Source organism: Schistocerca piceifrons, chromosome 11 (genome assembly GCF_021461385.2).
Source record: "Schistocerca piceifrons isolate TAMUIC-IGC-003096 chromosome 11, iqSchPice1.1, whole genome shotgun sequence".
Lineage (NCBI taxonomy): Eukaryota > Metazoa > Arthropoda > Insecta > Orthoptera > Acrididae > Schistocerca > Schistocerca piceifrons.
The window spans coordinates 156,354,683-156,643,040 of record NC_060148.1 but is presented as its reverse complement, the minus strand read 5'-3'; the positions used below and the strand labels follow the sequence as shown (position 1 = coordinate 156,643,040).

General features: G+C 41.3%; 2 protein-coding genes across 4 annotated transcripts; one reads left to right on the top strand and one right to left on the bottom strand.

Annotated features, from left to right (window-relative positions):
• Nucleotides 1-51,174: 51,174 nt before the first annotated feature.
• LOC124719848 (ankyrin repeat domain-containing protein 65-like) lies at nt 51,175-99,630 on the top strand. The gene is made up of 3 exons (XM_047245033.1): nt 51,175-51,305; nt 83,424-84,000; nt 99,046-99,630. Exons 2-3 carry the CDS (start codon nt 83,435-83,437, stop codon nt 99,530-99,532), a joined length of 1,053 nt encoding a protein of 350 aa, XP_047100989.1. The 5' UTR covers nt 51,175-51,305; nt 83,424-83,434; the 3' UTR covers nt 99,533-99,630.
• A 54,850-nt stretch (nt 99,631-154,480) lies between these two features.
• LOC124720385 (zinc finger protein 43-like) lies at nt 154,481-275,148 on the bottom strand. 3 transcript variants are annotated; one of them, XM_047245721.1, is made up of 6 exons: nt 275,049-275,148; nt 273,335-273,423; nt 257,609-257,671; nt 248,350-248,442; nt 247,344-247,424; nt 154,481-155,228 (listed from the first exon to the last, which is right to left on the bottom strand). In XM_047245721.1, exons 2-6 carry the CDS (start codon nt 273,404-273,406, stop codon nt 155,196-155,198), a joined length of 342 nt encoding a protein of 113 aa, XP_047101677.1. In that variant the 5' UTR covers nt 273,407-273,423; nt 275,049-275,148; the 3' UTR covers nt 154,481-155,195. The 3 variants fall into 3 exon arrangements, with proteins under 3 accessions (XP_047101677.1, XP_047101675.1, XP_047101676.1); XM_047245719.1 differs by lacking the exon at nt 154,481-155,228 and adding an exon at nt 156,823-160,401 and having other exon boundaries at nt 275,049-275,138; XM_047245720.1 differs by lacking the exons at nt 154,481-155,228; nt 248,350-248,442; nt 275,049-275,148 and adding an exon at nt 156,823-160,401 and having other exon boundaries at nt 273,335-273,378.
• Nucleotides 275,149-288,358: the final 13,210 nt, after the last annotated feature.

Below are 288,358 nucleotides of genomic sequence, written 5' to 3'. Positions count from 1 at the left end.
AACGTTAACCAGCAACATCATCTCTGTTGACTGGTGGGGGCTGTTATGCTGTGACACAAACTTCTTCGTTTTCCCCTTCGGCACATAAGGATTCGTTAACATGACCCAGTGTCTTGCATGGTACTTAGGTAACACTGATTTCACATCATGTGCTCTTTCCTGTTTCTTTAAAACCTTTGTATTCATTTTTTGCCTTGTCTCCAGATAAGTTTCACTCTCCTAGCAAAATCATTCACTGACAAGGTGTCTCCTTGTGGCGGAGCTATGCAAAACTCGAAGGGTTGGCATCTTGCGCCGAAAAATTACTTCTTATGGAGACAACGCTGTGCTCTGGCGAATCCAGGTAGACAAAGATGCGGCTGGACATCAACAGGTCTTTTAACTTCTGGAACGCCACCTCACACTTATCTGTCCAATGAACCTTCACTCCTTTCTGTAGCAGCTGCGTGAGAGGTCTTCCAATTTCTGGACATTTCGCAACATACCTATGGTAAAAATTTGTGAGCCGCAGATAAGATTGCAACTCCCTAACCTTGGTGGGTGTTGGAAAATTTTAAACGACCTCAACTAGCTTTGGTTCATTACATATTCTGTCTTGCCCTACAATATGACCCAAATACTGAACTTCTTGCAATACAAAATATTTCTCTAAACTGAACATTAACCATGCTGGACACAGACAATGAAACACTTCACGCTATCATTCCAAATGTTCATAAATACTCTTTGGATACACGATTATGTCATCTAGGTATACCATTCACTGGGTACATTGGTTGCACTACGGGATCATGTTCTGAGCAAATCCAGCCCACCCAGACAATAAGATATAAAAAATTAAACCAATAAAAAATTAATCACACAGTGAACTATAGCTCATGAAAAACATAATCATTATTTCAGCTCCCTCGAATCCATTATACCTCAGTTTAATATCACCATCTTCAAAACACTGAAAGTCCAATTCATTTATTACTTTATTAAACTTGTCTGGCGAAATAATTTTAAATTTAGTATCAAGCTACACATTAATTCTCCTTTCAGATCTAGTATTTAAATAGTTATATCCCATAATGTAGTACAATTCATTTTTCGCTAGCTCACCGATCTTTAATAACCAATCAGAATTGCTAGAATTATTTATCCTCTTCAGTAGACATCCATTCATATAGATTTTAAAAAATATTCAAAATTTTCCCTCAAAATTCTAATCTGATCATCATATCTTAAATTTTTCTTAACATACATGAATATGTAGGAAATTGTATTTTTCGGAATTTTATCATTAAAAGTGGCAGCTAATTTCATTGTAGTTTTCTGTGTGGGTAACAATTCATTCTCCTAGTCATATTCATAACAAAAAGTAGGATAATTTTCAATAAAACTGAACGGATTTACATTGACATCGTCATTCAATTGAGTAACTCTCATAAAATTGAGGAAAGCATCATATGCTTTCAGATAGTTATTTGGTGGGTCAAGATTCCGAAATTCTTGAGGAAAACTTTCATTTCTTCCGTTTTCCACATAGATATTTTGTAAATTTAACATGATTGAATAAAGAAGAATCAATTATTTGATTACCAATTTCAGCTCCCTCGAATCCGTTATACCTCAGTTTAATATCACCATCTTCAAAACACTGAAAGTCCAATTCATTTATTACTTTATTAAACTTGTCTGGCGAAATAATTTTAAATTTAGTATCAAGCTACACATTAATTCTCCTTTCAGATCTAGTATTTAAATAGTTATATCCCATAATGTAGTACAATTCATTTTTCGCTAGCTCACCGATCTTTAATAACCAATCAGAATTGCTAGAATTATTTATCCTCTTCAGTAGACATCCATTCATATAGATTTTAAAAAATATTCAAAATTTTCCCTCAAAATTCTAATCTGATCATCATATCTTAAATTTTTCTTAACATACATGAATATGTAGGAAATTGTATTTTTCGGAATTTTATCATTAAAAGTGGCAGCTAATTTCATTGTAGTTTTCTGTGTGGGTAACAATTCATTCTCCTAGTCATATTCATAACAAAAAGTAGGATAATTTTCAATAAAACTGAACGGATTTACATTGACATCGTCATTCAATTGAGTAACTCTCATAAAATTGAGGAAAGCATCATATGCTTTCAGATAGTTATTTGGTGGGTCAAGATTCCGAAATTCTTGAGGAAAACTTTCATTTCTTCCGTTTTCCACATAGATATTTTGTAAATTTAACATGATTGAATAAAGAAGAATCAATTATTTGATTACTTTTTTTCGATTAGTTTTGAAAACAACGAAAACAAAGGAAGGCATATCAAATTCTGAAGAATTATAATAATTAGTAATATCAAGTTCAAAATGTCTTTTTCCTTCTAATCTGTCTATTGCAACTATTTGTGATTCAAAGAAAGAAATTTTTTAAATTTTTTAATCTTTCTTCTTTTAGTTCTAATGAATATTCTGGTTAATACTTTACAAGAAGAACACGAGTTTCCATGGATTCTACTACAACTTTTCCTTTTTTTGGAAGTATATCTTTTAATTCAATTCCAGCATCGTTTTTATCAGCTCATCTGAGAATAGCATCTCAGCACTTGAACTCCAAGTAAAAATCACATAACTTCTTTATAATCTTTGAAAAATCAACCAAACAAATCCATTGGATTGGATTGGATTGGATTGTTTGGGGGAAGAGACCAAACAGCGAGGTCATCGGTCTCATCGGATTAGGGAAGGACGCGGAAGGAAGGCGGCCGTGCCCTTTCGAAGGAACCATCCCGGCATTTGCCTATAGCGATTTAGGGAAATCACGGAAAACCTAAATTAGGATGGCTGGACGCGGGATTGAACCGTCGTCCTCCCGAATGCGAGTCCAGTGTGCTAACCACTGCGTCACCTCGCTCGGTAAATCCATTGGAAAAGCACTTCTTTTTTCTCAGTTTTTATCTTACCATTGTTGAGGATATGACCTTCCACAGTTAACTCATCGCCTGTAGTCGAATCTTATATCATAAGGACAAATGAAGAAATGAATGGATGTTCCATTCCAGATATAATATTGTTTCCTTTCTATATAGTGATGACCTCAAACAACTCTCGTCACATAATAATTTTTTATTGGATTTTCCATCACATGGTAGATAATCTGTAGCATCAGCTACGATAATACTAAAACTTAAATATAGTTGTGTGTAGTATGGATGAACCGATCCACCTTCAATATTCACATTAATCTCTGTTTCTTATTGGAGACATTTAGATTATCTTTAGTCTTTTCATTGAATAAGAATCAGTAAAACTGAAAACTCTCGATTTTGTTCATGATTTAATAAGAATAAAATTTATTAAGACATTTCTAAAATTATTGTTATATAAGCACCATTAAAGTTAATCAAATTCTCATTTTCATCAGTTGCAATTATTTCTAAATTTCGAATTGAGTAAAAAAAAGTAATATTTAAGGGATAATGTGGTTCATGAATTATTAGTCTACCTAATTCTGCATTAAGCTTCAATGAGGTAATAATATCAGTTTCTTGATGAAAACGATCAGTATGCTTTACAAACATTCCGAAAACTGAATTAAAATTTGTATTTATTAATACAAATAGATTAATTTTAGGAACATCATTAGCAACAGTCTTTTCATTAGCCTCAACAATTTGTTTCATAAATCCCAGGACACTATTGATAATATCTTTTATATCCATATATAAGTTAACATCAATCTCAATGACAGTCTGTTTAAACTTTCATCAGCTTGAATGTGAATACTAGGCTTTTTGGAATGAATAAATTGTTCTAAGTTTTTCAAACTATACTGGCCAGTTGGAATTTCTGTCGTTTCTCCATCACAATATAATTTATTATTTATCAACGTAATATTTGGACTTCCAAAAATTGAATAAAAGCGAACCAATGCACCATTACTAAAGCTGTTTTGTATAGGTACAGTTAATCTTTTTTCAGACAGATGAATTACCACTCAATTGAAATAATCTGCTCATTTAGTATTAACAATTTATTTAATTAAATGAATTGTGATTGGGAACCAAAAATAAGAATTCCAGAGAAGAAATCAATAAGTAAACATGGTAAACTTTTATCAAACTCTATTTGATGTGCAACCATAGGAGCAAGTGGTAATGGTAAAACAACATTAATGATCGATCATTATATTCTAGTACTGGGATGGTTGAACTGGAATTAAATTAATCATTTGTACATTTCTTCTAAAAGTTAGATCAACTGAAATATCGAGAATGTATTAAACAGGTGTAAAAAAATGAAGATAAGTGTAACAAAAATATTACTAGTTGCATTGAAAATATTGGAAGAAATTATTCCATTAGATCAATGTCAAGAAAATTCTGTACTCGTATTTGAAGACTTCATTCTTGAAAATCAGAATATAATTAGGGAATATTTTACTAGAGGAAGACATAGAGGACTTGATTGCTTTTATTTGGTTCAAACTTACTCCAAAATACCGAAACCATTAGTCAGAGATAATCTTAATTCTTTAAATATCCTTAGACAAGATGACACAAATTTAAATCATATTTATCATGAGTTTGCTGCTGGTGATTTAAAGTTTGTTGAATTTATAGAAATGTGTAGTAAATGCTGGAATGATCAATTTGGATTTTATGTGATAGACATGACTAAAAAAGCCAATGAAGTAAAGTTCAGAAATAAAATACAACATTTCATAACAACATAAACGTTAAACATAAACATAAATGTTAAACATAGATGTTAAAAATGTTTAGTTAATATTTTTTCATCTGTATTAAACGTCTGCAAAATATGGTGAGGAAGTAGTTAAAAAAGATAGTCGAAATAGAACAGTAAAAGAACAGTTAAGAGAAGAGCTTAAAAAATGGAAGAAAGAACCAAGAACAGAGTATGAAAAATATAGTAAAGAAGATCATCTGGTTATCGATGCAATTGAAAAAGTTAAATAAAGGTATTGAAGGTTTAGGTGATAATGTTTTGAAAGCTGTTGAAGAAAATAGACAAGTTGAAAAGCAAATGGTTCCTAATTCTCATTATCAGTTAGAAGAATTTAATAATATACCGCCAATTAAAGACTATGGAAGTCCACACTGTGACTGTACATTAAGTGAATCAGAAATACAAGATTTATTAATGAAGAGACAGAAACAAAAAAGGATAAACATGTTAAACAAATAAGTGTAGGTGAAAGAATGATAGAATATATTAATCACAGTGAAGATAAGGTTTTTGGATTAAGACTAGTTGCTTTATTTAAATTCGTTGATAAATTACCAGTAAAATTCGATGGAGCTAAATAAACCATTGGTGATAGGAGATATGAAGAAAAAGATGGATTAACAAATCCTTTAACTAAAAAGCAGGTAAGTATGGAAGAGATCAATACATTATATAAAGGTTCTCATTTATCAAATTATGCAGATATATTATACTATTCAGGAGCACTAAATTCTGATAATAATCCAAAGAAAATAAAATCGAATAGACGAAATAATTACAAATATTTGATAAAGGAAATTTTTAATGAATTTGTTCCAGCACTGAGGCAAAAATTTAGATGATTCATTGCAAAGTGAGGGAGAAAAAGTTGGTGAAGTCTTAGTAAAAAAATATTTCAAAAAACCAATCGAATATGTCTAAATGTGTTATGTTCATAAATTAATTGACAGAAATAAAAATTATCACAATGAAAAGGTGGGAATAATGCTAATGTTGACAAATAAATTTAGTGATTTCGTCGTTAACAATCCGAAAGGAATTCCACATTTGATCAGAATTTTGAATAACCTCCCTCATACATTTTGTAAAAGTGAAGAGCATGGAAAAGGATTAGTGATTTAAATAATGTACCAAAGCCTGAGATGCATCTTCTGGGCTATAAATTTTGTGGGCCTTTCACTAAACTAAAAGAAAGATCAGCACATGGAGATCAAGGAATAAATCTGTTAGATGGAACTTGCAAACAACATGACAGTAACAATTGTGATCATGAAATTTTAGAAAAAAGACATTAAGCTGACAAACAACTTCAATTAGCTGCAAATGAAAGAATGCATGCAAGTGATGTAACATTAGGAGAAAAAGTTGCAGCCACTGCAGTTAAAGTCATTATGTATGGAAAGATAAAATTAGGTATGAATGACAATGTTTGGGGATTGTGAAAATTTCAGTAGCAGTAACACACTGCTATCTAAAAAATATTAATTTTTATAAAATTTTTAATCTATATAAATGAATAACTTTTCAATCGAATATACTTTGCTACCTAGTGGCAAGAATAGAACAAAATAAATAGAATTTCAAATGAATAATTATCAATTAAATAGTATTGAACCATTTTTAACTGATGCACAAGAATGGAAACAACTGAAAAAACTGGTGGTAATTACTCATTACACAAGATGTAACTGTTGTGAAAAAGATTTTTGAATATCTAACAAAAAAGAAAGAAGGCGCTGGATTAACAAAACAGGAAGATGGATTTCTTCCATTACTCTTAGCTGCATTACCATATGTAGCAACTATTGGTTCACTTGCTGCTGGATCTGCAGCAATTGCAAATGTAGTAATAAACAAGAAAAAATCTGATGCAGAATTAGGAGAACAAAAAAGGCATAATCAAGCAATGCAAAAGAAAGGTGCAGGATCTAGAAAAAAGTTTACAAAAAAGTAATCGATTTCTATCCAACTGCATTAAGTAATTTTGATATAGAAGAATTAGTTACACAATTAAAAACCAAACACTTTTGTGTCGTTCTTACACTTGATGAATTAACAAGCCATCCTAGAGAATAAGAATCTGTAATAGTTAATTTAGATACATCTGATCATGTTGGTTCTCACTGAATTTGTTATCATAAAATTAAAGATATAAAATTTGTTTTTGATTCATTTGGTGGTAATATACCGATTAAACTAGTTAACTATTTGGAAAAAAATATCTGTACTACAATGCTGAGAGAGTACAAAATTTTTATAAAGTAATTTTTGGTCATTTATGTGTATTTGCATTGAAATTACAAGTTTAGTGACATTCTGATTTTATTAAATGGACATATCTGGAAATAAACTCTTTAAGGATTTTCAGTCATCAGAGCCAAAAAATGGTAATGAATTAATTTCAAAATCTGAGTCATTAATCATAGATTTTATATCCTTAATAGATGCAAAAAGAAATAATCCAATTAAAGAATTTCATAAAGAATTTTTGCCATTTTTAAAATAACTAGAGGCTATATTGTCTTTAAGGGTAGAAGAATGTCTAATGTAAGTGACCCAATTGATGCTAAGGATGTAGTGAACAAACATTATTTACAGAATGAGTTATCAAATGTTGTTACAGAACGTGAATATACTATTATTCTAACACAGTTGAATAATTATGACAGTAAAATCGGTCTGTCAAATTACTTTACAAGAAAAGAAGTAGAGAAAGCTTTTTCAGATTATTTCACAAACAGATTTAACTCCATACTTACATAAGGTAAATCTTAAAGCTAATGTATATGATAAACAAATTATTGAATTTTGTTTTATGACTGGAAGTTAACAAAAAATGCATACTTCTAAATACGATTTTGGACTTAAACTTAGTCATTAATTGTTGGTAAGAATATAAGCAGAGATTTAAAATCTGATGAGTGTGATATCACTGTAAGGGTTGTTGATAAACTTTACCAAATAAATAATAGTAATCAATCAATAATTGTAAACAAATCAAATTTTCTCAATTCAGATTAAAAGATTCTCTTAAAACTCTTACAGTTGATGTAAAGTTAATTATATTTGATGAAATAGTTTAAATCTTATTAAATTTTTTATTCCATATAAATGGATAATCCTCACAGGTTAACAACTAAAAACTGAAGACAAAGAATTGAAGGTCTTTGTAAAGTATGTAAAAGCAAAAAGCATAAATTGCTTAAAAAATTTTGTAAGTGTAGGGGTGAGCAAACGTCTCACCTCTAATATTCGTGAAGAAATCATTAATGAATTATATAAACTGATGACAAAAATTTTAAATGAGGAAATATAATTTCTCTTGGTATTGATGATCTATGGGAAGCCGATATAGTCGAAATGAAGTCTAGCAAATTGAAATGAATTTCAAAGATAAATCAAGGATATAAATTTTTATTAAGTGTTAGCAATATTTTTTCTAAATTTTCTTGGGCTATTCCACTTAAAGATAAAACACGTAAGAATGTTGTTGTTGCTTTTGAAAAAATTTCCGTCACTAGAAAGCCAAAAAATTTACAAACATATAATGGCAAAGAACTCTACAATAAATAATTTAAAGAACTTATGAAGAAATATAGCATTAATCATTGTTCAACTTTTAGTGAATTAAAAGCATTTGTAGTTGAATTATTTAACAGAACACTTAAAAGAAAATATGTTTTTTAAAAATTTGCTCTTTAAGGACATTATAAGGGGGTTCACTGGGTTAACAATTTAGTTGATGAATATAATAACACAAAACATTCAACTATTAAAATGAAACCAAATGAAGTTAATGAGAAAAATTTGAGGCCTACCTGGGATATGGGTCTAGCATCTCCAACATTTAAAAAAAGGAGATGAAAATAAGTATTAGTAAATTTACGGATATGGGGTACTTACAAATGGTAGAAAAATCGATTTTTTATGACTTTATTAAATTCTATAGCCTTCCCTGACTACATTCATATATACATTATAGCATTTCAAATGAAAAATTACCTATATAAACAAAATTTTAAAGTTACAGTCACATATGCCACCCCACCTCCTTTATTTCTGTTACAAAAACCAGTGTTATTCCCAAAAGAACTGTGAACTTTCTGTTTCCAGCGGTTACACCTATGATACATTGTATATGTTGGCTACAGTGCAGGTTTATACTGTCTCTATATAATTATCTTTGGTGGCATTTACTTTTGTTTCGCTAAAGGAGTTTCTTCTGGTGTTACTGAATATTTGTTGCCCAAATGCTATAAATATTTATGGAAGTACATATCCTTTAGTGTGCAATAAATACAAACTATGCCACACATCAAGAAATTCAACAAAAGGAAATTCCGTGGTAACCAGTTCACAAACAAAGCAAGCCACACTGTTGAAAGTAATCTTTGTATCAGTTCTCCAGGGAAGAAGCTTCCACATGTCATGCGCCCTGGTGATTGAAATTTTTGTAGTAACAATGATGTTGTTTGTAGTGTATTTGTTGTTGTTGATTTGGCATATTATCTTCTCTGATACAGGAAATGGCGAAATGTAAATAATGTAATGGTGTAGGCTGTCTGGAAATAACTGAACAGCAAAGTAGCAGGAAGGGTTTAAAGGGTTTAGCGCCAAATTTAGTTGTTGTGTGTAGATCATGCAATAAATCTACCTCGAAAATGACTTCAAACATTGTGCATTATTCATATGATATCAATTTGCTTGTAGTGTATGCAAAGCGTGCAATAGGAAGAGGAAAAAAGGCTGCTCAAACGTTTTGTGGTTTGATGGTCCTTCCTCCTCCTCCCAGCAGGTTCATCAAGTACATATAAATACTTTTAGTTGTGTCTAAAGCATATATGAAACGTATAGTAGAAGAAACTTTAAATATTAGTGGAACCGGGTCATTGCTGTTGCAATTGATGGGACTTGATAATGTCGAGGACATCGTTCCTTGAATGGTGTTGTAAGTACTACTTCTTAGGAGAATGGAAAATTTGTTGATATTGAGTGCTTATCTAAGTACTGCCACACCTGCCATGGTAACACTGAAGGACATATTGAACATCAGTGTTCTAAGAATTATAATGGTTACAGTGGAGTTATGGAGTCTGATAGAGCTCCAAAAATATTTCAGAGGTCGCTGCCCATTTATAATGTCAGATGTACAAAGTACCTGGGTGATGGGCTAAGGCTTTCAATAAATTAATGAATTCTACGTTTATGGTGATACCTTGGTAACAAAACTGGAATGTTGTGGACATGTGCAACAGATTATGAGTGCTAGATTGAGGAAGCTATCAAGAGAAATAAAAGGAAAGTTCCTGCCTCAAGGAACATCTGTCTCTGGCCAATGCAGATTGACAGAAACTGAAATAGACTTTCTTCAGAAGACCTTCTTCAGAGTCATTATAGACTGGCCATTCGACGAAATGCACCTCTGAATGAAGTTACAGCAATGACAAAAGCTGTATGGGCCATCTACTTTCATAAGTTGTCCACAGATGACCACCCTGTTCATGGACTTTACCCTAAAGGAGCAGATTCTTGGTGTGGTTACCAAAAAGCAAAAGCAAGTCGTAAGATGTAATATCATAAGCATTCTCTTCCTAGCATGCTATGAATGAAATAAAACATATTTTAGATACATGAATGACCTTATTTTGGTTAGTAAATCTCTTTATGGGGATACTCAGAATACAAACGAAAGTTTCAACCACTGCATATGGGAAAGATTACCCAAGAACGTTTTTGTAGGACTAAATACATTATAGTGGGTGTACTATATGCAGTGATATGTTTCAATGATGGAGTGATGTGAAGGTTGCAAGTCCTGAGAAATTTAAGCATAAAATGTGGTTCTGATATGGAATATCAATTGCTTGCGTGTGACAGACAGTAGGTGCATGAAGCTTACAGATTCGATCTTCAAGTTACCAAAAAGGGAAGAAATATTAGAAGGAATGTGAAGAGGAAGCTTGAAGATGAAGAAATGCTGCAAGATAAAGACTATGCTTCAGGAATATTCTGAGACACAGTTTAATTGGACTCATATCTTCATTCGCAATTTTCTGCAAGTTGTAGTTTTCAGAATTCAGACACAAATATTTCCTAAAGTTCATAAAGCATTGCCCTAATTTTTTGCAATAGTCGATACTTATGTAACGGACATAAGCTTTATTGCAGTATCAACTAAATTATAGAAAAAATAACGTTTTTATTAGGAAAAATTATAAAAATTGAAATGTGAGATGTAATATTTAATTATCCTTGTAATATACGTAATAGGTGGGGTTAAAGAGGCCTAGCATCTCAGTCATCATGTCATGCATATCTGGTAAGAATTTGGTCTCCTTCAAATGTATAACACTGGATTAAATGGTACCTCAATTTGAAGCATTATGAAAAAAAATTGCATCAATTTCTTTGTAATTTTTAATAACCCTAATCAGGTTCAAAAATATTTGAATTACTTCTAATTTGACATCTCGGATATTCAGGAATCCAGCCGGACATTGGCATCGTTCCCGCACGATATTTCAACAACATGCCTCGCTGTCTTCTTCAGGTGCTACCTGAGACTGGTCCTTGGGTCGATCGAGTCCAGTAATTATGCCTGGAAGGAGCTGGGCGTACCGTAATCGGTCCGCGCCGAGTCTAGTGTTCCGTCTGTGGTCCGCGCCCGCCAGACTTGGCTTCAATGGACCCCTCCAGTCAGGGAGGTTCCGACTGCCGTCCGCGCCCGTTTTTGCCGTCCTCAACGTTTGTGGCTACATTGCCCCTCTCTAGGCGCCGGCGTTCCGACCGCCGGTCGCGTTCGGCCTGGCCGTCTTCTGAAATCGATTTCATGGTCTGGGGTGTGTCAAATATGGTCTCTAATGTCCGACACTTTGTCTCATGGCAGTTCTCTCAGTTCTATTTCTTGTAGAATCTCGGAGTTTCGTGCATTGAGGCGCTGGATTCTAGGCCGTGCTGATTTGGTATCCCGAGTCACCCATTCCTCTAGAGGTATCCAGAAGGCACTTGAACCTGTCAGTCAGCCAAAGGATCCAGAAGAAGAACCAGAAGAGGCAAAAAAGATGGCATATCTGCCATACGCTGGACATATCTCTGCCAAAATCAGCAAGATTCTCCAGAAATATGACATCAAGAGCGTATTTTGGCCACCCACCAAAATTGGGGCTATGCTGGGGAATGTGAAAGATGACCTGGGGGATACATTGGCCACACCACCAGAACTGTGGACATCAGGTGTAAAGAACACCAGAGACATACCAGACTCAGACAGGCAAGTAAATCAGCCATAGCAAAGCATTGTCTGGGACTTGGTCATTCAATGGATTACAGTGACACCAAGATTGTGACACAGACCCCAAGATTTTGGGACAGTGCCATTGAGATTAAGGTCACAGATAATCTAATCAACCATGACTCAGAATACCAAATCAGCACTGCCTGGAATCCAGCGCTTGAGCTTGTGAAAACTCAACGCAGGACACTCCAAGATTCTACAAGAAATAGAAGTGGAGACCGAGAGAACAGCCGTGAGACAAGGACTCGGACATTAGAGACCAGATTTGACACACACCAGATCATGAACTCGACTTCAGAAGACGGCCAGGCTGGGCGCGGTCGGTACACTGGCGCCAGAGAGGGCCAATGTAGCCGCGTCTGGCGGGCGCGGACCGCAGACGGAACAGATTATTATGTAGCGCCCAGCACGAAACAGAAGTGGAAATCATAGTAAGGTCATGAGACAGAGTACCCAACATCTCAGATCACGTCTGACACACCTAAGATGACGACCACTACCGTTGAGGGCGGCCAAAACGGGCGCGGACGGCAGTCGGAACATCCGCGACTGCAGAAGACAGCGACGCACACTGATGAAATATCGTGCAAGATATCCAGTTGGATTCCCGAATATCCAAGATGTCAACAGATCACCAGGAAAACATGAAGAATTACATCAGAATACTTCTAATTTGTTTACAAAGTATGCTCAATTACCTGATATCAACAAAAAATCTGTAAAACATATAGATTATGAATAGAGCCTGAAAGAAATAGGTGTTAATTTTTACATAATATTGAGCCAGAAATGTACCCTGTAGCCTTAAAGGACTTTTTGAAAAAGGATACACAGCCAACTGGTCAACAAAAATTTAAATAATATTGAGCCAGAAAAGTACCCTGTATCCTTAAAGGACTTTTTGAAAAAGGATACACAGCCAACTGGTCAACAAAAATGTTTGAATTTGAATCTGTTATTCATTCTATTCCAGTCAAACACAAATTGAAAGGTATTGAAAGAAGTTTTTGTGAAAAAGAGCTACAGAAAACAAAATATCCAGATGTATATCATGTTGAAGAATTTTTGAGACAAAAGGAGATAAAGCGTATGTTAAATGGTTAGGATTTGATAATTCAAACAGCAGTTGAATTGATAAAAATAAAGTAATTATTTAACACTCAATTTTAGTGCTCATTAATTCTCTTATAAGAATATCTTCATTTAAACCCGTATCAAAATTATTTCCTTCAGAAATTACTGGTAATCTTTCGTTCACTAATTATATAAATTTATTAAGTTTAGCTTTGTGATTCTAAAAGTTATTTCTGTTTCTGGATAATATGCTCGTAATTCATTCATTCTAGAATTTACAGAACAATTTTGAGTTCTTATAACATAATACAGATATTCATGCATATGTTTTTATTGATTAAAACAAATTTACTGTGTTTGTCTCTATTAACGGTTGGAGGAGTACCATGATTGTCAATAATTTCATTTTTCTCTTGAATTATGTCTCTGCAACATTTAACATATTTCTCATACTTTCAACTTTATTTTTAAATAATTAATTTCATTTTGTTGTTTATATTGACAATTTTTTCCTAATTGATGGTAAAACTTCATGAGCAACCCAATGTTCAATTTGTTTGCTTCTTCTTTCCTACAAGATAAAGTAAGAGAATAAAGGTCAAATTCATTAATGAATATTGTGTTTGGCTGCATATTAAAAGATGTGCTATTGAATAGCACTCCTTGATTTAATAAATTTTCTAATGAAATATGATGATATTCACCAACATTTACTGTGATGGTTTGTTGGGAATCGCCATATTCTAAAATTTCAGCATTTTCTTTTCCTTCAAACCATGGATTATTTTTTCATAAATAATCATGGATGCCTGCTTACCATTGTATGCAAGTTTGTTATTAACAAGGTCTAAAATCGACTCCATTTATATAGAATAAAAATATATATTTGATAAGCTAAAATTATATTGCAGACATATTCAAAATTTCTTCATAAATAATTTTTCTCTTCTCATTTATTTCATCAACAATATGATTTCTCAACAACATAAGACACATTGTTGTAAATTTCTTTTCTTTTGTCTACCCTGTGTACACCAAAATAAGTGTTAACCATATTCTCTACTAATTTGTAATCTGTACATTTGTGTTTTCTGACATAAAATATTTTATTGTCTTCAGGTCTTGCACTTTATAACTGGATAATATTTCTGAAAGATTATTTTCAGATAATACACCAACAACTTTGAAATAAGGGAGAAGTTCCGAGTTCGAATCTCAGTCTGGTACACAGTTTAAATCTGCCAGGAAGTTTCATATGAGCGCACACTCCGCTGCAGAGTGAAAATCTCATACTGGAACTTTGAAATAGTTTTTCTTGGCATACTGCTTAGATCTGGTAGTGTAAATAATTTGCTCTTTCTTCATCTCTACTACATCACATATTCCATCTATTAAGTTAAGGCATTCTTTTTCCTTTTCTTCCAGCTCTATCTCTTTTATTGTTCTTTAACAGATGCTGTGTATTTTAGATAATCAACAAATATTTCTTCCACAGTTCATTACAGATTCTTTCAAATTTTTAAATGTTAATAAAAGCCATTTCTTTTGAACAAAATTATTTGGTTTCAATTTATTCATTTTTTTCTCAATAGATTTGTACTCTAAAGCAGCTGGATTACTGTGTTTTATCTCTGTATATGGAATATTATTTTAATCATCTGTAATCAATACATTCTTTTCTTCAAATAACTGAACCCAAATATCTTTAAACCAAGAGTCAAAATTTAGCTGACTGTGGTTAATAAATTCAAATATATTCATGATAGATGGTTCTGGAGCAGAGAAAACAGTAGTAGATGTATTTGATGTCGATGGAGTCAGCTCCATTTATATAGAATAAAATTTTAATAATCTTTTAAAATTTTAATGTTTTAAATACGACTAATGTGTGGGATGAATTTAAATTTGACATTTTTGTCGATACACATAATAAACTGCAAGGGAGACAAATTGAATCTATTATTTGCAACGAATATTTTAAACGATCTTTAACTATAGACCATTTGAGAAAATGTAACTATGAAGACGTAAAAATAAGTGATATAGAAATACGGGAGGATACAGAAAACTCAGATTCTACCTTTTTTATGACTATAAAAGTAATAACAAATTGTAATTTACCTATAAATAATTTAACAAAAAATAAAAAATTATATTAATGTATACTCATTCTTTTAAAGTTTTTCACTCTATAACCAGATAGTTAGACATCAGAGAATACAACAGAAGGCAACTAATTAATTTACTCTGTATCAGGAATGTGGTATAAATTTTTCCTTTACATTAGAAGATATAGATACATTATTCAGTTTTTAATATCCATAATGCACTGTAATTTAATTTTCTACAACCACTCATCTCTAGCTATCTGATTGTACTCTAACTGCATCTTTTCTTTCACTTCACTCTCTTTTAGCCTTATCATACATTGGCCATTCAACTTTTCAATTTCTGGTAATTTAATGTGGATCATTTCACTTTCAACACTGAACTTTCATCGTTTTTCTCATAATAATAACTCTTTGGTCCAGCCAAAGCTCAATTTGTAATCCTTTTATTATCTGCAAACTCATCTTTCTGTTCACCCAACATACAGCCTTTCTCTAAATTGACTTTGTCATCATCAACTGTGTACTACAGAATCAGTGTCAGAATATATAACATTTCATCCTAGTTTATTTAACCTATCATACAATTTAAGCTTTGCATTTGATATAGTGAATGCAACAATGAAGATGTTGGTAGCTGCATTGTTTACCACATAATAATCCTTGAAATTGTACCTCCTTTGTAGCTTGTGCTCAGTAATGAAATTGATATCCAAATTATGTAGTCGATCATCCAGTAGTATCTCATAATTATTGCTGTAAATCTGTGACATACTCAGTTTTCCTTATGTTTTGTCTTTGCCCAAATTTTACCCATAATGAATTAAGACATATTTTAGGGACAGCTCGCATTCCAGGATTTTCCTTTATTCTATCACAACCCAAGTTAATATCCAATTTCTCTTTAACTGTTTTGGTATACTCTTTGTCACTCTCAAAATTATGCAGACTTCTTTTGAGCTTTATTTTCAGAAAATCGTTCACAAAATTTTTAAAAAACGTGTCACTTTTATCTCTAAAATGTCATATTTCACAGGCACCTAAACCTTATACCCCAGTTCTACAGCCAGTTTTACTTAATTTGTTACCCAAGTTCCAATAAAACTTTCTTCATCGCTGTAATTTCATTTACTTATTTGTTCTTCTGCTCATTTGACACAAAGGAAACAGCAGTTTTTCATTTTTATCGATTTGTATACGTACAGGCGAAACAGGATGATACACTCCTCTAGCCACCAATTCTTTGCATTTTATAAATCCATATAATTTTTAGTATAATATGTTGGCCTATAAAATTTTCTTTCATATCGCTCAGGATAATAATCATATTTCACAGCTGGATAAAAGCTGCATACATCGTCATGTCTTATTTTTGTGCTAACACCATCAGCTTTAACTCTTAATTTTGTTGCATTTGTTCAGGCATCATGAAAAGCATCTCTTGGATTCAATGATTCAACAATTTTTGGTAACTGTTTCAATTTTTTAAGCTTTTTATTCTCTGCTGAGTTAAGCCAATCACATTCCCACATTTCCACTAAATTTTATCCAGCATTTCGTATTTCTTCACTTCTTGTTAAGGTCTTTTGATAAAGGTCATCTGTTGTTTCTTTATTTTTATTGTTCATCATCTAAATTTTGAAACATTTTTTATATCCATGCCAGAAGCAACCATGGTATTGATAACAGTATTAGTTTCTTTATAAAATCCTTCTAATTTTCCACCAGCTGTTCTTACTTTGCCACCATTAAGAGCATGCAGTATATTGTTATTGTTTCAACTGTTTAACCAAGCTATGGATTCCTTAGTATAATTCTGTTTGTCTTCTTTATCCAATACAGTAATTGTATTTTCAGGTAAATATTTAGTTCTGTTAATAGCCACACAAACTCCAGCGATGTTTAAATAACAGAATGGATCAATATTAGCTATCTCTAGAAATTGTTTCCTTAATTCCAAACACCCTCTTCTCAAAATATCTACATCAGAATTACAGTACTCGCTAATTTCTTTCTTCATATTGAACATACAGCTTTCCTTAAATCTGGAACTATGCTATTTGATAAATGCTTTTCCAACTTTTGGCTTCATAGTGTCAACACAATAATATTGAGTATCTGGAATAGGTCCCATGTAATTTTCATTTTCTTGTTTATGCAACAAATGAGGGAAGTATTCCCTCTTCAATTGTTTCAAATCAAAAGTTTTTGGAAAGCTACTGAGTGGCCCTTGGACATAGTTACTACTATCTATAATTGTTTGGGCTAACTGTTGGATCTCCGATTACATCAATTTACTTCCTGTGTAGATGGTATATGGCTTCATTGTATTTTCAACATTGTACTTCAAAATGACTTAGGAATGGTAACCTTTCGCATAGTTTGCTGTGAATGGGTGATATCTGTTTTTTTGTTTTCATATATCATACAACAACAGAATTCATCATTTGTCTTAAATTTATAAACAGTACCCTCATTAAAATTGTGAAAAATTATGAGATTTGGAATATGTATTCCAATTTCTTGATTTGCTTCATAGTCAAACCATATGTTTCTCTCAGTATAGGTCCAATTCACTCTCCTAGGGAAGCCTTTTTCACAACATTTAAACTCTTTAGCTGCAACTATTTTATTGCATTTGGAGCACTGGAAAACATAAAAAAATCTTTGAATTCTCGATTAACATACCAACAATCTTCAGTAGAATTTGGGCAACCTTGCATTATAAAATCCTCAGCAAATTTTCTTTCACAGGTGCCTTCTTTTTGCAATTTGTATTCCATGTAACTTTTGTAACTTTAACTGCTTGTTTGCAATTACTGCAAAGTTCAAAGCCACATTTACGTTCTTTAGATCTAAAACAAATGTTTTTGCATCCTTCACATTTATAAGCTGTATTAAAAACTTCTTGGTGATTGTTTAAGCATTCTTCATTATAGCAGTATCTGTTGCACTTTTCACGGTATATCTTGCTTTCCATAGTCTCATGTTCTGGATCTTTGAATAGTATACAGGCTTTTCTCTCTATTTTCTACATGTATATCTACATTTATACTCCGCAAGCCACCCAACGGTGTGTGGTAGAGGGTACTTTACGTGGCACTGTCATTACCTCCCTTTCCCGTTCCAGTCGTGTATGGTTCGCAGGAAGAACGACTGCCAGAAAGCCTCCGTGCGCGCTCGAATCTCTGTGATTTTACATTCGTGATCTCGGGAGGAATAAGTAGGGGCAAGCAATATATTCGATACCTCATCCAGAAACGCACCCTCTCCAAACCTGGACAGCAAGCTACACCGTGATGCAGAGCACCTCTCTTGCAGAGTCTGCCACTTGAGTTTGCTAAACATCTCTGTAAAGCTATCATGTTTACCAAATAACCCTGTGACGAAACGCGCCGCTCTTCTTTGGATCTTCTCTATCTCCTCTGTCAACCCGACCTGGTATGGATCCCAAACTGATGAGCAATACTCAAGTATAGGTCGAACGAGTGTTTTGTAAGCCACCTCCTTTGTTGATGGACTACATTTTCTAAGGACTCTCCCAATGAATCTCAACCTGGCACCTGCCTTACCAACAATTAATTTTATACGATCATTCCACTTCATATCGTTCCATATGCATACTCCCAGATATTTTACAGAAGTAACTGCTACCAGTGTTTGTTCCGCTATCATATAATCATACAATAAAGGATCCTTCTATGTATTCGCAATACATTACATTTGTCTATGTCAAGGGCCAGTCATCACTCCCTGCACCAAGTCCCTATCAGCTGCAGATCTTCCTGCATTTCGCTACAATTTTCTAATGCTGCAACTTCTCTGCATACTACACCTTCATACGCGAAAAGCAGCATGACACTTCTGACACTACCTACTAGGTCAGTTATATATATTGTGAAAAGCAATGGTCCGTTAACACTCCTCTGAGGTTACTTTAACGTCTGTAGACGTCTCTTCGTTGAGGACATGCTGTGTTCTGTTTGCTAAAAACTCTTCAATCCAGCCACACAGCTGGTCTGATATTCCGTAGACTCTTACTTTGTTTATCAGGCGACAGTGCGGAACTGTATCGAACGCCTTCCGGAAGTCAAGGAAAATGGCATCTACCTGGGAGCCTGTATGTAATATTTTCTGGGTCTTATGAACAAATAAAGCGAGTTGGATCTCACACGATCGCTGTTTCCGGAATCCATGTAGATTCTGGGTTTCCGAAAAACATGTTCTAAAATTCTACAACAGATCGATGTCAGAGATATAGTTTTATAGCTCTGCGCATCTGCTCGACGACTCTTCTTGAAAACTGGAAATACTTGTGTTCTTTTCCAATCATTTGGAACCTTCCGTTCCTCTAGAGACTTGTGGTACACCGCTGTCAGAAGGGGGCCAAGTTCTTTCGCGTACTCTGTGTAGTATCGAATTGGTATCCCATCAGGTCCAGTGGACTTTCTTCTGTTGAGTGATTTCAGTTGCTTTTCTATTCCTTGGACACTAAATTCGAGGTCAGCCATTTCTTGTTTGTGCGAGGATTTAGAGAAGGAACTGCAATGTGGTCTTCCTCTATGAATCAGCTATGGAAAAAGGTGTTATTATTTCAGCCTTACGCGTGTCATCCTCTGTTTCAATGTTGTTTCGATCCACTTACTGATTTAACGTGAGATCACAACTTCCTAGGATTTTCTCTCAAGTCGGTACATAAAATTTTACTTTCGAATTCACTGAACGCTTCACGCATAGCCCTCCTTACGCTAACTTTGACATCGTTTAGCTTCTCTTTGTCTCAGAGGTTTTGGCTGCGTTTAAATTTGCAGTGAAGCTCTCTTTGCTTTCGCAGTAGTTTCCTAACTTGGTTATTGAACCACGGCGGGTTTTTCCCGTCCCTCACAGTTTTACTCTGCACGTACCTGTCTAAAACGCATTTTACGATTGCGATGAACTTTTTCCATAAACACTCAACATTGTCAGTGTCGAAACAGAAATTTTCGATTTGGTCTGTTAGGTAGTTTGAAATCTGCCTTCTATTACTCTTGCTAAACAGATAAACCTTCCTCCCTTTTTTTATATTCCTATTTACTTCCATATTCAGGGATGCTGCAACGGCCTTATGATCACAGAGCCCTGTTCTGCGCTTACAGAGTCGAAATATTCGAGTCTGTTTGTTATCAGTAGGTCCAAGATGTTATCTCCACGAGTCGGTTCTCTGTTTAATTGCTCGAGGTAATTTTCGGATGTGCACTCAGTATAATGTCACTCGATGCTCTGTCGCTACCACCCGTCCTAAAGATATGTGTCCCAGTCTATATCTGGTAAATTGAAATCTTCACCTAAGACTATAACATGCTGAGGGAATTAATGTGAAATGTATGTCAGATTTTCTCTCAGTTGCTCTGCCACTAATGCTGCTGAGTCGGGAGGTCGGTAAAAGGAGCCAATTATTAACCTAGCTCGGTTGTTGAGTGTAACCTCCACCCATAATAATTCCACTTCTGTTTCACTACAGGATAAACTACTACTGACAGCGAAAAACACGTCACAACCGGTTGCATGCAATCTATCCTTTCTAAACACCGTCTGTGCCTTTGTAAAACTTTCGGCAGAATTTATCTCTGGCTTCAGCCAGCTTTCCATACCTATAACGATTTCAGCTTCGGTACTTTCAATCAGTGCTTAAAGTTCAGGTACTTTACCAACACAGCTTCGACAGTTTACAATTACAATACCGATTAGTGCTTGGTCCCCGCATGTCCTGACTTTGCCTCGCACGCTATGAGGCGGTTCCCCTTTCCGAGGCGCCTCCTGTGTGTAGTGGACTCCTGACCTATCCAGCGGAACGCGAAACCCCACCACCCTATGGCGCAAGTCGAGGAATCTGCAGCTCACACGTTCGCAGAACCATCTCAGCCTCTGATTCAGACCCTCCACTCGGCTCTGTACAAAAGGTCCACAGTCAGTCCTGTCGATGGTAAACTCTGCTTTCATCCTGCTAGCGAGACTGGCAGTCTTCACCAAATCAGATATCCTCCAGAAGCCAAAGAGGATTTCTTCCGATCCATAGCGACACACATCATTGGTGCCGACATGAGCGACCACCTGCAGATGGGTGCACCCTGTACCCTTCATGGCATCTAGAAGTACCTTTTCCTTATCTGGAATGACTCCTCCCGGTATGCACACGGAGTACACATTGGTTTTCTTCCCCTCCCTTGCAGCCATATCCCTAAGGGGGCCCACTACGTGCCTGACGTTGGAGCTCCGAACTACCAGTAAGCCCACCCAGTCACCAGTAAGCCCACCCACATTTATTACAAAAATGTACCAACCCTAGGGAAGCAGCCATACTGTTAATTACATCAAAGTGGTTGTGATCTTTGTACAGGTAAATGTTTATTAATTTCTCAGGTTCACTAGAGATAACTGAATTGAAATCCTCAGCACATACAACATTTATTTGGATATCCAACACTTTTTCAACATTTTCAATATGTTCTAGAGTGAACCCTTCTCCATTGTATTCACGCAACTGATTACATAATATGTCAGTTAGCCCTTTTTGTAATTTGTATTTATCTCCTACTCTGATTTTCTTTATCTCATTTGTAGTTAGTTCACTCCTCAAAATGTTATTTGTATGGTATATTAATTCCAAAATTACCGATCTAGGACAACACAAATCATCATTGTTATTAATTCTTGTGATTCATCTTTTAGTCTTTTAGACTTCAGCTAGAATTATTATTTTTTGCCTCAGCCTCCTCTAGGAAATGCTATCATCTGAATATTAAATGAGGTATCTGCTATATCCATAGTCTCATCAGATGTTAAGATATCTCCCACTTTGTTGCACAAACTTGAACAGATTCTAAAGCATTATCTGGTGCTTTATAGCCTGTAGAAATTGGATAAAACGTTTTTGGATTGTTGGTTGTTATTTGCAACTTATCTCCTTTCCTGAAATTAGTTCTCTTTTATGCTACTTCTACAACAGATTTTTTAGTGCTTTCGTTATATAATCTGTTTTATCACTGACAGGACTGAGTTTGGAAGTATTGACGTTATCAAAAACGATTTGGTAGTCAACAGACCAACCATTAAATTTTTCATTAAATCCTGATCTAATTCCTTTTATCTCAAATAAATGCTTTTTAGATGGCTCAGGCTCTTTTTCTTGCTCAAATAGTTTGCTACTGAACAGATAAATATGATCTAGCCACACCGTTTTTCCTCTCTTGGTGGTCGAGCTTTTTCAATACTATCATCATCAAATCTGTGAGAGTAATTTATATTAGGTACTCGTTTTGGCCTTGACCTAATCTTTTCAAATAATTCTGATTGAAATTGAAACTCCTCTAACCCAATAGCATTAACTAACTCTGATTTCTTTAATTTACTGTATCCAATAATACCCAATTTATTTTTGCTCTAGCTTTGAGTTCCCTTACTTTCAAATTATCGAGAGTTCTTGTAGGAAGAGGTTTTTTATTTGAAACAATTAAATTAATTAAATCATCTTTTCTAAATCTCCTGTATACTCGTAAATTTTTCTTTCTGCAATAATCATAGAGTTGAGCGACTGTAAACTCTCTCAGAGAGGCTCCCATTTCTTTAAGGACAGAAAACATTAGGTTAGCGAAAAATGAGAGTTTTCGTTTTCAGTTATTTTGATGTGTCTATTTGTCCTTAAATGTTTATTGAGAGCACTTTTAACTATTTCTTTTCCACAAGTACACAATATTTTCTTTTATCACACATCTTCTAGTTGACAAATGTTGCATCTACTTACAGCTTGTCCCTAGATGTATGACTTAAGTAAATAGAACTATGAGCTTTAATTTATTGACAAGCAATACATTTTTTACAATGTGCTTCACTTTGTTGTTCTCCATTTAACTCCTTTTGAATGTAAAAAAAGAGAAAATCTTTCATGTCCTTAAATTTTGCCAAAGGATTCTTATAATTAGGTATAAGCTGTTTAACATGTTCTTTTTTATTGTTATTATGTGTATTTTTTCTAAGAATTTTATAATATTCTTTTCACATATGTTAATGTTTATCCTTCATATATTTATTTGAATGAAAGTTATCAATTGACTGTTCCACTTCCCACTTTTTTCACTTCTCCAATACTTCTATTTTTTGAGACAAATTTTCATCAGAATAATTAAAATTATTCCTTAGTAAATGAATCCGCTTTCTTGCTACTGTGGTATAGATAGTTGTATAGATAAAATATTAACAGTCTTAATTTTCTTCCTATCACTAATACTTTTACTCTGTATTTCTTATCTCCTTTACGAGTTTGCAGTACAATACACACTTCATGGTAAAGAAATTGTAATCTACAATGACACACTCTTAAGGAATTTCTCACAGGGGCATCATTCGAGCTTAACACAAAAATTCAATTTTGAGTTGCAGGTGGTAAAGATTTACCACATGAAAAATTTTGTCTTTTATTAAGTATGTAATTACAGGGTCGACGAGTGTCAAACTTGAAAAATTAACAGATTCCTGTACAATTTTAGTCGACACTGTCATGGCAACTGAAGGTGTTGCAGAGTTTTAATTTATCTACTATATTTTAATTCTATATAAATGGATATTCTACTGAAGAAGCTAAATAATGCAAGCAACTCTAATTTGTCTAAAAAGATTAGTGAGCTAGAAGTAAATGAACTATATTACATTACTGATTGAGAACATTTAAAAACTAGATATGGGGAGAAAATTTGTATGAAGCTTGATAATAAATTTAAAATAATTTGCCAGACAGGTTTAATAAAATAATACATAACAGGTGGAAACCCAGTTCTAAGTAAAGAAGGGAAATAGGAAAGGTGGAAAGAATATATAGAGGGTCTATACAAGAGCGATGTTCTTGAAGAGGATGTAGATGAAGATGAAATCGGAGATATGATATTGCGTGAAGAGTTTGACAGAGCAATGAAAGACCTAAGTCGAAACAAGGCCCCAGGAGTAGACAACATTCCATTAGAACTACTGATAGCCTTGGGAGAGGCAGTCCTGACAAAACACCGTCTGGTGAGCAAGACGTATCTGACTTGCGAACTATCCTCAGACCTCAAGAAGAATATATTAATCCCAATCCAGAAGAAAGCAGGTAGTGACAGATGTGAAAATTACCGAACTATCAGCTTAATAAGCGATGGCTACAAAATACTAACACGAATCATATACAGACGAATGTAAAAACTGTTAGAAGCCGACACTGGGGAAGATCAGTTTAGATTCTGTAGAAATGTTGGAGTATGGGAGGCAATACCGACCCTACGACTTATCTTAGGAAATAGATTAGGGAAAGGCAAACCTACCTTTCTAGCATTTGTAGACTTAGAGAAAGCTTTTGACAATACTGACTGGAATACTCTCTTTCAAATTCTGAAGGTGGCAAGGGTAAAATACAGGGAGCCAAAGGCTATTTACAATTTGTAGAGAAACCAGATGGCAGTTATAAGAGTCGAGGGGCATGAAAGGGAAGCAGTGGTTGGGAAGGGCATGAGACAGGGTTGTAGCCTATCCCTGGTGTTATTCAATCTGTATGTTGATCAAGCAGTGAAGGAAACAAAAGAAAAATTCGGAGTAGGAATTAAAATCGATGAATGAGAAATAAAAACTTTGAGGTTCGCCGATGACACTGTAATTCTGTCAGAGACAGCAAAAGACCTGCAAGAGCAGTTGGATGGAATGGATAGTGTCTTGAAAGGAGGATATAAGATGAACAACAAAAGGAAAACGACGATAATGGAATGTAGTCGAATTAAATCGGGTGATACTGTGGGATTAGATAAGTAAATAAAATGCTTAAAGTAGTAAATGAGTTTTGCTTTTGGAGAGCAAAATAACTAACGATAGTCGAAGCAGAGAGGATATAAAATGTAGATTGGCAATGGCAAGGAAAGTGTTTCTGAAGAAGAGAAATTTGTTAAAACCGATCCGGCCAGAGTGGCCTAGCGGTTCTAGGCGCTACAGTCTGGAACCGCGCACGCTAAGGTCGCAGATTCGAATCCTGCCTCGGGCATGGATGTGTGTGATGTCCTTAGGTTAGTTAGGTTTACGTAGTTCTAAGTTCTAGGGGACTGATGGCCTCAGAAGTTAAGTCCCATTGTGCTCAGAGCCATTTGAACCATTTGTTAACACCGAATATAGATTTAAGTGTCAGGAAGTCGTTTCTGAAAGTATTTGTATGGTATGTAGCCATGTATGGAAGTGAAAATTGGACGATAAATAGTTTAGACAGAAGAGAATAGAAGCTTTCGAAATGTGGTGCTGCAGAAGAATGCTGAAGATTAGATGGGAAGATCACATAATTAATGAGGAGGCATTGAAAAGAATTGAGGAGAAGAGAAATTATTGGCACAACTTGACTAGAAGAAGGCATCGGTTCGTAGAAAATATTCTGAGTGATCAAGCATAGAGGGAGACCAAGAGATGAATACACTAAACAGATTCAGAAGGATGTAGGTTGCGGTAGGTACTGGGAGATGAAGAAGCTTGTACAGGATAGAGTAGCATGGAGAGCTGCATCAAACCAGTCTCTGGACTGTAGAGCACAACAACAACAACTAGGACCTTCAATTTTTTGAAGATGGTTATATTAAACTAAAGTATAAAGCAATGAAGAGAACTAAAAATAATGTTAACGAATTTCATGAACTGGAGATCATTGCTTGAAAATTTTTTTATTGATTTAATTTTTTTATATCTTATTTTCTGGGTAAGTTGAGTTTGCTCAATAAATAACCCACTAGTGCACCCAGCGTACCCCGTTACTACTGTTTTGTTTTTAAGCCGCATAACACACTATCCAACAAATGCTGATCGGTTGCAAGTGCGTTTTTGAGTCTATAAGACGTAAACGAAATTAAAAATGTCCAGTGGGCGTTGAGAACGCAGTTTTCGGTTGGTCCCCTGGTGGTACTTCCAACTTGTGGTAACCACTACGCAAATCCAGCATTGTGAAGTAGCGACACTAGCCCAAGTTGTACAATGTCTCTGTTACATTATGCATCGGATACGCATCTGCTGACAATGTTTTCTGGTTGAGGAAACGTTAGTCACAACAGAAACGATATGCTTAGCCACCATTCGGTGAAGTTTTGCTTGCAATTACAATAGGAGCATACCAGGGACTACAACTAGGTTCCATGATGTCATCTCTGAATTGCTGATCTATAAACTCTTACATAATTGGCTGTAAGTGCCTTGGAAATCGATATGTTCATTTGTAGATGGGTGCTTCACTTTCAGTAGGAATTTGGTGCTCAAAAAACGGTGTTGTGGGTAATGAACCCGACAGGTTAAATAATTCCACGTATTCACTCAACAGTTTTTACATTAATGCTGTATCCTTTGCTTCCAGATGTGCTGCCTTACTCCTTAGTGCTGACCAGTCGACAGACTCTCTCGGCACTGTGTAAGTTACTGTAAAATCACCAGTCCCATAGTGCTCAGAGCCATTTGAAAAATCTCTGTCTAGTTGATGCACATGTAACATTTCTAAATTCGCAACGATGGTATCCTGCAATAACTTTACTTCCTTGGGGCCAAAATTATCAATACTGACAGAGAGTACCATCGTGCTATCTACCTTCTGAATGCAGGAGACGGTACGGCGTATAAAACAACTAATTGCTTCTAGTAATTTGTTATCCGCCAAAACTTCAGCAATACGCATCGAGTTCACTGGCAGGTCAGTACCAACATCAATCCAGACGACTTTTCCTGTATCTTCTGGTATGCAGATCCTCAATTTGACCAAAATGGTATTGTTCACAGTTTAATTGGTTTCCCCTAGCCATGGGGTGGACCTTGTGATAGAAAAGGTATCCCAGCTGCAGAGCCTGGCTGAAGAAAAGTTTCATCCAGTTCTACCATATGCCATCCTTGGCCAATAATGGCGACATGTGCAACCAGGAAATCAATTCCGAGAATCACATTGTCCCTGTCACTAACCACGGGAACAAATTCTACATCCACGTGGAAGTTAGCCTCCCCCACTTGGAACTTCAACGTTCCAACATCAAGTGAATTTGCATGTTCTCCATCTACACCACTTAAAGTCCATCTTAGAACACTTAACCTTTTTGCCCCAAGTACTCGGTTACTTGCGACCGATACTTGATAACTGCTATCAAACGACATTTTACGTAATTTATAACCCCAGACAGCCAATCAGAAAAAAAATCAATCTCTGCTTTCTTACATGTTCTGACTCTTACTGGGAGCATGGAACAGTGGACACCCCACCCCCTGCGTCATTTAACTGCTGCTCGTAGGATCTACCCTGTTACTGAAACTTCTGTTGTTGCTGATTCCTGTTACAACATTGCCGATCTGAGTGACCAAATTTTTTACAATACCTGGAACATTGCTGTCTGTAATCTGTTTGTACATGTCCCTTTCAGCCGCAGCAAAAATAATTTACATCCATAATAAACACTGACTGACATTCATGGGACCTAGCCTATGACCCAATTTCCTGCAATGATAATGCAATATTCACTGCTTCACACAGATACTTACGAAACTCCATTTCCAGTTGTTGCACCCTCAAAAATACGCCAAGGTCCCATTCTCTGCTTACCGCAAAACTATCGATTTAAATCTTATCATCAGCCATGAGCTCATGGGTACCTACATTGATTTTACGAATATGGTCTGCAAAAGTTTGAGTCTGTTTGTCCTCCTTACGAAAAAGCCTAGTAAGTTGTTGCTGACAATATCTTGCAGTGTTCTTCTTCTGATATATCTCTATTAACCCTTCCTGAAAATCCTCAAATGTTTTAACCTCTCTCAGATTCTCATTACACGTAACATCTGCTCTAGTATCTTCTGTTAACTTCATTCTAGTAATACATAATAAATCCTCCTTACTTCAAACCCCACAATTGGGGGCTGTAGCCAAATTATCAAAAATCTAAAAATATCTTCCCCCTGTTCACTGAAAATGGAGTAACCAATCCCATAGCAGTTCCATCAAGGGTTGGTGGGTTGGGATATGAATGCTCCCTCTCTGTTGCTCTAAGCTTATTTACCTATATCTGTAATTTATTGGCCTGATCCCTCAGTTGCTCAATAACCTTAGAAGCAGAAAGTTCCTTTGCTATGACTGCAATTTAATCAAGAGAAAAGTATACATAAGGAATACAATAAATGATCTAGGCAAAAGAGAGGAAAGGGACAATCCAACAGGCTCGAAACAAAAATAGCTGAAATTGGCACTTAGTTCCTTTAATGTGTAGCACACCATCGCTGTAGGTACTCCACACTGCTAAGTCTAGACAATCCGTCCTCCACGATGCCTCAGCAGTCTACCTGACAGTGGTGTAAATGGTCACATGTGATACCAGTGTAAATGGGCCATTTTAACAGGCATAGACCTCTACTGCCCATTGCCGGGATCGAATGTGGGTTCTCTGCTGGACATGACAGATGGGATGGTGGAGGAATCTCCATGGATGGTTTCTGATGACAGAACAACATTTATTGTTCCACTGCAATTCATTGGTTGTGCACTCTCTGGGTGGCGTCGAAGATGGCAGCGGACGCTCATTCTGGCAATGCTGACGTAGCTAAACTCTGCTGTCTCGACATCACCACTTCAGCCTTGCTGGGTCCAACTGCAGTGGCTGGAACAACACTCCACAGGCCTCTCTTCGATAGTGGCTTGGGGGTCATGGTGGGAGAGGGACAGATCAGTGCCACATCTTAGCAACCATCCCAAGTTGCAGCTGTCTGGCGTCGGTGGGCGAGGGTCCCTAGCTCTGACTTCAGTCATGACGTTTCTGGAGGCAGCGCCTCAGGAAAATGGAGACAGTGCGTTCCCACAATGCACCCCAAGCTTTGGCTGCTATGACAGGCGTCTAGCGATAGTTACAGCAGTGGGTCACTCCGGTTCCTTCTACGATGGTGACTATTATGATGACTCCAATGGCAGTGACGACTCAGAACTGGTGGCGGCACTAAGCGACACAGGCTCTGTGTCACTCCAGTGCTTCACGATGGTCAGTGTTGATGAACTGGCTGCTGGTACTTAAATACAACCTCCTGCAGCTGATTTCGCCCGTTCTTGTTATCCAGTAGGTTCGTGGAATATTCTGGTGCTGCTTGGCTGGCGTAATTAACCCGATTACCACCCTTGATGCTGATAGCCAGGCGTGTGGCGAACTGGATGGTGGCACAGCACTCTCCCTCATGTTGCTGAACTCTGCGATCTGCCGACCCAATTACGCCACAGTATCATAGCGTTGAACTATGCAATAGAATGTAACACACGTACGACCTCTGGCATCCAACATTCCTTCACATTTCAACCTATTTCATTACTGTAAAACTCATACTTTTACCTAACTTAATCACTCTGATCATTCGACCCTCTACACTAAATTGGAATTAACACATGCACAGTACGATGCATTTTGTGTTTACCATATTTCCAATATAGAGAATTCAAAGTGTAGTTCTGAAATGCTAAGTGACCACTCATATTAACTAGTTGACTGGATGATCTGAATTCATCCAAGGAAATTTATGTGTTGAAAATGTGTAAGTGTTTGAGGATACCGAAGCATTTAGTTCTTTTGTATCTGAACTAAAAACGAGCTGAAGAGGAGGGTTTGCATAAGTATAATTAAAGGACAAGCACAAAACGTTTGTGGTAAGTAGGTGTTTTTTTATTTTCACACTAGCACAGATCTAATAATACGATGAATGGAGACAACACTGAACAAATCGATTTTAGTAGCATACAGTTAATGAGGAGAAAAAAGGTCATCATTGATAAATGAAGACAGGAAAGGTGTACATGTCTGTTTTTTTAATTATTCACGGTTTTAGGTGCGATTAAATATAATTAATTTTCTTTTAATCGCAGCTATATGCAAATTCTGATAGGTGGAAGGAAAGAAAAAACATATATATGGTGTACAGAAAGAAGAATACATAAACAAAAACTGAACATATTGGTAAAATCCGAATTGACAGAAAAGAGTGGGCATATGGAGCCATATCTGTGACCATTGAGGAGGATTTGTCTTTGATTTCCATCTGTTTGTATGTAACAAAGGAATCGGCAGTATTGAAACTTGTCAATATGCTGCATATAAATAAACTGATAAAATATCAAGAAGAATTCTTGATAGCTGCTGTTGAGAGATAAATGTGAAGGAATTTCATCACAAAAGAAAATTTGGGAGTATTCATGTTATTACAGACATAACTGTTTTGAACTAAAAAGCAAGACAGATTGCTTAAGCAGGGAAACATAACATCAGTTGAAATTTAAATGATATAATGCTCACAACCAGACTATCAAAAATACCAAGTGGTCTTAAAAATTAAACTTTATATCAAAATAAAATGATTGGGGATCAGTGAGTCAATAACTCCAGTGGACCATATGGCAGATGAGAAGTTTGTAACTGACCTCTATAATACATAATAGTAAATGCATAGGGTATATACAAGAGAATTCTAAAACTGGCGACCCTGTTAAGCTTTCTGGAAAATATATTAAGTTCACAGTTTCTAGTCTGTATATATTGAGGGATGTGTACAGGAATGAGAAAGCTGTGAGGTGAACAAAACCTGATCACAAGTAGGAGATGATAAATACATCATTGCCATCAGCCTGCATGAATCAACAAGGTGACAACTCAACCAAGCAAAACAGTAGCCGTCCCACTCTCAGGATGATATTATATTTTCTGAGAGGAATTTTTCACTATTATTTGTTTGTCACAGATTTTTAGATTTTTGTGGTTGTAGCTGAGAGAAGGATATATTACTACTACCATAGTGTGTTTCTTCTTTTTCTTCTTGCATGTGCTTTTTCACTGGCCTGATCACGTGATGCTAGTTGTGGTTGGAGGTATCTGAGATAAGGGGGGAACATTATGTCTAACAAAAAGGAGTAAATTTTTGTTTTTGGAAAAAGTAAAGATCTGAAGATCATGTTTGATAAGGTGACTGAAGGTCAGGAACAGTTAGTAGAAGAACTTAAAGAAATAGTGAATATTAATCAGAGAAAGATGTGTTAAGAGATATAAGAAAAAGAAGGAAGATTATTTTTGGTAAATAGAATAGATCAGAAAGAAATTGAAAGAAAAAATTATATGCTTTGAGCTGTTGTAAACGCAAATTTGTAAAAAATTCATTAGCAGTTATTTGAGAGATTGAGATAAAGTAACATATCTTTCAAACAAGGAATTCCTTTGAGAAGGGTACAACACATATTAATGAACCAAATTCATTAGCAGATGCTTTGGGGCTTCAGCAGAAGCTAGTGGAGTCAGAATGTGTAGTAAGAATACTAATAATAAGAATATTGATACAGAATTACAGAAAGCAGTACTACTAGTTGTGAGAAGAATTTCGAGTTGTTAGACAAAATAAGAAATTGAATGAAGAGCGAACTAAACCGTTTTATCAATTTTGGTAGTGATAGCGATGAAAGGTTTTGCAAATGGATGAAATTGGTTATGAGATCAATTTTGAGTAGAGGAAATATTAATGAAGAGCTGAAGAATATAATAGTAAGGGAAATAAACAAATTGGTGATGAAATAAAGTATTGGATAATGCTAAGGACGTTTTGGAAATTGCAGAAAGTACAATCAAGAGAAATATGCAATTAAGGTGTCAACTAAGATTCACTACATGCAAGTATACAATAAGTGTAAGATAAGGGATGAGGAAGAAAAATTTCGAAATAGAAGGTGAAAGACATTGGGCATACATGATAATTATAATGGCGTGTGATGAGGGCCTGGTGCAAGTCTTTCGATTTGACGCCACTTCGTCGACTTGCGCGTCGATAGGGATGAAATGATGATGATTAGGACAACACGACACCCAGTCCCTGAGTGGAGAAAATCTCCAACCCAGCTGGGAATCGAACCCGGGCCCTTAGGATTGACAGTCCGTCGCGCTGACCATTCAGCTACCGGGAGCGGACGGCATACATGATGTAAGGTAGGAAGTGTGGACAGTTAGATTTATCTTGTAGTGGATCAAGATCCACTTATTGGTCCCAGGGGCATCATGTGATAATGGAATAAGTTAACTGGAAAAAGTGGAGAACCGTGGATATCAACACAGAGTGACATTAATAGAACTTTAGTTACACAACATAAGAAGAGAATCTTGCAATAATTCATCGAATAAAAGAGAATCCTGGATAGAATTTATAGGTGTGAGGTAGTTATACAAAGAGGGGCTGCTGGAAGAAATAGAAAGTGATCAGCAGTAGAATAAAGGATGAAAATTTTGAAGGTTAGTTTCCTATATACCAACATTTAACTATGGTAGAGTGCTGGAAGTTGAAGAATAATTGTCTGACTATCCTTAGATAAAAATTTGGCTTGTTCAGAGCATCATTTGAGTAACTGGATGTGTTTCTCCTAAAATAATGGAACTGATTATGGATTAGGATGGAAGGTTGTGGCGTTCGAAAGAACTTATCTGGTTGCAATAGTGGGCTATGCAAAAAGATGAAAGTCTTGATTTTGTATGAGGTGGTTGTGCAACCAGAAATAGACCTTGTGAATTAAGTACTATGGGTTGGAGAATATTCTGGCTGTAAGTTGTTATGAATAAAGGAAGGTGTAGAGCCTGCCAGAAACATGTGATCTGCGTAGTAAGCCTTTAGTGGCATATGGATCCAGTAATCAGTTTCACTTTTGCTCAGTGGTTTAACACAGAAGGAGATGACTTTAGAGGTTTCAGGGACAGAGGTATTTTCATATGAACAGTGTGAGTTTTGCTGTAGCCTTGAAAAGCCAGTGACAAATATTCGCTATCGAATTCAGATATCGAGTCTACAAACAATACTAAAGAACAGAGAGGAAATTTATTTTATCAATAATATTCCCAGCCATGAGTACATCTTTTTGAGATCGATATGTCAGTCATGCTTTATGGTTAGAGGATAAGTGTAAAACTATATTTACATCTACATCTATAATCCACAAGCCACCTTTCAGTGTGAGATGGAGGTTACTTTGTGCACCACTGTTGGTTCCTCCATTTCCGATTGCAGTCATGTGTGGATTGAGGGAAGAATGATTGCTGGCAAGCCTCCATGTGGGCTCGAATGTCTCAAATTTTACCTTCATGATGTGTTTGCGAGATATACATAGGAGTAAACAATAAATTGGATGAGGCCTTTGGGAACAAACACTCCTGTAACTTAACAGTACACCTTTGTGTGGTACAGAACTGGAGTTGAGTGAGCACCTCTGTGACACATTATCACTCATTAAATTAACGTTTAACGTAATCTGCTGATATCCTTTGGATCTTCTGTATTTCATCTGTCAATCCTATTCGGAACAGATACCAAACCGACGAGCAGATTCAAGCACTGGTCGAATGAGTGTTTGGTAAGATACTTTCTTTGTTGATAGATTACATTCCCTGAAGATTCTTCCAATGAATCTCAGTTTGAAAAATGCCTTACCTACGATTAATTTTATATGGCCGTTGCACTTAAAATCACTCCATATCTATAAACCTAGATATTTTATGGAAGTAACTCTTTCCAATGATTATCTGGCAGTCATGTAATCATTCAATAATGGGTATTCCCGTCTGTCTGTTCACATTTGTTTACGTTGATGGTCAATTGCTAGTCCCTGCAGTTTTCTGGAGACCTTCTTCCATATCGCTATAACTTCCTACCGTTGCGACTACTCTGTATGCAACGGCATCATTCACTAGAACTCTCATGAACTTCCGACAATTTCTACTACGTCATTTATATATATTGTGAAAACTAGTGGCCCTAAAAACTCCTTTGGGGCACGTCTGAAGTTACTTTTAAGACTAGTTATTACTCTCCCTGGGAAATTTCTGTTGTTCTTTTTGCTAAATTCTCTTTATATCACACAGCTGACCTGATATTCCGCACACTCGTATTTTGTTTATTAGATTAAACTATGGTACTGTATGGAATCTACAGCTTTCTGAATCTCATGAATGAATAGAGCCAGCTGGAATTCACACAGTCGTTTTTGGAAGCCATAGTGATTTCTACAGAGCAGATTTTCCGTCTCCAGAACTGTCATACTATGCAAGCATGGAAGATGTTCCAAAATTCTCAGACAGCAAGTATTCAGGTGCAGAGTGAATTGCAGCCAGATCTTCATCTCCCCTACCTCCCATGTGATGTCGTGCACTATTGCGAAATTTCTCATCTCCCTTGCCCCCAACCCTCTGATATAGGCCAATAATGCTATTAAAACGACAGAAACTAAACGACTGGTGGGAAACTCAAGGAAGTTAAAATTTGGTGGAAAATTAAAAAAAACAGTCCAGTTGTACTAGTGGAATTCTCCCCACAGCAATGATGTCACTATTGAAGCAGGGTTGTTGTCCTAAGTATAAGCTGATGGGAAATCCAAAGTGGTGCATGATCATGCTGAAATTCAAGGTGGGATACTGCCAAAACCTGCATTGTTGGCCCTGATGTCACCTACCTGAGACAAGGGATGCTGCAGGTCAAGGATGTCTGTTAGACAAAAGATGTTTTACTCCTGCCAGTCTACGCCCGTGGGCCTAGGAAAAAGACAATTCATTCTTAAACTCATCCATTCCCTCCCCCTGTTCCAGTTCTAGGACAAAGGGCATTGTCTCATCTAAGACAAAGGATGTTTGCCCTCATACAGGTCCAGGTCTGTCTGTTATTCGCAGCTGGGACAAATTCCCCTGCAGGTCCATGCCTGCCTGTTACACAAAGGATGCCTGTCAGCCTGTGGATGTGTAAGTATGTTTTTCGCTATAGAGGCAGAAGCCTTTTCAGTGACGTGAATAATCATGTAATATGTTTGCCACAGGTTATTATTCATTCAGACCTGCAGGGCTATTTACAAGTTTGGTCACTCATAGAATGCAGAGGTTGTTCACCCCTATGCCACACACATACTATGTGTCTTAAGTCTAATTTCTGACAAGTGTGAATCTTTCCACTTGTGCCATACTAGGGATGCTTACATCCTTAAAACTACACCGAGGAGGAAGGACCCTACACATTCCATGTCATCGTGCATGGCAGCTGACCAGCTTCCGCCATGTCACTGGCTGCCAACGCTGCAAACCCTAGCTGTGCTCGCAAGGCCATACCAGGTCTCTGCTCTTCTCTCACTGACTCGATCCCAATACTCATGCTACTCTCGCGGTGTTGCTGCTGCTGCTGCTACTACCACCAGCAGCAGCTAAACCGCCCCTGCCCTTGCAGGATTGACTGCAAATTTGACTGCCCAATACTGGTACACTATGTCTGCTACTCCCAGCCACCGCTGGTCGGCACCTGCCACTTACCCACACCCTGCTCACTGTTACAGCAAATCCAGACAGTCCCAGACTGCTTACGAGCTCAGTGCGACCACCAATGGGACCACATCTGGTGTGTTCTACTCACAGATAAACAGGCTATTTTGCACAGACAGAACAAAAGAAGGTTTTTCCGTGGTCCCACATTAGCCTATTGCGATATTCGTTTTATCGATAAATATTAACAGGATCAGTACGACTCTAAGAACACTCTGAGATGACAAAAGTCATGGGATAGCGTGCACATATACAGATGGCGGTAGTATCCGCGTTCACAAGGTATAAAATGGCAGTGCTTGGGTGTAGCTGTCATCTTTACTCAGATGATTCGTGTGAAAAGGTTTTCAACGTGATTATGGTAGCACAATGGAAATTAGCAGACTTTTTAAGCAGAATGGTATTTGGGCAACTAGATGCTTGGGAGATTCCATGTCAGAAACTGTTAGGGAATTCAATATTCACAGATCCACACTGTCAAGATTGTACTGAGAACACCAAATTCCTGGCGTTGCCTCTCACCACAGACAACACAGCGCCCAACGGTTTCCACTTAACTATCGAGAAAGCATAGTTTGCATACAGTTTTCACTGCTAACAGACAAGCAGCACTGAATGAAATAACCGTATAAATGAATGTGGGACATACTTCTAACGTATCCACCAGGACTGTGTGGAGAAGTCTGGCTTTAACAGGCTACGGTAGATGACGACTGACATGTATGCCATAGCTAACAGCATGACATGACCTGCAGTACCTCTCATGGGCTCGTGATCATATGGGTTGGGCTCTAGATGACTGGGAAACTGTGACTTGGTCAGATGAGACCCTATTTCAGTTTTTAAGAGGTAGTGGTAGGGTTCGAGTGTGCACAGACCCGAGGAAGCCATAGACCCAGCTTGTCAACGAAGCACTGTGCAAGTTGGGCTGTGTTATCTGAAATGGGTTGAGTCTTCAGGTCACTGAAGGTCATTGACTGTAAATGGTTAAGCTCATTTGCTTGGTGACCATTTTCGGCTGATTGTGGACTTCATGTTCCCAAACAACGATGGAATTTTTGTTAATGACAATGCAACTCGTCTCTAGGCCACAACTGTTTGCGATTGGTTTGAATAACATTCCGGACAATTCGAGCTAATGATTTGGACACGCAGATCACCCAACGTGAGTGGCATCGAACATTTATGGGACGCAGTCGAGAAGTCAGTTTGGGCACAAAATCGTGCACCTGCAACATTTTTTCAATCACAGAAGGCAGTCGAATGATTCAATATTTCTGCAATGGACTTCCAACGATCTGTTTAGTTCATTCCACGTCGAGTTGCTGCACTGTGATGGGCAAAAGTGGGTCTGACATTATATTAGGAGGTATTTCATGACTTTTGTCACCTTAGTGGGAAAAGCATTCCAGTAGAACCTCAGTAACCCTGCACACATCACGGCAGCTGTCACTGCAGCCAGATCAGTGCTGTCACTACTCGAGTACTGGTTATTCTTCAAGTTTTACTGTCCCTGTTAATACATACTAATAAAACGAATATCACACTAGACTAATCTATGACCTTTCTATCCAATGGGCAAATAAATTTCCACTTTAAGTATCATTTTTTTGTAATGACTAACAAATTGGTGTTTTCCGCCGATACAGGATGTCACATGAAGGAAGTAATGAGCTGACTCCAGCTACACAATGCAAAAGCGAAATTTCAGATATCTCCTGAAACAGCATGGAAAGTGCGTCTGACTACCGTAAGGAAAGACACCTTTTATCTATATACACTGAAGTGCCAAAGAAACTGGTACATCTGCTTAATATCATGTATGGCTACCAAGAGCATGCAGAAGTGCCACAACATGACGTGGCATGGACTCCACTAATGTCTGAAGTAGTGCTGGAGGGAACTGACACCATGAAACCTGCAGGGCTGTCACAAATCCGTAAGAATACGAGGGGATGGAGAACTCTTCTGAACAGCACATTGCAAGACATCCCGGATAGGCTCAATAATGCTCATGTCTTGGGAGTGTAAAGGTGAACGGAAGTGTTTAACCTCAGAAAGGTGTTCCTGGAGCCACTCTGGAGCAATTCTGGACGTGTTGTGCGTCGCATTGTCCTGCTGGAAGTATCCAAGTCGGTCGAAATGCGAAATGGACATGAACAGGTGGAGGTGATCAGATATGATGCTTACATACGTGTCACCTGCCAGAGTCGTATCTAGAGGTATCAGGGGTTTCGTATCACTCCAACTGCACACGCTCCACACCGTTAAAGAGCCTCCAATAGTTTGAACAGTTCCCTGCTTACTTGCAGGGTCCTGGGATTCATGAGATTGTCTCCATACCCTTACACATCCATCCACTTGATACAAATTGAAACGAGACTCTGACCAGGCAACATGTTTCCAGTCATCAACAGTGAAATGTCAGTGTACACCTGCGGGCGTTCAGCTCCAAAAGCCCATATCGATGGTGTTTCGTTGAATGGTTGGCATGCTGACACTTGCTGATGGCCCAGCTTTGAAATCTGCAGCAATTTGCGGAAGGGTTGTACGTCTGTCATATTGAATGTTTCTCTACAGTTGTCGTTGCTCATGCAAGGATCTTTTTGCGGCCGCAGCGATGTTATAGATTTGATGTTATACCGAATTTCTGATGTTCACAGTACACTATTGATATGGACGTATGGGTAAATCCCCACTTCATCGCTATCTCAGAGATGCTGTCTCTCATCCCTCGTGCGCTAATTATAACACCACATTCAGACTCATTTAAATCTTGAATACCTGCCATTGTTGCAGCAGTAACCGAGCTAACATGTGCACCAGATATTTCTTGTCTCACAAAGGCGTTGCCAACTGTAGCGCTGTATTCGGCCTGTTTACACATGTCTGTATTTGAATACGCTTGCCTATACCAGTGACTTCGGAGCCTCAGTGTATATATGATCTGCTTTTGTCGAACATGAGAAACCACTTATCATGTTTTCCAACTCACTGTTATTCGTTCACAAAGAAAAAGGACTATTTATAGTAAACCACTTATACTCACTTGGCAGGATTTTAGATTTTGAAGTTACTCCATATAACAGATAAATTATGCGGTATCAGAGCACGATGATTCATCAAATAATAGTAAGTAATGCATATTCAGATGTGGTAGACAGATTACGCTGATTCTTAACTGGTAGAAATGAGGCAGCAAATAAACAAGCTTGAACACGATTTTCGTACATTCTTGTTAGATTATCATCCACCAAAGAAAAAGTTGTTCGTCAGTGTAGAATGGCTTCTTGAGTCATAGTAGGTTCCGCATAGAGCTGTAGCAGCAATTCTATGCCGTAGATTCAACATAATGTCATGGAACGAGAGGCTGCACCTAAACAATTAACATCATGTAAAGATCTTCAGTGTCCTCCCCTATATGTATGGGCATAGTGTGCTATGGGTGCATGGTTTAACTAATTTTATTTTCTTATTTACAGGTGATCTTGTGCAGTATTGCCTGATGGAAACGTCTCAACAGGCATACATATCTATTTTCAATACGTTTTTCACCAAGTTCCATGAGCAAGTAAACGTGTCAGAGTTGGAATGTTCGCTGATTGTGAGTTCAACCGAGCAGTAATGTTTGAAACGCCGCATTATTGACGTACAGAAATGCATTCTTAACTGAATATGCCAAGCTATCTGTAGAAATAAATGAAGCATGTGTATGACAACCATGTCATTCTTTTTGCTATAGAAACCCCTGTATGCTAGGGCAATCATATAGTATCCAGTAAGAGTGGGTGGAAGAAACATCCCCTTCAGAAGGACTTCATTGTAACTGATTGGTTTAATACTATTTTGCAAAAGCAGAATAACAAGAATGGGGTACTACTGCCAGGCAGTATCAGACCTGTTACCGATGGGCATTTTGACTATGGACAGACAAACAATCTCATGTCCACCCTAGTGTCTCCATATGCTGTGCGCTTCGAGAACTTACATACTTTTCGAAAACACTGTTCCAGCCAAAATATAAGCTAATTCAGGAAATACTTCCAGGTGTTTACAGTATTACTTATAAGACTTTAATCCAAAGTGACGATGCTCTATCAACTGAAGGAGGAAAACCTGATACAGTGCTCATATTTGACGATGTTCTAGTGGAAATTCGAGATCAGACAGGGAAATACATTTGTTTTTTTGGCCATAGAGGTCTTGATGCCTTCTGCCTACGCCAGACGCGTTCTAAGATCCAAAAGCAACTGCTAACAGACAATGTAAACCTTATTATTGCTTTCAAACAGGATAACATCTATTTAAAGCATATTTATCAGGCATATGTAGGAACTGAAATGACATTCAATGAATTTACAAGTTTATACACAGATTTCTTGAATCATTCACAGTATAGCTTTCTAGTTATCAGCAGATTGAGGTAGTTGAATGGTAGTCAATACTTCAGAAACTTAAAGATTTTTTAAAGGAAATGGCATGTGTATATATAGTGAAATGACCACGTGATTAGATCATTGTTCTTTATGGTATGAGCAATCAGTCTGAGAGGGGAAGGCAGAACATACGTCTATACACTGACGCGAAAAACCAGACGGTCGTTAATAGTATTAAATGTCATACTACTAGGTTTGAAGCGCTCAACAAAAGTAACAAGGGATTAAATACATCTTCTCAAACCATTCTGAGGTTAATCAATGGATTAATTGTAAAGGCTGATGTAGAAGAAAAGAAGACTGTTACACAGGTTACTGTAATTGAAAAGAAGGAGAATGGGAGTGTATATGAGCTCTATACTGCTCCTAATACTGTTAAGTAAATAGCAACACGTCGACAAAACATGAGGTCGTTGAACAGTGTAGGGCTATCTGAGAGAAACTGCGATGCTGAGGTTAGGGCTTCTGAAAAGAGACCAGTCACTCAGAGACACGTTTAGACCTGTCATAGAATCTCTTGAACGACTTTAGAGAGCTAAAGAAGAGATAGAAGAAGAGTCTATTCGTAATTTCACTTAACATTACGGCAGCAGAGAGATAGATAGAACTTATGGTGTAAGGTAGGAAAAAACATATAACCAGGTATTCAACGTATACATTTAATAAAGAACGCAATACAGATTAGTGATAGAGAATTCGAAGGAGCACCTGGCTTACTATATCTAATATTCTTAAAATCTACAAAATTAGATAGCTATTCACCAAAGTTATCGAAAATTGTGGTCAGATATTATGTATGATGGAAATATATAACAAAACTAGTGGAGTAGGAGCAAAGTGCAGCAACATTTCGAAATACAAAATTATTATGCAACATGCATTAGCGAGCTTACTTGACAGTGGCATTATCAATGTTCAGAATAAGAAAATTGGCAACATATCTCCCCAATATCTCTATTGTAACGACCCCAGTGGTAATTGCTGCTCACATATCGGCTGCAGCTGGGAATACTGCACATTCGAATGAAACCGTTTCAGTAATTTCACAGCTTGGAGAAAGACCTACCATTCAGTAATAGCCGAAATAGTTATTCAGGTGGTGGATAAACCAGCGTGCATGGGACTACAACGTTCACAGGCTATAATTCGAGATGTGTGTGACTTATAGTTAGCGGATCTTGTAGTTACAGGTTAATATTCGCAGGAGGATAAAGATTTAAATGCATTTTAATGGTTATTGATATGTACTTGACATTTCCCTGGGCTCCACCTGTGAAGACAAAGGTGGGGGAGGCAGTTACGCAGATCTTTGAACAACCGCTGCGGATAGCGACCAACCGCTTCACTTATAATCTTGAAATAGGTCGTGGTGGCGTGTTCTATAGTCTTCATTTCAACATGATAAAGGAGTCACATGCAGTATAAACCACTGGTACTTGACGTTCTCTCAGATGAAAGCACGTATTGTGGAATGTTTGAACAATTTGATAAAAGTGCGGAAGTGGACGCGTTTTAACCATCGTGGTTCTTATAAATGAAAAGATATTCTTACACAAATCACTGATATGTATAACCAGCCGATCGAAAGGATAATCAAAAGGTAGTTTCTGAGATGCATTGAAGAAACCCTAGAACTTACATCTTAAAGCATCGGTGTGACAATTAAACTGCAAGTAGTTTTTACACAAAAATATTACATTTTCCTCATGGAAAGGTGTCATAAGGCGACAGAGTAAAGTGGCTGTTTTCAAATGGATTGGATTTCATCCATCGAAAAGCAGTTAGGTGGATGCAGCTGGTTTCCTACACAACAAAGCATGCAAATCTCAAACAACTACTGTGGACCTGGAAACAAGCTTGAGAAATGACTTGCGCATGGTGACAAGGGAATTAATCGCTTAGATCTCGTCTGCAGATGTCATGACATAGCGTACACAACAATTAAGGATCTCGCAGGATGTAACACTGCAGATCATATATTAGCCAAAGAAGGCAAAGAAATAGCTGCGCTATCATTAGACAAAACAATCTGTTCAAAATTTAAAATGGGTATGAAGTCCAATCGTAATTGGGTTATGAACGTAGCGCATCATCTGCTGGAGAATAAGAATGTTAAGGAGAAGAAGGGCACATCAGGATGTTTAAGAACACATTCAGTTATCTCGATGACAGCTCAGAGATCGTCAAAATGAAAACAGATTAAACTGTCTAGTGCATTACCACAGCCAAGCATATCAGTTGGAATCCTTCTGTTTATTATCCAGCCTTGGTCCGGCAGTGTGGCATCAACCAGGGCAGAGAGAAATGCAGAGAATGGGTGACAGCAGCTTAACGAACCAAAAGCCACAGGGAACTGATGGAATCTGTGGTCATTGGGAAACTACTACATTTAAAACCGTACAGGAAAGGTCTTCGATTGTTCGTGAAAAAACGCAAAAATTATTCCAATACCGCAAAGCAGTCCACTTACAAATATAGACACATTTCAATTCCTCAATTAATTCTTCTATTCCAAGATTTCATGGAGTGTTGATATGGAATACACTAACCAGGACTCAGTGGCAATCTAGTGAATGTGGAACTGTGTGCTGTGGGAGGAACTGGATCTCATTGGGTGGCGTATGTTAGAAGAAGAACCCTAATAGTGTCTGTTACTTTGACTCATTCGGCGATTTACGACCCCCAGAAGAATTGCGCTGCTACTTTGCTGGCAACCATATATTTCACAATTTTCAATGCTACAAAAAGTGTAGTAATTATGTCTCATGTTCATCCTGACAACTACAATGAGGGTATAAAAACAGTAATCGTGCACACCTGTTCATCAGTTGAGCTTTAGGAGTGATATCAAGCACCATGACTCTAAATGGTTGTATTGTCGGTACCAAGCGTGAATTACTTCACACCAATCGGAGTAAAGAAAGACGATTGGAGTATCATGCTGATAGGCTTACAAGCGAACAACACTATTTCTTATATCAAAGCATGAAACTGAATTCAACATATGAGAAGTGACAAAGTTGTGGAAGTACCTCACAGCACATACGACCTTGATGATTTAAATGAATATTTAAAATGGGCAGACTTACATGCAAACGTCAACATGTTTAAAAATGAAATAAGAGTGACCAAGCATGTAACAAACGTACAAACGAAAATTCTATAGGATTGCTGCTAAGTTTCTCAAAGGATAACATTCTGCAGAACGATCCGAATAAATTTTAAGAATCACCTCATTCAGTGAATATACTACTGGTTGACACAATTCGAGTAGAGTGCAATATTACTATGAATTCATTTCTCAACAACAAACTGATTCACACAATGCACCAATCTTTCCCTACAGTCAATCCATGATGTAAATTGTGGAGACACCAAGCAATGAGATTTACCTCCCAGTGAGTGTTCACATGTTACACCATCTTGAGTTTAGGACCGTGGACCGGAGAGACCGTCTCGTCGATTTTCGCGGTGTAGGAAAACGCGATGCTCCTTCATTTGAAGCAGGTTGGGCACATGGTATAAAACCAGCACACACAGCCAACAGCAATTCATTTTATAATCGAAGAACTACTGTTAACCTCAAAGAACCCTCAGATGCTTAAATTACTAGGACTGAAAACACAAAAGAATAACTGATTCGAGTTACACTTGGAGACTGAATCTTGCTTACCTACACCTGCAGTATGGTGGGGTACCGTGATCCCATCCTTTTCGTGAAAGAGTATACCCGATCTGGAACGGGATCTTTCCAAGACCGTAAATGATCTGCCGTATTCTGCCATTAAGTGCAGTGCTACAATATGCTGAGAGTTCGCTCTCCCACATAAATAGTGTGTATTGAAGAACGTCTTTGTACAAAAATGAGGTGATATTGGCTGGATATCACGGGGTATCTCAGTTGCTAAGTGGTTCGTTGATTTTATTCTCTGAGTTCCAGCAAACGGATGCAGGTAAAGCTCACTGTAATGTTCTGTGTTTGGACGTTCATGTACATGTGTTTGCTCCGATGTGTGGGGGTCCTTGCATATCTGTCGTCCAGATGGGTGCAGCTAAAAAAAACAGGGCGTTATTAACGACAAAAATAACAATTACTCCCTTCTGTGGTCACTTAGGTTCGTGAAAGAAACTATCAGAAACGCACACAGTGAGTGGGAAAATACCATGTGGGTATGAGAGGGTGTTATAAACGTATGGTATTGGACTTCCCATGAAACTTCAGGACATCTGTAAATTTGAGAGGCGGAGTCCCCATATATCTATGCATGGCCATAGCCAGAAGGAACGCAAGTCAGCTGGTTATGTTGTTAGACACAAAGCAGATGGTCCCTTTTACCTAACGGAAGCCGCTGGTGGACGTGCAAAACATGCAGATTTGTTATTAATCTCTGTGTGTGAGAAACAATGCTAATGCTGGATCAAAAGTATGTTCCACTTTATCTCCTCCAAAATATCGCAACTTAGGGGTATGTGACTTTCTTTTTCTAAATGCCTGAACTCGTTTGAAAAAAGCGAATGATTAAATTTCTTTTATCTCGTTCTATGATTAAAAACTGTTAGGTCCTTAGACTACCAGTTTCGATCGTCATGACCATCTTCAGAGCTGCAGCAAAAAATGTGAAAAACACAATTACAACTATTGACCAACAAAATAGAGTATAGCGGAAAGTACTACTGACACACATGTGGAAAGCACGCACTTAAAATACGACGAGGCACACATGTTTTAAAGCACATCTTAAAGCAATAAAGCCACAGTGGCATCGTCAAACGATAAACACAAAATCAGCTTAGCATCGTTGGACGTATTTAAAATATAGTATATAAAAGGCCATATTCTTGGCAGTGTAGTCTTGTTAACAGCGCTACTCTTCACAACAAACTGTGTACAGTAGCCACAAAAAGTTTGTCACAAGTTCATTAGATGTCACTATTGCAGGCCTACTCATATTCGTCAGATACATAATAGTACAATACGAAATAAAAGAATAATACAATAGGTGGAGTCTATAGTTGGCTATACAAGTGTGTAAGTTATTACAATTATAAAATACAACAGATTAAAGTGTGACTACAGTTAAATGCAGATTGTTAAGAACGAAATGGTTAAGAGACAATATATAACTCTGGTAAGCTCTTGTGGTGATTTTATATAATAATATAATGACATACCTAAGAACATGAAAATAACAGAGTGCCATCAAAGGATAAAATAAATAGAGAAACAAGCCAAATTTATGAAACGACAGACTGCAGTAAGTAATCAGTGCCCTTTGTTGGTGTCGCCATCAGAATGCTGCTAAGGAGAGAAGTGGCCAGAGGAACTTAACCACCAGAGGGTGTCTCGTAGTCTTCAACACTCCGTCCCAAGAACACAACACCTCACCAGTCAATTAGTCGGATCATCTAGTTAATACAATATTTTGTATCCCGCCTGGAAGGCGGCGCGTGTGTACGAGCAGGAAAAGGTGAAAATCTCTCGCAACTACAGTCTGAATTAAAATCACCTTTACTTTAGCAACAAGAGTAATACATAACTTTGCCCTGAGGTGCGAAGCTGAAGTGAAGTGTCCCGGCCGTCTGCTCTTTATCAAATGGGCTGAGTCTACAGTGGTGCTCGTAGAGCTGAAGTGAGCCTGCTAGAGAGCGCTGTCGTCGTTGTCTGTCGTAGTGCCAATTTAACTGGAAGCTACGCCGCGGCATCCTAGCTATCGATACCACAAAATATATGAACAGAAAAGGTATATTTAAACATGAGGGTGATACGCTTAACGTAAATAATGAAGTAAATATGTAATGCACTGCATACTAGGTAAACGTAAAGGCAATATGTATATAAGAGAAGTACAACGACTAAAGTAGGACATTGTCAAACAAAGCAAAGTAGGCATTGGGTACAAAATCACTGTGCCCATTGAGTACCATTGCTGGCTCTCGTTTTCTCGCTTCATAAATTTCAAGTTCTTCTATCAAGTCTCAATAGTCCCTACTGTATGATCAGTTTCTGGTCAGTTCAATTCCAAAGCCGTTTTGTTACATGACTGTGAATGCTCCTTAAACCTCAAATTAAAAGTGTGTCCGGTTTCGCCGACATAATATTTATCGTAATTGAAAAGCCACGATCGCTTCAATCGTTTATTAGATGACCGGTTCCAGCACTCTGAAGGTGCCATCATCAGATCTGTGAAGGTATAACACGATGTGTTCACTGCAAATATATATATATATATATATATATATATATATATATATATATATATACATATATCACAGGTACTACAATCAGTCCTGTCTTCTCCAGAGTCATCAAATTTGTCGTACACACTTATCGCTTTACGTTTCACTTTAAGTTTTTGGGATGTTGCTAATTTGAAAGCCACATCCAGCATTAGATTTCCAAACATTTCTCCATTTTCTTGGACATATTTTCACTGGAATGGGATTCATTATTTCTTTATTAGCTCTATTTTCTGAGTGAGTAAGCGTTTGCCTGATGTTTACTTTTTTGTTTTTTCAGCCCATTGTAAGAGCATATGACATTATTTACAGAAAAGCCATTAGCTATTAGAATTTCGGTTAAAATTCTTTGTCCTTTACATATTTCACTCTTGGTAAAGATAGGCGATGGAGCCAGTGAATCACTCATGTAAAGAAGGCATTTTTATATCGTTAAGGGTGGCGTAAACCGGTGTTAATGATACTATCTGTTATGTAGGTTTCCTGAAACTCAAAAATTTGTGTTTGTTGTCCACTTTCTTATCAGGAAGTCAACGAAGTTTCCTTTTTTGGTGCATGTTTCCTATTAATTGGGACAATGTGTGAATCTCATGGGTGCCACCCTCTATTAGTAGTGAAATCTTATCAACATACTGTTTATAATAAATTGTGTTTTTCCTTTAGCTGTAGCAACTTGACAAAATTTGTTGTTGTTGAGAACTGAATTGCATTGCACGGAACGTATACAGTGTATGTACTGCCATTAAATTTAGTACACTGAGTTGAGGCACTGTCTGGTCAGGAAGTACCAAAGGGCTAGTACATTCTGTGAATGAAACATCAGGCGTTGTTGTCATTAACTATAGAGGCGCAGAAGTACCTTGAGTACATTGTCACGCATTGTCAAGGCATATTGTGTATTCTGATGTTATCTACATTATTCATAGAATTCGAAAATACTATTTTGTCAACCAACTTGAGTAAAAATTAAAATAATTTCTTTGCCTTACATAAATCCAGCAATGACGAGTTCAGTCGCTCAGTGACCATACTGCCACAGAAACAGAAGATGGCAGACCGGGTCACTGCCACAGAAGCGGAAGACGACAGACAGAAGGCGAAATATAGAGCAACCATAAATGAATCATTCACTTCCAGAATTCTAAGTTTTCGGAAATATTACATGTACCAGTATGATTGGATGGCATTGCGAATTTACCGCCTTGCCAAAATGCCGACAAGGCAAGGGAAGACTTTTCGTGTGTTGGAACATGCGAGGTATTTGACCAAATGTGGTAGCTGCAACCGTGGAGGGGGGTGAGCGAGAGTCCAAAGACCTGTAAACATGGCAGCAAAGTGTGTGGAAGACCACGCGTCGGCAGTTACGCTTCGAACCATACTACAGTTAAAAGCGGAAGGTTACGGTTGGCGCCTGCAGATTCGCGCCCCAATGGAGGGACTAGTTGAGGATGGACATTTCGCCTCCATGCTGATATTCAGCGACGAAGCAACTAAGACTTATCTGAAAAAGTTTATCTCCGCAATGTGAGAGTGTGGCGTACTGAAAAGCCGCATGAAATGGCCTCATAAACGACATCCGCCGAGGGTTAATGTTTTCTGTGCAATGTCACAGACAAAGCTGAATGGGCCGTTTTTTATTCTGTGAGGGAAGTATGGCAGGTACCTCTCACGTCGATATGTAGCAGTTGCAGTTGTTTGCGCAACTGATTCCGGATTCCAGGAATTTCATCTTTCAACACGACACCCCTCCCTTATGGGTTCATCGATGTCTGTCGCTACCCAAATGACGAACTTTTGCATCGCTGGATTGGCTGTAGGGATGGAATATGACGTCGCTCTGTTCCTTTGGACCTCCAGGTCGCCTTCTGACTTTTGTCCTTAGGGGGTTCATCAGTGGACCGTGTTCACATGTCCCAACTGCCAAGAACACTGGAACAGCTCAGAGAACCCGTCAATGTTCCTGTGCTGACCACTGGCAGGATGTCGCTGCATAAGTTACGGAACGATCTTGACCACCGCTTGGGCGTGTTTCGTGTCACCAGAGGGGCACTCATTGAACGTTCGTGGAGTGAAAAATGCCATCTTGGTGAGTTCACCACTGTGTTCAAGCATCGATCGTATTTGTACACGCGATACTTCGCAAAATGTGGCTATCTGAAAACAAATTAATATTTTACGGTATTTTCAGAAGTTGTCTTACAGTGGAAAATCATAATACGGCTCCCCGTTTCAGTCTTCGCACTAACGCCGAAATGGCAGATGTAAAGTGGTTGCGGAATATAGGTTTATCTAAAAATCCACAACGGTTAGAAGGCGTCGGGACCGGATGATGTACCTGCAATGTTCTACAGGGATTGTTCCCAGTTGCATTTCACCGCAGGCCGCTGGAGCAATGAGTGATACCAAGCGACTGAAAAATTCTCATCACTGGCATTTTCAAGAGAGGTCAACGGACAAATTAGAACGACAAGTCTGAGAGGAAACGCCGCCGCCGACGTGAAATGACACGGCCCGCAGTGCTGAAGTCCAGACGAAATTCGACGTTCACTGGCGTCTGTCCGGAACCGCTTTATGCCCTTTATCGGTGCCTCATGTCGACATTCTGAACACTACGTGACAGCCGAAGGGGCAAACACACGGGCTGCACCCGCGTCTCGTGTCTGCCGACACACAGAGTGCAGCAGGGCAGGCGTGTGTGGGCGTTGCTCTGCTGACAGAGGGAAAGAGGTCTGCAGAGCGGTTACCCTGTCACTGTTTGGTCGCCGTATGTCGTTAGTCCTCTGGAGGAAAGCTCTTTACTATGGTACAGGAAAGCTATGAAGCTCCAGTGAAAAATTAGACTGTGTCATACTTCGGCAGCTGTAACTAATAAATAAAATGCTGAATACGTAGGCAAATCTAGTTACAGCAAGTACTGTTCTACTTACAGTTTATCAAAATATGCCCTCGACCTTCATGCCTTCTTTCTTTTGTCGTGTAAATTTTGCTAACTCCAAACAAACAAGTAAACTGCCAAGTCACAGACGTAATTTTAGTCTCCTTATTTATCAATTTCAAATGGCAATTTTTCTTTGTATTTTCCTATTATGAAAATTAGTACTAAATATTTTTATACATATCGCCTGCGCAAATTAATTATTTCCTCTTTCTACTTTGTTACATCATTAAAATATGCAAATGATCATTAGCGACTAGATAAACGTAAAACATGCCAATTGTATCCGTGAACAGTTACTCTCTAATGCAGCTAAAAGAGAATTAGTATCATCTTTGTAATCTCTATTTTCGTAGGTGTCTTCAAACAAATTTTAATTTTTTTTTCTATGGGACTCGAGATTAATTATGAAAAGTCTGTTTACTTGAAATGAGAATGAGAGAGGTGATTTTTAATTTTTTATTGATCAAATCTTCATTTGAGGTTTATTATCTTTATAGCAGTTTATCGTAGGCTGAGTACCAACAAAGCTAATTACTCAAACCAACAACGATAGTGAATAATAATGAAAAATGCAAAGAAACCTCCTAGGCGCGTCCTGTTTGGCCACGGCCTAACAGGTACCGCTACATCCTCACACACCACGACGAGGCCCGGATTTCTGAGTAGGAGAGAAACTGCTGGGAGAGAACCCACGACCCCTTCCGTGGGTCCAGTAGTCAGGAATCAGCAGCCGACTCGTCGGTCAAACACTGCCCCAACATTTGCAGACACCACCCAGGAGGTCTTGAAACAGGTGTGGCAGTGTCTGTTCTCACAGTACGAGATGAAATAGCCAGTCTTTACAAGACGAATGGCGCAGTTTTTTTATAAGTTGTTGCAAAACTTTATCAATAAAGTTATTCTCGAACGAAACTTTTCAGACAGGACTGAACAAAAGGATTCGACGTCAACAGTTTCGTGTGGTGATCAACAGCGTTAATCTTACTGTAGTTAGTTTGAAGTGGCAGAGATTAAACTTGATATTCGACCCTAAGATAACTGCAGCTTGCAGGGATTACGTTATGGTATACCGATATTGTTGCGTTGTAAGTAATCGCGCAGGTAACTGGAGTGTTTGGTGGATTTTTTTTCCTTGGACCTAAGTTTCAATACAAAGTCAGCAAATGTGGCACCAAAGCACCGCTAGTATAAAACCGAATCTACATCTACATCCATACTCCGAAAGCCATGTGACGATGTGTGGCGGAGGGTACCTTGAGTACCTGTATCGGTTGTCCCTTCTATACGGCGACTGCTCAGTGTATTCTGCCTCAGCCAATCACAGCACAGATAACGCCCTCTTGTAACAAAGTTTTATAAGTAACCAGTGCCAAAATGACGCTTACTGCAGATACTGCTGCCACAAAATAAACGTTCCGGCCATTTTAGTTGGCACAGCACAAGGGAGCAGACAGAAAAATTTAACCTCTACTAATTAATTACTGTGTTTACTTGTGACCTATCATATTCTCTGTAAGACTGAAATCAAAACAACTATGGAAAATAGAAGCGGCGGCCATTTCGAGTTAAAAGGACTTGTAATGCTGGAAGTGCAGCTAAAGTGTTTAAGGATACGTTCTGAACCTATGATTCGTTGGAGGCTTGCTATCGTATGCGGTTTACACACGTGGCTCTGTATAGATAATTTCTGTATTGACCAAAAAGAGAGGTGGACTGTGCAAAGCATCGTTTGCGTTAAAGTGCAAAGCAGGGCCTCAGGCGCTTTCGATCCATCGTGTTGTTACTGAAGAATGCTGAGCAGACGTAGAGGCAAGCGGAGGACGGAATTATGTATTCGGATTTCAGCGTTCTGTCCCAGGAAGCGTTGCGTGTTTGCTTCTTGGAAAAAAAATAAATAACTACACGAAGCGAGGTCAGGGCTTGCAGCGTTCGTTGCGTGCGGTAGGGATGGGGGGAGGGGAGGGGTCACGTGATGTCAGAGCCCGCTGCCCCACCACTCGTGGAACAGTGGCTGGCGAGGCGGCGCTCATTTACTTCCCCTGTAGCAGGACACCGGCGCAGTTCTGACGGAGCAGCCAGTCGGGTAACAGCGTGCGAAGCAGTCCCGCACCTCGGCGAGGATACCAGAGAGAGGTAAGGCGGGCAGCTGGCCTCTGCTGGATTACTTGTGAGCTGCGGATCCTGTTCAGCACGCTGTACTGTGGTTTGCCGCGTATCTCGCGACAGAGCAACGTCAACGAACTACTCTTGTCTAATACATTGTCTTACTTCAAATAATTAGGATCGATACGATCAAAGGGATGGTGAATAGTGCGATAAATTAGCGTGTCGAGTTTTTAATAATTTATTAATCGTTATTTATCGCCTTGTTACAGTCGTTTAACCACTGATAACTTGAGCGAGATTAACGTGGAACGAACGGACGATAGCGCCACGTTCAGTCGGGTAGTGTTTCGATGTGCCAGTGTCGATTCCAAGAGAATTCTCGTACCCCGAAAGACACGCGTTCCTAATTACGTCACTGCAACGAAATGACGCAAGTATGGGAAAACCATCAAAGTCAGCACTTGGGACTGAGTGAGTTTTAGTCCGACGCGGCGTCTTCCAGCACTGATTCCAGCAGCCGTGGTTGTCTGTAATGCTGGACCGCCAGCCCGCAAGCCGAGGGCGATTGCAGTTTGCCCAACTAGCGGCTTGCATGGCCTACTTTGGCCGACATTAAACTTCTAAAATGTTGTCGTAATGTACTCATTCAGAGGTTTAATCTGACTCGAAGGGCTTCACACAGTAAGAAAAGTATCACAGTTGGAAACTCGGCTTGTCACGAGGTAACGTAACGCATTGCGCTGAAATACGCTGACGTCATTCTGCCAGTATTTCACAACAAGGGCAGTCAGCGGCTCGCAACAATCTCCAGAGAACATTTCAAATACTTGAGAAAATTTTCGCTGATCTTCCCCCGCCACACACACACACACACACACACACACACACACACACACGTGAATTAGCACATTTTCATGCAGTCAGCTTAGGCATCAGACATAACGTTATAATGTATTAATACAAACTGTATTCGCAACATAGTTTGCAGACGGTATCCCCACACGTCATAGAAAGTATTTGCAAAATTATATGATCGTACGACACACATGCGCCAGGAGATATTACGTCTCAAACATTTAGCCGCGAGAAAAACTTTCTTTTGTTTAAAAATGAGTGCAAACTGGTGAGACTATTGAAGTCTGTGTTTCAGAATGAGAGCACTTGGCGACTTAGAACACACGTTAAGAATAATTCCAAGCCGTTCCTTAACTTCTCGCTTACATGCTCAACGTCAGATATTACACACGTTAACTCATCTGCGAAGTAACCAGTCGTCGGAAGCTGTTTTGTGCGTGGGCGTTCCGAAACCTGCAGTCAACTCGCGAATCAGAACTCGTGGCGTCATGCCGACATACTTCTGGCGATGAAACGCAGGTCTCGCATTCATTTCAGTATTTTACAATTTTATGGAATTACCGTTGTGATGCACGTGCGCTTTCCCCAATATCCTGGTTAGACTGAGGCGAAGATTTGCTTAGTAGTTGGCGAATTCTTTGGAAGTTATTGAAATGATTGTCGTTCGATAATAAAGCGAATACGAAAGGTTTTATTTCATGTTCTGTGACGTCACGTCTCGTGTTTTGAGATTTGCCGATGAAAGGGAAGCGATCACACGCTAGTGTTTATAACACCGTCATTTATCAACTTCTTTATCTGACGTTCAAATGACACAATTAAAGTGCAGCGTGAATTTTTATGTGCAGTATATAACGACGGCAGAATTTAGATTCAATTTGTGCCATTTCCAATGCAATAATTGGGAGAATCGAGGTAGATTTGTTATTAGTTTCCGAGAGAGGACTGAATCAAGCTAGAATTACATTTGTGGAGGCATTTGCTGATTATATTTGACTGAAACCTATAGTAAATACTTCGTTTAGCCACATACTGTTACAGAAGCCTTATCCGTAATTGATGGTAAGTCACTGACGTCACATTTACCGACACTTTAGCATGACAAGGTACTGAAAATGTGTATCAGTTACACTGCACATCGTCATAAAACGCAAATTTGAGTTCAAAACTATAAAATTTTCAATTTCAACTTCGCAGATGGGTAGATCAACACAGCGACTGCCCAAGTTCTCTCCCCTCATCCAGTCGCAACACAGGACGCGTGACGTCACGGAAAACTGACTGTCTTGACACGAGAGGGACAGGATGATTTGATAAGTTGCACGAATTTTACTAATAATAAATAACCAGAAATCGGAGCTCTAAATGTTTTCCACTTCTGTGACATTGAACCGTGTGCAGTGGTTGAAGTATTCATACTCACCTATCGCGAAATATGCAATGCAATTGATGCTCCGTATTAAAGCCCTCTCCAAAAAGGTCTCGTGTGTAGCCTGATCAGTTGTGCAGAATTGTCGGGAAATGTGACGTTGACGCATGAACAGTAACTCCAGGCAAAAGTTTCATAAAAAAGTTTAACCGCGAATGTGTGGAATCCGCGGTTTGACACACATCGATTGCTCATAATAAGGGAGTAAGACCACTAGTGTGGCTTAGGAATGTGTACATTGTTTCTGGGTGCTTTTAATTCTTTCGGTGTTTTGTGTGGTGTCTCCCATAGTACTTGGGCTGGCAGTAAAGGTGACTCAGGTGGAGGCGGTGGCGGGGTATCGCCATGACAGGTGGCTGACAGCACCCTGCGTGGGAAGTAACGCTACTGTGCCACGGGGTGATCACAGTGTGACGTTCAGATACTCGCAGAGGTCCAGTGTGGACTGCACCTTATGTATGGCAGCGAAACACGGTGTACTAGTGCGCCTATGTGAAACCGATTTACACTGGAAAGAAATTGTTTCCAATGTTGCGACCAAGTAGTGCTATGAACGGAAGAAAGACGTACAGAAATTTTTCCATATGTAATGGATTGGGAACGGAACGTGGGCAGGAAGGGTCAAACAAGTGAGAAAGGCAGAATGTTGAGCTTGTTATTAACTGCCACTTGCTCAATTTGTTCAGTATGAGCACCAGAGACTTCGGCGAGATGTTGCACAGCGACAGATTCGCACCTGGTACCCAAAATTGGAACTAATTTTTTTTCGGTGCGAACGGGTTTCGCATTAACGCATTAGCATATCTGCCAAGTTTCGTTGCCACGCGAAAACTACAGACCACACTGGACCTCGGTGTGTGGCCGCATTTTACTTACGGCCAACCAGTACTGCCATGTGTGCGTTGAAGGAAAAAGCGATTAGTGAAAATTTCACTGTCGCCTTTGTGGTCCATTTTGTCATAAACCATTTACTAGTTAGTCGGTTACAAATTTGCAGTTGTCTCAGACTTCCGTCGTATGTTTCATTTTTCGTACAGTATCAACATTCGTTGGGTTCTGCAAATACCTGTATTTCCAGTACAGGCGTCTGTCAAAACTGGAGCAGGTTGAAGGTACCCATACCGGGCTTCGACGTTGCCGCGTGGCGTAATGATGTGCTGTGTGACGACATGTATGTGCACACGGATACAGGAGAAAACATAGCTGCTACATTATTTTTTGTTACGTAGGTTGTAATGGAAAAGTGATCTGTTGCATATTCCGAGGTCTAGGCTAGGTTGACAGGTTACAGTATTGTTGTGAGTTAGCGGAGCCAAAGAAATGGAATGTTCTAGTAACAACAAGTCTTGCTGCGGCACGTATTTTACGCATGTTAGATTTCGAAGAGTGTTTTATGTCCGTTTTGATGTCATGGATTGAAATATAGTAGCAATCGGCATGTTCAGTATAGGGCACCGTTCGTCCCTAGTGCAGAGGTACGTTTACACCTGTGTAACTTCCCGCGTGCGCGAGACGCACGCAGCCTTTGCACGGAGAGGCATCGGTGCAGCCAGCCTCGCACGCCTCTGACACGTGAGCACGGGCCACTGCGGGAGTCTCCACACGTCCCAGACGGATACAGACCGGGCTGCTCCGTCCACAGTTGTTTCGTTTGCTGTTTTGCTGCGTCTTACTATTAAGTTCCCGTTTTTCGTGTGCTTTCAAATTTTCCTTAACCCATTGCCCGAGTGGCCTAAAAAGTAACAAATGGATCTGAAGAATACTGTTGTGCATACTTACGACACTAGTAGGTATTCGTAACATCCAGTATGGCTTCTGAATATCATGAATAATCCAGTTGAACTTTTTACTGCTAATGTTACAACGAAACGTGCTTTCCAATGCAGTGGCAACACACATCGATTACTAATGGCCATCTGAATAATATTGATGTAGATTCGACGCACACTATTGTGGAAATAATAGTGCACTGAAGCCCGCTATCTCTCGCTACAGTCTAGAAAACAAACATCATGAGAAACTAGGCTGTAGTAGAATTATAAACATTATAACTTAAGTACAGTAGTCATCCACGAGACTGATATGCACAGTTTATTTACACAAAACCATTACCGGTTTCCGATTTTCAAAAATCCGTTGTCAGATGACTTTCAAAAGCTCATCAGTACTTGCGTTAACCGCCATTTAAAAGAATATTCCTTTCTGTACAAAATATTAAATCTTCACGATCGGTTTTTCTCTGGAGATGTGAAATTATCGAGTAAATTTTCCCATGCCAATTGCTACACCGCAGCTTTGTGTTCGGACACCATACTACTAAATGAAAGGCAACAGTGAACTCAACTAGAGATTCAGTAAGCCTTCAATGAAAAATAAACGAGAAGCAGAATCATTCGTGAGTGGTAACGAAAATTATGTACATTACGAGTACAGAAGTCCTAGTACATTATGTGAATGAAATATTAAGCTCTCCAGTGATTAATTGGAGAAGTACAGGAGTACTTTGATTGTAACCATTGTCAGGAGTATCCATGGAGGCAGGTTGTGTATGCAGATATTATCTGTTATTCGAAGAATTTGTAAATACTGTATCGTCAACCTGTCTGGTTAATAATTAAAAGAACTTTTGGCCTTACATAATATCAGCAAGCTGAATCCTTAGGCAAATCTAGTGATAGCAAACACTGCACAACTTACACTTTAATCAGAATACGCCCTCGACCTTCACGCCCTCGGCCGCTGTGGCCGAGCGGTTCTAGGCGCTTCAGTCGGGAACCACGCGGCTGCCTCGGCCAAGGACGTGTGTGATGTCCCTAGGTTAGTTAGATTTAGGTAGCTCTAAAGTCTAGGGGACTCATGGCCTCAGATGTTAAGCCCCATAGTGCTTAGAGCCATTTGAACCATTTTCTTTAGTCGAGTAAATTTTTCCAACTCCTAGCATTAAAGTTAACTACCAAGTCAGAGTTATACTTTTAGTCTGCTAATTTATCAGTTTCAAACAGCTATTTCTGTATCTTTTCCTAGTATGTAAATTAGTATTAAATATTTCTTTATACCTATCGCCTGTACAAATTATTTCCTGTTTTTACTTGTTCACATAAAAAATATGCAGATGACCATTAGCTCGTAGATAGACGTAAAACATGCAAATTGTATCTGTGGTCGGTTACTCTTTAATGCTGCTGCAAGAGAATTACTTTAATCTTTGTAATCTCTTTCGTGTACGGATCTTTCGAAATATTTTTCTTTGAGACCCAAAATTAATTAGGAGAAATTCTTATTTGAAACGATATTGAGGGAGCCGATTTTCATCTTTTTGTTGAAGTCTTTGTGTTTATTATCTTCTCAGCAGTTTATCGTCTGCTGTGAACGAGTGGCGGCAAAGCTAAAACAATGATAGTGAATAATAATTAAAAACGCGAAGAGAAATCCAGGCGCGTTCTGTGTGGCCGTGGCTGTGACAGATACATCTCCACATTCTCACACACCGCGGCGAGGCGCGGATTTCTGAACAGGAGAGGAACTGCTGGGAGAGAACCCACGACCCCTTACGTCGGTCCAGGACAGTCAGGATAGAGGAGCCGACACTGCGGTCAGATACTGTCCCAACATGTGGAGACACCACCCAGGAGGTCTTGAAAAAAAGTGTAATAACAGGTGTAGCAGTGTCCATTCTCACAGTACGAAATGTAATACCCAGTCTTCACATGATGAATGGCGCAGTTTTACTGCGTCCATGCGAAACTTTACTAACGCGGCTTTTCTCCAACGAAATATTTTCGACAGGACTGAAGAAAACTACTAGGGCGTCAACTCTTGACAGTTTTGTGTGGTGATCCACAGTGCTGACCTTACTGTAGTTAGTTTCTTACTGTAGTTAGTTTTTTACCGTAGTTCGGTTTGCTTCTTACTGTAGTTCGGTTGACTTTTTACTGTAGTTGGTTTGAAGCAGCAGAAATTAAACTAAGTATTTGACCTTATAGTAAGCGCAGTTTGCGGGCATGGCGTTGTCATATAGCGATATTTTGCGCTGTTATATTGTAAGATTTCGTACTTATAACTAAGAGTTTTCGAGGGATTTTTTCCCCTTGCACTTATGTTCAGTACAAAGCCACTAAATGTGACACCAGTGCTCTGGTAGTATAAAACTGAATACGGGACTGGTCAGCTTCTTCTGCGTCAACGGATCACAGCACAGATAACAGCCGCTTACTGGGAACTGTTAAAAATGATTGGCGCAGAAACGACGTTTACTGCAGATAACTGCTGCCACAAAATAACAATTCCGGCCGTTGTACTCGGCGCAACACAAGGGAATAGACGGTAAAATGTACTGTAAGTTCCTGGATGGATACAATTCAGCCAACAGAAACTGAATCGGTAAAATGTTCTGAATGGCCAGCTGATACGAATTAATTATGTTGTGTACTTACAACCTATCAGCTTCTCTGTAGTACTGAAATCAAAATAAAACTATGGAAACTTCAAGCGGCGACCATTTCGAGTTAAAGGTACTTGTAGTGCTATAAGCGAAAATAGTCTTTAGGGATACGTTCTGAGCGTAAGATTTGCTTGACGCTAGGGTGACCATTTTCCTTCGGGCAACAGTGGGACTTTCATACATTTTCTTGGCCAAAAAGTGGGACAATTTTTATTTCTCGTTAAATATCACTTTTAATGCTACCATTTCTTCTTCCTCTGCAAATATAGCCTTCACTGATATTTGTGTGTGTGTGTGTGTGTGTGTGTGTGTGTGTGTGTGTGTGTGTGTGTGTGTATGTGTATGTGTGTAGTTTTCAGAAATTTACTTACTAAGAAATGTAACATTTATAACACAGAGTGTAGAAAGACATACAGTAACAATCGCTACAAAGCGTTCTTAGTGAACACAAGGAATTTATGGTTTTGTGGATTCCACACTGCAATCATATTTCTTCGAAGATGAAATTTCTTTCAGCAACTCAGGTTTGCCTAATAGGTATGAATAGAAGTCAGTGCAACTGTATTTACTGAAGTTTAAACAGGTCAGTAAAATACACTTAACGCTCCTCACCGTAAATCTATTCCTCTCATCTGTCCACTGTGCTGATAGCTGAAAACTCTTCCAACATTTGCATTGTGGGCAGGGAGTGAAAAGAAGTACTGCGCTATATTAAGCGATTCTCTGAACTGTTTATTACACTGGCAAGATCTGAAAAACCTACACAATTTTTCATGTGCCATCAACTGATTCCATTGTTCACTGTCTGTTTCCAATTGTTGTTTTACAAATGACCGTATATGAACTATTTCATCAAATAAGAGGCTGTCATTTACTAGAATGCCCTTTTCGTTTAGATTCAGAAGTTTTTTTACCCTTAGTGGTACAAAATGTTCATGTTTCCTTGAATTTAGGCTTGTCAAAGCTTTATTTAAGACTGCTAATACGTCGCATATGGAATTATTCTGTTTCTCAATGCTCAGAATGGATTATTGGAAAACACTCATTTGTGAATGTACAATAAGTAAATAATTCATTTATAGGATTTATAGAGTACTTTGAGTTAGACTGTGACAAAAAGATTTCAAAGGTTCATACATTTTCAAGATCCTTTCTATGGCTGGCAACAATGAAAGCCACCTTGTTTTGGAAAAGGAAAGTAAATTTTTGCAAGTGACACCAACAAACTCACAGAATTTAGTGAGTTCTGCAACATGAATAGGAAAAATATGAAAATAGTTGTACAACGTCATGACAATGCAGTCAATGTCAACAGGTAAAACATCACAAGCACTTTGAAGTGTGTTATGAACAACATGTGCTGGACAACCTATGCCAACAATGTTAGTTTTTAATTTTTCTTTGAGATGTGTGAAAACATTATTACCCTCTTTCTTCATTAACCCCCCAAAATTACAGTTAGTATTGTCTGCACCAAATGCAAAAACTTTGAGATGATACTGAATGACTGTATAACATGAGAAAGATAATTGGAAATTGTTTCGGACTTTTCGTTCTGCACTTCAAGATCAAGCAATTTCGTCTGCAGTCAACCCTCACTTACAGAAAAATACTGAACTATCACAGGAAAAATTTTCTGATGCCCCTGGTTGCTAGATTCAGTAGATATTGAAAAGTATTTTGCACTGTTTACAGCAGCTATTACCTGTTTCTGGGAATGCGGAGCTATAACATTGTTGATAATTGCCTCACACTTTGTTCTTCCACACGAAACATTTTCTGCAATCTTAGAATCAGGAAAATTTTTCTTGTTTAGTTGAGCACTGCAGTCATTAGAACGATAGCTTTGGCGGTGTTTAACAACATGGAATGACAGGGTTCCTTCTGCTGCAGCTACGTTTTTCTGTTCCTGTGTATTTGAAGTTACAAAATATCTCGTCATTTTTTGCGAGGAACTTGCCGATTGAAGATTCTTCAAAAATGGTTCAAAGGGCTCTGAGCACTGTGGGACTTAATTTCTGAGGTCATCAGTTCCCTAGAACTTAGAACTACTTAAGCCTAACTAACCTAAGGACTTCACACACATCCATGCCCGAGGCAGGATTCGAACCTGCGACCGCAGCGGTCGCGCGGTTCCAGACTGTAGCGCCTAGAACCGCTCGGCGACTCCGACAGGCTGAAGATTCTTCCTGTCTTTCTCTGATTCCATATGATGCTTGAGATCTGCAGCACCACCATGAGACACGGATAACAGCACAGTTACATACGTTACATTTTGCTGAACAATCATTGTCTGTAGCAATGAAGCAAGGAAATTTCCTCTGAAGCTCTTCCGAAAACTTTGATTTTCGCTTCTGCATCGCCACGATGTGCTAGCACTTCACGAAACTGATACTGAGTGCTGACAACAATGGCAAGTAAAAGCAAAGAAAACAAGGAGTACGCAACAAGTATAGTGCTTAAGCTGTACATTATCAGGGGGTACCAACGCACGGAATGTCAGTTTCAATTGATTGTTTATAAAATCGATATTCAGAAAATATTTTAATCACTTTGTAAATGTCTGCAAATAATCCTTGAAAATCGGGACAAATTGCTTGTTTGAAAAAAAAGTCGGGACAAATTTTTGAGCCTCTAAAAACGGGACAATACTTGAGACTGGACGATCGTATCCGATTTGCACATACGGCATAGTGTAGGTAATTTCCGTATTCGTCAAAAGTGGAGGTCTGCTGTGCCAAGCATCGTTAGCGTTGCACTGCAAAGCAGGGATTCGTGTCAAAACGTTGGCCTAGGGTCTTCCCTGTCGCTGGTGAAAGAGACTGAGCGGACTTACTAGTTAGAGGCAAGTGGAGGACGGAACGGCTTATTCGGGATGTCACAGGAGGCGTTCACAGTGCTATAGTCTGTCTGTAAACCGAACAGCGAGCAGCGCTTTTGGTGGGGGAAGTGGCCCTTCCCGGAAGAACGCTGTCACTGGCCTACAGGGGCACCCAAAATCAGTTACCCGTTACCTGTTCAGCGGTGTAGATCGGCGTGCGGTGATATACGTTGTTTCTGTCCGGGGATCGTAGTTTCCAGTGTCAGTCAGTTAACTCTGTATACTCACTGATATACTTAGGTGTCCGGAAGTGATGGATAATCGCCGTGCATTGCAAGAAAATGTGCAGAAAACGAAGAGGAGGTATCTGCGGAGTAACGAGCGTTCAGTCGTCTCTAACGCTATAACAGCGTGTGTAAGGAGGCGACACAAAAAGAACTGTTTGCTAATTTTACCAGTCCCAATCAAAGCGCTGCAATTTATGGAAACGTCAGCCTTGCCATCATAGGATACATAAGGAAGGAACGCGAAGAATTGGTAAGTTTCAACGCAGCCCTTCTAAGGAAACTTCTAACTTTTAGTAGAAACACAAAGTAGGAACAAACCTTAAATTCTACAGATTGACTGCACTATATGGGATTCGTTATACGAATAGCATTAGAGGAACATACAATGACACGAACAGGCATTCGGTTCTATGTTTGTAGTAGAATTCTGACTTACATTATGTTCATATTATTTACACTACAATGTTGCATTTCGGAAGAAGCTATCGTCTTTTGTATTCCTTATAGTCTTAACACATTTGTTTAAAAATGAACGCAGCCGGAACGTATCTGTACACGGCGTTGCCACAGATTTAAAGTGCGCGCCGCGGCAGGACCGGTACGACGTTGTGAAACAGCCTGTAGTAGAGCCTTGTGACGTAGCTGGGTAGGCAGAGTGGGGACTGACTCGCTCGATCTTCAGTTTACCGCTTCTTCGAAGAGAGAGAAAAAAAAGCCGGCCGAAGCGCGAAGGTCACGGCTTGCAGTGTTCTTTTGCTGGCGGCTGGGAGAGGGGGAGGGGGGGGGGGCATCAGGGATCACGTGAGGTCAGAGCCGCTGCCCCGCCACTCCTGGAACAGTCGCTCGTGAAGCGGCGCTCAGTTGCTTTCCTCCAGCCGGGAGCGTGTGTGTGTGTCTGTCGTCTGCAGAGGCGTAATTTCTTAAGTGATAAAAAATGTTATGCAGAGTGTCACAGTCCCGCTTTGCTATTTGACAATGACAGTTATCTTCCACTTATTTTTCTTAGTTGTTATGCTTGGAATTTACGTAATACATGCAATCTAATTCGTAGCATTTCGGTCGAAGAATGTAGACACTGTCTGGTTTGCGACCCGAGGCCGTATAATGTTGCGTAATGTGTGGCCGACCTGTCTAAATCCTTTCTAAAGCTAAAGACAGCGTCGTGTTGTACTTCCAGTCTCGCCTGAACACGCTCGTGGCTGCAGACACGGAACATCGCACATCCAGTGACGTACTTACTTACGTTTATTACACGTATCACGTCCTGCTCTCTGAAGTGTGGAACCTTTGCATACAAAAAATGTTGCAACTATTGCCGGTAGTACTATCTTGCATTCAGTATAAAGAGCGGCAGAATACAGACTGCTATTGTAACTGAATAGCCTCCCAAAACAAGGTTATAACAGACAAAAGTAATTTTTTTCCAAGAAAAAGGAAAACATTATATTGCATAAATGTTTATATTTCTAAAGCCAAAATTGTAATGAAACAGTTGTACTGACTTCGTCATTTGACTGACAAGCACTTGTTAAGGCCACATGTAAATTAAAAAAGAAATAACGGAAAAAATAACATCTTCACAAAGAACAAGTTTTTAACCTTACGCATAAGGACAAGGTTGTAAACAACAATATATATAGGATTGTATTTAACCACAGTATTCAACAAAATCTTCATATGAAATATTGTGAATACTGAATTACTATAGATCTGGCAATATTTTATGTGCAGCGCAGAGCAAATTGTCATGGAAGTTATTTCTTCTAGTATGCATAATCCTTAGTTCATTTACAAAGAAATCTGTACACTAAAATGTTACTCAACCGTCACTTCTTCGTAAAATTGTTTCAGTTCCACTGGAATAGTTATACATATCCATTACGTCATTCAACTTTCCTGCTTATACTGGCAACCGCTGAGACTAGAGAAAAGGAATTTCAGCTAGTGGCACACTATAGGGCTTACACAGTATGTATTGCGAACCCCTCGTGATATCTTTAAGGTGGAATATGCATGCAACGGTTGTAGTACATTGTGGCTAATTCTCATGCGTACTCTTCCTGGATCATCTGCAGATATCAGCATACAATGTGATGAAGTTATTTTAAGTTCGAATACCTTCTCAGCGAATGTTCCAGATCACTCAAATCTTAAAAGCCCTCAGTCTGCATATCACATACGAGGAAAGGTTTCATCGCCTTGCTGAAGTGATAACCTCTACCCAGTGTTCAGGAACATGCACAGTATGTTTCTTTTGACGCTCTATCAGGACAAAGTCTCGGTCACACTGTAGAAAACTCTGACCTGATACCACGAACTTTTGATTGACTGTCGTAAAATATCCCAGAGCTATTACGTATTACCAAAGTGACAACATATGCCAATTATTGTTTCGCAACCCGGGCAAGGGGTTGATAGTTTGAGGCGATGTTCTTCAATATTCACGAAGAAATTTCGGCTGATCCGCGCCTGGCCACACTTTCACGCCAAAAGCACATTGTTCCGTCACTTGTTCCAGCATTTGGTGTGGCTTCATTGCAACAGGAATACTGCCGTTGATAGAATACGGAGGAGTGGGACAATACAGGACAGAAAAATTCTTTCTGTACATCAACGGTAAGTACAATGTAGATAGGATTGTTTTCGTCTTCCTTCATTGCTTTATAAGACCCTTCAGCTTTGGAATGATGTAATCTTCCATGAATTTCAAAAGCTTGTCTTTCATCTGTCTCTGCTGACATAATACCCAAATAAAATCTGTCACAGTGTTAGCAAGAATCTGCTCTACGCAGACGAAATCGCAGATTGCAACACGAGTGCAAAATCGCTCTATTTGTGCATTCATTGCACTTATATTCAGGATGTTGTTTTCTAAACATATCAATGTCTTTTTTAAATTTACACCAGCGGACAAGCAACTCTTTCCGGATTTGTGGCGACTATGACTTTCCTGTTTTGACTGATCGTATATGATTTTGCATATCTTCCCATGATCAGGTATAGTGTAATGTCGATTTTTATGTTTGCCCCTCGTGACACAGAACGACTCCCAAGTTTTTATTTTCTCTTGCCATTTCTGTATTCTACGAGGAGTTGTGTTATAAACATGAAACAGCGTCTTTTGACAAACCCGGTGTCACCTGACGGTAGTCTTAACAAATAAAGAAAACTGCAGTGTCTACGACAAAGATGTTCAACCCCTCTTCTTTTAATGTCCTCAAGTTTAATACAGTTTCGCCCTAACAATGGCGACTGTTGATTGTAATTGGAAGTACAGAAGTCTTTAACCAGTGTGTGTTTTGTATCCAATGTAATTTGTTTACATTGCTAGGTGCGCAAAAAATCGATAATCACGTTTTGAAACTGTTTGAATAAATACCTACTGTACTAACATAAACTCAGGCTAACACCTTATTTATCCAGTCGACGACAACGATTAAAGAATAATGCCTAAAGGTGTAAGTCACGTGCTCTGTTATGTTACTGTATTACGCATCGTTACATAACTTTTTCATTGCAATATGGTTTGCACTACTTGGTCATAATTCACAATAAAGGCTAGAGAAAAATTAGCTTCGCTAGTCACAAACTAGGCTAGTTATTTTAGGTTATGGTATCATAATATTACAATGAAAAAATGAGTTGCAACTTCGTAGCACGTACCTCATCTGGTGGAGATTTTGCCACTATTACCTTCCCCCTCTTTGATATGTATAGTTTCCCAGCATCCCTGAGTGCCTTCCGTTTCACATCACGCCGGTCACTCACAGGTTGTTTACGCTTTTCGGCTCTGCTCGTGTGTTTCAGACAGTGATCTCTGGTTTTTGAGCACTGACTGTAAGAGATGTACTTGATGTGACCGCCATCTTTCTTACAGATACAACCTTGCTCTGCGCAACGCAAACCTGTCAGTCTGTCGCCTACAGCAGATTGTGTACAGCAGTTCCAGCATCGCTACCTTGTGCCAAGTGCTGCTAGCCTTTCTCTGTGTAAAAGCCAGCTTTTCTAAAAATGAGCGTTACAAGCTTGTTCTGGGCGACTACTCAACTGTTAGTATGTGCTCAGTTTAATCTCGAAACAAACGAGATTTCTCATTGTTCTAGTTATCTCAAAAGGCAGCAACATGCATCTTACGCTTTTCTTCAGGTCGTGTAGGTAGAATTGATTCAGATTGCTATTAAGTAGCAGAATATATGAATGGAAATTACGGGTTCCCTCAGAAACGCTTTCTTACGAAGCGGATGTTATTTTATGGTAAGAAGTGAAACTATGACAGAAAGTGTTCCCAAAGAATTAGGTAGTATACTTCGAAATACGTCTTGGCTGAATAAAATTCCCTCGTATTTCTGGTGCATCCGTGTCCTGGAATGCAAGCGATGTAATACAGTAAACTCCAGTTTATCCCAAATGATCCAGACGGCGACCTGTTCGGATAACGAAAATTTCAGAAAAACCAAAGTTCCACTGTTTTCACGCGTGAAACACCCCTAACTGCGTCAGTACCGAGAAATATGATCCTAAAACTATGTAGGAAATGTAGAATGTTATTGATACGTTTGTGAATAAGCCTGCATTTTTGACTGAAGAAATTGTGTTGGCGTAGTAAAAAGCCGCCAAAGTATGATTAAAAACTGTTTTTTAATGCTCAATAACGAAGCTCGTTTATTTTGCGTTCTTACAGGAAAAACCCGCCTTGTTTGGCAGCAGGAAAAAAACTGGAGTTTTAATTTTATTACCTACTGTTTTGAATAAAAAATAATCTACTTTACAAAATTATGAAACAAGTCTAGAGATTACTCAGAGAAACGAAAAATGAGTCTAGAGGATCTTATGGACGTTGAAGTTGTAAGTAGGCTGTTGGGGGTTTTTATGTCGGTAACGCCACGTGGCGCTCTGTATGAAAATCACTGGCTGTGCTGTGTGCAGTCTGTGGCTGGTTGGCATTGTTGTAATATTCGCTATTGTAGTGTTGGGCAGTTGTATGTGAACAGCGCGTAGCCTTGAGCAGTTGGAGGTGTGCCGCCAGCAGTGGTGGATATGGGGAGTGAGATGGAGTTTTGAGAGCGGATTATCTGGACGTGTGTCCATTAGAGAGAGAGTAAATTTGTAAGACTGGATGACATGAACGGATGACTTCTGAACACTATTAACGTAAATACATTGTTCGTTCTCTATCAAAATCTTTCATTTGCTAACTATGCCTATCAGTAGGTAGTGCCTTCAGTAGTTAGAATCTTTTATTTAGCTGGCAGTATTGGCGCTCGCTGTATTGCAGTAGTTTGAGTAACGAAGATTTTTGTGAGGTAAATGATTCATGAAAGGTATAGGTTATTGTTAGTCAGGGCCATTCTTTTGTAGGGATTTTTGAATGTCAGATAGCGTTGCACTAAAAATATTGTCAGTTTAAGCAGTCATTTACAATTTTTCTAAGGGGACGTTTCAAAGCTCTACGATGCTCAATTAGAATTTATTTTTTGGTAAAAAGTCTAATGGTTTTTTGTTTTTTGCTTTGAGAAACTTTTGTTGCAGGAATATATCTCCAACGTTGGAAACAGACGATTTCAGGACAAGTCGCCTCCTGTTGTTGGCTGACGTACTCCAGGGCGGTTTGGATCACTTCGAAAGCGACTGTGTGAGGAATCTTTATCTCTGCTTAGTCATCAGATACATATTCTTCTGACGCTTTCGGATTGGTCGCAATTTGGGCGATTTCTTCCTCAGTCCAATTAAAAAAGTCGTTTTCCATCCACTCTTCAACGCGTTGGAAGTTCGCATCTTCACAACCCTGTAGGTTCTCCAGTAAATTCACAAAAATTACGTCATTTTCATCTGTTTGTGGCACGTCAGCTTGAGTTTTGGTGTTGCCACCTCCTTCCCACCACTGATGAGTAGCCTTATGATCTAAGAGTGTTTTCCAAAACCTAACGAGAGAAATTGGAGAATTAGATCCAAGCTTCAGCAATCCGACGAATTAAACATCGATTTTTTATGAAGATTGCACAAAATATTCTTCAGCATCAATCGCACCGATTAAGTATTCCAGCAGCTTGCATCTGTAATGTTGTTTCATCGCCTCATAAACACCTTGGTCCATCGGTTGACATAGAGACGTGACGTTTGATGTGAGGAACACAACTCTGATATCCCCACCTGGTAGATCATCAGGGTGAGGAGCGTTGCGCACAAGAAGTAGCGCTTTTCGAGGAAGTCCATTTTCCTCCATGTATTTTTCTTCAGCTCGAACAAACTCTGCTGGGAATCACTCTTTGAAGGTGGCACCGTTCATCCATGATTGGTTCGTGTACCACAACGGCTAAAGCTTATCAGCTGGTTTCCGTCTAAATGCTCTTCACGTTTTTTAGATTTGCCCATTAATATAAGGCTCAATTTATGGTTGCCAGTGACATTACTGCAGGCAACTCTTTCTTTGCTTTTTTATCAGGATTCCGTTTTTCCATGTTTAGTGGCAAGGGTTTTTGTTGGCAGCATTTTGTAATTAAGCGAGTTTCATCACAGGTGTAAAGTTGATCGTTACTATAACCTCCTTTGTCGATGATTGTGTGCAATTTCTTCTTAAAATCAGCAATAGCTGCTTTATCCCCGGATAATGATTCGCCGCTGATGGCAATTTCACGAATACCATGCCGCTTCTCGAACCGATCCAGCCAGCCATCACTTCGAGGAATTCTTGTTCCTTTCCTTCAATCAGCTCCTAAAAAGTCATCGCTTCTGGGCGAAGTAGAGGACCTGAAACACGGTCACACCTTTGGCTCTTATCTGCTCGTGCCACAAACATAAGGCCTCTCCTGAGGATGTGCGCCTTTTCTCATTGTTTCTCGGGATTTCACTGCGCTGTCTGACGCTTGGATGTAAAAAAAAATTTCATTTTCAGGTCGATTTGTCTTCCAGTCAGTAACCGACGTTCAAATCCGCAGCAACTTTCGCGGGTGGCTCACCAGCATCAGTTCTCTGCAAAGCGCGAAGCTTTTGTTCAAATGAGATCACATTCTGTTCTCGTTTCGCGACCGTACTCACGTACAGCGTTTTCTTTTCTTTTTCTTTGCTTTTTTTTTACCTACACTCGACTGATGACTTTGTTTTTTGGCCCCTTTGATCTCCGGACATTTTAAACCATGCAGTGCGAGTACGAAACGTTGAAACTCAAGCAACCGACGCACGGCTTGACACTGGAGACCCACTAGACGAAGCTTTTGACTTGTGAAACCTTGCTGTGGCAGCCATCGCATGAAAACGTTCGATACACCTATCCCGTCTCTTACCTAGGCCCACGCGGCAACACATCAGTGCGTTGTAAGTTCACCGTTAAATTGTTAAACGCTCGGCTTAGTCTGATATACCTACCAACAGGCGCAAAGTGTTTGGCGCCGCACGTTCACTGTCGGTTTCGACAGGGGTACTCCGCGCCTAACAGGGCAGTACTGTGCGTACAGCACTTCCAAGGAGTTCCAATAGATGGCAGTGGCACGAAGCCACGCAATACGAACAAGAAACACGCTAAAACTTCAACCAGCACACACACACGGATTGGCGACACTCGGGATTTTGACGCGCGCCAGTGCACTGACTACCAGTAGACTGCCGAAAAACACCAGCGAATGCGTGGCTGCAGGCGCAGACAAGTTGAAACCTGGAATGAGATTTTCACTCTGCAGTGGAGTGTGCGCAGATACGAAACTTCCTGGCATATTAAAACTGTGTGCCGGACCGAGACTCGAACTCGGGACCTTTGCCTTTCGCGGGTAAGTGCTCTATCAACTGAGCTACCCAAGCACGAGTCACGCCCCGTCCTCACAGCTTTGGAAGGTGGGAGACGAGATACTGGCAGAAGTAAAGCTGTGAGGACGGGGCGTGAGTCGTGCTTGGGTAGCTCAGTTGGTAGAGCAATTGCCCGCGAAAGGCAAAGGTCCCGAGTTTGAGTCTCGGTCCGGCACACGGTTTTAATCTGCCAGGAAGTTTCACTTTGAAACCTGTCAAGTGTGAGTCTAGGTAGCCAAAAGCGTAGCTGCGCGATGCGTCAGACAGCGCCAATGTGAGCCGCGAAATTCGGAAAAAAGTGTTCTGATAAAGCGGATTTCGGATAAACGTGAGTCTGTGGTACTATAATTACCGACGGAGTTGGGATCTGTCCGTTTCAGATAGTACCGCAGAGGGCATTAGTAGCACCTAATACTGTTATCGACCAGATTTCTCTTCATATTATCCGTTTACTCCTGTTGCGCTCGGGAATGGCGCGTGGGTAGACAGGTCGTCGGTAAGGCCTCTTTATTGGCTGCAATTTCTCGATTTTTGCCGTCGGTGGTCATCTCGCTGCAAGCCTTAAAGCTGCGAGGAGACGCGTTGTCATTGCGAGAGAGTGGTTTGTGGGCGGGAAGCGGGCGTCCGCGCAGTGCAGGCAACTGCGTGTCGCCAGCTCAGGGTCAGCTGGTGACGTCACGCGGCCGCGCTGGTCGGAGCCGACAGTTCGTAGCGGTATTGCGAGGGAGGGAGGGAAGTAAGTTGGCAGCAGCGACGCTGAGGTGACGGCGCAGCGTAGAATGGCCTCAGTGCACAAAGTACCCTCCTCCACATACCGTGAAGTGATGTGAGGTGTGAAGATGTAGGTGGTACGTCATTTTTCCTACGTGCTCCATCAAAATATTAATTTTGTAGTAGTTCATCTTTAGATTGGATTGTTACATGAGACATGTATTGGAAAAGAGCAATATAACGAACTGCAATTATGGAGATAAGAGCATACCGTTACATTCATAACGCGGCATTTCGTATACATCATATCGTTTGAAAACGTGGCTTCACACAGATGGAAAACACTGGGACTACAAAATGTTTCGACTGGACGAACGTTACCTTCAGCTTTTGTAAATGATATAATTGTTTATATGTTGGTATAGTTTGAAAACACAAATTGTACGATTTTTCGTTGCGGTATAGATAAAGTAAAAGTGATTTGTCGATTGGTGTGTAGCCTCCACTTTCCTGTTCCACGCTTCTGTAAGCGCGTTTGAGAGAAACTGGGTTCACGGCACTCCCATAAGTCTCTGCTGCCTTCCCATTCTTGAGGAGAGGCCGTCTGAACGCTAGGCGCAAATTGAGACGCGTTTAGCGCGTGCGACGCCATGCAGCGCACTTTCTTGTAACGTCACAGGTTCAAATGGGACCACCGCGCAAATTGCGACGCGACGCGACTGGGACGCGACGCGCGCCTGCGCCAGGTCGCGCGGCGTTGTGGTTGCGGCACAGTTTCTCGCGCCGCGCGTCACGTGAGCACTGAGGGAGGGTGGAGGCGGGGAGTGGGAAGGCGGTCCTGCCGTACGCGCACTCCGGCATGGCGCATATGGGCAGCGGGAGTATTGCCCATACGAAAAATACGGCCCTACTGTATACGAAAATTTGTCAGTGACTAGGGTTTCGTTTTTTTTTTTTGCCATCTAAGCGCTCCATCTCTTTTCGTTAGTACATAATAGTTTCCAGTTACACATATATCTGTGCAGTTCTTTTGTTTTCTTTATCCTTTTTTCAAGAACAATAAACATTTCAGTAACTGATGAGCCATTCGCCACTGGGACTATATCTTCTGCCTCCACAATGTTTTGAGGACGTGAGAAGGGACAGATGATTCGTCGTGAGGGCACTGAATAAGGAAGTGAGGAATACTGATTAGAAGCAAGGCGTGAAACTAAAATAATGTTATCTACTTGCTGCCTTTTATGACTGTGTCCCTACGATCTGTTACAAAAAGTCGAAAGGGCTTAATTTCCACAGGTATGACTCCTTTCTGCTCCTGGCAAAAAGCGTCCAAAATACGAAGTACAGTTTCACTTTCGTTATTTGGATATGGAGCATAAGACACATTATACTACATACATGTGGTCGTCACATTTCCAACGCAAGCTAGAAGCAGTCTAGAAGCTTTCACGAATAACGATGTTTTAATCGTCTCGTCGTGACGAGAAAAAGTATTTCAGTGGTTGCAGACACACCATCAGCGTTATCCAGCAGACTGCACAAATGAAGTACTGGTCGGTGTTATTCCGAATGTATGAGTATCTCAAAACAGTATGGTGATTTTATGTATTTAATGTGTTGAAATGTATTGCTGACAAGGCAGATCTTCTTTCATTACACTGTTCTTCGAACGACGGGAACCCTTCCTTTCACAAACCACACTTGGCTAACTTCCCCATTCCTGTCGCGCACATTATTCTGAGCTGCTGACAATACACTGACCATTACGTTGTGCTAAGTATTAATTTTATGCTATTTTTATACTATTTTTAGTATATTTCATACTATGACAACTATTTTATTCGCCGATTACACATTGCCGGTTTGGCAAGCTGTAGATGAGTAACCAGCATCTGGCATTTGCGTGTCATTCCGCCTGAACGGAACGCTAGTCAGTACATCAATACTGCTCAGAGGAAGAAAAGGAATTAAACACTTTGGTAAGTCTTCATTCCAGTCGTTTAGTGTTAAAAATACGATGGCTTATGGGATTCAACCAAAATTCCAACAGAATTGGTGATTTTTGTGTGAATTGCCAACCTTTTCTCATTCAAAGAAGCATCACTATTTGTGAGTAACGGCCACATTTCTCTTGTTGACAGGTTCAACTGTACTTCTTTTGGCATAACACAATATAATTTGCACAAACTCATTTTTGCAGCAGCTATTGTGACAGAATTCTGAAACGGAGTGGCTGATTAAACAGGTAATTGGCGACCAGAGATCTCAATAGTTTACGAAAAATCTCATTGTTCGGTTTGTGGTGACATAAGAGAAGAAATTTCATATTTATTTTCGTAATTGGAAAGTATTGTTTCACTAGCTCTCGATAACTCATAAAAAATTGGTCACTGGAGCGAAAAAAATAAAATAGAAAGTAAATCTTCTGATATATCGCCGTAGAAAAGACAGTTGAGTGTGTTTACGAACTGGCAAAGTACCCGCCTCCTCGTGTGCCATCATTCGCCAGAATCTCGTTTCGATGTCTCGTGCAGTTTCAGATGTGAGGGATGTTGTGAATATTTCATTCTCGTGGGCGTGAGGTCATGAGTAAACCCGCTACATAGAATCCATTTTCTCGAGATGGAAGTCAGATAGAGAACTCCTCCCAAGTCTAAAGAAAAATTCAATGTTACCTAAATTTCATACGCAGCAACATATGGTGCAATATGCACAAAACGCAAAATCATAGTGACCTCAATTTTTCATTGAAACTTTTCGAATTTTCTGTAGTGTCTTAATAAAATGTGTATATCACAATAACTACGACCATTAGCAGGATTATGAGCACCTCGCCACGAAGCTGACATGTAACGCTACGTGTAGGGCGAAAATCAAATATTTTTATGGAATAGTTTCGGTAAAATCGATTGAGAGGGATTCAGAGTGTGCGTGCTTCAGTATTGTCAGCGCAGAGCGTCGGCGCGTGCGAAGTACGGTGTACGCGTCTCCATTTGCGCCTAGCCTTAACAGTCGGGCGCGCGCACACACACACACACACACACACACACACACACACACACACACACACACACACACACACACACACACACACACACACTCCAGACGGAGTGGCCCTACAAGGCCTGTTTTCACAGACAGAGCTGCGGAATCCTAAAAATGAACTGAAGTGATGGCGTGGCATTATTGGCCAGGATATAGCGTTAGGCGTCCCTCGGCCCGTAGGAGAAAGCCGTCCTGTTTCACGCAACGTGGGCGCTGAAGACAAGCTGAAGTTATGGGGGCGACACAAACAGCCAGAAACCGAGAGAAGGAAACTACCTATTCGGCCGGGAATCGAACCTGGGACGCTAACCACAGACTGCAGACAGTGCTGCACAGACCGTGAATGCGAGTCGCTGTATGAGACGACCTGTCGCGTGATGCGTGGTTCACCTCGCCTCTTCTCTGCTAGACGTAGTCATGCTTTCGAAACTCTTCCGTCCATTACCGCTTTAACGATGTCGCACTTTGTGTGTGTGTGTGTGTGTGTGTGTGTGTGTGTGTGTGTGTGTGTGTGTTTGGAGGAGGGGCGGATGTTGCAGAAAACAGTGCATCAACTAACGTTGATACGTAACAACAAAACACATTATTCTGCTGCTATTACCGGTGCAGCGTCCCACTCGACATGCGTTTCTGGTCTGGAACCTTTCCTGCATAGTAACTAATAATGAAATAAAAATAAAAGCTTTGTAGCCAACGTCGAATTTTCTTCGCAAATTGAAGGTTGCTAAGTGCTTCCATGTCCATAAAAAATTCTGTTCATGTCGTCTCTGACTGAAATAAATGCAGTCCGTAAGGGGTACGAGTCGGGGGGAGGGGGGAGGGCGCAGCGCACGCTCTGCCCCCCACGACGGCCCAGCTGACCGGCGCTGCGGCACAGCCGGCTGCTCTGCCACTCCTTCTGGGCTGACGCGATTCACGCCGTCAGAGACTACTGGAACACCACAACACAGCACTGCAGCGACGTTTTCGAGGTCATTAATCTGTCACTTCCTGAGTGTTCTTGGCAAAAAATGCTTGAAAGATATCTTATCTACTCCAGATGTCATACATGTTTCGTGGACGGTTCTTAACTGGTCGTAGAACTGTCGCATGTCACCAAAAATATACGCAGAACGACTAAATATATATTGTGGTGCAGCTTTTGCTAAAATTTAGCGAACAGTTCAACATATTTCCCGACTGTGCAAGTTATAACGGACCTACTCTTCACGTTACATAGGATTTTTTAAATGTCATGTACGCCTAATGTTCCTTCTTTGGGAAATGCCTCTGTTCCGAAGAAGAATGAAAATCCGGGTATGTACAGAGACAGTTGCTATTGCGCGACAACGTTTGCTCGGTAACGATCGAACGAAAGGTAACATTAAAAAACAGTTAGTGAAATTTGGAATAAATGAAGGTGGTATTTTCGATTGCAAATTACTTAAGTACGGCCGACGGCTCATCACCCAGCCCAAACTGCGAAGGATACAAGGATCCAAAATTGAAATTTGGAAAAGGTGTGGATTGGATCTTATACTGTAGCAGTCGTTTAAGAAGGGATTGTCCGCAATATGAAGGGGGTGAAACGGGGATGACGGATTCTTTAAAAAGTCACCATTAAGGCAGTTTTGAAGCTAGAACTGCGAAAACTGTAATTTGGCTTCTGTCAGAAAATAAGAAAATACATGTTAAGTGTTTCTGGAAATTCAGTCCTTACAGGATGAAAATTATTAAGAAAATATTTTGTTGCATTAAAGTTTTAAAGCTAAATTTATGAAAATTTGTATTTCACTTCTCGGTTAGATATAAACAAATATTTGTTGTGGGATGAAAACTGCTGTGTAAATATCTGCATAAGAACGCAAAAGGCGTGATTAAGAAAAACTCCGGACTTCAGGTATCAAGATCGCTGTTTGGTCAGATTTACATTCGGAAAAGTCCTTGCTTACGCGGCCTTAACTAGAGTGAAAAGCGTAGATGGTGTTCCAGTGTGCGAACAACACAAAACTTCGATTAAATAAGAACAGAAAAAAGTCTGCGCAGGCCATACAGTCGGCGCGATCGAAGCGGCGATCGCTCGGCCAGTTGTTTCTGGACTGCAGTAACAATCATCGGACTGCAGTCAGGAGAGAACGGAACTAGAAGCAATTATTCTAGCTCAGACGTCGAAACACGGCTAATGCCGTGAGAGACGAAGTCGGCCAGAAAACCAGGAGAACACTTTGTACTGAACATATGGCAAGTAAAAGCCGGCAGTTTGCAAAACAGTTCGCGCAATGAACAACTTTGCCTTACTCACTGTAATAAGTGGTACCGACTTTAGAAATGCAGATGTTCTCTATTATAATAAATTATTCGTGGGGCCGGCCGGGGTGGCCAAGCGGTTCTAGGCACTACAGTCTGGAGCCGCGCGACCGCTACGGTCGCAGGTTCGAATCCTGCCTCGGGCATGGATGTGTGTGATGTCCTCAGGTTAGTTAGGTTTAAGTAGTTTGTAACCTCCCAACAGAAAATTTAATAAATAGTGTGAATAATATTCTCATTTAACCTCCCCACAAAATTCTTTCTGATTTAATCTAAGCTCAAAATTCATTCACATTTAGCGTAACCTCAAAACAGAAAATATTAACATAAATATTATTCACGTTTAGTGTAAGCTGAAAACAGAAATTCCTAAACCTCTCAACAGTAAAAATTATAATTATGTCGATCACATTCAGTGTAACTTCCCAAAAAAAAAAAAAAAAATCAGTAACTAGGTAATAAAACAATGTAACTAACCTCTCAATTAAATTGTCACTCACTTAAGACTTTTCAATAATTCACTGTCAATTTAACATGGTAAATTTTGGACGACAGCAGTGCTGCGTCATGGCCCTGAAAGTTCATTCTGAATAAAAGAGGAAAAATTCTTACCTCAGTGTAGTCGCCGGATATATCTGCTCTTACAATAAATTTTTCCGGCACAGCTCTGTGCAATGCTGGCCGACCTATCTGTCATTTATGAAAGGAAGCAACTGATTTTTCTGTTGCACTAATCGGGATAATTATGGATCGGAGGAATTAGTAAATTCTTTAAATTGAAGTGAATGGTTGTTAAAAGTTACTTTTTCTGAGGAAGATTATTATTAAGAGAGTTTTAAAAACATTTACATGCGACTTGAGATAACATTACTACATATGGGCGAGGCTGCTTTTTACCCTACACAATAATACTCAGGCTGCGACATCGCTGCACCGCGACCGGGCCAGCCAACACGATACACCATACCAGACCAGAGCAGACTCCAGACTAGCAACAACTTACTGCTACAGCTAAACAGTTCGTACTGCAGTCAACACTGCTCTCTGGTCAGAGATTTTCTTATACCTTGCATATCGCAGGCAGCTCATGAGTAATACACCTCTTACAAGTTCTAGGGGACTGATGACCTCAGAAGTTAAGTCCCATAGTGCTCAGAGCCATTTTTTATTCGTGGGAAGCTCGTAATGTTTAATGCAGCAAAGAATCAGTAATTTTACCGGATCGGACTTCCTTCACTCTTGTGCAGTAGGGTGTGCAGTATATGGTACGCCTGTTTTCAATAAGCTAGCTCAAGAATTAAAAAATCTTAGCAGTAATGCACGCGCTTTTAAATCGAAATTGATGAGATTCCACATGGCTCAGTCTTTCTGCTCTGTCGAGGAGTTCCTTGAAATATTAAACTGGTTCCTGTGTTGTGTTATGGACTGTGTTTACATAAATTTATGGCTTGTCTTTTTTGCGTTCATAAACATTTTATTTCACTCTTATTACTTCTATGTTGTACTTTTATGTACTGACACATTGCATGACGTTGGAGATTAGCTTCTCAGTTTGGTCCTGCAGAACTAGACATGTAAACACTCTGTTGACGTAATTTGCAAATGTGAGTAGAGTTTGCACCGCACACAAAAACATATCACTCTGTGGTAATATTTTGTGAAGAGGCATTTAATTTATACTTTTAAACTTTGTTATTACTCTTTAACTAGTTGCTTTGAAAAACAAAGTTCACTGCAGTTAAATGACGGTTTTGAATAGCAGTCTGTTTTCTAAATTGCACGTGTTTATCTTGGTTACCGAAATTAAATAAGGAATCACTTTCAATATTTTAGTATAGTTTCACTGGTGTTGTTCTCGGGGTCAGTAATGGTGAATGGATAGGACTCTGTTAGGTAAATGATTGCGGTAAAGTTAATTAGTCTATAACAGTTGCTGAAGTGAACCCTCTTCATTCAGTTAAGAAAAACTCCTACGCTGGCCACCCTTGTCCAGCCTAAAGATGAAACTGGTCAGATCTTCTGTGAGTTGCTGCTGGTGGGACGTAAAGCCGACGGCACACGGACCGTGCTGTTGAACGTGAACGTTGAGCGTGCCGAGTTCAACGCGCTGCTGAACGCTCAGGAACGATGCGACTTGTGCATACGGTACGTGGGCCCCAACGTGGTATACGCGATAGCAACGCACTCCAGCGGCAGTTTCAGGGATGTTTCCAGTTCGTAAATCACACTGTTTACTCAACGGGCACGCGTTAAATTCGCACGTTAGCTCTATTAAAACGCACATTTCCTCCATCGTCCACGAAAAGGAAAGTACCATGTCCAACCAATAAGGACACAAGCTTATGATAGTTCCATTACAAACATTATTTCATCATTCCCACATTTTAGTAAAACCCCAAGGCCAGTCTTACTTGATCACTGCAGCAGAATCTTTGCAACATGTGAATTACGAAGCGTAAAAGAAAAAGGAGCAAAATACCTTCATACAAGTAGCGCAAGGTGTCCTGTAATTAAGCCAATCGAACAAAGTTGCCCTTCAAAAAAAGGTGAACTTATATTTACGTAACATCAAATATTATAGCATATACTTATATTACACTAATAATAAAGTATCAGAACTAAATAAAAACGCGAATGTTAGGAAAAAAATTTTTTGAGAGTGTTAAGACGCGAACCACCGCCCCCAAACAAAGCCTCATTACTGGACAGTGACGCTACTCATTACGCAAAACCAAAAACCGCTTCCTCCTCTTAAAAAATATTGTTACGCCTTGCTAAAAACGTTAATCGTATATAATTGTTATTAATTGAAATTTAATTATAACAAATTGTACAAAGAACAATGCGTTTTGGGTGGATCTTCAGTGTATCGCTGCTTTCAAATAGCCTACTCTCATAATACGCTCGTTACAATAATTATTTTGCCATGAATACGATGTTTGTCATTATTTTATTGGAACGAATCACACAGTTAACAACGGGTTTTCCAGTGATTCTCAATTTGGTGGTGCTCAGAAACCGCATTTATACATATAGGCTTGAAATGAACGCCAATGTGGCGCCTCACATCTCTGTACTGAAGGGAGACGACGTGCGTGTGACGTAGGTGGCGTTGTGCCATCTCATTGGTCAACGCTCAGACGCACGCTCAGAATATCTGACGTGCCAGATATTGCTCTGCACGTTCGGAAAGACTCCCGAACGTGCTATTCCACGCTATGACGTCAGAAACTGGGTACGCTCAACGTTCGGATGCACGGTCCGTGTGCCGACGGCTTAAAGGCATTGCTCGTCGGCAGCTTGTGGCAACAGCTGTTCCTAAAGTCGCTCCACATAACAAGTTTGGGCCCACAGGACTGTCGTGGGATATCCGTGTCCGCCAGACGTCACCGCACTGTCGCCACTCACGACCACACAGTACTGCCCTGGCCGTGTTCCGCAGACCTCGCCGCGCACCGCGCCTACCCCCCACCACCTGTCGGCCGCCGGCAGCTCTCCCCTCCCCTCCCCTCCCCCTACTTCAGCCCCCTCCTACGCGCCCACCGACAACACTTCTTACTAGTGGTTGGCCAAACGGTTATTCTGGAGTAACCGTTATCACGGTTCCAGTTATTCTTTGATAACCATTATTTTTAACGGTTATCAATAACTGTCAAGTTATTTTTCACTACCAAATACTGCGACGGGGTTAAGTTAAATAACGACGTGGTTGGAATCTATCATTTTAGTTTTCACTATAACTGCTAGTAGTGCGAAATGGCAGCAATGTCGTATGAATCGTGTCATAACCTTAGCAAATTAACTCTGGGTAGATTTAAGTTGATTTTAGAAGGATTATTAGTGTTTCATATAATGTGTGTAGCTTATCGGTCGCTATTGGAAATATTATCCTCGCAGCTGCAACAGAAAGTAGGCGGAACTTCGCCACAGCTCTGTTTAAAAATGGTTCAAATGGCTCTGACCACTATGGGACTTCACATCTGAGGTCATCAGTCCCCTAGAACTTAGAAATACTTAGACATAACCAACCTAAGGACATCACACACATCTGCGCCCGAGGCAGGATTCGAACCCGCGACCGTAGCGGGCGTGCGGTTCCAGACTGAAGAGCCTAGAACCGCTCGGCCACAACGGCCGGCCTGCACTGTTGAAGTAAAATGTTAACAACGTGCGTTTTTAAGTACGAAGTAACATGTAAACTGAATACTGTAGGTTAAATTCGAAGCTTAATTTCTTGTGCTGCTCACTTAATAGAATAAGTGTAAAGCCTTGTAATAGAACAAAAAACATATACGTAATGTGACAGATTCGTTTACTCCTGTCTTGTACAAGATAGGTGTATTGGGGAAAGTGTGAGTACGCTAATCCAAGGTTAATGTGAGATTTGGAAAACTGCTCGATTTCGATTAGGAAGGGCATACCACAGAATTGATGAAGCGCCCAAAGAAGTCGGTCTTTGCAGTGAGAATGATGTCAGATGTAGGAGACATTACCGAATTCATACTTAATGTCACTTTCAGGATCTACATTACCTCCACTAGTTACATTAACTGATATAGTTAAAGTAGATTCTACTCGACTGTCCATAAATAACAAACATCGTCAAAAACCTTCTCTTGTACTTTAGTTATCATTATAACTGCTAGTAGAGCGAAATAGCAGCAATGTCGTATGAATCGTGTCATAACCTTAGCACATTAACTCTGGGTAGATTTCAGTTGATTTTAGAAGGATTATTAGTGTTTCATATAATATGTGTGTAGCTTATCGGTCGCTATTGTCTGTTCAAGCTTGCTAATCTTCGAAGCACTTACACTGAATGAAAGTCCTTCCTCTTTTTTCGTATTTACAAAATCTTTCACTTTCCATGTTACTCAGTGTCTCAATACGCGCGCGCGCGCGCGCGCGCGCGCGCGCGCGCGCACACACACACACACACACACACACACACACACACACACACACACACACACACACACACACACACACACAGAACAAATGTAACAAACTTACCTTTCGTTGAATGATGCAGCCTCGGCGTGCTAAAACTGAGAGTCCGACCTCCTCCGTCTGCCGTACCAGTTTCAGGGTCCCCGCTCGTCGTGTAAGTTGGCATCGCGGCCCTGCCGTACCGCTGGTCGCTGATACCGCTGTGACGCTGTCTGCTGCTTCGATGTGCCCTCGTTGTTATTGTGACTGTTCAACATCTTTCTTCTAAGTATGTCTGGCAACTTGAAACGGTTTCCATTCAAACTTCTGCATGTAACAATTTACTAAATTTTTCATTATCATTCACGATTAGGTCTCTCACAAAGTTTCTCTCAACCACGGATTCAATGTACTACGGCTTTTTAACTGTTTTCCCGGCCTATGCACCATGTGGGGCAGCGTGGTTCCTTCTGTCCTGCACCTGCTTGTGAACTCGTTGCAGCAGATCGCCGGTAGGAAAGCCGAGCAGAAACCTACCGTACTGCGACCCGCCCTAGGCTGCTGCATACAACGTAACTATTCTAAGAATTCGGAAAAGGTCTTAATTTTGAGTGAAAGGTAGAAGTACTCATAAAACTTCGGTATAATCTGAAGTTAGAATTAAAAGTTCGCTGCGAAGCCCGTGCTAATCCTAACACAGCCATGCACTAACCCTTTCATTCACGTTAGCAAGTCTATGGCAACGTATATCCCGAAATCTGAACAGCTACTAAGTAAGAATTGCTCTTATACGATAATGCTCGCCACACTATTAAGTTCATCGGTATCTAATACAATCAAGGTTTCGGTGACCGATCTGCTCAATATGCCAAGCGGAATTTGTCTTTTCTCATGCACAAAATTACTTACAAAATCCGTACTTTCTAAAAAAAAAAGAACAGAATAAATTTGCCATCACTTTAAAGCACTTTTGAGTCGTGTACCACAGCTAAAACTGGCAAATTATAACTTCCTTTGGAGCTCATACTACACACAACCGTACCATTGAAAGGCTGGACTCCGACTCCTCTAGACTGGCGTAAGCATTCTGTATCCAAGACAAAAGACGCACGAAGAATACTCCTTTCTAATTGATCAGTTTTGTTTAAGGCCAATAGAAATACATTATCCTCCCGCGTTAGCCCGGGCTTTTCATGACTGACCAATCGCCAAATTACACACTTTCGAATTGTACTTTTTTCGGAAATAAATATTTAACTTTATGGTATTTTATTTATACTTTACGTGATTAACTGTTTTGATTTGCACTCGAATTAACTTCCCTTTTAGCATAAACTTACTTAACATTATTTGATACTGTAAGGTGGCATCGGTCCTGCACCTTACAGGAGTCCATTTAACGTGACTATAATCACTTTGCGAGCACTTGACGTCAATAAAAACGACTGAGCGGCGGCGCTGTCGCTTTGGAGATGAGTAGTTGGTAAATAATCTGAAATACGGCGTAGGAAATGTATGTGGAAACACATCGGCACGCAGGCTAGGTAATACAGTGAGAATTACGCGTTTTTCTAATCATAAAACTTTGCAGATACGCAGTATGCGAGACAGAGCTCGGCTACCTCCCCGCCTAGCCGCAGAAGGCCGCAGCCTGACGGCAGAAATGGTCAACTGGGGAAGTTCTGTAATCAGTTTAGAGAGGCCACAGCTGCCGCCAGCCTCTGAGGCTGCAGATGCTCAGGTGTTTACCAAAACAGAGCAGTGGGTAGCTGGACAGGCTTTCCTGCGCGTGCCCTCGCCTATGTCCCGCTAATTTTACGCCTCCGAGTAACTCAAATGGTGCAGGCCAGGAGTTCCGAATAACAACTTTCAATACAGGAGTCTGCGTTCGGAACGACGGGGAATTTTGCCGGGAAAATCTCGAGTGGTTTCTTAGGAGAAAAATTCCAGTAAAACTATTCTTGCCTGCACGTGTGGCTCTAGCTTTGGAAAAAACTTAAGATTCCCAGGCCATACATTGGGCGGCACATGCAAAATGGGTATTTTGAGCCTGTCTCGCGGTGTGTTTGGCTCGGTAAAAGTTGAGGTGGGACAACAGAGGTGAAGAGCGATCTTGCTCGACTCTCTGTCGAGGTCTTCCGTTCCGGGCTTTCGTACTGAGAGGACGTTAGCCAAGTCGTCTCCCGTCTTGGTCTCTCGTTCTGAGACGACGTTAGCCGCGCCAGCTCTTTGGTGCGGGGAAGACTGTCGTAATTAGAGAAGTTTACGGACAGCTGTCTGTTGTCCGAGTATTGTAGGAGTGTACTTTCCGAGACGCCACACGCCGATCGGACGGCCGCGCCGTCGGCGTCGGAGACCGCCGCTGCAACAGGAATATTACGGTGAGATCGCTCCCGCTTCGGCCTGTGTTAGGAGTAACGTTAAATAGTTGGATCACGTGCAATTGCTGTTTCCACAGAGGCTTCACGATACTTTCGGGTGTAGAGGTTCTTCGTATTTTGCGTTTTGTGTCGATGTCAGTCGGTGAGCCAAGTTATGAGAGATCGCATTTGGACCGATTAACACAGTTCACTGCCAATGCTAGTGAGGAGGGTAATTTGTAAATTGTTCTTTGTGTTTTATTCAGCATTGATCTGAAGGTTAGAATAAAATTATTGTGATTCAGTAGAGCCTTTACTTTCAGTAGTTGATTCTGAATTCACTCTTTCGCTTTATTTTATTTTTGTGTATGTGTCTGGTGTCATTGAACACCCTAAGTGTCCGTGATCATTCATATTTGGAAGTAAAAATAGGTGTGATTTGTCGCCAATACTACCACCGCAAATTAATTAGGGGTGACAGGGCCACATTTCAATCTAGCGTTATCCATTTTTGCGTACAGTTCCACGCCCAATTTCTCTGTAAGTTGTTTGTCAGGGTCGAACACACATGCAAAATTCTGCCAGCAACGGGTGGGGTGTTACAATAGAAAATTTTCCGTCGTCTGCATTCAGTGTCTTAAAAATTTGTCACGCTAGTTCGTATGGCGTTTGTCAGTATAACAATGATCTATATGAGATCTCGTGGAAATCGGGTTTTCTGCCGGATATCAGTGTCTTGCAAACGCGATATTTCGACGTCATCACTTGACGTCTTCATGAGGTGTTCCCTGAGACTGGCTGCTTGCTCGACCGGGTCGCACATTTATGTCTGCCCGGTGCCTGGTGTTCTGTTTGCCGTTCCCTAGTCGGTCCGCGCCCGCGAGTCGCGCTATCCTGCCGCTCTAGGTGTTCCCTATTCCGTCCGCGCCCACTCCGGCCGCCTCCAACTGCGGTGGTGGCCTCCTGGTGTTGCCTTCTCGGTCCGCGCCCGCGAGTGGCGCTCCCCTGCCGCTTACGGAGCTTGTTCTCCTAATAAAATGAGCTGAAAGAAACTCTTGAAAACGGTATTATTAAAGAACTGCAGTTATTCACCAGTGGCATCAGTCTGACAGAAAGTGTCGCTGGAGACAGGTGTGTTGTTTCCGGTAGAAGTATCGACAGTCCCCTGTAAGCTGAAAGGGCTGCTCGATGATGTCGTGTTTCAGAATCGTCAGCAATGGAAGCAGATAAGGACGTTACGGAGACCGTGGCCGTGGGCCTGGGTGACCACCTAGACGCCGGGGACGACGCCATGGTGATGCTCGTGGCAGGCGAGACGCGGCTGGTGGCGCACAGGGCCGTCCTGGTGGACAGGAGCCCCGTGTTCGCCGCCATGTTCGCCCACGACACCCTCGAGGCGAGCACTGGCGTGGTGAGCATCGCCGACGTGGGGGGCCCCGTGCTGAGGCAGCTGGTCTCCTACCTGTACACCCTGCGGGCTCCCCAGCTGCCCGCGATGGCCACCCAGCTGCTGGCCGCAGCGGACAAGTACGGCGTGTCGGGTCTGAAGGCGGAGTGTGAGCGGCAGGTGGCCGCCCAGCTGACCGTGGAGACCGCTGCGGCCGCAGCCGCCCTCGCAGTCCGCCACTCCTGCAGAGACCTCAGGCGGGCTGCCGTCGAATTTATGAAGACACGAACCCGTGAGGTGATGGCCACTCAGGGGTGGGCGGATGCCATGTGGAAGCAGCCACAAGACTTGATCGAAGTGAGCCCGCTGCTGTACGATCCACCACCAAAAATCAGGTTAGTGTGAGACAGCCCACTCACTTGTGTCTCTCAGTTCTGGATGTGTGTCTGCGTATTTCCAACTCTATAATTTTTGCCACTGAGTTTCTTTAGATGTGTCTATGCCATAAAATACGCCATCGTAGACAGTCGTTTCATGATAGCTTACAAAAAGGGCTTGTTTAGGTTTTGGCATCAACTGCCAGTAGAAATGGTACACTCACTGTGCGAATAGAGCATGGCCCATTCTGCTGTGGGCACAAAGCTGTATTGCCCAGCAAGGGCTCAGACACTGTGATGTGTGTAGTTTGCAGCCGGCAGCCTGTACAGGTTGCTGTAAGCCTGTTCACATAAAGTAGCGTTTAAACATCTTCAGTGCCTCTGTGGAAGATGACAATGAGACACATTTGAATAGTGCCACACTGCATAAAGATGAGACCGAGTAAGTCACTTACAACCAACACCTAGAGCAAGGTAGTGTACTGCAGAATGATTATAGAAAGGCGGCAACATATTTATAATTTTAGATTGCTGGTGTTGACCTGTGGAATTTTCTTCATGTAGTAAAGCAGACTATCAGAGTAATCACTATTCACACCTCAGTACTACAGCTTTGTCTGTTGCATAGTTGTCTGTCACTTTTTTCTATGTTCAAGCCATATATCAGTAACCAACCCAACATAATTCTTCGTTCTCTCCTAATCCAAACTCTGCATGGAAGATTCTAATTGATCTAAAGGCACGTTACATAAAAATAATAATGGTCTGCTGTCAGAGCTTGTATGGAAGATGTTCAGAAGACCAGGTGAAGTAAGCATCGGTGCTCCAGTGTATGGCTGCTCACACCTCTTGCAGCGTGAGGCCACCTCATGAGACTAGAGCCAATCCTCATGGCGGTTCTGGCTGGTCTCATAAAATTGAGTCTTCCCATCTCATTTTGTTCTCCTCTCTATTCAGCCCTTACATAAAGTTCACGTGGTACTAGGATACATTCCCTTCTGTGACACACAGAATACCATGATTTACTGTGTCTTCCATGAACAAGTTTCCCTCCCCTGTCTGCCTGTCGATTGCTCTATGGCTTTACTATAGCCACCCAGTGAACACTACAGACTTTCATTCTACTGTGACACTCACTATGACATTATATACATATATCCCATCTATTGTTGTTGCTTTCCACCTCTGATAGTTGGTGAGCATTAATGAGGGTCTGCAACCAGAGTTTCCTTTCTTTTTGCACTATCTTACAATAACATATGTCCATACAAGTCTAATAGCTATTAACACTGATAAATTATCATTTATTTTTCAGCTAGGTTTTAATACTTACGTAGTATTTTATGTGCAATTTGCATATTGGAAATCTTGTGTTTGACATGACACTACGTGCATTCCGTGAACCAGTTTTAATGAACTTGTAGCCAGTATTGTAAATCATTCAGTGTGTTTCTTTTATTCAATAAAGACTAACATGAAAATTCATGTTTGAAACAATGAACATATTAGAATTGTTATTTATGTTCTTGAAAAAACTTAAAACATCACTCCAAACTCGTTCTGCACCCTGTGGGAAATGACACAGGCTCTTAAGTTTGAGAAAGTTTTTATAAACGGTAATATTTTTACTAACAGTAATTTTTATTTATTTATCTATTTACATGTCAAGTTCCATAGGACCAAATTGAGGAGCAAATCTCCAAGGTCATGGAACGTGTCAGTACATGAACATACAACATAAAAGTAATAATGGATAAAAATAAATGTTCATGAACCTGAAAGAAAATCAGTCCATAAGTTTAATCAAACGCTATCAGCAATACAATGAGAATCATAATTTTTCAAGGAACTCAGCAACAGAATAGGAGTGACCCATGAGGAAACTCTTCAGTTTATATTTGAAAGCACGTGGATTACTGCTAAGATTTTTGAATTCGAGTGGCAGCTTATTGAAAATGGATGCAGCAGTATACTGCACACCTTTTTGCACAAGAGTTAAGGAAGTCCGATCCAAGTGGAGGTTTGATTTCTGCCGAGTATCAACCGAGTGAAAGCTGCTTATTGTTGGAAATAATCTAATATTGGTAACAAGACACGACAATAAGATATATACATATTGAGAGGCCAGTGTCAAAATACCCAGACTCGTGAACAGAGGTCGACAACAGGTTCGTGAAATCACACCACATATTGCCCGAACCGCCCGTTTCTGAGCCAAAAATATCCATCTAGAATGGGAAGAGTTACCCCAAAACATAATACCATACAACATAAGTGAATGAAAATAAGCAAAGTAGACTAATTTACGTGTCGAAGTATCACTCACTTTCGATATCGTTCGAATAGTGAAAATAGCAGTATTAAGTCTTTGAACGAGAACCTGAACGTGGGCTTTCCACGACAGCTTACTATCTGAACACCTAGGAATTTGAACTGTTCAGTTTCACTAATCATATGCCCGTTCTGTGAGATTAAAACGTCAGGTTTTGTTGAATTGTGTGTTAGAAACTGTAAAAACTGAGTCTTACTGTGATTCAACGTTAGTTTATTTTCTACGAGCCATGAACTGAGGTCATGTACTGCACTACTTGAAACTGAGTCAATGTTGCACACAACATCCTTTACTACCAAGCTAGTGTCATCAGCAAACAGAAATATTTTAGAGTTACCCATGATGGTAGAGGGCATATAATTTATATAAATAAGGAACAGGAGCGGCCCCAACACTGATCCCTGTGGCACCCCCCACTTGACAGTACCCCACTCAGATCCCACATCATGGCCATTATAAACATCGTGAAAAATGACCTTTTGCTGCCTGTTGCTAGAGTAAGAGGTGAACCAATTGTGAGCTACTCCCATTATTCTGTAATGGTCCAACTTCTGGAGCAATATTGTGAGACCAACGCAGTCAAATGCCTTTGTTAAATCAAAAAATACGCCAAGTGTTCGAAACTTTTTGTTTAGCCCATCCAGCACCCCACGGAGAAAAGAGAATATAGCATTTTCAGTTGTCAAACGACTTCTAAAGCCGAACTGTACATTTAATAGCAAATCGTGTGATATAAAATGATCAATTAACCTTACATACACAGCCTTTTCAATAACTTTTGCAAACACTGATGGCATAGAAATAGGTCTAAAATTATCTACATTATCCCTTTCTCCCATTTTATAAAGCGGCTTTATTACTGAGTACTTTAATGACTCAGGAAACTAGCCATTCCTAAAGGAAAACTTACAAATATGGCTAAATGCAGGGCTAACATGTGCAGCACAGTACTTTAATAGTCTGCTAGACACTCCATCATAACCATGAGAGTCCTTAGTCTTCAGTGATTTAATTATTGACTCAATCTGCCTCTTGTCTGTATCACAGAGTATTTCAGACGTCAATCTCGGAAAGGCATTTGCTAAGGAATTTATATGATTTCCTGTACAAACTAAATTTTTACTTAATTCACCGCGAATGCTCCGAAAATAATTGTTAAATACTGTACATATATCTGATTTACCAGTAACAGAAATATTATTACTGCGAACTGACTTTATATCATCAACCTTGTGCTGCTGACCAGACACTTCCTTCACAACTGACCATATGGCTTTAATTTTATCCTGTGAATTAGATATTCTATTTGCATACCACATACTTTTTGCCTTGCTAATAACATTTTTAAGCACCTTACAATACTGTTTGAAGCGGGCTACTGTAGCTTGATTGTGACTACTTCTAACATTTTGATATAATTCCCGCTTTGTTCTACACAATATCCTTATCCCACTAGTCAGCCAACCGGACTGTCCATTACTGCTAGTACCCCGTTTAGAATGTTGTAATGGAAAGCAACTCTCAAAGAGCATGAGAAATGTGTTACGGAAAGCATTCTATTTATCATCTATATTATCGGCACTATAAACATCTTACCACTCTTGTTCCTTGACAAGTTTTGCAAAACTCTCTACTGCTGTTGGATTAACTTTCCTACGTAGTTTGTAATTAAATAAGACATTGGTTTGAGTACAAAAACCTTTTAGTGTTAAAATTTGTGCATCATGGTCTGTGTTTCGGTTGGCAGGAGAGCCAACACTGTGTTACTAGGAGGAGGCCGAAAGGCACGCGTTTTAGCTCACGCAGGCTGGCGTGAGGTCTGGAACAGGACAAGGAAATTACAGTTTAGAAAAAAGGATGTAGCTGGTGGAATACTTAACTTTAATCCGTTAATGGTGAACGTCGGTCTTGACAGTACATGATTCAATATCAATAGTAACTGATAATGGCGCCTTGCTAGGTCGTAGCAAATGATGTAGCTGAAGGCTACGCTAAACTATCGCCTCGGCAAATGAGAGCGTATTTTGTCAGTGAACCATCGCTAGCAAAGTCGGTTGTACAACTGGGGCGAGTGCTAGGGAGTCTCTCTAGACTAGACCTGCCGTGTGGCGGCGCTCGGTCTGCAATCACTGACAGTGGCGACACGCGGGTCCGACGTATACTAACGGACCGCGGCCGATTTAAAGGCTACCACCTAGCAGGTGTGGTGTCTGGCGGTGACACCACAGTCTGAAAGGCCATTCACCCTTTTACTAAAAGAATGCTCACCTAGTAATGAAGAATGAATAAAAATATTGTCTATGACTGTGCTACTGCTCCCCTGCACCCTAGTTGGAAAAAACACAGTCTGCATCAGATCATATGAATTTAGGAGATCTACCAACATCCTTTTTCTTGCACAATCATGTACAAAATTAATACTGAAGTCACCACATTTAACTACTTTCTGGTACTTCCGACAAAGTGAATCAAAAACCCTCTCTAGCTTAAGCAAAAATGCTTTGAAGTTGGAGTTAGGGGACCTATAAACAACAGCAATTAGAAGTTTAGTTTCACTAAATTCAACTAATGCTGCACAACTTTCAAATATCTGTCCAGTGCAGTCTCGTGATACGTCTATGGACTCAAAAGAAATACTGTTTTTTACGTACAGAGCCACTCCTCCACCCCACAAGGAACTCCTTGAGAAACAGCCAGCTAATCTGTAGCCTGGTAAAGGAAGCCTCTGAATTATCAAATTATTTAAGTGGTGCTCTGATATACCAATAATTACAGAGTTAACATCTATTAGCAGTTCACAAACTTTCTCTAATACCTCTTATATTTTGATGAAATATGCTAATTCCTTCTCTACTTGGAAACATTACATCCTCTGGAGGTGAGCCCTTTGTTACAGGCACTTCCTTTAAGCAGGTATACCTATCAGCTGACTTCAGTCTAAAAAAGGTGCAGCTCTAACACCAACTACTACAGGAATTTTTCCATGAGTGATACCACTACCACCACCACCACCACCACCACCCACTACACTGTCACCTATAAGATTAGCCAGCCTCCCCTTCCCACACCTGTTGAGGTGCAGGCCATGCCTAGTGAAACCCCATCTACTGATAGACCCAACTGGCACCACTGAGATGTGATCCATGCCCTCCACCATCAGTGCCCTCCCCAGCCCCACATTAACGCACCTAACAGCTCCATTAAGGTGAGGCCGAGCATGACGCTGAAACAGTTGCACGAAATGCACATTAGTGCCACCAGATTGAGTAGCTGTCTTAACCAAGTCACCACTGACATCATATTCCCCGTCCCTATCGAGACTGTTCCCTGCTCCACCCACTATCACTGCCTGATCCTCTTTCGTAAAATTCTTACATAACTCCCCTATGCTTTCAGTCACCTGAGCCAACCCTGCACTACTGCATTAGGCTTCACAATGCTGGTGACCTGGTACTCACTCCCCAACACTTCCTGCAACTGCTGGCCCACACCTTTACCGTGGGAACTACCTAGCAGCAGAACCTTCTTTCTGCTAGACTTTGCAACTAACCTAGGCCTCCTAATTGCTGAGGACTGCTGCAAGTTACCTACATCTACGGCTACACGAGGCTCCTCTCCTCTCCACTCAACTCTGACAGTTGGTTGTATCTATTGCATGTATGCAAAGTGAAACTGTCTGAATACCTCCTCTTCCTAGCTACCTTCTTGCCAACTGCCAGTTCCCATTCCCCACCACCCTTCACCCTCCTCAACCTATCTAGTTCCTCCTTTGCGCATTGTAACTGGACCTGAAGGGCACAGATCTTACGGTCCTGCTCCTCTATTAACTTGTTTCTACTACAGATTCTACATTCCCAGGAGAAAATCATGCTAAAATGACCACTGGCTTCCCCACTGCATTCCCCCCAATGAAAATACTTTGAACAAATCCCACACCGTAATCCACTACTCACAAACCTACGACAGACCTTTCACTCATGGTAAAATTTTACAGTTACTGAAAAAAACTATACGTCTACATTACCAAAGTTCAGTTACACCAGTAGAACTATTTGTGCATATTTTACAAGTTATCTTGTTGATGTGTATTAGATCCATACTGTAATTAGTGATCTTAACCCAAGCCACTGCCTCATACTTCTCACACTAATGGGTGTCAGTTGCAGACACATATACAATGTTTGGTTCTGGAGCTGCCGCGGTCTTTCTCTGATTTCACTCCCCCTCCCCCTCAAAAATTATACTTAGTTTCACACTAAAATTCTTAGAATTTTAATAATTAAAATAAGATGGATACAATGGCATGCAAGCAGAATTATTTTTTACTTCATACAGTGAAGTGATACAGTGCTTTCCTATTTTTCAGGGAGGATGTCTCATGATCCCATGTTCATCCTCCTCCCCTTGTATCCATGCCAGGCCTTCTAGACATCAGTTCTCATGGAATTTACCATTCACATCTACTGTATATGGAGGACAAACTTAATTTAATTTCAGTATCAAGTCCACAGCACAACTTAATACATCATCAGTCACAAACATTGCTCATAACCCCTCCCCTCTATACACACACACATCAGTACATCAGTGTTTGTTTTTCCGTGACTGGGCTATGACATAGCTTACTTTAACTGCCTCATGGTTTCATGTGTGCCTACAAAGGGAGGACCCTCGTTCGAAAAATACTTAAATTTCTGTCAACCATATTATTTAGATTTATATTGTAATACTTTCATGACGAGTAACTGTTGCACTGCCACAGCCTCTTTCTGTTGTCAAGTCACTAGTTCCACCTTGCTGCACTGCCTGCTGTACTGAATTTCCCCTCCTTTGAAACACACTGTCAACCATTTCGTTATCTGTACCTTTCAAAGGTCAGGTTTTAAAACACGCTGTGAATGCTGTCTGATGATCGAAGTATCACATTAATAACATTAAAATTTTTTTCACAACCAGATGAGTGTCGTGCCTGTACAATTTATATGCATGTGTTATCATGCTCAGAAGAAGCCAAATGACCTGAACTGTGTTCCACCTGGTTTCTATGCAGCCACATAACCTAACGGTCTTGCAGTTTGTCTGCTCTCTTTCTGATACAGTCGTTTCACTACACAATATTATTACTACAACAGACCACTAGAGAAAACTGCCCTTTACGGTTATAGTCCATATGAAAACCAATTCCACAATAACGTAAATATCAGAAGATCTGTTACCAGAGGTGACAGTCGTCAGTGCTTGTAAGCTCAAGTTCATTAAAATAAATGACATTGCCAAAGTCAAAATTCAACTTCAGACTACATGGTTTTGTATTGGACTGGGACCCAGGACTCCAATCCACTCACTACTGTCTTGGCTAACAAAGCACGAGAGATCTTAACTATCATTTTAACCACATGTAACAGCATTAAAACTTGATATGATGGGGCATAAAGTTTTGTTTTGGGCAGAGATTGTGAATGAAGCAAAATAAAATTTGATGTATCGAAATTTTTCACCAGTAGAGGGATGATGAAACTGAAATGATTTTACAACAAAGTATTCACCTGCTGCGTTCCGAACTCAGCACATATCACGCTGTTTTCTAGCCACATATAGAAGCACAATGTCGGTTTATTTCACCACTAGCAAGATATGCTCGTATCTGAACTAGAAATTATGCGAGAAATAGTTAATCCTTCAAAGTGTTGCAAACTGCAATGCATACACCCACAACAACGTATAAAATGGTGGTCTGTGCTATTATGTGACTAAAAGCCAGACACTTAAATCATTCCCCAGTCGCCAGGAAACGTAATGTTACAACCAGGCTGGAACATAACAGGGCATGTACTGCTATTTTATAAGTGATCTAGGTTGGTATGATCACAAAACACACAAATATATGATTTAATTCTTACTTTCGAGAAGGTGAGATAGGCTCCCTCATGACTGTATTGCACTTGCTAGTTCCATCTTCTGTTGTAGACAGCAGATTCTCGAAACAGACCATGTCCATCCTCACAAGACTTCTATTGAACCACAGGTGTGCAGAGTCCCAAAAGGAAACTGCCGGGGCCCGAGGGCCTCCCGGCAGACTTATAGCAGGTTGTGGAGGCCAAAAACTGCTCGTAGTGTGTAATGAAATAATGAATTCTGACGGAAAAATTTCAAAGGAATTTTTTGAAGGAATCGTGGTGCTAGTTCCGAAACAGCCACACAGTGCACAGTAAAAAACTTAAGACCAGTTACCCTCCTGAATAGCGATTACAAAATTGTAGTGCACGTTCTTGACTGCAGAGTAAAAATGTCAATGCATGAGGTAACTGGCCCATATGAATCTAGTGCAGGTAGACACAGATCAGTCATTCAAACTGTCTGTGAATATAGACACGTTCTAGCTATGACACATGTTCCCAGGCATCAGTGCGCTGTACCCGGCCGGAGTGGCAGAGCGGTTCTAGGCGCTACACTCTGGAGGAACCGCGTGACCGCTACGGTCGCAGGTTCGACCCTGCCTCGGACATGGATGTGTGTGATATCCTTAGGTTCGTTAGGTTTAAGTAGTTCTAAGTTCTAGGGCACTGATGATCTCAGAAGTTAAGTCCCATAGTGCTCAGAGCCATTTTTTCAGTGCGCTGTACATCGCTCGACTTTGAGAATGCTTTCGATAGGTGAGCCATCAGTGCCTTCTTGAAACAATGACCGTACTGGATTTTCCCAAGTGTTTTGCCGACATCGCTGGTAGAATTTTGAAGAACAGCAACTCGAAAAACAGCACCTCAAAAATCACGATTAATGGTCAGCTAACCAGACAACTTGGGTTCACAAGTTGGGTGCGACACGGTTGTCCTATGTCGACGGCCTTGTTTGCCATTGCCACTGGACCTCTGCTAGCCACTCTGCAGAAAGAGCTACGAGGGCTGCACATACATGGCCAGAGTATAAAAAAAATGGTTCAAATGGCTCTGAGCACTATTCGACTCAACATCTGAGGTCATCAGTCCCCTAGAACTTAGAACTACTTAAACCTAACTAACCTAAGGACACCACACACATCCATGCCCGAGGCAGGATTCGAACCTCTGACCGTAGCAGTCACGCGGTTCCCGACTTTAGCGCCTAGAACCGCACGGCCACCGCGGCCGGCGCCAGAGTATCGTTTGTGGGTCTCGTGATCACCGGCGAAGGTGACTGGGAGAAGGCATTGCAGGTAATCAGCAAACACGAACTTGCATGAGTGCGAAGCTGAGCAACACTAAATCACTCGTGGAATATCTTTGCAAAACATGTGGTCATCCAAATGCAAATCTTGGGTATCGGCTACAGGTATAACATAAATCGTACTACATCTGCGAACTAGGAAAATCCTTGCCAGCGTTCCAGCTAGCGTCAAAGAACATAGCGCGAGAAGACTTGACGATATCTAAAAGGCCAGCTTTGCAAGTATGTATGTGGTTTCTAAAGTCAACAGCGTGGCATAGGTTGTACCCATTCCACGTGAAACAGCAGCAAGATTTCTCTCAGCTTCGAGTCATTTTGTAACTCGTGGTAACATTTTGAAGGTAAAGTTTGACACGTTAACTCCACAGCTGAAAATGTGGAGGGGGGGACTAAATCTCACATATGTATGGAGAAAGTCACAAACTCTCTTCCTGCGTTCAACATATGAGCTATGGAAGAAGACACCCATGAACCTCACGTCCCACTTACCAGACGAAATTACTTCCACTGTCTTGCGCCCACCGATAGAAGTAGGGCACGTCCCCAATCGTTTTTATAATTTTGAACAACTTTAATTCGAACTCAGTTATACCCAAACCAGAGTTCGCCCGTCAAATATGATAAAAGTTAGGAACATATACGTGGAATTAACGGAAAACGAAAGCAGAAATGTGACTGCACAAAAAGTAGTCGCACTACAGCTGGGAGATCATTTGGATAAACAGCAGCACTCCTCACCTACCAACAATTTTTTGAATCATATAGACGTGCCATGTCCATCTACAATGAAGAAATGGTGTAAACTGGCCACAAGGACGAACAACGTGTTACCTGGTAACAGAGGGAAACAAATCGAGCAGACGTTGCGTGAGGCGCCGCACGCACGCCGGGCGCAAGCGGACGTGGCGCGGGACCACGGGGTGGCGCCCCCCCCCCCCCCCCCCCCCCCCACGCGTGTGCTTCGCTGAGGCGAAAAACTACAAGAGAAACTTCGCAGTTCTTTTTAGTTAATATAGTTACGTGAAACAGTCTGAAAAGTGAATAGGAAAAGACGTAAATACGATAACAACATAACGAATCGTCCTAAAGCTCTTTTTTTCTTAAACGGTATTTTTTTTATTTATGTTTAAGGAAACAGAAATCTACTCTAAAATACGTAGCTCAGGAGTACCTTATTCTATGTTGAAGGAATCTCATAGGACAATTTTGTCCTCAAGAGAGAAGATTTCGTTCATTTTAATAAATGTTATTTACCTAATTCTGTACGCCAAAACTTGTTTTAACCAGAAGAAGGGACTGTCCTGATTTCTACTATTATGCATTACATTCAGAAATCGCAGCATGGAGCTTCCAGCGAGTGGAAGATAACAGAAGACCAACTTGGCAAACATACCTCAGGAAATGACGCACTGGGCGACTTACAAGATACTGCGAAATAAATCGAAAACAAACAACCGTGAACACGTAACTTCCAAGTCGTCGCTCACAGCTGAGATAGTTTCTGTGAAGACATGGTCTTCTTGATGAAGTATTAAAAATAAAAAATCATCCGCGAAAATATTGGATCGCCTCGGTGACACACGGGGGATGCATCGTGGGCAGGCCTCGGAGTCCTCAACTGCTGGCCTCCTTGGCCCCGCCTGCCTGGTGCTGACCAGTGACTCCCGGAAAAAGAATGTCGGTACATCACAGAGAGAGCAGACAGCTGAGACAGGTATAAGGGCGGCACGGCAGACAAGTCTGTGGATTCTTGGCCCCTGCCCTCTTTGTCGCGACCTTCCTGGCACTGACACCCTAAAAAAATAAAAAAGTAAAGCTTTGTAATGGAAGATATCGTGTAGAGAAAAGGATGCTGTAGTGGTTAAAAAATAAAATTGAAAAAAGTTAAGGCGGCCAGTTTTAGTATGCACGTAGTGGCTTTGAACCCCATCCCTCCATGAAGGTATCAGTTAAAGAAGCTGAAATGATTCGAGCTACCTAGGCTCAACATCTGGCTTCGTTTCTGACACCAGGCAATCATTTTCAACAAGCAGAAGCAGCATCTCTCCCACCTCTGGTAACCTGGAGGAGAGTCAGTACAGAGGCGGAAGTCATGCCAGGTCGAAACTCTGTCACCAGTTACCTTTCTTACACGATATTTTCTTTTTTTTTAAATCAATGAGCCAATCGACGTGCAAGGTCACAGGGGAACTTGACTCTTATTGCATTGGTGCTGGAGATGTGGAAAATATCGGTGCTGCACTCAAATCTCCCTTTTCGTCACGTCTGATCCCTTTGAGATGATACATTTCCGCCCTTTCATTGTTTCTGCATGACTGCAAAGTCCTCAAGACCTTCACAAAAGACACGTGTCTGGGTTCGAATCCTGGCCTGTCATTTCAAGTTCACATGCACACACAAAAGAACATGTGACAAATTACTATGGTTTTTAACAATTCTCCGGACTTTGTCAACAATAATTATGGGTACTGGTTTCGACTCGCAAGTCAAACGTGGAACTTTTCGTCATATCATGTCAGTTTGAGCTAGGAGCTCCTGGTTAAAACGAATTTGATAATCAACGTCTCTTTGTATGTAGCCAACAACGATGTGTGTAATGTTAGATTCATAGTCAGCACAGATAGTTTCGACATATGCACATTTCACTGCTGTGTAAGTAAACCGATATGTGACATCTACGCTTGACTAGAAGTGAACGTAGTGGGGTGCAGGGTTCGAAACCTGGTAAGGTAAACATTTCCATCTCGTCATCTCAGTTTATCATCGCGCTACTGGTTAAAAGTGACGATTTCTAATGTTTGATTGTGCTTACTTAAGTGTCGGATTAAGTCCGGGGTTGCAATCTCCGGCCAACAGAAAACTTTGTCATGTCATTTCAAGTTTACACATGGGCACTCTTCCTCACTTGTGATTGAAACCATATTTATCATATTTCATGTTACTGTTAACAGGAGTAATAGCTGCTGGATTGTATTCAGAGAGTGTAATGCAGAAACAAAATTTTTGTTGTACAATTTCAAGGTGAAAGTTGCTTTTTGAAACGTTGGCTATGTAATGAATTCGCATGTACAATCGTAATGGCTGTGTAATCTCTAATACCATGTTTTCTGATATTTGCATTATCGTAGTACTAATTTGCATCTAAACTGGTAGTCACACAGAGCAGTTGTCTCTTGTGGTCTTTTGGAGTAACCATTTTGTATAGTGAAACGACTTTACTGAAAAGAGAACAGAGGACGTGTGTTATGTGGATTGCATAAAAATCAGGTAAAACAAAATTCTGATAATTCCGGTAGTTTTGTGCATGATAGTACATGTTAAATACGTTTGCATATGCTATCAGGCACACAAAATCTCTCTCTCTCTCTCTCTCTCTCTCTCTCTCTCTCTCTCTCTCTCTCTCTCTCTCTCTCTCTCTCTCTCCCCCCTTCTCTCTCTCTCTCTCTCTCTCCCCCCTTCTCTCTCTCTCTCTCTCTCCTTCTCTCTCTCTCTCTCTCTCTCTCTCTCTCTCTCTCTCTCTCTCTCTCTCTCTCTCTCTCTCCCTCCTTCTCTCTCTCCCTCCTTCTCTCTCTCTCTCTCCTTCTCTCTCTCTCCTTCTCTCTCTCTCTCTCCTTCTCTCTCTCTCTCTCTCTCTCTCTCTCTCTCCTTCTCTCTCTCTCTCTCCTTCTCTCCTTCTCTCTCTCTCTCTCCTTCTCTCTCTCTCTCTCTCTCTCTCCTTCTCTCTCTCTCTCTCTCTCTCTTTCTCCTTCTCTCTCTCTCTCTCTCTTTCTCCTTCTCTCTCTCTCTCCTTCTCTGTCTCTCTCTCTCTCTCCTTCTCTCTCTCTCTCCTTCTCTGTCTCTCTCTCTCTCTCTCCTTCTCTCTCTCTCTCTCCTTCTCTCTCTCTCTCTCCTTCTCTCTCTCTCTCTCCTTCTCTCTCTCTCTCTCCTTCTCTCTCCTTCTCTCTCCTTCTCTCTCCTTCTCTCTCCTTCTCTCTCCTTCTCTCTCCTTCTCTCTCTCTCTCTCTCTCTCTCTCCTTCTCTCTCTCTCTCCTTCTCTCTCCTTCTCTCTCTCTCTCCTTCTCTCTCCTTCTCTCTCTCTCTCCTTCTCTCTCTCTCTCTCTCTCTCTCTCTCTCTCCCCTTCTCTCTCCTTCTCTGTCTCTCTCTCTCCTTCTCTGTCTCTCTCTCTCCTTCTCTGTCTCTCTCTCTCCTTCTCTGTCTCTCTCTCTCCTTCTCTGTCTCTCTCTCTCTCTCCTTCTCTGTCTCTCTCTCTCTCCTTCTCTGTCTCTCTCTCTCTCCTTCTCTGTCTCTCTCTCTCTCCTTCTCTGTCTCTCTCTCTCTCCTTCTCTGTCTCTCTCTCTCTCCTTCTCTGTCTCTCTCTCTCTCTCTCCTTCTCTGTCTCTCTCTCTCTCTCTCCTTCTCTGTCTCTCTCTCTCTCTCTCCTTCTCTGTCTCTCTCTCTCTCTCTCCTTCTCTGTCTCTCTCTCTCTCTCTCCTTCTCTCTCCTTCTCTCTGCTTCTCTCTCCTTCTCTCTCCTTCTCTCTCCTTCTCTCTCCTTCTCTCCTTCTCTCCTTCTCTCTCACTCACTCACTCACTCACTCACTCACTCACTCACTCACTCACTCACTCACTCACTCACTCACTCACTCACTCACTCACTCACTCACTCACTCACTCACTCACTCACTCACTCACTCACTCACTCACTCACTCACTCACTCACTCACACACACATTTTTATGGCTGTAGAGTTGCCAGTTTGGTGCTATTTATATCTGAGATGTATTAAACAATTCGGTGTGTCTGTGTGTCAGGAACTTTCAGTATCTCTGAGCCTGTGTCAAGAAATGGACTGATAATTGGATTGAATTTTTATGGCTTTGTATGAGGGAAGTGCCTCTTTGAAAATCTTGAGGTGCAGTGTGATATGTGGTAGTTAAGCTGCAGAGTAGTAGTATTACCTGTAACAAGCCTGTTCTGCAGTTGAGATGAGTCACTCATTAGCTACAGCGTAGTGAGATCAAAGGAGCTGACTTCCAGGAATGAGTGAGACAAAACGTGACAACTTAATTCATTCGTAGGTTGTATAATTCAACTTTTAATGGACAATGAATGAAGATTTTTTATAAGGGGGATTGAACAAATCTGCTGTAGCTCAATATATGCAGAGTTGAACACTGTTTTGTATTGTGGGAGGGGGAATTGGTAGGTTTGTTTCAGGACAGACTTGCATTCACAACAGTTGTTTCCTCGTGTGGCAGTTTTCCTCGCCGGCCGGTGTGGCCGTGCGGTTCTAGGCACTTCAGTCTGGAACTGCGTGACCACTATGGTCGCAGGTTCGAATCCTGCCTCGGGCATGGGTGTGTGTGATGTCGTTAGGTTAGTTAGGTTTAAGTAGTTCTAAGTTCTAGGGGACTGATGACCACAGACATTAAGTCCCATAGTGCTCTGAGCCATTTGAACCATTTTGAACCTTATTTTTTTTTGCAGTTTTCTTCATTGTGTTGTGTGTGTGTTGTAGCAAAGTGTGGCAGTTTCTGTGTTCTGTGCAGGAGGCTCTCTGCAAAGGAGAGATGCAGCAGGCTGATCCAGGTGGCCGAGCAGGGGGCAGTGGGGGAGCTGAGAGCGCTGCTCGCCGCGGGGGCCGACGTGGAGGCGAGGGGCGGGTTGTGGGGGTGGACTGCCCTGCACTGTGCAGCGCACAGGGGAGACGTCGAGGTGGCGTGGCTGCTGGTGGAGGCGGGGGCAGCGGTGGACGCCAGAGACAGCTGGTGGCAGAGGACGCCTCTGCACGTGGCTGCAATGTGGGGTGGCACTGCTGTGGCGAGGCTGCTTCTGAGTGCGACTGCCGATCCCAACGCCAGGGATGGCAGAGGGTGGACGCCGCTGCACTGGGCGGCAGCCAATGGCCACGCAGAAGTTGCGGCTGTCCTGCTCGAGGCGGGGGCTGATAGGGGGGCCACAGCTGGTGATGGTCGGACAGCACTGGACCTCGCCAGTGATGAAAACGAGAGGAGGCTGATGGAGTTGCTGTCATGAGGCAGCCACTCCAACGGACTCTCTGCAGAAAAAAGATCTGAAACAACTTCTCCAGTAATAATTAGCATTCTTCTCCAATAAACAATTCAAAAATTCAATCCTACTGTCACTCACTAATTTTACTCCTCCTCAAGTAGCATAGTGCACACAAATAGTCTAAGCAACGCTGTGGCAAAACTAACACAGCACTAGGTAACAGTAAAGTAATTCAGGTAACAACAGGCAACCTTTCTCTCAAGGAAAATGCCTCGAGTACAGTTCTACACTAAACTTTGCAAAAGTCAACAGTTCAATGTGAATAAACACTGTTACTCTGTAATATCTGATCGCTGAAAACTATTTCACAGCGGTCAACAAGGTGCTATATCAGACTATTGCAATTTGCAACATATCGAAATCACTGCTATATGAGTTCTATCACCAGAATTTTCACTTCTGATATCACACTCAATTTACTTCTGCATATTCAACAAACATTGTAAGGTACTGTACTCCCCGTGTCTAATTACAATGAGATATTAGTAGTAATATTCACACTATATTATGCTCCTACCATCTGGAACTATATGGTCAGTCCACATCTAACTAAACACGTTCGGAGTACAACCTCCCACCTCACAGATCCCGCACAGCTGTTACGCTGCTCTTGCAAAACGCACCACAACCTACCGGACGACGTGCACCTTTATTCCCACATTACAGGATAACACAAACTTCCTCGCTCTCTCTTTCACATTCCCCTCCTGTCGGTCTACACTACACTTCCCTCAGCCAGACGCCGGCAGCTACCTCATTGCCCCCAGGCGGCGGTCTGCGGGATTACAGCTCTCACCAGCTCTGCAACTGGCACAGGAATGTCACATCTGTTCCACTACCAAAGCACCAAAACCAATGATGCTACTAATTTTCTGTGAAACAACTATGCACACAGAGAAAACTTTGCAGTTTTCGAAAATAAATTAGAAAACAGTATCATCAGCAGTGCCAATAGTTAAACATTGAATTACAGCTCAGAACCAAACAGCACCTACATTGTACCTCACTCTCTCATATAGTGACAATTTAATATAAACTAGAAACTTGGGGAACTTACCTGTAAAATTTATGGGTGGTTCATCATAAACCACTAGGTTTATCAAGACACAAAATATCCGTTTTGATTATAATGACAAGCAGTCACCAATCGAAGTAAAATAGGTGGAAAGTAACGATACCACAAACAAAATGTAAAGGAAATCCTGTCCTAGTATTGCTGTCTCTACTTTATGTAAAGGATTGCAACAACCAAAGTAATTGTAGTTCTATTTGATACAGAATGCTGACACTCAAATTTCAGCACATGCAAGCAAAACAAATTTCACAACGATACACACGAATCTCGACACTCATGAGTCACAATGGCACAGCTGAGACGGAAACGCAAGTCGCGAAACTACAGGTAATAAAATTACATTTACTTTGACTCATTCATCGCATATATAAGTGTAATGAATGTCAATTACTATTACGTTACTTAATTCCCTTATATCTGATCACACAGTTTCTCTGACTTTAAATAGATTTGAAGTCAGAGTAATTCGTTTGTATTGTTTTAAAAGAGCAGCTATTCCATATCGTTACAGATAACAACAGGCAGGGCTGGCAGTAGACTCTCTGGGTCACCACTAAATGTTGTTGGGAATCCTCCAAATTTTCATATTTTAAACTACGTTAATTCGGATAACGCCAGGTAAAGATAATAAAAAAATCAATCAATGGCTTTTTTACAGAAACTTTGATTCTCGCAATTTGCATAAATTCGACACTTTAATAAACTGTACTTTACCTTTTTTTGGAAGCTTGTTGTTGTTGTTGTGACCTTCAGCCCTGAGACTGGTTTGATACAGCTCTCCATGCTACTCTATCCTGTGCAAGCTGCTTCATCTCCCAGTACATGCTGCAGCCTACATCTTCCTAAATCTGTTTAGTGTATTCATCTCTTGGTCTCCCTCTACGATTTTTACCTTCCACGCTGCCCTCCAATACTAAATTGGTAATCCCTCGATGGTGCAGAACATGTCCTACCAACCGATCCCTTCTTCTAGTCAAGTTGTGCCGCAAGCTCCTCTTCTCCCCAATTCTATTAAAGACCTCCTCATTAGTTATGTGATCTACCCATCTAATCTTCAGCATTCTTCTGTAGCACCACATTTCGAAAGCTTCTATTCTCTTCTTGTCCAAACTAGTTATCGTCCATGTTTCACTTCCATACATGGCCACACTCCATACAAATACTTTCAGAAATGACTTCCTGTCACTTAAATCTATATTCGATGTTAACATATTTCTCTTCTTCAGAAACGCTTTCCTTGCCATTGCCAATCTTCATTTTATATCCTCTCTACTTTGACCATCGTCAGTTATTTTGCTCCCCAAATAGCAAAACTCCTTTACTACTTTAAGTGTCTCATTTCCTAATCTGATTCCCTCAGCATCGCCCGACTTAATTCGACTACATTCCATTATTATCGTTTTGCTTCTGTTGTTATTCATCTTATATCCTCCTTTCAAGACACTATCCATTCCGTTCAACTGCTCTTCCAAGTCCTTTGCTGTCTCTGACAGAATTACAATGTCATCGGCAAACCTCAAAGTTTTTATTACTTCTCCATGGATTTTAATACCTACACCGAATTTTTCTTTAGTTTCCTTCACTGCTTGCTCAATATAAAGATTAAATAACATTGGAACCCTGTCTCACTCCCTTCCCAACCACTGCTTCCCTTTCATGTCCCTCGACTCTTATAACTGCCATCTGCTGTCTGTACAAATTGTAAATAGCCTTTCGCTCCCTGTAGTATACCCCTGCCACCTTCAGAATTTGAAAGAGAGTATTCCAGTCAACATTGTCAAACGCTTTCTCTAAGTCTACAAATTCTAGAAACGTAGGTTTGCCTTTCCTTAATCTAGCTTCTAAGATAAGCCGTAGGGTCAGTATTGCCACATGTGTTCCAACATTTCTATGGAATCTAAACTGATCTTCCCTGAGGTCGGTTTCTATCAGTTTTTCCATTCGTCTGTAAAGAATCCACGTTAGTATTTTGCAGCTGTGACTTATTAAACTGATAGTTCGGTAATTTTCACATCTGTCAACACCTGCTATCTTTGGAATTGGAATTATTATATTCTTCTTGAAGTCTGAGGGTATTTCACCTGTCTCATACATCTGGCTCACCAGATGGTAGAGTTTTGTCAGGACTGGCTCTCCCAAGGCTGTCGGTAGTTCTAATGGAATGTTGTCTACTCCAGGGGCCTCGTTTCGACTCAGGTCTCTAAGTGCTCTGTCAAACTCTTCACGCAGTATCGTATCTCCCATTTCATCTTCATCTACATCCTCTTCCATTTCCATAATATTGTCCTCAAGTACATCGCCCTTGTATAGACCCTCTATATATTCCTTCCACCTTTCTGCCTTCCCTTCTTTGCTTAGAACTGGGTTGCCATCTGAGCTCTTGATATTCATACAAGTGGTTCTCTTTTCTCCAAAGGTCTCTTTAATTTTCTTGTAGGCTTTATCTGTCTTACCCCTAGTGAGATAAGCCTCTACATCCTTACATTTGACCTCGAGCTATCCCTGCTTAGCCATTTTGCACTTCCTGTCGATCTCATTTTTGAGACGTTTGTATTCCTTTTTGCCTGCTTCATTTACTGCATTTTTGTATTTTCTCCTTTCATCAATTAAATTCAATATTTCTTCTGTTACCCAAGGGTTTCTCCTAGCCCTCGTCTTTTTACCTACTTGATCCTCTGCTGCCTTCACTACTTCATCACTCAGAGCTACCAATTCTTCTTCTACTGTATTTCTTTCCCCCATTCCTTTCAATTGTTCCCTTATGCTCTCCCTGAAACTCTGTACAACCTCTGGTTCTTTCAGTTTATCCAGGTCCCATCTCCTTAAATTCCCAACTTTTTTCAGTTTCTTCAGTTTCAATCTACAGTTCATAACCAATAGATTGTGGTCATAGTCCACATCTGCCCCTGGAAATGTCTTGCAATTTAAATCCTGGTTCCTAAATCTCTGTCTTACCATTATATAACCTATCTGATACGTTTTAGTATCTCCAGGGTTCTTTCATGTATACAACATTCTTTCATGATTCTTGAACCAAGTGTTAGCTATGATTAAGTTATGCTCTGCACAAAATTCTACCAGGCAGCTTCCTGTTTCATTTCTTATCCCCAATCCATATACACCTATGTTTCCTTCTCTCCCATTTCCTACTCTCGAATTCAAGACACCCATGACTATTAAATTTTCGTCTCCCTTGACTACCTGAATAATTTCTCTTATCTCATCATACATTTCATCAATTCTTCCTCATCTGCAGAGCTAGTTGGCATATAAACTTGGTACTACTGTAGTAGGTGTGGGCTTCGTGTCTATCTTGGCCACAATAATGCGATCACTATGCTGTTTGTAGTAGCTTACCCGCACTCCTATTTTTTTTATTCATTATTAAACCTACTCCAGCATTGCCCCTATTTGCTATTGTGTTTACAACCCTGTATTCACCTGACCAAAAGTCTTGTTCCTCCTGCCATCGAACTTCACTAATTCCCACTGTATCAAACTTTAACCTACCCATTTCCATTTTTAAATTTTCTAACCTACCTGCTCGATTAAGGGATCTGACATTCCATACTCCGATCCGTAGAACGCCAGTTTTCTTTCTCCTGGTAACTACGTCCTCTTGAGTAGTCTCCGCCTGGAGATCCGAATGGGGGACTATTTTACCTCCAGAATATTTTACCCAAGGGGACGCTATCATCATATAATCATACAGTAAAGCTGCATGACATCATGAAAAATTACGGCTGTAGTTTCCCCTTGCCTTCAGCCATTAGCAGTACCAGAACAGCAAGGCCATTTTGGTGAGTGTTACAAGGCCAGATCAGTGAATGATCCAGACTGTTGCCCCTGCAACTACTGAAAAGGCTGCTGCCCCTCTTCAGGAACCACACGTTTGTCTGGCCTGTCAACAGGTTGCACCTACAGTATGGCTATCTGTATCGTTGAGGCACGCAAGCTTCCCCACCAACGGCAAGGTCCATGGTTCATGGTGGGTGGTGTTCTATTCAATACCTCCTCATTAGTTATGTCATCTATCCATCTAATCTTCAGCATTCTTCTGTAGCACCACATATCGAAAGCTTCTATTCTCTTCTGGTCCGAACTATTTATTGTCCATGTTTCACTTCCATACATGGCTATACTCCATACGAATACTCTCAGAAACGACTTCCTGACACTTACATCTATACTCGATGTTAACAAATTTCTCTTCTTCAGAAACGCTTTCCTTGCCATTGCCAGTCTACATTTAATATCCTCTCTACTTCGACCATCAGTTATTTTGCTCCGCAAAGAGCAAAGCTCCTTTACTACTTTAAGTGTCTCATTCCCTAATCTAATTCCTCAGCATCACTTGAGTTAACTCGACTACATTCCATTATCCTCGTTTTGCTTTTGTTGATGTTCATCTTATATCCTCCTTTCAAGACACTGTCCATTCCGTTCGACTGCTCTTCCAGGTCCTTTGCTGTCTCTAAAAGAATTACAACGTCATCAGCGAACCTTAAAGTTTTTTTTCCTTTTCATGAATTTTAATACCAACTGCGAATTTTTCTTTTGTTTCCTTTAACGCTTGCTCAATATACAGATTGAATAGCATCGGGAAGAGGCTACAACCCTGTCTCACTCCCTTCCCAACCTTTCATGTCCCTCGACTCCTATAACTGCCATCTGATGTCTGTACAAATTGTAAATAGCCTTTCGCTCCCTGTTTTTTAACCCCTGCCACCTTCAGAATTTGAAAGAGAGTATTCCAGTCAACATTGTCAAAAGCTTTCTCTAAGTCTACAAATGCTAGAATCATAGGTTTGCCTTTTCTTAATCTAGCTTCTTAGATAAGTAGTATGGTCAGTATTTCCTCACGTGTTCCAATATTTCTACAGAATCCAGACTGATCTTCTGCCTCTACCAGTTTTTCCACTCGTCTGTAAGGAATTCTGATAGTTTGGTAATTTTCAAATCTGTCAACACCTGCTTTGTTTGGGATTGGAATTATCATATTCTTCTTGAAGTCTGAGGGTATTTCGCCTGTGTCACATTTTGCTCACCAGTTGGTAGAGTTTTGTCAGGACCGCCTCTCCCAAGGCTGTCAGTAGTTCTAATGGAATGTTGTCTACTGCTGGGGCCTTGTTTCGTCTTAAGTCTTTCAGTGCTCTGTCAGACTCTTTACGCAGTATCATATCCCCCATTTTATCTTCATCTACATCCTCTTCCATTTCCATAATATTCATAATAATGCCCGCAAGTACCTCGCCCTTGTATAGACCCGCTATATACTCCTTCCACCTTTCTGCTTTCTCTTGTTTGCTTAGAACTGGGTTTATATCTCTCTTCTCCAAAGGCCTTTTTAATATTCCTGTAGGCAGTATCTATCCTACCCCTAGTGAGATAAGCCTCTACATCCTTACATTTGTCCTCTACCCATCCCTGCTTAGCCATTTTGCAGTTCCTGTTGTTTTTGAGGTGTTTGTATTCCTTTCTGCCTGCTTCATTTATTGCATTTTTATGATTTCTCCTTCATCAATTAAATTCAGTACTTCTTCCGTCACGCAAGGATTTCTACTAGCCCTCGTTTTTTTACCTACTTGATCCTCTGCTGCCTTCACTATTTCATCCCTCCAAGCTACCCATTCTTCTATTGTATTTCTTTCCCCCATTCTTGTCATTAGTCCCCGTATGCTCTCCCTGAAACTCTGTACAACCTCTGGTTTAAGGTCCCATCTCCTTAAATTGCCACCTTTTTTCAGTTTCTTCAGTTTTAATCTACAGCTCATAACGAATAGATTGTGGTCAGAGTCCACATCTTCCCCTGGAATTGTCTTACAATTTAAAACTTGTTTCCTAAATCTGTCTTACCATTATATAATCTATCTGAAACCTGTCAGTATCTCCAGGCTTCTTAGATGTATACAACCTTCTTTTATGATTCTTGAACCAAGTGTTAGCTATGATTAAGTTATGCTCTGTGTAAAATTCTACCAGGCGGCTTCCTCTTTCATTTCTTACCCCAATCCATATTCATCTACTACGTTTCCTTCTCTTCCTTTTCCTACTGTCGAATTCCAGTCACTCATGACTATTAAATTGTGGTCTCCCTTCACTATCTGAATAATTTCTTTTATCTCATCATACAGTTCTTCAATTTCTTCGTCATCTGCAGAGCTAGTTGGCATATAAACTTGTACTACTATAGTAGGCGTGGGCTTCGTGTCTATCTTGGCCACAATAATGCGTTCACTATGCTGTCTGTAGTAGCTTACCCATACTCCTATTTTGTATTCATTATTAAACCTACTCTTGCATTACCCCTATTTGATTTTGTCTTTATAACCCTGTATTCACCTGACCACAAGTCTTGTTCCTCCTGCCACCGAACTTCACTAATTCCCATTATATCTAACTTTGACTTATCCATTTCCCTTTCTAAATTTTCTAACCTACGTGGCTAATTAAGGGATCCGACATTCCACGCCCCGATCCGTAGAACGCCTCTTGAGTAGTCCCTGCCCAGAGATCTGAATGGGGGACTATTTTACCTCCAGAATATTTTACTCAAGAGGACGCCATCATCATTTAACCATACAATAAAGCTGCATGCCCTCGGGAAAAATTACGGCTGTAGTTTCCTCTTGCATTCAGCCGTTCGCAGTACCATCACAACAAGACCGTTTTGGTTAGTGTTACAAGGCCAGGTCAGTGAATCATTCAGGCTGTTGCCCCTGCAACTATTGAAAAGGCTGCTGCCCCTCTCCAGGAACCACACGTTTGGAAGCTTAATCTTTTATAATCCCAATATAGTGTAACGACTGGATAAACAGTGACCCTATTGCTGTCGAAGCTGATCCAACATGTCGCTCTTGCCTCATTGCTGTTCTGTAACAGTTCGTAACTCTTGCAAGAACACTCAGTGGCCATTCTGGTTGCGCGATGCTAACAGGCAAAGTAAAGTGCAGAACAATCTATGAGGCCATCATTGTATTCTGCAGTACCTCATTAAAATTGGACATATGAAGAGCTTTGAGAAGGCACAGAAGGAGTGGCTCAGACCCAAAATTGGCTTCATGGCTCTTTTTAACAGCAAAATTTCTTCTCTCAGGCCCTGTTTATTAGTGTCGACACTGCTGAAAGATTCGAAGTTTTCCGCATGCTCTGCTACTGGAGAATCTTGTTCGCTTATGCAGTTCCACAAGAAACGGAATGTGTCCGTGTTGTCTATGGCAGCACACTTTACACTTAAGTTTCCCACAGCTGTGTAATAATGTGGTAAACATTTTGTTAAAAACTGTCCTTCATGCTCTGTTTTAAATCGTCTTCTGATGCTTCACCAACAAAGCGTTTTCTTCTGTCTTTCTGTTTCTCTCTGTCATGAATCATTACATTCAGTTCAGGTGATATTCCAATATTTTCTGCTACTTCCCAACTTCCTGTGTAAATAGTATCCCAACATTTGTCAGTTGATTTAATTCTTTCTCGAGACTCTTAATAGTACTACTTAAAACATCCATCGTTGTTTCTGTGGTTGGAAGTATAACTTTACGTATGTTCATTGCATGTAATAATTTGTGCAACATTCGTAAGACATACTGGAATAATTTCAAATACTTCTGAAAGCCCTTCAGTTTAGTGTGTGCCCCCGCAGTCCAAGTTATTTGCAAGTTAAACCGCCCTTTGTAATCCTGGCAGATCCTCAGGAAATGGACGCATGGCACCTACCTGCACAGACCATCTCGCTGCCGACATTTTTTTAACTTTTCATTTGTTTAACATTCATTTTAGATGAATTTCTTAAAAACAGCAGCTGTCCTGAAAACAGAGGAGAAACGTCATTAGGAAATATCGTAGTTAACGTGAGTGCTTCTTTCTTCCAGATCTTCCACAGAGGTGGCAGATATAAACTGAGGTTTCATTGCTCTGTGGTCATCTATAACTTCCATGTCACACCCAATCTTACACACCTCCGCCGTGATACTAAGCACTCTTTGTGGAGCTAACACAGTGCAATGTTATGCCCCTCACCGAAAATGCGGAATGCGCCTGGCGCCCTTCATCTGGTGTTGTCTATTACTGCACACTGGAACGGTGCAGCGCGCTTCAGCGGAGGGGAAACAGCCCAGAACTCCATCTCCTTTCCCCGTATCGTCAAACACACCCGTGTTCACCGCTGGTATCTGCTCAGTAAGGGAACGTCATATATTCTGAAACGTGTTCCTGTTTATTTAAACTCGTATTTGTAAATGTCTGGTTGGTATCTGAGAAACTAGTAAAATGTATTTTGATATATAAACACGTAAATCTCAGTGCAGGGCAGCAGTACTGTGTTAAAATTGAATTTTGAGCGGGAGTGTGCGGAATCCAAGCTATCCAGTATATCAAACAATACACCTGCGAGAGAGCAGTGTTTTTTAAAAATGCTATTTGACTGCAAAACAAATGACTCAGGTTGAAATGATTGCTCTGAATATTGTTAATCTTTATCTTTAGAGTTGCGAACAATCACAATATCAGAACTGTTACTCTAATTATGGAGGAAATGATCATAAAATTTTACGCATTTGACCTTGTGCTAAAAGTGCATGAAAATTCACAACATAACATCTTTCTGAGTTCATTTACCTATTTGAAACCTGTAAAATGATATATTTTTTGCAGATACATTCTGGCAGTCACTGTACCTTACAGTGGACATGAACTTTGCTGGCAATTACATTTGTTGGCCTACCTGTGCGAACGGAAGGCTCATCTGTTCTGCAACCTACTATTAAGATAATGATGCAACTGTCAGAAACCAAATTTCATTTACGGTACTTGCGAGCGGTATGTAATGCAAGCGGTATCTTATCAGTTTCCATAAAAATGTTTCTGCAGTACGCAACTCGCGATGTGCGCTTCGAACATGCAAACACACTCATAAAGTTAAAGAATGAAAAATAAGGAACTAAAGTGAACGACTGATAAACGAGAACAAAGATTCCAAGTATAGCTATCCTTCATTAACCCTTAAGAACAAAACACCCTTTCATGCAGTTCTCACAACTATGGAGGTTGGCAAAATAATTCTTAATGAATTTCCTATGTACAATCACTTCCATTAACACATGTTTTAGTTATAAGACAAAACCATTCAATGCAATGCACCTAGGAGGCCGCGATGTACTGGTCGACTCTTTCTAGCGGTCTACGCTGTCGGAACTTTTAACAGCAGACCACGACGTGACGCAGAACGCCTCTCTTCCAGCGTCTGCCACAAGAGTTGGCAGAGCAGCTCCGAGACGCTTTCGCGCTTGCTAAACGAACCTGTGACGAAACACGCTGCTCCTCTCTGTATCTTCTCCGTTTCCTCCATCAGTTCTGTCTGGTACTGATCCCGTACTGGCCAGCAGTTTTTAATTGCTGGTCGAACGAGTGTTTTGTAAGCTACTGCCTTTGTTGATGGACTCCATTTGCGGAGGACGTCCAATGAACCTGTCTGGCATCTGCCTTGCCCCCTTTCTACCAGCAGGTTATCGTAGATCGCTGGAGCAATGAAGGGTATGTAGTGACTGGAGAAAAGCGAAAGCCATTCCCGTTTCTCGAGAAGGGTCGTAGAACACACGCACGTAATTATAGACTTATATCCTTGATGTCAGTCTGTTGTAGAATTATGGGAAACATTTTTGCTCAGGAATTATGACATTATTGGGTAACGATAATCGCGTCTACAAAAATGAACGTGGATTCCGCAGACAGGGACCTTGCGAGACTCAGCCCGCTCTGTTCCTGCGTGAGACACCGGCTCTCAGCTTCGCGCCGTGTTGGTTGACTGCAGGAAGGCATCTGGCAGCGTCCCGCTCTGCCGTGTAGTGAAGAGATCCGAGCTTAGCGAGTATCGCACTAGGTCTGCAGCAGGATGCAAAACTTCCTTACAGACTGAACTCAACACGTCGCTCTTAACGGAACAAAATAGACAGATACAAAGGTAACTGCCGCAGTATCCCAAGTACATATTATAGGCCAATGCTGTTGAAGAAGTACGTAAGTGATGTAGCAGAAAGCTTTGTGTGGCGTGTACGTCACATCCATGTTTTAGTGCACAGTATGTGAAGATTTTGCTACGGGAGGCTGGCGAGCAGGTGGGTGAGAGCCGTGTCGTGCTGGAGCAGAGGGAGAGAGAGAGAGAGAGAGAGAGAGAGAGAGAGAGAGAGAGAGAGAGAGATAGATAGATAGAGAGAGGGGGGGCACACAGCTTCAACCGGGCTGGTCACGTTTCTTGGAAGGAACATAGTTAATAATAACATCAGCTCTTCAGGAAATGCTAAATAGATTGTTTAGTAACTGTCAGTCCTATTGATAGGAAGGATGGACTAAAGTGTAGGTGCCAAACTGTGAAGCTAGATCGCGGTTTGTCGACGATCAGTTTCCGAAGTTGCAACACGCCAGAATCTGTGTGAAGCGTAACTACACATAGAGGTAGAGGTAATTGTTGCATATATTTGTGCGATCTCAAGTTGATTCTAAGGTCGTGTGAACTAATAAATAATGACCGGGTATCTCGTTACGAATATTAATGATAGACTGGCTCCAGAAATCGACTTACTAATTTTACAATTGGTGAAATAAAACAAAAGTAGTTGCAACCTAACATTTTACGATTTTTATTATGCTTACCATTTAAATCTACTTACTAGTTACATTAGTATGGACTGTGTGTGGCTCAAGCGTTAGAGCTCGCGACCGACGGAGGAGAAACCTTTTGGGGCAACGTATACGAGACGCGAAGTAAGCAACTTGATTGCGAATCAGTTACAAGAAGTGTGGGGTGGACGCACTGGTCTTTCATATGTAAACCTCACGTAGCATCACTGTGTGTACCAGTGCACGTATTGTGGCAGACGGTATTTCGGACATTCATTGACCTATCTGCTGTGGTAGAGTTACACTTTGCATCCGCGTGAGTGAATCTGTGACTAAAGTGGCAGACTACATTTCGAACAAGTGCGTTTGTACCCCTCATGTGGCAGTGTTACGGCTGGAAGGTTTTCAACAATTGTTCGCGGACGGTGCGGTTGTCTATGAGGAAGTAACGATGCCAGGAGACAGTATCCATTTGCTCAATCACCTGCAGAGGGTTGATGAATGGTGCAGGCTCTGCCGGTTGACCTTCAACGTAGATAGATGTAACATACTGAGCTTGCATAGGAAAGGAAATTCACTAGTGAACAACTACACTACTGATGACAAGTTGCTGGAAACTATCTACCGTAAAACATCTAGACCTGCCTATCCAGAGCTGTCCCGTGTGGAATGACCACATAACCCAATTAGTAGGAGAAGCGGACACCAGAGAGTTTGATAGGGAGAATCTTAAGGAAAAGTAACCCAATCACGAAACGTGTGCCTTACGGATATGGGACCTTTACTGGGTACGAGCGACAAAGAGACACAGTGAAGATCCAACGGAGAGCTGCGCTTTTCGTTACTGGACCGTCTGCTCGGCGGGAGAGCGTTGCAGAGACGATCAACAAACTCCGGAGGCAGGCGCTACAAGAGAGGCGCTGTGCGTCACAGAGGGGTTTGCTACTGAGGTAGCGGGAGGGCGCTTTCCGGGAAGAGTCGGACGACATGCTACTTCCTCCGCCATACGTCTGGCGAAATGACCACGACGAGAAAATTCGGAAAGTGGGAGGTAATACTGCCGACAATCACTTTTCCCAAGCACCGTTCGCGACAGGAAAGGGGAGATCGTTGTCAGTCAGCGGTACCAGGAGTGTGACCTGGACGCAGGTTAATTTCATGTGGTCGTCCCACTTCAACTCGCTTTATATGCCTACTCCAAGATATTTTAGGTGAGTAACCGTTTACAGTGACTGTTCTGTAATTTAGTAATCATACACTAAAGGGTCTCCCAGGGTACATACCGGCAGTACGTTGCGTTTGTTCGTGTTGAGGGTCCGTCGCGACTCCCTGGGCAAAGCGTCGGTCCTCCGCACGCCTTCCTGCGCTTCGCTGCAGTTTTCTACCGTCGCGACTCGTCTGCATACAACACCACCGACTGCGGAGTGCCTCGTTCAACTTCCGACGTCGTATGTTAGGTTCTTGATATCTACTGTGGAAAAATAACGGTCCTATAACGCTGCACTGGGACACTCCCGAAGTTACTTGTACGTCTGAAGACTTGTCTCCCTGCAGAATGACACGTTGTGTTTCGCTTGCTAGACACTCATACAGCTGGTCTGATATTCCGTACGTTCGTTACTTTGTTCATTAGGCGGCCGTGCAAAACTGTATCGAAAACCTTTCGCAAGACAAGGAAGAATTTTGAATGAAAATCAGGTGCCTTTGTCCCATAGTGGTCAACGATCTTGAAAGAAGAAGTAGACATACCAATCGCGCCGATTTGTGAAACAATTTTGTGATGTCCACTATTTAAGCACGACGGATGGCAGAGTTTCTGAGAGTAGAATTTTTTTCACATACTCGTAAAGAAAACTACACAACTGTTTTAATGTACGTTCGGAATATGGAGCAGACTTGAGCAGAATTTCAAGACGGAAGATGCTACAGCAATGCTGACATGTAGCACAGGTCACGTGGTCCGATTGTCGAAGCAAGAATAAAGCAGCAAAAAAGTATACATTCGGCGCTTTTAACCCGGTGCGTAAGAAACTGTCGGACAGATTTCCATCGTTTGTTTTAAATGCGTAGCAGAACTATATTATAACAGTGTAGACACATTCAAGTCGAAAGACGGTTTCGTCATGAAAGCATTAATCTTTCAGAGTGCTAAATGTGTTACCTTGGTGAGAGGAATAGAAAGGCAAGCTCACTAGAGTATACGTCACACTGCAGAATTGCTCGTGATAAATACTTCGTCGTAGTCGATATTATGACGTCACCGTAGGTCTATCACAGAGAGAGGACTTCCGCGATCAGTAGCTACTGATATAGTGTCGCAAAACAAAGCTGCAGAAATACTCAATAAGGTCGTGAAAAGATTACGAAGCGGTACAAAGATTGTCACTTCACTTACAATGTACAGAATTGTGAAACTGCACACTTAGCAAGTATCGTATGAATGCCGGATCTATGATCAACAGTTGGAATGGGCCGACTAGCGCAAATATCCGTGAGCAGCTGTTTGTAGGTACGTGGAATGTGACGACCACAGAGGGCCAGTAGCAGGCGAGATGCGAGCCAGACTTGGGACCGTAGGCTGGACACTGGGGAGGCGCGGTCAGCCCAGGGAGAGCGACCGCTCTCAAGTCGCTCGCGCGTCCCGTCTTGGAATGTGGTCCAGGCGTGTGGGAGCCGCACCAAAGAGGACAAGCAAGGGGCTCTGGAAGGCCGCAAGGACCGTTTCTGTCACTCGTGGGAGATCGCGTCGGAAACGTCGAGAAACCCGCAGACTCTTGAAGACATACGCAAACTGTCCCACGACAGCCCGCTTACAACATCTCACAGACGACCGTCAAGTGATGATTACAGACACGTTATTCATCTGTAACGTGTCACTACCGACCTCATCCGTCATATGCGACTGGAACGGGAAAAAATTCTGACAGGTGTCATGGTACCTTGTACCCTCTGCCATGCACTTCACAATGGTTTTGTAGGGTTCCATCGTCGATACGGTGAATACTCTGTTTCTACGTACGACCGGAATGCGCAAGACACCACAGTACCATTTTGGCAAAGATGTCCCAGAAGTGTAAATATGTCGTCTACAGGGCTCGCGTGTTTCTTTTGCTGAGTCGCAACATAAAATGATTAATGATTATGTAGTTGGCAGCTGTATCCAGCTGAGTTAAAACCAATCGGAAAGCTGTCCACCGTTTGCATTTTCAATGTGTATTAGGCGTATACTAGAGCAAAAATGAGGCGCTTTGAAATGGAAAATAATTGTTTATTCAGAAAAATCTTTTAAAAGTACTCAATGCATTACTTTAGTAAGAAGAATGTCATGCCAGACACATTCGATTGCTGGGGCAGCGTAGGCGGCAGTGCAGGACCGTTCGTAATGAATGAGTCGCCCCAGTGCCGATGTTATGACGTCACCACAGTGTGTCAGCAACAAACGCCTCCCGAGACCAGAGTACATGTAACGCAACTGAAGCGAAGGGAACAGTTAATGGTGGTAAGGATGCCATATTTCTAACATTCTTCGTCATTTTCTACTTGACTTAACTAATTACAACAGTACACACCACTGTTTTAGACAGAATCACCTACAGTACTGTTATCAACGCAATATCGAGGGATGCAGAAATTGTTTTACGTAATAAAAGGGCTTTGCATTTTCTGTCATCGGAGAGGCCTCAGAGAACAGATTTAGCAACTGTATTCCAACCTGGACAGCGCCTATTGTCTTAGCGTCAGAGCAACTGGCCGAATGTACTGTCTCATTGTGGGGAAACAGCGTCGCAGACATCGACACCTCCTCTAGCAGCACGGCGGCAGTGGTACGGTCCCGAAAGGAAAAGACGACGGACGTTTTCAAAGAAATCTAGAATTGTTATTCAAGTTTAACTCGCCAAGAATACGGACGGCGTCTGACGCAAGTATGCCGTCGCGAGCGGCTCCGTTCCCAGCTGTTCACGCGGAGACTGATAAACGTCGCATCATTTTAATTGTTCGTTTATCTCATACTCACGAATTACAGAGCTGTGACGCGGAGAGAAATGTGATTACGACGATGAGAGATGGACTTTAGTTAGCAGTAGATTAATCACAAGCACGTAACATTTCTTATTGTGTTTTCTGTCAGTTAAGGGAGACAGCAGTATGTACTTTCAGTTGATTCCTCTAACCAATGAAAGTAAAAAGTAGAACATCTAAACGAGTTTGTCAAATTACATCTTCGCCTCATTATATAGGGGGACCCGATTTGATAGCGTGTCTGGTTTGCAAACGGAGATTCAGCCGTGGGCAAAAGTTTGCTACCGTTACTAACTAGAGACGCGTCCTTACTTCCGAAATGACGCAGTGCACACAGCGAGAGCTGAATAACATGCACAAAAATAAATAAGACGAAGTTAAAATATCGATTTCGTCGGTTTTTTTCTGGTTTCAGTATATGTCAGTGGCACAAGACTAACAGAGCGTGTGTGACGTTATGGTGTACGCTGAGGAACGGTTAAGCATAATATGTCGGAACAAATGGTTGCTATCGGTTCCTTACAACCTGACAACGACGTAGCTTCATTTGTTACCAATACTGACTAAGCTGAAAGCTGCTAAATATTCAATCCAGAACCGTAAGTGGATAATCTCCAAAACAGCAGCTGCAAGTTTCGATATTTACATCGAAGCATCGAAACAAAAGTAGTATGCGGCATTCACAGAAATGTTCTGTGTACGAGAGAAAATTTACTACATAAAGCCAGTGTATTAAAGAGAAATTAAAGACGCCAATAGTACATAGTAGTTTAAGCTTAGCAACTCTGCCCTAATTTGGATGTGGTTTCAAAGATCAGGTACACTTGACAGCAAAAAAAGTGGGTCACTGCCGAATACAACCAACATAACGCAGCTGTGTTGCAGGTCCTCTAAACATCAAAACCCCGTGGGGTACAGTCGTTTGACTACACACAATGTGTACCGCAAGGGACTACTAAAGTACAAAGGTCTTTATGGCAGTCAGTCTAAGGGTCAACTACTATCGTCATACAAAACATATTACAAAACAGGTTCTTAGCGATGAGACACCCCATAACACTCATAAACTAACCTTAATTACAACAAGTGACATTCCAAAAGTTCTGAGAAAACGGATTATTTTACACATATCGTACAGAAATCCTTAGTCAAAATTAAATACTTGAGACAATATATGGAGTTACAAAGCTGTACAGCAATTGGAAAAAAGTTTTTCGCTCTCGAAGAGGTTTTCCATACACGTGCCGAACGTTGCTCAACGGCGAGTGGCTCTGGAAACTGGGTATTGGACGAACAAGTAAAAAAATGCGATTAAAGGCAACACGCACTCTACGGAAATCTCAACATTAACAGCGAATCACCAGTAATATCATTGTCCTCGTAACACACCAACAGCTACGTGAACACATATTTGAACTTTAAATGACATGACCAACGTCGTAGTTCTGGACCTGGATTCAAACCCATCACCTATAGCCATTGCTAACTAAGCTAAGCTTTGTTTGGGCCTTTTTGAGACCTGATTACTAGGCATAAAGAGACGTGAAGTATAGACGTTTGCACCAGTATCAGTTATCAATTTAGATCCTGAAAATAAATGACGAAAATTTTTGTACTGTACTGGGAATCCTGTCATAACAGTTACCTTCATGGGAACTACCCCCGACGACGATTAATATGGTGTCATTCACAAGGAACAAGGTATGCTCAGGTTTAAAATTGAAATGCCATCACGTAAAGCTTGTGACAGGGATGTGAACCCAGCACCTAATCGGTTTGTTAACGAAGTACATAAAATCAGAAGTTAAATATCAAAAGTTTTCAACAAAACCGAGATGTTGGAACCTTAAATGACGATAGAGTTGTTTTTGCCTGACTGGGATTCGAACCCAGCATCTAGCGCCGTCTTTTTTTAGCCAGGAACAGACGATAGCTACTGTTGGTTCATCAGTAGCGAGATGTGCGCATGTTTAGCTAGGCATCAGGCGACGAAAAGTTCTGTGCTGAATGAAATTCAAACCCCGCACACGTGGTCATGAAGGCATTTCAACTATCAAATTCTTTTCCACTAATAGCTAGGAGTGGTATGTTCGTACTTTCAATGATGTGATGGAAAATACTTTGCTGGCTAGAAGTTGAATCCACAACACATCGTCGTTGGTGATCACAACGAAGACAACGTTAAACCCAAATCCGTTTTCGCCAGTAGGATGGAGAGGAAAGTTTGAACTTGAAAAGATGTAAGGAAACGTTTGATCTTGTTATGTTGTGATAAAAAGCTCATCATGTGGCTGTGAGTTTAAACGAACACGCTACAGCTGACAACGCACGAAGAGACGTTGAAAATGCTACTATTTTTCACTAGTAGTTCGGAGTGCACATGTCAGGGCTTGAAATGAAATAATGAATATTTTGTGCTGATTAGGATTCGAAACCAGATAGGTGACTTTCGAGGAGACCTAGAAGAGTTTGCAATCTTGGGGAACACAGTGAAATCGAATTCGAATCCCAGTCCAGCACCACAATTTTCAACGTCTCAGTTTCAAATAAAGTAAGAGCCTTGTGAACTTGCATGACCATTGGTTCATTAAATGAAATACGTTTTCTAGTTTACGACGGCTTGCGGGTGACAGAGCCTCTGCCTTCCGGGGTTTCTCCATCTGTCACAGCTCAAACGAATGCCGCTCTGCCCCAGTCGGCAGCGAAGGGATGTTATCTTTACTGCGGATATTGAACTACGGAGCTTACTGGCGTTCTGAACTTGGCGTTGCTAGGAGTGAAGGAGAGTTACTTGTGTGCGTTAAAAATCTTCACCTGACGTGAGATGTGAACCTACACGTTTTACACATCAGTACAAGATTAATACAACAGGCCACAGAACCCCCTGCCAAGCACATAATTATCAATTGCAGAGTATTTATTTAGATGTAGATGCAGACGTCAAGTGACGGGTAACAGGAAGGAGAGCGGGATCTGGGAATGGATAGAAGTGCAGAAGTGCAAAACATAAGCGTGAAATGCTTGCAGAGTTTTTGCTTACTTAGATGTGTGCCACAGTTCGTTTTATCTTAGGACCGAGAGATAAGGAGGAACTGTTTTCAGAACGAAGAATGGGTTACAGGGAAGGGGAGATCAAAGAATACGGTTTCATAGGTGTTGAGAGGAATGACAGAGAGTAAAGACAGCAGCAATTAGAAGAGAAAATGTAGCGTCAATGGAAACCCCTAGATTTGTTTATAAAGTTTTGGGGGAATGAAATAGAAGGGCACTTGCGGCGGTAGTGTCAGAGAGAGAGAGAGAGAGAGAGAGAGAGAGAGAGAGAGAGAGAGAGAGAGAGAGAGAGTGTTTGAGAGAGAATAGAGGAGATATTAACAACGAGTAAACATAATATTAAATCGTTTGCGTATTGTGTGGAGGATGGAGGGTGTATTCATGGATGGAAGGGAAGAGAGAGATGTATTTGAAATAATAAAAACTACTGTGACTCAGTCCATCTACGCTGGTTAGTTTGTAAGTATCTAGACAGGGTATAAATGAAATCAAAGTAGAATATTTAATAAACTGTATATTCAAAAGAAACCCACTTGAATTAAAAAGGCAGCTCAAAGGAAAACTAACCCATATTGTATCTTTTCTGTTGCCACGCGATCTTCCACTAGCTACTAATGAGGAAAAATAACGAAAAAGAAGACATAAGAAAACATTTTAAGGACTCTAATATTTTATCCAAAATCCTTCATTATTTTGTACTTCTATCATGCGTCTTGGCATAGAATGTATAAGGCGTCGGATGTAACATCCTGAAGAAGCAACTTTCTCCCAGGCTTCCAGGACGCAGTCCCAAAGAGTGTCCGCAGTAGTTGGTTGGTTTCGTGGCCAGTCCTCTGTTAATGTTCTGGCGGCCTCAGCCCACATGTTTTCCGTGGGGTTCATTTCAGCCGACCGTGGCGGCCAGTCCATGACGTTGACGCCAATCGTGGAGAGCCGCTGCTGAACAAATGCAGACTTGTGAATGGGACAATGGTCCTCTTGCAATGTGACGTCCCCTTCTGCGTACAGCATTCGCACTGACGGAATCATCACATTTTCCAATATGTGGACATACTGCACGCTGTCCAGAGTTCCTTCTGTTGTGTGAAGAATTCCCGCCCCTCTCGCAGAAATCCAACCCCAGCAGGTAACAGATAGCCAGACACTTCTTCTCGTCGTGGTTACATATTCGCGTCGATGGCGAGACCCTTGCATCCTGTAAACGATTCGTGGACCGTCGTTACTGGTGGAAAACACCTTCTCATCAGTGAAAATGACATTGTCCCACGACGCCCTCATATGGAGCTCCGCCAATGCTAGCCGGTATAAAACTTTGTCTTCACTGAGCTCTTGTTTCACGGCAGATCGTCGTGCATGCAGTCCAGCGTCTCTCAGCCTTCGGCGAATCGTCTCACTGGAGCCGGGGAAGTTGGTCTCCCGCCGCAACAGCTTCGCGTTCAGGAAGGGATTTTCTCTGCTCCTAGACACTAGGTCCCTGTCTTTCTGCTGTGAGCTCACTCTCTTCCTGCCTGAGCCAGGAGCCCTGTTGCTGGTGCCTCTTTCAAGGCAGATCCTCCACCATCTCGTTGCAGTGGTATGTGGTACGCCATACCGTCTGCCAGTTTCTCTGATGGAACATCCTCCTTCTTCAGTGAGAGCGACATCTCGACTAGACCTCTCCCAGTGAGCCATTATGGCAGACAGCCTGATGTGTATTTCTGCTTGCCGCTCTTATACTGATTCCAGGAGAGGAGGTAAACATATTTACGTCAAACGGAGCGGCAGAGGCAGAGGCATGCGGCGCAGCCGTGCTGGCTCGTTCCGGGCTGTTGGCCCACCAACGCCACCGCCAGCTCGCTCACTTCCGTCTCGCCTCGGCCAGCCTGGCTGGCCCGTAGCTCGCGAGCCGCGGCTAGTACAGACCAGGGCCGCAAGGCCACGATCACCCCTTGAAGGATCAAAAGTTACACCTAACCTACCCAAGTCTGTAGTGTAAACTAACGCAGCTACAGCTGTTATGCTATAGCATGTGCAGGCACACCTACAGTTGACGATTCATACAAATATTTGACGAACAATACGTTCAAAAATACATTTATTTTAAACATAGTTACCACAAAATATTTCACCTAGCTAGCAGTAGCATGAAGCAGGAAACTATTCTTTCTTGTAAGCGCTCTGCATTAGATGTAGCCTTAAGAAAAGGTGTATTCAACCACGACAGGTAAGCGGAATGTAAAAGTAAACAGGTTTGGCGGCAGCTTCTCCAAATAGTAGTATATACGTAGTATATAATAGACTTTTGTGCACTTATAACATGTACTCAGTTTCTCTGAAACAATACGTGCTTAGGTAAGTTAGGTTTAAGTAGTTCTAAGTTCTAGGGGACTGATGACCTCCGAAGTTAAGTCCCATAGTCCTCAGAGCCATTTGCACCTTTTTTTTTTTTTTGAGAAAGGCCTTAATATTTGCAACTAAGCATGCTACTCCTAGCTACTACTGAATACGAATTTGATTATTAACGTGTCTTCATAACCATGTGTGCGGCGTTCGACTCTGTCAGCATGGACGTTTTCGTCGCTTTATTTCTAGTTAAACGTGCGCACATCTCGCTGATGGTGGACCAACAGTGGACATGTCTCGTCTGTTCCTGGTTAGACAACGACGGCGGTAGGCGCCGGGTTCGAATCCTGGTCACGCCCGGGTTCCCGGGTTCGATTCCCGGCGGGGTCAGGGATTTTCTCTGCCTCGTGATGACTGGGTGTTGTGTGAAGTTCTTAGGTTAGTTAGGTTTAAGTAGTTCTAAGTTCTAGGGGACTGATGACCATAGATGTTAAGTCCCATAGTGCTCAGAGCCATTTTGAATCCCGGTCAGGTAATACAACTTCAGTCGTCCTTTAAAGTTCCAACCTCACTACTGTGATATCAACATTCTGATTTTATGTACTTATTCAACAATCCGATTAGGTGCTGGGTTCGCATTCTTGTCACCAGCATTACATGATGTCATTTCAATTTTAAACATGTGCATCCTTTGTTCCTTGACTATGTAACACTGTACAACGTCTTTCGAGGTTAATTACCAAGAAGGTAAATGTCATGTTAGAGTTCCTGGTTTCGTACAAACATTATCCTCATTGACGTTCAAGTTGAGAATTGATAACTGATACTGGTGCAAACGTCAATATTTGAGGTCTCTTTCTGCCTAATGCTCGAGTCTCGATAAGGCACAAAGCTTTGCTTGGTTAACAATGGCTTTATGTTCTGGGTTTGCATTCCGGATCCAGAACAAAGACGTTGGTCATGTCATTCAAGGTACAACTTTGTGTACAAGTAACTGTTGACGAGTAATGTGAACAATGATATTACTTGTGATTCGCTGTTAATGTTGGGATTTCCGTAGAGTGCTTGCCGCCGTTAATCACGTTTTCTTTTAACTGCTCAGTATTACATAAAGTTGATGCGAAACCTCTCCCCATTAAACGTTGAACGACGTTCAGCATGTGTTGGGTAAACCTTTTGGACAGCAAAGAATTTGTTTCCAGTTGCCATACAACTTTATAAATCCATATACTGTCTCAAATATTTAATTGTGCCTAAGGATTACTGAACGATTTATGTGACAAAATTAGTTGTCCCATAACGTTTGAAATGTCACTTATTGTAATTAAGTTTAGTTTACAAACGTTAAGGACTGTCTGCTCTCTTCTGTACTATCATGGTGTTGCTTTACATCTGGACGGGCTGTCATAAAGACCGGTGTTCTCTAGTAGTCTCTAGCGGTATCCATTGTGTATCTTACAATGACTGTACTGTGTAGGGTTGCGACGATGTGCAACACAGATATGCTATGTTGGTTGCATACAGTCAGGTGCAACCTACACGTTGGAATTCAGGGGAGACCCACTTTTTCTGCTGTCTAGTGTACATGTACTCTCAGATGCAGTGATAAGAGTATAGTGATTCGACTTATGAGGACCAAAGTTAAGTTGTCCAGCCAATAACATAAAATAAAGCTCCGCAAGCTCACGTCTCGACAACAGTATTTCAATTATTTAGACGAGGCAGGAGACATGGACGAAGACTTTGACTTATTACCAACACATGAAGAATTACTGACGAAGGCTAATGAATCTGATGGATTAGGTGACCGACAAAGAAAGGAACTATACGACCTGTTGACACAGTTTATCAATGTATTTTCTAAGAAACCGGGAATCATAGCCAACTATGTATTCGACATGAAAGTTAAGCCCCATAGCACCTACTGTAAAACCACCTATGCAGTTCCGCAATCCCGCAAGGAAGCAGTACGACAGGAAAGCCCCAAAATGTTAAACTGGTAATAGTTGAGCCGTCCGACTCTCTATATTCGAGCCCATTATTGTCTATATTTAAACAGGACGGAAGTGTTAGGCTTGTTCTAGACGCTAGGAACATCATCAGAATTATTGTTACTGTGTGTACCCGACCGGAAGCATTGGAGGAGCAACTACAAAGGTTTTATGGTATCAAATTTCTAACCTCCATCGACCTTCGAAGTAGCTATTGGTAGATGAAGTTATCGCCATATTCAAGGAAGTACACAGCCTTTATCTTTGCGGGTCGGTCATATCAATTTTGTGTTGTACCCTTTGGCTTGAATATTAGTGCAGCTGTCTTTATTTCGGGATTTGACCATGTCTTAGGTCATGATTTACTGGAAAAATAACTGTCTATGTCGATAATCTCTTCGTACCGTCGACTTCATGGGAGGAACATTGTGGTGTCACCGCCAGACACCACACTTGCTAGGTGGTAGCTCAAATCGGCCGCGGTCCATTAGTACATGTTGGGCCCGCGTGTCGCCACTGTCAGGATCGCAGACCGTGCGCCACCACACGGCAGGTCTCGAGAGACTGACTAGCACTCGCCCCAGTTGTACGGACGACTTAGCTAGCGACTACACGGACAAAGTCTCGCTCATTTGCAGAGCAGATAGTTAGAATAGCCTTCAGCTAAGCCCATGTCTACGACCTAGCAAGGCGCCATTAGCCTTAGATAGCTTGTATCTAAAGAGTCTCACTTGTATCGCCACAATCTCCAGATGTCTCATCAAGAACGATGTATACAAAGGATGGATTAAAGTTAAGTAGTCCAGAAGCTACGTACTTTTCTTTATAGCATTCATTACGTATCCTGCTTCAGACCTCACTCCATCCTTCGTGAGTTAGCGCGTGCATCTTGGCCGCCTCTTTCAATTAGTGTGCGTAGTGTTGGAAAGTCTGCCGACACTACAAACATCTTGACTTGATTTGAAAAATCTTCATGACGTTTGCTAACTTTGGCGTTACTGCCAATTTACAGAAATCAAAGTTTGTAAAAAAAGAAGTAAAATTCCATGGCCATATCATCTCTTCTGAGGGAATTTCTCCCAATCCTAACAAACTGTTTGCAATAAGGATCTTCCCTGTGCCCTCTACCAAAAGACAATGAAAAGGTTTTCTAGGGTTAACGTCTTTCTTTCGTCGCTTTATACCAAATAAATCCATGAACCATCCAGTGTTGCACAATCTACTAAAGACAAACGTTCATTGGTTATGGACCTCTGAATGTCAACAAGCCTTTGAAAAACTCAAACAAACTCTTCTGAATAGCAATATCCTCACTCATCCAGATACGAACTCAGAATTCTGACGCCTCATTTCAAGGCTTGGGCGCTTGTTTGTTCCAGCTAAAGAAAACTGGCGATAAAGAAGAGATTAGGACAGATAATTTCGCCAGTCGTGTGCTGACGGAGTGCGAGAGATCTTACTCTGTTACGGAGTTAGAAGGATTGGCAGTTGTATGGGCGTTACGCCGTTTCAATTATTACATTTATGGTCATCCGATCAAAGTATATTACGACCATCAAGCTCTTAGTTTTCTCCTCTCGTGTGAGCTTTATCATCCGAGACTTACACGCTGGTGCCTATTTCTGCAAGGCTACAATTTCGAAATTGTTTACGTAAAAGCAAGAACAACATCGTTTCAGATGCATTGTCACGCATGCTGGAAGGTATGCCGGAGCCTACAGAACTTGTAGAACAGGTTTCCAATCACAAGATACTCCTTGATCCCTTGAATCGTAGTTATTTTCTATGTCTTTGCTGACAGATGGGTACTCTGCAAGAAAGTGACCGTAAATGGAAGAGTGTCAAACAGCTTCTACAAGACAACCCTAACAATCGTTTGTCGAAATTTTATAAATCACACAATGGTGTTTTATTTCATCGCACATCTATGTTGACGGAGCAATGGTGTGTTTGTATTCCTGAGGAGTGCGTTGAATATCTCATATGGTACACACACCTATCCTGGGGACATTATGGCCCTGAGAAGTGTAAAAGAAAGATTTCTGCCTATTGCTACGTTCCCAATCTGCATAAGAGAATTCATGAACTGCTAAGCACTTGTTTAACCTGTCAGAAGGCAAAGCCCTTCAATCTTTCGAATGCCATACCTTTGAATCCTATCTACACCGAGCGTCGTAACCAAATAGTCAGTCTCGACTATGCAGGTCCACTTCCGAGAGGAAGAGGAGGTGCTAAGTATCTTGTTGTTTTGCTAGACCTCTTCACTAAGCGCGTGCGTTTATACGTGATGAAGTCTTCCAGTGCAAAATCTTTAATAAGACGAATGGAAAAGGATTATTTTCCTCGTTTTGGTAAGCCGGAAACCATGTTGTCTGATAATGCTTCAAACTTCATTGGAAAAAAGTGGAGGCTGTTTCTTGCCAGTAATGGTATTTCAATTTCAAGATTTAGATCCCAAAGTAACCTGACAGAATGAATCTTGAAAGAATATAATCGATTTATTCGCACCTATGTACCGAATCAGCAAACACGGTGGGTCGATTTCGTTACTCCATTTGAAGAGAGTGTAAATAACCTTCCACACACTTCGACCGTTTTGACACCTTCAGGCAAAAGGAAAGCAATGAATGGACTGATCCTATCCACAAGATACAAGGTCCAGAAGTAAATCTAGATAATAAGTTAAGACAACCCCTGATCTCTATCACAACTCATGCTAATTTAAGAAAAAAGGCATTTGACAATCATGTCAAAAAAGTTCTGTTGTATCGCTTGAACGAGCGTGTTCTTCTGAAGCACACTTCAAACCATCTCTCAACTTACGTAAAAATCGTAATTGGCAACACCTATACGAAGGACCGTTTATTATAGTCAGGCAGCCACGTATTGGTTGTTATGTGTTGGCGGATCGAGTTAGTGGACGAGTAAAAGGACTTTACCACCATGTAGACCTAAAGAATTACCATGAAAAACATTTAAAAAATCATTTGTTATGTTAAGCAGCAACTTGAAGCAAGAGTGTTCATTTATCACATGTTTGTTTTCTGCTATGGCTTTCTGGATGTGGAAGTTTTCTTGCATTTGTATAAGATGTTTGTCATGGTTGCTTATTCTCATTATTTTCATTTCTTGTTCCATGTTTGTAGGATGATGGTTATAGTGTTTTAAATGCTCTGCAAATGTGGAATGGTTTGTTTCATACTTCCAACATCTGATATGTTCTTTGTATCTTGTTTCAAAATTCCTGCATGTCATGCCTATGTATACTGCATCACAACTTTGACATTCAAGTTTATATATTCCTGATTGTTGGAATTTGTCCCTCTTGGTAGCTGGCTGGCTTATGTGTGATTGAAGGGTTTGCCCAGGCTTATATGCTATTTTGAAGCCCTGTCTCTTTAGGATGTTTGCAACTCTGTGTGTTAGTTTATGTGTGTGGGTCATGGTGTACCATCTAGTTCTTTTCTGTGTGGTGTTGTCATTGTGTGTGTTTGTTGAGTGTGTTTGTAAGTTTTCAGCTTGTGAGTTCTTTTGTATTGTGGAAATGTTGTGTTTGACGGTCCATAAGTGAAAATTATCAATATACCGTAGTATTACGCGCAACTGAGGAGGACAGGACCACAAAAGTTGAAGAAGTATCTGTTTCTATAGATAATTTTAGCGCAGAGGACATAGGATTAACAAAGAGGTTGCTAATCGCTAGTATGGAGCAAGAAGAATGGGATATGAGGGGTGTCATTGAAACTGCATAATGAAGCACCTAAAGAGCAGCTATGCAGAATAAATGGAAAAATTTCTTTTGGAATTAAAGGATTTATTTTTTCCAAAAGAATCATTAGCACTTATGCATATTACACACCACTGCATACCAATTGGAAATAAATCACCTTTCTAGCGCAAATCATTCAGAATACCAAGGTACTTGCAGCCAGTTTTGGAGGAATTTATCCATCAACAGCTGAAAGATGGAATAATTGAAGAAATTAATAGTCCATGGGGGTCAGGAACAGTCGTCATGTCAAAAAAATCATTCAATGGGTGGCAGAAACACAGGTTCTCCTTTGATTACAGACACCTAAATGCGAAAACTATAATAGATGTCTACCCGTTACCAATTATTACAGAACCTTGGATCACTTAGCGTAATGCAAATTTTTTCAACAATGTATTTGAAGAGCGATTTTCACCAGATAGAAGCTTCACGCCTGGATCGACATAAATGAGCTTATTCAGCATAGTGTGGACAGTACCAACTCAGAAGAATACCATACGGATTAAAAAATGCACCTGCAACATTTCAGAGGTTGTTGGACTGAGTACTCAGAGGTTTGAAACCATGGCAGTTGTTAGTGTATCTTGATGACACAATCGTCTATGGGAGTCATATGGGACAGCATATGCAGCAATTAAAGGAAGTTTTCCTAAGGTTAAATTTAGCATACTTAACACTGAGTACAGCAAAGCGCAACTTTGTGATAGAACAGATAGCATACTTACGTCACATCATAAGTAAAAATGATTTTACAGCATACGTGAATTTCCTGTACCAGAATCTGTAAAGGAGCTGTAATCGTTCTTGGCACTAGCAAACTATTACCGGTGGTTCAGAAAAGGGTTTGTGGATACTACCATACCATTGACACAGTTCAGTTGTTAAAAACGGGTACTAAAGTTTTGTGGTCAGAAGAGTGCCAGCGTGCTTTGGATGAGTTAAAAGAAGCTTTAACATCGAGTCCGATATTGGTATTTCCGGATTTTAATAGAGAATTTCTTTTATCATGTGATGCTTGAAACCGTACACTAGACTGTGTATTGTAAAAGAGGTAGAAGTCGTTTAGACATTTGATTAGATTAGAACTTGTTCCATAGATCATGAATACGACACTTCGTAATGATGTGAAACATATCAGGTTAATAAAAGGTGTCTATCCAAGATATTAAATTACACAAAATATTACATGACACTTAATTTTGTTTTGGGTACGGGGTGGGAAAATTACTGACTTAGTATATCCAAAAATTCATCTAATGAGTAGAAGGAGTTACCATTAAGAAATTCTTTTAATTTCCTTTTAAATGCTATATGGCTATCTGTCAGAGTTTGATGCTATTAGGTAAGTGACCAAAGACTTTTGTGGCAGCATAATTTATCACCTTCTGAGCCAAAGTTAGAATTAACCTTGAGTAGTGAAGATGACCCTTTCTCCTAGTTTTGTAGCCATGTACACTGCTATTACTTTTGAATTCGTTCAGATTGTTAATAACAAATTTCGTAAGTAATGTATATATTGTGAGGCTACTGTGAGGATCCCAAACTCTTTAAATAAGTGTCTGCAGGATGATCTTGGATGAGCTCCAGAACTTATTCTGATTACACGCTTTTGTGCAATGAACACTCTTTTACTCACTGATGAGTTACCCCAGAATATGATGCCATACGAAAGCAGAGAATGAAAATAGGCGTGGTAAGCTAATTTACTGAGATGCATGTTGCCAAAATTTGCAGTGATCGTAATAGCATAAGTGGCTGAGCTCAAACGTCTCAGCAGAGCTTCAGTGTGTTTTTTCCAATTCAACCGCTCATCAATGCATACACCTAGAAATTTTGAATATTCTACCTTAGCTACCGATTTCTGATCGAAGTCTATATTTATTAATGGTGTCTTTACATTTACTGGGTGGAACTGTATACAGCGTGTTTTGTCAAATTTTAATGAGAGCCCATTTGCAGAGAACCACTTACTGATTTTCTGAAAATCATCGTTTACAATTTCATCAGTTAATTCTTGTCTGTTGGGGGTGATAGCTATACTTGTATCATCAGCAAAAAGTACCAGCTTTGCATTGTTGTGAATATAGAATGGCAAGTCGTTAATATATATTAAGAACAGCAGAGGGTCCAAGACCGAACCTTGTGTCACCCCATTGTTGATTATTCCCCAGTTTGGGATATCGCAAGTTTTTTGCATATTATGTGAACTGCTTATTTCAACTTTCTGCACTCTTCCAGTTAGGTATGATTTAAACCATTTGAGCGTTGTCCCATTCATACCACAGTACTTGAGCTCATCTAGGAGTATTCCATGATATACACAATCAAAAGCCTTTGAGAGATCACAAAAAATCCCAACGGGTGAGTTCAGCATTTAATATTTCATTAGTGAAAGTATATACAGCATTTTCCGTCGAAAAACCTTTCTGGAAACCAAACTGACATTTTGTTAAAACTTTATTTTTACAAAGCTGTGAAGCTACTGTACAATACATTATTTTTCCAAGAATTTTGGATAAGGCAGCCACAAGGGAGAATGGGCGGTAGTTGTTGACATCAGACGTATCCCCTTTTTTATGCAGTGGTTTAACAATGGCATACTTCAGCCTATCTGGGAAAATACACCGCTTCAGAGAGCTATTACATATGTGGCTGAGAATCCCACTTACCTCTTGGGAACAAGCTTTTATTATCCTGCAGGAAATGCCATCAATTCCATGTGAGCTTTTACTCTTGAGAGAGTTTATTATCTTATTAATTTCAGAAGGAGAGGTGGGTAGAATTTCAGTTGTATCAAATTGTGTGGGTAAGGCCTCTTCCTTTAACCGTCTTGCTTCTTCTAATAAACATTTAGATCCTATTTTCTCTACAACATTTAAAAAATGATTATTCAAAAGGTTTTCGAATTCCGGTTTGTTGTTTGTCAACTTTCCATTCGCTTAGATGGTAATGCCATAATCTTGTACTCTTGGTTGCCCTGTCTCTCTTGCAATAATATTCCAAATTGTTTTGATTTTGCTATCAGAGGTATTAATCTCAGATATGATGCACATACTTCTGGACTTTGTAATAGCCTTTCCTAATGTAGCACAGTAGTTTTTATAATTTTGGCTGTTTCTGTTTCATTACTGTTTCTTGTTGTTAGATACAGTTCCCTTTTGTGGTTATGAGATATTCTTATTCCTTTAGTAAGCCAAGGTTTTTTGCAAGGTTTCTTATAATTAGATTTAACTATTTTCTTGGGGAAACAGTTTGCAAATTATCTTACAAGTGTATCATGAAAGTTATATTTTAAATTAGCATCAGGTTCCTTGTACACCTCATCCCTGTCTAACTGCTGAAGATCTTCCCTGAAATTTCTAATTGTTGAGTCATTAATTGTATGCACAACTTTGGAGGGTAGTTTTGAATTACTGAATGAAGCTACGTCATATACTGTAACTAGCTAGTAGCCTATGTATCAGGGCAACTAAATTCTCTGGAAAGAAATTATTCCACAACATAGAAAGACATGTTAAGATTTATTTAAGGAACAACACATTTCAAACGTTATCTGTATCGTAAAAAGGTTAGAGTTGTAACAGATTATGCGGCATTAAAATGGTTGTTGGAATTAAGGAGGAGGAGGAGGAGGAGGAGTTAGAATTAAGGAATACTTCCAATAGGTTGTCACGTTGGGCAGTAAGACTAAGTGAAATTGATTTTGAAGTTATGCATAAATCTGGGAAGAACCACAGAAATATGGGCAGGTTAAGTAGAAAAGTAGCAGTATTACATGTTGGGGGTAATAAGCATAAGAATGACAAGCTGCACAAAAAGTAGATGAAGCATTAAGCAGTATTTTAAGCAGTCATAGTTTTGTATGGAGGATGGGTCGGTATATAAAGAAACCAAGTTGGGGCCACAGGTGAAGCTAAGGAATAGCGTGCTACAACAAGCTCAAAATCACATATTAGTGGGTCATGGAGGTTGCAGATCTACCAACAGAAGAGTAGTGAAAAGGTATTGATAGAGGAACAGGCAGACAGACGTAAACCAGTATGCGTGGAACTGCATACAGTGCACACAGAGAGCGGATTTGTGTCCAATGAGAGTACCATTGCAAGTTTACCTGAAGCATAAGGTTTTTCTGTGGATTGATGTTTAGGTCCATTCAAAAAAAAAAACACCTGCAGGGAATAAGTACATACTCACAATCATAAATCATTTTTCATGATACTTAGAAATTGTCACAATGCCAAACTAACAGACAGAAACAGTGGCACAAGCTCTTTTGAATAATTGGATACTGATTTTGTATTGCCTGAAACAATAACGATAGACCAGGGAACGAATTCCATGTCAGATCTATTCAAGAACTTGTGTACGTTACTGAATGTGAAGAAGTTAAGAATGAACTCTCTCCATCGACAAGCCAATGGAAGAAGTGAAGCAGTGCACAGGACGGTCAGGGACATGCTTGGATACTGCAATGACTCACATCAAACCAACCAGGATGTCTATTTGAACTATATCATCTCCACCTTCGACTTAAAGCAGCATACAAATCCAGGATTATGGCTATATGAAATAGCAAATTCCTTATGAGACTCTCTAGTCCTCCCTTTCGTCACTTTCAATATGTCAAATGGTGATGTCGTTTTACGACCATATTGAAAGTGAAGAACGGGAAGACTAGAGAGCCTGTTAAGGAATTTGCCAGAGTGATTAGGGAAATTTGGAATACAGTACGGAATGCAAATACACGAGCACTGGAGAAACAGGAAGAAGGAGTGTACCATACAGTAAGAATGCCACAGTATAAGGTTGATCAGTGGCGATGCTGCCAACTTTGTGTACGCCTAAGAGAAAGATAAAAACAGTTTTTTGAGAAGTATCAGGGGCCATACCAAGTGGTAGACACTACGTTACCAGTAAATGTCAAGATTAAATTGTCGAGGAGACCGATAATTGTGCGTGTAGGGCGGTTGAAAGCTTCTCAAGGGAGTACGGAAGTAATTCCAGGGATAGGAATGTGAACCAGAAAGGGAGAGTGAGGCGAAAGGCATTAGAAGAGGAAAAAAGAAGTTGTGAAAGAAACAGTAATTAGGAACCCATATGGATTAAGGCCTAGGAAACGTACATTAATTTTTTTTAGTTATGTTTACATTTAGTGCGTTTAGTGTAAGCAGCTGTGGGGCAGCAAAAAACTAAAGGGGGAGGGTAGTAATAGGTACTCCTGCTGATAGGTGAGGTTTAGAGAAGGACGTATTGAATAACATACGACTACTACAACTCACCTGAGAAGTAAAGCGGCGAGTTGCAGAAGAGGCACTTGATCAGAATACCAGGGAACTACAAACTGAAGTGGAAGTCTTAGACAGGGAAGTAGTAATGACAAAGTGGTTGCAGTTCGTGTATGTTAGTGTTTGCGAAGCACAAGGGAAAGTGAGAGAACTATATGAGGCTACGTAGCAGGCTGTAAGGGATCAGTTAGCTGCAAATTCGCTGTCGGCAGAGCAGTATTTAAAGGGTCTAATTAAAGTACAGAAGGAATTACCACCGGAGTTTCTACTGCTTTCCTGACGACCGCAGACTGTGTGGTACTGGTGTGCAAGACTCGCGCGTCTCTCGCGGTTGACTTACGTATTGTGCGCAGCCGATCTTCTTCTCAAGGCAGACGGATGCGTCGATCTCCACAATGCTTCTTCTCCGAACATTTCGTACTGGTTGCGGGAATTATACTGAACTACTTCTCTACTTTGGAAATGATCTCTTACTCTCAGAATACTTTCATATTATCTTGTCTGTATTTTCCTCTTCGCAATATAAAAAATACATAAGTTTCACATTCTTTTCCATTTCTCACAAATTAACCCTGTCCGGAAAACATTAGTACTTATTATATAACACTACAGACTCTTTTGGTTTTTATAACCTCTTTTAAAACAGTTCTTGCTCCTAGTAAGTCAAACAACAGAGTATCTAGAGCCTCTAGATAAAAATATATTTCATTTGTTCCAAACAGTCACTACTGTTTCACTGTCAAAGAGAGTCCCTTGATTACTCCTTGGACCGGACATACGGCTTCCAAGGCGTACACGGCCCCCACTTGTCAGGGCCGCTCGTCTGACGCCGCTCCAGGCTTCTCGTGACAGCTGTCCTACCTGCGCACTCAAATACGTGTGGCGCAGTAAAAAGGCTCTCCCACCTTCGTCGTTAAAATACCGGGTGTTAGAAATGGTGGACAGCCAAGTGTTTCTAGAATTTACCCTGAAATTGTAGAAGCACTATATATCCCACCCTTTAGATTGAACGCGCAACATTTTACACATATGCATTCTATATATTAATATTACACAAGATGCTACCACAATTACAAACTGTGAACCTTTTAATCCAGTTTGGAGTTATCTCTGTTTTTTGTTCCTCTTCCAATCGTAAATTCCAGGTGCACATGATTCATGAACATTCTTTTGCTTTTTTCTTGCTTCCCGTACTACTCTTTTTTCTAAGTATGTGCTTAATTATAACTTATTGTAATCTGGAGAAACTCTGGGTAGAATAAAAGTGTTCTCTTCCTGGATATTTGTAAACCTGACAAGGCTAGTGGAATAGAGAATTCAAACTTACCACAATAATATCTGTAAACGTGTGACTTCTGTCACGATACTGCCCCTTTTTCCCTTTTGGAACAGAACCGATATCTCACATGAGTTGATCCTAGGAGTACCCTTTCTACTTCCGTTTGGGTAGGTACACCCCTTTTTAATTCCTAATCTATGGTACACAGGTCATCCCCATCTTGGTGCCCCTGCTGCACAGTATAGGTCAGCCTCTCTTGGGTCTGCCTATCTGCACCTTACGATCCAATAAATGCTGGCTGCGCCCTCCTTCTCCTTCCTGATTAGGCCTCCTGGTTCATGGCCCCAGCATACATCTTTATGTATACTATTCTTTAATATTCTCTAGTCAGATTACCAATCTACTTTACACCCATATTCCATTTTCTAATGCACCATCTTACACCCTAGAGTCCTCTTTCAATCCTCACTTTTACTATATAAATAGAGATCATGCACACACCTAGTAGGTGCTATGTCTATGTGTATTTACTAACTTTCCTCCAATGGCACATCTAAATATATGTTAGAGCTACAAAATTAACGATGCAGTACCATCACATATCAACAATATAATATGAGCATCGATTCAGATGGACATATATCTATATTCCTATACATCTCTTAGCGGGTCTGCCATCGCTTTTAGCTTTCTAATTCGTAATTTTCATGTTTGTGTCTAAGTTTAATTTTGTGTGTATGTCGATATGTTTTCATGCAGCCTGGTTCTTCGGCCTACTTATTTTAAATAAGTTGAAGGTTATAGGAAACCACAGAAACTAAGAAGGACTTCAGCAATAGAAGTGTATGCATATGGAAAGAGGGAAAGATGGACCGGTACTCAGAAGATAAGTAAGAAAAGGAGAAGTAGAAACGGTTGCTAAGATCGAAGAATAGAAAGAAGATAGCCCTAAAGACAGGAAACCCTTCCCACCGCCCTTCCCCAGGATCCCCATTTCACCGTTACTTAAGTGAGGAGCCGAAGAGTGTATGATGTTAAACGTCACCTAAAGAATGGACATTCTCACCTTCACCTTTGAAGTCCCCGAAGAAAGATCTTAGCAACTCCTATGGAATAGCAAATGGTGAAGAATCAGTCACACTTGTCTGCGAGGGTTGTGTGAAAGGTGTGGTGTGTGTGTGTAGCGTTAACGTTGTGTACCTACACTAACAACCCCCTTTCAAAATTGGTACAATCCCTCCCCATTCATATGCTATCTCACCAAAAGGTATAAAATACTCTATAAAAATAGAAAATTACACACTAAAGTCAAATAGTTATTTTACCAGTTAGTCACTTCACATTATATCTTATACACACATAAGATACCCTGTTCGCTTTATTCATCTAGATATCATACAGTACCATCATATTATATCTTCTTCTAGAATGTTATTCTGTTAGTTTTACCTCATGCTTAGATGTTACTGTTTACTGTGACTCCTTGAAGTAGTCATAATGGTGCAGTCACAATCAGTCACTTACACTATCCTATCATTTTAGTATTTATGAGGTTATAAATAGATTACAGAATTGTCAAAGATTTGAAAGGAATTCAGTGTAAGAAAACTAATTGTGGAAGTAACACTGCACCCAACTCAAGAATCGATGGTCGTCACTCCCCTGTTAACACAGAATGTTAATGTTCGTAGGGAATACACCACTTTATATCTTTAACATTATATTTTCCTTTTTCTTCTCCAGTTGTATGATTCACTAAGAATAAGGTTTTTGGGTGGATAACCCATTGTACTCGGTAAGGCTCCACACACTTTTGAAAAAAATTATGCGTTTCTCTCTTCAAGGCAGAGCTCTGAAGATGTTGTTTCACTAAGACTAGATCATCTAACTTATATTGAGGTTCTATACCATTCTCGTTCCTCCCACCATGAACCATGGACCTTGCCATTGGTGGGGAGGCTTGCATGCCTCAGCGATACAGATAGCCGTACCGTAGGTGCAACCACAACGGAGGGGTATCTGTTGAGTGGCCAGACAAACATGTGGTTCCTGAAGAGGGGCAGCAGACTTTTCAGTAGTTGCAAGGACAACAGTCTGGATGATTGACTGATCTGGCCTTGTAACACTAACCAAAACGGCCTTGCTGTGCTGGTACTGCGAACGGCTGAAAGCAAGGGGAAACTACAGCCGTAATTTTTCCCGAGGGCATACAGCTTTATTGTATGGTTAAATGATGATGGCGTCCTCTTGGGTAAAATATAACGGAGGTAAAATAGTCCCCCATTCGGATCTCCGGGCGGGGACTACTCAAGAGAATGTCGTTATCAGGAGAAAGAAAACTGGCGCTCTACGGATCGGAATGTGGAATGTCAGATCCCTTAATCAGGTAGGTAGGTTAGAAAATTTAAAAAGGGAAATGGATAGGTTAAAGTTACATATAATGGGAATTAGTGAAGTTCGCTGGCAGGAGGAACATGACTTCTGGTCAGGTGACTACAGGGTTATAAACACAAAATCAAATAGGGGTAATGCAGGAGTAGGTTTAATAATGAATAGGAAAATAGGAAAGCGGGTAAGCTACTACAAACAGCATAGTGAACGCATTATTGTGGCCAAGATAGATACGAAGCCCACGTCTACTACAGTAGTACAAGTTTATATGCCAACTAGCTCCGCAGATGACAAAGAAATTGAAGTAATGTATGATGAAATAAAAGAAATTATTCAGATAGTGAAGGGTGACGAAAATTTAATAGTCATGGGTGACTGGAATTCGGTAGTAGGAAAAGGGAGAGAAGGGAACATAATAGGTGAATATGGATTGGGGCTCAGGAATGAAAGAGGAAGCCACCTGGAAGAATTTTGCACAGAGCACAACATAATCATAGCTAACACTTAGTTCAAGAATCATAAAAGAAGGCTGTATACATGGAAGAAGCTTGGAGATACTGACAGGTTTCAGATAGATTATATAATGGTAAGACACAATTTAAAACCTGATTCCGAAATCTATAAGACATTTCCAGGGGCAGACGTGGACTCTGACCACAATCTATTGGTTATGACCTGTAGATTAAAACTGAAGAAACTGCAAAAAGATGGGAATTTAAGGATATGGGACCTTGATAAACTGACTAAACCAGAGGTTGTACAGAGTTTCAGGGAGAGCATAAGGGAACAATTGACAGGAATGGGGGAAAGAAATACAGTAGAAGAAGAATGGGTAGCTATGAGGGATGAAATAGTGAAGGCAGCAGAGGATCAAGCAGGTAAAAAGACGAGGGCTAATAGAAATCCTTGGGCAACAGAAGAGATATTGAATTTAATTGATGAAAGGAGAAAATATAAAAATGCAGTAAATGAAGCAGGCAAAAAGGAATACAGACGTCTCAAAAATGAGAGCGACAGGAAGTGCAAAATAAGCAGGGATGGCTAGAGGACAAATGTAAGGATGTAGAGGCTTATCTCACTAGGGTTAAGATAGATGCTGCCTACAGGAAAATTAAAGAGACCTTTGGAGAAAAGAGAACCACTTGTATGAATATCAAGAGCTCAGATGGAAACCCAGTTCTAAGCCAAGAACGGAAAGCAGAAAGGTGGAAGGAGTATATAGAGGGTCTATACAAGGACGATGTACTTGAGGACAATATTATGGAAATGGAAGAGGATGTAGATGAAGATGAAATGGGAGATACAATACTGCGTGAAGAGTTTGACAGAGCACTTAAAGACCTGAGTCGAAACAAGGCCCCCAGAGTAGACAACATTCCATTAGAACTATTGACGGCCTTGGAAGAGCTTGTCGTGACAAAACTCTACCATCTGATGAGCAAGATGTATGAAACAGGCGAAATACCCTCAGACTTCAAGAAGAATATAATAATTCCAAGCCCAAACACAGCAGGTTTTGACAGATGTGAAAATTACCGAACTATCAGTTTAATAAGTCACAGCTGCAAAATACTAACGCGAATTCTTTACAGACAAATGGAAAAACTAGTAGAAGCGGACCTCGGGGAAGATCAGTTTGGATTCCGTAGAAATGTTGGAACACGTGAGGCAATACTGACCCTGCGACTTATTTTAGAAGCTAGATTAAGGAAGGGCAAACCTACGTTTCTAGCATTTGTAGACTTAGAGAAAGCTTTTGACAATGTTGACTGGAATACTCTATTTCTAATTCTGAAGCTGGCAGGGGTAAAGTACAGGAAGCGAAACGCTATTTACAATTTTTACAGAAACCAGATGGCAGTTGTAAGAGCCGAGGGACATGAAAGGGAATCAGTGGTTGGGAAGGGAGTGAGACAATGTTGTAGTCTCTTCCCGATGGTATTCAATCTGTGTATTGAGCAAGCAGTAAAGGAAAAAAAGAAAAATTCGGAGTAGGTATTAAAATCCATGGAGAAGAAATAAAAACTTTGAGGTTCGCCGATGACATTGTAATTCTGTCAGAGACAGCAAAGGACTTGGAAGAGCAGTTGAACAGAATGGATAGTGTCTTGAAAGGAGGGTACAAGATGAACACCAACAAAAGAAAAACGAGGATAATGGAATGTAGTCGAATTAAGTCGGGTGATGCTGAGGGAATTAGATTAGGAAATGAGATACATAAAGTAGTAAAGGAGTTTTGCTATTTGGGGAGCAAATTAATTGATGATGGTCGAAATAGAGAGGATATAAAATGTAGACTGGAAATGGCAAGGAAAGCGTTTCTGAAGAAGAGAAATTTGTTAACATCGAGTATAGATTTAAGTGTCAGGAAGTCATTTCTGAAAGTATTTGTATGGAGTGTAGCCATGTATGGAAGTGAAACATGGACGATAAATAATTTGGACAAGAAGAGAATAGAAGCTTTTGAAATGTGGTGCTACAGAAGAATGCTGAAGATTATATGGGTAGATCACATAACTAATGAGGAAGTATTGAATAGGATTGTGGAGAAGAGAAGTTTGTGGCACAACTTGACTAGAAGAAGGGATCGGTTGGTAGGACATGTTCTTAGGCATTAAGGGCTCACCAATTTAGTATTGGAGGGCAGCGTGGAGGGTAAAAATCGTAGAGGGAGACCAAGAGATGAATACGCCAAGCAGATTCAGAAAGATGTAGGTTGCAGTAGGGAGATGAAGAAGGTTGCACGGGATAGAGTATCATGGAGAGCTGCATCAAACCAGTCTTAGGACTGAAGACCAGAACAACAGCCTTCTCGTTATGTTTGCTTACTAGTTGTTGGGCTCTCTTAATTAAGTTCTTAGCAACTGTCGTTTGATTCAGTTGGTCATCAGTAGTATGTTGTTCAGACCACGTACACATTTAATAGGTGATTCACCTATAAAGGGTCTACCTATTACTTCTAATGGTGTTAGTCCAGTTGATAGATACATCAGCTGAACAAATTAATATACTTACCTGTAAGAAGTTAGTGTTACAGGAATAGTGTGAAGAATTGGTGCAAAGGGATTGAACTGAGCACAAAGCTTGTCAGATAGCTGCAAGTTTTTCAGGAACCCCTCCAGCTAGTTCTGCAGCATCTGCAGCAATCATTCCAAACAGCTCCTCTGCCGTCTCTTTTATACCTACATTTTTGGGAAAGCCGAATGGAGGTGTTACCACTTTCTTACAGAATGTTCGCGATCTGGGGCATTTTTGGACTTGGCCGAATGGAATATTACTGAACATAGCGAGGTCAAAGTTGCCAGATGACAGACGTAAGTACGTTTAATATGTTGATGCATTATAAAACGCAATAAAATCTGAATCAGTTCAGTTCAGTTCAGTTCAATTTAGTTTATTACTACGAATCTTAGATCTGTTTTCTGGAAACTCCAAACAGGTCGTACATATTGGTTAATAATGGTGACACTTCCAGGCTCATAAATGTCTTTTATCACTAATATGCATTCTTGTGATCTCATACACATGATCATACGGCTCACACCCTAACCAAAACAGCGCTGCCCTGTAACATACCACGATATTAATCAGACATAGCCCGACTATCACCAATTAACCCTCTACAGGTGTAGTGCGAAAGTCATAGTGACCTGCAGAAGTATGCTCCACAGAGTTCGTCGCAGTATTGTTTTGTTGCTGACCAGTCTAAGATGATGTGTCAAGATGCTGGCAGTGAAGTCCATAATGGTGTCGAAGTTAGCTTCGTGATATGACCACACCACATGAAATGGTAATTTATAGTCAGCCCAGGCAATATTATGCATAATTTCGGCCAATTTCTGAGTAACAGATTTTTAGCGTTCTAGACAGTTTCTTTTCTCGCCTAGAATAAAGCCTAAATATATACTAGCAGAGCTGCATTTTGCAGGTATTCTGTCAAGCCTCAGGGAAGGATTCCGACTAAGAGAAAATCTTCCCTTCAAAAGTATGTATGTGGTTTTATGAACAGATGTAGTCAGTTTGTTGCTCATGCACCAACGCTGCAACTGAGCAAGCCCACCGCTCGCCTTTGTCTTAAGTCTCGCCCTGGAGTCTGCAGACACACCTACTAGGATGTCACCTGCGTATGCGACAACACTTTCAATAGCATCTGCCCCAGATGTAACATGGTCAATACTAAGATCCCAAACCAGTGGACCACTTACATAACTTTGACGACAGTCCTTGGTAATCTTTTTAATTACTTTTCTCTGAAGCCCTGGCATACGATTTAGCAGAGCACTATTCCGACAAATAAGAAGTCAGCTACTACAGAGACCATTTATCCACGTTAAGGCACAAGGTGAATGAAGATTTTGTTGATCAATACGAGCTGTATCAGGCGGCACATATGTGTTAGGGTAGGATGCCACCTGTAATGACATGTTAATTGAGCTAGCTAGAGCCAGAAGAATTGACGTCTTCATACGTGGAATAGATCTGCAGATATGTAGTGAAGTAAAGGTGGCCTCACATACTTCACTGCATGAGGCAGTAAGACTGACACATTTTTGCAAGAAGGCTGCAAGGTTCATCTCTACTCTGTCACAAAGCAATAAGCTGCGCCACGTTTTTGTAAACGACACGAATTCCAAACGCTGATAAACACGTAGGGGATCAGGCCCCACCACCCATCCTCAACGTAACGTGCGTAACGTATCCAGACCAAGACAGAAGTGTAAATGAGGTGACTTACATAATTTTAAAGGACAATATGAGAGGAAGAGTTGCCAAAGTGTCAGTAGATACAGGGGCTCAAATTAGAGCATTATTTGTTTCTCTTCATGATAAGAGTGCACTTAAATCGTTTCGCTGTAACGTTAGTGGATTAAGAGAAGAAGTAATACTGCCCACAGGAAAATGTTTTGTAAACCTGCAGATGGATGGTAAGAATTATGGTTTTGATAGGTAAGTTGGGAGAAGACGCAGAAGGGATTTCAGTGTCATTCTACAGAAGGATATCCTACATCAGTACTGGGTGGTGGTAGATTATGGGGCGTATATTGTTATATTCAGTGAGGCAACTATTTCGGCGAAATTCGCGACCCTCAATCACTAGGAACTTGTGGAATGAGGCCTCTTCCACAACCTCCAACAGAATCACATACATGGGCATTTGAAACTTACACAACTGGTAACAATCAGCAGTGGCACAGGACCGACTTCACAATCCAAATGTTGCCTAGATTAGACTTTCTCGTTGATACACTCGGTCTAAACAAAGTTCTGTACAGGTTGTTGATTCCTGTGAGAAGAAGTACAAATAAAATAGAGACACTGGTACAGAAGTTTTGTGCTCCAGTATTTATTGATGATTTTCGGTAAGAAGATATAGAGATTACACCTGGAACAATACTTGATAGTGCTCAGGAAGTTGAAGAATTTCAGTGTGAAAATAAGTTAAAGTGTAAGAGCAAGAAGCAGCTGATAGAAGGAGAATTTGCACAGTAGCGACCTTACTTAAAAATCAGGCCTATGAGAAGTTAGCACAATTGCCAGTGTAAGTGAAATCTTTTGTACTCGGTAGTAAATGAATATGCTTTGTTTCGAGGAACAGCAGTATATGTGAGTCACTGACGTTGTACAACACGAAATTCAAACTTAAGACATTAGGCCAATTGCTTAGAAACTGGACAGGGTCGGAACTGGGCAGATTCCTTTTTATCTACAATCCATTGTTCAGGATGTTACACAACAACAGCTGGCTGCAGGGATAGATCATTGCTCTGTGAACCCCTGCTTGGTCCCTATCGTTGTGGGACCAGAAAAAGGCAATCAGTAGAGAGAAAGCCTATCGCCTATGCATTAACGTACAAGCAGTAAACAAGATAACTTCCACTGATACCCACCCTCTACCCCATATCGACGAAACATTGGAGAGATTGGGAAACTGTAGGTATTTTATTACATTTTACATGTATTCTAATTACCACCAAATTCTGATTGCACCAGAATACCTAAAATACCGCATTTGTGGTTCCATGAGGATTGTATGAGTTTTTACACATGCCTTTCAGCCTTAGAAATGCGCCTGTCACTTTCCAAAGACTCGATGACTTGTTAATAAGATGATTGAAGCCTACAACATCTTTTGTGTATTTGGATGACATGATATTTTCAAGGAGTACTGAGGAACATTTGGTGAGATTGAGGTACGTTTTATCAAGATTACAACATACACATTTGAATTTAAAAGTTTTTTTTTCTGCACAATCAAAGGTTAAGTACCTGAGACATATTATCAGTTAAGATGAAGTTAAGACAGATCCACAGCTAACCAAAGCAGTTGAGACTATTCCGGGCCCACTAACGATAAGGAAATGCAACTTTTCTTGCCTCCATTAATTATTATCGTCTTTGGTAAAGGATTTTGCTATGACAGCCAAACGATTAACTAAGTTGTTAAAGTTCGGTGCAGTGCTTGAGCGGACAGAAGGATATGAATAGGCTATGAGGAAACTTAAATATGATTTGACAGGTTCACATTATTAATATACTGATTCTGAAAACCTTTTTATCCTTTGAACAGACACCTCGAATATGCTATAAGTACCGTTCTTTGTCAGGAATAATTGCTAGCACTTAAATTCGGAGTCAACTATTGCAGATGTTATTTCTACAGAAGAAAATTCACTGTGGTCTATGATTATACTGCTCTTTTGTAGAGGCGCAGTTTAAAGGACCCCAGTAGTCATTTGACTCGTTGGCCATTAAAACTATCAAAATAGGATTATGACACATGCCACAAAAAAGGCTGTTCATACCTGAATGTTGATGCACTGGGCCATAAGATCAAAATGATTCAGACTGACAATGTTTTAATAGAAGAATTGAGAGATGTACAACGTAACTGGTACAATTCTCTTCAACATTTTGTCACAGTTGATTATATTGTATGCCACATAAATTCCCCTGAGCAACAGAGTCATAACTGCAGAAAGAGTTGCAAGAATGTATTATGGCTCAGTATCATGACAGTTTGCAGGCATGTCATAATGGACAAAAAGCCACGAATGCCAGAATAGACACACAGTATTGATTAGAAGGTAGACAGACTGATGTTCATAAGTATATTCAAAACTACTTGCCTTGTGGTCAGAGTTCAGTCCCACAATGGACTTAAATTGCCTTGCAAAGACTTATAGACGCTACAAACCCATTTTAGAATGTTGCCTTAGACAGTGTCAGACCGTTCCCACAGACCACACAGAATTATTAATATATCCTATCTACCAGTGATCTAGATATCTAAGTCTAGTACAAGTTCCAGGTATGACTATAGGAATAGTAATGAGTGCCTTTGTAAATACTTAACCTTTATCATTCGGAGGCCATGATGATATTTTGACTGAACAGAGGACTAATTTAATGTACACCCTGTTTCTACAAGTGTACAAATTACTATGAAACCAAAAATACTGAAACACTCCTTATCATCCAAAAGCTAATAGCCACCTTCAATGTGTTCATCAAACAGCAGTTCGGATTTGGTCTTACTACATAAACCACTCAATGACTGGGACAGGTAGGTTGCCTATGTAACTTCTGCATGAAATAGTCATATACATGAATCAACTAGGTATACATCCTATGAGGAAGTATATAGATGGCCTATGAGCTCCCCATTTGAACATGATAAACACCCATCTGCCGTGGATCTGGCAGAAGTTGTCACCTAAAGGCTATCTGGAACCAGATAAAGCAAAATAAATATAAGCTACCCAGAAACAAGATGAACGAAGTAACAAAGGGGCTGTGCTTTCTCAGTGTAAACTTGGGGACCTACTATTGATTTGTAACCCCATGATTAAGAAAGGGAAGACTAAGAAATTCATGTCTCAATACGAAATGCCTTATGCCATCACACGAGTGTCTTCTGTTTATGCAGGTATTCATTTTCTGACCATACAGTGGTAGTATATTCTGACTGGTTACAGCTGTACCATGGTCAAGCTCTGCCACCCTCTGCAGTATCACTTGCATCAGTTCAAAATTATTTATGACAAGTCACAGGTACTATCATGCAGAAATGCAGGAAGAAAAGGACAAGTTGCTGTCAGCTCATCCTCTGTATGCCTTGAGAAATAAGCACCCTTATGCCTTGAGGTCATGGGATTGAGGTATCGTTTGTTCGAACGAATTTTATGTGGTATTTTATTCTGTGTAGGAGCGATTTCACTATAGGAAGAAATTTATTTTATTGATGCTGTTTTGAGTAATAATTCTGGCATTCAGTCAGTCATTTTGACTGGCTAGTGCAAACGAATTGTGCTAGACTATAGAACCAGTCCCCAATTGAGGCTAGTTGGCCATGTTTCTTTTGCAGTTTTTTATGCAAGATGCTGCCAAAATTGCTTTCTAAAGTACGAGTGTGCCTTGCTGTATTATAAGTTACTGTATATTAACAGCAAAGTAACAAGAGAAGTGATAATGTAAATGATTAAAGTGTGACCAGAAGTAATTGCTTATACAGTGGACACGAGTTTAGAGAGATCAGTTGTTTTATAATAATCAAGTACCAGTAAAAGAGAATGTGAGGGGCTACAATTCAACATCATCAGGAGATTACTATGTTACTCAGTAAAGCTGTAAACCTTCCTATATGTGAGAAATAACTGTTAGTTTGACATTATGTGCACTAGAGACTTTACATCATGTGAAATGGACTTTTTACGAACGAATTTATACTATTGAAAACGAGGTTTACTCAGTACTACATTGTTATAAGATGAGAATTACAGTTTTGAGGTAGAACGATGTTTTACTTAACCAACTCATAAGCAGCATTGAAGTGAAATAGATAATTGGAGACGTTAGGTAACGAAGTCTCTTTCCAGTAGCTGATATTGATCGAATGGTTTCTTTACAGCAATACATATTTTTCTTTTGCCGAGTTTCGTACGAAAGAGACAGACAACAAATTTTCACTTATTATCAGATGTCATGCTATTTCCACTTTACTATCAAAATTTACTTTAGAATTCACAGTTATATTGTCCACAATAGGCAAGTAAACTCCTTAATTTAATACACGAAGAGACAAGAGATAAGTGCATTCATTTATATAACAGTTAAGAACCAAATCTGCAACAACCTGGCGACCTCTATATCAAGTGCTTTGAGTTAATACTAAAGACTCATGCATGCAATGAGTACCCTATAGAGATCATGTCCTTACACTCGGCTAAAATCTGCAAACCACAGCTATGAAATTACCCAAGACTCTCAAAGTATACATTAGTGGGAAGTTATAATGTATAAGACGGTATTATCTCAAAGTTGTGTTAGCGTTTTGTAAACACAGAATAACTCACACTGCAAGATATTACTAGCAGTCAGGCCAACACATGCATATAGAGCAGCATAAGTTCCTGTTTGGCAGGACTTTTGCACGTCAGATGATCTATATTCTTTGTATGTGAAGGATAACACAACAAAAATACGTCCTGGCCTTCGTAATTTGTGGTAGAATGTATAGTACCTTGTTGTAACCGCAGGAACAAGCCAAGTCTAATTGCAGTACCTTGAGAATAGTATGTAGGAAGAAGTTAAAGTTGTAGCGCTGGACGCCAGGCGTGGCCGAGGGGTCAGCCGAGGTGGCAGTCAAACTGCTGGGCAGTGGCGCTTGATAAGGAAACAAACATCCAGCAGATACAAACGAAGGTCTGTGTAGGGACTCATGATAAGCAATCAATTAAGAAGTATCAACAGTAAGCATTCCTGGCTACAGAGAGAGGTCTGGGAGTGGAGAGAGAAAGAAAGAGGGCCCTTGGTGGGGACCGCACTACGTCATGAGGAGCCAATGAAGGGCTCAGGACGCAGTGCGTGACCATATAGGGAGAGGCGTCTCTGCCCCTCCACTCAGCCTCTGAACAACAATAGCAACAACAATGTTTTAACGATACCAAATAAGGACAAGTTGCCTTCGACGCTACGTCATGCCAAGCGCTGGCGGGGTCGAAGGGGAAACGCTAACAAAACCCGAGAGCACGCGGCTCTGGGGTCTTGTCGGGTCTTGTCTGGTCGGGCCGAGTAGTTAGAGAGTGATAGCAGCAGCCGACTTGGGCTGAGGGACGGGCTGTAGGCAGGCAGCCGGAGATGGTCGCTGGAGAGCGTTAGGGCGTAGCCGCGGGACTCTAACGTAGGGTGCTAGAAATATTGCAGAACTTCTAGTAGGCAGTCGGAACGGTTGAGTCAGTCACCGTCTCTGTGTTAGACTTGGCCTTCCTGTGAATGCAACCACCGCACAGTTAGGCTGAGCTGTATTCATTCAGAATAAACTGCAGTTTGTTAAAGTTATCAAGACTTTAATTCTACCCGCTTCCTAGCCTTGTACCTTCACACCAGGGATTTCTACATCTTAGCCAGATCAAAAAGTCTCCCTCTCACTAAGGTCAACCGGCTAAATCCCATCCACGAACCATGTCGCTCAATCCCTCGCAATATCCACGCTTGGTAGGTGACAACCTCATGTGGATTGATCTGGTGAAACAAGCGATTTATGGTTACGAATTTTGCCATATGCCATTATAGGAAATGTATTACGCCTTTAAAAACTATCCTTTCCTCCATGCTCCACCTAATTTACAATAGACTTCAGATGTGAAATCCTGAACATCACAGTTATGTGCATTGTCAGAAGACACTGCTACATGTCGAGACCACAGATCCAGCATGACAAAAATATAGGATATCAAGGGTAGGTCAGGAGAACGAAAGCATAGATAAGTTGAATTATATACTACTTCTGTATCACAAATGACTTAATTTCATTACCAAACAATGATACCTGAAAGGCACTAAAGACACAGAAGGTGTCAAATGTAGTTTCACAGCAATGGTTTGTGAAAGGTAATGTGTAATTATGCCCCATTCTATATGAAGTTAAGAGACAAAAAATTTTCAAACAGTAGCATCATCACTGTGATATGGACGAATAAGAATTACATACGGTTCTGCAAAGAAGGGTAAATGCATTGATTGTTGTAATTGCACAGTGATGGACTAACTGCTCTTGTCACTGTGACAGTTACTCCAAAAACAGGCATGCCATTCAAAATGTTTCAAATGGCTCTAAGCACTATGGGAGCATCTGAGGTCATAAGTCCCCTAGAACTGCTGTGGACATCAGTCCCCTGGAACTTAGAACTACTTAAACCTAACTAACCTAAGGACATCACACACAGCCATGCCCGAGGCAAGATTCGAGCCTGCGACCATAGCAGTCGCGCAGTTCCATACTGCAGCGCCTAGAACCGCTCGCTCACATCGGCCAGCTGTTCTACATTACTCGTCGCCATTGTGCAAAAGCGGACCTCAGATATTATCTACATCCTCCATTGAATAAAATGTGGCATTCATCAGTACAAAATCACATTTATCAAGCAGTTCCTGGCTGATGCACCTAGCACCACACCAATTTCAGCCTTGCTCACTCCTTCAAGAAGAAATATGAATAATTAAGTCTTTTCCCAATGTGGCCGCCACCAATGTTATCAGTTACAATCATTAATTAAATACTCACTAAGCCACAATTTTGTGCATCTGTCCCTCTAGTGATGTGTTTTACCCGCCAGTTACGCTCTGCTATTTTGATGACGTGAATGCGAACGCATCTGATGCCTACCATTCCGTTTATGGGAATATTTAGAATGCTTCATGCAATCTGTTCAAATTCTCTGTGCTTCCCCATCTCTCACTAACCAATAGAGCAGTGGATATGCATACATTACTGATACAGGTTTCTTTTGCGACCCTTTCATACCCACTGATATGTACCACATTATGCATTCACATGTAGTACACTATAAGTAACTATACAATTGGATACACCACAGCGCCTTACACACCTACAAAGTTAACGTACTACTTGTCAGGACTGCATCCCTGAGAAAAACTTTAAATGCTTCGACTCTTTTAACTCATTCACTTAACTCACGTATCTACAGGTGTTTCTGCTCATTTCACATTCCTTTACCATATTTAGCTTTGACATGCTTTTATAGCAGCAGAATAAAATTCTATGGCTTCATGGCACAAATCTTGTATGGAAGCAGCAAACTCTTTTCGATTCCTACCACTTATAAGTTCATTACACCTTGATATCCTGATGAGATGACGAAAAACGTCTGATTCATCTAGAAACGAGTTCCTGCCATTCCTTTAGCTTCCCTTTATGATTAAGTTGCAGTAACTGTAGTGCATGATGTCACCTCTTTTCCTGTTAATGTATTTCTGTTTTCCAGTCCATATTGTCATGTTCTGCGATCTGTTTTTATCACCTAATTTAACCAGTTAGGTCCCTCAACAGTCATAAGACTACAGTCCTAGCCATCATGAGTTTGGACAGTTAATCATGATTCCCTTCCTAGTTCACCTCCCACTCTCATTGCACCACCCATTATATTTTAATGCATTACAATTATAAATGTAACCAATACTCTCAATTTTAATTTCGTTACAGATAACTGAAGCTGGTTTGGCCATTTTCCTAACAGCTAAGCCCTCTATTCTTTCTCATAGCTCACCAAGGAAGTTATCACTACTGGGTATGTCTACTGGCTCCCATTTTGACATCCTTGCCCTAAATCTAACATTTCCATATTCATGCCAGTTTACATAATGGACGCTTCGAAAATGTGGTTTCATTCTCATTAATTTTCAGAAAAGTGGTGATAGAAACTCACATTTATTTTCTCAACAATGTATATAATTAGCACACTACAGTGAATCATTCACATTAGCCAACTGTTGACCTAATTCTGGAACATGCCAGGCTATAACGTTATCTGTTCTTTCTAAAAGCATGCCAAAAACAACTGGCTGTGAATTCAGCCCCCTCAAAATTCAGCCCTGCTCAACATACTTCATCAGTATTTTTTCAAAAGAATAATGATCTTTTAAACTTTTGCAAAGTTTCAAGACAACTAGCACCTGTGAACACTCTATAAATACTGCCGATCAATCATCTTGATTGCGAAGTCGTCGAACTTTGGTACCCTGTTGCTATTGCCTCTACACGAGTGCTATCTCTGGCAGCATGCAAGCAGAAACGACCAGACAATGTGTACTACCAACTCTGTCTTTTCACAGATTTAATTCTCCTTCACTGCATTACGAACACTGTTCATCCTGTGAACAAACAGTTACAGTACCACTCCGCATTGCTATGCAAGTTTGGTTTAATAGAAGTACAGTTGTGCTGAAAACAAATTTGGTACTCCTGATCAGACTGACGATGATCGCTGTGATAAAGCTCCACAGCGAGCTTAGTTCTTTGTTACACAGTATCATGAAATCCTAGTATCCTGGCATGTGTAGCTCAATCACATTGAAGACAACTTTTGGTTACCAACTGACAAATCCATAATATAGCCGCTGTGCTAATACTGAAAAACGAAGAACTTAAAAAAGCGATCCAGCGTGACTTAATAACTGCACACAGGGAACTGTGCAAACTGACTGCTACTTTGGAAGGGACCAAAGCCTTACAGATCTTGTTGTATAACACCCACGCAACACTTGCATGTAAACACTGTGCACACTACCATTCTGTCAAGACTGCAACAGAGCCTCAGCCCTACTCCATCTAGGAATCAACCTTGCTGTATTATTGCACTGCTGCTATTGTACAACTGTCATGATCTACAGATGTTTTAAATGTGCAGATATCCCTACCCATAACTTGCACCAGTCGCAAATTTGAGTGTTATCACCTTCTCTTTCTCTGTCGCCTGTGTGGCTGCCTATGAACGCACTGCGTTGCAAACGGGCATCCTGATTGTTTCCAAGGGTTGTCCATCACACTGCCATGTAGTTCGAGTTTCAACTGTGCATTCACACTGATTATTAAAAGCCTCGTACCTTATTACTCTACATTAGTGCATTGTGAAATTGCATTGCTTTTAGGGAAAACTACATAATTCCCTTGCTCTCACATTGTTGTTGCAATGCACAAATCTTTATTTATGCCCACTGGGAACAGATTACTGTATTTGGTAGCACAGTCGACTATAGTAGCAGTTCTCTGCTGTGACCATGCATTTACACTCCAGACTTCTCGAGTTTCTCTAACAGTAGACTTTTATTCAATGTTCTTATTATGATGTATCACACCCACCATTAGGTTATTTGCTCATTTAACTTACACACAGAATAGCATTTAAATTTTTCTTCTAATTTTCCTCAAACACCTTTTGTGCTGGCACCCAATCGACAGCCTGCCTACACTATCAAAAAAATCAAAGACTCACCTTCTGCAAACCTTTGATGAATACTAGCTTGGGAAAATTGCAAGTTACCATTGACCACGGCATTGCACACATCACTATGTAGGAATTCCAGCTTACTCCACTCAGAGTGGTTGCCCCGGTGTCATGTATCTTCCAGCCACTGTAGTTATCCTCAGAATGGTTATATGGATCATATGTAATCCAGGATACTGTGAACTATTCAGATCACCAAACCAGTGGTGCACAAGCAGCAGCTGTTGGGTAATTTTATACGCACGTGGATTTTGGATCCTGGCGCAATTCAGTCACGACTCTCGTTTATGACTAAGCATTAGGAGATGGGATGCTAATATGTATTAGATTGTTTCCATTGTATAATTTTGTTATTTTGCGTATTTTGCAACATGGGCGAGCATTAAATTCCACTTAGTTAAGGACCAAACCAATGATATAGGATTTAATAACCAATATCAATTAAGTTAGTTAGTTATTGAGTTAGTTACGTGTTCCATTGATCAATAGCACGGAAAAACCATTATGATGTGGAACGTGTGAAATGCACAAGAAATGCGCACAGGACACAAGTTGCTTTTTTTGTTTACATTATAGTGTTTACATTACCTAAATATTTCTATTACCTACCCCATTCCCTTAAATGGCACAAAATGCATATATTATATATCCAGATTTATTTACTCATATTCAAGAATTCATCTATGGTATAGAAGGAGTTGTCAAGGAGTTATGATTTCAATTTGTTTTTGAAACTACTACTGCTGTCTATCAGACATTTTATTTCATCTGGTAATTTATCGAAAACTTTTATAGCAGCACATTTTACCCCTTTCTGTGCCAAAAATAGGTTAAGTAAAGAATAGTGTAGGTCTTTCTTTTTTCTGGTATTGTAATCATGAATGTCACTGTTGATTTTAAACTGGTCCATGTTGCTGAGAAAAAATTTCATTACTGAGTACATGTACTGTGAAGCAGTTGTAAGAATTCCTAACCTTTTAAACAGATGCCTACAAGATGTGCGACTATGAACCCCACACATTATTTTAACTACTTTCCTTTGACCATTGAATACCTTTTGCCTAAGTGTTGAGTTGCCCCAGAATATTATTTTGTATGACATCAGAGTGGAAGTATGCAAATTATGTTAGCTTACTAATTTCTACATCCTCAAAATTGGCAACTATTCTGATTGGAAAAGTTGCTGAACCTAGTCGCTTTAGGAGATCCAAAACACGAATTTTCCAATTAAGATTATCATCTATATGTACATCCAAAAACTTAGTATGCTCTACCCTGGCTACAGACTTCTTTTGATGTGTTATGTTTATTGAAGGAATTAAACTTTTTGCAGCAGAAAATTGGATTATATTTTCATAGTTCAGAGGAAACCCATTCACAGAATACCAATTAATAACTTTTCAAAAGACCTTATTTGTATCATTTTCTATTGGACTTTCCTTTACTGGATTAATAATTATGCTTGTATCACAAGCAAACAGTGTCAGTTCAACATCTTGTTTCACATAAGAAGGGAGGTCATTCACATATATCAAGAACAGGAGGAGACCCATGATCAAACCTTGTGGAACACCTAATGTAATTTCATTCCAGTTAGATGAAGTGGCAAACTCCTTCCAATCACTAGAAGCATACAGGGAGACTTTTTGCTTCCTGTTCTGTAGATATGACTTAAACCACTCACATGCTTTTCCATTTATACCATAGAATTGTAATTTCTCTAACATAATGTCATGGTTCACACAATCAAATGCTTTGGATAAGTCACAGAATATTCCTACTGGTGACATTTTACTATTTAAACACTCTATTACGTAGACAATGAAATTGCATATTGCTGTCTCAGTGGAACAGCATTTCTGAAATCCAAACTGTGATTTACTAAGTATCCCATTACTGTTGACATAGCTAACCACTCTTGAGTACATTACTTTCTCAAACATTTTTGAAAATGCTGTAAGCTAGGATACTGGCCGATAATTATTGGCATCTGTTGTTTCCCCTTTATGTACGGAGGCCTGACAATGGATATATTTTAACCTGTCTGGAAAAAATCCCTGAGTCAGTGATGCATTACATATGTGACTCAAAATATCAGCTGTAATTGCTCCAAATTGTTTTGATGTCGTCTACTCTTAGAGAACATTTATTTTTCAATGATTTAATAATTTTCCTTATTTCACAAGAGTTTGTTAGATGAAACCTAATTTGACTAAAATTTTTCAAAACTGACTCTTCCATGTGCTGCCTGGCTTTTTCTTTTGAACTATTCTCACCAATTTTTTCTACTACGCTTAAGAAATGATTGTTAAATACATTGGCTACCTGTGTAATGTTAGTTAAGATGGTCTCATTCTCTTTATCAGTAATACTACCTACCCCACTGGTTAGTTTTCCTGTCTCCCTTCTAACAACATTCCATATTGATTTTATTTTATTGCTGGAGTTGTTAATTTGTTCTCTAACATATATATTTCTTGATTTCCTTACAACTATTCTCAGTGTGTTACAATAATTGTTACAGTGTAAAACTACTTCTTGCTGTCTCATACAGTTTTCTTTTTCTTTCTGAAGACACATTAATACCTACAATAATCCAAGGTTTCTTTAAAAATATTGTGGTGTTACATTTAGTAATTTTCTTTGGAAAACAATGTTCAATAAAGGATATAAATTTATTAGAAAATATGCTGCATTTATCATTAGCATTTGGATCATTATATATATCTTCCCAGTTTACATTTCCTAAACTTTCTCTGAAGTGATCTATAGATACCGGGTTGGGCACCCTCACACTTTGACTTAATGGTTTCTGAAGTGTACACCCCGTTATGTTTTGTAAGTTAATCAGTTGTGCATCATGGTCAGATAATCCATTAACCACAGGGAAAGCATGTGTTTGTTCTACATACAAATACATTATCTATTAGAGTACTACTGCCTTGAGCTATACGTGTAGGGATACTGATTACTGATTCTAAGTTATATGTTGTTAACAACACTTCCAGTTCACTTTTCCTATCAGGATTGCTTAGAAAAATTAACACTGAAATCACCCCAGATTAATAACTTATTTTTGTCTGACAGACAGCATAATAGGGAGTCAAACTTTTTTATGAATAGCTCCCAATCTCCTAGTGGAAACCTGTACACTGTTGCTAATATCAACATTGTCTAGCTGAAGTTAACATGCACAAACTTAGCTGAAGTTAACATGCACAAACTTCAAAGTGCTGATCAACACAAAATTTGCTCACTTCAACAGTTTCGTATTTATACCCTTGTTTTATGAAAATGGGAACTCCTTCTTTATCCATACTAGATCTACAAGTGTAAGATGCTAAATGATACCCATTTATACTGACATTTTCCATCCCCACAGTTACATGGTGCTCAGACAGACAAAGTATATCAATCTCATTCTTATTTTCGAGATCATCTAAATACATTATCAGCTCACCTACTTTTTTTTATTCCTCTGATATTTTGGTGAAGCTGATATCATCCTTAGCTTTATCCTTGTTTGCTGTGCATGAAGTTTCTTTTCTTCTATTTTCCTTGGTTGTTGTCTGTCTGGAAATTGACTTTAACCTAAAAAAACCTGTCTGCCTTGGTCGCAATAACCACAGGGATCACCCCTTGTGTAACTGTGGCCCCCCTTACAGTATCTGCTAATAGAGAAGCTAATTTATCTTCCCCCTTCCTAATAAGGCGCAGGCCATGTGTAGTGTAGCCCCACCTACCAATAGCATCAACTGGACCAACACTCATGTGAGACTTTGCCGGTGTCTGGAGCATCCTGTTCAGTTCTGTGTTAACACGCGATACCCAGGGCTGATCATAGCGCTGAAATACCTCCAAAAACCCAACATTCGTGTGCCCAGTTTCTGTTCCTATTTCATCCAGATCACTCCTAATACTATACCCTGGATTCATAGCCAGGCTGCTTACTGCTCCCCCAACTATAATTACCTGATTTTCCTTCTCAAAGTCCTTGCATAGCTGACATAAGTTTTCTGTCACCTGGCTAAGACTAGCACTTGGTTTCACAAAACTTGTGACCTGGTACTCTGTCCCTAATTTCTCCTGTAGCTGTTGGCCCACACCCCTCCCATGACTGCTACCTATAAGCAGAATTTTTCTTTTCCTATTCTGGTTTGATCCCCACCTGTCTTTTTTCTTTAAGCTAATATTCTGCTTCAACCTACATTCAACTAAATCTGGATATGGCCCTTCCTCCACTACTTCAGATAGCAAGCCAAACTGATTTCCTAACTGAATTTTATAAGTTTTATCAACTGTTTCCCTTCTTCGCCCTTTGCTTGCTACCTTTTACCAGCGCCCAGAGTCCTTTTCCTCCCTTAGCTTAAATAATTCCAAATTCGCGATTTCTAATTCAGCCTTAAGTGCACAAATCTTTGCCGCCAGTTCCGCGATTTTTCTATCCTTTCTATGTAACCTACACTGCAATGGAAGAGCTTCATTATCTATCCTTGTTTCCTCTCCGCTACACTCTCCCCAATGAAACCACAACCTACAGTCTATACAGAACACTCCCTCTTTCAAATTTCTACAGCAACCACCACACTTGTCACACATGGTTTGATAGTAAAACGTAACACAAAAGCAGAAAATAACTTCAACAGCAGAATAATTTTTTAACCTGTCCTAGTATGTAACTAAACATTAATGTAAACAAACTTATAAACTTGGCTCAGAAATTTTTAATCAACCACACAAATTCTGGATGAGAGACACGAATTAATTTAACTTTGAAGAGCTAAGTCTAGTCAAAAACAAATATCTACACTCATACGAAATTTACGCCAAAATATGTAAACAACAACGCAACTGCCGGCCTTTACAAAGTATTTCCTTTTCGATGTAATTACGTTTAGAAAAGCAAAACCTTCAATACATAGATTAGATAAGAAGTAAATGCACTAGTCTAAAATGTAATATTAACTAAATTAGCTCATATTCCAATATTAATCGCTTAACTTAGTGAGAGCTTCATACACGCACATATGCCTGGCTACAGGGTTGTCAACCTAAGTACATGAAATAAGATTTAATAAAACAATGAAAGTGTTACAGTTGTCTTAATGAGATTAGTTTATTATGGATATATAATCAGTTTGTAATGTATACTTCAATAACTTTGTAATTTTAACTTTTATACTACAAACTGCAGAGATTATAGGAAAAGTAATAAATCTTATTAATATTATTGAGCTAGGCCTCTTTTGTATGGAAATAACCAACCAACCTTCGATGATGCACCCATCTGATGCAGTGTTACAGCCTTTCATGATCTGCGAGGCTAGACCTTCACAACTGGTAACAACATTTGCTGGCCCCAATGCTGTCATTCTGAACCACAATACTCCATCACTGTCCACTGGCATCACCATTGCACCAGCTTAGCCACTGCCCAGCTGATGTATCTTGGCAGCTCTCATGCTGTCCCTGCTGGCTCAGTACATGGTCAGCACAGCTGTTGCCTCGGCACCACCACACCACTGTATCAGTGCATCATTTCAGTTGGCTGCGTATATTCCTACAATAGCCAAAATTATTTCTACAATAGCCAAAATTGGCCAATTCAAACTCTAAATTATTGTACTATTATTTGTCACTTCTTAAATACTTTTAGTTTTCTATTCATGTCCACTTTTTTCACTGCATTTTGGAAATTATTTGTTTCCCCTATTAGAACATTGCATCCTTTAGCAAGAGCCACCGGTCCAAAGGAGCATTTTCAAACATCAAACTACTACTTTTGTAATTTTGAAATAATTAGCCTGCTGCTATGGAGGGAAGTGTGTGTGGTAGATTGATAGACCGAGTGGGGAACACTTTATAAAATACATTTCACTTCAGAGCTGTGGCTAGTCAGGGGCTAGTTCTGTATCAGTTACCACTGTATATGCCTTGTTCACATTCATACAATTCTGACAGAGGATACAGATGAGGAGACACTTCCGAGAAGCATCCTTAGTGAGGAAAACCTAGAAAACCATCCAGAAACCAATGAGACCGCTGTTAATGGTCACATGGGGCCATAGGCCATAGCCGGGATAAATTTGGCTCACTATTGGCAACCAGCTTTCAGTCTGATCAGAGGTGTGCTTCTATTCCATTCTCCAGCACTATGCCTCTCAGTATGCTAATGGCCTTAGAAGTAAAGTTCTGATGTAAATACCAGTTAGTTGTTTTAAAGTACTCCTCATTGTTGTTTATTTTAAACAATATGCTTGATTACCCTTACTCCTGGATCCACAACCTACAACAGACTTGTCCTTGACAATTCTTATACAACAGTTTATTCTGTAGTTATTAGCTTAGGTTATTATTTTAATAGGTGCAGTTACACTCTTTAATTTATGGCTATGTACAGTGTTTATGTAGACTCAGTTCTTTGGATGGTTTTCCACACAACCACTGAATATGTTTATTTTCTGCTTACATCTCATGTACCAGAGAAACACCATATGACCCATGCTTAGCTGACGCCTATAGATATTCAGTCCACATTGTGTACCTTTTTTTAACATGTTACTACAAATTTTACTGTTTCTTAGAGATTCATATTATGTATAGTCGCCACACTTTGTAGTACATTTTCATATTCATTGGAATATAAGGCTATTGTCCAGAAACCCGGTTTTTATTTCCTTTTATTGGAAAATAATATTTAATACAAATGTATGCAGATGTTGTCTATTATGAATAACCCATACAGCAGTTGTGGATGTACAATCATGGGAAAGATGAAATACAATGTAATCATATCACTACAAAGTGTCACAGCTGAAGTGTAGCAACACAGAACAGTGCCAATCACTTAATTATAACTATCTCCCATTGTTACACACATGATGAAACATACTAAACCACTTTCAACAATAACAAATAGGTAGGAAATCAAAATTAAAAACAATCGTTCTGAAATTAAAACTGAAGCATAAGTACAATTTTCCAAAAACCTCATGTATATTTACCACAAATTAAGAAAAATACCCACAATGGAAACATCTTTGAATATAACACAAGAAATATTTAGTGCTCACGTTCTGAGCTCTCCCAAGTGTTGTTCCTGTGTATAAAACAAAACTGGAATCAAATCATAACACCTAATGTTTGTTTACCTATTTCTTTTTTTTTTTTTTTTGTAGAACTTTCGCAGTATTTGATGCTGAACAAGTAATTAAGAGCTTTGTTGGATAACACTTACCTATATTATCTCTGAATTATGTACAGAGCTTTGTGAAACAAAAATATTTCACAAAAAATATAGCTATTGTGCACTAGCGTAAATGACAACCAAGCATGATGAATTTCTTAGATTACACATTTCCGCATCTGACCCATTTACATGAAGATGCACTGATGGGCAAAAATGTCATGAACACTGTTGATGAAGCGAATGAATGCCACGTTGTATGCACATGATGCAGTAAGCAGATTACAAGTATATAAGCAGACCAGAGATTTACACTTTTTGTTCTATCAGTAAGATGAGCTGCAAACATGTACATTTAATGATGTAAATGACTTTAGCAAAGGGCAAGTTAAAGTGGCATTGCAGTTGGGAACTAGAACCTCAAAAGTGGTGAAGTTGGTACAATGGATCTATGCTACTGTTGTGAACATCTGAGGAAAGTGGCTGAAAGGTAATAAGTCCATCACATTATGATAAGATGTAATACATCTATACTTCTTCACAAAGTATGGAGGTCAGAAGCTTGCCTGCTCTGTAAAGCTGGAGATGTGGCAAAATGTGGCATATCTAATGACAGAAAACAACGCTGGGGCAGCCATACACGTTTTGGAACCCACAGTTCAATGTACATTGTTGAATGTGTGGCTCTGGAACATATAGTCACTGTATGTTTCCATACCAATCCACCAAAATGTTCACTTGCAACTGCAGTGTGCAAGGGATCATTGAGGCTGGAGTGAAGGTCAATTCAAATGTTAACTGTCAGGATGGGTGACATTTCCTGTTACACCAGGTAAGTTGCACATCCAGATATGCTATCATCTAAATGAATGGCACCACATAGAGGGCCCATTATGCTTTGGGGGCAGTCACTTTGGCTCCTGTGGGACATCTGTTAGCAACAGAAGGCATCATGACAGTTGCAGACTACGTGACATTCATTGCAACTGCATGCATTCCTTCATTCCTGGTGTGCTCTCCCATAGTGGAGGCATCTTTCAGCAGGATAATTGTCCATGTCACATGTGCATGGTCTGAGTAGCATGGTAACTAACACTGATGTCTTGACCATACCATTTAGGTAATCTGAACGTGTGGAATACAACTGGTGCAACATACACCCAGAAGCATGTAAACGATGTGTCAAGACCATATCACGTAGAATTGTCAAAGTACTGTATTCCAAAGGCGGCCAAACATGCTATTAAGCAGGTTATTATATTTGTTGTTATGTTTACTAATGCAGGATTAGTACCAACAGAACATAAATGTACACACTATTAATGGCACACCAAGTCTCTTGCGAAAACATATCTGAGTAAAATAATTGTTATAATCATGTTTCTCCAGTATTGAGTTTACTAGCCTCAATGAAGCAAGTGTCATGAATATATTTTTACTGTCACTGTTTCTAAAATACAGTTACAAGTACTACATGATGACTTTGTTTGGAATATTAAGCAGCAAGTCATCACATTTGCTTGGCCTTATACTGAATATTGCAAGATACTTATGATTACTGACAAATGTAAGGATTTATCACAATTCACAATCTTCTTGTTGCAAGATCAATAGGAAAAAGCAGCAGTGCTAATGACAAAAACACATTTGATTCATGTTTCTTGAGTATTTGGTAACACCATTTCTTGACATCTGAAGCTACAGATATGAATTTTTTGTCACATTATCTGTTAGCACTCTATAGTACACATCATTACAAGTTTTTTCACAATTCTACCAGATTTTAAAGTTATTTCGCCGAAAGTACAATTTATTGTCCCCTGGTACATACATTATTTTATAGGCCTTGAGGGCACCAACCATGAAAACCTATTTGCATAAACTAACACACACTTACAATTTCTTTCTGACATGAAGTAATGCATGTGTCTTGAGAGTATTCAAGTAAGTGAAACGTTTGTCACAGATACCACATTTGTGAGGTCCACTTCCAGTGTGTTGAAATGCATGTGTCTTGAGATCACCTGATGTAGCAAAAGATTCCCCACAGATCTCACATTTGTGAGGTTTCTTTCCAGTATGAATTAATACATGTTTCTTGAGATCACCTAACATAGTAAAAGATTTCCCACAAATCTCACATTTGTGAGGTTTCTTTCCAGTGTGAATTAATAAATGTTTGTTAAGATTGCCTAATATAGTAAAATATTTCCCACAAAACCCACATTTGTGAGGTTTCTTTCCAGTGTGAATTAATAAATGTTTGTTAAGATTGCTTAATATAGTAAAATATTTCCCACAAATCTCACATTTGTGAGGTTTATTTCCAGTGTGAATTAATGAGTGTTGCTTGAGAGAGCCTAACCTAGTAAAAGATTTCCCACAAATCTCGCATTTGTGAGGTTTATTTCCAGTGTGAATTAATGAGTGTTGCTTGAGAGAGCCTGACGCAGCAAAAGATTTCCCACAAATCTCACATTTGTGAGGTTTCTTTCCAGTGTAAATTAACGAGTGTTGTTTGAGATTACCTAACTTAGTAAAAGATTTCCCACAAATCTCACATTTGTGAGGTTTCTTTCCAGTGTGAATTAATGAGTGTTGCTTGAGATTACCTAACTTAGTAAAAGATTTCCCACAAATCTCACATTTGTGAGGTTTATTTCCAGTGTGAATTAATGTGTGTTTCTTGACGTCACCTATCATAGTAAAAGATTTCCCACAAATCTTACACATGTAAGGTTTCTTCCTAGTGTGAATTAATGTGTGAGCCTTTAGATAACGTGACTGGGCAAACCATTTCTCACAAATATCACATTTGTGAAGTCTTTTCCCAGTATGAATGGAAACATGTATGTTGAAATCACCAGACCTAGCAAACAATTTGCCACAAATACCACATCTGTGAGTTCTGTTTGCAGTAAGTAGATCAGCCTGGGCACTGACATTAACAGCTATAGACAAAGTTCCATAATAACTAGTTTTCTCTCTATCATTTGTCATATGTGTGTTACATATGTCATTAGAAGGCTTGTTTGCATCTTTCCAAGTTTCCTTACATGAAGACTGGTCATTGTGTTCTGTGACAGAAACTTCTGCCTCGCTATCCAACGAGGTAGTGGTTTGATGCTCATCACCATGTCCATATTTTTCATGACTGTCTGCAGTTGAAACTCGACAATTCTCACTCATTCTCATATGCTTTTTCAAGCCAACATTACTGTGGAATACCTCACCACACCACTTACAAACATACGAAGGTGGTTGCGTTCCACCAATGTGCGTAAACACATGCATTATGAGTCTGTATTTTGAAGAAAAGCTTTGTTGGCAGAAATTACAGCTATATACATGTAATTCCTTTTCCCTCGTACTACAGTCATATTGGGTGGCAACTGAGCATTCCTTATCAATAGTCAGATCTTCTGTATTGGTACTGAACCCATGTGTTGACTTCTCCATGTCTATCACCAACTCATCCTGGACCAGTCTATGGTGACAAGGTTCTTCACATGATATGCTGCACCTCCCACCAGTAGTCTGAGTAAATCTGAAGAGTGAGGAGGATAATGTTAAATATTGAGATATACAACAAAGAAAAAATATTTGAGTGACCATAAATCCAGTACTATAAGCCACAAGTCATAAAAGTGCATACGAATTGACATATTCAGTAACTGTTACTGATTTAAAATTATAATATTCCACCAGAAGTAAAGAACTGGTGAGGTAAAAGTGGTTTAAAACGAAAATAACCAGAGGTATTTCAATAATGATTATTCTGAGTCACTGCCGATTTGATCTGAAATTTTTAGATTAGAACTAAAATACTTCACTTTCACGTGTTACAATCTTTTTAAAATACAGTGCTACAAGTCAATAGTCTACAACAATTTATGAAATGTATCAAAAAATTAATCAGTTACATGTTTTAATTCAAAATTTTTAAGTTCAAGGTATTTCAGATTTATTTAAGAGAAATAATTTCTAAATGTTCCTCTTCGATTATTTTAGCCCTGTAAGTGCATTCTCCTTGTTTCGGCAACACTTTCACCTCTACGAATCGTAAATTTATTTCACCTGGTAAACAATTTTTTTTGTTTGATTCCAAATAAATCAATTACTAGTGCAAGCATCAATATTTTCATTTGTTATCTTCAATGGTTGTTGATCAGCTGGACAATGACTGTTCATGAACAAGAATCAATGTGACATCAATCAAGGTAATAAATTTGCATACTGATGAATGAATGTGAATGACACACGTGCAGATGGTTTTAATCTAAAACTGTTTTTGGCACTGCAACTTATATGAAGCCTTCCACAAATGGAAATGGTTGCAAATTTTCCAGTACACTTGGAGTGAGCCTTCTTGAAAATTTTTACATCTTCCCAACATCTGGTCTCCTGGCATTGTAGAACACCGTTGACTGAAGGACACACACATAAATGGTCACATCATCACCCATTAAGTACTGAAGGGTAACACTACATACTGAGTGGCGGTAATAACAGCTGATGGATGAGCTACACCTGTAGTATCAGGGTTTCATTATTATACCGGCAATTAAACCCTTTCCCACAGAAAAATACTGTAATGCTTTTCAGCTCCCCAGTACGTACATAGGTGGATATGAAAGATTACAAACTACTGAAGGTGTGCAGGCTCCAGAGTTTTCTATTGTTCTGACTGTACCTTTTCACTTTTTTCCATTGTGTTGAGTATATAGTTTTTTTAGGCATGGTATATGGTAAATTTAGAGTGTTTTTGAACAAATAATTGGATCACACGACTTTTTAAATGTAACTGGTATCATGGTGTGTCAGATTCTAGAATCACTAAATATTGTAACTTTTATAACTCAATAATTTACAACTTGTATTTTCATACACATGTAAGTGAAGTAACTGAACACCAATAATGATAAAACACATCAGAAAAATATGCAAAAAAGATTTCAAACAAATACCTTTCTGTTTGTCAAAGTACTAGAAACAAAACTTACAATTAAAATTTTACAATATGCCAGTCAACCATAAACCAACCAGAATAAGAAACAGAATTTCTGGAAAGCTTTAGCAATAAATAAATTTTGAGGTTTTTATTTATCGATTGTTTTAGAGACCACCATGTAAGCATTGTGTAGATACTGGGTGCTTCTGTCATATCCCTAATCTTCACTGCACAGCATTTCGTGTGGCAGGTACATTGATAAACAATTCATCTATGTCTACACGATTACTATGCTATTCACAATAAAGTGCCTCGCAGATGGTTCAATGAAGCACTTTCAAACTCACTGTCTACCACTCCACTGTCGAACGGCGCACAGGAAAAACGAGCACTTACATTTTTCTGTGCGAGCCCTGATTTCTCTTATTTTATGGTGATGATCATTTCTCCAAATGTAAGTGGGTGCCAACAGAATGTTTTCACAATCGGAGGAGAAAACTGGTGATTGAAATTTCATGAGAATATCCTGTCACAACGAAAAACGCCTTTGTTTTCATGATTGCCACTCCAATTCACATACCATGTCTCTGACACTATGTCCCCTATTTCGCGATAATACAGAACGAGCTGCCATTTGTTTCACTTTTTCAGTGTCATCCGTCAGTCCCACCTGACGCAGATCCCACACCACACAGCAATACTCCAGAAAGGGGTGGACAAGCGTGGTGTAAGCAGTCTCTTTAGTAGACCTGTTGCACCTTCTAAGTGTTTTTGCAATGAATTGCAGTCTTTGGTTTGCTCTGTTGTTGTTGTTATCTTCAGTCCTGAAACTGGTTTGATGCAGCTCTCCATGATACTCTATCCTGTGCAAGCTTCTTCATCTCCCAGTACCTACTGCAACGTACATCCTTCTGAATCAGCTAGTGTATTCATCTCTTGGTCTCCCTCTACGATTTTTACCCTCCACGCTGCCCTCCAATGCTAAATTTGTGATCCCTTGATGCCTCAGAACATGTCCTACCAACCGGTCCCTTCTTCTCGTCAAGTTGTGCCACAAACTCCTCTTCTCCCCAATTCTAGTCAATACCTCCTCATTAGTTACGTGATCTACCCACCTTATCTTCAGCATTCTTCTGTAGCACCACATTTCGAAAGCTTCTATTCTCTTTTTGTCCAAACTATTTATCCTCCATATTTCCCTTCCATACATTCCATACAAATACTTTCAGAAACGACTTCCTGACAGTTAAATCTATACTCGATGTTCATACATTTCTCCTCTTCAGAAACACTTTCCTTGCCATTGCGAGTCTACATTTTGTATCCTATCTACTTTGTCCATCGTTAGTTATTTTCCCCCCAAATAGCAAAATTCACCTACTACTTTAAATGGCTCATTAGCTAATCTAATTCGATCAGCATCACCCAACTACATTCCATTATCCTAGTTTTGCTTTTGTTGATGTGCATCTTATATCCTCCTTTCAAGACACTGTCTATTCTGTTCAGCTGCTCTTCTCAGTCCTTTGCTGTCTCCGACAGAATTACAATGTCATCGGCGAACCTGAAAGTTTTTATTTCTTCTCCATGGATTTTAATACTTACTCCAAAGTTTTCTTTTGTTTCCTTTACTGCTCGCTCAATATACAGATTAAATAACATCAGGGAGAGGCTACAATCCTGTCTCAGTCCCTTCCCAACCACTGCTTACCTTTCATGCCCCTCTACTCTTAATTGCCATCTGATTTCTATACAAAATGTAAATAGCCTTCAGCTCCCTGTATTTTACCCCTGCCACCTTTAGAATTTGAAAGAGAGTATTCCAGTCAACATTGTCAAAAGCTTTCTCTAAGTCTACAAATGTTAGAAACATAGGTTTGCCTTTTCTTAATCTTTCTTCTAAGATAAGTCGTAGAGTCAGTATTCCTCACGTGTTCCAGTATTCCTACGGAATCCAAACTGATCTTCTCAGAGGCCGACCTGTACCAGTTTTTCCATTCATCTATAAAGAATTCGCGTTAGTATTTTGCAGCTGTGACTTTTTAAACTGAAAGTTCGGTAATTTTCACATCTGTCAACACCTGCTTTCTTTGGGCTTGGAATTATTATATTCTTCTTGAAGTCTGAAGGTATTTCGCATGTTTCATACATCTTGCTCACCAGATGGTGGAGTTTTGTCAGGACTGGCTCTTCCAAGGCCATCAGTAGTTCTAATGGAATGTTGTCCACTACCAGGGCCTTGTTTGAACTCAGATCTTTCAGTGCTCTGTCAAACTCTTTATGCAGTATCGTATCTCCCATTTCATCTTCATCTAAATCCTCTTCCATTTCCATAATATTGTCCTCAAGCACATCGCCCTTGTATAGACCCTCTATACAAGGTGTTACAAAAAGGTACGGCCAAACTTTCAGGAAACATTTCTCTCACACAAATAAAGGAAAGGTGTTATGTGGACATGTGTCCGAAAATGCTTAATTTCCATGTTAGAGCTCATTTTAGTTTGGTCAGTATGTACTGTACTTCCTCGATTCACCACCAGTCGGCCCAACTGAAGGAAGGTAATGTTGAATTTGGTGCTTGTGTTGACATGCGACTCATTGCTCTACAGTACTAGCATCGAGCACATCAGTAAGTACCATCAACAGGTTAGTGTTCATCACGAATGTGGTTTTGCAGTCAGTGCAATGTTTACAAATGTGGAGTTCGCAGATGCCCACTTGATGTATGGATTAGCATGGGGCAATAGCCGTGGCGTGGTACGTTTGTATCGATACAGATTTCCAGAACGAAGGTGTCCCAACAGGAAGTCGTTTGAAGCAATCGATCGGCGTCTTAGGGAGCACGGAAAATTCCAGCCTATGACTCGCGACTGGGGAAGACCTAGAATGACGAGGAGAATGGATGAGGCAATTCTTTGTGCGGTTGACGGTAACTCTAATGTCAGCATCAGAGACGTTGCTGCTGTACAAGGTAATGTTGACCACGTCACTGAATGGAGAGCGGTATGGTAGAACCAGTTGTTTCGGTACCACGTACAGCGTGTGCAGGCAGCTGATTGGCCTCCACGGGTACACTTCTGCGAATGGTTCCTCCAACAATGTGTGAATCCTCATTTCAGTGCAAATGTTCTCTTTACGGATAAGGCTTCACTTCAACGTGATCAAATTGTAAATTTTCACAATCAACATGTGTGGGCTGACGAGAATCCGCAAGCAATTGTGAAATCACTTCATCAACACAAATTTTCTGTGAACATTTGGGCAGGCATTGTTGGTGATGTCTTTATTGGGCCCCATGTTCTTCCACCTACGCTCAATGGAGCACGTTATCATGATTTCATACAGGATACTCTACCTGTGCTGCTAGAACATGTGCCTTTACAAGTATGACACAACATGTGGTTCATGTACGATGGAGCTCCTGCACTTTTCAGTTGAAGTGTTTGTACATTCTCAACTACAGATTTGGTGAGCGATGGATTGGTAGAGGCAGGCCAATTCCATGGCTTCCACGCTCTCCTGACCTCAACCCTCATGACTTTCATTTATGGGGGCATTTGAAAGCTCTTGTCTATGTAACCCTGGTACCAAATGTAGAGACTCTTCATGTTCGTATTGTGGACGGCTGTGTTACAATACGCCATTCTCCAGGGATGCATCAGCGCATCAGGGATTCCATTCGACGGAGGGTGGATGCATGTATCCTCGCTAACTGAGGACATTTTGAACATTTCCTGTAACAAAATGTTTGAAGTCACGCTGGTATGTTCTGTTGCTGTGTGTTTCCATTCCATGATTAATGTGATTTGAAGAGAAGTAATAAAATGAGCTCCAACATGGCAAGTAAGCGTTTCCGGACATATGTCCACATGACATATTTTCTTTCTTTGTGTGTGAGGAATGTTTCCTGAAAGTTTGGCCGTACCTTTTTGTAACACCCTGTATACTCCTTCCACCTTTCTGCTTTCCCTTCTTTACTTACGACTGGGTTTCCATCAGAGCTATTTATATTCATGCAAGTGACTCTCTTTTCTCTGAAGGTCTCTCTAATTTTCCTGTAGGCAGTATCTACCTTACCCCTCATGAGATGACCCTTTACAGCCTTACATTTGTCCCTGATTAGCTATTTTGCACTTCCTGTCGATCTCATTTTTGAGACGTTTGTATTCCTTTTTGCCTGCTTCATTTACTGCATTTTAATATTTTCTCCTTTCATCAATTACACTCAATATTTCTTCTGTTACCCAAGGATTTCTACTAGCCCACGTCTTTTTACCTACTTGATCCTCAGCTGCCTTCACTATTTCATTCCTCAAAGCTACCTATTCTTCTTCTACTGTATTTCTTTCCCCCATTCGTGACAATTGTTCCCTTATCCTCTCCCTGAAACTCTGTACGACCTCCGATTTAGTCTGTTTATCCAGGTCCCATCTCCTTAAATTCCCATTGCAGTTTCTTCAGTTTTAATATACAGTTCATAACCAATAGATTGTGGTCAGAGTCCACATCTGCCACTGGAAATGTCTTACAATTTAAGACCTGGTTCATAAGTCTCTGTCTTACCATTATATAATCTATCTGATCCCTTCTAGTATCTCCAGGATTCTTCCATGTGTACAACCTTCTTTTATGGTTCTATAACGAAGTGTTAGCTATGATTAAGTTATGATCTGTGCAAAATTCTACCAGACGGCTTCCTCTTTCATTTATTACCCCCTATCCATATTCACCTACTATGTTTCCTTCTCTCCCTTTTTCTCTACCCACAATATTATCTATGTGATCGTTCGAATTCAGGTTATTTGTAATCCGTAAGTATTTAGTTGAATTTACAGCCTTCAGTTTTGTGTGACTATCGTGTAATCGTAATTTAGCACACTTCTTATAGGACTCATGTGAATAACTTCATACTTTCCCTTATTCAGGGTCAGTTGCCACTATTTGCACCATACAGATATCTTATCTAAATCATTTTGTAAGTCGTTTTTATCATGTGATGACTTTACAAGACAGTAAATGACAATCATCTGCAAACAATTTAAGACGGCTACCCTGATTGTCTCTTATGTTGTTAATATACACTCCTGGAAATTGAAATAAGAACACCGTGAATTCATTGTACCAGGAAGGGGAAACTTTATTGACACATTCCTGGGGTCAGATACATCACATGATCACACTGACAGAACCACAGGCACATAGACACAGGCAACGGAGCATGCACAATGTCGGCACTAGTACAGTGTATATCCACCTTTCGCAGCAATGCAGGCTGCTATTCTCCCATGGAGACGATCGTAGAGATGCTGGATGTAGTCCTGTGGAACGGCTTGCCATGCCATTTCCACCTGGCACCTCAGTTGGACCGGCGTTCGTGCTGGACGTGCAGACCGCGTGAGACGACGCTTCATCCAGTCCCAAACATGCTCAATGGGGGACAGATCCGGAGATCTTGCTGGCCAGTGTAGTTGACTTACACCTTCTAGAGCACGTTGGGTGGCACGGGATACATGCGGACGTGCATTGTCCTGTTGGAACAGCAAGTTCCCTTGCCGGTCTAGGAATGGTAGAACGATGGGTTCGATGACGGTTTGGATGTACCGTGCACTATTCAGTGTCCCCTCGACGATCACCAGTGGTGTACGGCCAGTGTAGGAGATCGCTCCCCACACCATGATGCCGGGTGTTGGCCCTGTGTGCCTCGGTCGTATGCAGTCCTGATTGTGGCGCTCACCTGCACGGCGCCAAACACGCATACGACCATCCTTGGCACCAAGGCAGAAGCGACTCTCATCGCTGAAGACGACACGTCTCCATTCGTCCCTCCATTCACGCCTGTCGCGACACCACTGGAGGCGGGCTGCACGATGTTGGGGCGTGAGCGGAAGACGGCCTAACGGTGTGCGGGACCGTAGCCCAGCTTCATGGAGACGGTTGCGAATGGTCCTCGCCGATACCCCAGGAGCAACAGTGTGCCTAATTTGCTGGGAAGTGGCGGTGCGGTCCCCTACGGCACTGCGTAGGATCCTACGGTCTTGGCGTGCATCCGTGCGTCGCTGCGGTCCGGTCCCAGGTCGACAGGCACGTGCACCTTCCGCCGACCACTGGCGACAACATTGATGTACTGTGGAGACCTCACGCCCCACGTGTTGAGCAATTCGGCGGTACGTCCACCCGGACTCCCGCATGCCCACTATACACCCTCGCTCAAAGTCCGTCAACTGCACATACGGTTCACGTCCACGCTGTCGCGGCATGTTACCAGTGTTAAAGACTGCGATGGAGCTCCGTATGCCACGGCAAACTGGCTGACACTGACGGCGGCGGTGCACAAATGCTCCGCAGCTAGCGCCATTCGACGGCCAACACCGCGGTTCCTGGTGTGTCCGCTGTGCCGTGCATGTGATCATTGCTTGTACAGCCCTCTCGCAGTGTCCGGAGCAAGTATGGTGGGTCTGACACACCGGTGTCAATGTGTTCTTTTTTCCATTTCCAGGAGAGTAGATCAGGAACAATATGGTTCAAATGGCTCTGAGCACTATGGGACTCAACTGCTGTGGTCATAAGTCCCCTAGAACTTAGAACTACTTAAACCTAACTAACCTAAGGACATCACACACATCCATGCCCGAGGCAGGATTCGAACCTGCGACCGTAGCGGTCGCATGGTTCCGGACTGCGCGCCTAGAACCGCGAGACCACTGCGGCCGGCTCGAGGAACAATAGCGGGGAACGCCGGATAATACTTGTTTTACTCGATGACTTTCCGTCAATTAGTACGAACTGTGACCTTTATGACATGAAATCACGAATCCAGTCGCACAACTGAGGCGATACTCCGTAGGCACACAGTTTGGTTGGTAGACGCCTGTGAGGAACAGTGTCGAAAGCCTTCTGTAAATCTAAAAATATGGAATCAATTTGACATTCCTTGTCAATAACACTTATTACTTCAGAGTATAAAGAGTCAGTTGTGTCTCACAAGAACGATATTTTTCTGAAAACATGCTGACTGTGTCAATAAAACGTTTTGTTCGAGGTACTTCATAATGTTTGAATACAGTATATGTTCCAAAACCCTACTGCAAATCGACGATAGTGATATAGGCCTTAAATTTAGCGAATTATTCCTACTTCCCTTTTTGGGTATTTGTGTGACTTGAGCAATTTTCCAGTCTTTAGGTAAGGATCTTTCGGTGAGCGAGTTGTCGTATATTATTGCTAAATATGGAGCTATTTTATCAGCATACTCAGAGGAACCTGACTGGTATACAGTCCGGACCAGAGGCTTTGCCATTATTAAGTGATTTAAGCTGCTTTGTTACTCCGAGGATATCTACTTCTATATTTCTCATCTTGGCAGTTGTTCTTGATTGGAATTCAGGAATATTTACTTCGTCTTCTTTGGTGAAGGAGTTTCGGAAAACCGTGTTTAATAAATCTGCTTTAGTGGCACTATCTTCAGTGACTTCACCGTTGTTATCGCACAGTGAAGGTATTGCATGTTGCCACTGGTGTGCCTTATGTATGACCAGAATCTCTTTTGGTTTTCTGTCAGATTTCGAGACAAAATTTCGTTGTGGAAATTATCGAAAGCATCTCGCATTGAAGTACGCGCCATATTTCGAACTTCTGTAAAACTTTGCCAATCTTGAGGATTTTGCGCTCTTTTAAATTTGGCATGCTTTTTTCGTTGCTTCTGCAACAACGATCTGACCCACGTAGTGTACCATGGCGGATGAGTCCCATCACTTATTACTTTATGTGGCATTTATCTCTCAATTGCTGTCGATACTATCTCTTTGAAAACATACCACAACTTTTCTACACTTACATGATCAGATCGGAAGGAGTGAAGACTCTCTCTTAAGAGGGCGTTAAGAGCATTCTTATCAGCTTTTTAAAATAGATATACTTTGTGTTTCTTTTTGATGGTTGCAGTGATGATGGAAGTGCACATGTATTTTATCAACACACATACTACAGCCTGGACGGTAACACCGCTGATGGTTTACAACACATTTGTTAAAAATTTTGGGATGATAGCTGTTACCTCTATTTTATTCCTTCCTTTGTTCTCTCAGTTTTCCAACCAAAGGGCTGTCATTATGAACAAAAACAGTTTCTTACATTCGATTTATCTACGCCAGTACTCCTCTATCCAACAACCAGTTGGGTTGGCAGATCAATGGGACTTCGCAACCTTTACTCAGTCTTTTGGCCGAGGCTTGTTGCAAAGTGCCATTACATATTATACAGGCTGGTATTACGATGGGGTCGCCATTCCCAAAGTCCCTCCCCCCGTTCTGGGACATAATTAGTGAATTAGTGTTCCCCAACTGTTTCCATCCAGTGTAATCCATGGGAAAATGCGAATGTCTGCAAGCTGTGTAACTGAAGTGGAATGTGGGGACCAGCCTGCTATTCACCTAGCAGGGTGAAGAAAACTACCTAAAAACCACATCCAGGATGGCCGGCACACTGGCCCTTCGTCGCTAATCTGCCATGTGGATTCGATCCGGGGTCAGCACGCCTACTGGAATCCGGGAAGCAGTGTGTTAGTGTTCTCGGCTACCCTGGTGGGTCGTTTCTTACATCACCGTAAAACTATTACATCTGGTTCCACCTACTAAGGAGGGAAGGAGGGAGGTAGGGAAGGAGGGAGGTAGGGAAGGAGGGAGGTAGGGAAGGAGGGAGGTAGGGAAGGAGGGAGGTAGGGAAGGAGGGAGGTAGGGAAGGAGGGAGGTAGGGAAGGAGGGAGGTAGGGAAGGGGGGAGGTAGGGAAGGGGGGAGGTAGGGAGGGAGGGAGGTAGGGAGGGAGGTAGGGAGGGAGGGAGGTAGGGAGGTAGGGAGGGAGGGAGGGAGAGAGAGAGAGATCCTGTGAGAACGCTAGCGTTTACTGCAGAATTTGAGGCATCTGCTGCGTGATTAGCTGTAGCTAAAAGCAACTTCAACAACCGCTATGGCAATCTGCTGCACCACCCAATTCACTTATTTCCTTGATTGTATTCTTCAACACATTTATTGACATGGGGCCTCTTCACAGCCATTTATTTCAATGATATTCCTGCAACGCAGTGCTGCTGTTCTGATAAAACAGCTGTACCACCTGTGCACGGCATTTCTTCTCAATAGGCACTTCATTTCATACGAAAGAGATACCTTCTTAACTGGGTGTATATACAAACAAGAAAAAATTTCCAGATTTCCCAGCTAGAAACGCGCTTCCTAAGGTGAAAAACTTTTTATTGGGTGAAGTACATTTTTCCATGTTAAAAGATGGTATCGTTTCGATAGGAGCTATAAACCTTACCAATACATTGAATGGTTATGGATTTATAAGCCTGTATAGAATTTTCTGGCAGTTTAGGAATCTCAACCTACCTGGAGATACGGGCTGGGGAGATACATGGGAGACAGAGAGAGGAAGGGAGGGTGGGAGAGTTAGAGAGAAAACAGGAAAGGAACTAGTGCCTGAGGTGCACAGGATGGAAAGGGGATATGGGAGGGGAGGGGAGGGGAGAAGGAGAGGGATGAGAGGACCCTTGTGCCTCCTCCTTGTGCTTCTGTTACTTGTAGATATAGCAGCTCCTGTTCGAAGTGCCCTCGGCTCTGCATGCACAGGACCAAGATTTCAGTACAGTTCAAATGCATATTCACTGTTATGAGCATAAGCATCCAGCCATGAACACCTCCACTCCCATGGCAAGTGCTCCATCAACTATCATGCAGCACACTTTGCCCCGTGCACCATACACCTCTGAGCCCATTATGTCGTATGACGTTACTGCAATTAACATGTATGAAGTGTTGCATATGTTCGAATTGTATAAAATGCCTGTCCATACAAGAAACGTTTAAAAACTGGTCTACCTGTAACTTGTAAGGGGTCCGTAGGCCCTTACTATAAGTTTGCAATCGGCATAGGTCGATAGGGCGAACAATCGATTGTGTCATGTTGCGAGAGCGAGTGTGGAGTTGAGTCAGTCCCATGTTGTGGGCAGAGGTGTGTGGAGGCCAGTTGTTGTAATGCAAGGCTTTAACGACAAAGGGAGTTGCCATCGCCGCGGTTTAACCCCTTTGTGCTAGAATAATACCGGGAAAGTGAAGAAGTATTATTACGCAAGTGATTAGTGATCTTCTAGTGCTGATATTTTGGTTTCGCGTCTACCGCGCCGGCATCTCTTTGGATTGCAGTGTTGGATTGCAGTGATGGATTAATGTGTGACGATAATGAGAAATGAAGAGGCCTGTGCTGAGATTAGCCGTATTTAGATATGTATGACGAAGGCAGTGGCTGTCTCCTCCTTTTGTGTTTTTGAGACGAATATAGGTTCGTGATTAGTGAAACTGTGTTGGTGTTTTTCTTGTTACCAGACATTTCATTATTACAGCATTTGAGAAGGACGAACTGCAAAGTAACAACTTCCGTAACAGTCAATCCCGATTGCCAGCCCCATTAGGTACACGGTCACATTAATAATAATTATTGGGCTGCTATTCGATCAGATCAGGTCGGGTCGAAATAAATCGGAGGTGTTACACCTTGGCGACCGTGACAGGACATTGTTCAGTTTTCAGACGAATTGTAAAGAACAATAGGCAATTTTATCTTGCTTAACGCGAGAAAATATTTTTTCAATTTCGGATCGAGACAGAGTATAAACTTTAAAATCGCGCCAAGAAACAGTGCATTTTGAACAATACGAAGTAATAGCATCTTACGATTGTGAATAAACTGTTTTTTCGCCATATTAGATAAGAGTAATAGTGTCGATAAACTGTGTTATAATGTGCAAACGCGTAAATCCGCGAGAAAAACTGTGAAAAGTGAACACCAAAGAAAGACGTGTGAACATTACAACAGCAAAACGAGTCAAGAATTCGTCACGAAAGCTTTAAAGAAGTGTTTAATAGTAGTATTTGACTGAAATTGCTTTTTGAATGATGAAAATCGAGTAATTTCGTGTGGACCCATAAACTGTTATGCAGGCGACAATATATGTGGCGAAGCAATTGTTGAGTGAAGTCACGCAGACCCGTGTAGCATCTGCGCCAAAGAGCTTCGATCCGCGAGGTGATTTCACACGTCATCCCAACTACCTGTGCAAGGAGTAGGTCAGGTGCAGACGCACTACACTGACAGCAATCAGCGAGACCTCGAGCCCCAACCCGGCATCTAGCAGCTGAACTACAAACTACACCTGCCTGCAGCGCCACGGAGCGGCCGCCTGAGAACTACGACGACTCGCCACGGGTCTTCAGCGCGACTTCGAAACACCGAGCGCCGACCTGGCATCTAGCGGCCGACCTACAAACTAGGCCCGCCTGCAGCGCCACGGAGCAGCCGACTGAGATCTACGACGACTCGCCACAGATCTTCAGCGCGACTTCACGCGGCTCCGGCGGCAGTAGAGCCCCATGCCCTCTTCAAACATCAAAACATCGCGACTCGTGGTAACGTCAGTTGGTGAGTGAAGACGACTGGTTAGCATAACATTAAATTGCAGTGTACTGTCTTCACGATAAATAAACAGTTTTAAACTGTGTTTCACCTTAGGAGAAGTGCCCAATTACAGTAATTTCCGAAAAGTTTGCGAAACATACTCTGAAATATAGCATACTTATTGATGCATGCTGTGCTGTCTAAATGGTGATTATACAGATATGCTCATTGTTTTTGGGGATTTTACAGTTATAGATTTAATGAATGGTGTGATTTATCTTATTTAAAACATTTTACATAAATTGTGTATGTGAAAATTGATATTTGAAATTATTAGGTTTTGAGAGTCGTTATGTTCAGTATTCATACGTATTGTACCTATTTTGGGATTAACTGAAGATACCACAGTTACTGTTTGATTAGTTTCGTGGTAATTAGGAGTGTTTTGGGTTACTAGAGGTTATTTTATATTACTTGCCTGTGCATTAAAAATAAACCAAACATGTCTACCGAAGATAAACAGGTTTGTGAGGCAGCAGTTGAAAGGAAAGGGACAGGACAGGAAGACAAGAGATGATTCAGGAATCAGTGATTGTGGATTGTCATTAGAAAGCCCATTAGCACATTCAACTAGTTATCCCAAGACACCGGGACAAACGACGAGAGGTAAGCCAGTTTCAGAGGATGCAGATATACGGTCGATGTTAGCAGAGTTGTTAAAGGAGGCCAAGGCAACAAGAGAAATGGTAGAAGAATTCAGAGAATCATTAAAGGAAGATTTCCAAGAAACTAGAAAAAGTTTTGAAATATTCCGAAAATCATTTAAGGAAGATTTACAAGAAACCAAAGAAAACTTAGAAAAGTCAATTAAAGAAACTCTAACACAAGAGCTCAAAACATCGCGAATAAAGATGGAATATAATCTGAAGAAGGAAATGCAGGAGTTACAAGAACAGCTGAAGATGGACATCAACGAGAGAGAGAGAGAGAGAGAGAGAGAGAGTAAGCTACAGAAGAGCATAGACCAAGTCCAGGGAGACGTGGAGAAGATGGAAGGAAAGTTAACAAAAAAGATAGAAGACGATATTGAAGAAACTAAAGCCGAATTGGGAGAAAGGACCACCGAAGTGGAAACAAATTGCAGTCACCGAATCACCGAGGTGATGCAGAGGCAGAAACAATGCAATCATGCGGTTAAGGGGATAGGAGATAGGCAAAACCAACTGGCTGTCAATCTGAGAAATGCTATAGCCGTGCAACGAGAAGAGGATAACCAGAGGGTTGCAATGGAAAGTGAGGCCTTCACTTGGGGAGTCAGGAAGAAGAAAGGGACTACTAGTTTTGATCAGTTTGAAGGGGAATTCTTGAAGAAATACTGGTCCAAAAGTCATCAGTGTGCAGCAATTGAGGACCTACTACACCGCAAGTCACTTAATACATGGAGAGGAGCGTTGAGAGAGTTTGCCGAACATTTGTGGGAATTGAACGAGACCTTGGAGCAACCCCTGAGTGATGATATATCTGCGATAAAAAGAAGATTGAACCGGAAAATGCAAGAAACTGTATCCAGGATCCCAATTAAAGATAGGGAGGTCTTGATGGAGATACTGGAACAGTTGGAATCTGTTCGATCACAGGAACACAATCAAGCTAATGATCAAAACCGAGAGGGAAGTAATGACCAAAGGAATCATTTTAATAATTCGTCTGATTATAGAGGAAGAGGTGGAGGCCACAGGTATAGGAACCATGGTGGTGAACGGCAATGGAGAAATGATTGGAGAAGGAGTGAAGAACCAAGAAATCATGAGAGAGGAAGGGATAGGCGAATGAATGACACAGTGCATATAGAAGAGGCGGAGAGACCGGAAAACTGAATGACACACCAGACGAGGTCTGGTCAAGAGTGAGAGCTAAAAGGACCAGAATGGACCTACTAAGACATGTTTAGAACATTTAGTTGTTAAACGGACATTTGAAAAAGGGGAATGTTTATTTGCATTGTACTTTCTGATGTATTATAACTAGAACTTCATATTTCATATCGACGATTACCTGAGAATGGGTGTAAAACCTGTAACAACTAATTTGTAATATAATAATTCATATGTCATTTGTTTACGTAATAATTTTTGATTGTATGTTGTGTGAGGCATTCAATATGGGCTATAGAGGATTATTGCTGCTTGATAAAAAAATTGTAATTTGGACAATGCCATGTTTGTGAGATGTAATAACCTTTTGTAGAATATTATTGTGGAGGCAGCCCATACCGGAGTCGAGGGATTATTTGGTGAATTGTAATTTCATTAATTATTTACACTGTGTGTTTTGTTCAGATGTAATGATATCTAATTTTCCTTGCCAATTCTTTTACGCCCGAGGCTCCAAAGAAGTTTTCGAGGGCAGGGATGTAAGGGGTCCGTAGGCCCTTACTATAAGTTTGCACTCGGCACCGGTCGATAGGGCGAACAATCGATTGTGTCGTGTTGCGAGAGCGAGTGTGGAGTTGAGTCAGTCCCATATTGCGGGCAGAGGTGTGTGGAGGCCAGTTGTTGTAATGCAAGGCTTTAACGAGAAAGGGAGTTGCCATCGCCGCGGTTTAACCCCTTTGTGCTAGAATAATACCGGGAAAGTGAAGTATTATTACTCAAGTGATTAGTGATATTCTAGTGCCGATATTTTGGTTTTGCGTCTACCGCGCCGGCATCTCTTTGGATTGCAGAGATGGATTAACGTGTGACGATAATGAGAAATGAAGAGGCCTGTGCTGAGATTAGCCGTATTTAGATATGTATGACGAAGGCAGTGGCTGTCTCCTCCTTTTGTGCTTTTGAGACGAATATAGGTTCGTGATTAGTGAAACTGTGTTGGTGTTTTTCTTGTTACCAGACATTTCATTATTACAGCATTTGAGAAGGACGAACTGGAAAGTAACAACTTCCGTAGCAGTCAATTCCGATTGCCAGCCCCATTAGGTACACGGTCACATTAATAATAATTATTGGGCTGCTATTCGATCAGATCAGGTCGGGTCGAAATAAATCGGAGGTGTTACAAACTCTCATTATGTTTTGTTACTATTGTATCAGTAGGAGGTTCTACTTTCTTTTTGAAACATCTATGCACAGCACTCTCTCAGCATTTGCATCTTGACAATGACTGATTAAGACGTCGACTGTACATATTAAAAACAAAATAGAAATCTCACTGCTAAGTATCCGATTTTCTATATTCAGTTAATTAACTTTTTGTCCATGGTAAACTGTAACGTGAGTGCTGATGATGAAGATATTGACACAATTTGCTGTTGTTGCTAAGGTATTCCAGAAGATGTAATGAGAACAGTATCAGTAAATATGTGTAGAGCAAGTGGCTCTGAGACAATTATCAGCCACATCACCTAAATGTCCGAAGCCCACAAGCATATATGTAAGATGACGATGATGCCTGACGATCTATATCTACATGGTAACTCTGCAATTTACGATTAAGGGCCTGGCAGATGTGCATCGAACCATAATTTTTTATTTACTTCTCTACCATTCCACTCTCATTGCGAACAGGGTTACACTTTTCCATGTGAGCTCTGATTTCTCGTAATTTACTATGATGATAATTTCTCCCTACATAGATGGGCGCCAACAAAATATTATCAAACTCTGACGACAAAATTCGTGTTTGAAATTTCACGAAAATCTCTGGCTCTAGCGAAAAACGCCTTTGTTCTAACTACCACCATCCCAGTTCATGTATCGTATCCATAGCACTCTCTCCTTGATTTCGTGATAATACAAAAACAGCTGCTATCCTTTAAATTTCTTTGATGTCCCACACCACACTGCAATACTCCACAAGAGGACAGACAAGCACAGTGTAAGCAGTTTCTTTAGTAGACTTGTTACATTTTCCAAGTTGTCTGCCAAAAAACCAATCTTTGGTTTGCTTCCTCCAGAGCATTATCTATATGAATGTTATGATTTAATTTACTCATAAGTGTAATCCATATGTATTTCGTTGAGTTCACAGCTTTTAGGTTTGTATGATTTATCGTGGTAACGAAATTTAGCACATTTATTTCAATACTCATGTGGTTTACTTCATACTTTCCATTATTTACAGTCAAATGTCATTTTTCACATCTTAAAGACATCTTTATCACTTCACAATTCGTTTTGATCATCTGATGACTTTACAATAAGGTAAATGACAGCATAATCTGCAAACAATCAAAGAGAGCTTCTCAGATTGTCTCTTAAATCGTGTACATAGATCAGGTACAAGAAAGGGCCTATAACACTTACTTGGGAAACGTCAGATATTACTTCGATGACTTTCTGTCAGATATTACGAACTGTTACCTTCCTGGTACAAAATCACGAATAAGTGCAAACAATTAGGATGATACTCCAGGGGCACACAACGTAATCGGAAATCACTTGTGAGGAACAGAGGCAAAAGCTTTCTGTAAAACAAAAAAAAAAAAAAATCAATGTAATATCATCTGCCCAAATCAGTCATTATTTTGCGAGAATAAAGAGCTTTTTGTGTTTCACAAGAATTATGTTCTCCGAATATGTGTTGGTTATTTGTCCATAAATGATATCTTGAAGGTCATTCACAATGTTCAAACAGATTATATTTTCCAAAATCCTACTGCAAAGTGAAGCTAGTGGTATGGGTGGGCATTTCGTCGGATTACTCCCATTTCCTTTCTTGGGTTCCGGTCTAATTTGTGCTACGTTCCTGTCTTTGGGTACTGATCTTTCTGCAATTGAAGAGTTGCATATGACTGCTAAGTATGGAGCTATTGTATCAGCAATTCTGAAAGGAACCTGGGTGGTGTATAGTCTGCCCCAGGGGCATTGCCTTTCTAAACGTGGGTGGTGTACAGTCTGCCCCAGAGGCATTGCCTTTCTTAACGTGGGTGGTGTACAGTCTGCCCCAGAGGCATTGCCTTTCTTAAGTGTTAAGCTACTCCAACACATTTAGGATACCCACTTCTAAGTTACTCATATAGGCAGTTATTCTTAATTAGAATTCTGGAATACTTTGCTTTTCCTGTGAAGGAATTGATAAAATCCGTCTTCAGTAACTCGCTTTAGTAGCACTTTCGTCAATAACTTTACAATTGTTATCGTGCAGTGAAGGTATTAATGCACCGCCGGCCGAAGTGGCCGTGCGGTTAAAGGTGCTGCAGTCTGGAACCGCAAGACCGCTACGGTCGCAGGTTCGAATCCTGCCTCGGGCATGGATGTTTGTGATGTCCTTAGGTTAGTTAGGTTTAACTAGTTCTAAGTTCTAGGGGACTAATGACCTCAGCAGTTGAGTCCCATAGTGCTCAGAGCCATTTGAACTAACCATATTAATGCACCTTGTCAATTGTATACTTTACATACAACCAGAATTTCTTTGGGTTTTCTGCCAGATTTCGACACAGTGTCGTTCTGGAAACTATTAAAAGCCTCTCTCATTGAAGTTTGCACTAAATTTCGAGCTTCTGTAAAACTTCGCCAATCCTGTGGATTTTGCATTCTTTTAAATTTGGCATGTGTATTTCATTGCTTCTGAAACATTGGTCTGACCTGTTGTGTGTCAGTACCACTTATTAATTTATTTGATATGTATCTCTCAGTTATTACTTATTTTACTTTAAACCACATCTGGACTATGCTTAGAAAGACTTATCTGAAGGAGTGGAAACTCTCTCTTTGGGATGTGTCAAGTGAATTTTTATCTGCTTTTTCAAGGGCATGTATTCTGAGTTTATTTTGGAGAGTTTTGATGTTACAGTATTCACTCTTGTGAACTTTTCATGGCTCAACAACATTTTGGTCATTAATCCCTGTACCTGTTACGCTCCCTCTTTGGCCATGGTTATGAAGATGTCAAAGATGTTTTCTCAACCATTTACACTTTCAGTGGGTTTCTGAACTCACTCTGCAAAATAATTTTCAGACACACCATTCAGTTGGGTTTTCGAGGACGTTTTATGCCTACCACTGACATTGTATTTTCGCCAATATATCGAGGGTAGACGAAAGTTCCCACCAACTCTAATTCTACGAGTGGCATACCTATTTCAAATGACAAGTTTTCTTTGAACTGTTCAGCATGTTTCATCGAAGTCAGAGCATTGGTGAAGGGAACTTATTAATTTATTCCAGTTCGTAGGTGTAAGCTCCACCTGTACTTATCACACTGTATAGGCTTTCACAGTCAGCATCCCCATTAGTTAAAACTTATGACCTGAGAGGCCATGGTCAATCTGTAAAACTACTACTTCCTGACGTTTCGTTACCAACTGCGGGTAGCAGTGAGTCAATGACTGGCTGCCAGGCTATGGAGGTCCCAACATTGCCTGTCCATGATTTATTTGGCGCTGAGCACTATGGGACTTAACATCTCAGGTCATCAGTCCGCTAGAACTTAGAACTACGTAAACCTAACTAACCTAAGGACATCATACACATCCATGCCCAAGGCAGGATTCGAACCTGCGACTGTAGCGGTCGCGCGGTTCCAGACTGAAGCACCTTCCAGTATGATAATGAGTTTCACGAACAAACAGACGGCGTGGCCATGGGCAGCCCTCTGAGTCCAGCTGTTGCTACTCTTTTCATGGAATTTTTTGAACAGTAAGCACTGCAGTCAGGCAGAAAAAGTCCTTGAAAGTGGTGTCGGTACGTGGATGGGACTTTTTTGATATGGAATCACAGTAGAGAGGAACTGTACGGTTTCTTGGTGTATCTGAATAGTATTAATCCAAAGATACAATTTACTATGGAGAAACAGAGAAATGGCAACTAAATTTTTTGGACGTATCAGCAATTAAACAGGCAATGGGATTCTAGGGCATAAGGTGTATACAAAAGAAACACACATCGACTAATACCTCCATAAGCATTCGAACCATCATCCCAGGAAGAAGAGAGGTGTAATTAAAACATTGGTGGACAGAGCTAGTAAGTTTATTTTCAAGTTGATCTAAATCATTTACGAATGGCTGCTAAGAAAAATGGATACGCCGACAACGACATCGAGCGAGCACTTCATCCTAGAAGAAAAGTATGTGACAACATGCAGCAACAACTGTCAGCTGGAAAAGTTTTTCTTCCATTTATTCACAATATTACGGACTGTATTGGGAAAGTTTTGGCCAACTGAACACAAAAGGAACTGTAGACTGAGATATACCGACAATCAGCTGTACCGAAACATGTTTTTAAGGAAGGTGGTCATGAAATAAAATTTAGTGAGACAAGCGTGTTAGCCAGAACATCGATTATTATGCACGTATGTATAGGAAAGCTATAGAAATTCTGGAACACCACAATGATTTCATCACAAAAGAGGACGTCTTAAAGTTAGACAGGATATTGTGGTCGACTTTGTTCCAATGATGTGACGATCGATTACATTCATTCAAGAATAATGATGTTAGTCAGAGATAGACTTATAGTCTGCCCCATGTGACATATGTTGGTGCCCTCTATGCACACTATATAAATGGGAAATCCATGGCCTGGCAGCCATCGTTTACTCACCTCCGAAGATGTTGGCTGCAGTAGGCAACGAAACGTCAGGAAGAGGTAGTTTTACAGATAGACCATGACATCTGAGATCAGAACTTTTAATTGATCGCTACCCTTACTACCTCACAGGAGCTATCTACTTAAATTTCACTACAAGGTAAACTACTCCAAACAGCAATGAACACTACACCACCAAATGTATTTCATCTATTCTTTGTGAACATACTTAGGTCCCTTCAAAAATTTCGGCTGAACTTATTTAAATACCTATAACGATTTGAGATTCAGTGCTTTCTGTTAGCACTTTGAGCCCTCGTTCTTTTCTAATGCAACTACAACAATTTACAGCTACGATACTTACTGTGTTGTATCTACCCTCTTTCGGTGTTCTAGGAATCTGCAACCTACACAGCTGCAGAACTGTCTGGGACTCTGATTCAGACTTCACTCCACTCTGTATAGAAGAACCACCTTCAGTTCTGCCCATGATGCTTCAGATGGTGAGCTATGCCTTCATTTCGCACACAAGACTGGCAGTCTTTACTAGCCAGTCACCTGAAACCTGAGAGAACCTCTTCCAATCCAATGTGGCACATATTGTTAGCACCAACGTGAGCCACCACCTACTGCTGGCTATTCCATGTCTTTCATGGTATCCAGAAGCACCCATTTCTTATCTGTAAAGACTCCTCCCAGTATGCACATTGGATTCCTTCCCCTCCTATACAGCCGTTTCTCTAAATGGTGCCATTACACACCTAACACCGGAGCTTCCAATCACCAGTAATACTACCCTCTGTCCTGCCTTGCACACTGAGAGGCTTTCTCTGGAACATGGCAAGCGACTTCATCTGGCTCATGGATTTCATCAGCCATAGACAGAAATCAAATTGTTCATCAGACGAACTGAGCAGGCTCTCCGATCAGCAACATGGAAATTCTTTCACTGCCACCCACACACTGGAATGACTTCCCACTCGACCCCAAATGAGAGGTTCAAATGGCTCTGAGCACTATGGGACTTAACATCTATGGTCATCAGTCCCCTAGAACTTAGAACTACTTAAACCTAACTAACCTAAGGACAGCACACAACACCCAGTCATCACGAGGCAGAGAAAATCCCTGACCCCGCCGGGAATCGAACCCGGGAATCAGGGCGCGGGAAGCGAGAACGCTACTGCACGACCACGAGCTGCGGACCAAGTGAGAGGTCAATCTCAGTATAGGCAGTACCCAAGGTGACCGCAGCAGTGGACCAATTGGTGGACAACACTACCTGGAGCTGTGAGCGAAGAATCACCAACTTCATTCACATCTGAACACAGCAATTACTATATCTGTCCATACCAGAGTTGGCATAAATAAACAGACATATACGAAGTATAGGAGTTGAAGGTAAGGAACACAGACAACATTTAAAATAAGTCGCTTCTTATGAAAACATGTCAGCTCTCAGTACTCTGATGTACTACTGCTGCTACTATGAGAGCTTCCACTGGATTGGTCGATCTAAGCGCTGCAAGTAACACAAAACAAAGGAGTGATGCAATTCAGCCAGTGGTTCTATGGACCACACAGTTTATAAAGCTTATAAATGTGCCTGATAAATACACACATGTGCACAAAATACGGGATTTGAAGCAAAATAACAATAATAACAATAACAATAATAATACCATTAAAACTATAATAGTAGTAGATGTCGCAAAAATATATTTACAGCAATTGATAAATAATTCGCTCACTTGTGACAAACATCGAAAGGATAAGGACGTCAAGTCATGCATCAAAAGTCCCCATTGTGAGCCAATTTAAGTATTAATGCTGACGAACAGAGAAAATGAGCAAATAAGCTTCTAACAAACACTATATGCTTTCCTTGCAGCAAAGGTGAAGTCGTTGCAGCAGCAGGCATCTGGTGTCAACATAATGCTGTTCAATCAAATCTACTGTTTGAATACCAGTGGGTGTAAGCATGTTACTGTCAGTGTAATATCGAATAGGGAGTTCTAGTATGTGGAATTTCTTGAAAACCATCGATTTAGTGATGAAAAAGTAATATTCGCTTTGCATCAATGACACTGACAATGCAATGTCTCAAAGCAGATGTCAGCCTAAATCCACAGAAAAGTTTGTTCTCCCCTGATGTTACCAGGTGATCATACCATCTCTGTAGGGGATAGAGTTGGTACAGTTAAAATATTTAACAACAGAGGGAGCACAGATCTACAGGAGCTGATTTTTAACATTTTAATGAAATGCGGTACAGGATGAGCTTGAGTGTTGGCAAAGATGGCAGTCACATATACTACAAGTAATTTACTGTCGATAGCTTGCCAAAATCTCCACTCATTGGAAACTACCATAGCTCGACTCCATGATGCATTCCGTGCATTGATGGAAGTGGAAATGTATGAATCATCATTACCAGATGTGGGCACTGAATTACGATCTAATTTAAGTTCGTTTATATACCCAGCTGTAAGCAAGAGTCTATAAAAACCCTCCATTTCAAAGTACATAAACAGTTACCACTATAACCAAGTGGACGAAACAGTCTCACCACAAGGGTTTTTAAATGACTGGTCCTGCAGTGATGAAGGTAGAAACCTGAAGAACGAGACGAATGGACCATTACTTCCTGATATTAGAAGTGCTTTGGTTATTGGGGTTTCATGCTGCGGAAAATAATTACTTTTTACACTGTTGACATATCCTGTGGGAGTCCACTTAGAGCATGTATATATTTTTCAAAAATTCTGTTTCAATCAAAATATCAGCTACTGCAGGAGATTTTGCATGGAGTTAAGGTACTAACATACTAAACTGCCAACAAAAGCAGTGATATTCCACCACCTGAAAACGTAAAACCAAACAGCATATTCATTTTTGGCAACATCTCTGTGGAAAATCAGGATATCCGCCGACATTTCTGCTTAGCTTGGCACATGGAAGTGAATATAATTTATTTGAGTGAGACATACTTAAGCATACCAAAGCTGTTGGTCTGGGATACACCAACCTTATAACAATCGAACAGGACAATCTGAATTTAAAGCATATTTTCCAAGTACATGTAGGAACTGACATGCCACTCAATGAATTCGTTATATGCGAGGATTGCTGGAGTAACTCTCAGTATAGCTTGCTGGTTACAGATCAAACTACTAAACTGAATGAGAGTCAAAACTTCAAAATGATTCTTCAAAAAGGCAATGCACCAAAACGCACCTGTCAGTATATTGTACACTATGTACAAATTTACACGTGTTGCACATTCATTCAGAGGATGCAAAGCACGTGCGTTCGACAAAAAATGGAGGTAATCAACACTAAAGTAATGGAACTGAATGTCTTGTCAAGGAAGGTGCTATGAATAGTGAGGTGTTGATTGCACAAATTCAACAATATGACCTGTGCGTCAACGAGAAAATTGAAGGAGTCAATGTAAAAACAACGCATATGTGGAACAAGAATGTGATAGCTAAGGCACTTCACGCCCATCACCACCGACTGTCTCAGAATATACGTAAGTTGTAAACTGTCTCAAAAATGGATGAGTATGCAGCAGCATGTTGTCAAAGGAGTGTAATGTTAAAAACTGGGGTGTGGAAGACAATTTGACAGAAGTTACTTTCGTGAAAGTTAGGTCAACTGCAACGAGACCAGTGTCCTTCAGCAACATTTCAGCCAGTAACTGACAGGCTGAAAGAGCTGTCATGGACTATGGATGAAACCAGAAACAGGAGGAGGAGGAGGAGTGCCGAGTTAAGAAAGAACATATGAGGTCATCAGGGCAAAACCGTGTTTGTTAGGTAAGCACTCAATATGTTTAAGCAAGAAGGCTATAAGAATTGGGAACAAGGAATCTGAAAGATTGCCTAGGCTGTTACAGTTAATAATTTTGAAAATGTCGACTGTTAAAAATATACCCTGAAACTAGAAAAAAACGTGGTCCAATATCACATATGACCAACGCATGTAAAACCCCAAAAGGATGAATGGAAGTCTCATAGAGCGACAAATACAGGATTTTAACTGAACCAGCATTAGCAGCTCCACCTAGTGCAGGTAAAATAGTCGAAGTTCAGCCTGAAACACTAAACAGTCTACATCTAGAATATATAAATTATGGTAACTAAATGGAATCATAGATCGATTACGACTGTTTACAGCTTTAGCTGGTGAAGAGATTGCAGATCACGTGAACAAAATATTATCCATCTTACCTGGGCTACGAAAATTATGCATCGTCGAGTAAGTGTGGAGAGAGTTGTTCATGAGCTTTACAGACCTGCATGCAGAATATATCTGATAATACGAGGAATGGATTATGCATGGCAGACTGATCTCTTGGATATGCAAAACTACTTACAATCAAATAATGGCGTCAAGTACGTCTCGCAGTCACAGACATATTCCAATTTCGCTTGGGCCTTACCTTTGAGTGTAAAGACAGGGAAGGAGGTTTGAGAGGTTTGCAGACAGGACTAAATCGACTGTCCATCAACCTTGAAGACAGATGATGGAAGTGAATTTTACGATAGACATTTCAAAGCAGAAATCGAATTAAGTGGGATAAACCACTACTCAACATTCTCATATTTGGAAACTAGTATTGCCAAATGGTTGAACTGGACCATCAAAAATGGAATGTGGAAGCAATTTAATCTTCAATGTATGTGCAAATGGCTGAACATACAGCCAAAAATCATCGACGAGTATAATCGCATTATTCACCACAGAATTAAGAGCAAACCTGTTGAAGTCACAAAGGAATTACAGGAAAGCTTTGAACCCATTATGTTCCTCATTGAGCAGGTCATATGATGTCAAAGGAACAGGGCATTGATAAAATGGCTTAGTTTCTCATCAAAGCTCAACAGCTGAGTGAACACCCGCAATTTGCTATGTAATTCGAAAAGAAAAGCTGAAACCATGCAGTAGTGTGACATGAGTGCTATGAAACGTATCAACAAAGTCGGAGGTGGTATTCTCGAGAATCTGCCATCAGAAGTGTATATCTCTGGATACAATTTCTGTGGAGCTGGAACAAAACTAAAATAGCACCTAGCTTATGGTGATAAGGGCTTTAATGCATTGGACAATGTATACAAAGTGCACATCATTGCCTACACTACAAAGATCACCGTATTGCAGAGCAAATATTCATTGATAAGGCTACACAGGTATGTCAAGGAACAGATATTCATGCAGCACAAGCTATTTCTGAATATGTGGTTGATACGGCAATGTTTGCTCGAACTTAAATGGGGTACTGGACTAACCTTCAAGCATTACTGAATTCAGTTCACTGTATACTAAAGAAGAGGAAAAGCCTATGGGATATTTAAAAAATTGGTGAAAGCTGCAAACGGTGCCTTTCGGCAGAAAGAAGGAAGGAAATGATGTGGTAAAACGCCCACATTCCTACAAAAATCAAAGACAGCTTGTGGAATAATTCTGTTTCTGATACCTGCATTTGCTGGGCTGTCAGCTACTGGTTTCATTAGCTAGGAGAGCTGATATAATTCAAGCAGTACAGAACGCCCGAAAAAGCGAAAAGTAATTACAAGCAGCTGAAATAACACAGATCTGGTTAAACTCGTCAGCAAACTTAAAATCACGAGATTTTACAGCGTGTTTATAAAGGATACATTGCCTAAGACAATGTGGAAACCCAAGAAACATGGAACTGTCAATTTAGATGTTGTTTGGGGTATGGAGCTCTTGGTGACTTAAGGCCACCTGAAGAACTGTGTTGTCACTTGACCAATAGGAACCAGCTGATGTACAATGTTCGACGCTACCATGACTTCAGTTCATACCTCTGAGGATATTTCTGCATGATATTTTTCCTGAAAATTGCATAAAAACAAGCAGTATGCAAGTCTCCACGTCATTTGAATCTGCGATGAAATTATGTTCACTCTAATCCTAATTGGTTTAAATTGAAAGCAAACTTTTTTCCTCCAATATATGTGCAGGGGGTAGCGATGTACAGCATTGACTGGCTGGAAACATACGAAAGCATAGCTAACGTCACTGAATTAATAATAAATTGCATCTAGAGAATTGGGAAGTTGTGTCAATGCCTCTTGGCACTTGCAACACTGACAATTCATATGTATACTTGAAACGTTTTGTTAAGGGATTTGAGGTATGAGGTGAAGGCAAACGTTAATATGTTTAAATCAAAGATAGAAACAAAACACATTGCGGACTTCAGTCACAAATATTTAATAGGATGGCTACTAGGTTTCTCAGAGGAACAAGTGATGGTGCATAATACTGATAAAATTTTTGAGTTATCAACTGGTGAACCAACTGCCAGTCAGTACAATTCTTGTAGAGTGTAATATTGTAATGAATTTTGTACCTCGACGACAGATTAGTCCATATTATTTATGCGTTTTTTCCTATAGTGAGTCTTGCTTACAAAAGTGAAGAAAATGACGTCCACAATGAATATGGGCTGCTACATGAAGCCAAGGTGGCGAAGGGTTCACAACCATCAGGAATGTGGCAGGTACTGTGAAATTAAGCTGCAAAGCAGAAGCCAAAAGTGAACTCCACGAGGTAACTGAGATGAATGGCATGACCCATACTAGAAGATAAGGGAGTCATGGAATAAAAGGGAATAAGATGAGTGGTCAGGCGTCAAAGAGAAACGGCATGCCTATCCACTGAGGACATCATGCCAGTATGACTAGTTGTTCAGCATATTCTGCATAGACTCTCAACCGGGCTCGCGTAAAAGCCACCAGTGGTGAAACATATTCCATGATGGTGGAGTGTGTTAAGACAGCAAATGATGAACAGAAGTGCAGAGGAATGAACTAAACACCCACAGTCTAGTTATGAATGGACATGGGATAAAAAAATGGAGGAGGGTGGTCTGATCCGCTCCTCTGGAAGTACCACTTATGAGATGTAGGACACTGAGGAACTGGGTACCATGTACAGCCAGGTAAGAATACATGGGAGAACCAAGTAAGTTTCCTATCAGATATTAGCTACAGGAATTTCAATGAATGGAAGAACGAAAGGTGCAAGATGTAAAGATGGTGTAAGAAACTCATTACGCAGCCAAATATTCATACAAAAGGTTTTGGCAGTGGAAAAGTGAAAGCCACTGTCCATGCTTCACGAGAAAAGAAGATAGGAACGACGCTGAAGACGCCACACATGGAGACACGTTTGTGTGGAACTGTAACAGAGTGTAAAATCCTTGGCGAAAAGGGAGCTGAGACGCCTGTTGGGTGATTCCATAATATGGTTGCTTGGGATAGCAAAGACAATGATACCCAGGACGAGCATTCAGGCAACCCGTTTTCGTGGATAAATGTGTGTGACAAGTCAAACCATATAAACCTTGAGACAACTTTGTCTTTCAAAACTTCCTCTAGTAAATGGGGCAGACAGCTTCTAAAGCCCCACATGTATGGACTACAGAGGATACCAGCCCTCTAGTAGATGTATCAGGACGATGGTTCAAAATGTGGAGAGCATATCTCCCCAAGCGAATCATATCGCTGCATGCCTCAGTCCACCAGGGACCAAGACACACTACAGTAAACTTGAAGTAAACGGTATGGAACATTCTTCGGCGATAAGGATAACATTTGGAAGATACTTTACGTGGTCTTCACAGCTGTATAAAGGTCGTGAGGGAGGGGTATAGCCTCCAGTCGGCCTTAGGATGTCAAAGTTAGCGTAAGGAGGGCTATGCGTGAAGTGTTCAGTGAATTCGAAAGTAAAATTCTATGTACCGATTTGACAGAAAACCCTAGGAAGTTCTGGTCTTACGTTAAATCAGTAAGTGTATCGAAAAAGCATATCCTGACACTCTGGGATGATGATGGCATTGAAACAGAGGATGACACACGTAAAGCTGAAATACTAAACACCTTTTTCCAAAGCTGTTTCACAGACGAAGACCGCATTGCAGTTCCTTCTCTAAATCCTCGCACAAACGAAAGTATAGCTGACATCGAAATAAGTGTCCAAGGAATAGAAAAGCAACTGAAATCATTCAACACAGCAAAGTCCACTGGACCTGACAAGATACCAATTCGATTCTACACAGAGTACATGAAAGAACTTGCCCCCTTTCTAACAGCCCTGTACAGCAAGTCTCTAGAGGAATGGAAGGTTCCAAATGATTGGAAAAGAGCACAAGTAGCCCCAGTTTTCAAGAAGGGTCGTCGAGCAGAAGCGCAAAACTATAGGCCTATATCTCTGACATCGATCTCTTGTAGAATTTTAGAACATGTTTTTTGCTCGTGTATCATGTCATTTCTGGAAACCCAGAATCTACTCTGTAGGAATCAACATGGATTCCGGAAACAGCGATCGTGTGAGACCCAACTCGCTTTATTTGTTCATGAGACCCAGAAAATATTAGACACAGGCTCCCAGGTAGATGCCACTGTCCTTGACTTCCGGAAGGCGTTCGATACAGTTCCGCATTGTCGCCTGATAAAGTAAGAGCCTATGGAATATCAGACCAGCTGTGTGGCTGGATTGAAGAGTTTTTAGCAAACAGAACACAGCATGTTGTTCTCAATGGAGAGACGTCTACAGACAAAGTAGCCTCTGGCGTGCCACAGGGGAGTGTTATGGGACCATTGCTTTTCACAATATATATAAATGACCTAGTAGTGTCTGAAGTTCCATGCAGATGATGCTGTAGTATACAGAGAAGTTGCAGCATTAGAAAATTGCAGCGAAATGCAGGAAGATCTGCAGCAGATAGGCACATGGTGCAGGGAGTGGCAACTGACTAACATAGACACACATAATGTATTGCGAATACATAGAAAGAAGGATCCTTTATTGTACGATTATATGATGGCGGAACAAACACTGGTAGCAGTTACTTCCGTACAATGTCTGGGAGTATGTGTACGGAACGATTTGAAGTGGAATGATCATATAAAATTAATTGTTGGTAAGGCGGGTGCCAGGTTGAGATTCATTGAGAGAGTTCTTAGAAAATGTAGTCCATCAACAAAGGAGGTGGCTTACAAAACACTCGTTCGACCTATACTCGAGTATTGCTCATCAGTGTGGGATCCATACCAGGTCAGGTAGACAGAGGAGATAGAGAACATCCAAAGAAGAGTGGCGCGTTTCATCACAGGGTTATTTGGTAAGCATGATAGCGTTACGGAGATGTTTAGCAAAATCAAGTGGCAGACTCTGCAAGAGAGGCGCTCTGCATCACGGTGTAGCTTGCTGTCCAGGTTTCGAGAGGGTGCGTTTCTGGATGAGGTATCGAATATATTATTGCTTCCCCCTACTTATACCTCACAAGGAGATCACGAATGTAAAATTAGAGAGATTCGAGCGCGCACGGAGGCTTTCCGGCAGTCCTTCCTGCGAACCATACGTGACTGGAACAGGAAAGGGAGGTAATGACAGTGGCACGTAAAGTGCCCACCGCCACACACCGTTGGTTGGCTTGCGGAGTATAATGTAGATGTAGAAATTTGCCAATTGGATTTGCACTCAGGTGGGGTAGGAGTCGGCGCATGGATGCACACAGGAAGTGATCACTTGAATATGTGTCAGAGGGAATGGGTCATTCCAGGTTGATACAGCGCTCGCCGCTATCATGTGATCTTGTTTTGAGCGCGCGCTATACTCGATTATAGTTCACTGTTCTTGTGCTGGTGGGGCTCCGGTGGTGATTTGCCGTTGATTGTGGTGGCTGGCGGAAAGTGAGAGGGTAGTCGGTTTCTGGATATTGCATGGAATGTGAAGTTCGCTCTGCCTGACCTGCTGGTGACTAGCGCTAAGGTGGTTGTACCTCGCAATATGAGCAGAGTGGTCTGGGGCGGATCAACTCGCTGCTGTGCTGGCCATGCGGTAGTGATTAATTGGCGTCGGGGTACTTGTTCTGCCTGCCTGTCCGATGTGGAGGTCCGGTGGGGTCCTGTGATACTCTGGCCTGGAGACAACCAGTTGCTAAATTTTGGAGTCGTATGCCAGGTTAGGGTGTGAGCTCGGTTGGCTCGTCAGATTTTCCGCTGGAAGCTCCAGCTGCGGTTTCTGAACTTCATTCTGATGTGGGACGGTGTTATTGGAAGTTTATGTTGTGTGTGTGTGTGTGTGTGTGTGTGTGTGTGTGTGTGTGTGTGTGTGTGTGTGTGTGGCACATTACGATATTCATTGGTACTAATTTATTTGCTCAACTGGAGTATCTTTTGTTTATACCACTGAGTGGGTCGTTACCCACGCGGTCTGCTCAGCGTAACCTTTGGTGGTGCCTGTATGTTCCTTTTTGAAGGAATTCATGTAGGTGGATCCTGTTACCTGCCCGGAGTTGCGTTCATGTATGGTATATTTGGCATTTGACATGTTAGGTAAAGTCTGCCTAAGGAAGGCGGTTTTGGACAGTATACGCATAGTGTATTACTTCTGCTTAGTATATATGGTCTTCTGGGACCTGAACAACACGATCTCATCAATTTTGTTTGTGTCACAGCATTTAGTGGTATGTTCCGTGTTTTTATCTTACTGTGTTATTATTAACTTGGTGGAATAGTCGCGTTTGGTGTTGTTAAGGCACTTCTAAGACTGTGGTTTGACTATTTATGTGTGCTTGGCTTTTATTGTTTTGTTTATTAAGATTTGTGTGTGTTGCCTTCTGGCACCTGTTAAGAGCGCCTGAGTTAACGGCGCTGTGGTTATCATGTGCCGTCGGGATGTTATATTGTTATTCCATTTTTGAATTTTATCTTGTATTGATATTATCTGTCGTGTGTTACAAAACATAACCAACATGCGTAAGTGACGGGCAGTTGTGGGAGGCATGTTGGGGAGCTCTCAGCATTTATTTTGGGGACCGTTTCTAGTGGGAAGGCTCTGAAGTGTGAGAGCTCGGCCATCTGTGATTGTGTTGGGAGTTGCCCTTGCCCTTTGGTTACATCAAATTATTATTTTGTTATTATATTTATTGGTTGTGTGTTGCGCTTCTTTTATTTTATGGTGCCAAGTGCCATTATCTTTCTCAAAGTTCTTTTATATAAATGATTTTAAATTGTAATGCCAAGTTAACTTATTATTGGATCTTGGTCTGTGGTGTAAAATCTTTTAAAGCACCATTGTAATTTGTTCTTGCAGAATAAATTTCTCTTATTTTATGGTGCCAAGTTGCCATTATTATTAATGTTTTTAGTTTATTGCTGCTCTTAATGTTTTCCATATTTATGGTGCCAACTGTCATCATTCTTAAAGGTTTTTGTAAATGATCTTAAGTTGTATTGCCAAGTTAACGTATTATTGGATTTTGTCTCTCGGCTTAACTCTCAAAGCTGTTTGGGGATTATTGGGTGGAAATCCTTGGATAGTTGTCCTATAAGAACACACATTCCAAAGATGACAGGCGAGCTGGACAGTGCTGAACGAGAAGTCCAAATGGTAAGAAATGTGCATGGAATCTGAAAGGAACGTGGGTGCTCTAGTGGTAAGAGATGATTCAGAAGGTCAGCTAAGAGGGAACCTCTTGGTCAGGTTCTCTAAGAGCCCCAAAGCAGATGGTGGGCAGTGAAGTTGCCAAGCAGCAAAAAGGAGTGAGGGAGCTGACCAAATGAGCTAGGGTAAGTCCGACTTGGTAACAGCAAATGATGGAGAGGTTTAGATGTTGCAAAGAGAAAAGGTGAAATGAGGAAGGGCAATGCTGACTGCAACAGCTAGCAGTCGCATGTTAAATGAGATGGATGGCCAGCATGGCTCCCACATAAGGTGGAATGCTGTCCTTGGAGGTAAAGGTCACAGAGGACCAGAAAGAAACATGAAACGTCAAATGGGTTGTGAGGATAATTTTTTTTTCCTGGAAGCAGAAAACAAGCGGACACTGCAATTCCAAGAGCAGCTGTAATCCCTCCTGGGATCTAATGCCATGAATTTTCCATTGCAGAAGTCATAATGGGGATTGGGGAAGAGGGAACAAATGAAGATTAGTCACCTTGGTGGCTGCTGAGTGCAAGGGGGAAGAGGCTGAAGAATCCTGTTCCATGAGATCTACAAACATATTGCCACTCTCCCTGGGTCAGTCTGAATTCCACAGCAGAAAATCAGTAGGCAGTGGGCACCAGCAAAATGGAGGTCAGCCAGGTAAGGGTACATATGCCAACACCACTGAAGTGGATCTCCAAGTCAGGGAAGGAGAAGACCATTTGTTTTTGTTAGAGTTCTTAGAACTTTCTAGTTGACGGATGAGGAGTATGTTTTTAGCTGTAGAAAGTCTTTGCAGGAGTATTGCTTTTGCCCTTTCAGCCTGATAGTTGTGTAGCACGTGATTCCGCCACCAAATGTAAAGATCTGATTGCTTGTTGCGTAGCTGTAGTAGGAGACAGGGATGCTATTGTGACCTGTGTGATTTCACTACTGCAACACTGACTTGAAGTTGGAAGTCTTCGTGGGCATATCCTCCGTTATGCACGGCATAGCAAAAATGGTACTGTAAATGCCAGATGGAAAATGCACGGATTTTGACTAGCTAACAATTTCAAGTGACAGGGTGGGGTTTAATGGCCTTCAATCAGATCTCCTGGATGCTTGCTCATTAAAACACTTGGGACATTCACGGGATTACAATTGATACAGCAGAGAGGAGGCGAACAGCTGCCCTCGTGAGCATCTCTGCCAAAAGTAACACACTTGGCCATGTTTTGACTGGATACACGTTTTATTATAATGTTGACACTTGTACGAACGCAACTGGTTTGGAATGTATGGTTGGACTGTGATTACTTCACAGCCTCCCTTAATCTTTGAGGCAAAAACTACACGAGAAAATGGTAGAAAATGAGTGCATGTGGGTCCACAGCTCATGGTCGTGCAGTAGTGTTCTCGCTTCCTGCGCCCGGGTTCGATTCCCGGCGGGGTCAGGGATTTTCTCTGCCTCGTGATGACTGGGTGTTGTGTGCTGCCCTTAGGTTAGTTACGTTTAAGTAGTTCTAAGTTCTAGGGGACTGATGACCATAGATGTTAAGTCCCATAGTGCTCAGAGACATTTGAACTATTTTTTTTTTTTAGTGCATGTGGGCATTAAGTTTGCATCCATCTTTATCATAAATGAGAAAAATTTCACAGAGTCTCCAACTGCAACACCTTCCAGAATAAGACATGCATTAACTGTAGCAAAGAAATGACCCTCTTCAGTATGTGACACCATGAGGAACCAAGGTGCATTTGGGAGGGCCTTCAAATCTATAGCCTCATTTTGTTTATGATTATGTTTAGTAGACACACGCTAAGATGGTGATTGATACATTGCAAAAGAATCCCCCATGATTGCCAACATTTCCAATGGCATGCTCTTTCCAACTGGGAACCCCCTCAGAGGGGGATTCACCCACCGTAAATGATTGTTCGCACCTCAGGTCACCCCCCCCCCAAACTCCTGACAGAGGGACCAATTGGCATTTGGGAAGGTAACAGCTCAGTCACTCACCCTTCTGGGCCTGATCTGTATCAGAGGGTACGAGAACCCTACCCGTTGACCTGGAGCTGCCAATTATGCATTACCTTGTCACCTGTAATGTGTCTAACGAATGGGACAGCCTTCAGGGACACACCAGAACGAAGGAGAAACAAAGAGAATGAGGATTCACCAGTTAAGTCTCCACAGCCTTACTGAAAGTGGCACCAGCTACTTATGTTTCTTCTTGATGGTGGTCTGTAAACCACTACAAGCTTGTGCATTACCTGAGCACCACTGTGGCACCGAATTGAGAGAGGTGTTCAACACTATATTCATTAATCTGAAAGGCTGAGAACCAGCTCCAATTTTTGGATATATGGCCATTCACCCTTTCTTCTAACTTGTTCTACTGCAGTATGATATTAGCTTCTGCCCATCAAGATGAATCTGTTGAATTTAAGTGATTTCATGTGACATTCTGCATTAAACACAATGCAGCTGCTGATATGCCACCTGAACTTTTATTTTCCTGTATGGATATCAGACATTTGCTCTATTTATTTATGAATAGTCACATAACGGTTGTTGCAAAGAATAGTATTGATGAATCATTACAGTAGTGCATTTTATAACTGAAGTACTCTCACAATTAATAAACAAAAATTTATATTTCTGAAAAAGTTCTGCAGTGAATTATGAAAACTTACCTTGCACTATCAGATGCGCATCTTACTGAGGTTTCCACCTGTAATATTTGAAGAAATGGCCAGTGATTTACAACTGATGAGACAGTAAATACATAGAATTCTATTAACGCCCACCAACATGTGATTGGTCCACAAAATGCTGCAAGTTAGGCTTGAAAATATCAATGAAGAGGACATGATAAACTGTTGCAGTTAATGAAACAGAATGTTAGTAAGAATTCATTCTCCATTTTCTCACTGTCTTCAGTACTGTAAATAACTACACAAGCCAGTAATTTGGTTGTAGCCATACTTCCTACTAGACACTTCACAAAGGAAAGTGACCAATAACATCTTTAATCTGTTATGCACTTACACTTTGTGTAAAGTTTTCTTTCACTTTTTTTCTGTTATGAAAACTGCCATGCAATGACAGATTAATCCATCATCGTAAGTGACACATTTGGACCTTTGTGCTCTGGGCAGCCCAGACCAACTTGCAGAGGTGAGGAGTGACTCCTAAACCCAACCTTAAGTTCACACCCAGAACTACATACAGGCTTGGACCATTAAATATACAAACATTAATAAATATTGGCAAACTCAAAATAGTTTCACACATTGTAAATGGACAAGTTAAAATTGGCATTACAAAATATCACATTCACAGATGAAGAAATACCACAATCAGAGAACTGTAGATTCTTCACAGAGAACACAGGGAAGAAATTCGCGAAACTACTACAGAACTAGGCTCTGCATTCATAAATGGCAATTATGTTGCAAACGATGCCAAATTTTTTGGGAGGACAACGGTTCAATCCCACACCCGACCATCCGGATTTAGGTTTTCCATGATTTCCCTAAATCACTCCAGGCAAATGCCGGGATGGTTCCATTGAAAAGGCATGGCCGACTTCCTTCCCCATCCTTTCCTAATCCGATTAGACCAATGACCTCGCTGTTTGGCCTCTTCCCCCAAACAATCCAAAATCCAAATTTTTCATTACCTCCAGAAGTCTCTCTCCCTGGAATAATTCAATATTTAGGTGAGAGGTACACAATAATTAATGCACATGCACCAATAGATCAGGATAACAATGCAGAAGGTAAAACAGTCCTCAGAACAATGTTGAGAAGCATCTGATGAAGTTCCAGAGGAAACCATACAGATTTTATTTAACTTTTATCCTCAGACTGGCACAGAATGGAGATGAGAACATTATCTGCCCAAACTGCTATTAAATGAATTTATTCACAACTGGAATTTTGACTGTTATGCCATTCTCAAGTGACAGCTTACTATGAACTAAGTCAGTGTTATTAAATGTCATGCCTAGTGCTTGGGGAGTGGATATTAAGATGTGCAGTATGACATCACTTTGATAGAAATTAGTACATGAAGTACTACCAATTTCTAGGCATACAGATTATAAAGACTCCCATCTTGTAAAGAAAATGGAATTTGTAAACATGGTTAACACAAAAGTATTACCTCAAAAGGAATTATAAAGGATTCAGACATCACACTGAGCTACCACTTGAGAATTGTACAACTGCCAAATTAATTTTGAATAAGTACATTCCATATCAGCCCTGGTAGAAAATGTTTTCATTTATGAATGTCTGCCTGACTAGATGTAAGAAAAAAGGAAAACTGCAAAGAAAAAGACATTTAGCATACACCACTAAAAAGATACGAGGACAACAATAATATGATTTGAGAATATCAGACAGCTTGTGTGCCAGTAACAAAGCACAATTCCGAAAAGATGATGAATTCCAAGGTCAGACATAGATATCTGTTGAAATTGACCATTACCACTGAATAATAAAAGTAAGATTCCTGGCCTAGAATAACTGATAACCATGTTCACATAAGATTCAATGAAATTCCATGAAAAGTTCAAGGAGACAACAGCAGAATTCTAAAATACAAGATATATCAGAGATGGCTTAGGACAGGATGGTCCTGTGAAGGCCAAATTGATAGAGGACTAAAGGAGCAAAATACAATTGGAATACATCTGTAAAATTTTAGAAGGCCTATGACTACAAAGCAAGACTGCTTTATTTCAAAATTCTTAAAGAATCTGAAATACAGATGACAACACGGGTCTTCTTAAAAGAACTGCAGCCTCATTTGAGATAAGAACAGACTTTAGCCAAGGCAATGTACTAACTCCATTCTTCTTTCAGACTAGACTAGAAAAGTGAATATTGAACAGATGGAGCAGTTGTCAGAATCTACTACCAGAAGTTGAATACTACTTGGTTAGGAAATTGATAATTTCAAAATTGTTTGTTCAACTTTTGTAGATAATTCAGCAATGCTGACAATGTAGAGAAACCACAGAACAGAGAGAAAGAAAAACAGTGGGAAAAGCATGACTAGTCGTCTCCTCTGATAAGCAGCAGTGAAGCAGTAATGGGTAACTACACGACTGCAACATCGTTATCAAATACTAAGTGTGGGAGGGTCAGGGGAAGACAAATTTAAGGATCTATGAGAAGTCATGTAGCCAAATGGTGGGGAAAATGGAACCACAAGAGGAAGACTATAAAAGATGGACTCTGCATTTCAGTTAACAGAAGATGTTTATAGTAAAAATTCATTCTCCAAAATTGCAGAACCTCCAACTTGCAAGGTAGTCATTTGGCCAAAATACACATCTGTATCACAGAGAATACACATCTGTATCACAAATACTAATTTTAGAATCAACAAAAGATAGTGAAAATTACGAAAAAGAAAAGATATTAGGAAACAGAATACCACCACAAACATTTAAATTCAGAAACAATACAGAAGTATAGATAAATATGTAGGAAAATAACTGGAGACAAAATTTGGCATACAAGGTTAATGAGTCTTAGCATACTGAAAAGAAAAACTCTGTAGCAGTACTAAAACCATTAAAAAATCTCAATACCTTACAAGAGTGCACAAAGACCTACAAGAAACTTGTATAAATTAGCAAGATATTTAAAACCAAACCAAATACAGAAACAGGATTGAGTTGGTAAATTGTCCACAGCATAACAGTTCCAAAAAGACAAGATAGAAACTGAACGTCAGGTGTGTGGAAAGAAAAATGTGTACAGAAGGAGGGGTAGCATAAATAAATGTAAAACCTTAGCTGGCCTGTAATTGATCAGGAAAAAAAATTGTTCCATATTTGTAGTACCTTCTCAGAAAAGCATAGCAATCGTATATGTACTGCAAACAAGTTGCAGCAAGCAGCTCAAAGAGTCTCTGCAAATATGCAGATAACAGTATTTGGAGTGTTTTGTTAGGCTACAGCAGTGATCAGAAATATTTTGCAGTGGTGTTGTTATGCTGTCAGTACTGCTTGCATTCAGTCAAAAAAGAGCAATGCATTCAAGTGTCACTCCATCAAGAGCTGCACACTGCTGTGGTTACATATCTAGTGAACAAATACGATCATACAACAACTATGTACGTATGTATTCCTTTAGCTCGAAAGTTTGTAACTTGCCTTGATGGTATGGTATCCAGTAACTACTATGACTGAGGTATTCACCCAGTGATTGTTTACTTGCAGAGAACTAGAAGTATAGCAAAACAGAACACTCGCTTGATGTGAGACAAGCTGTTTTGCATGTCTTCAAGATTGGGAGTACTTCTAGGGACTATGGCATATCACAACCACAAACAAGTGTGCACAGTCAATAGCAAAAACATGAAACAACAGTAACCAATAAGCCAAGGTCAGGTCATCCCTGAAGAGAGAGGAGGAAGGACAGAATGATTTGTACTCAATCAGCTGGTGTTCCAAGAGAAACATCTCAACAAAACTTGTGAATCCCTGTAACATGTTCATTGCACTGGTGCATGTCTTCTGCCAATTGAATTCAATGTTACTAGATAGAAATAGATTTCCTGCAGCATTCAATATATGGCCATTTTTAAGGCAACCGGGAATTTTGACTGGAACACTGGACTTGTTATATTAAATTTGAGTGTAACACACCTCAATTTTGGAGGCAGTTTTTTGAAGAAACAAATCAATTTTATAAACTGCAATATATGGTATCAAGTCTTTGTAAGCACTACTGGAAATTAATTTGAATAAATAATGAAGGTAACTGAAAATCTGTCATGCATTCAAACTTTCAAATATTATACGTGAGATAGTAATGTGAATCTACCATCAAATGCACAGGATTGATTGACACTGAACATTTCCCATTTAACATTGAAACACGAAAATCTATACATTTAATATTTTGCTCTGGTGAACTACGTTCCTTCTAAGTCAAGAGAAATGCCCTTAACCTACAATCCATTGGGGTTACTTTCCTGTGAGAAAAGGCCGACAACCATGAGGCAGTATTTAAATTCACATTCATGTAACTTTTGCACTTGAATCTTTAAGCAATTTTAGGACTTTCCCAAGGTCAGTGCTATGATGGCAAGTAGAATTTTTGTCACACATTTAAACATAATCATAAACTCATTGACAAACAAAAGATGAATGCAGCCAAAATTAGTGAGGGACAGCAATAAACAAAGGATGCAACAAATCAAATATTCTAACTCTGCTGACTGATCTCTCAAAAAATCAGATGCATAGCCAACTGCTAATTTGTCACTTTCAAACTGTGCAGCCCAACTTCAGTAGTTAAATAGAGCCCTGTATAGCTTTTCATTAATTAATTTTATAAACACTGATTACAATAATGCTAAATAGTACTACATGTAAGCCAAAACTGCCACAAGCATAAACAATACATCAAACTGTACAGTGAATACATAGTTTGACTGGAACTCAACTGGATCCAGGCTATCTACAATTTGATTAGAACTACTCAATTAATTTGACCAGAGCTAAATGTACTCCACAATTCCATACACCAAAAGACAGCATATTTTACACTACACCCTTATGCTTATCAATGTGTATTAGATATGTTTTTGACAAATTAACTATTATGCAGTGTGATCAAGATGTGTCAAGTTCAATTGGTTGTAATTCAAACTTGGTAAGTGCTACGTAGTAACCTAAAGCACCATGTAAATGAGCAGGAAATTACAATCTTACCTGATATGACATGTTTGTTTGTATAGAAATATTTCCTTGTATTTAATTACTGTAACAGTTGCATATGATGGCAATTTATCATAATTTCACTGATAATTAATGTAATATTTATCTCAGAATGTTTCTTAAGGTTCTAAAGTGACCAGCATGAGAAGGTGCTTATCTCCAGCCAGGCTTCACAAAATCCTCACCAGAGTACCAACTAATCCAGGAGGTTAATTGAGGAAGGACGATGGGGAAAATACAGAGACAGCACATGAGACACTGGAACTGCTCCTCAAAACTCATTTTCCTCAATAAGCTCTGGCGGATAACATAGAGCAGAATGCGACCCCTGAAAGACAATGGTTCTCAGGCACTCAAAGAGAGGACTGGGAATCAGCCAAGGAGCGTGTCAATTTCAGTAAAATCCAATGGGCGGTGGCAACATTCTAATTGGTCAAGTCACCTGGTCCAGATGGAATCTTTCCAGCTCTCTTAAAACAAATAGGAGACATTCTTATGAGAGTCCTCTGCACGTTATTCTGGGTTAGCCTAGCAGTGGGAGTCATTCCCAATGCCTGGAGGGCAGTGAAGGTTGTCTTTATTCCAAAGCCAGGGAGAATTGATCATACGAAGGCCAAGGATATGAGACCAATCAGTCGAGTTAATGTACATGCTGGGGAGAGGAGGCTAACTAGGGCTCCTCTACATTCAAACTAACACACATAACCAGGTAAATCAAGTGAGACAGCTCTGCATCTTCCTGGGCATCAAGGGGGCTTTTAGTAACACAACCTTTGATTCCATGGTTAGGTCAACAGAGGTGCATGACCTAGTGACCACTATATGTAGGTGGACTAGGGCCATGCTTAGTGGAAGGAGGGTAGAGGCCACATGATGAATGAAAAAATAGTAATTAACACCACTAGAGGTTGTCCAGGAGTTTTGTCCACTTTATTGTGGAATCTACTGGAGAACGAACTCATTGAGGAACTAAATTACAAACAATGCTTTTGCCACGAATACGCAGATGACCTTGTCATAGAAATACCTGGCAAATTTGCTGACAAGGTTAGGAATATGGCACAAGGTGCACTGGACATTGTGCAAGACTGGTACATTACATAGGACCTAAACGTTAATCCTAACAAGACTGTTGTGGTACCAATCACGAAGGAGGACATCTAAAGCTTTTTGATGAAACTCTATCTGTGAAGGGGACAGTGAAATATCTAGAGATAATCTTAGATGATAAACTAACATGGACCCTTCACATTAAGAGCATCTGCTCCATGGTGAATTGTACTCTAGTGAGTACCAGAAGGCCTTGTGGCAAAAACTGGGGCCTAAGATCCTGATGTATGCACTGGACACACACAACAGTGGTTAGACTTAGGATCTCCTATGGGGCCGTAGTGTCGTGGAAGAATGTACAACAGCAGGCTGCAGCTAAGGAGCTTGCTAAGGTGCACAAACTGGCCTGCTTTGCCACAACAGGCAGAATTAGTAGCACACCAACCACTGGGATGTAAGTCATGCTGGACATGCCTCCACTACATCTTTGGGTTAAGATGGAGGCAGCAGCTGGTGCATACACACTCAAAACTGGTAAAAACTGGATCACATTGGATATCCAGACTCACACACTAAAATATAGGAATGGCTTGAGAAATGCCACCTGACTATGTAACAACTCCCAACTGCTTCAACAAGCCTTACAATACAATAATTGGAAGCAGGGAGCAGTGGGAAAACAGTTTGACACCATGCAGAGGACACTGTCTGGTTCACTGATGGGTCAAAATCAGACCAAGGCGCTGGGGGCGGGGTGTACAGGGTTCAGCCAAAACTGGAGGGCATCATCTCTCTAGGAAAACTGGCCTTGGTATTCCAAGCTGAAATTACTGCAATCAAGGCGTGTGTGGAGGAGAATATATATAGGTGCTACAAGGATCATAGCATCTACATCTATTCAGACAGCAAGGTAGCCCTGAACTTATTGGGAGCTCCTGCAGCACAATATATTATTATTGCAGAATGTCACAGGGCTTTGGTGGAGTTAGCGGATTCAATAGCAAAAACTTAATATGGGTCCTTGGTCACTCAGGGATCAGTGGCAATAAAGAAGCTGACAGGTTGGCCAGGATGGGGGCAAAGACTCCATTCAGTGGACCGGTACCTGTTCTGATAATCACCAATGCTATGATCAAAAGAACTATGGAACTGGCTTAGAAGAAGCACATAGAATACTAGACCAAGGTCTATAAGCAAAAGCATGGTAAGGTAACGATGCCAAAGTTGTGCTTTAAAAGATGCTCCGTAACCCTGGGCTCGAAGAGGAAAGAGATTGAACTCATGTTTGGACTGATGACCAGTCATGGGAATTTAAAAAAAAAAAACACCTACATACAATGGGTATAATGGAAGAAGACCATAAATGTAGCATCTGTGATGAGAGTGAAGAAACTGCATCACACCTAATGTTCCAATGCATGACATTGGAGAGCAAAGAGACGGAATTTTCAGTGCAACTAGAAGTGAAGAAATTGTGTCTAACAAATAATGGGCAGAGAGACTCCTTGCACTATCTAAGGGCACTAGTTGGCTTTACTAGATATACAGCGAGCAATACTGCACAATAAACTGTTTCAGTGCCAGGTTAGACCAAAGCTGTCTTATCTTCTCTGCCAAAATCAAATTAAATTCATCATCCTTAGTGGATTTGTATTCAGGTATTTTTGACAAATTAACTATTAAGCAGTGGGATCAAGATGGGTCCAGTTCAACTGGTTGTACTTCGAATTTGGTATGTGCTACATAGTACATTAAAGCACTATGTAAATGAGCAGGAAATTATGATCTCATCTGATATGACAAACTCGTTTCTATAGTAATATTTCCTTGTATTGACTTATTTTAACAGTTGCATATGATGGCTGTTTATCATGTTTTCACTGATATTTAATGTTGATATTTATCTTAGAATGTTTGGTAAGCTTCCAAAGTGACCAGTATGGGAAGGTGTTTATTTCAAGTTGATTAGTTTCAATAAGAACAATGTAATTTCAATCACTTATTTTAATTAAGTTTTGTAAGATGTTTTGAAAATGATTAGCATGGTATGGTTTCTTGAGGTTTTAAATAAACAGTGCTGCTGTGCCTCATAGTCTTTGGTAATGTATATGTGTTTCTCACATAGTCTGGGCTGTTACTGTTAAGTCTGCATAGGTTTTGACAGTAGTTGAACCGAAGTCTCTGGGCAGCCAACCAGTTGTGTCATTTCAGCTCTCTAAAATTGTATGGATGATAAGATTTTGAGCAATACATGAGGATTTTGGCATTTTCTCATTACATTAAATTGTTGTATGTTTTTGTGTTTGATGAACTATCACTTTGCGCAACTGATAGATCTGTTTTGTACCGAACTTTGATTGACAGTGACACAGCATCACTGATGATTACACCCAGCTGGACTTAGTTCCGATTTCACATTAGCTTATGTAACTGGGGAATCTGTCAAATATTCACAATTATTCACATAATTGAACTGCATTATCTTCAATCTGAAGTGTTCACCCTTGCTATGTGATCCTATATAATTCAATTTAATGATTTTAAGGATGGCCATTTCTATTTTTGTGTCTTACATTGACAGTACACCTTTCAACTTAACTTTGTCACTGTGTTTACATTTCCTTATTTAGTTGTCACTGCATTTAAATTCGTTTAAACAACTTGTTTAAGTATACATTAACTATTACAATATATGCCTAACTTCATACTTTTAGATGTTGCTTGACTGACAGGCAGCTGGTGGTTTTAACAGGGTAGATACTCAGTGGTAGATGGCCTTGACCCATGCAAGGGACTGTAGAGAGACATTCTGAAATCAGCTCTGTTCACTACCCTGAAACTCAGTACATCATAGGACCAATTTCAAAGCATTAACATTACTCATCTTGATTGAATTTTCACAGTAAGCAATCAGCACACAGTGTCAGTAGCTGGACTGAAATCACTATCAGTTGCCCTATTGGCATACAAACTGAAGATAACAGACACAAGGCCAAATATTCAATTTTCTCTTTCAAATCTATTTCATTGTGGAATATCATAATGGAGTTCCTCCTTTCAGTACCGGCATAAACATCATAATGACAGATTCTGAGATGATCAATTTTTGTTGATTTTATACTGTGTACTCACTTAATAGAGAAAAGGCACCCAGGCAATATGAGATGGCAGTACAATACCACTCATATTACACTAAACTTGTTCCTTCTCTAACAGCAGCATATCAAACATCTCTCAGCCCATGGAAGTTTCCTAGTGGTTGGAAGAAGGTACCAATCAATCATATTCTCAATTAGTGTCACCTGATAGATGCACATAATCACAGCAAAATGAAGCATGTGCATGAATAACGCTGTATGGTATATTTCCAAGTTTTTAGGAAATCGACAAAAACTGTTAATAAAAATGTAATAGCAGATATTTATTGTTTGCAGATGCAGACTGTTGAAAATCGTTGGTTGTGCTTTTTAAAATTGCACTAAGGATAGGTTTTAGAAAATACATAACTATTAAAATGGAAAAACAGTGTATAGCAACTGATATACAGCATTGCTGTATATCACACTCTACTAGAACTATAAGGTTGCCTAGAGTCTCAAAGTTTTAAATAAAAAAATTATATCACGATACAAACTAATATTTATAGTAAACTGATTGCTTTGGTCTGAAATAAGTAACAGAACATGAGTTTGTTATGAAGTTGAGCCCAAAGCTGGCACATTACACTCAGTTGGCACGCTGAATGTTTTCATAAAATGCCTGGATTTTGATTCCCTGTATTTCGTCGCATCCAATAGATTGCCTTTCTTCTCCTTACAAGTTTCAGTACCCCATTGTAGAGCAACCAAAAACCAAAATGCAACAGAACTTCTTCTACTTCATGTTCAAAAACATGTTTCACAATACAATACCTTTCACATGGATGAAACTGCTTATGCCTTGAGGATCATCACTGCATCGCTTCAACCAGAGCACAGCAGTAATTTTCAAAGTAGGTGGCATTTGAGAACCAGATCAACAGATCCAATGCCCTTGTCTTCCATCATCTCCTGTATGGTCAACTTCGACGGTTCTACAGTGGCCTAAGCAATGGCATGCTTCCATTCTAAAGGAGCCATAACTTTTGACACTTTCTTTCCTCAATCACTGCAAAGTTCCTGTCACAAGGCAGGAAACTATCACTCTAACATAAAAACTTTTTATGTATTTCTACGCAGTACTTGCAGTTGACCAGATAGAAGTAAAGTGCTAAAATTCTCCAGTTATCGTTCTGCCCAACATGGTGGTCAGACCATATAATTAGTTTGTGTCCCATACCGTTTTCAAGCATCACAAATTTAATCAGACAGGAAACTATTTTGGCTGAACCACACCTTGCACCAGATCCATCCCCTAAATTTACCGTGTTAGTTAAGTACCAAAGTCATGAACCATGAAATTATATGACGGCAACTGTCTCTGGCAGAATACCATGGAATGTGCCAATTTATGACAAAGTACCACGTGTTGTACGTCCACGCATGTAACATATATATTGTTCCTTTGTAGCCATTTCTGTGTTATTTTTTAGCAGTTTGTATGCACAGTCTGCTTTTGCATAACAACTGACTAAGTTCTATGTTGTGCATTTGTATCTCATCTGAAGCTCTGATCATAAAGAATCATTAATTTCTGCACAGATTGAGATTGTGGTACAGACATTCTTTCGAAGATTTATTCTTACTTCGAGAAACTCAAACTGAGTTCTTGAATCAGGGACCTGTCATCATTTGATATGACATGTGGCCTACACAAATATTTTCCTCAACCATCTCCAGGAGTGGTCACTCCACTTTCCAGTTTATGTTGAAGAGAGAGTTTTCATTGCTGGGTGATGCAAAATATGTCAAGCAATGTTTTTTGACACACTTCTTTTGACTGGACTTCATATTTGAAAGCAGCTTGTTTCAATGAAGTACTGTCTGTCTTACCTTCCTTTCATCTGCCTGGCACACCTATTTACGTAGAGTTTATCGAGTAAATTGCCTTTTCATTGTGCATCAAGGCATGGTGTTCTCTGTACAGCCTTAACTTAATGTACATATTTATGTCCTAGAATCCTTCTTTTGAACACACTACTGTGTTGCACACACGGTCCTGAATCATGCTGTCAATACTACTACCCAATATTTAACTGAATTATCATACTCCACATTCTCTTTCAATAATATAGCAGTGTGTTTTCTACCTTTTCATCACTGATAAAGACAGAACTGCAGTTAGTTTTATTCATGGTCTTAGAATTGTGGGACAAATTTCAATGTTGGATCAACAACAATGGAAAATCCGGGAAGGAATGTAACAATATTATAAAGAGCAAACTTGATTGGTTGGTTGGTTTTGAGTATAAAGGGACCAAAATACAGGGTCATCAGACTCTTTTTTCCTGATGGAAGCAAGGCTCAAGGTACAAAAACACTCAGCAGCACACCTAAAAAGAAAATGAATGGAATGAACAAAAAATGGGGAAAACATACGCCACAAAGAAAAGCAGAAGAAGGTATTAAAACCATAGAGCATATAGTCTGGGCTGGCTGATCACAATAATAAATGAGGATGAGCCAGCAACTCTGCAACACATTAAAACGTCCACCCCAAAAAGACAAGGCGAGAAGAGCACATGTAGGGAAAAGATGACAACGAAGACAAACAAATGCAATGAAAGTGCGACAGAGTTACAATGGAGGGAGGGTGGCGACCTCAGAGAGAAGGCTAAATGCCCACCCTTGGATTGTATGACGAAACCCCCTCACAAATAAAACCTAAAATTAAATCTGCGGTTTGAAACATTGTTACCCAACACCGAAGGTGGGATTCTAGGAAGGTTAAAAGTCTGCCGTAGAGTGGTTAAAAGTCAGCAGTCCAGCAAGATGTGGATGACAGTGATATGTGAGCCACAGTGACACCGACGTGGGTCCTCACGACAGAGGAAGTAGCGATGTGTTAGCCATGTATGGCCGGCATTTGTTTGGTTTGGTTTGTTTTGGAGGAGGAGACCAGAAAGCAAGGTCATCAGTCTCATAGGATTAGAGAAGGAAGTCGGCCGTGCCCTTTCAAAGGAACCATCCCGGCATTTGCCTGGAGCGATTTAGGGCATGTATGGCCAATGCGGAGCCAGCAGAGAACCACAGAGTCCCTGCGACAGGCTTGCATGGAGTCTTTTACACATTTGTAGTCTCCTTAAGGGCGCAGAGTTTGTTGTGCATACTGAGATTATGCCATTCGGTCTCCCAAACCTGAAAAACCTTGTGGTGTAATAATGATCACAGGTCAGTTACAGGGATGCCGACCTCCATAAGTGGTTTCCGTTTACCCCATTTGGCCAGCCTGTCAGAAAGTTCACTTCCTGGGGTTCCAATGTGGCCTGGGGTCCACACAAACAACACGGAATGACCGGACCATTGAAGGGCATAGATGGATTCTTGGATGGTCGCTACCAAACGATGGTGCAGGTAGCACTGGTCGATAGCTTGTAGGCTGCTCAAGGAGTCAGCACAGAGACGAAACGACTTGCTATGGCACATTGGATGTGCTCAAGAGCACGAGAAATGGCTGCTAGCCTTGCAGTCCAAACACTGCAGCCATTTGACAAGGAGTGCTGTTCAGCATGCTCTCCATGAACATATGCAAAGACAATGTGACCATCACCCATGAAGCAGTCCAAGTAAACCACTTCACGGTCCGGAACTCGTCAAGAATCGAGAGGAAGTGACAGCTGAGAGCTGCAGAGTTAACTCATCCATTAGCAACCTGTGAATGGTCCAGGCAAAGCTTCAGCTTCGGTGTACACCATGGAGGTGTACATGAATGGACCTTGAGCATAGGTGGTAAAAGCAAGGACTCCAGACAGACAAGATCAGTTGCGAACTGCAGTCATAAGCCCTGACCTGGGCCTCCGATGCAGGAGATGAAATACCGTGTATGGGATAAGGAGATGGTAATGTGGATGCTCTGGAGAACTATGAATGTGTGCAACATACCTGGCGAGCAGTTGTGCATGTCTAACCTTCAATGGAGGGACTCCGACCTGGTCACTGGACTCGTCCTGAAACCTCCTGTTACCAGTCAACCGGGTAGAGTAAACATATCGCTGAGGGCGCCACCAAACAATAAACCAGTTTCCCATAGTCAAGACGAGGTTGAACAAGGGCTCTATAGAGCTGCAGCAGCTTAGTGCGATCTGCACTCCAGTTGGTGTTGCTCAGGCACCAGAGGGCATTGAAGTGCTGCCAGCAGTTCCACTTCAGCTGACCAAGATGAGAAAGCCACGTCAATCACGTGTTGAAATCCAGTCTAAGAATCGATATGTCTCCATTACAGTGAGTGGATCATCCTTAACGTAAAGTTTTGGCTCCGGATGAATGGTACGACACTGACAGAAGGGCATGACACACAACTTTGCAGCTGAAAACCAGAACCTGTGGGCTAGACCCCATGACTGCACCTTGCGAATGGTTCCCTGTAGGCACTGCTCAGCAACACCAGTACTGGAGGAGCTGCATGAAATGCATAAGTCATCTGCGTACAGAGAAGGCGAGACTGATGGCCTGACAGTTGCTGCAAGGCAGTTAATGGCCACTAAAAATAGATATACACTCAATACAGAGTCTTGCAGGACCCCATTCTCCTAAATGTGGGGCAAACTACGGGAGGCAGCAACTTGGACACGGAGAGTACAGATCGATAGGAGATTTTGCATAAAAATCTGGCATGGGCTCTGGAGACCCCACTCATATAATGTGGCAATGATATGATTTCGCCAGGTCGTGTCTTAAGCTTTTCATAAATCAAAAAAAGACAGCAACCAGGTGTTAGCGTCTGGAAAAGGCTGTTCAGATGGCAGACTCAAGGGAAACTAGATTATCAATGGTAGTGTCCCTGGCAGAAACTGCCCTGGCATGGAGCCAGTAGGCCACGACTCCAGGACCCAACACAACTGTCGACTTACCATACATTCTAACAGCTTAAAAAGAACGTTGGTGAGGCTGATGGGCCAATAGCTATCCACATCAAGTGGGTTTTTACCGGTTTGAGCACTGGAATAATGGTGCTCTCCCACCATTGCGATGGAAAGATGCCATCGCACCAGATCCAGTTGAAGATGATAACGAGATGGCACTTTTAGTCAAACAATAGATGTTTCATCATCTGACTGTGGATCTGATCTGGCCCAGGAGCTGTGTCAGGGCAATGTGCAAGGGCGCTGAGAAACTCCCACTCTGTAAATCGAGCATTATAGGGTTCAATGTGACATTCAGTGAACTAGAGTGCTTTCCTTTCCATCTGCCATTTGAGGGTGCAGAGGCTCAACCGTAGTGCTCGGCAATTGCCTTTGTGTCGGTAGATAACAAACAACAGATGTTATTGCCAGTAACACTTGTCGTGGTCTGGTACGCACATACATGTCCGATCTTCTTCCAGAGTTAGGAAGGTGACATATGGCACCAATGGTCGAGACGTACCTCTCCCAACATGCCTGTTTCCGTCTTTTTATAAGTTGGAGAATGCGAGCATGAGCCCTTCCAAAGCTATTAACTGTGCTAGAGAAGAGTGTCACTTACGTCACTGTAGAGCTTGTCGATGCTCTTTAATGGCCTTAACGATTTCTGGCGACCACCAAGGTTTTCGCTGGAGCACTATAAAGAACAAGGGATCGTTAATTCTGTCAAAGAAACGACCGTTCTAGTGACCTGCTCAACTACCACATTGATGGTACCATGTGATGGCAGTTTCAATGGTGACAGCAGAGGTGAAAGCTTCCAGTCTGCATTGTTTAAAGACCATCTTGGTAGACATCTGGGGGGGGGGGATGGTGCTGGGGGAGTGACAGGAAGATGGGGAAGCGGCCACTACCACACAAGGCATCACGGGCTCTCCAGTGGACAGATGGGAGAAGTCCTGGGATGCAGAGGGATAAAGCAATGGCCGAGTAAGTGCCATGAGCCACACTGAAACGTGTAGGGGCCCCTACTATTTAAGAGGCAGAGGTCGAGTTTCGACATCTCTAACTTGACCAGTAAGCATAGTGCCACCCCACAAGGGGTTATGGACGATAAAATCTCCCATAAGTAGGAAAGGTTTAGGGAGTTGATGAATCAGTGCAGCCAATGCTTTCAGGGGTACTGCACCATCTGGATGATGATATATGTTGCAGGCAGTTATTTCCTGCTTTGTCCTTATCCTGACAGCCACAGTTTCAAGAGTGTTTTGAAGGGGCACAGGTTAACTGCATACTGAGTTCAGGCCATAGACAAGAACTCCACCTGACGCACTATTATAGTTGCTACAGTTCTTGTAATACCCCCTATAGCCATGAAGGCCAGGGGTCCGCATTGCCAGGAACCAGATTTCCTGGAGGGCAATGCAGAAAGCAGGTGTAAACCTAAACATTTGCTGTAGATCAGTCGGGTGGAAAAAGCCGCTGCTGTTCCACTGGAGGATGAGGTTATTGTGAGACTGGGAAGGCATGAAGCATGCAAGGAGGCAGGTTACACATCAGCATCATCTGCTACCACCGATTGAGTATTTGTATCCATTCCTATTGTGGATGAGGCATCAAGTGAGATCCAGGTCCTCAGTAGATGCTGAGATCTCCACCTCATCCGCAGGTATAGAACTGGTAGCTAGTAGTGGTGTTGAGGCCACCTGAGGGTTCTCTTTCTTAGCAGACTTCTTTTTTTTTTGTTTGCCCTGTCACTTCTCTTTAGGGGCTTGCTGAGAGGACTTCTCTGAAGTAGCTTCAGGCATGGAGGAAGACCGTGCAGCTCTTTGACCAGCAGCTTTTGGCTCCTTTAGCCACTGGCGAGTGTCCACTGTAGCATTAGTGGAGACCTTGGGAGAGAGAGAGTCCCAAGCGACCGCTTCCACACAAGATGAGCCAGAGGAGGCTGTTGCTTCTCTGGCTGGTGGGTGGGGACTGATGTCCCCTGCATTTGGGGAGGAGGGGGGGGGGGCTTGCTCCTAAACTAGGTACTTGTGATGGCGATGGTAATGTAGCTGCAGCATATGTCGACGTCAACCATATGGGTTGTAATCATTCAAATTCACATTCAGCTTCTTGGTAAGTCAATCTGTCCAGGGTCTTGTACTTCATGATTTTCCACTCCTTTTGGAGTACTGTGCAGTCTGGCGCGCCGGGGAGTGCTGCTTTCCGTAGCTGATACAAGTGAGAAGGGGCACACAGGGCGTATCTGGATACAGTGGACATCCGCAGTCTCGACATGTGGCATTGGAAGTGCAGCGGGAAGACATGTGCCCTAATTTCCAGCACATAAAGCACCGCATATGGGGAGGAACATTTGGTTTAACATCACAGTGGTAAATCATCATGTTGACCTTCTCAGGCAATGAATCATCCTCAAAGGCCAAGATGAAAGCACCAGTAGTGACCCTGTTGTCTTTGGGTCCCCTGTAAAAGCGCCAGATGAAAAAAACACCCCACCATTCTACATTGGCACAGAGCTTGTCAGACTGCAAGAGGAGGTCGCAATGCAAAGTAATCCCCTCGACATGTTGAGGATTTTATGGGGAGTGACAGAAACAGGATTATCACCCAGACGGTCACAAGTGAGTAATGCCCGGGATTGGGCTGGAGATGCTGTCTGAATCGAGACTGCACTGTTTCTCATCTTGGACAGTGCTGCCACTTCCTCAAACTTATCCTCAAGATATTAAAAATCTGAGGCTTCATGGCTAGAAAGAGTCCCTGTCCATTCTGCTACAGACTAAATACCGAGTCGAATATGGCTATCTTCTTTCTGTAGCCCTATGTTTCTCCCATGGTGTAGCAAGGGAGGGAAAAGATTTAGGATCATATCTGTCAGCTTTGTACTCGATCTTGCCTTCTTGGAGACAGCTGGTGTCTTAGTCACCAGCAAGGGATGACTTCATTCATTGTGGGTCATCTGTCCTGATGCCACCCATTCCGATCATGGGCTCTCCCCACGGGTGCCACCCAGCGACAGCAAAGGCCACATGGCATGCTGGCCATTGCCAGGAGTGCTGATGCCCCAGGAAGACAGGCATCTACTCCTTGGCATACATGGGTAGTTTACAGCTCAGGCATCAGCAGTGCGATCCCTGTGTTGTCAGGGGACTACCACCAAATGGGTACATGATTGCCCCACCACAACGTACTGGCTACCGTGCTGGATATTGGGTGCAGAGAAATCCAAACTGCCATGAGGGTGAAAGAGTACAGGAGAAAATGGAAGAAGATGACATACCCCACAAAGTGTGCTCATCCAAATAGTTGAATTGCAGGTGGAGATGCAAAGCCAAGACAATAGGCTCAGGACATCCAATCTAGGGGAACTATGGATAACTCATGCACCACATAAGGCATCCTTCCCCATATGGCCCGCACTTCTGTAGAATTTGGAAAGTGGCAGGTCAAACCATAAAATGGGACCTGAAGTTATAGGGTCGAAGAGTGAAAGACTCCTTTTAGTCACGTCTTACGACAGGCAGGTATACCTTAAGCCTATTCTAGCCCCCAGACCTGCAGGGGGAAGCAAAGTTGACATTTTCCATATTGCAGAGATGCTAAGTTGCAGATAGGAACAACAAAAAGAGTGTGACAAATAAAACTTTTGGCCCATAAGCCTTTCATCAAAAATAGATGACATACACACACACGACTGCAGTCTCGGCAACTTTAGCCACACTGTGAGTAGCAGCACCACTGCATGATGAGAGTGGTGACTGGGCAGGGGTAACAAGGAGGCTGGAGTGGGGAGGGATAGTTGGGTAGTGGTGACTTACAGTGCAATGCTGCTGGGGAGCATGCAAGGATGAGGTGAAAAGAGGGTAGGGCAGCTACGTGCTGTCAGGCAATTAGACAGTGGGCAGGGGAGAGGTGGGAAGGGGGGAACCAGCAAAGGAGACAAGTAAAAAGACTGGGTGCAATGGTGGAATGATGAGGGCTGCATGGTGCTGGAATGGAACAGGAGGCTGAATGGGTGAGGACAATGACTAATGAATGTTTAGGCTAAAAGGGTTACGTGAATGTAGGGGAAGTTCTCCCTGCACAATTCAGAAAAGCTGGTGTTGGTGTGAAGGATCCATATGGCACAGACTTTCAAGCAGTCACTGAAACAAAGGATGTCATGAATAGCAGCATTCTCAGTAACCAGGTGGTCCACTTTTTTCGCTGGCCATTCACGCAGACAGATGGCTTGTCAGGTGCCATGCCCACATAGAATGCAGCACAGTGGTTGCAGCTTAGCTTGTAGATAACATGACTAGTTTCACAGATAGCCCTGTCTTTGGTGGGATAGGTGATGTTTGTGATGGTGGTGGGAGTATGTATGGGACAGGTCTTGCATCTACATCTATTACAGGGGTATGAGCCATGAGGTACGGGGTTGGAAGCAGGGGTTGTGTAGGGATGGGTGAGTAGATTGTGTAGGTTTGGTGGATGGTGGAATACCACTGTGGTGTGTATGGGAAGGATAGTGGCCAGAACATTTCTCACTTCAGGGCAAGACAAGAGGTAGTCAAAACCCTAGTGGGGAATGTAATTCAGTTGCTCCAGTCCTGGGTGGTACTGAGTTACATGGGGAATGATCCTCTGTGGCCATACAATGTGAGACTGGAAAGATAAAGCATGATATATTTAATTTTGTAGAAGGCTGGGAGGATAATTACGATCAGTGAGGGTCCTCAGTATATTTTACAGACTATAAGATGCTGCAGGCTACAGGGTACACATTCATACTTAAGCACTTTTTAAAAAGTAACATTTTTACAATTTGTAATATTAGATTGCAAAGCCAGGCTAACAACAATTCTGTGTATAGAACTGCACTGACCTAAAGGCCCCTGAATATCAAAATTGAACTTCTCCTTCATAACGACTGTCTTCTTCATATAAGAGATGGTCTTCACTGCCCACCAGAGCGTTACCTATGCAGTACTTTTTGAAAGATTTGACCAAAATGTCTTCTCTTAAAGTAGACAACAACTTTTTTCCAGTGACACACTGGTGTGATTGTAGGTCCTTTCAATGCTCTCTCTGGTGCAAGTCCTTGTTGGGTTTCGTCTGTAGCATGTCAACTGATTTTGGACAGAAAATACGCCAGAGCAGAAGTGAGCTGCAACAGTGCCAGCTGCAGGTGGGTGGGAGTATTACATGCTGCAAAGCAATACACAACCAACTGGTGTTGCGAAGCTGAGTCAGTTGGGCGTGATACAGCAACAGCCAATGCTGGAGTGCATTAGCAGAAGGTCGGGAGCCTTTCCTCACCTGCCACCAGTCGTGTTTAAAATACACTCCTGGAAATTGAAATAAGAACACCGTGAATTCATTGTCCCAGGAAGGGGAAACTTTATTGACACATTCCTGGGGTCAGATACATCACATGATCACACTGACAGAACCACAGGCACATAGACACAGGCAACAGAGCATGCACAATGTCGGCACTAGTACAGTGTATATCCACCTTTCGCAGCAATGCAGGCTGCTTTTCTCCCATGGAGATGATCGTAGAGATGCTGGATGTAGTCCTGTGGAACGGCTTGCCATGCCATTTCCACCTGGCGCCTCAGTTGGACCAGCGTTCGTGCTGGACGTGCAGACCGCGTGAGACGACGCTTCATCCAGTCCCAAACATGCTCAATGGGGGACAGATCCGGAGATCTTGCTGGCCAGGGTAGTTGACTTACACCTTCTAGAGCACGTTGGGTGGCACGGGATACATGCGGACGTGCATTGTCCTGTTGGAACAGCAAGTTCCCTTGCCGGTCTAGGAATGGTAGAACGATGGGTTCGATGACGGTTTGGATGTACCTTGCACTATTCAGTGTCCCCTCGACGATCACCAGTGGTGTACGGCCAGTGTAGGTGATCGCTCCCCACACCATGATGCCGGGTGTTGGCCCTGTGTGCCTCGGTCGTATGCAGTCCTGATTGTGGCGCTCACCTGCACGGCGCCAAACACGCATACGACGATCATTGGCACCAAGGCAGAAGCGACTCTCATCGCTGAAGACGACACGTCTCCATTCGTCCCTCCATTCACGCCTGTCGCGACACCACTGGAGGCGGGCTGCACGATGTTGGGGCGTGAGCGGAAGACGGCCTAACGGTGTGCGGGACCGTAGCCCAGCTTCATGGAGACGGTTGCGAATGGTCCTCGCCGATACCCCAGGAGCAACAGTGTCCCTAATTTGCTGGGAAGTGGCGGTGCGGTCCCCTACGGCACTGCGTAGGATCCTACGGTCTTGGCGTGGATCCGTGCGTCGCTGGGGTCCGGTCCCAGGTCGACGGGCACGTGCACCTTCCGTCGACCACTGGCGACAACATCGATGTACTGTGGAGACCTCACGCCCCACGTGTTGAGCAATTCGGCGGTACGTCCACCCGGCCTCCCGCATGCCCACTATACGCCCTCGCTCAAAGTCCGTCAACTGCACATACGGTTCACGTCCACGCTGTCGCGGCATGCTACCAGTGTTAAAGACTGCGATGGAGCTCCGTATGCCACGGCAAACTGGCTGACAGTGACGGCGGCGGTGCTTAAATGCTGCGCAGCTAGCGCCATTCGACGGCCAACACCGCGGTTCCTGGTGTGTCCGCTGTGCCGTGCGTGTGATCATTGCTTGTACAGCCCTCTCGCAGTGTCCGGAGCAAGTATGGTGGGTCTGACACACCGGTGTCAATGTGTTCTTTTTTCCATTTCCAGGAGTGTATTTGCCTGAAGCCCTATATGAACATAGTCTGGAACGAATAAACATTCAGCTATTTGTGTACTAAATAATTCTTGTCTCAATATCAGAGCGAACAACACCCACAAGCCAGTGACACCCAGAGTGACATCCTAGAATGCACTATGGGGTCTGCCGTTTGACCACTACACAGGGTAGCCTGCTGTGAGGCACAAGGGAGCTGGCTGCTCACTGGAGGAAGTTTACGGCCATCATCAGCTGCATCGCTGTCGCAGCCAGAGTGACTGCTGACAGCAACACTGAGTGACCCCATATTCAGCCTTGTTCCTTGACCTGTCAGCAATGACAGATGCCTACTATTTCACTTAAGAAGCAAAAAATGGTTCAAATGGCTCTGAGCACTATGGGACTCAACTGCTGAGGTCATTAGTCCCCTAGAACTTAGAACTAGTTAAACCTAACTAACCTAAGGACATCACAAACATCCATGCCAGAGGCAGGATTCGAACCTGCGACCGTAGCGGTCTTGCGGTTCCAGACTGCAGCGCCTTTAACCGCACGGCCACTTCTTAAGAAGCAACTGGGAGCCTCTACCAAACTGTTCCTGATTTACTACAGCTGAGGGCTGGAAAAAAGAAAGTAATTAAACATATCTACAGTCGCCCTGACACCTCATTTCACCCTCCACATGTGACAATCCAAGGGTCATGCAACATTGATGTCAGAACTTTGCCATCACTTCTTAGAGCAATGTTTGAACTTACACCCTATGTTACAGTGAATTAAAGAAAAAGAAAATCCTTATATTTTGGTCATAGAAAAGCCATCTGACAGTCGTGAATTTTATAACGTAGATTTTATTGCCAATAGAGAACCAGTGGATTTTTCTACTCTTAGAGGTAATGGAAGGTAGGACTAGTTAGTGACTGTTAGATGTGCACAGTGTAACCTCAAGGGTCATAAGTGCAATGTATGAAATCACTTCTAGGAAAATGTTACACATGTAATCATTTGGGCCATATGGCTAGGCAGTGCTGGGAGACAATATGGCTCATAATTACACGTAAGAATTAAGTTAATGTATTTTGTCTTCTTGTCTTGTGAATGTTAGTTCTCGAAGTGAGTGTTGTCAAGGACAAAGCTTGAATAGAACCAGAGACACAATATGTACCACAATCAGTAGTAGTATGCATATTGTTCAAGAAGGTAACAGAATTACCAGCAGAAAATAAGGAACTTTGTGGGTTGACAGGATCACGATCATTCAACACAGTGTAAATTTGTCAGACAAAAGTTTAATTGGTCCTTGTCCTGGTAAAACAACCAACAATGAGCATATCTTCACCTTCAATATCTGGCTCAGATGCACAGTTGGTCTAATGAAGTATTATTGACTGTTACAATACTGATACTAACAAAGGAAGTAAAAACATATTTAGGGTATACAGGGGCTGTGAAGGGAGCCACAATATTCGTACAATTTAAAGAAGGGTTAATTCTAAGATATATGGATCAAAATAGTGCCAGACACTATAGGGAACAATTCACAGCAATAACTAAGAGAAATAAAGAAACTGTGGAAGAATTTGCAGATAGGATAAGGAAAATCAATGGACATACCTGTGCATTGGGGCAGTATGCTGAAGTTAAGAAGGGTACTACATTTGTGTGGTCAGAACAGTGCCGCCATGCTTTTGAGGAGCTAAAAGAAGCTTAAACATTGAGTCCAATTGTAGCATTTCCAGATTTTAATACAGAATTTGTTTTATTATGTGATGCGTAAACTCATGCACCAGCCTGTCTCTTATCAGAAGAGGTAGAATGTGTAGAACATCCCTGCCACCGTTGGATAAGCAGCTGAGCAGCAAGTCGTATACTGCTAGCTCACTCGTTTGTTACATAGTTTAATTCTTAATTTCTTTGCGTGTTTTTGGTACTTGCATTGTTTAATTCATAAATTTCGGGCGTATTATAGTATTTGAGAGTTATAGCATCGCGTTTTAGTACCTGAATAGTGTAAATTCGCGTAGTCGTTTGTCTACTGTTTTTGTTTTGAACGGCCAGTGTCGGTTGGTCACAGTCAGTGTGCTCCCTGCCGCCGTTGGATAAGCAGCTGAGCAGCAAGTTGTATACTCCTAGCTCACTCATTTGTTACATAGTTTAATTCTTAATTTCTTTGCGTGTTTTTGGTACTTGCATTGTTTAATTCATAAATTTCGGGCGTATTATAGTATTTGAGAGTGTAGCATCGCGTTTTAGTACCTGAATAGTGTAATTTCGCTTAGTCTCCTTCCGCCGCCGAGCAATGTCAGCAGTGCGCAAGTAGCAGCATTACTGCATTTACTAGGCAATCTTGTATTTTAATAATCGTTTAAATTTTATCGATTTGTTTGCGCTCTCTGTAGATTAGTTCAGACGTTCTTTGCAAAACAGTTTTTAGTATGGATATGGACTGCAACTGCTGTGTTCGGATGCAGGCTGAGTTGGCATCCCTTCGCTCCCAGCTTCACGCAGTGTTGGCTTCGGTCACACAGCTTGAGGCTGTTGCCAATGGGCATCACTGTGGGGGTCCGGATGGGGGTTTGTCGGGGACGGCCAGCTCGTCCCACGCATCCCCTGATCGGACTATGACTGTGGTTGCCCGGGATACTGCCCGCATTGAGGCTGATCCCTCACCTGTGGTAGAGTGGGAGGTCGTTTCAAGGTGTGGCAGGGGGCGAAAGACATTCCGGAGGGCTGAACGGAAAGCCTCTTCAGTTTGTCTGACGAACCGGTTTCAGGCTCTGTCTCAGGCTGATACTGATCTTCGGCCTGACATGGCTGCTTGTCCTGTTCCAGAGGTTGCCCCTCAGTCTGCAAGATCCGGGCAGTTGCAGAGAGTGGGCTTACTGGTAGTTGGGAGCTCCAACGTCAGGCGCGTAATGGGGCCCCTTAGGGAAATGGCAGCAAGAGAGGGGAAGAAAACCAATGTGCACTCCGTGTGCATACCGGGGGGAGTCATTCCAGATGTGGAAAGGGTCCTTCCGGACGCCATGAAGGGTACAGGATGCACCCATCTGCAGGTGGTCGCTCATGTCGGCACCAATGATGTGTGTCGCTATGGATCGGAGGAAATCCTCTCTGGCTTCCGGCGGCTATCTGATTTGGTGAAGACTGCCAGCCTCGCTAGCGGGATGAAAGCAGAGCTCAACATCTGCAGCATCGTCGACAGGACTGACTGCGGACCTTTGGTACAGAGCCGAGTGGAGGGTCTGAATCAGAGGCTGAGACGGTTCTGCGACCGTGTGGGCTGCAGATTCCTTGACTTGCGCCATAGGGTGGTGGGGTTTCGGGTTCCGCTGGATAGGTCAGGAGTCCACTACACGCAACATGCGGCTACACGGGTAGCAGGGGTTGTGTGGCGTGGGCTGGGCGGTTTTTTAGGTTAGATGGCCTTGGGCAAGTACAGAAAGGGCAACAGCCTCAACGGGTGTGGGGCAAAGTCAGGACATGCGGGGACCAAGCAGCAATCGGTATTGTAATTGTCAACTGTCGAAGCTGCATTGGTAAAGTACCGGAACTTCAAGCGCTGATAGAAAGCACCGAAGCTGAAATCGTTATAGGTACAGAAAGCTGGCTTAAGCCAGAGATAAATTCTGCCGAAAGTTTTACAAAGGTACAGACAGTGTTTAGAAAGGATAGATTGCATGCAACCGGTGGTGGAGTGTTCGTCGCTGTTAGTAGTAGTTTATCCTGTAGTGAAGTAGAAGTGGATCGTTCCTGTGAATTATTATGGGTGGAGGTTACACTAAACAACCAAACTAGGTTAATAATTGGCTCCTTTTACCGACCTCCCGACTCAGCAGCATTAGTGGCAGAACAACTGAGAGAAAATTTGGAATGCATTTCACATAAATTTTCTCAGCATGTTATAGTCTTAGGTGGAGATTTCAATTTACCAGATATAGACTGGGACAATCAGATGTTTAGGACCGGTGGTAGGGACAGAGCATCGAGTGACATTATACTGAGTGCACTATCCGAAAATTACCTTGAGCAATCAAACAGAGAACCGACTCGTGGAGATAACATCTTGGACCTACTGATAACAAACAGACCCGAACTTTTCGACTCTGTATGTACAGAACAGGGAATCAGTGATCATAAGGCCGTTGCAGCATCCCTGAATATGGAAGTTAATAGGAATATAAAAAAAAGGGAGGAAGGTTTATCTGTTTAGCAAGAGTAATAGAAGGCAGATTTCAGACTACCTAACAGATCAAAACGAAAATTTCTGTTCCGACACTGACAATGTTGAGTGTTTATGGAAAAAGTTCAAGGCAATCGTAAAATGCGTTTTAGACAGGTACGTGCCGAGTAAAACTGTGAGGGACGGGAAAAACCCACCGTGGTACAACAACAAAGTTAGGAAACTACTGCGAAAGCAAAGAGAGCTTCACTGCAAGTTTAAACGCAGCCAAAACCTCTCAGACAAACAGAAGCTAAACGATGTCAAAGTTAGCATAAGGAGGGCTATGCGTGAAGCGTTCAGTGAATTCGAAAGTAAAATTCTATGTACCGACTTGACAGAAAATCCTAGGAAGTTCTGGTCTTACGTTAAATCAGTAAGTGGCTCGAAACAGTATATCCAGACACTCCGGGATGATGATGGCATTGAAACAGAGGATGACACGCGTAAAGCTGAAATACTAAACACCTTTTTCCAAAGCTGTTTCACAGAGGAAGACCGCACTGCAGTTCCTTCTCTAAATCCTCACACAAACGAAAAAATGGCTGACATTGAAATAAGTGTCCAAGGAATAGAAAAGCAACTGGAATCACTCAATAGAGGAAAGTCCACTGGACCTGATGGGATACCAATTCGATTCTACACAGAGTACGCGAAAGAACTTGCCCCCCTTCTAACAGCCGTGCACCGCAAGTCTCTAGAGGAACGGAGGGTTCCAAATGATTGGAAAAGAGCACAGATAGTCCCAGTCTTCAAGAAGGGTCGTCGAGCAGATGCGCAAAACTATAGACCTATATCTCTTACGTTGATCTCTTGTAGAATTTTAGAACATGTTTTTTGCTCGCGTATCATGTCATTTCTGGAAACCCAGAATCTACTTTGTAGGAATCAACATGGATTCCGGAAACAGCGATCGTGTGAGACCCAACTCGCCTTATTTGTTCATGAGACCCAGAAAATATTAGATACAGGCTCCCAGGTAGATGCTATTTTTCTTGACTTCCGGAAGGCGTTCGATACAGTTCCGCACTGTCGCCTGATAAACAAAGTAAGAGCCTACGGAATATCAGACCAGCTGTGTGGCTGGATTGAAGAGTTTTTAGCAAACAGAACACAGCATGTTGTCATCAATGGAGAGACGTCTACACACGTTAAAGTAACCTCTGGCGTGCCACACGGGAGTGTTATGGGACCATTGCTTTTCACAATATATATAAATGACCTAGTAGATAGTGTCGGAAGTTCCATGCGGCTTTTTGCGGATGATGCTGTAGTATACAGAGAAGTTGCAGCATTAGAAAATTGTAGCGAAATGCAGGAAGATCTGCAGCGGATAGGCACTTGGTGCAGGGAGTGGCAACTGACCCTTAACATAGACAAATGTAATGTATTGCAAATAAATAGAAAGAAGGATCCTTTATTGTATGATTATATGATAGCGAAACAAACACTGGTAGCAGTTACTTCTGTAAAATATCTGGGAGTATGCGTGCGGAACGATTTGAAGTGGAATGATCATATAAAATTAATTGTTGGTAAGGCGGGTACCAGGTTGAGATTCATTGGGAGAGTGCTTAGAAAATGTAGTCCATCAACAAAGGAGGTGGCTTACAAAACACTCGTTCGACCTATACTTGAGTATTGCTCATCAGTGTGGGATCCGTACCAGATCGGTCTGATGGAGGAGATAGAGAAGATCCAAAGAAGAGCGGCACGTTTCGTCACAGGGTTATTTGGTAACCGTGATAGCGTTACGGAGATGTTTAATAAACTCAAGAGGCAGACTCTGCAAGAGAGGCGCTCTGCATCGCGGTGTAGCTTGCTCGCCAGGTTTCGAGAGGGTGCGTTTCTGGATGAGGTATCGAATATATTGCTTCCCCCTACTTATACCTCGCGAGGAGATCACGAATGTAAAATTAGAGAGATTAGAGCGTGCACGGAGGCTTTCAGACAGTCGTTCTTCCTGCGAACCATACGCGACTGGAACAGGAAAGGGAGGTAATGACAGTGGCACGTAAAGTGCCCTCCGCCACACACCGTTGGGTGGCTTGCGGAGTATCAATGTAGATGTAGATGTAGATCCAGTAGCTTACGCTCAAGGCAACTGAATTCTGAAGAATGAAATTATTCCACAATGGAGAATGGGAAGTTAACCTTATTTATGGACTTTCATACTTCAAATTTTATCTGTACAGTAAAACATTCAGAGTAATAACAGATCATATGGCATTAAAATAGTTGTTGGAGTTAAAGAATCCTTCCCAATAGGTTGACATGATGGGCAGCAAGGCTACGCGAATTTGATTTTGAACTTATTCATAAAACTGAGAAGAAGCATGGGAATGCAGATAGCTGAAGTAGAAAACCAGCAGCATTACATATTACTCAGAATATCGAAGAACTACAAATCCAAGTAGAAGTCTTAGAGAGGGAAGTAGTTATTAAAATGGTTGCAGTCCGTAGAAGATAGTGTTCCAGCTAGGGGTAAATTTGTTGCAAGAAGGGAAGTATTTAAAGGGTCTAAGGAAAGTACAGAAGGAACTATCGCCGAAGTTGAGGTTGGTTTCAGAACCTGAGCACAAAGGCATGCCCTTTAATTTGGAGTAGCCACAGCATCATTGAGAACTGATAGAAGAAAAGTTTCTATTTCCATTTTTGTAACAGTAGCAGGGAAACAAGAACATCATGAGTGCTACATAATTCATGCATAACTCGTCACGAGGGGAACACTGAAGAAATTTGTAAGAGTAAAAACTCGGCGACTGTCATTAACTGCAAAAGATGAAGGAAGATATGTAAAAATGGAGGAAGCAAAGTTACAAAAATGCCACCAAGAGAAAATCATAGCCTGTCTGCATATGGGGGCAGGATTCCTGTGCAGTGAAATTGATAATGGGAGAAAGGGGAAAGAGAATAGAATTAAAAAGTGGTCAAGCCAGAATTGTACTTTCAGCATGTCGAGGCACATGGGCTTTGTCAAGATGGTAGTAGCAGCTAGTTGTTACAAGAAGTGGAGGGGTACATCAGCAACGAGGGTAGAATGAAAGGTGAATGCTTTCTTATTAAATGGAACAGCGTCCAAAGTAATGGGGCCTACTTTCTGCCTGTCCATCATGATTGCAGGGATAACTCACTTGAGCATTTCCCAGCCACATTTGTACTGACCAGAAGAGCCCATGGAAGTGCCACTTGCTGCAAACCACCTAGCTTAAATCAAACTCTAGGGCCAGAACTAATGTAATCTGTAAACACACTTCTGAACTGGCAGGAGGGACCAATCTCCCTGGAAACGTTATTGCAACATGTAAATTCATATTGTGAAAATCAGCATCAGAATGAGACAACACTCACCACTGTCATACCAACCACTGCAGCGGCACTTGTTCTGCTGAGCCTGGAGTAGTTCTGGTACACAAAAGACAAAGAACATGACCGAGTTCGGACCCAGCCATAGTTCAGGTTCCACTGCATTGGATAACCCACGCATAAAAGCAGCAGAATGCACAGTGATATAGTATGAAGAATAATCGATTTATTTACGCTTTTAAGTGAGACGTATAGAGTTGGAAAAAATTGTGCAAGAAGCACAGTAATGAAATTAGTACCATGGTGTTTGAGTCAAGGTGCAGGGCAAGGGGCCCTATGGAAATTTATGAGATTCAGTGAAAGGGTTAAGGTAACTAATTGTTAGGGCAATACATAAGTGGCGAAATAAGGCCGGAAATACTTGTCGCCAGTAACTCTGGTTTAATGGGTAGTATACTTTGGTCAATCCGAGAGACAGAGTCTTGATAAAAAGGTCAATGTAGCGTATTGACCATAATTGGTCAAAAAATATGCTAGAGCAGAAGAACAGCCAGCTGCACATGGGTGACAGTGTTATGCATTGAAAAGCAAAACATGGCCAACTTGCTTTGCAAAGCAGAGCCAGCTGGGCATAGTATAGCAACAGCCAATGCTGCAATATGCTAGTGGAAAGACGGAAGTTTTTCATCACTTGCCACCAGATTAGTATTCCAATACATGCCTTAAACACTAAACAAACAATCTGAAGTGTAGAATTACTAAGCAGTTTGTATGATACTTGTCCCACTATCACAGCCAACACCACACACCTGTGACACCCACAGTGACATCCTGGAATGCAGCATGGAGTCCACCATTCAAACACAAGACAGGGCAGGCTGCTCTTAGTCACAAGCAAGCTGCCTGCTCACTCTTGACATTGCCTTCTATGAAGATGTGTCAGAGGTAGACATACAGCAGGTCTCCAACAATAAAGGCCACTCTGCCAAAGCCATCTGCACACAGTTTACCTTGATACAACACATCCAGCGGATGCTGCAGGCTTATTTGCCAGCTGCCGTGCAGTACAAAGGCAGTCTGTTGTGATCTTGCAGCAAAATAACAGTCCTGTCACATGTGGTCAACCCTGCCCTGGACTTTGGGATACAGTTTCAGTCTCTATGAACTGTCATTACATCCAAGAAACAACAGCACAATTCACACTAAGCCATCAGGCCACATCAATTTTTGACTATCCTGCTTCCTTTCTTTCTATGGCCCTCCAATGCCAAGTCTAGTAGGCATTTTCTCTGTGTCAAACTGCACTGTCTGTAGCTGTGTAAATGGTGATTGTGAATGTGAGGTTACCCAACAAACACTACCTCATTTCATACGTCCCCTGACATCATTGGCAAAGTTGTCAGTTGACCGGAATGCCATCTTCCATGCAGAACACGATCATACGGACTTCTGGTTACAGTTTGTAGGATTGTATTGTGAATGAAACACAGGATGGGGAAGTAGTAGTTTGTTGCTATAATTCTGGATATAAGATTAGTTTAGGCCATTTTGCATTCAGTCCTCAATTGGCACATGTAGTCTTACTCATTTTTTCAGTTCTTCCTTACTGGCAAGCCAATCACGAATGGCTCTTTCTGTTGGAGGAGGACCAAAATGCCACTCAGCTGCTCTGTTTCTATATTGGTCTGCATATGTTATTATCTTCAATTTATAGCCCACATCATATGAAACCCCTATTTTTTTTAAATAAACTACTAAAGAAAATACTCTTCTGTTATCAATAATACAAATCACTTTCAGTTTAAGTTCACTGGCACTGTAGACTGCTGTGATACATCATAGGCTTGACAGTGTTCTAGGTTTGTGATGGCGGAGCAGGAGGGAGACAGTGTTAACAAGCTTGTTAAGCTCTACAGCTCACATTCATTGCATCGGTGCACTGCTGCTGCCAGTTGAATCGTGTTGCCAGATAGTTATAGGTTTCCCACAGCATTGAATATATGGCCTTCTTTAAGCCTTGCAGGAATTTTAAATCAAACACAGGACATTTTAAAATTAATTTTGAGTATAAGACACACCTGAATGATGTAAGAATTTTTTTTTAAGAAAAAAGTGTGTCGTAGTCCATAAAACATTGTATGCTTTTGTTCTGTATAAAATATAAAGTCAAATTGGTGATGTTTCCTTGTGAGTAACACACTTTAGGTCTCAGTGACCTGCCCTTCTTTCCTAACCTTCCTGTATCTGTTACTAACTCTTTCCAGATGAAGGAAATAATAATTCCAAAAGCTAGAGAAGTTCCTTGTACCTTTGTGTGCATGTATTGTCAGTACTAGCTATTTCAACTCCTGAAGTTAAGTGAAGACCAGCTATTTTGTCTGACAAATTTGTAGTTTTGAGCCAATCCAAAATGTGAACACGAGAGTAAAATATAATTTTCTGAACCTTATCTGTGTTTTTGCATCAAGGTTTATCTGTAGTATCTATTTTCCTGTCTGGAGAGCAAAAATGTAAATAATTTCCCACATCTTTTTTTTGAAAGTTACAAGTAGAGGTTACAATGATATGAAGAATCTTTGTCTTCACATTACATACCTGATGTACTGATCAGTATGACAATTCCTGTGTGCTGATTTCAACTGCGTAGACCATGTTACAAAATACATTTTGTTTGGCTACAGTGTTAGAGGCATTTTAAGTTTAAATTCATCATGTTTGCTGCCAGATATGGAACTAAAAATACTGATTAAGTTATGATATCCAAAGAAGAATTTAACATCAAGGATTCTTACTACACAGAAGGTAGGTCAGGAAGTATGTTTAAATTTTTTGTTAGGTAACTTTAACCTAAACAATTTAAAAAAGATGTGCTGTAAAGCAAAGAATTTATGGCGGAATTATTTACTGAATAATTTACATAGTAATACATCTGTATATGAAGGCTGGTGCATTGTTACACATTATTATTACTTGCTTTCTGTTAAAGATAATGGATAGTAAATTTGAGAGAGAGAGAGAGAGAGAGAGAGAGAGAGAGAGAGAGAGAGAGAGAGAGAGAGAAATTTTGCAAAACTGTAAGCAAATCAATTACAATTGGTTCAGTGTAGAGAAAAAGACAAGCAAATATCAAAAGACTCCAGAAGAAAGGGAAGAGAACAACTTCGCAAATGTCTAGATTTAAAATAAAGGTAAAGAGGAAAAAAAGTTGTGAAGAGTATGTACAAGTAATGTAAATGCACAACCACTCATGTCACTGGAGTGTAATCATCAGAACCCTATTTACATTCATACTAATCCCCATAAACTTTAGGAAAAGCAGTGAAAAGATTGAAATAACTACATCCAGAGAGCCCAACATGGAAATATGCAGTAACAAACAAATTAATTGTTCCAGTGGAACAACTTCCATAATGTTTAAGCACACATTAACAACACAAACTGGATAACAAGGTTTCAGAAAAAAAAGAAGCAAACAGTTGATTTTTTTTACAACAGAGATGACAATCTGTCAAGCACCTGACAGATTATTTAAAGGTCAGAAGACAATGATGCACAGAGTTTTGCAAAAAGTACTACATGGTATTTTCAGCTCAGGGAGCTTATAAGCAATTTTAGGCAGATACAGAAATAGGACAAATAAAATATACTTTCATTTATTACACATTTTGTTCATTTTGAATACACCTCAATGTATGTATGATGGTATCATGCCAAATCTTATTATCTGGTGAATGTACTGAAAAGAGCATTTTTTTATGAGATAAGGAGTTACTGGAATATGTAGTCTACCGATAATTCATGTGTACTACGAATTCATGTATAAAGTGTAAAAACTGTAACTCCTAAACTTCACTCCACATTAAAGAATGAAGTTGACTAACAAACAAGTAAAATGGAAAAAAATGGGTTGATGTTGACAAGCAACACAAATATGCAGAAGTTAATGGTAGCATCACTGACGTAGTGTCAGAAATTTATAAGGAAATTTTATATTTAACATTTCACTGCTTCATAGAAAACTCACAATCTGCTGAATTGGGGATATGTGCAAAATGGATTTCTCAAATCTGGAGATCTACAGACTGACTTTGTAGATAGTGTATCTATGATCAACGAAGACCAAAGTCAAAGTGTTCATTCATAACATAAATAAGTACAGGCTTTGCAGGTTGTGCCTGGATGCTGCAGGAACATTTTATCATGCCATCATCACTAATGAGATCTAACACATGAAACAGTTTCTGTTGCTGTGTTCTCATATAAATAATACCTGATGTAAATAAGAAGATTTCACATGTAACAAAATTTGACAATTCGTTTGAGATGGCTGTACTTCTTCTATATTTGAAAAAAAAAAAAAAAAAAGTACACATTATCCAGTTTGTGTTCAAAAGTACACTCCTGGAAATGGAAAAAAGAACACATTGACACCGGTGTGTCAGACCCACCATACTTGCTCCGGACACTGCGAGAGGGCTGTACAAGCAATGATCACACGCACGGCACAGCGGACACACCAGGAACCGCGGTGTTGGCTGTCGAATGGCGCTAGCTGCGCAGCATTTGGGCACCGCCGCCGTCAGTGTCAGCCAGTTTGCCGTGGCATACGGAGCTCCATCGCAGTCTTTAACACTGGTAGCATGCCGCGACAGCGTGGACGTGAACCGTATGTGCAGTTGACGGACCTTAAGCGAGGGCGTATAGTGGGCATGCGGGAGGCCGGGTGGACGTACCGCCAAATTGCTCAACACGTGGGGCGTGAGGTCTCCACAGTACATCGATGTTGTCGCCAGTGGTCGGCGGAAGGTGCACGTGCCCGTCGACCTGGGACCGGACCGCAGTGAGGCACAGATGCACGCCAAGGCCGTAGGATCCTACGCAGTGCCGTAGGGGACCGCACCGCCACTTCCCAGCAAATTAGGGACACTGTTGCTCCTGGGGTATCGGCGAGGACCATTCGCAACCGTCTCCATGAAGCTGGGCTACAGTCCCGCACACCGTTAGGCCGTCTTCCGCTCACGTCCCAACATCGTGCAGCCCGCCTCCAGTGGTGTCGCGACAGGCGTGAATGGAGGGACGAATGGAGACGTGTCGTCTTCAGCGATGAGAGTCGCTTCTGCCTTGGTGCCAATGACGGCCGTATGCGTGTTTGGTGACGTGCAGGTGAGCGCCACAATCAGGACTGCATACGACCGAGGCACACAGGGCCAACACCCGGCATCATGGTGTGGGGAGCGATCTCCTACACTGGCCGTACACCACTGGTGATCGTCGAGCGGACACTGAATAGTGCACGGTACATCCAAACTGTCATCAAACCCATAGTTCTACCATTCCTAGACCGGCAAGGGAACTTGCTGTTCCAACAGGACAATGCACGTCCGCATGTATCCCGTGCCACCCAACGTGCTCTAGAAGGTGTAAGTCAACTACCCTGGCCAGCAAGATCTCCGGATCTGTCCCCCATTGAGCATGTTTGGGACTGGATGAAGCGTCGTCTCACGCGGTCTGCACGTCCAGCACGAACGCTGGTCCAACTGAGGCGCCAGGTGGAAATGGCATGGCAAGCCGTTCCACAGGGCTACATCCAGCATCTCTACGATCGTCTCCATGGGAGAATAGCAGCCTGCATTGCTGCGAAAGGTGGATATACACTGTACTAGTGCCGACATTGTGCATGCTCTGTTGCCTGTGTCTATGTGCCTGTGGTTCTGTCAGTGTGATCATGTGACATATCTGACCCCAGGAATGTGTCAATAAAGTTTCCCCTTCCTGGGACAATGAATTCACAGTGTTCTTATTTCAATTTCCAGGAGTGTATTTAAAGTGGAAATGGACTGTTATTCTTTGCTGCGTGACATGGTAAAGTCGTCATGGATGCTATTTGTGGTACAATGAGGAGAGGAGTGTGGAACCAGATGAAACACAGAAAATGGTATGCTGGCTGAGCTACAGATTTTTATAAATGGCACAAACTCAGATTCAAGTAAAAACCATATTTTATGGTACTGGAAGATGGTTTCTGGACAACTGAGTGAGTGTAACTCGCATTCAGGTCAAACGTTTTTGCTCATATTCAAAACTATTATTATTTTTTACCTTAAGGTATCATAATATTGTTGTCACAACAACCATGAAGCTTGAAAAAACCAAACATCTTCTTGTAACTAAGGATGCAACCCATCAAAGATGTGCTTGGTATTCAGAGGTGGAAAATGATTCTTGCGGGGATCAAATGCTGCAGACGAAGACACTATAGCAACAGATGCTGTCAAGAATGTGCATATTGATCTGATAAAACCTGGACTGTTTGTCATTGTAGAAATTTTAAATGAGAGAGGTATAAAACAATTTCTATGGCATCTCTGAAAATGCAGAACCTATGGTAATGTTTTTGAAACCCATTCCAAAGGCTACAATTTTTTCACAAAATGCAAAAGTGACAGCACTTTTTTTAGAACTGAACAAATTTGAACATTAATAAATTAACCAATGATCATTTAAAAAGCATCAGATATTACTTATGTCTTTATAATTGGGACCTATGACTGTGTTGCAAGATGAATTTTTTTTATCTTTTTTTTTCTAAGAAGAAAATGTAATATAATGAAAAACCGAAAGACTCGTGTATTTAAATCGTATGATTTATGTATAGTTTTAGTTTTTTTTTAATATCAAAAATTGCATTATGACTAATGCTATTTGTGTGAGCTATGTATAGAATCTATGGTGTCCCAAATGCAATTAGTTTTTGACTTTTATCTTCAAGATTTCAAGTTTTAGATTCAATTATTGCATGCCTAATTTAACATATTCCTTATGTATTTGGATTTTAAAGGAAGGGTGCAATTCAAATAATTTCTGATTTAAACATAATTTTAAGAAATTCTTTCAGAAGCTATCTTTAATTCCACACAGCCAATTGTGTGAACCCATTATCAATCATTTAGAAAAGGAACTGTTACTATAACAATGAATGAAACTCACTTTTCAAACATGTTATTGCCCAAGAGAAAACTTGGAATCGCTCTTTCCTCAGCTGAATTGTACTTTCGATTCAACTACCATTTAATGAGTAACTATACTGTTGTATTCCATTAAGAAATAATTGCATCTCTATCCACTGCAACTACCAGGCCTACTGATCATACAACAAAATCAAATTATTTCCAACATCAATTGGTGGATATTTAGTAGTTCAGTCATTTCTACAATGAAGTAAACACATTTAGTTGATAACCTACAAAATATTTCAATGCACCCTATGGGTTGTTCATTAAAATTATTTTAACCGATACTTCACAACAAGAGTAATTAGCTTTTATGTTGGTTAACTGTCACAACACAGCTGACCCAAACACTACTCCTCAAATATTATGATAATCAATAGTGGACAGATTACATTAACCTCTCAACAGAGCCACATCATTTTACGGCAAGAAATTAAGAATGTTCTGCCATTTACTCAGCCATAACCTTACTTATAGATCAGAATCATTTTGAGAAAATATTAAATTCTTTACAAACTTGAAAACTAAAGACAATATGATTCATCATTGAAGACTTAGCACACATCCATTGAGTTAACTGTGTTGCAAAAGATAAGTACAATACCAATCCGTGTTTGCAACATCTGTATTCAGACACTGGGCTTAACAGACCACGTATTGTTTTGAACGTTATACATACTGGTTAGACAGTGATGAAAGGAAACACAGTTTACCAATAAAATGTTCCAGCAATTATTTGGTTGGTATATGGTTCATGGCATATTTACCTAATTGTAATATATAACGAATACAAATAAGAGACTTAAATAATCAACAAAATGTTCTTCTTCACTATTTACAGCAGTCCCCCAATGCTGGGGTGACTTTTTCATTCTGTAACTGTACAAGGCACATAGAAGTGGAGAAAACTTATTGGCATCACATTAAAGCCTTAATCTTCCTTTACTCGGGGAAACTACAAGTGTTGTCATGTTAAATGAATTACACTTACAAGAACTGAATCTTAGCTTAGCAACAATAAACTGGGTCATAGTGATAAATGATACCTTGGGAGGAAAACTGAATACAGAATCGGGAAACAATACATATGATGTCCCACACGGCTGACCTACATAAATGTTGTGCTAAAGCCATTGGAGATGCCTTCAAAATCTGCAATGCTTGCCGATAATTAGTACACTGATAATGGCCAAACACATTCATACTAGAAACAGCCAGGAGAATAATGGAACATGCTTGCAACTGGTTTACAGGCAACAGCACAAAAATTCAACCTTTATACTTACAAAAACATACATCATGCAATTCCAAACAAATTCAAATGACTTACAGATACAAGGAGATATCAATGACAGACACTGGATGAGGTTTCAAGAGTTAAGTTCTTAGGCATTCAGATCGATAATAAATTAAGGAGGCACCAGCATGAGAATGAGATAACCAAAAAGCTCATCTCTCTCTGCCCTGCAATTAATGAATGTTCCTCCAGAGTGTCTACATGCAAAAATGCTTCCCAGCACGCTTTCTCTCAGTCCTAGCCTATAGGATAATCTTATAGGACATGGCAGCAATGAACAAATTAGTATTTATCCTATACAAGCTTGTAGTAGGAATGTGATGTGAACACTTTGCATCTACATGTCACTATGGAACTCCCTATTGCCTTTCACAAATAACATTAATATTTTATTTATTTCTATTTGGCTTTCCCAGAACATAATTCCAAAAACAAGTGAAAACTCCAAAAGATGCCATTGAAATTGCCTGTAAGTGAGTAATGCTGAGGGGATCAACTTGACAATTTACCAATTTGTGGACCCCATTTCAATTGAAACCCAAGCAGACACCAAGGAATTGGATGCCATATGTTTCATTTAGTGTGTGACCAGTAGTGTCTACTTCTAGTAGCAGGCCATTTCTGATTGGTTTTCCATCTTATAAAACGAGTCTTCAAGGGATGACTTCAACTGGTAGCTGCAACATTAATAAGGGTAAAGTGCTGTGCAATATGGGGCAGGAAGTTTGTTGTTGGTAGTGATCAGGTGTTATTACTAAATGTAAGTAATTTGATGAACAGTTTGATGAGATTATCACTGAACTGAATCTGAAGAGGAGCAAATTGAAGAAAGTTGACAATGTTAGAAAACACATAGATGGTCAAAAAACCGAAGAGATGGGAAATTATCAGACATATAATTTTTCATACGGATGGTATACCACTGCATTGAAACCAGCATTGATGAGCTAAAGGGTCTGCAGACCTGACCATGAAATTTGCTTCATCTCACAGTATGGTATCTTTTTTATTAGTGGGTGTTTGTGGCAGGCTCCACCTATGTGTACCAATAACACTGGATGAACTATGATGCTACATGGGAACAGCATGAGTTTCCTAAACTGACATGCTTGCAAATACATGGATCAAGTCTATTGTCTGGATGCTTAAATGTGTAGAAAAGGATTTTGATATTTGTGATCAGTAAATGACGAATCTGGTCCTAAACATAGCTGTGAAAAGTACCTTAATGTTTTATGTGCACTCACACACAAAATGTGAGCAACATTAAAATCATATGGTTCCTTTGGAAAGAAAGGCTTTGCAGACATGTATAGAAATAAAAATTTGACCCCAATTCTGTACCTTTGTAATAAATAAAGTTATAGTCTTGTGAAATCTGATGATTTTAAACATCCTTGAGGAATTGCCTATACAGGTATAACTTCTTTCAGTGAAATATGTAGATCTTAATTTGTGTTGATGGGTTGCACCTATTATTGAATGTTTCACAATGTTTTTCAGAAAATTAAATTTGCTTTCAACACTGTAATCTCTGCCCTGGCTACAGATATGGTGTGAATGTTATTCATTTATTCATTCTTTAATTTACATATTGCATTCCATAAATGAAGACATGGATGGATGTGGGATGAGCCACACTGCAAATCTTAAGGCAGAAGCTCTCACAGGGATTTATCTCTGTGAAGTGTAGTGACAACCAGCTGTTTGTGACTAGTGCTAATCTACTCGCACGGCTAATTAAGGGAACTAGTAATAGATTATTTTGTATGTATGTATATGTACATTTACTACAATGAAAAATATCATTGTTGCTCCTACTACATTGGTCAGCTACTTATTTTACCTAGAATTTCCACATACATCTATACTCCGCTATCCACTTAATGGCACATCACAAAGAGTACCCCATAACCCTGCTGGTGATTTCCGTTCCCATTCCACTCACAAATATGAGTGAAAAATACTGTATATGTGCCTCTCAATCAGCCCTGACTTCTCAAATTTCACCTTCATAGTCTTTATGTGCTGTGTATGTTGGAAACAACAAAATCGTTCACCAGTCAGCTTCAAATGGCAGTTCTCTAAATTTTCTCAATAGTGTTTCTAGAAAGAACATCATCTTCCCTCTGGGAATTCTCATTTGAGTTCCTGAAGGATCTCTGTTACACTTGTGTGTTGTTTGAATCTACCAGTAACAGATGTAGCAGCATCGCACTGAACTGCTTCTCCAACAAAGTATTAATTTGCTATCTTGATAGCTTGCTCTAGCTTCTCATGCAATTACCTAATAAAACTCCCAATTCCACAATTACTACAGAATCTTGCTGGCCATGTGCCAGTATCAAAATGGTCAGCCCTATTTTTCTGCATCATTATTAAGCTCTTGCATTTTATGCTCCCGAGACCACAAAGGTTGCATGTCCACTCTAGCTGACAGAGCTAAGATATTTGCTGCACAACTGCATGTACTACTCAGCATCACTGTTATGGTCACACACCTTCTTCATAGATTTCTCAGGTGTCTACCACTGTTTAATCTAAGTTACGTATTTTCAAAGTTGGTTGGTTGGTTTGTGGGATTAAAGGGACAAGACTGCTACGGTCATCGGTCCCTTTTTCCAAATACTAAAAACACCCACAGAGAATAAAAACGATTAACAGAATAGATCACAGACGACACAGAACAAGAGAAACTTAGACAAAGACCAGACAAAAAGAACTAAAATCACATAGTGTGTGGTGGTGGATGGCCGACCATAGAAATAAAAAAGGAAAAGCCAACCACTTAGAAACACATTAAAAAATCAGTTTAAAATCATAGGCCAAAGGCCAGAATCAACACAAAACAATAAAATAAAACAAACACTTAGGTTAAATGGTAAAAAACCCCTGCCCGAATAAAACGTAAAACTAAGTCAGCCATAGCAGAGTCATCTGTTAAAAAGGCAGGGAGCGTGTCAGGCAGTGCGAACGACTGCCTGAGCACAGCTAAAAGTGGACAGTCCAATAAAATGTGGACCACTGTCAAAACGGAGCCGCAGCGACATAAAGGTGGGTCCTCACGTCGCAATAAGTGGCCGTGCGTCATCCATGTGTGCCCAATGCGCAGCCGGCAGAGGACAACAGACTCCTTGCGAGAGACCCGCAAGGAGGAGCTCCACACACCGGTAGCCTCCTTGATGGCCCGAAGTTTGTTTCGTGAAGGCAGGGCGCGCCATTCAGTGTCCAAAAGGTCCAGAATTTTGCTGCGTAGGAACGCTCGCAAATCTGTCTCCGGGAGGCCAATGTCCAGAGATGGTGTACTGGTGGCCTCTTTCGCCAGGCGGTCAACATTTTCATTTCCGGGTATCCCAACATGGCCCGGGGTCCAAACAAAGACCACAGAGCGGCCGCAACGCACAAGAGTATGCAGGGACTCCTGGATAGCCATCACCAGATGAGAGCTCGTAAACTGCTCAGGGAATCGCTACAGATCACGAAGGACTCACCTGAGCAGGAGCAGATATACTCTAGGGTACGAAAGATGGCGACCAGCTCAGCAGTGTAAACGCTGCAGCCAGCCAGCAATGAACATTGTTTGGAATGGTCGCCTAGAGTAAGCGCATAACCGACACGACCAGCAACCATCGAGCCGTCAGTGTACACAATGCCAGAGCCCTGATACATTGCAAGGAGGGAAAGAAAGCAGCGGCGGAAGGCCTCCGGAGGGACTGAGTCCTTCGGGCCCTGGGCCAAGTCGAGCCGAAGGCAAGGGCGAGGAACACACCATGGGGGTGTACGCAAAGTGGTCCGAAAAGGAGGTGGAACAGTGAAAACCCTAAGCCTGGAGAGAAGCTCTTTGACGCGGACCGCGATCGTACAACCTGACCGGGGCCGACATTCTGGCAGATGGACAACCGATTGCGGGAACAGGAGACGGTAGTGCGGATGCCCGGGCATGCTAAAATCACGGGCAGCATAAGCGGCCAGCAAACGTTGGCGCCGTAACCGCAGTGGAGGGACACCTGTCTCCCCTATTATGCTGTCCACAGGGCTGGTACGGAAGGCACCAGTGGCAAGGCGTATCACACTGTGTAGTATTGGGTCCAGCACCCCCAGCACAGATGGGGATGCTGAGCCATAAGCCAGGCTCCCATAATCCAGACGAGACTGGATTAACACTTGGTAGAGCCGTAACAGGGTAGATCAGTCGGCGCCCCAGCTGCTGTGGCTCAAGCATCTCAGAGCATTTAGATGCATCCAACACGCCTGTTTAAGCTGCCGAATATGAGACAGCCAAGTCAACCGAGCATCAAAAACTACCCCCAAAAACCTGTGGGTCTCCACCACAGCAAGGAGTTCGTCGGCAAGATAAAGCCACGGCTCAGGATGGACTGTTCGGCGCCGGCAGAAATGCATAACATGGGTCTTGGCAGCCGAAAACTGAAAGCCATGTGCTACAGCCCAAGACTGCGCCTTGCGGATAGCGCCCTGTAGCTGACGTTCAACAGCTGCAATGCCAGTAGAGCTGTAGTAAAGGCAGAAGTCGTCAGCATATAGGGAAGTGGAGACAGAATTTCCCACCACTGCAGCAAGCCCATTTATTGCGATTAAAAACAGGCAGACACTGAGGACAGATCCCTGCGGTACCCCATTCTCCTGGAATCGGGAGGAACTACGAGAGGCCGCGACTTGCACGCGGAAGGTACGATACGACAGAAAATTGCGGATAAAGATCGGCAGAGGGCCCCGAAGACCCCATACATGAAGAGTAGATAGGATGTGACGGCGCCATGTCGTATCGTACGCCTTCCGCATGTCGAAAAAGACAGCGACCAGGTGCTGACGGCGGGCAAAGGCAGTACGGATGGCCAACTCCAGGCTCACCACCTTGTCGGCGGCGGAGCGGCCTTTACGGAACCCATCCTGAGATGGAGCCAGAAGGCCCCGTGACTCCAGTACCCAGTTCAACCGCCGGCTCACCATCCGTTCAAGCAACTTGCAAAGAACATTGGTGAGGCTAATCGGATGGTAGCTGTCCACTTCCAAAGGGTTCTTCGCAGGTTTCAGAATGGGGATAACAATACTTTCCCGCCATTGCGACGGAAACTCACCCTCGACCCAAATGCGGTTGTAAAGGTCGAGGAGGCATTGCGTGCAGTCCACTGAAAGGTGTCTCAGCTTCTGACAGTGGATGCAATCTGGCCCAGGAGCAGTATCAGGGCAAGCGGCAAGGGCACTGCGAAATTCCCACTCACTGAATAAAGCACTGTAGGATTCAGAATGGTGGATACGAAAAGAAAGGCTCCGACGTTCCATCCACTCTTTAATGGAGCGGAAGGCCAGTGGGTAATTGGAAGAAGCGGAACTAGGAGCAAATTGCTCTGCCAAGCTGTTGGCAATTTCGTCAAAGTCTGTACAAACTGCTCCATTGAGGGAGAGCGCAGGGATTCTGACAGGGGTCCGATAGCCGTAGAGGCGGCGGATCTTGGCCCAGACCTGCGATGGAGAGACATGGAGGACACATACCGCTCCCAGCACTCCTGCTTGCTTTGGCGGATAAGGCGGCGGGCCCGCGCACGCAGCTGTTTGAAGGTGATGAGTTGTTCAATGCAGGAATGTAGGGATGTCGCTTGTGACAATGTAGCGCCCGACGGCGATCTTTAATCGCCTCAGCGATCTCAGGCGACCACCAAGGCACAGTCTGCTGCCGAGGGGTCCCAGAAGAACTGGGAATGGCTGATTCGGTGGCAGTAACGATGCTGTTGGTGACTGAGTGAACCACCGCATCAATGTCGTCACTAGAGATAGGCTCAATAGCGGCAGTGGAGGAGAACAAGTCCCAGTCAACCTTATTCATAGCCCACCTGCAAGGGCGCAGAGAAGACTGACGCTGTGGCAGTGACAGAAAGATCGGAAAGTGGTCACTACCACACAGGTCGTCATGCACTCTCCATTGGACAGACGGTAAGAGGCTAGGGCTGCAGATCGAAAGGTCGATGGCGGAGTATGTGCCATTCGCCACGCTAAAGTGTGTGGAGGAGCCATCATTTAAAAACGAAAGATCGAGCTGTGCTAATAAATGCTCAATGGTGGCGCCTCGACCTGTCGCCACTGACCCACCCCACAGAGGGTTATGGGCGTTGAAGTCGCCCAGTAATAAGAAAGGTGGCGGCAATTGGGCTATCAGAGCAGCCAGGACATGCTGCGTGACAGCACCATTCAGTGGAAGGTAAAGACTGCAGACGGTAACAGCCTGTGGCGTCCACACCCGAACAGCGACAGCCTCTAAAGCTGTTTGTATAGGTACAAACTCGCTGTGAAGACAGTTAAGGACATATATGCAGACGCCACCAGACACGCTTTCATAAGCTGCCCGGTTCTTATAATAACCCCAATAGCCATGGAGGGTGGGCGTTCGCACTGCTGGAAACCAAGTTTCCTGAATAGCAATGCAGAAGAAAGGGTGATGGCTGATAAGTTGTCTGAGCTCAGCTAGATGGTGGAAGAAACCGCTGCAGTTCCACTGGAGAATGATATTGTCCATAGCTGAGAAAGGCGTGAAGGGACTGGGGAGGCAGATTACGCCTCCTGGGCCCCTGCTGCTACTGAGTCACCACCTGTACAACAGCCGTCCATTGCGTCCGAGTGACTGGCGAGATCCAGGTCGTCAGCAGATGCCAGAATCTCCACCTCATCTTCGGACGCAGAGTTAGAAGGTGGCGGTGGGACAGGTGCCACCGCAATGTCAGGATGCTTGGGAGCCTTTTTCTTGGACTGCTTTGCATGCTGTGCCTTCGGTGGTTCTGGCTGGGAGGGCCTCACTGGGTCAGTCTCAGGGACTGAAGATGACCATGACGCCCTACGACCAGTGACCGTTGGTTGTTTGAGATACTTGCTGGTGTCTGCTTTGGCACTGGGCAAAGCCTAGGATGGGAGGGCCCCAAGGGACTCCTTCCGGGCAAGAGGCGCCGAAAAAGGCTCACGCTTCTCCAGCTGGGAAGGGGAAACAGATGTCCCCAATGGTTGGGGTGGTGTTGCTCCTGAAGTAGATGGATCAGGAGCAACAGGGAGTGAAGTGCCCCCCACAACCAAGGGGGCCGATGAATTCTGACAGAGCTGAGATCGAACTGTAGGTGACGACACGGTAGAGGTTCGAACTGGTGTTGTAACAGCGGCATAGGTGGATGTCATGGTCACAGGATGGTTTTTTTTTTTTTGGTGGGGTTTAAGGGCGCTCAACTACGGAGGTCATTAGCGCCCAGTCACAAGTGTTAGAGCACATGGAATCTAGTAAAACTCAAGGGGAGGGGGGAGACCAGGAAGTCCGTACAAAGATGCAGATAAAATAAGTAAAAAAGTTAGATGTCTTTGGACAAGCCAGTCAAATGTATAAAACGCAGAACACGAGCAGCTGCTCGAGCGTCATCAGCTAAAATATCCTGTAAAGTAGATGGCAGGGACAGGACAACACGAGATTGACTAAAGCGGGGACACGACAATAAAACATGGCGCACTGTTAATGCTTGACCACAAGGGCACTGCGGAGCTGGGTCACCGGAGAGCAGGTAGCGATGGCTAAACTGGCAATGCCCAATCCGCAACCTGGTCAGAAGGACCTCTTCTCGCCGAGACGGTCGGGAGGAGGTCGTCCAAGCAGTTGGGAGTGGTTTTACTGCCCGAAGCTTGTTTCCTTGGAGGGATGACCAAGCATCCCACCACAACGACACAAGCCTCTTACAAACAACCCCACGAACGTCAGATGACGGGACACAATGGGAGGCTGGCTGAGGCAGGAGGACTGCAGCCTTGGCTGCAGCATCAGCAGCCTCATTCCCAGGCACTCCTACATGTCCGGGAACCCACAGAAAGCTGACAAGAGAACCATTATCAGCGAAAGAATGGAGGGACTGCTGGATCCGTTGTACCAAGGGATGGACCGGATAGGGAGCTCCAAGGCTCTGAAGAGCACTGAGTGAATCAGAGCAGAGTACATAAGATGAATGGCGGTGGTGGCGGGCATACTGAACAGTCTGACGGAGAGCAAAAAGCTCGGCCGTAAAGCTGGAACATTGGTCGAGGAGCCGGTATTTAAAGGTGATGGCCCCGACGACAAAGGCACAGCCGACACCATCGTCAGTTTTGGAGCCATCAGTGTAAATAAAGGTGTGACCGGCAAGTTGAGCACGAAGTTCGACAAACCGAGAGCAATACACTGCAGCCGGAGTACCCTCCTTCGGGAGTGAGCTGAGGTCGAGATAAATATGAACCGGAGCCTGGAGCCAAGGTGGTGTCGGGCTCTCACCCTCTCTGAAAGTGGTAGGGAGGGCAAAATCCAATTGTCGAAGCAGGCGACGGAAGCGGACTCCAGGGGCACAGGGCAGACACATACAACCCGTACTGACGGTCGAGAGAATCGGCGAAGAGGGACTGATAAGAGGGGTGGTCGGGCATTGACAACAGCCAGCAGGCATACCGAGACAGCAGTACGTCGCGTCGGTAGGTCAATGGTAATTCGGCAGCTTCAGCATTAAGACTCTCGACGGGACTAGTGTAGAAGGCTCCGGTCGCAAGACGTAACCCCGATGGTGGATGGAGTTGAGACGGCGTAAGAGGGATGGCCGAGCAGACGAGTAGACGAAGCTCCCATAATCCAGCTTCGATCGGACTATGGACCGATACAAGCGAAGCAGGACAGTGCGATCCGCTCCCCAAGATGAACCACTAAGAACTCGGAGGACATTAAGGGAACGTGTACAACGGGCCGCCAAATAAGAGACGTGCGGAGACCAACAAAGTTTCCTGTCCAATGTGAGCCCTAGAAACCTAGTTGTTTCCACAAATGGGAGAACAACGGGACCAAGATGTAAGGATGGCGGAAGGAACGGTTTATATCGCCAAAAGTTGATACAAACCGTCTTCTCTTCAGAGAACCGGAAGCCATTTGCCACGCTCCATGAGTATAGGCTGTCTAGACAACACTGAAGGCAGCGCTCCAGGAGGCATGTTCTCCGGGCACTGCAGTAGGCGACCGCGTAGGCCCCACCTGTGCATAGTGCGGAGGATACCTCCTCTCCAACAGGTATCATAAGCCTTCTCCAAATCGAAGAACACGGATACCGTTTGGCGCCTTTGCAAAAAGTTGTTCATGATGAATGTCGACAAGGTCACAAGGGGGTCAACAGCGGAGCGGCGGCGACGAAAGCCGCATTGAACATTGGTAAGTAGCTGTCGAGATTCAAGAATCCAAACTAACCGAGCGTTAACCATGCGCTCCATCACCTTACAGACACAGCTTGTAAGAGAAATGGGGCGGTAACTAGAAGGAAGGTGTCTATCCTTCCCGGGTTTGGGTATAGGAACAACGACGGCGTCACGCCAACGCATGGGGACCTGACCTTCGGTCCAGACGCGATTGTAGGTACGAAGAAGGAAGCTTTTGCCCGCCGGAGAAAGGTGTGCCAGCATCTGAACGTGAATGGCATCTGGCCCCAGAGCAGAGGACTCGGACAGTGCAAGCGCACGTTCGAGTTCCCGCATAGTAAAGGGGGCATTATAAGTTTCCAGATTCAGCGAGTGGAAGGAAGGTCGCCGAGCCTCTTCTGCCTCTTTCCTGGGAAGGAAGGCAGGGTGGTAATGGGCGGAGCTTGAAACCTCCGCGAAAAAGCGGCCGAAGGCGTTGGAGACAGCCACAGGATCAACAAGGACCTCATTACCTGAGGTAGGATGGCGGCGAATGGTGCGTAAAGCACGTCATCGAGAACAGATAGCGTCTCTACAAGCCTCATTCCACCAGGGGACGGAAACGCGACGTGAAGAAGAGGTAGTACGAGGAATGGAACGTTCGGCAGCATTGATGATAACAGCCGTGAGGTATTCGACCTGACTGTCACAACTGAGAAAATCATGGTCCGGAAAGGTCGCCAGGGAGGAGTAAAGTCCCCAGTCAGCTTTCGGTATGTTCCAGCTCGAAGGATGTGGGGATGGGGTGTGGTGCAGGAGACGAACGACACAGGGGAAGTGGTCGCTCGAATAGGTGTCAGAAAGGACATACCACTCAAACCGACGGGCAAGAGTGGTACAACAGATCGAAAGGTCCAAGTGGGAGTAGGTATGAGTGGAGTCCGAGGGGAAAGTCGGGGCGCCAGTATTGAGGCAGACGAGACTGAGATGGTTGAAGACATCAGCCAAGAGGGAGCCTCGTTGACAGGATGCAGGAGAGCCCCAAAGGGGACGATGGGCATTGAAGTCGCCAAACAATAAAAACGGCGGAGGAAGCTGAACAATCAGGTGCATCATGTCAGCCAGACTAACTGCGGATGACGATGGAGTGTAGATGGTACAAACTGAAGAAGTAAAAGCAGAAAGAGTTAATACGGACAGCTATTGTTTGGAGTGGGGTGGTCAGTGGGATGGGATGGTGATAGACATCATCCCAAACGAGCAACATGACCCCACCATGAGCTGGGATACCGTCCATATGGGTGAGGTCATACCGCTCTGAAGTATAGTGGGTAAAGGCAATACGGTCAATTGGGCGCAACTTGGTTTCCTGGAGACCAAGTACAAGCGGACAGTGCAGGCGGAGGAGCAGTTGTAATTCCACCCGATTAGATCGAATACCTCTTATGTTCCAATGTAACAAGGCCATCGCTAGTAAAAAAAAAGGGGAACGAGACGGGGGAAGAGCTGGTCACCTCGACGGCCGCGGAGGGCCAGGTTTCGAGGGAACAACACTACAACCGGTGGGAGGCGGATCCTGTTCCATCGAGTCGTCGCCAGCTGCAGCCGCTGTCCTGGGTTGCAGCATCAGTTGCCGACGAGAGGCCAGCTGAGCGCCTGGTAGCAGAGCGTCCCGGCGAAACCGAGGACAGCCGGGAGCAGTGACTCACGGATGGAGCATCTGACGAAATGCGCCGGGGTGGAGAGGGGGATAGAGACTTCTCCTTGGAGGCCTTCTTGGAAGTCCGAGGAGGCACAGGGATGGTGGGCTGGACCCGAAGAAGGTCCTCACGCGCGGGGTCCGTTTTGGAACAGCGGACCTCGGAAGCTGGGGTCCGGAACGTTTCGCCAATGGACGCCTGAGAAGAGGATCGCTTCTCAGGTGGTGGGGGGGGGGGGGGAGGAGGAGGTAGGGTGGCCCCTGGGGCAGAGGGGGCGGGGGAGGAGGATTTGGAAGGGAGGGATTTGGGAGGCGGAGGCATAGACCCTGGATTGGGGGAGGAGGTGGAGGGGGGACAGGATAGGGGTGAGGATACTGTGGAAGGAGTGGACACGACTGAGGCAAACGAAGTGGTCAACGTCACGGCATGGAGGCGGTCATACTTCTTCCTGGCCTCAGAATAAGAGAGACGATCCAAAGTTTTGAGTTCTTGAATCTTCTTCTCCTTCTGATACGCGGGGCAGTCTAAGGATCTAGGTGAGTGGATGCCAGGACAATTAACGCACCGAGGTGGTGGGGTGCATGTATGTTCCTCATGAAGAGGATGTCCACAATCGCCACGAAGGGGCTCAGCATCACACCGTGACGACATGTGCCCAAAGCGCAAACACCGAAAACAGTGCACACAGGTCACACGTCGCACCGGTAGCACATCACCTTTACCTTCTCCGGGAGAACGTCCCCCTCGAAGGCAAGGATAAAGGCCCCAGTGTCGATGCGATGGTCTTTGGGGCCGCGCTGGAACCAGCGGACGAAATGCACGCCTCGGCGGTCCAGGTTGGCCCTGAGCTCCTCATCAGATTGCAGCAGGAGGTCCCGATGAAAAATAACACCCTGCGTCCTATTCAGTGCCAGATGCGGGACAATGGACACTGGGATGTCCCCTAGTCGGTCGCACATCTGGAGCGCCGCCGACTGTGTGGCGGAGGTGGTCTTTATAAGAACGGACCCCGAACGCATTTTGCTGAGAGCCTCGATTTCCCCGAAGATGTCCTCGATGTGCTGAACAACGAACATGGGCTTGGAGGTGGCGAACGTCCCCCCATTGGTCCGAAAGCAGACCAAATAGCGGGGGAAGTACTTCGCTCCAAGCCGGCGGGCCTGTCCTTCCTCCCAGGGAGTGGCCAAGGGGGAAAGGGCAGGAGAACCAGATCCAGAGACAGTACTTTTCTTTTTGAAAAACTCGGCCGCAGAGCGACCTGATACATGTTGACGTTTCATCTGCGCCGCCCCGATACCACCCACCACCCACTCCAACCAGGGGCTTTCCCCACGGGCACCACCCAGCCTCAGCAAGGGCCACCTGGCAGGATGACCGTTGCTGGGAGTCCTGATGCCCCAAGGAGACGGGCATCTACTCCTTGGCCAACGTGGGGAGGGTGCAGCTCAGGTATTGGCAGTATGATCCCTGTGTTGTCAGGGGGCTACAACCTATAGGGTACATGACGACCCCACTACAACGGGCTGGCTACTGTGCTGGATTTCGGGTGCCATGGAAAGTCCATCATGATCGTAGGTGCAGATGGGGACGCACTATGGGCGTAACTTTTACAACCCATCAGGCGTTTAAGCCCAATTTGTTGAATTGTGGGTATGGTTACAACGCTGTTACAATGCTGAGTGCCAAGGTCTTAGTGCACGGAGGAGCAGTGATACACCACATAAGGTGTCCTTCCCCAAAAGGCTCGTACTTCTGTAGCATTTGGAAAAATGGAGGTCAAACCCCGAGGGGGACCATTACATGGAAGGCCGAAACGGTTGAAACTCCTTTTAGTCGCCTCTTACGACAGGCAGGAATACCTCGGGCCTATTCTTACCCCGGACCCACAGGGGGAGAGCACAGGATGTAGCCGCTCATATTTCCGCCTTGCCTCGGTGTAGGTCAGGCGGTCCAGGGTTTTATATTCCATTATCTTCCTTTCCTTCTGGAAGATCCTACAGTCCGGTGAGCAGGGGGAATGGTGTTCTCCACAGTTAACACAGATGGGAGGCGGAGCACATGGAGTATTGGGATGTGAAGGACGTCCACAATCTTGACATGTGATGCCGGAAGTACAGCGAGATGACATGTGCCCGAACTTCCAGCATTTAAAACACCACATCGGAGGAGGGATATATGGCTAACACATCACAACGGTAAACCATCACCTTGACCTTTTCGGGTAAAACATCACCTTCGAAGGCCAAGATGAAGGCACCGGTGGCTACCTGATTATCCCTCGGACCCCGATGCATGCGCCAGACAAAGTGAACACCTCGTCGTTCTAGGTTGGCATGTAGTTCATCATCGGACTGCAGAAGAAGATCCCTGTGGAATATAATACCCTGGACCATGTTGAGACTCTTATGCGGCGTGATGCTAACAGAAACATCCCCCAACTTGTCACGATTGAGCAACCTCCGTGACTGGGCAGAGGATGCTGTTTTGATGAGTACTGAACCAGAGCGCATTTTGGACAAGCCCTCCACCTCCCCGAACTTGTCCTCTAAATGCTCCACAAAAAACTGGGACTTGGTTGACATAAACGATTCCCCATCAACTCGTGTACACACGAGGTACCGGGCTGAATATTCTCCACTGCCTTCTTTAGCCATATGTTCCTCCCATGGAGTGGCCAGGGAGGGAAATGATCTTGGTTCATATTCCTTGCCGTTGAGGTTAGACCTCAATCGCTTAGAGACTGCTGGTGGAGGCCCATCAGCGAGAGATGATGTACCACGCTTCATTGTGGGTCATCCGACCTGATGCCACCCACTCCAACCAGGGGCTCTCCCCACGGGCACCACCCAGCCACAGCAAAGACCACCTGGCAGGATGGCCTTTGCCGGGAGTCCCGATGCCCCAGAGGGATAGGCATCTACTCATCGGCATACGTGGGGAGGTAGCAGCTCAGGCATCAGCAGTGCGATCCCTGTGTAGTCAGGGGGCTACCACCAAGAGGGTACATGACGACCCCACCACAACGGACTGGCTACCGTGCTGGATGTCGGATGTCGAAATATCCATGCACATCACGAGGGCAAAGATGGAAGTGCACAATGGAGAGAATGTATGCTATCCGGAACACACTACAGCGGATGTGGCCGGAAGCTCAATTGAAATCCAACTCCATCACAATATCGGGTGTGCCAGATCTTAGGGCAAGATGGATTGAAGATGCATCACGTAAGGTGTCCTTCCCCAAATGGTACGCACTAACGGAAAAATTTGGAAAGGAGGTGGTCAAACCCCTTAGGGGACCATCATATTAAAGGCCGAAACAGATGAGACTCCTTTTAGCCGCCTCTTACGACAGGCAGGAATACTGCGGGCCTATTCTAACCCCCGAACCCGCAGGGGGAATTTTCAAAGTAACAAGTGGGGTACAACATCAGTGATTTCAGTGCCAACCACATGACATGGTATTCCAGACCACACAATCAGCAACACACTGTTCTTCACACTTGCTATGGGAGCAGCACTCCATGCAGTGGACACTATCCCTGAACCTCTGGCCCTGGTGCCATGGAGACATCTTGTTTGACCTGTGATCTCTTGGGCTGCATATGAAGGCCAGTATGGCCTTTTGTATTTTCATGGTAAGTGGTCACCAACTACAATCCAGCCACTTTGACAACTACAGCTATGCCTTAGGACACCCTACAGATCACTGTTTTAAGCAAACTCCTCATATGCAGATCCCTGACTACTATGTGCAGCATTCTCATTTCTGTAAAACCCTTCTTGTGGAACAACACTACTACTGTTTCACTTACTGTCCTGTCTACTTGTGATGCCAATGCATCCCTTTCATTTGTTTAAAATGGCATAACATGAGTCCCTGTGACATTTAAGTCTTGGCCTGTTAGCTGTGAATCAGCTACACTCCTTTATATACTCTCTGAGCTGTCCCTAGCATGATAGTTTGGATCCTAGACCTGTATGCTTGTATAATCACCACACATTCCAGTGTCTGAAGAAGCTAACATTTCAGTGCCTGAAAAATCCTTTAAAATTTCAGGAAGTTTGTTTATGAACAATCAGATCAAGAGTGAGCCAGTACCTAACCTTCGCAAATGTGTGTTGAATGTTCCCCAATATTTGTCTAATTTCATTCTTGTGATGTGTTTATCAATGTGAGCTTCTCCTTCCCTTAGCAAGGTCATAAAGCATATTTAAAAAAATAATCTTTCTTCTTCAGATCTGCCAGGACTCGCATGGTGAGGCCATACATGGCTTCAGCTATGTACAATCATTCACTAAAAGCTATAAGAGTTTTTCTATTAATGAAAATTTTATAAGTAATAGAACAGGTACCACAGAAGCTGCCACAATATGTACAGGTTGTGGCCAACATATCGGGGCTGATCTAGAACCCACAAATTTCATCTCTGTTTTTCAAATCCCAAAAAAAATTTAGGGCAAACTCAAGAATAACTATGATTCACACAAAAGATAAGAACAGCCAGTGTTATTTTGAATTCTATTATCAGAAGTTGTTGAAAGTAGGAATATTTCTCAAATTATCTACACTATTAGAACTTACACTTCATCTAAATGTGAATTTCGCGACCATCACAGACAACCATTATACAATGTAGTTGATAACAACAAGGGCTACTGAGAACAGGATTATACCAGCCACTAGTCCCCTTCCACTACTATTTAAAACAGTCAGAATGTAAGAGGTGATATGAAAGTGAAGTGCAGGAGTACAAGAATACTCTACAATTACGAACAGCAACAAATGCCAGAGAACTGACAATCTGTGACAATTCCACTGCAATGCATCTTTTACTCTACACACTTAACAAAAGACTTGAATACATGCAATACATCAGAGATGTAAATACTTACAGTATTCTCAGTTATATTTAATTCAGGATCCTCCTTGATAAAATCAGTGGACAAAGATATTCTCAATGGATCTTCAACAGACTGAAAGAAGAACACAATCTGTGAATTATAACTGCTTGCTATCTTCTGTGTGTATATGACAGCTCTCAATATTCTTTTCTCATTAGTATCATCCAAATTTGAAGAGATTCTTATCAATTGGGAAGAGAGTGTGCCAGAATGCATTCAAGTCAGTTCTATTGCCCCTGATTTTGCTATCAGCCATTGTGCAGTATTTATATGGCATACTTTCACTTTCTATTCCTGTCACATAATCCACTCTGATTACAGAGGCACTATGGCCTACTCTATCGGATGGTTGTACTCCCATATACAAATTTGATGTACGAGTGTGGCAACATTTCAAAATTAAACTCAGATAATATAAAGATGCAAATAATCTTCCAACAGTAAACCCATAAACAAGAGGAATTTTTGGTCATTAATCAAATGAATGTGGCATTCCACACATTATCATCAAAATTACCCAAATTTAATGTTATTTACACAGCTTCTTGCCATATCACCATGTATTTTCAGTGCCTGCTCTTTAGGGAACAATGCAAATTTATGTCATGTGTACCGGAGGAAAATCATAAGGAATTCCACAGCACAATTTCAGTAATGATGTAAATACTAAAGTGAATAGTGACTGGGAACTCTAGAATATACACCCATCACATGTCATAGTTCCACATATGTTACAGCACTGTGACACAGAGATGTAACAAGATTAACAATTACTTCCAAGAGGAAGTCTTCCTTGCTCCGTTTACACCAAATATGTACTTAAGGCATTCATTACATAGAATCACAATAAAAAATTAATGCAACAGTAATGGTTCATAAAGATATGCTTGTTACAAGTGCTGTTAAAATACTATTGGTAATACCCTACAAATAACACATCTAACAAGAGTTTCTTACTACACTTCCTGCACAATACAGTGCTTGTGTGAAAACTTACATTATGCTCAGATCCAGCAGCATGGTGTTTCAGTTCGGGGTCTTGCTGCACGCAAACACTAGGGTCGCCAGCCTTTAATGGGTCTTCAAGAAACTGAAAAACCAAGAAAGTGACGTTATCAGGGCATCTGTCTCTTGTTCCTACATGGCACTGTCATACAGGGGGAGAGAGGAGGACGAGACCGGGCGGTGGTGGTGGGGAGGGTGGAACGGGAGACAGGGCGTGGGGGCGGGGAGTGGGGGCGGGAAACAGGGTGTGGAGGGGGTGGGAGACAGGGTGTGGGGGTGGGGGAGGGGTAGTGGGGGGGGTAGTGGGAGACGGGGCATGGGACGGGGGGGCGTATGTGAGACGGGATGGGGGGTGGGGGGGGGGTAGTGGTAGACGGGGCGGGGAGGCGGGGGCGTGGGGGCAGGGAGGCAGGGCGTGGGGGCAGGGAGGCAGGGCGTGGGGGCAGGGAGGCAGGGCGTGGGGGCAGGGAGGCAGGGCGTGGGGGCAGGGAGGCAGGGCGTGGGGGCAGGGAGGCAGGGCGTGGGGGCAGGGAGGCAGGGCGTGGGGGCAGGGAGACAGGGCGTGGGGGCAGGGAGACAGGGCGTGGGGGCAGGGAGACAGGGCTTGGGGGCAGGGAGACAGGGCTTGGGGGCAGGGAGACAGGGCTTGGGGGCAGGGAGACAGGGCTTGGGGGCAGGGAGACAGGGCTTGGGGGCAGGGAGACAGGGCTTGGGGGCAGGGAGACAGGGCTTGGGGGCAGGGAGACAGGGCTTGGGGGCAGGGCGGAGGGGCAGGGAGGGTGGGGATAGAGAAGGGGGAGAAAAGGGGAGTTTCTTATCAATCTATTTACACTAAGTGACATGCACATAAGACATCCAGTCAGCAAAATCTTACAAGACCATATCTTGGGCGTTGGGCAATGGCGAAAGCAAAATTAGATTCGACGTTCATCATAATGCGATCATAATGATGATGCTATGACATATTAGAAAGTAACTTTTTATTCCAACACTGGACCATGTTACGACTGGCATGAGAGAGCGTTTTGCTGAAGAAGATATTTATCATTTTAAATTCAACATCCTTTTTCCATCACAATTACTGGAACATGATGCTAATGATCTTGCGCACAAACTAAATCAGTGCTCACCCGAACTACTGTGTTTTGAAAGCGACTCACACTTTGTGGTTAAAAAGAGACTAATGGGACAGTCTCTTCAATACAAGCAACGAGCATAAATGCTCTTAATGATTGTGATTTTGTTATGCAAGCATTGTCTCTCTATCCTATATCTGACTATCCTACTTTGCATACGCTGTACAAAATATTTGTCTACCTGCATCTATTGCTGCAGTAGAAAGAAGTTTTTCAACACTGTGGTGTACAAAGACATGGCTGAGGTCAACAGTGAAGGAGGATCGACTTAATGGCTTAGCTCTCTTGGACACTCACCCTGAAATTGCTTGTCATGCTGACAATGTAATTAACCAATTTGTCAGGAAGAGTAGGTGCATAGAATTCATCATTTAAAGTACAGAACCACAACTATAACTTTTTTATATCATGTATATGTGTATAATCAGTTTAAATAAAACTTTCTTACACTTTCCATATGATTTGATTATCTTTTATTACAGTAAAAGTAAAGGTAGCTCAAGGTATCTTTAGTGAGCCATCCTTGAGGTTTTTCTGTATCTGCCACTGTCTCATATGAGATATGGTGTAAGTTCTATTGGCCAGCTGTGAACTGAGGCTCGTGTGCAACAACAAAATCTGTTGGTTGGGCTCAGAGGGCATCCTAGGCTCACTTTTTGGCTGTTGGCTGAAGAGGCAATGAACATTTGTAAGTGAGGCAAGAGAACATCTTTGTAGAGTCAAGCTATGGATGAACTACTACCAATTAATTTTGAGCAGAGTTTAAGACTCAGATCAGACCTTTCATTAGTTTTGTGACCCTCACTACATATTCTCTGGAAAATGGTAGGGTCCCTATGTAGCAACAATGAGTAAGTTTCAGAGATGTAATCTCACATTTACAAAACTGTAATGCATAGATTCGTGCAGTCTATTACAGAGTTGTCTTTTGTTTGTTTTGAATGGCCAGCAACTGCTTGTCTCAGGGGCTCAAACTGCAGTATGTGACACCAGCATAGCACAGTAGGGGATGCATAATTACCTACTGAAAGGTAAGCATATTTTATTCAAACCAGTAGAAAATACAAGGTATCGGTAGTCAATCACTTAATGCTCCCAGTATGCACTGTTGCCCCCTTTCAGATGCATTGATGAAGCTGCACAATGAGTGAGTGTTGACCATAATGGCACAGGGAGAGGAGGAATATCACACTGGCTGAATGTTTGTCCCCATTGTTGTGGGTTGATCCCAGCAAGCAAAATTATACCATATTGTGACAATTGTTTTTACCAAGATATGATCACAAACATGGAATGCTGACATTACACATTCATGTCCACAACGCTGGACAAATGATTGCAGTAAGGAAAACATGTTCAGATTGTTCGAACAGGATGTGACGATACATCGACATATCCGAAAGAATGGACACCACATATGTAATTAAGGTGATGTCGGCCAATGATCCTTTCAGTGTAGATGCACACCACACTACCTCTTACAGGAACCAGTGTAAGGAGGATCATGAGCACTGCATCAGTGGTGAGTAAGTTCAGAATTTGGGTCTGACAGGAAGCATGCTAGAGTAGACCATGCAGATGTGATGACCACTGTGTCCAGATGGCATAGTCGTCACTGCAAGTGCCCAGTCCGCATGAGACTTGGGTTCAATTCCTGGTCCAGCACAAATTTTCAACCATCCCCATTGATGTAAATTAATGCCCACAGACAACTAATGTCTCTACCTCCATTGTCCCTGAGTCAGTGTGGCTGCAGGATCAAAATGCTGTCTGTCCCCTTGGACATGTCCAAAAGAACAGACAACACATGCATATTTGACATTCTGAGATTAGATATGAATAAAAATTTATTTGCAGCAATAGTGATTCCTTCCATTTATGTTTAACCAAAAATATGTAACTTTACCTCGGGCTAACTTTCAAGACCTTCTTTAGTCAACAATCCCTGCTCCTTGAATGTAGCATTATTGAGCAGCCAAATTCTGCCTGAAATAACACCCATAGCCCTCAAAATCAATTAGCATGCATGCGTTAGGTTACCGTTACTTGAAACAAAGGTGAAGCCCATACATTATTTGACTGCTAACAATACCCTGATTTAATCAGGGTTGTTTCAGAATCAAGTTACAAATGAAGGGCTTATTTCAATAGTGGTACAAGTCCATTTTTGTTCATCATGAGATACAGAGTCCTAAAGTTAAATGAGTGCTGCAAAATCTGCAGTTGAGATACCACTAATATATTCAAGCATATGGGTTCTTGCTAGACACGAACCTTTCTTTCTCTTTGTTTGGATCATTAATTTCAGAAGCATTATAGGCAGATAAGTGGAGGTAATGGACTTGTACCACTATTGAAATAAGCCCTTCATATGTAGCTCTCTCTCTCTCTCTCTCTCTCTCTCTCTCTCTCTCTCTCTCTCGTTTTATGATTACATTCCTTCCATGCTTTTGTAGTAAAGAGGTGCAATCCCATATTTTAGTAACTTTAAAGTGTATTCATGGTCTGTGGCACAGATCTAAATTCTTTTGAATGAAAAGCTACACAGTGCAATAATGCATTAGCCTCCACTGGTGAAACATCAGAACAATAGCAAGCTACATATATAGCTTTCTCTGTGTGTTTTACTGTTAATTCTTGAATAGTAGTACTGGAATGGATATAATGTGTGCACACTGTGTGCAGATGGAGGAGCTGGCCTCAGTTCACCAACAGCTGAAGATGCGTTTTGCCATATTCAGCAGCATTCAGGCTGCTGCCTATTGTAGTAGTGGGGGCCGAGAATCTGGCTCATCACATAGGATGCCTAAGGTGTCACCTATTTTGCCCACTGGCTCTGTTGTCAAGACACCTTGTGGTGTACCCAATGTGGCTGAGTTGTCTCACCAAATGGTGAGGGATGGGTCGTAACAGTTAGCGCTGTTTGAGGCAGAGAGTGATGTGGAGGCTGCCTCACCCATTGACCCTGTGAGTGGACTGGCAGGTGTTCATTCATCAGGGTCCAGACAGGCCCAAGTGGAGAGAAGTTTTCTAGTTTATCAGGACCTCCAACGTCAAACGCATTATGGAGCTCCTTAGGGAAATGGCATCCAGACTGGAAATGAATCCTATGTGTGCTGAATATGTCTGCCATGGAGCCTCATCTGAGACATGGAAAATGTCCTGCCTGTGGCTACGAAACACACAGGGTGTGGATGTCTACAAGTTGTGGCTGATGTTGGTGCCAATGATACCCATTTGTTTGGGTTCTGAGGCCACCTTCAGTTTATATTGAGAGGTAGCAGAAATGGCGAAGCGCCCTTGTGTCACACATGAGTGCATGCAGCGCACACAGTTTGTATCAGCATTCCCAGAATTGATTCAAGTCCTTTGGTTTGGCGTGAGTGGAGGGTCTCCAAAGGCTTCATCGATTCTCTGACTGCCCAAACTGCAGACTGCTGGAAATGCATTATGAGGTGGAGAATTGTAGAAATACTTGATGGGTCAGTGGTGCACTACACAAAGCAAGCGTTTTTTGGGCTAGGCAGTTGTTTGAGGTCCTCTGATGAATGCACGCTAGTCAGACTGCATACAAAGTAAAGACCATACTACCATCAACATGTTAACAGTAAATTCTTGATGTATTTGTAGTTCCAGAATGTAATGCCCTCCAAGAAAGCTGTTATGTTCAAAATACATTTGGACCAAAGCTGGCTGAAACATTGAGCAGAAACCCTTGAAATATTTAGCAAGCCATGGAATGTACACTGAAGAGACAGATGACACACCTGTGGGATGGTAGCATCAGAAGAGTGGAGGGGAGACGAAGGGCAAGAATGAATATGGGTGAAATTTGTGCAATTAATGAAAGCGCATGCTATTGGTGGTAACCCCCAAACAGTAGTGAAAGTAGGATTCTCAGACTCAATAATATTCTTATATTGCCAACATATATAACTATACTTAAAATACTTTTTGCCGCAAATAAGTAGGCAGTTATGCAAACATTCATTTTCATTCCATATGTTTTGTGGATTAGCTATGACTGTTGGACACCATCACAAGAGATGGTACTTGTATAGTTTACAATGTGGTAATGGCAGGTACATCACACCTATCCATTTGTACCATTCAGTTCTAATGTATCTTACTGTTTTTACGTAATTTAAGGCATTAAGTAATGACTAACTGCATAGCAGAAGTACTAAATCATTGAAAGGCACATCAACTTTGCTAGCTTTCCCACAGGTACTGCTTCAGAACTATGGTCTCATTTTACAGGCTGACTACATTGTGGCAGCACTGTGGAGAAGCAGACTAAACAGTTTCACATGACCAGAAATAATGGGATCCATTTCCATTCTTGCAGATGAATTGATTTTTTTTTCAAGAGCCGTCATACAGGATCACAAAATCATTCAAGAAGATTTTTGCACCAACTAGGTATGTCTGTAGTTTTGCACGTATTTCCTGTGACTTTTCTTACAAGCTGGAATGACCTTTGCCTGTTTGTATACATGTGCAAACCACTGTTCCATAAATGAACAATTCGGATGGCAGAAAGATGTCAGTTCAGCACCGTTTTTTGTGTAACTGAATCTGCTAACTACACTTTATGGTCATTTGACCTCTGGTGTGTTCATCGTCTACTTTTGGAGTGCATTCCATATGGAGTTATAAGGATTGTAGCTCTGGACTTTACTGCAAAATGCTTCTGCCTTTTTCTAGTACTTGGTGGCTCAATGGGTAATTGTGACACTGCAAATCCAAAGGTCCTTGATCATTGAACAGCAGGTACGTTGTAACTAGTTAGGTAAATCAGTTCAGATGTGGAAAGAGGGTAACAGCACATGGTAGTCAGTAGGACTGTGTGTAGTAGAGAACTCCGGTGTTTAAAACCTCCAGGCTGATGACAGCTTTACCTCTAGTTTATATTTATGTTTAGCTTTCTGTCATGTATTCTCTTCATGACACAAGCAGATGACTGATCCTTGGCTCTGTCACATACGCCAGTTAACAACTTATTAGCCTTACAAACGGGCTTACCAAACTTATAAAGCTTGAGAATGCATTTCACATGGAATCTGCAGCTTGATTATCTTCTTTCTGGCTGCTGTGCATGTACATTTGCATTAAAACTGTGCAAGCCACCAAGCGGTGCATCGTGGATGGCATCTATTACCACAGCAACAACAATTACTACTACTAGGCACTTCTATGGTGTTCTATATATAGTGTCCCTTACAAATGAACCACAGTTTTCAAAATACAAAAAAAGTTGATTATTCCCCGTCCTACTACCATCCTTATGTGCTTGTTCCACTTTATATCACTTCACAATGTTATGGTTGAAATGGCTCTGAGCACTATGGGACTTAACTTCTGAGGTCATCAGTCCCCTAGAACTTAGAACTACTTAAACCTAACTAACCCAAGGACATCACACACATCCATGCCCAAGGCAGTATTCGAACCTGCAACTGTAGCAGTCGCACGGCTCCAGACTGTAGCGCCTAGAACCGCTCGGCCATTCCGACCGGCCCCTGCATTGTTATACCTAAACATTTTATTGACCAGACTGTCAAGCTGTAGAGTACTGATGTTGTATACAACATTATGGGATTGTTTTTCCTACTCATCTGCAGTTACTTGAATATTTCTGCATCTGCCATTCATCACACCACATAAAAAGTTTGTCCAAGTCATTTTGTATCCTCGTAGTCACTTAGTGATGATCCTTCCCCACACACAATGCCATTAGCAAACAGGCACAGAATGCTGCTCATCGGATCATTTCATATACAGATATGGCACCATTCTCTGTGGCACTATTGATGATACTCTTGTCTCAGAAAAAACAGTTGCTGTTGAGATCAAAGTACTGGCCTCTGTTACTTGAGAGGTCTTTGTACCATTCATATATCGGGGAACCTATTCCATATGCTCATACCTCTATTTACAGTATGCAGTGGTGCACTGTTCAAATGCTTTCTGGAAATATAGGAATGTGGAATCTTGCCTGTTGCCCATCATCCATGGTTCACAGTATGTAATTTGATAGAAGACCAAGATGAGTATTGCACAAAATCAATGCTGATTTGTGGATAAAAACTTTTCTGTCTTAAAGAAATTAATTATATTTGAACTGAGGATATGTTCAGGAACTCTGGAGCACATAATCATTATGATATTGTTCTGTAATTTTGCAGGTACATTCTTTTACCATTCTTATACACAGAAGCCACCTGAACTTTTTCCCAGCTGCCCGAGTCTTTGCACTAGGCGAGAGATTTCAAATAAATGCAAGCTAAGTATGAGGAAAATGCTGTAGAGTACTTTCTGGACAAATTATTTGTGATTCGGTTGGGACATGGCAACTATTATGTTTTCAACTCTTCCAGTTGCTTCTCTACTCCAGGGATCCTATTACTATGTGCCTAATACAGGAGTCTGTGTGACAGTGAAACAACAATATGTTGGTATGATCCTCCTGCACAAACTTGATAACTAAATACAGAGAGGGGTTAGTGACCACCTTCTGCTTTCCTCCAAAGCCACACCAGACTGGTCAATGACTGCCTGGATAGAAGTCTTTGACCAGAAATGTCTCGTGTTCTCTGTAAAATCTGTTGCTCATGTATGATGGTGGTAGTTGTATGCTTCACGCATAGATCTTTTTATGGACAGAAGAATTTCCATTAGCACTTGGCTGTCACCACTGTGCATACTTTTTTGAACTGAGAGTACAACAGTCTGCTTCCTCAGTGTTTTCCCAATTCTGACATTAAACCACAGTGGGTCTTTCCTGTCTGTAATCCAGTTACTCACCACATACTTATTCAGCGTGTGATTTACAGTCCATTTAGTGTTTGTCCATCTTCCTCTATGTAGATCATATTGGAAGTAAATTACATTCTCATTGTTTAAATGGGATGTTAACAACTGTTTACCTGCTCTTTCTAGCAAATCTATTCAGCTAGCCCTCTTAAAGGATTCATTAACTTCATTTACCATCCAGAAAGAGATTTTCACTGTGCAGCGGAGTGTGCGCTGATATAAAACTTCCTGGCAGATTAAAACTGAGTGCCGGACCGAGACTCGAACTCAGGACTTTTGCCTTTTGCGGGCAAGTGCTCTACCATCTGAACTACCCAAGCACCACTCACGCCCCGTCCTCACAGCTTTATTTCTGCCAATACTTCGTCTCCTACCTTCCAAGCTTTACAGAAGCTCTCCTGCGAACCTTGCAGAAGTAAAGCTGTGAGGACGGGGCGTGAGTCGTGCTTGGGTAGCTCAGATGGTAGAGTACTTGCCCCTGAAAGTCAAAGGTCCCGAGTTCAAGTCTCAGTCCGGCACACAGTTTTAATCTGCCAGGAAGTTTCATTTACCACTGTCGCTGTGCTAGCATCATGATCACTAGCCCCTTTCTGTACTAATACTATCTGTAAGGACAAGCCTGTTTATAGTTGCAGTATTTCAACTATTTCAATTTTGTGTGGGCTGTTAAACTAGCAGCTTACGACAGCTTTCAGAAAACGGTTCTAAAGTACTTCACAAGACTGCCTGTCCATACCACTTGCAATGTATGCTCAAACATCTTAGTCTCTACTCAGTAGGTTAGGATCACCTACTTTTTCTGCACTACTTTGTGTAGATATTCCTTCAATGATTCTGTAACTGTCACAGCAGTATCACATGGCAAATAAAAACATCCAATGCTGTAGTTCACATACACGGAACCATTAAGGGAACTACTCATTAAAACAGGAAATCATAGCTTGAGTCTTGGGACTTGGTACCAATTTTCATATAACTTCATCAATGCTATCTCATTTAATTTTTATTTGCATTTATAATGTAAAGAAGCAATTCTACAAACTCACAAACTAAACTACTTCACCTGCTCAAAGATAATGTTTAAATCCATATGGGTAAAGTGTAACAAAATATTCTATTTTACCGGTTTCCTCGTTTCCAACCTGGAGCATACTGTAATACTGTAACCCTTGTTATCTTTACCCTAAAGTAAAAACAGGACTGCTAAAGTGAATACACACACAATTGATTACCATCTCATTATTTTCACCACAGCTAAACAAGATTACTTCCACGTAGTCATATAAATTCTAAAATTACCTCTTTATTCACACCCTTCTCCAACTCTTCTTTTACATTCATGCTGCATGGATAATCTTGGCCCTGTGGCAAAAATAACAAACTGTAATAAGTACTTTTAAGCAGTCACAGTCCTCCCATATTATATAAAATATATCACACAGATAAACCCCAACCATCACACTACTTTATAACTAAATAGTAGTTATTGTTAAGTGTTCTCTTTTGAGTTCAAAATTCTGAGTGGCGATTTCACTATGGTATACTTCAATGGGAGGCAGCAAAAAATTGTAAGACTGATTAATGACAACGCCTTTGAAAATTCATTATGATCTTTCATTTCAGCCTTCTCCCTATGCTATTGTTTTCAATCATATTTTCTAGCTTCATTATCTACATATGCATATAATGGTAGTGTAATGAAGTAAAATAACACAGCTACTACCTGAAACAATGACTTCAATGTTGTTCATAAAATCAATGTTGTTCATATCAAATTACAATACAGTTTACACCAACCGTGTGGGGGAGCAGAAACTGGACTGTCAAGTGCCACATCACTCATACTACTTTTATGATCAGAATAATAAAATGTCTAGAACAGTTACATCAAAACCTTGTTGCACTGAATGCTTATTTATGATACAATTATTAAATGCACACACCCTACGTTGGCACACTACTTAATACTATTCTAACTTCATGAATTCCTTTTGGTGGGACAAGCACGTTTCTAACAGAACAAAAAGAGAGAGTAGGCTACAGGCTACACCAGTCCTATTCTGTGGATCTGAACTATGGGTTTTACTTGCTAATCTCAAAAGAAGACAAAGTTCTGGAAAGATTATTTATGGAACAGCACCAGCATGTCAAGACTGAAAAACCCATAATGTCAAAGGAAGTGCTGGAATGAGAACAAATGAAACAGTGATAGCATAGGAAGAAAATCATTAAACTGATATTGGGATCTGTTGAGGATGTTAGATAATTAGCAGCCAAAGAATAATTTTTTATTGGAAATCGTCTTACTGATAGAAACAAAGTAGACCACTTAACTTTCAGAAAGAGTATATCGACAAAATAATGAAGCAAAATGGTGTACGCAAAGAAGATGCCTTGAAGAGAGATGCTGGGCAAAAGATAGAAAGACATCTTATTAATTGATTTTTGTATTAATTAACTGCCTACAATAATACTAATATACTAGTACAAATAACGATCATTATGATTTTATTATTATTACTATCTGAGGCATGGCGGGGTACCTCTTTGAATTCCCATCCTGCACCTGGTGATGTCACTTCTTTGGCTTGGAGCTCGGGGTGCCATGGGGCACGATAAGAGCCACGCAGGGTACGTCAACAGTATTTGCCATTCAGCCACAATTGACAGAATGGATGACTAATCGCCCTTCAAAAGTTCTGTCAAGTTAATAATTGCCGGCACATGTGTTAATGAAAGACAGTACATTGGTGTGGTCTTGGCTATCTGTATTTGCTATTTGTTCTTCTCTGTGGAAGTCACATTATGCAACAAGCTTTCTCATCTGAAAAACTGCGCGATTTCAGTTGTGTTGCATGACTTAATACCTTGTGGCATTGCCTTGGAAGGGGTTAGGGCAGTGTCTAGCAACTAGACAAGCTTGTTATTGCTATTCAATTCCCCATGTTTAGCAGTGGATTCGATGATTTGGTAATCCTGAATACTGTTTTAAGCGTGACCATGTTTAGCCTTAGACCGAGTTTATGATGAGAATCATCTGACGAGTCCATTGATCTACCCAACTATCGTGGCCGTGCAGTTGTATTAAGTGAGAATGACAGTGGAATTTAGATGCTCCTTAGTCTGCTCCAGTTTTCTACTGTTGTGGCACACTTTGATTGTTTTGGACTTGGACTCAGGGCATGCTTATCATGCTGTGGCTATTAACATTGCCTCTGTATATCAGCCTCAGGGAATTCACCACTGCCAGCTACCGATAGGCTGCCTTCACTCAAGTTGCGTAAATCACTATTCGAAATTTGTACAAAAATTTTGTACATTTTGATTTTTGGGGGTTTGTTGGGTCGAGTGTCTTTGCTGTACATACTGTCGAGCACTGTTAGAATGGTCACATGCTGATCATCTCTATGTGAATCACACGTCACTTCAGATGTCATCCAGACTTGTGAAAATATAGCCTGTTGGTAAGTAACAGGCACATTTGACACTCAGAGACTGGAACAAGCAAAAGTGTGTAAAACCATCAAGTGTTACTGAGCTCTGAATGTTTTTCGTGTTCGTTCACTGGCCATTTGTGAGGTGGAGAGTGAAAGAAATTTATTCCATCTCTGGGTGAGTTACTGCTTACCAGATTTAATTGTTCAAGTGTTTGTTATTTTAAAGTTGTCATGAAGTGAGCTTTTCTCACCTGTTATTTATTTACTGCTACAAGTAGGTTCTGACTACTAATTACTAGTTCTCCTTTTTAAAGGGTGTTCTTGAGCTGCTATGCATGCACATTCACATACTGAATCACTTAGGGATTTTCTACAGTATGTCTTAATAGAATTTTCACTGTGTCTGAAGCCAGTTATATCGATCGGTGCACGCTCATTCTCTTTTTAATTACTTAACTGCTCACTGGTGCAAGATTTAGAAACTTGCTCTGTCTGTCTGCCTGAAGGTAGCTCTAGAAATCAGTGCACCTGTTTACTTTATTAAATTATCTAGATGCAATTGGAGGTGTATTTTAAGAATTTCCTTTTTCTAGGGGTCCCGAGGCAGCTATAAACTGCTCTGTCTTCCAGTATAGCTATTCAGTTTTAACCTTTGAAATGAGTTATGCTTCTGTGTTGTCTTAAAGAGCCATCTGTTTCCATATAATTATTTGTTGAAGCATTTTCTCATTTGCGGTTTGTGAAGATGGAAATTTTGAATCTAAAATCTAAGAACTGGTGTCAGACACAGATTTTGTCTAACTATTGCCTTATTTAAATTGTCACTAAACTAAGGTGTGTAATGTCTTAAATTTGAAAGTTCGGAGTGGTGTTTGTAATCCTGCTAATGTATCTGACTTTAGTTATTATTCTTAAATAAAAACATTTTAATAAACAATGGAGACTCATGTGAACCCCAATCCATCTAGTCGTTCCACTTAATTTCCCCTTGTCCTGCTGGATGTTTGGTTGGTAACAGGCAATGGTTATTTTCCTGGAAGTAAAGGGGGAAGGTGTCATACTGTCATTCACCACGAGGTGTGTGGTTGCAGGTATCCACTGCGGAACATGGGGTCCCACAACTGTCCCAGTTTGTCCTCATTGAAAAATCAACAGTTTATCTACGAATTAAAAGTTTGTCAGCTTCCATGTAAGGGCGGTGTGCCCAACTTGTGGACGACCCCTTGGTGATTAGTACCAACTGCACCATGGAGGTACATGTTGCACTAGCTGCCTGAGCTCTGGCCATGACAATCTTGTGTCAGAATATAGTGTGTTTAGAAAGTAGTCAGCCCCATCATAAGCAAATACATATAATTCAGGCACAATTGATCCATTGGGATAATCACTTGTGCGGTATTGCACAATGTAATCTCTATTCTGAGCATATTACATTAGCTCTGCAGTTACAGGGACAGCTGCCTTTATTTAGACAAATTAGGAGCAATAGGTCGTGAACAAGATTCTCCCACCGACATATAGCTGCTGGAAGTAGTAGGAATGCTACGGACACCTATAAGGACCTCAGGAGAATTAATTTGGGAAATTACCATACCAAATAATGTTACTGCTGCAAGCTATAATGGAACTTTCAATGTAGAATTTAAAGACAGGTAAAATCCATCGTATGGATCATGGTCAAATTTATGTTTCATGCTGACACTTTGGTCATCACTGACAATGTTGTTGTTCAGACGCTGTACCCCCTGTGTTAAGCCATGTTTTCAATCGAATTTTACATGAAAGTGCAACATCAAGGCAGTTGTAAAAATCAATTATTGGCCTGAAATTGTCACCTCATATTAAGAGGCTACTCAGGCATAAACATTTTTGGCTGTTGCAGTTTCCTCATGAACCTTTTCCTAGGTTCATAGATGAATGCATATGACCATTCCATACCTGGAATTGCAAGTCACAGAGATACAAATACTCAATAATATATTACAGAAAATGTGGCCACAGGACTGTTCATGGATTACCTTCGCTAATAAATGCACATCTTTTACTGAATTAGAGGCTTTGGTGTCTGCTATTGAAGTCTGAGTTTTGCAGACCAGCAGTGATGGGGGTTTAAGTGCCATTATCAGGATGGGGATTGAGATTCCAAGTAAGTTAAAAGGGGACCACCCATAAGGAAAAAGTGTATGATGTGTTTCCAGTGTAACAAAGATTGGCATTTTGTATGGCGATGTCTGGTGACATGGAAGGAGAATCAAACAGCCGACATCACACAGAATGGAAGAGGCACGGCAGTGTTTTACTGCCTAAGGGCTGGATCTGTGCCAAGTCCGAGGTATGGGAACCCCTGCCTTATTTTTGGGTACAACTTAACCAGGAACGAATGTGCACCCCCCCCCCCCCCTCAACTCTGGTAGTTCAGTTTCTCGTTTAGATTATCTGTGGCATTTGAAGTTCCGCCATACCTGTCAATCGCCTTGTTTGCATCCGTCCTCCCAATGTTGAGCTCTCACTGGGCACACGTTGCCTCTGGTTGGCAAAACTGAGTATTGGAAAATTTTCTTGGCCTGTGAAGTGGATAGTAAGTAAAAATCTTTCAGTGAACTTAATTTTGCACTGTGTTTTTGTAAGTGGTAGTGGGTTTGTGCTAGTTTGTCAAGGCAGGGTTGTTTATTTTAAATTTAACCCAGCTGAAACATTCACATTGTGCTCCTGTCAGGTTGCCACAGGAATTCATAGTGTGTTACTGCAATGTTTGCCATTTCAGCTCAGTCACCTTCATCCAGTAGAGGTGATGCTGGTACTGGAAGTTTTTGATCGGTTACCACAGATGTTAACTAACAGATTGGACATCACTGATAAAATCCAGTACAAGATTTGCCTTACAAATGACATTCCAGAGAGGTTTTCTCCATCCCTCAACTTCAGCCTATGCTTCTACCATATTCTCAGTATCTATGGGCAGCGGTGGGGTGTTTCATCCTGTTGTGGGTTATCGTGCAGTTAATGAGAACGCAGTTTTGGAATCTGTGCCACTTCCCAATCTGCATAATCGTTTACTTGGTTCAGTCAGGCTCAGTATTTTGCTGTCCTGGATCTCAATCTCGCATATTATCAGATCATGTTAACAGAGGATTTCAACTATATTACTGCCTGCTGTACAGATTGGAACCTCCACAATTTTAACAGGGTGCCCTTTGGTTTTCCAACAGGAGTTACCATTATGTCTTGCCTTCTAGATTGTGTTTTTGGTGATTTCACATTCAAGTGTGTCTCTAATTACCTAGATGGCATGGTTGTATACAGTTCTAGTGTCTGAAAACCTGCAACATCTTGAGGCAGTTCTGGTTTACCAGAGGGAGGTGGGACTTACTGTGAAGCCATCTAAAATGACACTGGCACATAGGTTTCATCCTTGGGACATCTTAGTTTCACTGATTGGATTGAAATTGACCAGGAGCATACTAGTGATTTGCGAAAATTTCCAGCTCCTAGAAATAAGAAAGCTGTGGCACGGTTCATAGGCATGACAAATTTTTTCGAAAGTCTGTGCCGAATTTTATTAAATTAGTGGGGTGCCTTAACGATTTAAGAAATTTCACATGGGATGAAAGTCATCCAGAATCTTCTGAAGCCATTAAGGTGGTGCTTAGTAACCCACTAGTATTAGACATACCAAATTTTGAGGTCATGTTCTTCTTGCAGACAGACACCTAATTCTTCTGGAGTAGAAAGTGGTAGCTGTCCTCCTACAGGAACAGAATGGCAGGGGAGGTGTTGCATGTTGATGCCCTATAGCAATGCACCTTGGGAACTTTCACCTGCGGAGATGAAATATTCTATGTATGAATGGGAAGCCTTGGTGGTTATGTTTGCCCTTAAGAAATTCAGATTTTATTTTGAACACCAGGAATTTTGTTTAGAGACTGACAATCAAGCTCTTAGTTAGGTTTTGGCTCATTATTTCCATAATAACCTCTTAGGCATTTATAAAACTGTTGTCAAGATCAGACGACACATCACCTGGTCCTCCCTGTATAAGCAAGCCTGGAGGTTGGTGGGGTCAAGATCACTCAACATGTCACCTGGTCCTCCCTGAATAAGGCTGTCCAGAGGTTGGTGGAGGAGTGTGAGAGCCGTAAGGGAGCTGAGCCGAACTTGAATTCCCTTAAGTGGCTTTTAGAGCCTACCTGTTAGGAATGCCTGATGGATTAACTCTGTATGGATTATATAGGTCCACTTCATCAAGTGTGTGTGTGTGTATTAGGCACCTACTAGTTATCATGGATGACTTTTCTCGTTTTTTTGACACATTCCGAGCAGAGAAATGACATTCCTGGTAGCTGGCCAGCATTTGTTATGAATTTTTTCTGTTTCCAGGCCACCGAGGTTGCTTGATAGCTTCTGTTTCCCAGCTATTTGTGAGGTTCTGCTTTGACAATGGAATTAAAGATGTGACCACAAATCCTTTTACCAGCAGACTTTGCTGACCAGGTGAACTGCAAGTTGAAGGCTGTGCTTATCTTTCACAACAAGGCTCAGACAAAGTGGCTCAATTTTATCTTTAACAATGCACAACCCAAGTCCCTGGAGGCTGCTCCAGTATCCCTTATGTTAGCACATCCAGTCAATTTTCCTCTTGTCAACCTGTAGTCAATCAATGATTTGCTTCAAGAACAAGTCACCCTAGCAGTAACACAGCACAACTGGAGCCAGGCTAGACATAATACCAAAATTACCTGTCACAGGTTATCCATCTGTTAGTAAGGGGCTAAACGGTTCATTGGAAAGGCTGGGGACACAGTGTTAGTCCGAAACCCTAATATTGCTGAAAAGGGGGAGTTAGGGTTCGATAGCAAGCTAGCTCCTCAGTTGTAGGGACCCTGTTAGATTGTCAGGGTGGTGAGTTCGGCAAACCTCCTGGTTCTGAATTTATGGACGAGTAAAGCCTCACACATGCACATTACTCATATCAAGGAGACGCATATGTAAAGGGCTCCTTAATGGTGGGGACGGGGGATTTTGGTTTGGTGGAGGAGGCTGAACCATGGTGGGCTCCCTCTTCGAATTCTCACAGCTCAGAGCTCGTGGCACCAGTGGGCATTGTGGAGCAACAATGGGTGTAGAGGAACAGCAGTGGATCTCACGGGCAGTCGGTGTCTTAAAGCTGGACTAGAGGGTGAGTCATGCAGGGCTCGTGGGCAGCATGTACTGTTTAGCCGAACTTTATGTGGCAGTATCATTATACCATCACAATCATTACAATAATACAACCTTCTTTCAATAATGGTAACTGCCATAGGCTGATCAGCCCAAGATTATCATCACTCATCTAAAAGCTGGTATGTACACCTCTGGCACAGACAACAGTAGGGAGACATAGTGGCACAGAAGCAATGAGGCCTTCATAGATCACTGGAGGAAGTTGGAACCATATTTATACTATCAGGCCACTTCATTCCCATAAATTCTGGAAGGGGGGATGATCTCTGACGTTATGTTAAATCACATCCCAGATCTGTTCAACCAGGTTCACGGCTGGCGAGTTGGGTGGCCAACACATCAATTGGAACTCACCACTGTGTTCCTGAAACCACTCAATCACACTCCTGGCCTTGTGAAATGGTGCATTGTTTTCATGAAAAATGCCACACTCAATGCAAATACTTTCAGAAAAGACTTCCTGACACTAAACGTTTACTCAATGGGAAACATGATCGTCACGAAGGAGTGGACGTAACATGAACCATGGACCGTGGCACTGGTAGCGAGGCTTGCGTGCCTCAGCAATACAGATAGTCGTTCCGTAGGTGCAACCCCAATGGAGGGGTATCTGTTGTGGGGCCAGACAAACATGTGGTCCCTTAAGAGGGCAGCAGTCTTTTCAGTAGTTGCAGGGGCAACAGTCAGGATGAATGACTGATCTGGTCTTGTAACATTAACCAAAACAGCCTTGCTGTGCTGGTACTGTAAATGGATGAAAGCAAGGGGAAACTATAGCCGTAATTTTTCACGAGGGGATGCAACTTTACTGTCCATTAAATGATGATGGTGTCCTCTTGGGTAAAATATTCCGGAAGTCAAATAGTCCCCCATTCAGATCTCCAGGATGACATCGTTATCAGGGGACAGAAAACTTATGTTCTACAAATTGGAACATGGAATGTCAGACCCTTTAATCAGGCAGGCTGGTTAGAAAATTTAAAAAGGGAAATGGATAGGATAAAGATAAATATGGTGGGAATTGGTTAAGTTTGATGGCATGAGGAATAAGACTTCTGGTCAGATGAATACAGGATTATAAATACAAAATCATATAAGGGTAATGGAGGAGTAGGTTTAAAAATGAATAAAAAACAGGAGTGTGGGTAAGCTACTATGAACAGCATAGTGAATGCAGTATTGTAGCCAAGATACACACAAAGCCCACACTTACCACAGTAGTACAAGTTCATATGCCAACTAGGTCCCCAGATGATGAAGAGATTAAAGAAATGTATGATGAGATAAAAGAAATTATTCAGATAACGAAGGGAGACGAAAATTTAATAGACATAGGGGATTGGAATTCAATAGTAGGAAAAGGAAGAGAAGGAAAAGGAGGAGGTGAATATGGAATGTGGGTAAGGAATGAAAGAAGAAGCCGTCTGGTAGAATTTTGCATAGAGCACAACTTCATCATACACTATGTGCTGAAAAGCTTTGGGCCACTCCCAAACACTTACTTTTTCATATTTGGTGCGTTGTGCTGCCACCTACTCCATATCAGAGACCTCAGTAGTCATTATACATCGTGAGAGAGCAAAATGGGGTGCTCCGCGGAGCTCATTGACTTTGAATGTGGTCAGGTGATAGGGTGTCATTGGTGTCACATGTCTGTATGCGAGCTTTCCACACTCCTGAACATTCCTACGTCCACTGTTTCTGATGAGATAGTGAAGTGGAAGCATGAAGGGACACATGCAGCATAAAAGCATACAGGCCAATCTTGTCTGCTGACTGAAAGATACCGCCGACATTTGGAGAAGGTTGCAATGTGTAATAAGCAGATATCTATCCAGACCTGAAAGAACTGCAAAAAGGTAGGAATTGTAAGAGATGGGATCTGGATAAAGTGAAAGGATCAGAGATTGTAGAGTGTTTCAGAAAGCACTAGGGAACCATTGACAAGGACATGGGTAAGAGATACAGGGTAGCTTTGAGAGATATCTAGTGAAAGTAGCAGAGGATCAAGTAGGTAAAAAGATGAGGCTAGTAGAAATCCTTGGGTGACAGAGGAGATACTGAATTTAATAGATGAATGGTGAAAATATAAAAATGCAGTAAATGAAGCAGGCTGAAAGGAATACAAACGTCTCAAAAATGAGATCGACAGGAAGTGCAGAATGGCTCAGCAGGGATGGTAACAGGACAAATTTAAGGATGTAGAGGCATATATGACTAGGGGCAAGACAAACACTGCCTACTGGAATACTGAAGAGACCTACAGAGGGTCTATACAAAGGCGATGCACTTGCGGGCAATATTTTGAAAATGGAAGAGAACGTAGATGAGGATGAAATGGGAGATACGATACTGCGTGAAGAATTTGACAGTGCTGAAAGACATAAGTTGAAACGAGGCCCTGGGAGGAGACAACATCCATTAAAACTACTGATAGCCTTGGGACAGCCAGCCTTGAAAAAACTCTGCCATCTGGTCAGAAAAATGTATGAGACAGGCAAAATACCCCCAAACTTCAAGAAGAATATAATAATTGCAATTCCAAAGAAAGCAAATGTTGACAGGCATGAAAATTACCGATGTATCAGTTTAATAAGTCATGGCTGTAGAATACTAACATGAATTCTGTACAGTCGAATGGAAAAACTGGTAGGTGCTGACCTCAGGGAAGATTAGTTTCAATTCCGTAGAAACGTTGGAACACGTGAGGCAATACCGCCCCTATGATTTATCTTAGATGATAGATGAAGGAAAGGCAAACCTACATTTCTAGTATTTGTAAACTTAAAGAAGCTTTCAACAATGTTGACTGGCATACTCTCAATTCTGAAGGTGGCAGTCGTCAAATGCAGGGAGTGAAAGGCTGTTTACAATTTGTACAGAAACCAGATGGCAGTTATAAAAGGGGAGGAGCGAAAGGGAAGCAGTGGTTGGGAAGGGAGTGAGACAGGGTTTTAGCCTATCCCTGGTGTCGCTCAGTCTGCATATTGAGCAAGCAATAAAGGGAACAAATGAAAAATTTTGAGTAGGAATTAAAATCCAGGGAGGAGAAATAAAAACTTTGAGGTTAGTCAATGAGATTGTAATTCTGTCAGAGACAGTAAAGGGCCTGGAAGATCAGTTGAACAGAATGGACAGCACATTCAAAGAGGGATATAAGACGAACATCAACAAAAGCAAAACAAGAATAATGGAATGTAGTCGAATTAAATTGGGCGATGATGACAGAATTACTTTATGAAATAAGACAATTAAGGTAATAGATAAGTTTTGCTATTTGGGGAGCAAAATAACTGACGAAGGTTGAAGTAGAGAGAATATAAAATGTAGTCTGGCAGTGCCAAGGACAGCATTTCTGAAGAAGAGAAATTTGTTCACATTGAGTATACATTTAAGTGTCAGGAAGTCTTTTCAGAAAGTATTTGCATTGAGTGTATCCATGTATGGAAGTGAAACATGGACGATAAATAGTTTAGACAAGAAGAGAACAGAAGCTTTCGAAATGTGGTGCTACAGAAGAATGCTGAAGATTAGATGGGTAGATTATGTGACTAATGAGGAGATACTGAATAGAATTGGGGAGAAGAGGAATTTGTGGCACAACTTAACTATAGGGTGGCGTACAAAATGTGTTACCAATTGTTTCTTTTACAATTTGCACCACACATTAGATACTCCACTGGGATCTCTACAGCAGTACCAGCAGAGCTTGGAAAAACAAATGAGTTACGAAATGACATGTAATTCACGATACTGCCACTAGGAGACTAGTAACCAGCAATGGCTGACAATGGAAGACTGACAACACAGCAACGATCGGCAATTGTGTTACTTTTTCATGAAACGAAAAGCCTTGTTGTGACTCACAGGCACTTTCGACAACAGTTTAACACACGATGGGTCTCTTGCAAGAAGACCATTCACGGGTTGTACGATAAATTTGTACAGGAAGGAACAGTATTGGAATCGAAGCGACCTCGGTCTAAGCCTGTTTGTTCGCCAGAGAATATTTAAGCAGTACGAGTTGCTGTACAGAGAAGTCCCGGGAAATTGTGTAGAAAGGCAGCAGTGCAACTGGGAATACCCAGTCGCTCCATTCAATGCATTCTTAAAAGTGGCCTCCACATGTACCCATACAAGATGACCTGTGCACAGAAGCTCACTGAAGAACACAAGCAGCAGAGACTACTGTTTGCTCAGTGGGTGGAGGATAGGGAAGAAACTCTCAACAACGTTTGGTTTTCAGATGAGGCGCATTTTCATTTAGATGGTGTGGTTAACAAACAAAATGTACACTTTTGGGCCACTGAAAACCCACAAGTGCTTCACGAATGACATTATGCTCCGAGGATTACAGCGTGGGCAGCAATTTCCAGTCACGGACTTACTGGACCCTTTTTCTTTGAAGAAACTGAACAGCGAACGTTATTTGAGCATGCTTCGCAATAGATTCATTCCACAGCATCTTGCTACTGCCTTGCCCTTCAACACACAGTGATTCATGCTAGATGGAGCAAGGCCACATACTGCAAACACTGTGTTGGAGTTTTTACACAAGCATTTCGACATGCGGATCATTTCACTCAGGTTTCCAGGTTGCTTCAATGATGGACAAAATTGGCCCCCCAATAGTCCAGACCTCAATCCATGTGACTCTTTTCTTTGAAGGTACCTAAAGGAAAAAAATTTCCTGAAATGTCCACGTGATTTAATGGAGCTCAGAAGACTTATTCTTTAAGCTTTCAGTGAAATTAGGGAAGACATGTGCTGTAGGGTACTCACTAACTTCAGCGTTCCTTTGAAGAAAGTTGGGAAACAAAATGGTGGGCATATTGAGCATGTACTGAGTTAGAACAAATCTCCATGGATGGCTCTTCATTATAGCATATGTTCCTTTCGGATTGTATTGACAATAAAGTTTATATTCAAAAACAAAATGGTAACACATTTCGTGCGACACCCTATAGAAGAAGGGACTGGTTGGTAGGACAGGTTCTGAGCCATCAAGGGATCATCGATTTTGTATTGGAGGGAAGGGTGGAGGGTGAAAATCAGAGGGAGACCACGACATGAATACACTAAACAGATTCAGGATGATGTGGGTTGCAGTAGTTACTCGGGGATGAAGAAGCTTGCACAGGATAGAGTGGCATGGAGAGATGCATCAATCCAGTCTTGCCACTGAAGAGCACAACAACAATAGAAGGGGTGGATGTGCTTTGCAACCAGTTTACAATACTTCTTTTGTGACACAGTGCCTCACACAAGCTCCACTGGACCCATGGGTGCCCACATAGTTGTTTCCCAGAGTATAATGGAGGCCCCTACAGTACAGGAGTCAAGAGGCTCTTCCCCTTGTGGGTGACGGAAATGCACCCTCCCAAAGGCACGATGAAGGTATCAGGATTCATCAGACCACGCAGTGCTCGGCCATTGTGCCAACATCCAGCGCCAATAGTTACATACCTATTTCAGTTGTTGTCGATGTCATGGCGTGGGTCATCAGCGGCACAGACTCATCATTAGGAGTGTTTGGAGCATTGTGCATTCAGACACAATTGTACTCTGCCCAGCATTAATGTCTGATGTTAGTTACACCACAGTTTGTTGCCTGTCTTGTTTTACCAGTCTGCCTAGCCTATGATGTCTACCATCTGTGATGAGGAGTACTTGCCCAACCCCATAACGTCTGGCCATGGTCTCACCTTTGTTTTGCCATGTGTTGAAGACAACTGCCATAGTACTACTTCAACACCCAGCAAGCTGTGCAGCTTCCATAACGTTCATACCAAGCCTTCAGGCCATCAAAATCTGCTCTTGGTCAAACTCAGATTGTGCGCATTTCCTATTTTACAACAAGACAAGATGCTCACTGATACTCCATGCAAGACAAGGTGAGATGCTATTGCCTGGATGAGTTTATACTGACAGTAGATCAGTGATCATAATGTCTTGGCTGCTGTGTATATGGATTTAGTATTATGACTTCCAAGTGGATGCTGGACAATGCCAAGGGAACCATTCTGCAACATTTGAGGCAACTGTAAAATGCATCAATTTATTACAAGGGTGTGCCAGAAAATAATGCCTCCAAAATTTTGATTCTGTTCTTAATATCAGTTGTCATGCATATGACACTGTTGATGTTACCACTTTGCTGACACAGTATGCAGCACCCTCCTGATGAACAGTTCTGAACTGCAGGGTGTGTGTTATTTAACTGTGTCAGCATGTGAGAAAACCCTCAGACAACAGAGCACCAATTCAAATAGTTCATACACATGTGGAGCACCCTCTCCTTCAGCATGACAATGCCAGACCATACACAACTTTCTTTTCTTTTGCACCTGCAACAGTCTGACGCCTTTGATTCATTATTATTGATCATCCTCCATACTGACCCGGTTTGAGCCAATGAATTTTCAACTGTTTGCAAAACTTAAAGAATGCCTTCAGGGACTCAACTTTGATAGTGATGAATTAGTGTAAGCGTAGGTGAGGCTGTGGGTCTGCCAACGAAGTCAAGCATTCTACAGTGACGACACCAACAACCTGGTGTCTCACTGGGAGAAGGGTGTTCAGTGCCAAGGTGACCATGTTTGAAATAAATATACAAGCACGAAGAATAAATATGTTAAATATTAAGTTTGTTTTAATTAAAATGCTTCAATAATTTCCGAATAGAAATTTTGTGTCATTACTTTCCAGCATGTGCTCATGCCCAAAATATACGCCAATTAAAAATTAACATTTAATTAATTTGGCAAATAAGATGGCTTTCAACTGATACAATGTTAAGGTCATAGGGAAGTTCAGTTCATTGACTAACACAGCACACAGAGTATGAGAAGACTTCTTGTAGGTAAAAAGTTACGTTATGGGCACCATTTGGATGTTTTGGTTAACATTAGGCTGTGCTACTGATCAATTTGTTACCATATCCTTTACTTGGCTTTCACATTTCTAGACTTTGTCAGCTCACTGCCACACTGCCACTTTTGAACATAGGCTAAGCCTTGAGATGCACTATGAATCAGACTCCCACTACAACCAATGTTACAAGGGGGGGGGGGGGGGTCTAGAACCACATTTTAACGTTGTAGCCTTTGAATAGTTCTCCAGTTTAGGTCCAAAGTCAATGGATCTTCAAACTGCTTTTCATTTACATGATGTGTGTTGTGCATACATATCATCCTGAATGCCAAACCATCTTTACATCAGGGTTCAAAGCCAAAGCCTGAACTGTGTTGGGTCTGACCACTCTTTTACTGTATTTAATAAAATTTAGTATATTTATTTTCCTATCATTTCCTCACAGTGATTGTTTAGGATTACTGTTGTGATAATGCTTGTCAAATGAATTGCAAGCTGTTCACATAGTTTGTATAATATATATTGAAGTACACACATATATTCAAATGCAAATGCTGCATTAATGCTATCCCAGTACTTCTGCAGTTGCACTCAAGATGTATGTTGAAACAGATTTTTTCAGCACAGATAGTTCACAAGTAGTTTGCGTGATTGTGTCAGTGCGCTCAATTCTCATTTGCAGGATAAAAATACTAGTGGCACCAAGTGAATTTGTTTGCTGCTGATAGGTGAATACCCTACAACTGGTTGCACTACATCAGATTTCAAGTGACATGTATATGTAAGATTATTTACACCAGTAACTGTATCATTGTGACAGTTTCACAAACAATATGAGTAACAATGTGCAGCAAATGCAGAAAGTGGTTATGGACAAACCTGTCAATATTTAATGTGTAGCCCCATGGCTTCATCAAAACTTTGCTGCCAACATACAAATTCATTCTGCCGTGTAACAATTTATGCTTCCATGTGATATTTGTCTGAAATTTAACTTTACTGCTGAGAGTTCTACTTACATATGGTTCACATATTCAAAGTAAACAATTCTCATTCCATACCACGATACACTGCAATAATGCATTAACTGCAGCCATACTATTTATAAATTTAATGGCACTGCTAAGGTTCACTACAGTCATAATCATTCTTAAGTTGCACATTAAGCTTGTCATTCAAAAGAAGTGTATCAGAGCAGAATATACCCACTTTATGGCAACCAGTTTATCAGTATAATTGGGTTGTGCATTAAAAAAGTTTTGCATGTTTACTAAACATTAAATTGAAACTCTTGCTCAATTCTATGTGAGGTTTAATACAAGGCTTATTTCAATGCACTGTGCAAAATGTCATATTTAAGACAGTAAGTTCATCAGTTTAGTAAACCGAATTATTCATGTTTCCAGCTGTATGACATCAATTGTATGTATTCACGCATCACACTGCACACAGAAATTAATGAAACCCTGTTAAGAAATACAAGTAAGCCACTTACTATGAAGTGTAACTCAGTTTGTACTTCATCAGTTTCATCTTTTTTTATCCACTTAGTTGGCCCCTGGTCCATCGCTTCAGTTCTACAGTCTGAAAAGAAAAAGCAATCAGATAAGAAAAGTTTTTGGCCCACTCAGTTTCTGTTTTTACCATGAGGTATAGCTCAAAGGCAGTATTGTCACTCATATATTGCGTGCAGTAAATGGGTGATTACACAGGAAACAGATGCAAAGTGGCTGAGGAAGTGTGTGTTCATTGATATAAACTCATTCACATTTTGCAGGTCATGAAGAGTGAGAACAATCATAAAATAACACGCAATGGAAACTGAGCATTTAAATTTGCTACTGCTTCTTTGTAACACTGGCTCATGGATACCATCCTGTTGTGACAATTATGGAAGATGTGTAATTTTGTGTACATGCATTAACTTCACCATTACAGACAATCACAGTAGTCAATAGATTGCAGCGATATTACTTAATAACATCAAATATTTCATTCTATACTTGGTTCATTGTGTTAATTTCAGTGTGATAGGGACATGAAGAAAATCCGGATATACATATTGTTTATCAGTGAATATGCATTTTCAACGTCGGCATTACCTTGAAACTTACTTCATCTGTATTCATTCACGGATGTATGCTCAATTTACAGGAAGCGTCATCATTTTAGAATCTTTACCTGCTATTAAAGGAAACCAATACCTGCATTGTAGACTGCACTTTGCAACGCGGAAGTTCTCATTCTTATTACCATCAACATTAAACATTGGTTAGCATTTTCTAACAAAACTGATTTACTGAAACGACTTCATACTAACTGTAAATATGATGAATGATCTATTGAGTTCTGATGACATGTAATGCTTTACGTTAGGCAGATTATAGTTAATCTGTACCTTGTATCTCGCCAGTTCGTAAATGATGTTGCAGTACTCTTATACAGAACTCCATTAAAACCCACACACTACAACAAACTGGTATTTACATATGATTACACGAATACTAACGACACGAATAATCAAAGCACAGTGAAAACTAACAAAATGCAACAGAATTGCAGCATTTCCTTTCATGCGAACATACTCAAACCATGAAATGATGTAGTAACTGTGGGCACTTTAAAAAATGCTTACGTTAGCCCTAAGATCTGGAGCCGCTTTATGTCTACATCACATCACAGAAAATTATCATCACAATCATTATTACTGCTAAGTAAGTCAAAATAACCGTACTAACCTTTGAATTTCACTGTCCGCCTTTTCTCGTTAGCCACGAAGTATATGAGGAGATTACTTCGTAGACAAACTGCTCCTGACAGCACGTCACACACTCAGCCGTTTCTTTTACGAAGATACACGTAGCGATTTTAACGGTCAGGCCAAAAACAAGCACTAACAACTCAGGTATTTAGTTGTTACGAACATAACCTAAAAAATTACAACATTCACACACCGTCACCAAGCACACTATAGGTGATGTGATCACAATTTAATACAGAATAAAATCTCATCCTTATGTACCCATTAAAAATTAAAACATAAAAAAGACAGCAGCCTCAAACAGCAGAGTCCACAAGATATTCGCGAACTATTATGCTCATCAAACTCAACTGTTACTGTGATAGAAATTAAGTACCATGTTAATTTACTTCCGAAACACATTTCTTCACTTATTCTTGTTTGCAGTTTATAAACGTTTATAAATTACCTGGAGAATATCACACACAAATTTCCACAACACCACGAGGTTGCTGCTGACTACACAGTACTGAGTACACGAAGGGTGATGGTATCGCAGAACCAGCAGATGCATTCAAAACCAGTGTGAATCTTGTGGCCAACAGCAGAATTTTACGTCTTTTTCAGTGAGTGTTACGAGATATGTAATTAACAGTTTTTTCTGTATTTTCTATAGTATTGGCGTGCATTAGTGTGAAATAGACTTGATAAATTGAAGGTTTCAGTTTTTATTTGCGTTTGAATAGGAAAAGCGAAGGACAGCTTCGCGTGTACGCAAACGTTTGTTTACATTCTTAAATTACATTGTTAAATGCGCGGGAACATCAATTAAGTAGTGCACAATACTCAGTATTTACGTTTATTAGTATCATTTAGACTCGATACATTGAACATAGCAATTTTTATACATTTTATTAGGTCATTTTTCGCGTGTACGTGAACGTTTATTTACATTATAAATACGAGGGTTAATCAGTTTAAGTTAGTGTTGGATGCTTAGTATTCACGCTTATTAGTGTCATTTAGGCTCGTTACATTGAAGGTAGCAGTTTTTATACGTTTTATTAGGAAAAGTGATACTGACGGTGAACTCTTAACGCCACTTGCATACGTTTGACTAGCGCAACCTGTGAGCGTTAACAGTTAAGTAGACGTAAAATACGTGGTAAATTAGTGTTACACTAAAATGTCTGAGTAAATCAATGTTACAATAAAACTTCTGAGCCATTCTTACATACGGTTTAGTTAGCAGAAATCTAATACTCTCCTCGCGTCTGCTTATTTTCCTTAGCTTGTTGTGGGCATTAGTGATCGTGTACTGTGAGCCTATGGGTTCCTATAAAGTAGAACTCGTATTTGTGCTTTTCATTCTGAACTCTTATTGTTAGCTAAAGGTTTTGTTTTGTACCTGAATCTGTCAGTGTACAATACTCAGTATTTACGTTTATTAGTATCATTTCGACTCGATACATTGAATGTAGCCGTTTTTATAGTTTTATAAGGCCATTTTCGCGTGTACGTAAACGTTTGTTTACACTGTAAATGCGAGGGATAACCAGTAGGTGTAGTTTACCGCTGGTTACTGTTTAACATTTATAAATAACATTCACTATATAGCCCCTAGCAGTATACTGTAGGTCACTGTTTTTTCCTGTAGTATCCACTTGATAGCCCTAGCAGCAAAATAAGCACCAGATCTAGCTTCTACCATAAATATTTATTGTTTTTCATTGTTGAGTGTCCTCTCTGCCACTTAGAGTGTAGTTGTTAACCTAGTGTGGCAGTAGGTTTCCTTAAGTTTCTTATAGTAAATCACATATTAGCTAGATGGATAGGGACTGTGTCTGTTGTGTGCGGATGCAGGAGGAGTTAGCCACAGTCCAAATGCAGCTGGAAGCTTTGTTGGCCACAGTCAACTGGCTCCAGAGTGCCACCTTGAGGTGTGGTGAGGATGGGGTACCTGGGGGAGCCTTTTCTGTACTAGATGTGTGGGGCAGGGGGGCGGGGGAGAGATGTCACAGCTCTCTTTCACTGAGCCGACCTACACTACTAACATAAAACTGTTTATTTGCTGCCATTAATCGTCACTGAGGAAAGAAGTCAACAAACCTAACTCAAAAACTTCATAAAAAGACTGAAAGCATTACAAAAGCACACACATGGAAAAATATCCTAAATGTAAAACCAAAATGAACTCCCAACACTGCCAACACTGAAAAGATAGTCAACAAAAATGTAATAAAGGAGAAATTTTTAAAAAGAAAATCTGAAACTAAATATAATGTCATTTCTTATTAATGTGCTCTATTTGTATGTATACAGTCAATTGAATAAAGTTGAAAAAAGGTTCAAGTCATGGCTGTGATACAAATTTTAATTAATTTCTTCAGCTTCTACAATTATTAAAGATAAAGCTGAGACTCATACACCCCAAGGAAACTTTAAAACCATCAGTTCATGAAATGAAAGAAAATGATCTTTTTTAAGCCCAATTGTGCAATAAAATCTTCAAAGAAATGTAAATCCAAGTGTGTGAAATATCTTTATTGATTTATGAATATTTCAATACCATAAACAGAGGATCATTTATAATTTTTGTCTGTCTGATGCAGTGTATGCGGTACTTTCACTCCTGTGCACTTCACACGTGTAAAAGAGACATCAAGGGACTCCAAACCTGCTGTTTGTGTATTAGTCAGTACAGTATCTTCTCTGAAAAATAACATGAAGAATGACAGAGAGCTTGGATCATTCCCTGGCTGATTGCTGTGTCCTAAGGACAAGTCTTCAAATGCGTGATTAAGTGGACTAAAATTATTTTTTTTCTAGTCAAATTTGTCACCACCCTTTCTTCCTCGGACAGACTATCAATTACATCTTGTTGACACAAGACTACATGTTACACTTGTTGAGGTACATGACTTCAAGACTGTCATGGTCAGAATCTGTGGAGGAGTTACCACTTGTATCAACATCGAATAATTCATCCCCACTGTCATGCTTCATATCTTCATAATTTCTTCCTCAATAAGAAGGGAACAACAACAACAACATATTCAATAGAAGGACTGAAGATAAAAATATTTGGATCAACAGAGGCGTCCAATCCCACCCGTCGGCTTTGATCCGTGACGTAAGCATGTTGTGGTGTGTGACGTCATGACGGTGCGGAGTTTAGTTTATGAGTGTGTTGTGTTTGTAGCTGTCGTCTTGTTGCAGTTGGAGGTGTCCTCAAGTGGTGTGTGTATGGTCCGTGTATTATGTGGTGTATTGGGTTCATTTGGTTATCACTGCTTGAAGTGTGCATTTATCGGTCATGACTGTTATAGAAGAACAGAAATTGGTTTCACTGAGTTAAGAATCAAGTTTGTGTTGTGTTTATGTTATTGTGGTGTCATTTGCTGTTTGTTGAGTGGTAAGTCATTTAATTTAATTTGTGGCTTCTTTTGTTTGGTATGGATATGTCTTCTAAGTTTAATTGGGTTAAGGTTGAGGGAGGGGGGGGGGTGCTGGTTTGTTTTGGATGTGTTTTTGTTTGTTTGTTTCGCGGAGGTGGGGGGATTGGGGTTGCTGACCTAGTATGTAGTGCTGGAACTTTTTTGTGGTAAGTAGCCATTTTTTTGGATCTATTGTTTGCATGTTATGATGATTGGTGGGGTATTTGTGTGTTGTTGGGTCAGTGTTATTTACTGCATGTGTTGGTGGTTGGTGTTTTGTTTTCAGCACTTGTGGTTGATTTATGTATCTTAGGGGAAGTACTTTATTTCAATTTTTTTGGTATTGTCAGTTGTATTTGAGTTATATAGGTCAAGGGAAGTGTCCAATTCCAATGACTCGTCATAGCTATGTGTTTTGGTATTGTGAGCTGCTTTTGACCTATGTAGGTCAAGTGAAGTGTCCGATTCCCATTTTTGATGGTATGTGTAGTCGCAGTGTTGCAATTTTTCTACATATCAGTTTTTCTTTTGTGGTATCGGTAATTGTGGTTGAGCTATGTAGATGAAGGGAAGTGACAGATTCCTGTGAATATTGTGAATGTAGTGGAATTGGGGAAATTTTGATTGGTTTGATGTTGTCATGTGTGTGTGTGTGTGTGTGTGTGTGTTTAGTTTGCCCCCACCCAAAAACCCCCAATTTCCCGCACTGGTCCCATGAGTTTGATTATACTTGTGGATTTTGTAATCGTGTTTACTTAATGACCTCATAGGCGCCATATTGGAGACATTGTGAACGGTCGTGTCCGCCATATTGGTGACGTCGTTGGTCAAAGCATACGGGTGGAATCGGACATTTCTGTAATCCCAAACATTGATGAACAGTAAGATGAAGTAAAATTGAATGCAGTGAAATAATATCGTAGTAGACACAGTACTACCACTACTACCAACTTAGTAGCCAGAACTGTGAGAAACTGCTAAAAAATAGGTTCAAAGCTCTATTGTGCACTTAAATTCATGAACAGTACACAGCTGGTTGTGAAGTTGCACATTTATACTTGTCATTAGTGGTCAGGGGGCAGCAGGATGGCTTAAGTTAACTCATCAATAGCGCTCAAGGAAAACCCACAAGCTGTGCTTAAACTCGTCAAAAGTACCTGGTGACTGGCAGAACATGAAGACAGTACTCAACAACAATAGTTAAAGGACTAAGGACAGATGAGACAGTGGTTGGCCAAGAAATTTATTTGGAGGGTAGGCCCTGAAATTGTCATTTTGTATATAGCTCAGTTGGTCAGTTTCATACTGCATCATGCCCAAAAACAAGTGTGTCCATTCATAGTAGTGAATCATATTAAAAAAAACTGTGTTAATAAAAACCAAGTTAAGGAGAAACTGTAGTGTCCTACGATTTCGAACCGAGCATCACAAGAAGTGAACCAAGTATGGCTTATCCCTGGACAATAAGAATAACAATAAAGATGATGATAATGATGTAGTATTCCACATTAATATTAAAGGAAATAATTTTCAACAGACAAAACATCATGCTGCGTTAACTGAAGCCTGTGTCATTCGAAGGAATTAATTAATTCATTGTACATGTGCTATGCCAATCAATGATATCAATTCATTTTGAAATGTGAATTGACCACCTAGTATCTGTTAATGAGCAACTTTGGTGGCAACCACTGAACAATGCAACTAGCTGATAGTAATAATTTGAATCTAAGCTTGCTTCCTAAAGAGACTTGACTTTGTAACCCCAAATACAGACTCACATAAGTGCCAAGAGCAGACATTATCAACAAATATTGACTGCAATATCAGACAGTTCTGTGTCGCCTCGCTTTCACGCTGATGGAGGACATTTTGAACATTTCCTGTAACAAAGTGTTTGAAGTCACGCTGGTACATTCTGTTGCTGGGTGTTTCCATTCCATGATTAATGTGATTTGAAGAGAAGTAATAAAATGAGCTCTAACATGGAAATTAAACGTTTCCGGACACATGTCCACATAACATATTTTCTTCCTTTGTGTGTGAGGAATATTTCCTGAAAGTTTGGCCGTACCTTTTTGTAACACCCTGTATAATAACCATTTTGATTTTTCCAGCATAATTATTCATAGTTTTCTTATCAGGTTGCCTACTAGACTGAAAAACCATCATGACAATGTATCTAATTGACTGCCATTTCATATGAGATGCTATTTCTCAATAATGACATGCCTCACTACTTCATTTTCATTACTGGCACCACAGCACGCACACAATGCATTAGGGGCAGCATTGATGTGCCTGGTACATATGTCACTCCATATTTTGATCTACATAATATTGCTATCTCCAAAAAACAGTATCAATCAATAGCTCACAGAGTAAATTTTATACATGAGATATTTCATCTACCTTTTTTCAGTTACTGTAGAAGTAACATGGGGTCAAATTTCTGACACTACTCTGTTTGTTTTCGTGTAACTCAAACCATGTACACAAAATATGAATCATTCTGTATAGAAAGTGAACATTTCAGAAGTAATTTTCTGTTAATCAGTAATGTAACAAAACAAATCTGTAAGCATGTAAGACTCTGAAACCCTTAACATGGGATTATAAAAGAAAGAAGTTATTTTGAAGTAAAAAATGAATGGAGAGGTGAAACAATTAGTAATAGGGTAAAAGGAACTACTACTATCAATAAGTAAGATATTGTAACAGACTACTGCACACAATGAAGTAGAGGAGTATATATGTAAAATAAGTTACAAATGTAAGACAGGACACAAGATAAGATAAAAAATACAACATTATAACAAGGTTTATGGTACATTAATAAATAATCTAGAGAAAATTTATAACTGGTAGAAAATAAACTTTTTCTCGCTTGCATTGAAATTTCAACACAAAACTTTCCAAGAAGAGACTTAACTCTGTCAAAATTTTAGGTCTGGTACTAATTTTATATTAACCACAACAGAGCAGAAAGTAAAAAAGAAGTCCATAAATGGAAAAAAAGTCGTTAAGATTTGAGCGTGATGCTATGTCATCGCTAAAAGCATGCACAGTATAAGTGCTATCTTACGTCAATTTCGCCTCAACTTTCCAAAGTATCTAAAGAATCAAGAGTTGTACTCTTATACAGAATGGGTAATGCTGAATATATAAAATTGTACTTAGGAAACTTGGGCAATAGCCTCAGACCACAGGGCACATACAGCTACTTCTGCATTTGATCACTTGGGCCTTAGAAACACAAATGTTTCTACAACTTCTTAAACAGTGACAATAAACTGCAGAACTCTGGGATCACGATCTAGGTTAGTGGAGTTGCAAGAGGAGTTAATTAAGACCAAATAATATGTAGAAAGGTTATCAGAAGCGTTGAAAAAAATCCAGACCAAATGGAATTAAAATCAGGCTGTATGTTTTATTACAGATGAAAAGAGTGGAAGTAAATACAAGTGTAGCCTTTGTAGCAAATAAGAAAATTAAAAATACTACAGGTATTAAAGGAAACTCAAATATTATATTAAAACTGGTTTTAAAAATAAAAAAGAGATATACTGTGGCAATCGCTTGAACCTATGGACCAACACTCAGACGCTGTTGAGGTATAACACCTCTACAAATATTTACAGTTATTTCAAGCAGAATGACCTCCTCCAAACCAACAAGCACAAATTCTGAAAACCTCCATCACACAACACCCCCCTACACTTTTTTGTATTTATTTATTTGTTTTACTCCACATACCATCCTCAAAGACAAAGATTGAGGGAATAAGGTAGATGGAATATTTCCTGATTTATAAAAACAGTTCGACTTAATACTGCACTAATGTTTATTATCAAAAGTATGGTGATATGGGTATCAGACAACATATGTGAGTGGGTTGATGTTTTCTATGTAAACAGGGTACAGCATAATCCCTAGACTGTAAATTGATGGGGTAACAGAATGTAAATTATACCAAAATCTGTTTTAAACATTTCTGAGATTTGCTGGATCCACTACAGTAGATGCTATATATCTTTATACTTGGTCAAGCGATCAAACTGAGCTATAATCTTCTGATTTGTAATTCAACGTTGACAGGCAATGTGAAATACAGCATCTATAATGGTCTAGTGCAGGGTCATGTAAATTTCTTAGTTCTGCCCAATTTCATGGCAGTTTGTCATAACAACCCATGATCTCCTAATGAGTATATCAGCATCCTAGCATCCTTTCAACTATGGAGCTCTCTCCATGTTCAGCTGCATTGTTCTACTGAACTATCTGTAATGGTCTAGTGCATGGTCATGTAAATTTATTAGTTCTGCCCAATTTCATGGCACTTTGTCATAACATCCCATGATCTCCAAATGGGTATATCAGCATCCTAGCATCCTTTCAACTATGGAGCTGTCTCCATGTTCAGCTGCATTGTTCTGCTGAATTCTCTTCAAAATAAATGTTAATCTTTTAGCCATGTACTTCACTTTGCTGGAATTCATTTCAGGTGACAGCTTATAAGTCTTGAAACATGAATGGATTTTTTGGTGATAAAGAACCTCAAAGGGAATCAACACTGTGGTTTCATGTATCCTGGCGTTGTATGACGAAATCACATATGGTAATAGACAATCCCAGTCTGAGGGGAAGCTAATCATGTTATAAGATAAGATTCTAGGTACTGTTTTATGAATGTGTTCAACCCTGCCATTACTCTTAGAATGAAATGACGTAGCTCTGAACTTCTTTATTTTAAACAGTCAAGATAACTGTATGATAAGATTGGCCATAACGTTTGTCCCTCAGTCTGCTATAATGGCCTCTGGACTTCTAGATTGTAGTGCAAAATAAGTTACCAGTGCTCTCACAACCATCTCAGCGGCCGTGTCTGCAGTGGGTCACACAATAAGATGATGAGAGAAACAGTCAGCGACAGATAAAATGTATGTTACTTTTTACTGTTAAGGCAAATGGTCCAGCAATAAGACTTTGAAAGGTCCAGCTACCTCAGATATAGTTTGAAGAGGTACATTTGGTTTTTGTTCTTGCACTCTCTGCAAAAAGACAATTTTGAACATAATATCCTAATTTATTTGTGGCACTTTCCCCATTACGATGTGTCTGTATACACTCATGACTTTGTCGCAGTATATACTTGCCAGTAGTCTCGGGATTCTTGTGCCTTCTTTAATTCCTCAGTAAGCACATCATCTACTTGCAGGATCTTAATTTTTGTACTCAAGGCACCTGGATTCTGATTTAACTTTCCAGGCTTAAGTCTGGTTATGTAGTCATATTCACAGAGTTTTAAGGCCAATCTAACAAGTCCACTGCTGGGATCCTTTAAACTCAAAAGGCACCGTAAAGCAACACGATCTGCAATTATTGTGAACTGTCATGCCTATAGGTAACACTGACAGTAATGGGTGCCAAAAACAAGAATCAGAAGTTCATTTTGTGTGGTGGTGTAATTTTGCACAGCTGCTACACCTGACGTGAAGCATAATCAATTGGTTTTTCTTCACCATTTTGTATCTGACTCAAAATACAACCAGCTGAGACATTGCTAGCATCACACAACAAGATTAAAGGTAGAGCAAAATGCCGATAACCCAAGACAGGTGCACTTGTTAAGAATGTCTTTCAGTTTTAACATGGCCCTCCTGCTATCCATTGTGCAGACAGGAGCAACTCCCTTCGTTAGTAATTTTGCAAGCCATTTTGTGGTGACCGGACAGTTCTCCACAAAATGGCGATAGTAATTTATTAACCTGAGAAATCAGTTGCAATTCTTTAATGTTCCTTGATGCTGGAAAATCATTCACTGCATTATTTAATTGTGGTTCTGGTCTTAACCATATGCTAAAATTATATGGCCTGCATAGTGCAATCATGATAGTGCAAAATCGCAGTTTTTGAATTTCAAATTTAGATTAGCATCACTAAAATGGGTTAGTATGTTTTTTAGTTACTTTGCATGTTCTCTCACTGAATTTGAAAAGACAACTGTGTTATCCAGGTATACTAGTCACATGGTTGGCTTTAAACCTCCTAAAAGTAAATCAGCAAAATGTTAAAATGTTGTGGAGGGGGAGAGGCGGGTGTTTGGGGGGGAGGGGGGGGGGGGGGGTGGAAGGGCTTTCTTTGATATTCATAATGCCCACAGGGTACAACAAAAGCTGTCTTTTTCTCCATCATTAATAGCTACATGAATCTGATAGTAGCTGGAGCATGGTTGTTTTCAGTTAATTTTTTGTAACTTTGACTGGTAAGAACCGATACTCTAACAAAGGATGTTACTGTACCCCACTACTGCAGAATAATACTTCGACAATAAAAGATAAACGAGAGAAAAAGAACGAAAATTACTTAAATTGCAAAGGAAATGCGCCATATACAACGACGACACACAGTGCTCGTGCAAGTGTCTGCCAAATGCAAAATGTGTCAAAGGCTTTAGGAAGACTATGCAATGCTTCATAACAACAAATTGCCTCCGATGAGCGTGAAGTCACAACTGTTTACATTAGATTTGTTTTAGCAGTTACGAGCGAGCTCATGCGCATGCGCAGTTGAGTTGCTTTTGAGTAGTAGATTCTCTTAATTCTGGCTACAGGAATGTGGATGTTGGCTGTGCTAGCAGTCGCATCAAGCAGCTAGATGCTACCGGGAAAAGGGGGGCGCCAAATTCATATTCTTGAGGAAAAAAACTTGTATCACAAAGTGCCTAGCATGCAGCGCATGTTTGTCTATTGATTATTCATATGATTATATATAAAAACAAAGATGAGGTGACTTACCGAACAAAAGCGCTGGCAGGTCGATAGACACACAAACAAACACAAACATACACACAAAATTCAAGCTTTCGCAACAAACTGTTGCCTCATCAGGAAAGAGGGAAGGAGAGGGGAAGACGAAGGGAAGTGGGTTTTAAGGGAGAGGGTAAGGAGTCATTCCAATCCCGGGAGCGGAAAGACTTACCTTAGGGGGAAAAAAGGACAGGTATACACTCGCACACACGCACATTGGAATGACTCCTTACCCTCTCCCTTAAAACCCACTTCCTTTCGTCTTCCCCTCTCCTTCCCTCTTTCCTGATGAGGCAACAGTTTGTTGCGAAAGCTTGAATTTTGTGTGTATGTTTGTGTTTGTTTGTGTGTCTATCGACCTACCAGCGCTTTTGTTCGGTAAGTCACCTTATCTTTGTTTTTATATATAATTTTTTCCCACGTGGAATGTTTCCTTCCATTATATTGAGATTATTCATATGATTTTGAAACGCATCCCTATTGGATTTTGAACATTTTTGAACACATTTTAAGTTTCAAATAACTTCCAGGAATTCAGCCAGGTAACACTTTCAGAGACCGCCGATATTTCGGCGGGAGAACACGCCACCATTTTCAAGGCAAACTGCAACGGACAGGCGGCATACATGCAAATTTAATACCTCGGTTCTCGGACCCAAGCAGGAAAGATAACACACACACACTGAACACTAGTGCCACCAAAGATGGCCAAAGTCAGAGCTATCGATAGTGAGATTCTGAATTCGCAGGTGAGGTAGCATTGAGTCTGTCCCTCTGTTTCTTGACAAGGGAGAGAGCCGGATTCCAAACAGAGTTTAAACAGAAACCTCCATCCCTGTTAACAAGGTTGCTCGCTAATTTAATCTCAACTGCCTCCCGAATCACACTGTCCCAATAGCTGGACGTGCATGCCAATATCTCGGTGTTATAACATGGGGTGACCAGTATCCAAGCAATGTTTGGCAATAGCAGATCTATTTGGCTGCTGTAATCGTGTGTGCCGTTTATGCTCAGTACATCTGTCCTCCACGGTCCTGATAGTTTGACCAATATATGCCATGCCGCAGCTACAAGGGACACGGTATACACCCGCCTTACGCAGTCCAAGATCATCCTTAACGGAACTCAAAAGTGCTCTAATTTTAGATGGAGGTCAGAAAACACATTTCACGTCGTATTTCGGTAAAATACGACCGATCTTATTGGACGTGTTTCCTACGTAAGGCAAGAAGGCAGTAGACTTAGGTGTTGGCTCAGAATTATCATCAATCACCTGATGTACAGTTGGTCGATAGCGCAACGCACGTTCAATCTGTCTATCACTGTAACCATTTTGACGAAATGTAACTTCAAGATGGGACAGCTCAGCTGGCAAACTCTCAGCGTCAGAAACGATATGTGCCCTGTGTACCAAGGTACGAAGTACTCCTTCACGCTGAGCCGAATGGTGACAACTATTAGCTTGTAAGTACAAGTCGGTGTAAGTACGTTTCCTGTAGACTGCATGTCCCAATGATCCATCATCCTTCCTCCTAACTAACACGTCGAGAAAGGGAAGGCAACCATCCTTTTTCACCTCCATCGTAAAACGAATGTTTGGGTGGATCGAGTTCAGATATTCTAGAAAGACATTCAAATTCTCCCTACCGTGAGGCCAAACAACGAAGGTATCGTCAACGTATCTATAGAAACAGGCGGGTTTTAGAGGCGCCGACTCCAATGCACGTTCCTCGAAGTCTTCCATAAACAAATTTGCGATCTCAGGAGACAACGGACTACCCATCGCAACTCCATCTGTCTGCTCGTAACACTGGTCATTAAATAAAAAGTAAATGGATGTCAACACATGCCTAAAGAGATTATTTAAATCAGCACCAAACCTGGCTTCAATTAACCGCAACGAATCAGACAGAGGAACACGAGTGAAGAGAGAGACCACATCGAAACTCACTAAAATATCAGAGTCATTCAGCCTCAGTCCCTCCAAACGACGTAAAAAATCAGCTGAGTTCCTGATATGATGTTCACACCGTCCTACTTGTGGACTCAACAGAGAAGCAAGATGCTTGGATACACAATGTGTCGGGGCGCCGATGTTACTCACTATAGGACGGAAAGGAACCCCTTCCTTATGAACCTTTGGAAGGCCATATAACCTAGGGGGAACCGCACTATAGGTGTTAAGCCTCTTGAGTGTGTCCTGCGACAAACGACTTTTCTTCAGGAGGCTGTTGGTCTTTCTCTCAACACTTTTCGTGGGGTCAGCATCGATTCTGCGATACGTTGAATCAGATAGTAAACGTTGCATCTTTTGTACATAATCATGTCTATTTAAAAGAACGGTGGCATTGCCCTTGTCAGTAGGTAAAATAACAATACTGGGATCAACTTTGAGAGAGCGTAAAGCAGCCCTCTCTGCTGCTGTTACATTACAGGTGATTGATGATAATTCTGAGTCAACACCTAAGTCTACTGCCTTCTTGCCGTACGTAGGAAACACGTCCAATAAGATCGGTCGTATTTTACGGAAATACGGTGTGAAATGTGTTTTCCGACCTCCATCTAAAATTAGAGCACTTTTGAGTTCCGTTAAGGATGATCTTGGACTGCGTAAGGCGGGTGTATATCGTGTCCCTTGTAGCTGCGGCATGGCATATATTGGTCAAACTATCAGGACCGTGGAGGACAGATGTACTGAGCATAAACGGCACACACGAGTACAGCAGCCAAATAGATCTGCTATTGCCAAACATTGCTTGGATACTGGTCACCCCATGTTATATAATAACACCGAGATATTGGCATGCACGTCCAGCTATTGGGACAGTGTGATTCGGGAGGCAGTTGACATTAAATTAGCGAGCAACCTTGTTAACAGGGATGGAGGTTTCTGTTTAAACTCTGTTGGAATCCGGCTCTCTCCCTTGTCCAGAAACAGAGGGACAGACTCAATGCTACCTCACCTGCGAATTCATAGTCTCACTATCGATAGCTCTGACTTTGGCCATCTTTGGTGGCACTAGTGTTTAGTGTGTGTGTGTGTGTGTGTTATCTTTCCTGCTTGGGTCCGAGAACCGAGGTATTAAATTTGCATGTATGCCGCCTGTCCGTTGCAGTTTGCCTTGAAAATGGCGGGGTGTTCTCCCGCCGAAATATCGGCGGTTGCTGAAAGTGTTACCTGGCTGAATTCCCGGTAGTTATTTGAAAGTTGTATACGCCAGGAGAAACTCAGGTCTCACATTTTAAGTTGATTTCTGACTGAATCATAAGTAGAGTTTTGAATGCATGCATAGTGTATGTGATGTCTCATCGCATCTATAAATAAACTTCCCATAGATGGGACAGGGCTATACGATCTGAGCGGACTAAAGCCAAACGGATGAATGCCAATTGCTGTCTGATTATGTGGTTGATTGGATTTGTGAAAGATCAGTGTTGTTATAATTACTAGCGAAATTCATAGATTCAGACTACCAAAGTGGAAATAAACAACTGTCAGGAATAACAGGTGAGAAAGATTATGTATTATCTTC

Excerpts from the sequence above, each read along its gene's own strand:
- LOC124719848 (XM_047245033.1), top strand. The coding sequence starts at position 83,435 with ATGGAAGCAGATAAGGACGTTACGGAGACCGTGGCCGTGGGCCTGGGT. Across the intron at positions 84,001-99,045 it reads GATCCACCACCAAAAATCAG|GAGGCTCTCTGCAAAGGAGA; the intron begins GTTAGTGTGAGA and ends TGTTCTGTGCAG.
- LOC124720385 (XM_047245719.1), bottom strand. The coding sequence starts at position 160,313 with ATGGAGAAGTCAACACATGGGTTCAGTACCAATACAGAAGATCTGACT.